The 288,358-nt window shown below is 44.8% G+C and overlaps 1 protein-coding gene and 3 non-coding genes across 4 annotated transcripts; 3 read left to right on the top strand and 1 right to left on the bottom strand.

Annotated features, from left to right (window-relative positions):
* Positions 1-47,930: 47,930 nt before the first annotated feature.
* Positions 47,931-223,471, bottom strand: sorcs3a (sortilin related VPS10 domain containing receptor 3a). Its single transcript, XM_028393516.1, has 27 exons — positions 222,830-223,471; positions 145,685-145,752; positions 124,751-124,850; positions 116,895-117,053; positions 96,046-96,119; positions 93,901-93,965; positions 92,956-93,074; positions 89,865-89,954; positions 89,542-89,721; positions 85,205-85,351; positions 82,568-82,670; positions 81,330-81,406; positions 79,868-79,959; positions 78,742-78,849; positions 78,139-78,256; positions 77,920-78,053; positions 75,067-75,180; positions 71,986-72,157; positions 64,629-64,815; positions 60,005-60,138; positions 59,639-59,762; positions 59,126-59,238; positions 53,831-53,968; positions 53,657-53,756; positions 51,637-51,742; positions 50,910-51,070; positions 47,931-48,073 (listed from the first exon to the last, which is right to left on the bottom strand). The coding sequence occupies exons 1-27, from the start codon at positions 223,469-223,471 to the stop codon at positions 48,015-48,017; spliced, it is 3,684 nt and encodes a 1,227-aa protein (XP_028249317.1). The 3' UTR covers positions 47,931-48,014.
* trnal-uag (transfer RNA leucine (anticodon UAG)) lies at positions 188,804-188,885 on the top strand. Its single transcript has one exon. It is a non-coding gene; the product is annotated as a tRNA-Leu (tRNA).
* On the top strand, positions 190,787-190,868 carry trnal-uag (transfer RNA leucine (anticodon UAG)). The gene has a single exon. It is a non-coding gene; the product is annotated as a tRNA-Leu (tRNA).
* trnal-uag (transfer RNA leucine (anticodon UAG)) lies at positions 195,707-195,788 on the top strand. The gene has a single exon. It is a non-coding gene; the product is annotated as a tRNA-Leu (tRNA).
* Positions 223,472-288,358: the final 64,887 nt, after the last annotated feature.

Genomic DNA, 288,358 nt, shown 5'->3' with positions numbered 1-288,358 from the left:
ACAGAGGTGGCCTTTATCTGTGGACATGAAGGACATTTTCTCGGAATCCTGCCTGTGGTGGGGACTGTCGCAGAATTCACAGTGTAACAGAGTTTGTGCTGTGTTTGTGTAACTGTTTTATTGTTTGTATGTGTGTGACTTCTCTAAAATGCAAATAGTTTACACGTATTTGTCTAAATTATTTCTGTCTGTTGTAACTGAGCAACATGTTTGGATTTGTAATTAACTGCATTGAAACGAGGACAAATGAAGTGATTGCTAACATGCTGTAAAAAATGGAGAAAGTCTCCCGACGTGTCCAAATTAAAATGATTTGTCTCTGAGGACAAACTGTAAAATATGGACACGGGTGTTTCAGATTTGCTTTTTAAAGTACCATGCTGTTACTGTGGACTGTGCAGCGCAGCATGCTAACACCTCAGGTGTTCCGTCATGTTGGGAGTTTAAATGAGACTCACTGTTTGAAAAATAATCTCACTGCTGTATTATGTTGCTTGTTGAGCTGTTATTTTGATTTATTTGTATCAGTGAGTCACAAAGTTAGCTGCACTGAATGTTTGCTAGCATTAATCATCAAAAGCTGCTGCATAGATGTTGAAATTGAAGAGCAGCGTCGAAGCTCAGTGTGGAGGCTTCGGCCATCGCCATAAGCATGAGGTGCATGGCTCACCGTTGGAGCTGAGTTAGGATGTAGACATGAAGCCGGAAGCTTTGTACCGGGCTGTAAACGTGTTTATTTCTGCTGCAAAGTTGGACATTTTAACAATGGAGGTCTGGGCTATTGACAGTTGGAGCCAGCCTCTAGTGGACACTGGAGGAACTGCAGTTTTTGTTGGGAAACACTGCTTTAGGCGCTTTATTTATAACAGCTCCTCATAAAAGAAAATGAAAACAGCAGAGAAGATAAATATGACTTTACATTAAAGGTTTGCACATGCTTCAGGTCCCTTCATAGCCTGAGTCATTTCTGTGAGCCTCCTGCCTCATCGGTTTGCTCAGCACACTCCTCTCACAGTTTCACCTGCATCAGCCAAAAGCTTGTGGCATCTCCTGCAGAGATGTGATGAGCAGTATTCTCTTCCCCTCGACAGGGGGAGATGTGGCTCTGTCATGTCGGCCTCAGCCCTCTGTCAGTAGAAGCTGCACCTCACAGACGGTGACGAGTGCAGCCGTCCTGCCACACAAGCCGCGGGCTGCCGATCTGGTTTGAACTTGCTGTTTTTATGTCATTTAATAGGATTTTCATAGCAACGTGTCGCTCCCTGCAGTCTGTCACTTCCACTGTTCGAGTGCATGTGTTCTGCGGGAGCTGGCGGGGAGTTCATCATAGTTGTCTAAACAGGGATTCATCTGCCGCGGTGATGCAGTGTGGAGGACACTGGCTCTGAAATATCTTTCATATATGCAGAGAGGCCAGCATTAGTCCCACAGGTCCACCTCCATATTATGAAACCCTGGCTCACCTCGTGACATGCAGGGTCACAGGTCAACAGACAGGACCAAGGTTAATTGGTTTAGCTGAAGCCTGCGCATGTTAGCTGGCAGTGTTTTCAGTGCCCACACAGAGCAAGGAAGATAACTGGAGGGGACCATGACCTGATAATGAATCCACATCAGCATCTCACAGGGATGCATTCAAGAGCCTCGCTGGACAGATACTATATGGTTCAAGTAGTCCTGTTATAACATAAACATGGGGTGTTCTCCTAAAAACCTTGTAAAAATAAACCAAAAATCTACCAAAATATAACCCAAAAATATTTAAATCAATGACTTTATTCAAAATTAAAGCCTTTATACAAACAAGATTCTGCTCAACACAACTCGGATTGAGTCACGTGACCAGCAGTCACATGACAAAGGGAGGCTTCCCATCGCTTTTTGTAAAATCAGTAATCAGAAAAATGTTGAAAAAGTTTTGAAAACTTTATTTTTTGTGATTTATTTTCTGATGCAGTCAGTCTTTGTCATTGCGCACAGACACATTCGAGCTCTGTCTGCTTGTAGTCATGGTTGTGCTGTTCGAGGTGTGGGACGTTATGCTGCAGTGACCAATGAGCCCACAGACACACACTGAATATAAGACGAGAGGAACAATCTCTGAGGTCACATTTACCTACACAGACGTAGACACTATTATTCCTGTTACATCTCATTCATTCTCGCCTTATTTCGCCTGAGCTCTGCCTACAGATAGCTTCGCCTTCTTCTTTCCAAACCAGCCTGGTGCTTAGATATTTTTGCATTTTGGGAGGAATAATTTATCTCAAACCTATTTTTGGCATCAAACACCTCCTGCCAGCTTGAAAGGTGTCTCTGAAAAGTTAGCAGCTCCTCAGCGGACGGGTGCTGTGGCATCAAAATGTTTGCCAAAACTTCTTGGAAAGTAGCTTAATGCCTGGGTAAAAGTTTTAATAAACCTAATAGTTAATAACTTTTTGATATAGTTGGAGACCAAATTATTAGCCCCCCCCCCTATGAATATGTAATTCTTTGTCAAACGTTTAATAGAGAAAAGACATTTAAACACATTTTTAACCATATTATTTCCCTTGAGAAAGCCTTAATTACTGTAATTTGGAAACTGAGGCGCTAATTCACACAGGCTCACTGGACAATAGGAGAAGGAAGCACTGATCATCCTGCTTTGTAACAAAGGTTCAGGCTTCTGCTGATAAATGGTGAGAGAGAATGGCAGATTGTTTTTGGGACGCTTTCACCCTCTAAGTACCAACTAGGCATGAGGCGGTTCAGGAAAAAATAACAAACTATACGTGTCTCAGTTCTCAGGCATGGACTGTTGTTTTGCTCTTCATCAGTTTGTTGCTTGGGTGAGCAGTGAAACGACTTCAAGAAAACTCTACAAGTCCAGATGCCTTGCTTCGATTGTTGTTTTTGTTTTGCACTTATTTCAAACAAATACTAAAACCTAGAGAGTTGTTTGTGTTTTATTTTGCATTTTGGTTCCTTTATTCAAATACTAAAACTCTCCACTGTAGGGCGACTGTGCTGCCTTTGTTCAGAAACCAATGTGTTCACTGTAATTTGACATACATGTATATAGTACTAGTGTTATCTGTACTTGGTATCGGTGTGGTATTGCACATTCCTAGTAAATAGCGTATTTCAATGGCAAAAAATAAATAAATAAATAGTGGTAGTGAACTTTCAGTTATGCAAATTATGCAAATACATCATTTAGTGGGACAGCCAATAGCTACTTTTCTTACTGAGGAGTTGGCAGCACAGGAGCATCTCTCTGAAAACTGGTTCTTAAACATGGTAGATGTTGGATGATTCGGTGATATATTTTATGCTGATCTATGGTTTTTCCAGAGTGTTGAAAGTAGAAAAAACCTCAACAATATAAACTGAACCGAACAGAAAAACCTTGGGGCACACCACAAGTCATTCCATAGCTTGAACATAAAAGAGCCTCCACAGTCAGCAGATCTGAGTCCAGCAGAGCACCTCTGGGATGTGGTGCAATGAGAGATTCACATCAGGGATGTGCAGCAGCTGTGTGATGCTAACATGTCGATACTCTGAGGTTTGCCTTCAGCAGCTTTGTAAAGGCTGTTCCATGCTCCGCGAGAACAGAGAACAGAGAACTCGCTCCACGGGTGGTAAGAGATAAAAAAAAAAGTTTGTTTCGGCACGGAGGTACCATACTCCGCGAGACGTGTGTGTGCAGAACTCGTCATACGGCCCTCCTACACAGTGCGTCACACACAAAAGGTTGACAATGCAATTGTGTTGTAAATTGTGAGCACGGTCGTGGTTACCTGGCCTAACGAGCTGATAATGTTCAGGGAAGAGGGCGCACAGCTGACAATAGATAGAAGATCAGTGCGGCTGCCTGTAGCAGACCTCTGGTCTGTGTGAGTTTAACTCTGTGAACGTGTGGATGACTGTCTGCAATAACACATCCCGTCTCCCGGTGTTTAATGTGCGTCCAGCCGCTGTAACGCCGTGATCGATACTGGGATTAGTTTTTATCGCCACCTTTTGGACAGACGCTCTCCTCTGTGCGACGTGTTTCTCCTTCCAGGAGCTGTTTGCCAGCTGCATCTGAAGAAGCTCTTGTGCTTCTCCACATTCATCACGCCCACAATAAATTCCAACCAATCACCGCATGGTTGACGCACAGCCTAGAAAGAAAAAGTTCTGCCCGGGCCATGTGTAGGAGAGCGCTGCACAACGGGCGGTCCGAGAGAGAAAATGACGTCATTTTGTGGGCGTAACGTCTGCAGGGGGGAGGGAGTTCTCTGTTCTCGCGGACATGTTAGATGAAGGAGCCTCTGTCTGAACAAGCAGGTGAGATAACTTGTGTTATTAAATCGTCGAGGTGCACAAACAGGTCTCGATTCAGTTCTTAAATATGATTTATAGATAGGTGTGAGTTTTCTGCACCAAACAGCTGCCAAACTTGTTTTTAATTATCTGTTTATAAAATAAATTACCGCAATAAAAATGTGCACAAATTGGCTTCTAGCTGCCAGCTTAATTACGCTTTACATGTCAATTATTTAGGAGGCAGAGCATTACATTTGTCAAATAAAAAAATCATATTGATCTTTGATTGAATCGATCCGATCGACTTTATCAGTCTATGGACTGCTCCTCATGAAATGAACTGTGCATTGTGTATGTATTGTATGTATGTATTGTTCTAATCAATACATACCACAGTGACATGGTGTGCACTGTACGTAATAAGTAATAATGGCAGAAATAATGTTTCCTACCGTGAAACCCTGAAACCTCCCTCCCTCTGAACGTCTTCACCAGCAGCCTCATAAACATCATAACCACATCACAGATGCAGGGAGCTGATGCTGCATCACAGGCTGCACCGTTAACTCCACAATAAACAGCTGCATGCTAACAGGGACTCCCACACAAAGTTTAGGAGGAAAAGTCGCTTCAGCAAATGTAGTGACCAGTGAGCGCATCACCTCCATGACTCATCTCTCTGCCTTTCTTTCCCTCTGGATTTGTGCTGAATGTTGTGGAACATCCAGCTCAGTGGTCAGATGCTGATGGTTTGGTGCTCCTGATTAAAGCTGGAGGAGTTATGAGATGATGACATAGATCAGGTGGACACTGTGAGGATGCATAAACACATCCTGTTGTATTAATCCCTGTGTCGGCTTCATGATGCGCCACAGTTCCCTGAGCTGCTGTTCCAAATCTGTGCACTAGATGGCACTGTGCACATGTGTGTGAAACGGCTCATGAATACAGCAATTGGATCAAAGTGCACAAACATCCTTTATGATCACTTATTGACACAGTGTTTTGTATTTAGACTTCACCCCATCAGACTGTCTCTGTTGCCGTGGGAACAGGTCTAAAACGGGCCACACAGATCTGTGTACAGCTGTAATTTACTCCCTATCCGCTGCCTCAGATGCATGTTGCTGTAATGGCGTGGAGTTGAGTCAGCAAAGGTCAGCAGAGATGACACCGCATTCCGAGAGTGAATTAGCCGGGGGTCCCTGCCAGGGCCAGGTGCTGAGCCGTGAGTCCTCGTTGGCTCACAGCCAGGTAATAAAAGTCAAGTCTTGGAAACTGATGTCCTGTAAAAGCCAAGTCTTACTTCAACACTGTGCTGGTCAGGTAATCCAGCAGTGGAGTAAAATGTCAGCCTGGCATTGCACACCTGTTTGGCACAAGTAAAGGCTGCTCAGTGCGGCCGGGCTGCCAGCCCACACGTCTCTGCAGGCTGAGCAAAGGCTTATTTTAATGGCTTTAAAGGTTCAGTTTGCACAAATGGCATAAACAAACACATCTCCTCTTCTTGTCTATATAGAGATCACAAGACAGACCTTTCTTGACTAGAGGTGGCTCACTCTCTGAGTCTTCTGTTCAAAATTTGGCATATAAACAGAAATTGTGGTATTTTTATCATGTTTTCAAAGAATAGAGAAATTCATCCATACCTGACCAATCAACAGCCATTAGCAGCATGCTAGTGTTTTATAGGCTAAATCAGCTTCAGCTGTCAGAAAGACCAAAGGACATCAGACAGTTTACATTTTAGCTCTGAGATATCTATATATATATAGATATATATCTATATATATCTATATTTATATATATATATATATATATCTATATATATATCTATATATATATATATATATATATATATATATATATATATATATATATATATCTATATATATATATATATATAGATATATATATAGATATATATATATATATAGATAGATAGACTATATATATAGATATATATATATACGTATATATATATACATATATATATATAGGTATACATATATACATACATATACATATACATATATATATATATATATGTATATGTATATGTATATGCACGGTGCCTCTAGTAGACGGTGGAGGAACTGTAGGTTGTCAATTAATCAATTTCTCAGCCGTGTAAGTTCCTCTACATGGCTGATATCCATGCATAGACGTATGTGTTTATATTGTGCTTTTCTTCCTATCTAGTGTGCTTTACATTCACCACACATCCATGCAACATCTTCAGCTTGGTGTGGCAGCTGGACTTTCTTGAAGACGTTTAGCTGCTCCTCCATGAAGTTTCATCAGTTCTAACTGTTTGGTGGGGAAACAGGTTTATATGTGGTGGAGGATCTCAGTCGTAACTTCCCGAGGATGGATGTCAGCATTGCTTAGAGGAGCAGCCAGACGTCTTCATGAAGCGACAAATCCAGACGACTCGCTTCAAGCTCTTGAATGAAAGTGGCCACTCGATTGACAGCTTTAGGTGAAGTGATTTGTCCAAGGATGGGCATGTAGCCAGGGCCGAGGATTGAACCACTAACCTTACTGAGTCACATCCACAGCCAAAGGAATATTCATATTCATATTCATCAGTGCATTCTGGTATCAATTGGTGCTCATTATTGACAAAAATGTTTGGCTCATCAGAGTTATTTCTAGACTTGACTCGGTGAGAAAGTCGTTCTCTGAAAAGTCTCCATGACATGAAAATGGTTTGTCAGAGAGAGAAATAATTACTTTTTAAGTTGCAGAGAGATGTGCAGCAGCCTGGTAGTCTCAGACACTTTGGCTGCATCTCTTTTTTTATTATGCTTCCTGTCAAAGCAGCCAGGCTTCGCCACGTTGAAACAACAACGCAACAACTTATTAGCCACTTCTCCCCAAGCTAAAAGTGTCCAGCTAGGAGTGGGCTTTGATGAGACAAAGTGTTTGTGTCGAGTTCAGCGTCCATGTGGGCAAACATGTAGAAACACCAGCAGGAATATAAACTGAGCTAGCGCATGAACCCTCATCTGTAGGTATGAATTCTACTGTGAAAAAGGTTACGATCGACCGGGCAGCCTTGTTCCTCTGAGAGCCGCTGAGACAACAGCAGCTCACAGCCAGCAGAGCATTTACAAGGGAAATAATATGTGACTCGAGCAGCATGTCAAGTAATTACTCTCACATGTTTATGACCTTTCTGGTTTTTTATATATATTGATTACAAATATGCAGCAAACAGGAGCTGCAGTGGAGCATATGGAAGCGTTCACATGCAAATTCAGTCTTCACAGTGGAGCTGTAAACCCCTGACAGCATTTAGGAGCTGAATCAACATTTGTTTTTTTTCCGGTAGATGAATTTTAAATAAGTCTCTGAAGTTCAGAAGCTGCTCTGTTTTTGATGTCTTAATTTCATTGTTGTGCTCGGCTGGTCTGCTTCATTTATACATGGTGAACAGTAAACAGCAGAAAAGCGGTTGGACATGTAGGACATTACATTTTCAGTATGATAATAAGAGCCTTTATGTGATTTCTGATGGAGCCGCCGTGGTTTTATTAAGACTTTCATAACTGCATCTCTGTGATAACAGTTAAGACGCCTCCGCTGATTAAAATTTCTGTTGACGGATGTAGGGGGGGGATTATGATTTTCTGAAGGCGCACATGTTTCCTTTTCACCTTAATTCTTTTTAATAAACAATTCTGAACTGTCAGCAAAGACACTTTCTTACAGCACCCACTCCCAACTAGTACATTCTGACATAAAATGAAAAATTTCCGGGGGAGAGAACACAAATTTTATGAAAAAAATGATGTTTTCTGACATTTGTATGTTTGTTTTTTGTGTATCTTTTTCCAAATCTTACAGGAAAAACTCAAGTTTGACATCCAACACTTTAAGAAAAGAAATTTGAGATTTTCTGAAAAAACAAATAATATTCGTACCTTTTCCAGAATTCACAAATATTTTAGAAAAACGTTTTTCTGACATTAAATTATAGAAAAAAAACATTACATCTTCTATGTGTGAGTGTGATTGGTTGTTTGTCTGTGTACCTGTAGATAGCTGGGATAGGCTGAATGGATACATTTCTAAATTTAAATAAATAAAACACTTACATTCAGAATATTTTACCTAAAGTTTGAAACATTTCTGTGGGAAAAAAAACACGGTTTTGAGATGCATTTGATAATATATGTGGGTGAAGTCTGTTATGTCAGCATGTGAAGTCTGGAAGCTGCAGCTTTTATTATTCACCAGCATCCCTGAACTCTCAGCACCTGTTTTTTTCCTCGCTTGAAATGTATACTTTTACTCGCAGTGTGTTCGTTTTATATCTTTATTCATGAGTGTGTAACCACAGGCGCTGCTTACCTGACAGACCTTGTTTATAAAACATAATCAAGAGCAAGCTATGCATAATAGAAGAGCCGTTTCTCTCTGATTTCCTTTTTTATTACAGGTCTGAACTTCAGTGTTGGACACTGGAAGGGCAAGGGTGTGTTTTGTATCTATATTCAGTTACAGGCATCACTTCACATTATGTCATTTACTCTCTGATATCCAGCAACCTTGAACTGATAATGTTTGGAGACTTGTCACTGCTTCACTTTGGAGGGAATTTAATTAAACTTTAGCGGTCTGATCACTGGTGACATCAGAAGAGGTCAGTGGTGTCACCTAAATCATTTAGGCGGAAGCTGTATTGATCCCTGCATCGTTTATGCACCACCTCTTTTGTTTAATCAAGTCGTAGAAGGGGTGGGGTTGTAACTGTAGTAACCAAGGCCCACCCATTGATGTAAGGGTAAGTAATAGGCTTGTGCAAAATCGTATCGTGTGCAATTAATCATCAGAAAAACTGTCATCGATTAATATTTGCCACTTATCGATTACGGCGATTAGTGCCTCGTCATGATGACGCATTTTGGTGTGCGGCGTACTCTCACCACCCGCGCACATGTGAGTCCACAATAACAATAATGGCGGAAGGCAGTGGTGTTCAGTTAAATAATGCGGTGCAGCACGTTCCTAACATAAGTTCAACGTCTGTCACCATAAGCCGGAGCACGAAGAAAGCCGAAGAAAGCGCAGCGAGGCCACAACGCCGGCTACAGCTGTATATAGTGCCGCGACATGCATTAGGTGAAGCGTGGAGCGTTGGTTGTTGCCATAGTAACTGGATTTTTGCTCGTATCAAAAGAATGAACTCCGACCTTTATTTATGGACTCCACAGCAAGAAAGGAAACATTACTAAGCGCTGGAAGAACGTAACACAGGTTGGTTTGCACAGACAATCATTTAAATGTGAAATTGCCCGGTTAGTTTGTTTGTTTTTTCTGCTGCTGTTCTACAGTCTGAGTGAAAACATGCTCTAGTGTGGGATATATTCCAGTCACAGGTTCATTTGCACAGACACATTTTTTAACTTGAAATATTCACTGATGTGACTTTTCTGAACTTTTTTGTCCTGTTTAATGTTAATGTTGACATGCACTGTGGCCTGAAGATCAGAACATTTGAAGGACAAATTTACTTTAAATGTTTGCTTCATTATTATTTTGAAGCAGTTTGTGCCTCTGTTATCAATATATATTTCCATGGCTGGTTGGTGCCTAATCACTACTTTAACCTGTCAGAATGAAGGAGTAACTTGACTGATGACTTGTCAGAATCATGCTAGAACACTGTGCCGATTTAGAGTCAAAAACATATAAGTGCATCAATTAATCGCCAAATTAATCGTTATCGGCTAAATGCCACAATTAATCGTGATTAATTTTTTTGCCAATATCGCCCAACCCTAGTAAGTAATGGAAGAAAGTGTCATGGATCCTCAAATCATCATTTCTATCCAGGCCACAGCAACGGACAGGGGATCAACTGATGGAATGTATCCTTGTAACATTTAGAAGCAGCAAGTTTGATAACGAAGATAAGAGCATATTAAGAATTTAAGAGAATTCTCACATCTGGATATCTGCAGTGTGAGGATAAGGTTGCTGAAGAGTCCCACATGTGTGGTGCTATTTATGCAGCCTCATGTCTGCTACATTTCTTGTAAGATACATGTCAGTAAATCATGTATACTCAGTTAACCTTGTTAGGCAGTCTGATGAGAGGCAGTGGGCCGAAGCTGCAGCCGAGCAGATGAGATGTGAATACCAGAGGCCATGTTTCCCATTTCCTGCTATATATTAAAAAGCAGCCACAGGTGGCGGTGATGGAGATGAAGATGATGTAAAATGAGTTCAGAAGGCAGCTGAAGACGGTGCAGGGCAGCCTGGCTGCTGCCTCCACCAGCACAGCATGTAGAGTCTGTTGTATTATTTAAAACAACCACGACCATCCAGGAGATCTGCGTCAGATATCATTTGCAAGCGAGGCCGGTGAGAGCAGATTTAGAATGTACCGGTTTCAGGACGAGGATGGACAGATGTGCGTTTCAAGCGTGATTAGTTCTGACTGTAGAGCGGAGAGCTTTGAACTCAGGTGCTACAGGTGCAAAGAAAACAGAGATGAAGGTCTGTAGTCTTCCAAAATTCTAAGATGTACTGGATAATGTGGAATAAAAAAGTCAGCCATGAGTATGGATCTATGGACGAGGCTTCTGTGATGACACCTGTATGTTTCTAAGCTGCTGTTTTGGTCCCTGTGGGACGCTTCGACTGCCGCCATGTTGGCAGCATCACTGTCCACCTGAACCCCAAATACAGACTGTTAGGCCCCGTTCACACTGGGGGAAAAAAATGTGGCTTAAGCAGGATTTGGCCGCATCCAGATCAATCCAGATGTGTTTTTTTCCGAGTGTGAACACCTCCAATCCGGCTGAATCCAGTTTGATTTCAATCCTGCTAGATCCACCCTCGAGAGGTGGATCTAGCAGGATTGGCTCAAATGTGGCTCAGGTGTGAACGCAAATGTGGCTAGCGAATCCGGCTAGCCACATTATTAGCCATATTACGAGGCGCCACCTAGTGGTTTGGAGAACAGCAAACACGCTGGATGAAGCCGGATTGAGTGCGGACACAAGTGTGTGCTAGCCAGATTTGAAAATAGGTCTGAACGCATCCAGCTTAAAGGCTGTCTGGGCTCAATCCTACTCTAGCTGGAATGACTTTCTCCAGTGTGAACGGGGCCTTAAAGCGCTGACTCCATAATTATATGCAATTCTAAGTCCTAATGTGATAAAGTGATGGAAATTTCATAACAAAATTACAATGTTTGACAGAAACTGGGCAGTTCTAGGAAGATGTGTTTTTTTTTTACAAATGTAAATTTTTCACATGGTTTTAAACTCATGATGAAAGCTCCAGTTTGTTTTTTGAGGTTGCGTGGGTTTCGGTAGATTAGTTGCAGCGACCTCTTTTTGTTTTTGACCTCTGAGCACTCAGTCTAACACGCAACAAGCAGTGTTGATGGCCAACTCGACAAACTCTGTGATAAAGCTTCAAAAGCCATAATTACAAAATATATTTGAAAACACCGTACTGTAAAGCTTATTATACTTTTACACCCCCTTCTAGTTTTATATTTGAGTAGATGAAATCACCCTTAACAATTAAAATGTGAATTTTGTTCCTTCACTGTTTTGCTGTGACTCATAATATAAAAAAAGTTATAATAGCTGTTTATTGTCAGCTGATCTATGACATGCTGCTGTTTTTTATGTGTACATACATACAGGCATATCTATACACTGTAGTTGTAAATAATAAGAATATACCTTTATCACCTTACAAGAAGTTCTGTCATGTTTTCTACCACCCACAGCTTCACATGTAGTATCCAGATCTTGTTCTGCTTTTTGATGCTTGATTTTACATGAACATTATGTTGTTCACATGATGGAGGCAGGATTCAGGTGTTTGATCATCTGCACAGATTTCTGACATGTCACAAAGATCAACCATGCAGAACATCTTGAGTTTGATTCACAGCTGTTTCTTTTTCTGCTCTGAAGCTTGTTTTCACCTGCTGCTTCACACTTCTTCCAGCTGCTGTTTGCTGTGTTTGTTATGTTTATGCTCTTCTGTTATGTTCTGATGCTGCAGTTCACCTAGGTGGCACTGTGAGATGATATTGAATAGGAGTGAATGTAGTTAAAATAACCATTTACACTTCTTTCTAGACAGAAAGGCTTACAATTGATTTTATTTGTCAAATAATAAAGTATTGATTATATATCAGAAGTATCTGAGTCCTTAAAATTCTAGCATACTGCTAATGCCTGCTGATTGGTTAGTTTAGAGTAGGACGGATGGTGACATATGATCCCCCCTCTGTGGCAGCTGGAGTCATCAGATATACACTGATCGGACATAACATTTTGACCACCTGCCTAATATTGTGTTGGTCCCTGCTTTTGCTGCCAATACAGCCCTGACTAATCGAATCATGGACTCCAGTAGTCCCCTGAAGGTGTGCTGAGTATCTGGCACCAAGATGTTAACAGCGAATCCTTGAAGTTGCGAGGTGGGGCCTCCATGAATCGGATTTGTTTGTCCAGTACATTCCACAGATGCTTGATTGGATTGAGGTGTGGGGAATTTGGAGGTCAACACCTCAAACCTGTTATTGTGCTTCTCCATTGCAGTCCATTCCATTCCAAACCATTCCAGAACAATAATGCTTAGGTAGGTGGTTCATGTCAAACCATCCATGTGGATGGCAGGACTCAAGGTTGCCCAGCAAACCATTTCCCAAGCATCACACTGTCTCCGCCAGCTTGCCTTCTTTCCATAGTGCATCCTGGTGCAATTTGTTCCCTGGGATGCGATGGACACACACCCAGCCAGCCACGTGATGTGAGAGAAAACTGCCACCTTCTTCTAGGGCTGGTCGATAAATCGTTTTTATCGATTAATTCAAATTTGCTCTTTAGGACGATTTGTTTTTCATGAAAATTAATTTTAACTTCCACCCGTTAACTAGTTAGCTACCGTCTGCTAACATAAATCTATCCATTAATGACAAACTGATTAATTTTAAACTAAAGTAGGAAAACCTTCCAGCCAGTCGTCAAACTTGTCAAACTCGCTTAAATCCTTATGCCAGCTTTAAACACATCAACATTAAGGACAAGCTGTTGCACTTGCTGCCTGATATATATCCCACCTACCAACAGGTGCCATGATGAAGAGACGATCATCGTCATGATATGATGCCTGATCAGTGTACCCCTGTAGGGGCTGTGCTGCTGGTCATTGGATGTGTCCAATCAAAATGGAGGATGGCTTGTGATGTGTGATGTCACCGATAGCCATAGAACAGGATTTTTATAGATTTGAAAAGCTTTACAAGTAAGATCCCCCTCTAATGACAAAATGTATGTCACATGGACGGAGAACATATAATTGTTGGATGCTTACATGTGCAACAGCGTGATCAGCAGTGAGGTTAACACAGTCTGTGTGCTGTGGACTGTGTGGGTGTTCCACACTGAGTCAAATCAAAGACTGTTTTAGTTTGCACTGAGAGGTTTTCACTTCATAAGTGTTCCTGACAACTAATCAACGGCAGCGTTTATTATAGTTCTAATTATCTCTGCAGCTCTCCAGATTACCTGAAACTGCACTTCACCGTGTTTTTGTGTCGGTAACTACTGACACTTTATGATACCTTTACCATACAGCACTGAGCAGACTGGTTGTTCTCTGCAGCATTAAAGTCCTGCAAGGAGCAACAAACGGCACAATCAGAGAGAACTCAGACATGTCTGCTTGCAGAATAACACAGAAGACAGAAATGAGAAAAAATATAGCATTGATTTTAGAGAAAGGTAACATTTCTCCACACTGGTGCTACAGTGAAAAAATGTAAAATACCATTAGGGATGTCCCGATCAGGTTTTTTAGAGCCACCCTGCACAGAAGGCGTTAACTTTGAGAGTCCTTAGAAATATATATTCGAGTCCTGATCGGGAGGTAATGTCCGATTCTGATCGAGTCTGAAATCACGATTTCCGATCACATGATCGGATCGGGACATCCCTACATACCATGTAGATTTCAATGTTTACAGTCTCTACAAACCAGTTTTTATTCTTCTCTGTATCAGCTGTAGAAAGCCTGCACATCAGCCAAATACTCACTGAATTTCTGTCATGTTAAGTAGGGATGGCACAATTCCGATACTACAAAATGTAGTATCTGCCAATTACAATCTCATACTTTTTTCTAGTATTTTGAACAGGTATAATATTAATATATAATATAAATAATATATTTGTATGGATTCCTACACACTAGTGTGGCCCTCCCAGTTAAACTATACATTTACATGATATTTTACATGATTTGGACTTTTTTTTTAACATTTTAGGGGGGAAGCCTAGATTTAAACTCCTGGAAATGAGTATGACCTGGAGGAAAGTGACATCCACAGACCATTTATGGTGATAGATTAAGCCAATAAATCACATTGGACAATTAAAGTTTTATTGTCCGATATCGGATCCTGAAATTTCCCACAATATCTGTCTGATACCGATGCTGAATATCGGATCAGTACATCCCTAATGTTAAAGCTGGTCCCATGCGAGTCAATCAAGACTTCCTGGTTATGTTGTTGGTTTTAAGTAAAACGTGCAATGTAGTCGCTGTGAGCTTAATGTCACATATGATGCATTTAGGATTACTAGAAGCTTCCAAGTATAGTATATGGTTCTGCCTGTGTTTTAGCTTCTTTCTATGATGAATGGTTTCAATAAAATGCACTTAGCGTCTTAGCATTTTTCCTGTTTGGATCTGCAAATAGAATTCCCTGATATTACTTGTTGTCAGTTTACTGCTGACTTAATGCAGTAGTTTTACAGTGGAGTGTTTATACAGAGTAGTAGCTTGCATGAACATTTTTGAAAATGAGATCATTCAGCATTCTTAAAGCAGCACCAGCCTCATAATTGCTTCCAGTTGAAGAAGCCAGTCTCATAAACTGGAATACATACGAGTCCCTCTCCCAGAGACCAAACTAATTGGGATTAACCAGAATATTCACCTCTGTACTTTCAGTAATTTATTAATATATCATTTCAGCTCGGACACTGTTACAGAGACAATGATGTGCAGTTTGCATGACTAAACAAATATATTAGCAAACGTAGCTTAGCTAAAGTCTGTAGTTCTTGTTTCATCCACTCTTTATAAAGCAGCACAATGAAGTGTCATAAGTATTTGTTGTGGTAGGAGCGTCCTCCATGAATGCTGTAACGTGTATTTATTTACTCACTGATCAAAAGGAACCTCTGTGTCTTGGAAACATCTACAGATGAAGCGCTTTATAACTTGAATAACTACAAACACAGCTGTGTTCATTTGCCTCATACACACACACACACACACACACACACACACTATACACACTGCTATACAGACCACTTGTGTCATCCACACATGTCTGTATCTAACACTCCCTCATTCGTTCAGCTCCATACATTTATACTGATGCTCCCCCAGCACACACACATTCATATCTGTCAATCATTCACTGGATTGTATACACACAGTGAAAATCCAACTGTCCACACCAGCTGTTTGAGTGGAGCACTGAGGGTGCTGTGTGTGTTTGCTCCCAACAATCTGCAGCTAAACAGGACGTCTTAAAGCAGCATACAGAAGCTTAGCAGACAGCTTATCAATAACTGAACAGCAACAAGGATACACTGCCATCAGTCCGCTGTCACCAACAAGTGTAATCCGGTCTAACAGTCACTCTTGTTCGCCTCTTGTTCAGTCACTTTCTTGGAGATAAGTGGAGATCATCCTTGTCTTCTTTGCTCTACTGTAGTGTCTGCTTAGAGAAAACAAGCTACTAGGCATGGGACGGTTCAGGAAAAAAAAGTAATGCGTGTGTTTTGTTCGGTTTAGGGCATGAGCATTGTGGTGGTGTTTAACGTGAAAGTGAGTGAGAGTGAACATGCATCAAATAATGCAGGAAGGCGTTTTTTCCCCACTTGCACAGACGAGTGTTGATATCTTGGTGACTTTCTTGCTTAATTTGGGTGTTTCCAAATCTTTTTCTGTCAAAAGCAACTAGCTGCAAATCTAGCGACTTCTTCTGGTGACTTTTGGAGACTGACAGGAAAACTATATTGTTCCGCAGTTACTGTACTCAGCGAGCGGCAGGTGCAGCCGTGAGCTCCTCACCCGCCCCAAAGCACTCACAGGCGGTCAATCCGATAGGAGCTTCGCAATGTAAACCGAACCAAAAAAACCGTGATCTTAAAACCATGATAGTAGCTCCTCCCCGCATCAACGCAGTGAAACAGTACAAACCGAACCATGGATTTTGTGAACCGTTCCCCTCTTACAAGCTACATTGCTCCATGTTATAGTTACAGTTATATATATATATATATATCTATAGGGGGGTGGGACGGTTCAGGAAAAAGCAGGTTCAGCTGCAGGCAGAGCAGAGACCCACAGCACTCTGCATCCAATCGTGTGCAAAGCTGCCGCTGTTCCCTTCAATGCTTACAGAGCGGGATGTAAATAGCATATTTCAATGGTAAAAATAAAAATAAAACCACGGACATCAGTAACGTTAGCTGAGCCTAGCGTAGTCATAGAGTTCAGTCTATCCAACTAGCATGTCATGAGCAACGGTGGACAAAGCAACACGCGTTCTCTGTCTGACAGTGTGTGTCTGTGTGTGTGTTTGTCTGTGCATGTGTCTGTGTGTGTACACACATCGGGCCTCTGTGCGCAGAGAGAAATGACATGCTGCCATGCAAATAAGATGAAAAATATGAGCTGTTTAGTTTGTTTGTTTGTGTTATGTAGCAGTAGGGCTGGGCGATATGGCAAAAATTTTATATCACGATTCTTTAATGATAAAATCACGATCTCGATTTTATCACAATTTGTTTTTACATCGACACTAATTTGCATGTTTCTGTGTAAATGACTTCAGGTAGCCTGCTCTGTCACCTCTCAACAGTAGATTTTAAAGGCAAACAACAACTCTGATAACGTGCACTCAGTATTAGTTTTAATAAACATGAAAATTTAAATAACTTACAGAACAAAATTAAGTTTTATTTCAAATACGTTAAAAAGAAGACTAATGTAGTTCTGTAAAGTATTATTCAACAGTCATTTAAACAGACTGAAGTGTGCCTCCTAAGGTTAAACAATAAATACAGTATTGAGACTTAAGTAACTCTTAAAGTTCAATGTGATTTAGAACAAATGATCAAACTTTCATGGGAATCATGTCTAAGGACAAACGGAGCTGCTGCTGTCACCTCTGTCCACCGTTTACTAGAGTCCACATATGGAGCCTCTTCATCAAATGCGTTATTGTTTTGGTGACGTCATTAGCTGCTGCCTCTGTCTGCATCTGATGTACACACACACACACACACAGGTGTAGAAGAGCTGCTGAGGACAGAAACAGCAGCGAACCTGAATATAACGAGTTGGTAATGTTCAGAGAGGTGGGCGCGTACGTGCTCGTAGCATTATAATACACGCGGCCCTTCCACTGCGACACACGTCGCGCGGACACACACAGACACAGGCTTATAGAACTGCAATTAATAGAACGTGCTCTATGGACGATAAAACGATCTCTCCGTTCTGGTAGATCGCCGATACGTTCAAATCCTTCACGATCATTTATCGTCAAATCGTACAGCCCTATGTAGCAGTGCATGTCACATTCACACACGTTGCTCATGCCAGCTCTTTAGGCACTGTTTTTTTCTGTGCCCATCACTGCTTGGTGGTAGAGTCGTGTTTCATTTCAGTAGAACTGATCTTTACAGGTTAGTGCAGATTGTATTGTGGCCTCACAGTGTAACCCAGAAAATGGCTGCTGTTGTTTTAATGACTGGTTGTGGTACAGAAACCTGTTTCCATTCCAGATAAAGCTCCTGCTCAGTGGGAGATTCATCTGCAGCTATAATGAGAGCATGAATGCTAAGGAATGGCTGGGTCATTTATAATCGTCCAACAAGTGAAAGTCTGGCTACTCATTAATGGAGCCTGTGTGAGAATCATATAAAGACACAGTTCCCGCCGAGCCAGCGGCTTAGTCAGGGAGTGAAGTGACTGACATTCCGCTCAGCGTGGCGTCTGTGCCGCCGAATCCAAGGCGCATATGATTTCAGCACTCAGTGTGTTTTCAGTGAACACTGCAGATGGTGAAACTTTACAGGTTAAAAAGAGTTGGTTGTGTTCGAATAATCTGCTGTACCCACTCATGTAGACTGCAGAATGATGTACAGTTACATGTTGGACACTAACAGGGGCTCATAGAATCATCTTAAAAAATACAAACCACTAAACATGTAAAACTGGAAATACTCAGAATGTTTCTTAGAACTGTGACTGTGGGAAACATGGAACTACGTGAAATACCGTTGTAACTATGACACGATGTCATAGACAGTCTCCTCTACAAAATGATGAAAAGACAGATACATGTAGAAACAACAGTTTGATAAGACAGCTTCACAACATGTTATCATATAAAATAGTACATCTGCATAGCTATTAAGCTATCTAGTTACCTGGTTTTTCATGTAGGTATACAGATATCTATTCTTTTTTATGTATGTTGGCTATAAATAGCAGTGGTTTCCCATTAATTATGTTGATAATATAGCTAATGTCTGATTAGACATTCATTATGCTTATATATATATATATATATACAAGTTGTCTCATTTCTCTGTATGTAAATAACTATAAATAACTAACCTCATGCAAATAATGGAGAAAAATCAGAAATACAAACATTAACAGGGCAAAAAATAATTCAAAACAGATCAGATGTTTTCTGACAGCAAAATAAAAACAGCCGTGTTGGAGCTCGGAAAATATGAGGACTTGTGTGTAATAAATGGTTAAAACACCCATCCACACCAAGAAAAAGTCAGGTGAGGTCTACAGAACGTGTGTGTGTAGAGGGGACAGACCTCATGTTTTATGTTATGACTGCGGGTGTTTTAAAACAAACCATGATCTTTACCCATAGACGGTATATATAACTATGGCAGTGAGTGTCCATGATGTCACCAACAGGTGTCTGCAAAGCTGTTTTGAGGCTCTGTGGGAGGCTCCAACTGTCGCCATGTTGGCAGCACCACAGCCCGCATAAAACTGCCAATACAGACAAGAGAGGAGGAGCGTGAGTGGAGCTGAGGGAGATAAAGTAAGTTTTCATGTTTGTACCAGGCTGTAAACATGGTTAATTTTTGCTGTAGAGTTGTAATGTGGCAGTCCATGAGGGTTGACTTTTGGTGGCTGCAGGGTATACAACTGTAATTGTTTGTTTTGCATGTGCCCTCTGTCTAAAACCTCTCTGCAAACAAAGCTCTGGATGTTGTTACAGGTTTTCTATCAAAGCTTCAGAGCCCATTAGATAGTATTCAGGCCAGCCCTACTAGGAGGGCAAAACAAGGTGTATGGGAAGCACCTGAGATGATTGGATAAGGCCCCGTTCACACTGGAGAAAATCATTCCAGCTAGAGTAGGATTGAGCCCAGACAGCCTTTAAGCTGGATGCGTTCAGACCTATTTTCAAATCTGGCTAGCACACACTTGTGTCCGCACTCAATCCGGCTTCATCCAGCATGTTTGCTGTCCTCCAAACCACTAGGTGGAGCCTCGTAATATACAGACTCCGTTCACGCTAACTAACACTGCCCTGCCCTCCCAGTCTCCAGAGCCACCAAACAATCACTAACAGCCGCCGCCTCGCAGCTTCTTTTCACATGAAACTTTTCCTCCTCCCATTTGTCAGGAGGCGTTTTTATTGGTCGGCATTGAGGCGAGCGGACGCATTCCCGCAGGTAATGAATGAAAATCACTTTGAGCTGACGGTCATGACATGCCTGTTTATTTGCTGGGTTTTCCTTTGGGATGATTTACAATGTCCTCAAAATGGCCGCTCACATAAATCATATTATGGTGTAATAAAAACTCATTATGAAAGCCAGTCACATCTCGGGCTGATAAGAGTGAGGGGGAAGGATGCTACATGGAGAAGGGGGGTGGGCCTTTGCTTTCACATACAGTGACACAGTGATGTGTGTGGTTGTGTGTGTGCATGTGTATGACTATCGGTGTGTGTATCTCCTGATCTGAGGGATTCTGGTTGCTACATCTTTAATCCGCAGTGGAGGCTGAAGGAAAAGCAGCAGCAGCAGCAGCTGTGTTCTGCTGATGTGGAACGGGCCTTGTTGGCTCGCCTCCTACAACATTAATTAACACTATGGCTCATGATGGATGACCTCAGCTTTAGCTACCTAGGTCCCATTCATCACCGCACGTAGGAGGATGGACCTCCAAATCTTTTATTTCACGCCTTTCTTTGTTTCAACAACACAGGCAGAGTCACGCTGCATGTTTTTGTTTTTCTGTGTAATCACAACGTAAAGATGATCCGCTGTCAAAAACCTAACGAAACCAGCTGCTGCTTAACATCAGCAGAGGTTTGATCCATCACCAGCTATAAATCTTCAAAGCTACTAAGTCCAACTTTGTTTTTCACTGCAGACAAATCATCTCAGACACGCTGGACATGGAAAATAATCATGAAACTTTTTCAGTTTAAAAAACTTAATGTCTCCTCCTACAAAGATCTGAACTACATAAATGGTTTTCTTCATTATTCAATCATTTATCATTCTTATTAAGTGCTTACATGTTTTGTATTCAGCTTTGATGTTATCATATTACACTTAATTATTCACACCTTGACCTAGTCTTAGTTTTTAATGTTATAGACTTTAAAAATATAGGCTTTTTTTAAGATTTTGCTACAAATTATTCTGTTAGCAGCACCTTGTGGTGTACCCCAAGGTTCTATGTTAGGTCCCATGTTTTTAGGTCTTTATTAAGATGAGACGAGACAAGATGATCCTTCAATAGACCCGCTTTTTCTTCTATCGTCCAATGTCGTGTGTGTCTGTGTGAATTGTAGCCTCAGTTTCCTGTTCTTGGCTGACAGGAGTCACACCCGGTGTGCTTGTCTACTACTGTAGTCCATCTGCTTCAGGGTTGTTGTGCATTCAAAGACACATGTCTGCACAGACCTCAGAAACTGCTTTTTGAGTTCCTGTTTTTAATTTCTATCAGCTCCAACTAATCCTGCCATTCTCCTCTGACCTTTGACGCCAACACAGAACTGTTGCTCAGTAGATATTTTCTTCTCTGTATAAACTACAGATGGTTGTGTGTGAAAGCCTCTGAAACACCAACAAACATGGCATGTTGAAAATCACCTTTCTGCCCCATTGTGTTGTTCACGTAGAACTTCAGCGGTCAACTTCATCATGTCTAAATGACAAAATGCTCTAAGCTGCTGTCATGTGATTGGCTGATTAGATATTCTTTTACCCAGTAGTTGAACCATCCATCCATTTTCTGACGCTGGTCTGTCTTGTACAACAGGGTTATAGGGGAGCTGAAGCCTGTCTTAGATGTCAGTGAACAAGAGGCAGGGTACACCCTCGGACAGGTCACCAGACTATCGCAGAGCTCAGTTAAACCTAATGAAATGGCTGGTGGGTGTGTTCCAGCAGCAGAGGATAAGTTCTTAAAACGTGTGACTGATTCTGTTTGTGGGAAAAAGTCTGAGTGCAGATTGGAATTTTAAAAAACAGAGTGGATGTTTTCTGCTGTGAAGAGGTCAGAAAAAGGATCCCAGTCAGTCAGTGTAAAAAGGTTAAACGTCGGACTATAAAGAGAAAAGCCGCAGAGCTGTGTCTTAAAGTCTGAACATCTGTCATTAGCTATGAGTGGACGCAAAAGGGCATCGAGCCGGAGTGCTGTCGGAAACAAACAGGTCATCTGAAAAAATTCGACAGTTCCAGCTAAAGGTTATGAAATCTGCACGTTGTGTAGCGAGGGAAACAGCAGCCTCTCCACACTTAGCACAACAACTTCCCACCAAACTTTATCACACTTCATTAGCTAGCACACGTTCACCATGAATGCCCTTTAGGTGAACGGGGAGCGCCGTGAGACAGCAGTGACAAATGAAAGTACAGATGACTTAATAAATGTTTGCTCGCTCTCTTTTGGATTTTTTGTTGAGTCACTAAATGCATCTAGCCGGCTGTGTTCTGATCCTAAACAATCTATCGTCCTGTCTCAGAATTTCACCTCCATTATTCATTTACAATCAGCTCAGACTTTCCCCTCTTTTTTTAAACACATCTATCTCTGAGCAAACCAGAGTCAAAGTCAGCACAGGGGCAGATATCAAGAAGGCAAATTATCAGCTGCCATCATCTCTCCTGCTGGGCATTATAAATATGGCATTTATCTCAAACCTCACTTTAATATATTCTCATTTGACAGCTGGCAAAGTGATAAATCTCTCCTAGGACCATTTTAGACGAGGTAACTACAACACGCAGGAGCAACAGCCACAAATGAATAATTCATACTGTGACAAAATGGTGCACCAATTACCCGCCACATTTACAGCACTGTCGCTGCTGCAAAACCTGTGCTCGACCGGGGAGTTGGATGTGAAATCAAAGATGATACCGTCGTTACAGGCTTTATTTGTTAAACACTGCAGTGACACGGTGGGGCTGACAGGATGTGGTGCGTAGCTCTCTGGTTACACAAAACATGAAAACATCGCGTTAATAGACACGTTAAAGAGGAAATTAAAGGGGTACAGGATCAGTCGGTGTGTTCTCATTTTTCACTCTGTGGAAGCAGCACCATCATGGCTACAAGTAGAGAGAGTTGTCTGTGTGCAGAATAACACAGTTAGGAGGTAAATCAGAAACATTTGTTTGATTATTGATGTCAGCCTGAAAACACTCTGAAAGTTGGTCATGTGACTGCTGCTCCCATGGCTTCCTGGTCTTTTCTGAGGAGCACTCTTATTGGTGTAAACTCTTATTCACACATGCTGCATTCAAGAACCTTTTTAAAGTTCAGTCAGATGATGCCTCAGGGGGTTTGAGAGCTCTGTGGGATACAGTTCTTCAGGCAGTGTCAGAATCCGATTCTCTATGATGCACTTACTGTTTTTCCATTTCCTCCATAGTGTCTCTGATCCTTAGAGCTGTATGTGTGTTTCCTCATTTTGGCCTCACAGTTGTGGAGCATTCACTGACTCAATTTAAGAAGGTATATTTCAGGTGGAGATTAAAAAAATATATCCTATGGCTTAAGGTGGTAAGGTGCAGACAGTCCTGTAGTTTCATTCTTCACCTTGTCTGTGCAAAAAATAGTCCAGGTATGTTTAAACACATCACATTTCTTACACGTGGCAAATAGGGACAGGTTTACACCTGGTTATGTTCAACTGGATTTTTCAGTCCAGCTTTCATCCTGATGTAATCTGGCTGACTCCAGGCTATAGGTGCATATAATTGCAAATGTCCACAGAGGGAGGTGGAGGGTTGGACAGCTTTGCTTCAGACTTTCAGACAGGAGGCTGGGGGACATTTCCTGTGGGAACGGCTGCTTCATAATCTGCCGTTTTACTTTAATTTTCACCATCTTTTATATTAAGGTATTAAAACTGTAACGGCCATTTCAGTCCTCTCCGCCCACAGGCTGTTTTACCCTCCTGTTTCAGGTTTCCTGTGTTACACTAACCATTCATTAACAGGCTGACATCACCTCTGAGCAGGATGTTCAGCCTGCAGCTGAGTATCTGTGCTCATGTTACACTGTGCAAACAAAACACTGAAAGTTCCTCCGCTCTGCAAATTTAATCTGAAATAAACATAAAAACATCACAGAGGAGAAAAACACACAAGGTCAGCTATCATTATAAACTTTCTGTTGCAGTGTCTGACTAAAAAGCATGAAAGCAGCCATGTTGTGAGTGAAAGTGTGCAAGGGGTGTATGAGATGAAACCTCTATTCTCCACTTTATGGTGGCTTTTAATTTTTGTGACAGTGACAGTTTTACCCCGAGGCCCTTACCTCAAAAGCAGTTTTTGTACCAGGCTGTATATATGTTTATTTCTGCTGTAACATTAGATATTTAAACTCATTGACTCGCACATGACTAAAGTCCCTTTTGCTAGTTAGGCCCCGTTCACACTGGAGAAAGTCAAATCCAGCTAGAGTAGGATTGAATCCAGATCCAGAATCCAGTCTTTAAACTGGATACATTCAGACCTATTTTTTAAATCTTGCACGGGTGTCCGTGCTCAATCCAGCTTAACCCAGCTTGTTTGTTGTCCTCCAAACCACTAGGTGGCGCCTTGTAATATACAGAGTATAGTATTTGGGCGGCGTGTGCGCATGCGTCGTGTGTGTTTTTTTTTTTTGGCGCAGAGTGGTGTGGGTCTCTCTGCTCTGCCTGCAGCTGAACCTGCAGCATGAAGCTACAGAGACTGACCGGCTGTGAGTGCGTTGATGTGGGGGAGGAGCTCACAGTTGCTGCTTGTCGAGGACAGTAACCTGACTGCAGAATGATTTCACGTCAGTCAGACGTCACCAGCAGTGTTAATTTTGGAAGCAATTTCTGATTTAGTTTCTATTTTAGTCTTGTGACTAAAATGTCATTTGATTTTAGTCACATTTAGTCATCAACATTTTTTAACTTTTAGTCTAGTTTTAGTCGACTAAATATCAAAGAATTTTAGTCGACTAAATCTGCCGTGGTAGATTTATGATATATAAAATAATAATAATTTCATGAAATAATTAAGGTTTGAAGTGCAATAAAAACAGGCTCAGCTTCAACTTGTGTTATTTGAAACAAACACCTCTTTATTTAATTGCTATGACCTTTTCACAAAATAACCAATGAACAGTGAGCTGCTCTCCCTGAATTGCTCCATAACTACAGCAAAACACTTCAGTGACAACTTAGAAACAGGTCGCATGCTGTAAAACCATCAGCAGCGCTGTCTTGATTTATAGATTTTGTCACGTGTATGAACGGAAGTTAAGACGACTCGTCTGCAAATGTCGCTTCACTTTTATTGTGTTTTTACCGCTGATAGTCGCTCCACACGGTTTGAACCGTCTTGTTTGTCTTGACATCAAACATGTCCGTGTGTCTGTTTTGTGTTACCATGCATGAGTACGCCTTCTTACAGCATCAACGTCCTTACGCAGAGAGATCACTTCTGATTGGCTCTCCGAAGCCGTCTCCTGATTCGTCCCTCCCTTCCACAAACAAAATCTGCTCTGATTGGATCTCGTCTCCATCAATAATTTTGTGTCGTTTTTATTCGTTGACGAAAGTGTCAATACATTTCGTCTTTGTTTTTGGCACCGTGCGTTTTTATTTAGTTATCGTCTCATTTTTATCAGCAAAAAAGGTCGTTAACGAAAACTATGACGAAAATGATTCGTCAACAAAATTAACACTGGCACCAGAGAGTCACTAGTTGCTTTAGATTAAAAAAAGTTTGTAAAGCTGCCAAATGTAGTGCGAGAGACGCCAAGTTGCCAACACTTGTCTCTATGCTGTGGTAAAAACGCCTCCCTGTATTACTTGATGCGCATGTCCAGAACAGAACCGAACAGAACACACGCCCCGAACCGAAACACGTGTACCAAACAGTTCCGATTTTTTTCCTGAACCGTCCCACCTCTAGTAAAAATGTGACTCTAAAAGTCTTTTTTAATGCACTGTGTAAAGCACTTCATGGGGTGTCCACCATGCCCTCACTGTCCGTCACCACCGAGAGGAAAAGAGCTTCTGCTGTGTGTTACGCAGTCAGTGGAAAGTTTGCTCACTGATCTAAACACTGTAACACAGAGGAAGAGCGGTACAGCCACACAGAACCAACAGCTGTTATTATATTTACAGATCCTGTGTGCGCTGCCTCTGATTCTGTTTACAGAGCACCATCAGCGGCGCAGTTCAAATATGTGAGACCAGTTAGGAGGGCCGTGTGCAGCTGCTTTTATCAACATTTACAGGCCTGGAAAACCAAGAACCAAGAGCCTGTGTCCTTCTTAAAATAAACGAGAAGGTGCTTTGTTTCTGGACTCCGTCATTACAACTGGAAGTGGTGTTTATTTGTGAAACTGTGTGTGTTAGCAACCCGCTGTTTGTCAGTTTGTCTGGTTCTACGCCTGCAGAGGTGCAGACAAAAGCAGGTTATTGTTCTGATTCTATTCTTGACTAATATTTACGTTCTGTTAATCCTGTATACTGTTGTCTGTGTAGCATAGCACCACCCTAACTGGCTTTAATTAGAATCAGAAATACTTTATTGATCCCAGGGGGAATTAGCTTGCATTCCAGGTGCTCCATGTATACTCAAAAAACAGGTTAGAAATATAAAATAAGGTAAAATAGTAAGAATAGAATACAAATAAAACCTAATAAAATTCTAAACAATAATAAAATAATAATATCCAGGCAGTCAAAACTGGTAGTCATATATAATACAATGCATATGTTTTAGCCTGCTCATGGATATGGATGGTTGATACCTTAAAATTGTCCATCTGTTGTGATCACTGATATCTCACACGCATGCTGACTGTAGTCCACGTCCAGTGAATAGAAGACTCCAATCAGCCTCTTTATGCAGCCTCTAAACAATATACACATATATATTTAATATATATTTAATGAAGCACAACATCACTGTCTTAGTGTAGTCATTACAGCTGATTGATGAACAGATGAGGCTTTTTAGCGTTCAGACGGCGACCAATAAACAATGCTTCATTGGTACTAATAAGCCTTTTCTGTTTATTGAAAGAAATTACTGCACAAAAATGAATATGGCCTCTAAATGCCAGTCTGAGTGCTTTACATGTTCATTGTTTAGTTGAATCTTTAAGGAGGGAGAGCATCTAAATAGTCAAAAAAACAAAACAGCAACAGACTCAGCCATTCACAGTTGGCTGATGGATTCATCCTATCGCTCAACCGCACTCAAAGATGAATCCTTACAGCTGTTTGTTAATAAGCACTGTCTATATGAAACCAATAAATGAATCAATTTAAGGGTGAATTGGTCACTTATATGTATATCAGGGCCGCTCCTGGAAATTTGGTTCAGAAGTGTGAAACCCGAACGACGTTAGCAGCATTTAGTGCTCATGGAATTGTGGACGAACACAAACCAGGTGACCCAAACCTTAGAGCAGCAGACAGCCAAGATTAATCTCCTCAATTTCATATTTCCACCTGACAGCCAGGAAACAGATTGTAGCTGGAGCGGCCGTATGGGTCCTCTGCAGGACATCTATAACCGCCGTCATTATTAATCTCCTCTGAAAACTCCCCCACCAACGGCAGAGTTTCACTTTAAGCTCCTTGACTTCCTGACGAGGTTTCCTGGCATCTGATTGGCTGTTTGCAGAGAAGAACTGAACCGCTGCACATCCGCAAACACTGTTATTGTTTTCAAATACAGCGACAATTACTGTGGGTTTGTCTTTGCCGCTCAGCGACAGGAAACAAAACAAAGGGCTGCCATGAATATGCATGCATGCCCTCTCACTCCTTGACTTGATTGAATTGGATCCTTGCCCGGTCATTTGACTGCACACTCAGTCCACTAATCCACAGCTCTCTCACAATACTGAAACGCACCGAGTGTGGATCCTGTCAGACTTTCAGATACATTTACCGCTTTGTCACACAGTGATTGTGTCATCATGCTAATGCTGGTTTTCATATTCAGAGTGGTTATCAGTTACAATGCAGACACACATATTTGGTCCAGGCATTATGCAGTATGTGAACAAAAGTAAATGGACACCATCTGTTTTTAGTTTGGGTTCAAACTTCCTTCATTCATCATTGTTGCAGCTTTAGAGCAGATAATGAGGATGTAGATGATAACGTTGTGTGTCTGTCTGCACAAGAAAGCTCAAAGAAATGATCTTTACAGTTTGATGTGGAAGAACTTAACGTTGCCTGATGCCTGTATGACTGTAGAGATATTAAGTAAAGTGTAGGATTGTTAGCTTCATGAACATCAGTCTGAAGTGAGGTACAGAGAAGGTAACAGAGCTCCAACACCTTGTTTGATTTCTCTGTTTTGAACCCGCTTATTGAGTTATTTAAGAAGATTGCCATTGATTTTGGGAGTTGCCATTGATGTTGGTAAGATGGCGTCGCTGTGTACTGTTCTGCTAACAGAAGCAGCAGGAGTGTTAGCTCCTAAGTACAATCGATCTCAGCTGTTATTCATTGCTGAGCCCTGCTACAGAGATCCCAGAGCTGACACAACTTTATTTCCCCAGAGACTGTGTGCAGGCTGGAGCCCTGCAGAGCTGCCTTCCCACCAGCCAGGCGGCAAAGGCATCAGGGGGAGAAAGAAGCCAGGAGAGCAGGCCGGGGCTAAAGGCGACCCTGTGCAGGCCAGCACTTCCGAGCTTGTTTCTGGGTCTGTCTCTGTATGAGATCAGAGTGAGAGCCCGGCCTCTCTGTGTGACAGCCGTCACAGAGACCTTTTTGAACCAAAACATAGGTGGTGGCGCCATGGTGGGGTGTTCTGTTGGCAGTCTGGGACAGATGAAAGACGCAATATAGAGTATGATTTTTCCGTTTAATCTTTGTTTGATCTTTGAAGTGTGGCTCCGCCTCATTGAACAAACTTGAGGCCAAAATGTCTTTCTTATGGGTGCTACCATGTTGGAAAAGACTCCATCTTAGTGCCGGTGTTGATGGGTGGATGGATGGATGGATGGAAGTGTGAGGTATGGATGGATGTGTGCGCGGTCTGTTCAGTCAGCTGCTTTGGTTGCAGTCATCAGGCCCTGAAGGTCAGGTGAAGGTGGACTACTTCTTACCACACTGTGCTTCAGCAGCATCTTTCATGTGCTGCTGTATGTTTTTAGTCAAACTCTCTTCTAATATTTTAACAAATGTCTTTCTTATGGGTGCTACCATGTTGGGAAAAGACTCCATCTTAGTGCCGGAGTCTGCACAGTAGAGGATGATAGCTGAGGCTGCATCAAGCCAGTTGCTTAGCTGCTTGGTTAGCTCCTTTATTAGCTATAACTATTTTAATTTGAACACTGAAAACTGAACATTTGAACACAGCTTAGTGTGATAATGAACTAGCCAACAAGTCATAACCCATCTCTGGAAACAATGATCTGAGAACCACCTTTACTTTTTTATCTGTGTCCCATCACAGCAATACTCAACAAACATGCCAACTGCTACATGCTAGCTTGTTGTTTGGTTGAAGTTAGATGGTGACTGACAGAAGGTTCAACCAATCAGCTGCTGAGTAATCTTACAGAGTTTCACAGGATGACCTCCATGATGGTTCTGTGGGAAAAAGACATCTGACTGTGGCTGTAATATGTTGGGTTTGTTTTGGTCTCCAGAAAAGTACAAAAAAGAAAAGTACCTCTAGAGACAATGAGAAAGGCAGCACAGTACATCACTGACTATTGACTTCAGTCACAGTGATTTTTACTGTGATTTTATATGTTTAAAGTGTGTTATTAAATAAGATATTATTTATTGCAGTTACCAGCAGCAGGCCTTTCCTTTTTTAATTTCACACTCATCCTTAAAAGGACCCCGGGCTGCCCTGCAATCAATGAACAGATTAGCTGCTCCACTCTGTAGTATTTCATTGTCTTCCCTGTTCCACACTGCTCACATGAAAAACTTTAAGATTTAAAAAGAGAAAAGTTTATTAAAAATGATGAAAAAAATAAACTCAAATTTGCAGGAAAAAACACATTATTAGTGTAAAAAGCTTCACAAATTTCCAAGAAAAAACAAATGCATGAGTAAACTCAAACAAACTACAAAAACCTTCCAAATTTATGAGAAAAAAGCATACAAATTTAAAAGAAAAACAAACAAACGAAAAAATTCCAAGGCCTGTTTCTGATCAGCTGAGGCTGTTGTGAGTTTCTCAGGCCCACCTGGTTGTCCCATCAAAGCAAAGTGTCTGAGTAAAGCTGTGAAACACACAGCAGTTTGTGAGAATCCGGGCCACACAGATGGTGAGCCTCCCTGTTGATCTCACCTGCACAAAGACATCTGCTTCATCCCTCTGATCCTCCGTTCAGTGGGGACTGTGTCAACTGTGGTCACACACACTCACACTCACACTCACACTCACACTCACTCACTCACTCACTGTTGAAAATAAGTGCTGATAACATTAAGTGTGTGTGTTTGTGGATAAAACCGTACTAAACACAAAGAGAGCCGACGCAGACCAACGGGCCAATGGTCAGCCAGGTTTCTGTGCTGACCACAGTTTCACGATGAGCGCGCTCAAACGACAGCAGTTTAGCAGCCACATTTATGAAGAAACAACTCAAGAGAACTGCAAGAATAAAGTTTAAAAAATGCAAAAAAAGAAACAACTTTGAGGGTAAAACAGAAAGGTTCAAGGCAGATTGAAAGCAGTTTAAAAAGCTTTGTGTGATCTTTCTAAAGCAGAAGAATCAGCTGATCCAACCAGCAAAAGGGAGATGTGTGACTTCTTGGTCGACCTGAACTCTCACTGTCTCTGTGTGCGTCAGTAATTCATCCTCAGAGGGTTTGCTGGATAAAACCCATCCTGCCTCAAAGGTCTTATCTGTAAAAGTGATGAATAAAGTGTCAGAGTTAAATTGAGATGAAGTGATTTTACCTGTGTAAGTGTAACACCATGTGACCCTGACTTCATCAGATCATTAGAGTTCTTTTATCGTTACGTCTGCAGCAGTGATTTTTGTGCACACATATTTTTCAAAGCAAATATTTGAGGAGAGTTTCAGTGCAGAGTTAAAATTACATGAGACGTATTTTGTATTTCAGAAGGTTGTACAAGGAGCATCTCAGGCTGCATCCCACTTCTTTGTCCCACATAATCCAGCCTGTGTGTGTGTGTTTAGAAATGAAGCTGACAAAAGCAATACTGTAGCATTGTACTAACGTTTGCATGTTGCCGTTAATGAGGCTCAAATTAGGCCTGTTTGAAGTAAAAAAAAAAGATGAAAGAGATGCTTACAGGCGTAAAGAGAAGCCACATATTCAAGCTGACAACACCTCGTCTTTATCATGTTATCAGCTGTACAGAGACGGCTTTGACCGACTGGCTGCACATGAACCAAACCTGTATTTAAAACAGACCTGGCATGCTGGCACAGAGAGCAGCTTCTGTCACAGCAGTTAGTTAAACACCACAAACCTGCTGCTGCCTCAATTTTCTGCTTTTCTACCCTCACTTTTATTCTTGTTTTCATGAGTTTGAAGACACAGACTGTAGCAGCTGAAATGTTGGACACACACATTCTTATTGAATGGCTTTTTCTTTATTTTGTGCCTGACAGAACTGAACTGAAAACATCAGCATGTGATGAGAAACAAAGACAAATCTGTTTAGAACCTTCAGTACCCTCTTTGTTGGATGACAGCCTCGTCCACTGTTTACCTGCTTCATGTCTGTCTCCTGTTGGATTGACTGAATTTGTGGAATTTCAATAATTTGTCTATTAGTGTTGTGGATTATGGAACTAATATTTGTTAGATAGAAAGACGAACGGACTGATGGTTACATGGATATATGGATGGTTGGATGGACATTCGGGTGGACCTGTGTGAGGTGTTGATGGATGGATGGATGGATGGAAGTGTGAGGTATGGATGGATGTGTACGTGGTCTATTCAGTCAGCTACTTTGGTTGCAGTCATCAGGCCCTGAAGGTCAGGTGACGGTGGACTACTTCTCACCACACTGTGCTTCAGCAGCATCTTTCGTGTGCTGCTGTATGTTTTTAGTCAAACTCTCTTCTAATATTTTAACAAATATCTGATATTTTAGGGAATATAAAGTGTCTTCATTGTGTTGTCTTTAATGTGACGATCAATAGATAAAAGTGTAAACATGGTTATTTCTGACATCTATAGGGGTTGACTCACTTTGTGGGGCAGCCTCTAATGGACTGTGGATGAACTGCAGTTCACATGCTAAGTTGTCAACATTACACAATGTTCATTCGAAAATTATTTGCAAGCAGCAACCTCCGAGCTACAGAGAGAATTCCATGTGAGTGTGTTAAAAGCTGCAGCTCCGTCTGTGACCTCTAGAGGCTGCCTCCAGAAGTGAGTCAGTCCTCACAGACCTCCATGGACTGCAGTTAGCATAATTTAAAATATGGGTTAACCATCTCATTTCATTACTCATTTCAACATGCATAGCGCCATCTTGTCTTAGCAGAGACGGTGATGTCACTGGGTTGATTGGTGTGGAAGTCTGACATTAGCTAGCATTAGCTAACCAGCAGTGACAGCTTTGACAGTGAAGCTAAAAGTGATACAAGAAGGTCACGTTTGTACTGACACTGGATGTAGTGATGAATCTTTTTACAGTCAGCACCTATTAAAGAGTTCATGCTTTGTCTGTTGGTGGGTGTTTTGTTGGCTAGCAGTGCAGAAATGAGAGAACCCTCTTATTAGCCTTGATGCTAGCATTTGTAGCAAACACTGTAAATGAATGTAATGTGTGATGGATGATTTTTCACTGCTGCTCCCCTCTGTCTGCATGTATTTGGATTAATTAGGAGTTTATGTTGACTCAGACGCTGCCAACACATAGACAGCATAAACATCAATCAGACAACAGCTCCTTAAAAGTGAGGCCAAAGCATCTAGATCACCCCCTGGTGGCTGGCTGACACAGAGCAATTAAAAATTAAAAGTATTCTTCAAATAAGATAAGAAGATAATTCTTTATTAGTGCCCCATGGGAGAAATTCACAGGTCAGTGTGATTAATACATTTTCCACAGAGATGGCGTGAGCTGGTTTAATCACACTGATCTGTGTTTAGATCCTCTGTAAGACTAAAAAGGAGGAAGTAGCATCATGGTCATAAAGCGTTGATGGAGGGCTGTGCTCACCACAGGAAAGTACATCTGTCACAAAAGCTGGAGTAAAACTGTCACCACTCCACCGCACAGAGTTGAACCTGCAGCCATTACAAAAACCTCTGTGCTGTACAGTTCACAGAGAAGCCACAGCCTGCTGCCAGCTCCTTCATTTGCATGAAACATTTTCTGGAGACGCTGTTAAATCTACTGGATGCCATGAAATGAATTTGTGTAATACCTCGCCAACATAACGCTCTCCTTCAGCACATTCCTGATCTCTCTCTCTCTCTCTCTCTCTCTCTCTCTCCTCTTAGTGTCGCCCTCACCTGGGATCAGCCTCTCCTGGGTCACACATATGATGACTTCCACTACTTATAACTAAGATGGCACAAATTCAAGTAAAAGCTCAACTTCAATTTAATTAGGTGAGTCATTCATGAAACATGGCATTAAGTCCAGGTATTTGTATGTATTGTATTCTGCTGGTCTGCCCTGTAATGTATGGAGTTGAGGCGGGGGAAGGTCCATTTTGTCTTATCACTCAGAACTGAGAGGATTAAGATATTCACATTCTTGTAGCTTAAAAATTGCCATTAGATATTATTAAAATATACATATACATTAGGGATGCACCGAAATGAAAATTCTTGGCCTAAACCGAAAACCGAAACACCAAAAAAAACTTGTCAATTATTAGTACCATTGCATTTATGGCTAATGACTGTGTACTAACTTATATTAAAAGCAAGGCATTGCAAATGCATAACTTAATATTAATGTTTTAACGTATATAGTAATTGCAAAATTATGAAAATATTTATTTAGCACATTCAAACAATGCACAATATAAAATAAAATAACTTGACCCCACTCATGTGTACATTATGTGTACATCTTATTGAAATAGGGCCAGTGCATAAATAAACACTTTTGTCAAATTGAAAAAATGTCCAGCAGAAAAATAAAACTGATGTCACATATATAGTAAATCAGAACACAATAGCCTGTCTATGATTTTTGAGGCACTCTACTGCAGGATCTGACTGAACGCATCAGTTCTGGATCATTTTGTCGTACGCGCTGCTTATTCAAGTATGATCTTTATAACACGGATCAATACCGTCACTATGAAGTGCAGAGGATCCGAGTAGATCTCAGTGAAACGCATACTGACGGACTACGAGTGTACTTTGTAACGTTTTCACTCCGCGGTCCGTCTTAACCTCTTTGCTTAGAAGATGCTTTAGTGCTGCGTTTAAAAGAATAACTTCTGCTGCAGATGCATCAGAGGAGCTGGTCTCTTTAGTTAGCTGCTCAAATGGAGCAAGAGAAGACACCTCAGACATACTGGAACGTCCAGACAAACCCGTGCTGGTTGCATCATCACAACATCCTGTTTCAGCCGAGTTGTTTCGGTGAAAAAAGTGTTTTGGCCGAAAACCGAAAATGTACTTTTGGGCCATCGGCATCCCTAATATACATACATCAGAAGTACTACTGGTATCAGTACTCTGTATCGGTGTGTACTCAAGAGTGAGTACTCGTAAAAAAAGTGGTATTGAACATCCCTATTTATTATATCTGTGGAGGACAGATGTATTCACAGCTGTCAGAGTCTTTAATATTGACTTTACGGACATTCAGAACCTCTCTCTTGGTCCTCAGTCCACTGACACAGACTCTCAGACACTTCTTACTCAAAGTACGTCTCAGCCCAAAAGAAGCCTAAATCCTGCATGCCAGATTTCTGGACTCAGCCCAGACTCTGACGAATGATGTGCCAGAATCCTCTATGTACAGTCAAACACTGGGACCACTCCAGGAGCCAAAGTTGACCCACATGCTGCTGACTGGAGCCCAAATTGGCCCAAGTCCACAAAGACCAAAAACAGAGCCAAATCTGGCCTGGCAACTAACTCTGCACTAGGGGGGGGGGGGATTTTGGACCCACATTCTGTTTCCTGACAGGTCAGAGCGGGTCTCTAGGCCACAGATAACCAAAGGAAACCATCACTCCGTTAAAACACCAGATGCAGTCGGTGCTTGTTTAGTCATCTGTAAAGCTGATGTGATCTTCTTCAAACAGGATGAACTAATGACTGTTTGAATGAGGCTTGTTTAGCTCTTTCTTTGGGTTTAATGAAGTGAAACTGCAGAGTTACATGCAGCTGTGTTTGGCTGAATGTGTCACAGTAGGAAGTACTGAGGCTGACAGATGAAAGTCCTAATGGATGAAGATGTTTCTCAATGACTTTTGAATATGCATCAGTGGTGTAGCAGTACCTGTAAAAATGCAATATTCTGCTAGACTCAATATAAAAACACAAATTATTGTATTTTTAATTTTTATCAGGAATTTTCCGACAGTATTTGTCATAAATTTGTAGAAACTAACATACAGAAATCTGTAAATGTATAGGTATAGTAGTTCTTATCATCATTAATTTGTACTTTCTTTTATTTAGAACATTACAGATTTGTCAGAAATATCGACATTAAAAGAGTGTTTGTCAGTTTTAATAATTCTAGTCTTCAAAATTAACTTTGAATGACCACCGTCCACTTCTCCCCCTGTTCAATCTGTGATTGGGTGGATGCGTTGCTGGCAGGGTGAACACTTCTGGAGTCATTTCATTCACTTAGAACCATGAGCGGTATAATTAAATGCCAGTTGGGAGAAGAAGGCATGATGTTGTAGATAATTGTGGGGAACACTGAATATTGTCTGCCTCTCAGTTGTTGTTGTGGCCGTCCGGCTCTGCAGGGGGAATAATTGGAGGAGAGGAGACTGGATATTGAATTTTTAATTTGCTGTGCGCTGAGCGCAGACTGACCCGCTCTGCATCGCAGTTATTGGGAGTAATTCAAGTCCCATTAAGAATTCTCCTGGTATGTTAATAGAGGTTGATGAAGTGACCGGGAAATCCATAGTCATTTAGAGGACGGGGGAGAAAAAAGAGAGGGAGAGCAACGCTGAGATTCTGTATTCGATGAAGCTTCTCTAAACGTGTGACAATAATGAGCCGGTTATAAATCTGACGTCTTCAGGATGAGCTGCTGTGGATGATCCCATGAGAGCGGAGGCTCCTCTGAGCTCGGCCTTTGTTTAGCAGTCTGCAGATAAATTATTGCAGCAAACTGCTTCTCTCCAGTGTTGCAGGAAGTTTTATGTTTATCTCTGCTCTTCGTCTTGATATGTGTCTCCAGGTGCTTTGAAGTGGGTACTTAGCTGCTGAAAAGCTGCAGCCCATTCTGATCTTAATGAACAAATCACCTGGTAAAATATGGGAGGCACCCTATTGATGGGATGGAAATGGGAACGCTGACCCAGCAGCAGCAGTTCAAGCACTGGCATAAAGTACGTGGTGTCTGTCTTATCACAGTGATAGCTCACAGGAATAATGCATGATCATTCACATTAGGTTTTAAGGAGCTGTGTTTTTGTGCTGTCCATAAGCCATGTAACGTGAAGCAGAAACAGTTTAATCTGATTTTCATTATAACAGCATCAAGTGCCTGAGAAATAATGAGACTGATGTCACTTGTATGATCCCAGAATGATCTGCTAAATTTACAGCTGCCTGACTGAAACTCCGTCCTGCTCGGCACCAAAAATCAAAAACAGTTCACATAGTGGAGCTAAAAATCTGGAGGTGGCAACTTGTCGCCATGGTAGCAAAAAATGGTGACTGCTGTAGGGAACAGTCGTTCTTGTAAAAAGTGTTTTTTGATATGAGTTTTATGACAGACCATGATCTAATGCACAGCTTCAGAAACTTCTGTGTCATTCCACTGCGTCGGTTTCGTTGTCGTGGGGAAAATCACTGCTTGAGGAGTAGAGGCGGGTTTTGTTCTCTCATTCAAGTCTCTCATTGATTGTTTGGCTTCCTCCACTTCCTGTTTCAGTGATCAAAGGTGACCGAGAGAGAGCATGTCTTATTGTTTTTTGGAGTATCCTTATCGTCTATAATCCTATCCGTAGAAAAGAAGTCCAAAGCGGTGGAAATACGTTGCTACCCTTACCAAGCCAACCAATCACAGCACTCGGAGCGCTTGCGTTCTGCGTCGCCTCACTGATATTTGCTTGGTATAATTGTTTGGAAGTGCACGTCAATATCTGCTCATTTATGTTTATTATATATAGTTTTGCATCTTCTTATGAATTTGTTTTAGAAATAGTGTTGTTGCCTCTCTTGAGCAGAGCACATGGTGACACCCCCACCTCTGTATGGAGTGAGGTGCCACCCTGCTGAACTTTGTGTTGTTTATTGTGTTGTCATGGAGACGGCTGCTGGGTCAGTAAATGGGAAGGGGCAGCTGCTGTTTCCATTCTCTTATCATGTAAACTCCTCCAAATTCACCTTGTGATTTTTTTTTTTTCCAAAGGTTGTTTATTTGCTTTTTGATGAAAATGATTTACATAAATAACAAACACTGTGAGGCGAGTGCAGATGCTGCGTGCTACAGAATTACATGAAAGAATAATGATGAAAGACATCAAGCCCTAATGAGGCATCTGGAATTGCATATAAAAAGGCAACCTGGCGTATTCCTCCACTCCCTGGGAAATCTGTGCTCGTCCTTGATGCCTCGCTGAAAGAATGAGCGCTGTGATTTCGTTGCCAAATGGACGGTGGATATTTTTTTCCCCTGTTTTTGGGCTCTGTCTGATAGTTTGCTTTTAAACCCTTCAAAGTACAAACAGAGCTCATCAGGCAGCGTCTCTCTGAGCAGAAAATAAATGACACCTCATCATGAAACACTGTCTTGTTCCAGGAGGCCCGCGGTGAGCTGGGCAGTGTGGAGACGAGGCTCCCGCCGCCGCCGCCTGCAGAGCGTGATCGAGAGCGGACGCCAGTTTTATAGTCTGTGTTGGTTATTTATGGCGACTGGAACTGACAGTGAGCAACAGGGTTAGAGCTCCTCAAACGCCGATGCTGCAATCTGGCAAAGATTAAATATCAGTTTAAAGGTCAATTAAGCTTGATTTTCTCTCTGACTCAGAACAAAACGTGTCTCACAGGAGCTTAGCAGGCAGTTGAATTAATTACCAAAAAGGTCTCGCGGATGAAACGGCTCCTCAGATGAAAGCGCTGCTTCGAATGATCGGCCAAAATCCGCCCATACAGCTCTCCAACTCTTTCTCCACTCGCTCATCTTCTGAAGAGAGATGTCTTAATAGCAGTGAAATTTGCATGGAGTGTGGAGTTGCATGGTGTGGATGTTCACGGTCCCAAAGCTGCTGCTGACCTTTCATCCAGCTCCACATCTGATGTGGGAGCTTCCTGTTAAATATACTCAGTTTTTTTATCAGTTGGATTGCTCAGATGTGCTCAGATTCAGCCCGCCATCGTCAGACCCAGCGCGTCCTCACACACGTGGCTTTGCTGTGAGTTCGGTGAGGAGTGTTTTCATCTTCTATCTAGAAGCTTAGAGGATTCAGATGCATGGGGTTGGACACACTCAGGTGAAGGAAGCGCTGCAGGACATCACCTGGTTTGGTTTAGAGATATTTACTGTAGTTCAACGACGACACTGTGTCTTGTTCTCTCTCCGAGTAAACTGTTACTGGGTCATTGTCATTTTTTTGTAACTAAATTTACATTCCAGTTCCATGTAACACCTTCTCTTCTAGGTGAACTAGGTTTAGGTGAATTCAGTACAGTTCACTTTATTTTATAGATCATCTTCAAGCCCTTTATAAACACCCAGAACCTGAACCCCCGAGCATGAGGGCCAGCAGTGGCAGGAAGAACATCATCGTTTGGGTTAAAACACATTAAACATATTTTAGGAGCCAAATTTTCTCCCTCCTCGTACATGAAGAAGTCCCAGACCTGTTTCGATGCTGATGTGATGGATACAGAAAGTAAAACTTTGACTTTGACCCTTCCTGACCCGGTGACACAGAGACGTTTATATTTGGCTCTCCTCATTACCAATTGAACTGAAACAGACGAGACAGGATTCATCATCTTAAAATCTGAGATTCTTTGTTGCAGGAAAACTTCTTCAGACTCTCTCTGCTGTGTATGAACATTTAAAACAAACTTTGAAGCTCAGGGCGAGCAGCTGGTGACTGCCTGAGTCAAGGCGGACGCTCAGTTTACTGCACACCGGCGTCTGCCACCTGCCTCCTCTGCATGTTCCTTCAGAAACTGTATGGTCTTCAGGTCATTTCTTCAATCTGTCATATCACAACATATCTGTGATCAGCAGCTTCATGTTTGCATGCCTGACTGAACGTCTGCTCAGCATCTAGTTTGTCTCAGTGCACATCCATAGCTGACTTTAAAAGAGGACAACAAGTTCCTGCAAGACATCCAAAGCTCTGCCAAATGAAATGTGTCAGACATAAGTTCAATTTTAACTTTTTAACAGCATGTTTGAGTAGAAAGACAGAAGCCTGGATGGTGCATGGTGGTGCTTTGTTGTGCACTAACAGCTGAGCAGCAAACTACAGCGGTGATATGATGGACTAAAAGCTGCAGTTCCTCCAGTGTCCATAGTTTTTTCCTGTCAGTGGTCCTTATGTTGTGGTCTGTAAACACTGACACCGTGTTGTGTTTTTAGCATCATGAACTAACATCATTGTTTTATTGTAGTTATTAAAGTTAAATAAGAAGCTCCAGTCAGACAGCGACCATAAAAACGGCTTCGCCGTTGTTGACCAGCTGTTTATCCAGGGATGGTGCACTCAGTCGTTCACTGGTTAACTGACTGACTGAGAGCTCTGTCTGTGTCTCTGCTCTTTGACGTCATTGTTCACACATAGTGTTTGTGTTCGACAGGGAGTTTTAGGACATGTGTTAAGAACACAGAGCAGAGTTAAACACACACTCTTTGGACATGGCTCTGTTCAGAATCAGAATGAGAATTACTTTATTTATCCCCGAGGGGAAATTCTTTGAATTCGGGGGATCTATCCTCCTGTGTTTTTTTTACATGTCGGAGTTTAACTCCTCTGAACTGAGCTCCTGTATTGCTGTGCAGATGCTGCAGCAGTGGGTGTAACCTTATTTCAAGGTTTTTCCACACTGCAGAGGTTCACACTCCCACAGAAGCTGCGCTCTGATTGTTGTTGCTACCTCCACACTCAGTGAACGGGGGATAAATAAACCTCACAGTGTTTATCTCCGACAGCCGCTTTGAACGGGATTACACTGAATTTCAGTGTATTAGAAATCAACCCGCGCTGCAGCGTCTCAACACAAAGTGGAGCCGCGGCCAATCTTATAATCACTCAGCTGAAAGAAAGGATTCACATCCAAACGGCGAGGTGCGAGGGCAGACAGCGGCGCAAAGATCTGCACGCACGCTGACACAATAGCTTCAGACAGTCTCCATATGGGCCTTTGGAGCCGCCGAAATTGGAAATGAAAGCACAGATGCTGTCGCAATACATGGGGGGATCGGGTTCCAACAAAGAGCCTCAGAACTGTCAGGATGTGGCAACAGGACTGCGACGAGTGTTTCTGAGCAGAGGCACCTTCTGACGGCTTCACTTAGTGCTTTCATGGAAGCCAAATTATCATATTTCATGTGTCAGTCAAATATGCTAACCGCCGGCTAAAGCAACAGCATGAAGTGTTTTTCACTTTCAGATAGATAATCTTCTTTATGGAGCAATTCATGATTAAAGTTTGAATCCATTAAGGCCTCTTAAAAGTAATCAAACTTAGAAAACGCCCCGGTATCCCTCTTACTTATCTTTTAATGGGTTATTTTAATGGGTAGTGCTAATCCAAATATCTAAATTATTATCAAGATGCAGCAATCATATTGATGTTGGAGTCTGTGCATCAGGCTCATCTATCTGTGCAGCCTCTGATTGGCCTCTGTGACCCCCCCCCCCCCTCCTCCCTCCTCTGAGGCTCAGATGAAACCATCTTAAGCCGGCTGGTATTTATTATCATGCAGGTGTCAGAGTGTCAGAGCTGACCGGGGGCTCGGATCAGGAGCACAGGTCCTGGTCTCTGTAGCAGCCTGTAAAGTTCAGGCCTTTGCACCGAGCTGTGTCAGCCTTGTGTCCTTCAGGGAAGTGGATAAGATGTTTTATTTGCAGCCGTGTTCAGCTGCTTGTACATGCTGCTGTTCTGCTGCTAGCTGCTGTGCTAAATTACTTCTGATTTAATGTAATAAACTTGAGTGAATATTGATAAATATCAGATGGAGCTCTGATCTAGATATAATGATGGACGTTCTGTCTTTCTGTAGTTTTCTGTTTAACACTGGTCCCACTTCTCTGTCCAGCTGAACTTTGTAATTTGTTATTATAGCTAAACGTTTATTAGAGAGGGTAGAGTACTGATACCAGCCACTGATACTCCAGTGACACTACCACCCTGCAGTGTAGAGAGTGAACGACTCTTTAGTTCAGTAGCTCACATTGTTGTTGACACAAGAAACAGGCCAGTGTTTCTCAGACACAGACCAACGCGTGGCGGGCCGCCACACAGTCAACACCCGCCTCCTGATTTACATCAGGACACGCAGAAATTCCCATCTGATGCAGGTCTCTAAACACAGCCCCGCCCCCTCCAGCAGGTGGCGCCCTGTATCGCCTATGCCAAGAGGGAGTTTGTGGCCCAGTAAGAGCTTATTCTAATAAGTCACTGGATGTGTCGAGATCTGTTCTTTTTCCGTACAGTAAATTCATAGTATTTGTGTGTATGTGACCAAATGAAGCTGAATCTGAAGCTGCTGCCATCAAGTGGTCAGAAACCCACAGATGCATCTTTAACTTCAGAGACTTGAGGTCAACATGTGAAGGAATAAGACCTGCAGTGTGTGAGTGTGTGTCTGTCTGTGTGTTTGTAGGACTGTGTGTGTGTGTGTGTGTGTGTGTGTGTAGGTGTGTGTGGGTGAATAAGACCTGCAGTGTATGTGTGTGTGTGTGTGTAGGTGTGTGTGTCTGTGTGTGTGTGTAGGACTGTGTGTGAGTGTGTGTCTGTGTGTGTGTGTAGGTGTGTGTGTCTGTGTGTGTGTGTGTCTGTCTGTGTTTGTGTGTAGGACTGTGTGTGTGTGTAGGACTGTGTGTGTGTGAGTGTGTCTTGTCTGTGTGTGTGTAGGACTGTGTCTGTGTGGTTTTATCTGTTGGTTGAAACGTCCTTTTAGTTTTGTTGCACTCACAGTTTTGGTCTGAAGCTACAGTCACAGCAGCAGATTCTTTATTTATTCGACTCTAAACAATAATACATATTCTGCTTTGAATTAATGACACGTGGCCCCGAGCTCTGACTGATCACAAAGTGCTAACAGCTCTGACATGAGCTGCATGATGCATATGTATGATTTCCATCTGTGCGTGTGAAACATAAATAATCAAGCATATATCCTTTTCTTGTTTTTTTCAGAGTGTTTGGTGAAGCAGCGCGGGGACACTGCCGTGGTGAGTAACCATTACACAGCAGCCTCAGTGAAGGAGAGTGGTGCTGTTAATGCAGCTGAAGTTTCCTCTCTGTCAGGTTAATTGCTTGTGAGGCCTGTTTTTTAATGGCAGAGGTCAGCGTCACCGTGCAGCTCCCGAGCGAGCAAACAGCTTTTGATCTCAGCGGCTTCAGTTTGCCTAACATGCTCTGCAAATGGGATCTGATGGTAGATTTAATAAGCAGATTTTTACTATTAAAGAAGCTGTGTGTGCAGAAACACAGCCTCAGCCAGAAACCTTACACTCAGTCAAGTGTTGTTTACAGCATATGTATATTTTAAGTCATTCAAAGTTCACATACAGCGCCCCCCAGCTGTGAGAGCTGGTGGCTGTAATTACACTGAAACTAGGTAAGAATACGTTTAAGCTCATTATTATGCAGATCCTAAATAAAAAAAAAACTGCAGTTCATCCAGTGTCCACTAGAGGCTGGCTTCAAAAGTGAGTCACTTCCCACAGACCTCCTTCCCCTTTATTCATTTAGAGTAAAGCTACTTTTTCACCATACAGTCCCGGCGATCATGTGATCATATGTCAGCAGCCTGGATTAATGGTCATCACTCCCAACGAAGACCAGGCAGCTGATTGGACGAAGCTTCTGGTGCTGCTGAGCACTCTGATTGGTCAGTAAACACCCATAACTGTGGGAAAACAAAAAACAAATCTGAGCCAGAATCAAAAGGTGTGTGTGTGTGTGTGTGTGTGTGTGTGTGTGTGAGTGTGTGTGGTTGAATTCCAGCCTTTACCTGCTGCTCCACATTAAGCTTTCCCCCGCCGCCTTATTCGGCGCCACCGTCCTCCACCTGACATGCGGGTCTATCAGTAACCTGCACCGAGGCTCGGTGTATGTGTTCAGGATTCTAAGAGGGCCGCAGCACATTGTGCCAGGCTCCCAAGGTGAAAGGGAGAGACAGGGGCTGAGATTAATTCGAGCCCTGGTATAATGAGGCCGTGCGCAGACTCCCCGCTGAATAAAGACAAATGGCTTGGTTTGTGCCCGCTTCGCCACCGTGCATTGATAACTCCAATAACGCCGCTTCATACCCAAGTCTCATCTGGAGGAAACAGCCCAGAAGTGAAGCGCACTGTAATGGAGGCCGGCCTTTGTTAAGTGACAGGGTGTTTTCATACTGTGGTGGAAGTAATCCCAGGAGGAGGAGGGGAGCGGAGATGACAATGCCGCCCCCTCTATGGAGAGCTAGTCTTTCATCAGGCACCAATAATAACTCGCCTTCAATCAGCCGCCGCCGGCTGAAGGAGCCCTGCACGCAGCCGCCAGGTCACATTAAATCTGCCGCTTGTCATTCCAGCCGATCACCCGTAATGAAAGTTCTGATCAATAATCACTTTCACTGAGGATTCATGGTGTGCAGGGTCAGAGGCTGCATTCGTCATGTCTACACCTGACCCCTGACCCCTGACCCTGACGGGTTAACAGCATCAGGAACCACAGTGTGAGGAAGTCCTGATTTATTATTGGATCTTTCACTCAGATGATTTTTCTTCAGTTTTTGTTTTTACGTGTTCGACTAACCTGAATGTTTGTGTGTTTTTTACCGGGCATGCTGCTCTAACCTGCCGTCTACACATCCACACATCCACACAGGCAGAATCCCCAGTGTGTAGGTACGTATGAATGTATTACCTATTTATGAGTTTTATTGATCAGAATAATGTTTTTGTGCCTTCTTACTGCTCCAGCATTGACTATAAAATAGGGGTGAGCGATATTGAAAATTTCAGTATCGATCCGATACCAAGTAAATACAGGGCCAGTATCGCCGATACCGATACCGATACCGATAATTTGGAAATTTCATGATCATACAATGATTATTTTTTTGCCTTTTAATTAGTTGATCATGATTAGCAGTATAATAATACACACATACATATTTATTAAGTAAATCAAGCTGCAAACAAAAGTGCAAAACTGTATAACTTGTATGAAATTATAACTTCATACTCATGTCAGTGACAGCCATGTAGGTTAAATAACATAATGAAGATAATTTGATAAAAGTCTAACACCTATATGCATGTAGCCTAAATATGAAGAATAAAGGTCCTTCTACGGTTCATAATAATTATACTAACCATACTGAAATACATTTCATTATATAAACTTATATCATTATATTATTAGATATATTTTGGAATTTGAGAAAAACATTTATTTCAGCTGGTGATTTATGATGCGTTCTGCTAAAATCACATCTTATCACTGCACTCAGAAAGACACCATTAATTCATGCTGCAGATTACTCAGTCTGAACTTTCACTTCTTTAAATCATCTGCTGGATATTCATGAGTGTTTTGCAGTAAAGCCTCTGTCTCTGGTTCATGTTTGGGGATCTGCCTCCTCCTCCTCCCATTGTTTACTCTGCAGCTCGAGGTCTTTGGGCTCTGCTGCTTTATTTTTATGTGTAAATGAGTTGTGTTTGCACAGTGGCAGGTCGCTTTCCTGCACACCTCACAAGTAGCAGTTTCATCTGTCGCTGTGAAGTATCGAGGAATTACTGATCCTAATGTTGGTATCGATACTATCGATATTTAGATCGATTCGCCCAACCCTACTATAAAACACTTAGTTTGCACTAATTGATTGTACACGGTGATCATGTGATCGCTGCTTTCGTCCTATTGGTAGTGATGATTGTACGTCTCCTCTGCAGGCTCAGAACACAGGAAGTGCTGTGACAGAACCACACCCGGTGCCGGTAAGTGTCTCTGACCTCATGTTATCACCTGCTCAGACCCACAGCTCACGCTCAGGGTCTGCAGCCAAAGAAAAGATGATTTAAAAAATAAAAACAGCAGATCCTGCTGCTGGTTTCCAGCATCTAGCAGCACGGTAAACGTTACTTAGCATGCTGCTAGATGGTAGAAAGCAGCAACATGGACTCTTTTTGGATCGGATTCTCTTTTTGGCAGCAGACCGTGGTTTCTCATCTGCAGCCTGAGCTGTGGGCGATAGAGGTCGCTTATCAAATGGTTCTGCTCTCCGGTGGGACCTGGGATCACGAGTCACTCGGTCTGCGAGTGTTTTGCAAGACGAGCAACAATAATAGATACATTTCAACTCGAAATGAGAGCACCTAGAGTTACTCAGTGACTCTGGGTGCTGGTGGTTGTTTAGCACGTGCATGGGTCACTGGTAGTGTTTCCTCACATACTGTGGACGACATCTGTTTTGATTCCATCTTTAACAAAACAAAGGAGAGAAACTAGTCAACGAATCAGATGACTGAGAGTAAATCTGACTGTGATTGGTGGATGGACAGGAAGTCAAAGATCTTCACTGAGCTGATGTACAAAAATACATTTATTTGAAACAATTTCAAAATGACAGTCTCTGTACCGTAGAAATATTGAACTCAAGATGAAACATTACTGATGATGCATGCATTGTAGCTTTTTGTGCACTGAAGAACATTACAATGCTTTCCTGAAAACAAACAAAACTCACAAATGAGAAGCTGCTCTTTGTGGTTTGGATGGAGCAGGCGGAACATTCCAGCCCGTGACTGAATGAACGGCGGCACATCAGCGGGTTCTTTAACAGGATCCACAGCAGCTGCTTCAGTTTGTTTTACAGTGTAGGGTTTACCTCTCCACCCCTCACAGGGTCAAAGAGAGCAGAGCTGACAGTGTGGTCGGACATGTTGGATCAGTCTTCTCTTGCTAATAAGTCACACACAACTCAGAAGTGTGTGTGTGCATGTGTGTGTGTGTCCTGGCTGTCTGCTTGGAGATGCGAGCACTCTGTTACGGCCTATATCTTGGCGCCGCGCTGCTGTTTCCACAAGCCGAGCATCGTGGGAAAGCATTGCGTGCGGCGTCCTCCGCTCGGCCGTTACTCATTAAATCGCGGCTTTTGTAGGCCGGTGGGGAGTTGCATGCTGGGAGGACGATGCTTCCTCTTTTTAAACTAAAGTGAGCGCATGTGTTGTGTTTGTGGACGGAGACGCTGCTGTTTGCACTCCGAGAGTCGTTAAACACTGGAACACTTTGTATTTATTTGAGTTGTGTAAAGTCTGAGGCAGACGGAGCGCAGGAGGCTCTGGACTGCAGCGCCTGATTTGAAGGGATTAGCGAGCCACCTGAAGCTGATGCTAATGTTGTAATGTTGTACTGTGCTGCTCTGTGACCGTCCTGTGTCTCTGTAGGGGCCCTGCTGCTGCTCTTGGATGTGCTCAATCAAAATGGAGGACGCTGTAAAGCGGCTCGCCCTGTGTGAAGTCATTCATACTTATAGAACTGTACCAATTGTCCACTGTTTCAACCACATCATCTCCAAAGAACCTCATGAGCGCCCCCCTGTGAAACAGGAGCAGGACATCACTCAGACAGTGAACGTCAATGAGGTTGTGTTAGCATAGGCTAACGTCTGAGGATTAGCGTTAGCAGTAGAGCTGAATGTGAGTGACTGCATTTATGATGCACGCTCTTTGAATTTCTGTGGTTCTATGTGTGCGTCCATCATAGAAATTCATCTGATCCTCAGCAGGTCAAACAACGTCGGAGGAACAACACACAGGACGCGTCACTGACACTGAACCACAGCATTCAGAGTGGATTGTGTTAGCGTCATGATGCTGCTGAGGAAACTCGTCAATACAGTGTGTATCCTCTGAGCACCATGCATGCACCTGCCTGACCTCTGTGTCACTAACATGTCCAAACAGGAAGTTTGATGTGGGAGTTGTGTGCACCTGAGGGTATCCAAGTGTAGCTAGCTAGCTGTATTATCTTATTTTAGAGTAATCTTGTTTCTCTCTGATGTTTCAGCTGTGTCTTCGATTGTCGGCAGAACTCATCTTCTTTCATTGCGAACACTGTGCTGAAGCTGAACGAAGGGGACGATGCTGCTGTGAGTTTAAAATGTCTGATTATGTACAGTGTGCGCTGAAAATCTCCACGCTGATCCTTCTCTTTCTGCGTTGACAGATAACCTCGTTCTACTGGACGCTCCAGCCGAAGGAAACGACAGCAGAGCGATCGGGCTCCTTCGACGGATGATTAGAAAAGAACTATTTACAACACTTGCTTATCTACAACACAGAGATCGTGTCCTCGGTAAGAACATGCACAAGTCAAGGACCTCAGCGAAACAAAGCCTGTAAGTAAAGTTTAAACACACTTCCAAAAACAGATGGCCCGCCGTCACCATGGCACTAGCATGTAGAAAGTATATACATTGAACAGAACGCATAATAATATTGTACATTTCAATAATATTCCCTGTTTGACTGAAGACTCAGACTCAGTTATAGTCTATATATAGGCAGAAATGATCTCAAAGCAACTCCTTAAAAATGTACAGAACTGTTTTCCACGAAAGATATCACACTCTGCAAATGAACGCTGGTATGTAGCTTATACATCCACCAAACAATGGTCTCATCGCTGCATGGATGCTGCTCCACGACACATCCATGCACGTCTGTAGAAATGAGGTCCCTTAGAAAACTATTAACATCAGCTGTGTTTGAGAATTACAAAAAAGAAAGAGAGAACCACACCGACGCCGCCCTGCACACCACCCGCTCCACCTTCACACGCTGGTACAGTTTGGAATCTCCCTTGTGCTCTCGCAGGCGTTTCCAACTCCCCCTGAACAGAAACAAAGAGGACAGAGTTAGCTTAGCGCTAATGTTTCTGAAGATGCAAGGGACATGTTGACATAATGTGACGTTATTACATTCAACTATACTACATACATTGTGTACAGTCATACTGTTTCTGTTGTTGTATATGTAACCCTTGTGCAACGTCCGCAAACACTACCCTTTTGTGGTGGTTGGGACAAAACGTTGTGTAGCTGTAACAGTTTTAAAGGTATGTCCGATGATGTGATTTTACAGTAGATCGGAATCTACAGTCTGTCTCTGTGTGTGTGTCTGTCACAAAGACACACACAGTCTGTCTCTGTCTTTGTGACAGACACACACACAGAGACAGACTGTCTGTCTCTGTGTGTGTGTCTGTGTCTTTGTGACAGACACACACACAGAGACAGACTGTCTGTGTCTTTGTGACAGACACAGACGTCTGTCTGTGTGTCTGTGTGTGTGTCTGTCACAAAGACACAGACAGACGTCTGAGTGTGTGTGACAGACACACACAGTGTGTCTGTCACACACACACAGTCTGTCTGTGTGTGTCTGTCACACACACACAGACACACACAGACAGAGACAGACTGTGTGTGTCACAAAGACACAGACAGACACAGACGTTCGCAGCCATTTTTGTCCCATAGACTTCCATTATAACCACATTGTTTGACTGCACAGCCATGGCACTACACAATCATGCATTCTTGATTGTTGGAGGTTTACCCTGTTGGTAGGAGGTAACATTTGTGATTTTTACAGTTAACAACCTAATGACCCTATTAAGCAGGCCTGTGCTTATGAAGTGTAGTTTCTGGTTTGTATCTGGAGTGATAGGGAGTATTTTAACACATAATTGTGTGTCTACACACAACCACAGTCTTCATAGTAAACAAAAACAAAGGAAGTCTTGCTATGCATGTGGCCCTTTGATGGTGAGAAGAGCAGCAAGCAACATGAAGAGAGGATTCACTTGGGCACAAGCTTTGGAAATGATTGTGCAGCCTGGCTCTATGAAGGGCCAGGCTGTGAAGCTGTGAAGGCTGCACAAGTAGATCCGTCACTTGTTCACAAGTCATCACGGTAGAAGTTCTCAGCAATTTGTTGCATCCCTACGTCCTTTGTTTTTGTTTACTCTATGAAGACTCTGTGGTTGTGTGTACTCACACACACAAGATCAGTGTGCAAATGGCTCTCTTCCTCTCTAACATACACACACAGTGTGTAGACACACAATTATGTGCTAAACTACTCCCTATCACTCCATATACAAGCCAGAAACTACACTACATGAGCACAGGCCTGCAGGTAAAGGGTTAATAGGGTCATTAGGTTGTTAACTGTAAAAATCACAAATGTTACCTCCTACCAACAGGGTAAACCACCAACAATCAAGAATGCATGATTGTGTAGTGCCATGGCTGTGCAGGCAAACAATGTGGTTATAATGGAAGTCTATGGGACAAAAATGTCCACGAACAACACGTAAGGGAGAAAAAATGAAAATCCAGTGCTGTGCAAAAACTAATAATGCAATAAAGTCAATGTTGTTACTAATTATTGACATGACCAAGACTGTAATAAAGGTTAAAAAATCCAGTCCACATTCACCTTTTCTATTAAAAATGAGCCATTTTGTGTGTTTTTTTCCCCCAATTTTCAGCACCACCCCTTATGAAATGAGTGATTAAAGGGTTAAAATCTTGGGGGGAAAATGATTTTTTCACTACTGTTGATCAGAACTTAAGTTAATTAAAAGGTCTATGCAAAAAAATATCAAAAAAATACTTATCTATTTTTAAAACCGTTAGAGGACGTTTTTGTCCCGAACATGAAAAGGGGTAAAATTTGCCCACAGTGAATTATTGACCTATGAAAAATTTTAAAATCATATTAACAAAATTAATCTTGTTGAGCAAAAATGATTCAATTTGCTCACATATTGACAAAGTTATGGCCAAAAAAAACAGAAAAATTACTCTCAGAGGACAAAAATGTCCCGAACAGTGCACAAGGGTTAAATATCATATTTATAATCTTGTATTTTAATGTGTAACCTGTAACTTCTGGCAAAAAAAATTCCTCTGGGGTTAATAAAGATTGATCTTATCTTGTCTTATCTTATTTACAGCAAACATATTACAGACCCTATTTCACACATCTGACCAAAAACAACACACACTGAGGGGACAGGAAGAGCTAACATGCTAACATTCAACACACTGAGGGGACAGGAAGAGCTAACATGCTAACATTCAACACACACTGAGGGGACAGGAAGAGCTAACATGCTAACATTCAACACACACTGAGGGGCAGGAAGCGCTAACATGCTAACATTCAACACACACTGAGGGGGCAGGAAGAGCTAACATGCTAACATTCAACACACTGAGGGGACAGGAAGAGCTAACATGCTAACATTCAACACGCTGAGGGGACAGGAAGAGCTAACATGCTAACATTCAACACACACTGAGGGGGCAGGAAGAGCTAACATGCTAACATTCAACACACTGAGGGGACAGGAAGAGCTAACATGCTAACATTCAACACACTGAGGGGACAGGAAGAGCTAACATGCTAACATTCAACACACGCTGAGGGGGCAGGAAGAGCTAACATGCTAACATTCAACACACGCTGAGGGGGCAGGAAGCGCTAACATGCTAACATTCAACACACACTGAGGGGCAGGAAGCGCTAACATGCTAACATTCAGTTTGGCGATGTGGTGTAACCCTTCATCGCCTGCTCCTCCTCCTCTCTGAATAAACCAGTAAACAGTGAAGGTGAATTATCTCAGATCAGGAAACCACAGGAAGGCGACTTACTTTTGACCCTGGCGTCCAGCTCCTTGTCCATGAGCTCTTTGGACGTGGAGAACTCACTCAGAGTGATCTTGGGCGTGCTGTCGCCCTGACCCACCGAGCCGATCATCTCCTGCTCCTTCTCCTGGCTCACCTCGGCGTAGATGTTGATCCAGGGGATTTTCCTGTGGATGGATCAAAGCAGATATGGATTCATATGGATGCAGCATCACTGTTTATTCGGCTTAAATAAAGTTTTTAAGACACTTTTTAACATCGTCAAACTCATTTCATCTGAATATTCAGTTTACAGCTGACGATAATTCCACTTGACTAATTCATGGGCACATCACAGTAACTGTTATCTGTCCCATCTGCATTTATAACACCTAATACATCACTTTATTTAGTCGCCATCCCATTTATTTCCAATTACTATTTATAAGCTTTATTAATTGCTCTGTTTGGTCAACTGTGCAATTCCTGAAAAAGCCTCCTCTGCAGACTAATGGGGAAAATTTCACATTCATAATTAATGACAGCTTTTCCCTTTAAAAGAATCATTTTGAGTGTGAATAACTTATTCAGCAAATAAGAGGCGCAGCAGCAAAGCGTTTAACGGCGGCCTCTGATGGCGGCTGTGTCTGCTGAAGAAGACCAGACCGCTGGGACTGATGGAGGCCGACCGCCCTCATCAATAATGGACAGCAGCCTGATAGACGTACATACACTGGATACTACATGTTCACACCTCTTGAATTTGTAGATGAGGAAGACGGCAAGGCCGAGGAAGACCACGGAGAGGAGCATGAGCATCGCCGAGCTGCTGTGACGAGGACTGGAGTCCACCAGAGGAGCTGTGGGGACGGAGAGGAGGACAGAGGACACTTCAGTGATCATCTCCAACAAAACCTGGAAGGATCAGAAACTGATTCATTCTACAACGATCCAGGAAACACGTGTTTTATCAGACAGAGACTCTCTGAGTGTTGGTCATGTGACTGCTGCTCACATGTGACTCCATCATGGCTTCCTGCTGGTTGCTGAGGAGTTTAAAAAAATTGAATATTATAATAAACCAAATAGTTTTTTACTGCATAATGTATTATCTGTGTCCACTGCTGTCAATCATGTGAGTTCTGGTGTGACTGAATAACGCGCATGTGACTGTCTGCCTTGTACTTAGAGCAGGTCGCCACGTAGCCAGGATGTCTGCTACACTGTGTGATGGAAGTTGGAGGTTTGCTAGCAGAGGATAACGTCCCAGGATGAGACTAGGGGTGAGGATAGATCGGTCGGTCTTCTCGGACGCACATGAAGGTTTTTAAAGTTGTAAGCGCCTCCTGCTCAGCTGGCGAACCTGCTCCGTGTAATAAAACATGGTTTGATTCGCCGCTGCAGCTTTGTGATAATTTCCCTCTGTCAGATCGGACTCCTGCCCGTTTGTATCTGTACAGTAAATCTCCTGTAAATGTGTTGACTGACCTTCAGGTGTGGAGCAGCTGCCTTTAACAGCACAAATATTGATTTCATTCACTGGTTTCTGTTTATCCCCCTCACACGGTGTCGGCGGGTAAATAAAAACTTCACCTGCTGTTTAAAGCGTCCTCACTGGTCTGAAGCCGTCACGCAGGCCGGTGTGTGTGTGTGTGTGTGTGTGTGTTTTATTTACAGCTCGGCGCCGCGTTTGTTTTTAATATCTGAAATGTCACACGGTGGAGTAGCGTGAAATTGCTGCTTCTGTTGCCGAGCGGAGACGGTGACAGCGGCAGGAAGAAGCCGTTCAGAGCAGAGTTTGATTACCGGGGCCTCCACCTTCCAGCTCCGCTCATTACTTTGAAGAGCGCGCTAACGTCTGTCATTGAGGGAAAAATTCAGACTCCTCTCAGCGCTGCTGACCGCCCTGCAGCAGCTGGACGCTCCTCAGAGAGGATGCAGCTGCTCAGCGTGACCCGGAGCTGTGACGCCCGCTTCATTAATCCCCACACATGAGGGTGAAATGTGATAAATAGCCACAAAGCCTGTTAGCATACAGAAAAACAGCCGTGTACACGGCGGCTAACACGACGCAGCAAATACAGAAGCGATTGATCACCTATTAATATAACTGAATAATTCTAATGCTGTGAGGATCTTATGGTAACTTTTAGTTTTTTGTGTGCCATCCTCTAAGTAAACAACCTATTATTGGTTTGTGAAGGGTTAAATTATAGTCTGGCCTCTGTGTGACCTGTCCAGGAGCTGCTGAGCACTGAACCAATAAAAAAAAACTGGGGTTTTTAGTGGATCCCTGTCGTTTCCACTCAGCAGGCCTCTGATTTGACTCTTGCAGCAGCGAGTTGTTATTTTGCCTGTGAGGGGGCTTCACCTCCCGCTTCCAGCGTTTAGGAGCTGAGCGGTGCTGTTGACTTGTGCAGCGACTCTGCCCTCGTTGTACAGTGTTCCTTCTCAAGGACTAAATAATCAACATAATTACGCTCAGTGCAGCACTCATTCTGTGGTTGGATGGCTGTAAAAGAAATGGAACAGATGTTCAGCTTCTGATGGCACGCATAAAAGATCCCTCGTCTCAAGGAGCTCCACTTAAAACCACACCCCCCCACCCCCCACACTGCGCCTGTGTTCCCCCGCCTGGGAGGGAGGCAGCCTGACAGGAATTTTAATTGGAGGACCAAAGAGAAATTCTTGTTGTCAAAACACGGTTATTACAGTTCTGTTCAGAGAGAGACACCCGGCGTCTGATCACCCCCCAGGAAGAAAGCCCCCCTCACCCAGTGTCAGCTGCGTGTTGTACACGATCACCCTCACTCCGGGCTTCAGCTCGAACTCCACCAGGTTCTGGTTCAGCGCGCTCACGATGACATCAGACGCCTGTTAAAGAGACGCAGCGGTTAGAGGTTTGTTGACTTTTCAGCCGCTCGGCGCGTGCACGCTCGCGCACGTACCCGCTCCAGCTCCTCCTCCTCCTCGCTCTTCTTCTTGCCCTCTGATTGGTTCTTGTGAGGCAGCAGGAAGAGCTCGGCAGCTGTCGGGACTCCTGGGAACACGGCCACCAGGAGCTGCTCCTCCGGGAAGTCCGACACCTGTCGCAGGGCAGAGACATGTTTCATTAGCTTGATCACAGCCTGACGGCCAGAAGCTGCAGAATGAAGGTTCTTCACTGAGTTTATTAAAGTTCTGGTAAAGATCATCCGGCCTCATCCGGCCAGACAGGAAAAGTTCATTTAAATTTAATTACATTTTTTTTTATAAAAAAACATTGTTTCTTCAGTGACAGGACGTGCTGCCTTTGCATCATTCCGTCACTTCCTGCTGCATAAAACCAGCTGCTGGAGCTCGACATCAGAACTTTTGAGACTGATTCCATATTTGGGAACAATCTCCATAAACACATGAACATCATCAGCCTCTTCAGTCTAATCAATGCAGTTTAATAATAAACTTACAATAAAAACTTTTATTTTCAACCACTGCAAAACATATGTTTACATTTAGATAAATTCTAAACAATTCTAACAAAAGCACAACTCAAATAACCCTAAAAATACATTTCTCATTCAGAACCATCCTTCAAGCTCCAGAAACTCACTGTGGTGACTGACAGCAGAGAAAGTCCAGCTCAGACACTACATGTGTTCACTAATAATAACACAAGGTCACGTAAAGTCTGAAAAGTCCGGCCGGCTCGCCGGGGTTTAGCCTGAGCTCTGAGCATGCTCAGTCAGGGCGAGCTGCTGGCCGGGGTAGCAGAAGCTGCCCGGCTGGTGTTCGATACCCAGCGAATGGAAGTGGAGCGGCGTGTCTGGGCCAGGACGGCGTTTCACCGCCGGGCGTGACTTCGATTAGCCTGCTAGCCCTCTTTTCGCAGTGATTAGCATTGTACTGGAGCTACTAAAGTAACATTGTAAAGTGAAACGTCTTTTTGTTGGATTATTTGGGATGACTGTTCTTACTGTTATTAAAGTAACATAACATGTATTGATCATCATGCTAATGTTTATAGTCGCTGTGATGGAGGCGTAACAAGTCTTCTAGACATTATTTAAATAAAGAGGATGGACATAGTGAGACAGGAGGACAGAGGAAGGGCCGACCTTTAACTCAAACACACAGACAGTATGTAATAGAGGGACGCTCACTGCTACCTGCTGCCCAGGGAGGGTGCCCCCTGGCGGACAGCCCGCTCCCATGTGCCCCTGTCCTGCATGATAAGCCCCGCCTCCTCCATGTTAGTGGATGGGACAGACAGACTAAAAGCTGGAGGTACTGCGATGGTTTGTGGCTTGTTAGCTAGTGTTATCACACTGATCTGTGTTGAGATGCAACAGATGAATTAAAAAAGTGAAGATTTATAAAGTCTGAGGGATTAAAATCCAGAAAACACTGCAACCACATCAGTGAAGTCATCGATGGAGGAAGGATTCAGACTTCCTGCTGCTGGGCACAGATGGCTCTGAGGGAGCTATTAGCACAGAGAGGAGTTTTAATTGATCTACATTATTTTTATATTTCTCTTGTAAATGTCCAGCCCGCCTTCAGGCTAACAGCACAAATGAGTCAAAACTATTCAGTGAACGATTTTCTCTCCCTCCAGGATGTCAAAAACGATTCTCTTTGACAGAAAAATGAGGAATCATTTTAAGCTTTTGTACGAGCGGAGTGTGACTGTAATGACAGCCATGTACGGAGGAAGAGGAGGAGGAGGAGGAGGAGGAGGAGGGGGGGGGGGGGGGGCGAAGTGATAGACAGAAGTGTGAAATAAAAATCAATGCCCTCAGTTTACTCTGAGTGCAGTCATTAGTCTGAGGATCTGGTCTGCTGTTCCCTGTTTGACGGCTGAGCGGAGCTCCTCGGAGGACCAGGTGCCTCCTCGGAGGGACCAGGTGCCTCTTTGGAGGACCAGGTGCCTCCTTAGTTGGACTTCACAGAAATATTTGTAAGTTTATGCGCAGACGTTGGATTTGAAGACGATGCTCCAGAGCGGCTGAATGTTCCTCCTCTGCACGCTGATGCTTTAAAACGCTGTGCTTCATATAAACCTGATAAAACAGCCGACGCTCTGAGCGTCCTTCATCACGGCTCAGCTCAGAGCTATAATTACGTTCATGTCCATATTCAGGTTAAAGCTGGAGTCTGAATAACATGTTTACTGCAGCTGCAGGAAGATTCCTGTTCAAACACACCGACCACTAGCAGCGATAACATCCATCACCATGGAGACGCAGCATCTCCCACGCCATCTACGGAGTGTCCCAGTGTTCTTATAGTTATCTATTCTATCTATTCTTCAAGAACTGCAGACAAGAACTCACAGAAATAGTGTGAGTGTTAGAAACATGAGGCCCGAACGTCCTGAAAGAACTCAGACTCAACCCCTGCACCTCTGTGTGAAGGCCCACAGCACAGCCTGGAGCTCCACCCTCCCCTCATCCTCCCTCCTAATGCAGACATTGAGCAATTCGATCATATGTTCCATTAGCATATCTGCGGGATGTATTTATGAATAACGTGGCGTCTCTTCTTCAGGACTATACTGCAGTTATGGCCATTTACTGTCATACTCCACATGCTTTCATTCCATGATGCCTCACTCTGAGCATGACAATGATCAGATAACAGGGGGATTGTCTCATTCTGAGTCAGACTGCATGTAAATGTATGATGAACCTGGTCAGAAGGAAACAGACAAGGAGCCGTGCTCATCAGCTGGATGTCGATCAGAAGATATGGGACTAATGACAGGAAGTTTCACTCCTATCAATCACACACACATACAGCGGTCAGGAGACAGTGGAACATCTGGTATTATGCAGTTTTTATGTTTGTATGAACCTCAGGAAGTCAGAGGCAGCTACAGATGTGTAAATAAAGTTTTCTTCAATGCAAATAATTTAATTAACCAGATTGTCTGACCACATTAAAGTCATCTGAGAGTATTACTGATCAACATCACGACTGTTTAGCTGCGTGAGAAGATGAAAATATCACAGAACTGTGCCTGAGCTGGATGGAGAAGTACTCGGCGCCTTCGGGGAGGCAATAAGAAGACGCTAGCTTGATAGCTTGCATTAACCTTGAGGGATTCAGTGGAGGAGTATGGGCACTGCAGAGCGTACGAGCTGGAGCTGAGGGAATGTGAGAGGGAGGCGGCTGAAGATAGACGCGGCGAAATGAAATAACCTCCATTACTGAGTGTGTGTGTTCAGGACCAGCCGAGGCGGCGGCGCCACAATGAGCCCGGGTGAAGAGTGCACAGTCACGTCTCTGCAGACTCAGGAAGGGGGCCGTGCAGCGTCGCGCCGCCGGTAAATGGACCTTGACTTTAATTGCGACTTGTTCCCTCTCTCATCTCCTGTTTTATTGTCGGGGAGTTGTTTACTATGTTGAAGAGTCATCAGTTGTGGACTGGCCTCTGTCTAAAGCCAGAGTTCTCAACCATAACAACAAAATGGAGGAAAAATAAGGCTCCCTGTCAGCGCGCAGGCGATCTGTCTGTCTGGAAGGGAACTCTGTGTCAGCTGCACTCATGAAAACAGATTCAGAGACCATAAGGAGGAGAGGACAACAGCAACCGTTCAGTCAGCAGCAGACAGTAGAAGGACTCAGCAGGTTTAGATGAAGATCATGTTCAAACCAAAGACATTCTGAAGTTTGACAGCTAGCAGCAGTACGGAGGATCCAAAGACTTTATATCAAGAGTGAGTTCAGAACATCTGGAGCGCCCCCTGGTGGCTGGCTGCAGTGTAGGTCATTAACGCTGCCTCCTCCGTGTATGTGGATAGGACACAGACCCAGCTAAAAACTAGGGATGTCCTGATCAGGGTTTTTTTTGCCTCTGACTCGTTACATTTTCTGTAATCTGCTGATACCGAGTCCTGATCCGATACTTTTAGGGTTCTCTACAAAGGAGAATGGCAGCTCGCTCATTGCGATCATTTGTGCTATCTTGGCTGTGAGGTCACTTTTTTTTGTCTCCTCTAAACCTATTACCCGCTTGCACTTTGCATAAGTAAAACTCTGTGTGTGCCCATTTCCACGGGCACAATACTTCAACCTGCCCGAAACGCACTGCCGCAGACTATAAATACTCCATTAATCCCCAAACTGGGAAACTTCGCAAAGGAAACGGCTCGTCCGAGTCCTGAACCTCTCACACCCAAAGCGACAATCACACCCCCAGACAGTCATTGACAGCCCTAATACACATCAGAGTACTGAGAGGAGGTAACGCCTGAAACTGATCGAGTCTGAAACCACGTAATCGGGCCCGATTTCTGATCACATGATTGGATGGAGACATCCTATAAAAACTAGCACTATAATTTTTCCAGAGATGGTTTATTATTATTTTTCAGCTTTTTTTTTTTAATCACACTGGTCGGTGTTTCCTGGCAACCTGTCTAGGGTGGAGCCACCTACAGCCACCCACTGACCCTGAACAGGACAAGCAGGTTCAGAAAATGAATGAATGGATGGATGGTCTGTGTTCAAAGGTGAAAACAGTGTGTCAGACTCCTGAGATCCATCTAACCTTATGCCACAACAGGTGGTTGATCCAATCAGATGCCAGGTATTCTTTAAAACATCTTCGATTATAGTTCTATGACATGAAACATCTGCTGCATCATGCTAAGGAAGCTTAAGCTGACATCAAACATTCCACCGCCATCAGACCCTGGATGGATCCATATATGTCTAAGAGTATTACAATGATCGGACTGTAAGTGGCCTGTCAGATCAGGAGAAGGTAAACGAGCTCAGTCAGAGTCGGCCATGACACTCCTTTAAACCATGTTAAATATCGCTCTAACAGTCCACACATGCCGCTCTGACGCTCGGCATGTGCTGATAAGATGGCTGAGACGGCCATCCAGCACGCCGCGCTGTTCAGGAGCTGTGAATGAGGAGATGAGCAGCACTTAACAATGATGGCCGAGCTACCCACACACACCCCGAGCACTCCTACACAGATCAGACACTGTGACAGGTTCCACCATCCTACAGCGAGTCTCCTCCAAAGCTCCAGCTTCATTTCATCTGCCACTTTTTAAAATGAAGGAAGAATCAGGAGGGGGCGTGAGGCCGATCTCCTGTCGCACCACTGAGCCCAGAGGAGTACTGGGCAGCACAGAGGTATGGGAAATAATTAAGAAATGGCCGAGAGAGACGGACGGAAGGACAGAAAGAAAAAGAGAGACGGGAGGATGGAAGGAAGGACAGAGAAAATGAAAATCACTCACTTGGAGCAGAGCCTTCTTAATTACTCTCCCCACATCCTGCCTCCACTCGGGTATGTCAGGGTTGAACTCGTCCAGGTTCGGCGAGAAAGATAAAAGTAGAGATTTGAAGAATTCTGTCGGGGGAGAATCAGCCATTAATTCACTGGGATCCGAGGGCATTATTCTCAGGGAGCTGTGCCAACTGTCATTCTACTCAAGTTGAGTTTCAGGTAGTTAACACTTGATGAAAAGAAGAGGGCTCCTCACCCCCCTCCCCCCTCCTGCACTTCCCTTTGGCTAAATGTACCAGATGCACTTCTAGATAATTAGAAAATGTCACAGCGTTACAGCAGCCCGTCCTCCAGCGATAACTCATCGCCTCTTACTGATACTTGTGGCTGGATTGCTTCATTTCATATGAAGACACATCCTTTACTCAGAAACATTTTAGCAGACTGAATAAAAACATGAGCCGCTCACGTACAGAAAAGAATGCAGACTGCTGCTGGAGATGCTGCTGGAGCCGGCACTGACCTTTGACTGCGATGGTCTTGGTGTCCTGCAGTATGCTGTTGGCCGCAGACACTTGGACTGTGATGGTGTGCATCCCCTCGCTCAGGAAGGTGTGAGAGATGCTCCCGTCCAGCGTTATCACCGGCTGCAAACACAAAGTTTATGAGGAGCAGGAAACAGCTTCTTGACAATCTGAAGCTCAGCATGATGATCAGTGGAGGTGGAGGTCATCAGCAAAACCTAAATTTATATATCAGACCTCAGACCTCACTGGTACCTACAGCCATGTCCCCCTCCTTGATAAAGTGTTTGGGGCGTCCTGTCTCTGCAGCTCACCGTGCACGGCTTTAATAGATCTGACAGAAGCTGCCTCAGTGCAGTAATTACCTCCGTATTGTTGCCTAGCCACCAGAAGTAAGTGACGGTGCGTGAGTGGCTGGGTAGCACCACCGCAGTGATGTTCACCTCCTTGTTCCTGATGACCACAAAGGGGGCGAGAAGCTGGACGTGCTCCACTGGACCTGAGAAGGAAAAAACAGAGAAAAGAAAGACGTCAGAGGGGTTAAAGAGATATCTATACACAGAGAGCTCTAATGAGGCACACAGGACGGCGTGCTGCTCGTTCAAATACAGCCGGCGCAAAATTAACAGGGGGCCAGTCTGGACCTCATCTTCCTATGAAGGGGCCAAAACAGTAACCCTAAACAGGATGAAGCTCTATTATTGGTCACCAAACTGACTGTATGAAGAAAGTATGTTGCTAAGTTGTCAGCCTCCTCTGCAGCTGTGTGCCTCGGTTTCTTCTGGTCTCTCTGATCCTTCTGTCCTCCATGTTTAGTCGACTAATCACACTTGACATTACTTTCCTTTAGGACAGCGACCTTTCCTTGACACATCGGGCAGCTTTGTTGTGTGCGTCTTTGAAGCTGTGCTCACGTCCACGTTCCTTTTCGGCCTGACACACCTTCATTGTTCACAGCTGTACAACAATTAAAGCTCTGAGCTGCTCTCTCACCAACAACCACAGCAGGAGCAGGAGCACCTGCCTCTGATCTGTGCTGTGCTGCACAAAATCAATCATTTGTGTTAGTATGACAGTGGAATGTTGTGGAAAATTTGGTCATTTGATCATACATGTTTTGGACATCGTGGTGCGGGTCAGATTGTGTGCTTTGTGGCGGGCCGGATTTGGCGTTTGGACTTTTGACACATGAAATAAAACCCATCACAGCTCACGGTCCAAAGACCTGCACCTGAGCTGGACTGATGGTCCAAAGGTGTGACTGTGACTCTCTGCATTTCCTCTGGTACATTCAGGGATTCTAGTACACCCCCACCTGTCCTCCAAACAGGATGAGTGGAGACAGAAAATGGAGGCAAACAGTTTGGGAAGAATAATATCATATAAGCTCTCAGGAGGGAGCTCTGCTGGTGCAGCTGTGTGCATTCATATCAGGTGATGGATGGAAACTGATTCTCATATCATTACTGCATCTTTATGAACTGAACCCTCATTTTTTGACTCCTTCTGTGTTTTGTTTCCTGCCTCCTGTCACATGATCAGTCAGTGTGCTCTGATTGGTCAGCTCCATCCTGTCTGCACTCAGAGAGCAGTCAGAGTGTGTGTGTACAGAATCACTCAGGTATTCAGACAGAAATCAGCTGCAGGAAGCTGCAGGTCAGACAGAGAGTGTTGGTCATGTGACTCCATCATGGCTTCCTGCTGGGTGCTGAGGAAGACAGGGCTTTTAGATTTTACTGAGTCTAGTTGGAGTGAACTCTTTATTTGGAGGATTTTTAACTGTAACGTGTAGAATAAATAGGTTTGATACACTTTAAGATTTAGGTATGGTGATTTCTGACTGATACGATGCGTTTAAGGACCTCTGGAAATTCCACATTTTGTCGGAAATTTTGCAAAAAACTGGTTTAAACTGAGATGTGTAGAGTGAAGTTGTGTTTTTTATGATTCTTAGCGTAGATTTGGTTGAATATGATGCTTTCAAGTCACAATCAGACATCTTAATACAGATGAATGTTGTGTATCTGTGGTGAGCATGTCATGTCAGACCTGTCAGCAGATTTTGGGGTTCAGAAGGTTGAACACAGAAAATCAGACAAGAGCCATAGAAGAATAAAAAGCTTTTCCTCCAGTTGGCTGTCTGATGTTTTTTTCTTTTGCCACAATAATTGCAAAGTGAGTCAGACAGACTTTCCCAATTAGAGCGTCTGCGCCTCACGCTGGCAGGTGAACTGAGATTGGCTAATAGGTAAGACATATATGGCGGCCGTTTTAACAATGTGCACGCTGTGCTGGCTGCAGATGAAAGGCTGCGTGTGTGTGATCTCAGCCTCAGATTCCTCTGTGTGAGAGTGCAGATATTATTAAAAACAATGGCTGTAGGTTGGCTGTATGTTTATTTTTAATTTGTGTCTCTGTGTGTTGGAGGGAAAATAATCATCAGATGCCTGCTGTGTTTTTCCAGAAAGTGGCAGCAGCCATTCTTTTCTCAGCTTTTTAAACACAGTCTGCATTTCTGTACATTTTTTTTTCGGTTTGATAAACTGTTTCCTACCATCACACACCATGTTCACATTTTAATGAGGCCAAAGGCTCCTGCCAGATAACTATCTATAGAAACAGCATGTTCTGTTTATCCAATCAACGGCACAATGTTTGGATCCACACTTTAAATGCTAACTCGGGCTCCCAAAGGTTGTGCAGCTCCCAGACTGTGCTGGTTATTGTGGGAGGAAACCTGATGTTTTCAGTAAGTGGTGCTGATGCCGTAGTCATGTGACCGTGCTGGAGTTAGCGTAGCATTAGCGTTTAGCTTCTGGAGATCATATTTAGGCTTCAAACATTATTGAAGACATTCCAGCTGAACTACACCTTGATTTATTTTCTATAATATTGAACTAGACAATGGAGGAATCTTATTGGCTGTTTGTGGAGATGCTAACTTCCTGGTTGGACTACAGAAATACATCATACCTGCTACTAAACCATGCCCAGTGCTCCCAGCACACTGAACAGGTCTGAACAGCCTGTGGTTCCACCCGGCTCATAACCTGAAGCCTGGCAGGTAGAAGCTCATACCCTCCTGTCAGCAGCTGACAGCACCTGTTCTAACTCTGAGGGATGTTGACGCCATCAGACATTTTTGACACGACACCTTCTGGGTGTAATGCTACAGGGCTTCCCACTATGAACCTAATAGGACCTGACGGGGGTCTGAGTGGCTTCACAGTAATCTGAGGGATGAAGCCTCCTGCTGTGGACGGATGTAATACACAGAAACACCCAGTAAAAGTCTGTGTAGTGCTGTGTGGTCCGGGGCGCTCTCATCCTCTTTACCCAGAACTAATCTTTATCCCCACTTTGAGCCGCTCAGGGTGTGTGTGTGTGTGTGTGTGTGTGTGAGACAGTCATCCTCAGCTAAGAATGAGTGTGGTCGTTTTTAGCGTTGAAGCATCACTGTGATGTAAATCCACTGTCAGGAGTGTATAAAAGCAGAGCGGACTGCTGACACATCAGGATGACAAGAGGTTAAATTAAAGCAGACAAATCAGTGAAACTAACCAGACACAGACAATTCATCACCGACTGAAAGCAGCAGATGATTCCTGAGCTGGAATGATACACTCTTCAAGTGGCGTCCGAGCGGAGCTGACACCATCCGGTGATTTGTACTGTGTGGAAGCTGCTGCTCTTTAACGCATTGTTCTGCTGCTGTCATGTAACTGAGCCTATTAAAAGCCCCATCCCCAATAACCCTGTGTAGAGGTCAGCACAGTTCACCTCTGATGAGATCTGGATCAACAGTGCAGCTGTCAGTCCAGCATACAGGACTTTACAACATGACTAAGAAGAAGGTCTGACGGTCTTATTGATGTCCTGTGGTTTAAAATACTTCGTCATTTCATCTGATTTAACACAACCTCAGCACACACCTGTCTGTAGAACACAACATGATTTAACAGCAGCAAAGGCTACACATTCTGTAAGACCCCACTAACACTGGGGAAAGTCGATCTAGCGAGTGGGATTGAATCAGGAAAAGTGGCACATTGTGAAATTCAGACCCCGTTCTGGACAGGGTGGGTGCATGCGGCGTGTGTTTTTTTTTCCGTTTCACTTGCTTACAGCCTGGTACACAGACTGTTGTGGTGCCTGTGGATAATTCCCCCTTCATGATGGCAGCACAGGCTTATTTAGATAGATAGATACTTTATTGATCCCGTAGGAGAAAATATGGTGACAGCAGAGAAGTTCACCGCCCTGTGAACTTCCTGTTTCTAAAGGCCAATTCAGCCCATAAAACACTAGCTGCTGCTAATGGCTGCTGATTGGTCAGTTCAGATTAGGACTGATAGGGGACAGGAGGTCCTCCCTCCATGGCAGCTGTGATGTCGGCCATAGGTTTGAGTCACCTGAACTCTCCATATATGACATATATAACAGAATAAGTGACTTGTGTAAGATTCTCCCTCTCACAGCTGCACCAAAATACTTCTCCACAGAAACTAAACAGTTTGGTACCAGGCTGCTGCAAACGTCTTTATTTCTGTCTGTGGTGACCGACTCACTTTAAAACCAGGCTCATGTTGAGGAACTGCATTGTTTGACACATCAGCACAGGCCTCAGATCTCCATCCAGTCATTGTGGACTGTCTGCAGAGCGCCCCCTGTGGGTCAGCAGTTTGTAGAACTGAATGCCTGTCCTGCAGCCTGCACACGCACTGCTGCTCGTTAACTGCTCTGAGCTCATGTAACGACCGAAGGCGTCTCAGATGACTGGATCAACAATTTAGTGTCTTATCTAGACTCTCAGGTGGGTGGAGGACAAGGACAGAACAACTCGACCTGAACAGCAGCAGGAAGGTGGAGGAAAATTGGATTTTGGAGAGGACGATGAAGGTGTTGCATTAACTCAGAGAGAAACCCAGAAGGCTTGTTTCAATGGAGAATCAGAGCAGTTCTAAGCATGTGACACTGTGTGACACTTACATGTGACGTGCAGAAAAAGTGTTGTGGCATCATAACCCAGCAGGTTCTCTGCCAGCGCCGTGACGCGGAATATTCCAGCAGACTTGTAGACGTGCTTGATGCCCTCCTCGGTCCAGCTCAGGTTGGAGTAGGACACGGCTGTCCCATCACCGAAGTCCAGCTGGATGTTGGTCCGCAAGGAGTCCCCCTGAAACACAGCAGGACAGGACTTCAGCCAGACAACACACCTAACACCTGAAACACCTGAACACACCCAGCAGAATATGACCCCAGAGAACAACACATCAGCCAGTGTGTCTGAGAGTCATTAGAACTACAGAAGCATCAGGGCCGTCAAAGACAGAGGTATTTTAGTGAGGTATTAGTTGGAAGGTTCAGCACCAGCAGGAGGGATGTATTTGTGTTTAAACAACCAAACCAATCAAACCCAATTTAACAGCAGAAAACAGGCTGTAAATGAGTCGGGAGAGAGTCTGCTCCCCCCGAGGAGAAACAAAAACAGATCACAGCAAGCAAAATATGAAGAAACAGCAGCAGCAGCAGCTGGAGACAGGCACAAGGTGAAGTCAGAATCTCTGGGATCGCAATTAGTGATGTGTCGGTCGTGAACGTTTAGTTCAACATGAACTAATCTTTTATAAAACTCGGGAGTAATGAGTCATCTCAGTGAGTGATTCGTTCACTTCTCTCGCCATAAGCTCAGTCGGCAGGACAGGAAACAGAAATGATTAGTTCACGACTCGTTCTTTCTCGGGTCCTCGTTTTTGTCACGTGACAGCCAGGCTGTGTAAGAAGCAGTTCTCCTTCTCATTCATCGTCATTTGTCACGTGACAGGCTGCTCTGGCGGCACAGATTCGTTCATCGTTCTCGTTCACAGCTCACGCTGTGTGGCCAAAAAGATTCGTTCAATTTAGCGTTCAAGAGTAAAAGATCTGAGTCAGTAAAAAGAGTCGAACTTCCCAACACTAATTGCAATTCATTTATACTGCCCTCTGCTGGACAAAAGACACTGCGGGTTCATTCCTACTGAAGGCAAAGACTCAAAGACTCGGACCTCATGTATGACAGAGAACAAAACCATCAGATGGAAAAACCCCGTCCTGCACAAAGACCTCCAGAAGCTCCAGGAGGAGGCGGGAACAAACCTTTGATCTTGTTGGAGCAGACATTTTATTTTGAGAGGATTTTGTAGAATAAATGGTTTCAGTAACATAAATGTTTTAAGTTGAGACATTGGACACATGCTGCCTTCAAGTACCACTGGAATTTAGTTGGTTTTTTTTCAGCTTTTTTACTTGATGGTTTATTTTTGATGACTGAAATGATGAAATCTCAGCAGCAGATTAAAACATGAACTGTTGATGGTGTATAATGTGTTTTTCAGAGTTTTAATAGACTAAAACAAAAACTTTGGGGGTGAAATTATGATGACGTCTTTGTTCTACAAAAGAAAAGAACAGAAAGAAACACTGCGGGCACACAGATCAGAACAAATACACGCAGAGAGGGAGAGTTCAGCACTGATGGTAACAAGCAGCACTGCTGTGCACACATGTTCTTTGTGATCCTAATGCATGTAATAAATGCAATCCATATTGTTTTTCTTCATTTAAATGACACACATTTCCCCGCTGCTCTTTGCAAATGCTCTGATTCATTGAAGCGTATAGTTAGAGTATATAATTATAGTACTCATAATCACATAGTTAGATGATTACAGTGCTTTAATTATTCCTCATGCGGACTAAAAGTAATGACGTGTCTTCTTTCTTTGTGTCTGTTGTTGCTTTTTGTGTGGAAAAAGTTTTGTTTCTACACTTTCACACACTTCCATTTGGAAAATAAACAAAACAAACAAACATTCTTCTCTCGGTCTCAGCAGATGGATGATTTGTTAATCCATGAGTGAAATAAGCATGAAGTCTGTTCAAAGTTTTCATTTCTGTCCTTCACTTCTTTGATTATTAATGTCGTGTGTGCAGAAGGAAAACACAATTTTGTATGCGCTTGTGTTTGTGCTTGTGTGTGTGTGAGTTCAGCTGCCTGTACGCTCTCCTCTGGGAGTCACATCTGGAGGTATATATCCAAGGATCAGCACCAGCACCAGTGTTGGTGGCTCCAGCTGCCGCTGCTCTCAGACATCATGTGCTCGTCCTCCCAGGCCTGCGGAGCTGAACTCCCAGCATCCCTCTGGCACATTGTAGCAGGAAGCCGCTGGGATCTTCATTTGTCATGCTGCATTAGCATGCCGGCTCCGCCGCAGTAAATAATGCCATTGTTCTGTTTGGCGCTCTTTTGCTCCCTCCATCCCTCGCTACCTGCGTCTGTCCTTTGTGTTGATATTTGGTGTCACTCTGCCTGGAAAACGATATCTCTGATAAGAGTCAGCGGTGAATAGAGAACAGCTAAGTACAGGGTTTGACAGCGCTGCCATTGTTAAGAACTGTAATGAGCTGGCATGCTCACAAGTCTCTGGCATGGAGGCGCTGGTGTCACTCAGCTCCTCTCAGTGTCTGCACTCACGTTTCGCTCTCCATATCAGCCACAGCGGGATTCACTAATCTGCATGAGACTGACGCTGACCCATCTCTCTAAATGTCACTCTTTGTGTGTGTCTCTGAAGGCTGAGCAGGTCCAAACTCGCACCGCGGCTGGAGCCCCCGGCCTGCACAGCAGCATCACCGCTGGTTCCTAATGAAAGTGCTGTTGTTGGGTTGACGGGAGTTTGGGTACGCAGGGCTGACATTTGTTCAGGTGCGTGTCAGACCTGGACCTGCAGAGGTGAACTGTGAAGTGTGACAACAAAAGGCACTCCAGCTGTGAGTCATTTGTTTGACATCCGTGTTTTCTGGTGTCCTGCAGTGAAGGTTAATGTGTTTTTACACTGTGATATTTAATCAAACGTGAGACCGACAGCTTCTGTAGTAAAACATGATTAAAGCAAAATGAGGCAGTTTCAGACCAGACTGAACACTGACTACAAATTACCGTATATTCTGGACTATAGGTCGCAGCAGCCAAAAAAAGGACACGAGATCTTAAGGGGGGGGGTTTTAAAATTTTGTCAGTTTTTGGGTCACAGGTTACAGACTTTGGATTTTCTGTACAGTCAGGTTCCTGAAATACATACAGTGAAACATGCCAGTGCGTGTTTGTTCACTGTCTCCATTAATAAACACAATGTGGTGTCTGTCTGACCATGAGAGGCGGCCCTACGTACATCACTACGTTTTTAGCGTTACGTTGCCTCTGGAATTTCTCTTCACTTCAGTGGTGGCTGCAGGTCTCTCAAGCCTCACACACTGAGAGTGAGACACACGCATTTGAACAAGTCCTCACGTGAAGAAACGATTCACTTCACCGCACAGAAACTCCTATAAACATCCTGTAAATGATTCAAAGGCAGACTACTGTGCGCTCATAGAGCTGTCTGGAATTAGCGACCTCTCGACCAATCAGAAAATAGAATTCGTTGTTGCCGGGTGAGGTCTGAGGCTCAGCTGCAAGCACACGTTCCATGAATATGGGACCCAGCCAAAGGATGAAAAAAGTGCGACTTATAGTCCAGAAAATACGGTAGACAGATGTTTATGGCGTTATTGAATGCTATAAAGAATTTCCCCTCGGGGATCAATAAAGTAATTCTGATTCTGATAAAGCCAGCTCTTCATATACACTTGTTAGCATGTGAGAAACTGAGTAAGATTAGTCTGATTCTGTCTGTCAGTCAGAAGAACCTGGATGACCTGACAAAAGGATTATTTACCACAAATAAAATAATGACACATTTTAATGCTCCTAGCTAAAGTCGTCCAGGCGACTCCGTCGAATGTTGTGACTGCAAAGAAGCTGAAAATGAACACTGTGGTTCATGTTTTAGTGGGGAAGCCTCAGCAGTCGTGCCTGTCATCTTCGATCAGAGCGCAGCATCGGCAGGAGACTCATCCCGCCTCCCACTGAGGCAGAAACAAAAAGATAACACAAGCAAGAACAACTGTAGAACATTTTCTCTGGAAATGTGATCAGCGTGTGAAACGGAGGAATGGCTGATCAAAATCCAGAGTGACAAAACAAGTGTTAGGCAGATCACAGGGAGCTGTTATTAACCCAGAAGGAAGCACTGAGACGGTATTTACAGACGGTGGCCACACACTGACGGCAGAGCTATCAAGCTAAGTGACTGAAACGATTCAGCGGTTATAAATAAATCCTTTCACGCCTTAAGGGACAATTAAAAAGTTACAATAAAACCCAAAATAATGGCAGGAAGATGTGAGGAGAGAACAGTGTTTCTGTAATGACAGAGCAGCCATCAGTGTGTGCTATGAGCACAGAGCTGGCAGAGCTCCGGCTGCTTCAGCTCTGCCAGCAGACGTGAAGCCAACTCTGAAGCAAGAGGAGGCCAGTTTGTTTCTCCATCTGATTTAATCTGTTGCACTTGTTCTTAGAAAAGAATCCATCTGAGAAGACAAAATTTCATCTACACAAAGTTTACACTTTTAAAACTCAGAGCCGCGGCCAAGATTTTCAAAAACCGACGTCCAAACTCCACCAAGTGAACCTGCAGCATGACAACGAGCTAGTTCTCTCACTTCACAAAAACTTCACAATCAAGCCTCAGAAACTCTGGGACATCGGTGTCATTGGAGGAACCTTTAACCCAAAATAAGTGTTAAGTGTTAAATCTCACAGAGCAGCAGGTGAAAGAACCAAGCAGCAGCACCCAGGCTGAGAACCGAAGCCTAAAAACTGAGGGCTGCCCTCAAGCGTCCCCACAGAACAGGGAGGTGCCCAGTGGACATCCTAACCAGATGCCTGAACCATCTTCACAGGCTCCTCTTTGACGTGGAGCAGTGGCTGGACTCTGAGCTCTTCGCCCTATCTCTAAGGGAGAGACCAGCCAAGCTGTGAGTGTCCTTCTGTTGGTCACCACCCACAGGTCAGGGTAGGAACATAGATCAACCAGTAAAATCAGAGCCCTGCCTTTTGGATCTGATCTCTTCACCACAATGGACCGAAACAGAGGACTGCATCACTGCAGGCGCTGCCCCGAACTAGTCCCCAACTTGGAGAAGGCATTCCACCATTTTCAGGTTTAGGACCATGGTCTCCAACAGGCTGATCCTCAGAGCTCCAGCCTCCTGCTGCCAGATTAGATCCTCTCCTGCATCTGGACGCTGTTGACATCATGGCGGTCAGTCAGGCCAAATGATGATGATGATGATGATGATGTCAAAAGAAAACCAGCCAAGAGTCATGACTGGGACCTGGATCAGTCATAAAAACTCAAACTGGCTGCAGCAACTCTTAAAGGAGTCCATTCTATGTCAGATTAGGAAAAGCCCAAAAACATGACTTCACGTTCATGAAGTCAGGGTATGAGCGCTGACTCTGGAGCGGTCTTACATCAGGTCCTAGTTTGATTTACTGCGCTTACTTCACAGGAGTTTGTGCGATCTGGCCCTGAAAGTCTGTGTGAAGGACGAGCTGCCGAACGCAGCCCTTCAGGTGATGAAGGGTTTATTAACTATCTTACAAATTATAGCAACTGTCCTGTAAAGACATCAATCATCATGAGTCCGCCTCAGGCTGGAGGACAGTTTTATTCTGTGAAGTTATCAGGTCGGACCACTTTAAGTTATGATTATTTTTAATCATGTTTCTTAACAGACAACGAGGTTTCGACCATGTTAATGTTTCTGGATGCAGCAGCTGTTTTTATGGAACATCATCATGGAGATATTTGCATTTATATTATGATGGAGCCATCTTTACTGCCGTGCTCATGCGCTGTATGCTCAAGCGTTACTGAGAGGAGATAAAGTGTTTCAGATGGGTCCCGTCTCCGCCGTCTGATGCTGACTGTGGAACAGCAGATAAATCCTTTACGAACTGTTGGAGATTTGGTCCATGTCACCTCTCTGCCAACTCCCAGTCCTACAATCTGTGGATGTGATGTTTGTGCTGAGGAACAGGTTTCCTAAACAAAACTGCAGCCACACAGACACACATCTTATCCCCGAACATGTGTCACTTTTCTCACTCTTTCTTCCTATTTTTAAACCACAGCCCATTAAATATTTAATGCCATTTGCTCTCCCCAAGAAATACCGTCACTGCAGGCTTCATGAATATAAATTAAACTCTGAATTCATCTTGAGAATTTTCTCAAATAGGGTTGATGCCACAAGGATTCTTTACTCCACCCAGCTCCCCTCCTCCATCGCCCCCTTTCCTCTTTCCATCACAGAAACTTGCTCCTAATGAAAGAAAACAGGCCTCCGTTCCTCAACTCATCACACAGTAACACGACAACGGCGCCCGGACCAGACCCGAGGGACGGACACACACACACACACACTCCATGAGCTCTTCCAGCAGTGGTGAGAAAACACTCCTGCTGCTAACGCCCCAAAGCCTGCACTTAATATCAGCAGACCACACTGGAAAAATGGGAGGCAGCTTCCCAGTGACCAGGCAACATGGCAGGCCCGGCTCGCTCACTAACTAACAGGGTCTCCAGTGAGGACTTTTATTCCTGCCTCTGGCTCCGAGCTTCTGCACTGCGTGGGCAGTTTGGACGGATCTGACTCTATTAAACTTTAGAGAGCCTTTTAGAACATGCTCACTTTCCAAGAAATCAGCCGGCAGACTCAACATTTGTCCTTCAGGCTTCAGTAAAATACATTTAACAAACAAAACAAAGGACTCCACTCCACGCTCACTTAACAGAACATACACTGTGTCTATGATCCATTCATGCTCTCAGTGTCTCTGGAGGACGAGGACAGAAAGAGATGAACCCCAAACCGGCCAATTTAGAGCTATTTCTAAGAAATCACCCAACAGACTCCATGACATTCGGGTTCAGTAAAAAATACTGTACAAGCAAATCAAAGGACTCCATTGTATGGATCAGTCAGTTTATCCACCATTCATCCAAGTTCTTCAAGTAGTTTAGGTCTCCAGGTGACAAGGATGCGTCATGTTCAGTGTAATTATGAACATAAAGTGACGGCCCTGAGACCACATGTGACCGTGGTCCTAGTAAAGAGCCACGAGGGACGCATATAATCCTTAGTCGTTGACATGATGTCATCATCACATTCAAGTTTTTCTGCCCCAAATGACCCAAAAACCTCTCACTCCAGCTTTAAGTAAAATCCATACACACAATCAAATAATCCATCACAGAAAGGAACACAATGCGCCACACATGTTCCATCAGACATATTTAACAAATATTGATGTTTTACCCAAGCTTTATTCTACACACCTGAGTTAAAGAAATGTTTGATGTAACAAGACTCTGCCCTCCTCAGCACATAGACAAAGCCACGAACAGAAAGTTCTCACCTCGTCTAGATGAACCAGGAAGGTGACGTTGCTGCCCAGGTTGGCGGTGAGCTTTCCGTCTTTGGTGGTCAGCAGCAGTCCTTTTGGGGGTCTGTTGGGACACTGCTGCTTTCTGGCGGTGTACATTTCTTTCACTCCTTTAGTGCAGTTGTTTAACACCACCTTACGGTACCTACAGAAAGATCAGAACATGGCGTTTATAGTGTTTATAGTTCTATACCTCCCCTCTGTTTTTGTCAATGTGTTTTTTTAGATGAATGCCCTGGATGCTTCATGAGTTTGTGCTCCACAGACAGTTTTGTTGAACTCAGAGTGCGGCTGTTTTGTCTGACTAGATGACAACTGACAACACAAGCCGTGTCAGAGGCTGAGACACCTCAGGAAGTTTAATCACAGCAGTAGTGAATAAAACACTCCCACTGTGATTAAGCTTCGAAGGTGTCTGTCTCCAGAGGAGCCTCAAACACGAACAGGACTCATCCCTCTGACACAACAAAGCAAAATAGAACGTAAATTATCTCACCGACAAGACACAGAAACATCAGCCTATCACTGACGCTTAAACTCAACAGGATGTACTGCGGCTCCATCTTCACAGATTACACTTACACAAAAAAAAAGAGGAAAACAGCTGACTGTAGCCTGAATGTTAGCCTGAACTTAGCTGTCCCCACCTTTAAATACCATACACAGATAAACACAAACATATCTTAAAAAGAAGTACTAAAAGACACAATACAATCCATGAGAGATCACATGTGTGTACTGTGCAGGCTGAAGAGGAGCTTGTTTGAAGTTAAATACTGAAGTGTGGTGCAGCCGGAGTGCGAACGCAGAGGACAAAGACAGGTCAGCAGCAAAATGATCAACATATGTTGTGGTTCTAGTACTGAGCCCTGAGGGACACCTCCAAGCCCAAAAACAAGGAGAAATTTGCAGGTGTGCAGGAAAGTGACTCTCATACCAAACCGACTTCTGCACAGTGTGAAGATGAACATATTTACTGGCACAAGCAACATGTGTGTTCAAGATTAATGGTGTAAAAGACAAAGAGACGCTTGATGAAGTTGGTGCACAGCTGATCCTTAAAAACTGCCTCACAGGTTCCAGGTTTTCTTCTCTTGTGTGTGATTACAGGCGGGTAAGCTTTGGACATTTTTATGCTCTACATGCTCAATAACTGTCTGACCTAATCCTGTCTTTTCAGCTTGTCCAAGTTTAACAGAAGGCCCAGCCAGCAGCAGCATGTCTGAGCCACCACAGCCGCGGGTGTTTAAAAGAAGAGTGTGAGGAGTTCAGGTGCTGAGGACGTGAGTGGAAATGGGCAGAACACTCCAGTTCTACTCTGGGGCTGCTCACATCACAAGTCTGAGGCAGAACAAAGCTCACACACGGGCAAATATAGCGCTTGGGAGTCCTTATAATTGGGCTGGCGGCCATATGCACCGTAAGTACACACACACACACACACATACACACACCCACACAAAGGGGAGATTAGAGGACAAGAAAATGACAGCAGGTCGATGTGGCCCAGAGATGAGCTTTAACATGTTTGATTTTCTATAGTTCACACTGAAAAACTGAATTTATGGTGATACATACTGAGGGATATTGTGATGTTTCCCATATCGCCCACCTCTAATTGTGGTCTCCAGATATATAGACATTCTATATATATATATATATATATATATATATATATATATAAACAAATGACAAAACAAAAAGGAGAAACCAGCAAAGCTACTGGTGACCGGAGATGTTTGCACTGTACTGTTTAAAGTAGGGCTGTGCGATTTGACGATAAATGATCGTGAAGGATTTGAACGTATCGGCGATCTACCAGAACGGAGAGATCGTTTTATCGTCCATAGAGCACGTTCTATTAATTGCAGTTCTATGTTCGCGCAGACGCATGAGTTTTTTCACTCGGCCAACTCTCAGTGCGCCTAATGTGAACACGACCAACCAATGACAGCCTCCCTGTTAGGAAGCTACGGCTGAAAACGAAAAGAGAACGGAGGAACTGGTCCCTAAAACGAACTCCACCTTTATGTTCGGTGCTGTTTCTGCCGGCAGCAGCGGCGCGTCCTCTAAGCCTGTGTGTGTCCGCGTGACGTGTGTCGCAGTGGAAGGGCCGCGTGTATACGAATGTATTATAATGGTACGAGCGCGTACGCGCCCACCTCTCTGAACATTACCAGCTCGTTATATTCAGGTTCGCTGCTGTTGTGCCGTCAGCAGCTCTTCTACACCTGTGTGTGTGTGTGTGTGTGTGAGGGCCCCATGTGTACATCAGATGCAGACAGAGGCAACAGCTAATGACGTCACCAAACAATAACGCAGGCATTTGATGAAGAGGCTCCATATGAGGACTCTAGTAAACGGTGGACAGAGCTGACAGCAGCAGCTCCGTTTGTCCTTAGATATGATTCCCATGAAAGTTTGATCATTTGTTCTAAATCACATTGAACTTTAAGAGTTACTTAAGTCTCAATACTGTATTTATTGTTTAACCTTAGGAGGCACACTTCAGTCTGTTTAAATGACTGTTGAATAATACTTTACAGAACTACATTAGTCTTCTTTTTAACGTATTTGAAATAAAACTTAATTTTCTGTAATTGTTATTTAAATGTTCATGTTTATTGAAAACTAATACTGAGTGCATGTTATCAGAGTTGTTGTTTGCCTTTAAAATCTACTGACAGTTTTTGAGAAGTGACTACCTTAAGGCTACCTTGAGTCATTTACACGGAAACATGCAAATTAGTGTCAATGTAAAAACAAATCGTGATAAAATCGAGATCGTGATTTTATCATTAAAGAATCGTGATATAAAATTTTTGCCATATCGCCCAGCCCTAGTTTAAAGTGTTCTTTATGAATATTTGCAGGATCATAAACCAAAAGGCTTTTTCACACAGTTGAAGCTCACAAATCATATTAAAATCTGTGGTCAGTATCTGCTGGAAACATCAACGATAACTCCCTGAAAACGAGCCATTGGTGCCTCATAAAAACACACTGATGTAAAAAAACACGCTCCCGCCACACACACACACACACAGTGCTCACCCCGTGCTGTTGAGGTAGTTCTGGCCCTGGCTGCAGCTCCTGGACACAGTGGAAGGGTTGAACCAGAAGGCCGGCCGGCAGTTCCCATCGCTGCGCCGCTCATATCCATAATCACTGTCAGACAAAGAGAGCGCCTGATCAATATCAGCATGTGCACAAGAACATATTGTCCTGCAGCTTGTTCCACTCCACGCCTTATCTCTGTGGCCGCGTACAGCACATCGTTATTACACACTGATTAAAGCCCCGAGCCGTGTGTGTGTGTCTTCCACATATAAGGATGAGTAACTACAATCAGAACAATATTTACATGTAACAAAGCAAGGTAAGTGAGTGCCCATTCTAATAATGATCATGACATTGATTTATCAATTAATTAGCCAGCCAGAAAAAATAAACAAAAAACTAACAAGCCTGCAGCTGACTGGTCCAGTTTGAGTCTGTGACTACAGCAGTGTGAACTGTTCATTAATCAGATGTCATGGCTGATTGTCTGCACAGATATATATGGACCAATAGGTGAAAGGGCAGAGAGGAGAGGAGGCCATTTTCTGACAGACTGACTTTTAATCTGTCACATTTTTGAAAATCTTTCATTTAAAGCTAGAACTAGCCGCTAGCCTCTCTCTCCTTCATCCTCTCTGTCCTGTCTCCCTCTTCTTCTCCTCCTCTACCCGGCCAACTGTCAGCAGGAAGGTTCTCCTTATGAGCCGGGTCCTGTTCAAGGTTTCTTCCTGTTAAAGGGAGTTTTTCCTGACACTGTTGATCTTAAGGGGGTTCAGGCTCTGGGTCTCTGTGAAGTGAAACTATTCTGATTGTAAAAGGTGCTAATAAATAACACTGATTTCAATTGAATTAGACTCCATGCAGGCGGTGAGTCTGCCATGATAGCCTGGGCTTTCTTTGTAGCTCTGATTCTGTATAAAGCAGCAAGATCGACCAAATTTGCCCCAATAAATGTACTAAACAGTCTCACAAGTAAAATGACCCAAACCAGCAGATTAAAGAGAAGATTAAAACAGACCTTCAAAACCTTTAGCGCCTATGATCTTGTCTTTTATTTCAGAGACATTGACGTCCAAGAAGGAGCCTTTACACCAGTGCCTAAATCCTCAACCTAAGGGCCAAGGTAGGGGTAACTACCGAGCAGAGAGACAGTCACAGTCATCAGCAAACTGAACCATTTGTGTGCCCTCACAGTGACACTGATGCTTGATGGTGTACAAAGAAAAAAGGCGGCTGCTGAGCTTCATCTTGGGGACGAGGGAGCAGTCTGAGAGCTGAGAATCAGCCGTAGATGAATGTGAGTCAGTACCCACCTCAGAAAAGGCAGACTGACACTGAATCCTGAACCCACCAAGCTCCTGAGAACTAAGGCTCAGTGGACGAGCCTGCTGCACTGTACAGTGTGACATGCTGTGCTGGGTTTGCATCATGTTGCATGGTGCACTGAAGCTTATCACACAGCGGGCAGACTCTTCACACCTCAAATGAAGTTAAAAGATTTGGACTTTTTCAAATCCTCATTTTTGAACAGTGTCTCACAGAGGACACAGAGACAGACCAGGACAAGATGCACAGACAGAAAATCAAACTTTACACTAGTTCAATGAGCCAATTAGCACTCACTGTCTGCCGCTCTACAAACACTATTTACATAACTGCTGCATGTTTTTTTTCTTTCTTTCTGTTCGCTGTCATTACAAGATAAAACATACGACCGCTCAGGATTTGCATACAAATTGAAAATGTGTCGACACCCCCACATGGTCTGAACAGAATTATACAAGCACAGTGAGCTCGCAGTTAGACATTATGAGCAAAATGTGTAAAACCACACCAAACTTATCAGATTATTGGAAAATGGAGTCAATTAATGAGACACATGGATGGCATATGCAATGGATTCCACTCAGACAGCCGGGAGCAGTCTGCTCACAGCAGCTCAGGTCTGTCCGGGCCTCCGTAGATTCACCGTTTACTGACCAATCTTGTGGTAGGGGTTTTGTTGCTCCACTGAGCGCTGAGGACATTTTATTGTGTTTGCACAAAGACAGTCCTCCTGTGGACATTTGACCCTGGAAAACTTCCTGGAGGAGCCAGAGGGAGGAGCCGTGTGTCTGTCCTCATACTGCTCGGTCCCTGACAGGCAGGATCAGAAGTAAATAGGGGTGGAACAGTTCACAAAATCCACGGTTCAGTTTGTATTACGGTTCTGGGGTCACGGTTTTTGGTTCGGTTTACATTGTTGAGGTTTTTTTCTTCTTTTAAGATAGCATCGCCTTAAAGTGCTCACGGTCACACCTGCTGCTCGCTGAGGACAGTAACTACAGTACTATAAGCGCAGTTATGTCAGTCTCCAGAAGTTATCCAGAGAAAGTCTTTAGATTTGTGGCTAGTCGGTTCGGATTTCTTCCCTGAACCGTCCCGTGCCTAGAAATAAATAGTTAAAAATCAGAACAAAGTGACCTGCTCTGATTATGTGTGCAGTTTGTTTTGTTGCAGCTTGTGGACTCAGTTTGTTTGAAGCTGAAGCAGGTAGACTGAACAGCATGTTTAAGTGAACTGTGCAATTATCTGGATGGATGCACTTGAAAATAACAACCAGCTACTGGAGTGTGGTTGTTTGTGATTGGGCGTAGCTTTTAACTAAATGACCTGTTGAGTCACACTTGGCAGCTGCCCAGCAGAAAATAATTAACACACTGAGAATTTCTGAAAAGATTATTAAAGCACATCCTCTGAAAGCTCTACGTGTGCGGCTAATGAAGTCCTGCTTTGGCAGACAATGGAGAGAAGCGTAATAATCCCCCTCCGAGATACTGAAGAAAGGAGCCGCGCTCATCATCTTACCATTCAAAGTCATGAGCTCGGCAAATGCAGGACTCGGCCGAGAGGATCCTGGAGTAGTCCCTTCCCAGCATGCAGTAGTTTCCGGGTCTGCGCTTCATGTAGATCTGCTTCTGTCCCATGACGCACGGCTCGCCCTGTCACAGCGTGGAGAACCAAGTTCTGTCAGCACAGAGTCTTTTTCTGGCACAGACACAGGGAGAGAAGGCTTCATTGTTTTACCTGGTTGTGCAGGTGCCAGGTTTGATAATCCTCCTCTGTGCACTTCCTGCTGAAGATGGACTTGTAGTCGATTTTGATGAGCTGCCATTCAGAGCGGTGGCTGAAGTGTCCAAAAAAGCTGCAGAGGGAAACAACAAGCATCAGGAGAGAGAAGATTTTTAACATCAGATCAGAATGATGTGAAGTACATTTGTTGGATTTTCTGTGCTTGTAGCCATGGTGCTGCTGCTTGTGTAGAGCAGCAGGACTTTATGCACACGACTGATTATAAGTCAGGAGGGTAAAAGAAATCGTGGCCACATTTTCAGGCTCTTTCTGTAATGATGCCAGTCCCTTGAATGACAGTCAGGTGACCTCATACCCAGCTGTCTACCAGCCTACATGGCGTATGCTATGTGAGGCTGAATAAAGGCTGAATACCACAAAGCTTTGAAAGGACGTCTTTCCTAAAGGCCGCGGATCCATTTACCATCTCTGCTGAGAGAAAAGAGCCCAGAGGAGCAGAGCACAGACACAATCCCATTCACCTTTCACTCCCAGCACAAAGCACTGCAAACAAAGACAGAAACATCAACAGGTCACTCAGACCCTCTGAGGACTTACGTCATGATCTGGTTCTCGGCTCCGGCCTCCACCAGGACTCCATCCACGAACAGCGGCACCGAGGAGAAGCTGTGCTGGGTCCACTGCCTGCCCTCATCAAAGCTGATCCTGTGTGTGTGTGAGAGGGAAACAGATGCTCTCTATTAGAGCCCGGCCATAGGGGAGGACTTAGGTGGGGATCAGAGTGACTGTCTCCGTTTCAGCAGAGGAGTCCCTGTGCAATTAGTTACTGTAGCTGTGGGTAAATATCAGAACTCTGAGCATTAACGGAATGTTTAAGAGACGTCTGTCTGCAAACCAAACATGCATAGAAGTGCTTTCAGAGGGAAAAAGAAAATCAACATCACAGTGTCCTGAGTGAGGAGCCTGGAACACGACCAGAAAAGAACCGTTTCATGTTTGACTACAAAACTGCAACAGGAGGAGGAGGAGGGAGGTGGTGGGAAGAAATTGGACAGCTTTCATCATGGGGTCTGGGGCTCTATTGATTGTGACAGCTTATCAACATTGGTGCTGAAGTGAGAACAACGAGGAGAACCTGAGTGTGACACTGCTGAGGCCCGAGCCCCCCGCACCCCCACCACCACCATCCCACCACCGCCACCTTCGTTGGGCTGAAAGCAGTGCCCTTATTATGACTCAGGCTGAGGTGGTGTTTAACTGTTCCATGGCCGCCGTACAGGGATACACAGGCTGTCATTTTTCTTCCCTCACTTCCTCTAAATTGGTTAGGAGACAAAAACCCAGCAGGCTACACTTCATTGCTTCTGAAACTAATTTCAAAATTGTTGCAAAAGCGACTGGAGAACAGATCTGGTCTCACTTGGATTAGCCTGCACTGAGGCAGAGCGTGGGCTCCCGGTTTGGCAGGAGGAAGGGAACGTGTTAATGAAAACACTAAAAGGGGAGCTCACACTGCTGTCTGTTAATGATAAGTGGCCTGAAAAAAAAACTCCTAAATTAGATTGGCTGTTTTTTTTCCCCCAAAGCGTATCACTAAATGGACCACATATAAAATATACATGCTCCTTTTTTTGACCATAATGGGTGAATTAACCTTAAAATAGACACAGAGGAAATTGGTAATGCAGTTTAAGAAAGAAAAGCAGTGTCTGACTGGACATACCACAGATGTCTGGTTGGCACAGACGGCTGCTTCACTGCCATGAGGGCTCCTCCTTTGTCCAGGAACCACACATTGTGCTCCTCTTCAAAAACCTGAGAGCACAGGGTAATGAAGTGTTAACAGAAACCCTTTCATGTCATTACAGAAGAACAGCTCTGCTGGCAACAGCCCAATGCTAACAATGGATTTTGATCAAACAGAATTTTGTTTATCTGCTCTCAACCCAACTAGCTTACTGACCACAACGAGTGCTAACTGACAGTTAGCATTGCTGCTGCAGGATACATGTCCTCTACACTGCTCCGGGTTAACATTAGTGGCTCTAACGTGACATGAAACTTGCACTAATGTGTGAATTGGATTAATTATTTACACATTTATTATATCTTATACCCGGTTTACACTGTGTGATTTTGGGCCGTCACAGATGAAAGATGAGCATCGTAGGAGAATCGTGGAGATTTCTTTGGTCGTGGCTCTAAAACGGTGGTCATACGTCGCACTGTGAGGCAGGTTCAATGACGCCGGTTGTCGACCAAAAACAAGCCGAGATAAAATTCTAGCGGTGTCAGAAATTTAGGATGACTGTCTCACAGTGTGACAGCTGCTACGACCTGTCACTCCGCGTCCACGTCCTCCTCCTCCTCACATGTTAATGTACGTCGTAACCTGTGATCGCCTGCGATTCAGTGAATGGTCATCGCACAATCTGCACGCATCAAACTTGACATCGTACCAACGCTTTTTAGATTGACGTCGCATAGTGTGTCATGCAACGGTCTTATAAGATCGCTACATATCGCACAGTGTAGAGAGACCATTAGGTTTGTAATGTGGAGCCTCCCACAGTGCGATAAGAACTAGCTAACAACCATTTGTTTTTGTACTTTTAGTTTTTAGTTGGTCCTGTGTTCACTAACATGGAGGAGGCGAGGCTTATGACCAGCTGTTCTGGCCTCACTTTTATGCAGCTGTCCTCCATCTTTATATACAGTCTATTTGTAACATGTCTGAACCTGCTGTGAGCTGCTGATGTGTCTTGCTGTGTCTTGAGGAGCAGCACAGAACGCCACAGGAGGTCCTTCCTGCCAGTGGCCATCAGACTGTATAACTCCTCCCCTTTCTGTAGGGAGGAGCGCTAGATGATCATGTCAGGCATCACTGTCATTCCCTCCACTGGTCTATATTTATGTTTACTTAGCACCTTACATCTCCATATTTGTATCCATGTATCATATATTGTGCTCATACTGCGTACTGTACTCTTATTTTGGATTATAGTGACACATACTCTTATACTCTGTACTTAACTGCATTTAATGTAACTTGATACCTCTGGCACAAGAATTTCCTTCGGGATTAATAAAGTTTTATCTTATCTTATCTTATCTTGCTGACGGCCTGATGCAGTGTTTGTAAAGGTGGCACATGTTTCACAGTGACTGTCAAGTGTGACTCTCACCTGTCTCCAGCTGTTGCCAGCATCAGAGGACACGAACATGCCCACGTTGTTGTACAGCAGCTCTGCTCCGATGTTTCCTGCAGTCACACAGAAAACGGCCACATGTGTTTTAAAAGATGCCGAGACAGTCTGAGGTTCACTCATTCTCAGATTAGCCCTGAATAATACGTAGCACCGCCCAGGTTAGGTCTGCCTGCGTCAGACGGTGTAATGTTGTGGACGGTGAGCGGTGCCCCCCCCCCCCCCTCGCTTGCAGCGCTTCTTCTGCTGATCCGCTCGCCGATCTTGGCCCGCAGCTCAGTAAATAGGCATGTGTTTGATCTGTATGGTGTTTGTCATGTTGGTAAGATGATCTCTGCACCAGCTGACGTCTTAAAAGGCGCAGCGGGCAAAGTGAAGCGCCGTGCCAAAGCAAAGTCTCAGCCAGAAACACACACACACACACTGTGCATGTTTGTTCAGCACACACCGAAGACAAAACAGACACACACTCGCAGCAAACAGGCCGGCTGCTGCTAACATGGATTCTGTCTCTTTTGCAGAAACTGTGGCTGCTTCTCACATGTGCAGTTGGTGTACGTCTACACGTCTGTCTGTGTGTGAGGTGGAAATCCTGCAGGCAGCCAGCCCAGAGAAGAACCTCACAGAACGAGAGCGTCACAGCGGCGCTGCAGGCTCACACAGCTCCACGCCCAAAACATCATACTGTTATCAAGTTCTGTTCAGTGGGGGTGGGGGTGGGGGGCAATTGGGGGGGCAGGTTGCCCTCATGATGGTATAGGAAACACTGATGGGAAAGGACTGTCTTTTGTTGATACTGTCCAAATGTGTCCAGAGTTTAATCTGCATCTGTCCCTGAGCCCATGGAAATCCAGCCTGAGTCCTGAGAGACCAGACTGAGGGGTGACTGCTCCTCTACAATGAGAGGAGCCAGTTGAGGTTGTCGGGGCACCTGTTTAGAATGCTCCTTCTGGGAACCTTCTTTTGGAGGTTTATCGGACATCTGGGTGGGGACCATGAGGCAAGCCAAGGACCTGTCTGAAGGATTATATCTTCCAGCTAGGCTGGGAGTGCTGGAGGATCCTCCAGGACAAGCTAAAGGAAGTGGCTGGGGTCTGGGGGGGGGGGGGGGGGGGGGGGGGGGTCAGGGGGCGTGTGTCTGCTACCATAACCTGATGGACCAAGAAAATGGATGGATAGAAAATGGATGGATGGGAGGACATCAGTGTCTGACTCACCTGTGGCCACGATGATCCCCGGTGCTGAGCTCTTGGTGGAGATGGTTCCTGACAGGTAAGGGTTCTCTGACATTTGCAGTTGGAGGTGGAGGGAGCAGAACGGCTGGAACACAGGCAGAAAGAACTGAGCAGAAGACATCACCGATTTATTTTAATTTTTCTACGATCACATGTTTAGTTGTTGGGGTTGTTTTAAAGGTTTGGGCTGAGATAAGTCATAACTTCAACTGAAGGGCAGAGACACAGACAGTGAGTCTGAAACCTCCACAGAGATGGGATTTTAGTCTGATACACAACAGAGGGTGCGGAGTGGAGATGTGTTCAGGTCAGAACCATAAAGAGCTGCCTTCATTAGTCTCTCACAGAGCGGCCGTTGAGCCTTCTTAAGTTTTGTTAATTGCGTTTAATCTGTCATTAGCACACAGAGCGATGGAATTTGCATTAAAGTGTGACGCGGAGCCTTCGGGGTGAATCACATGACAGAAGACAAATGCATCTGTGCAGAGAGCAGAAAAGCAGCATTCATCCCTGCAGCGGGCGGCGCGTGGCGGCTGTGAGGACACGAAGGCCTGGCGGGACCGAACGAGGTAATCAAAGGGGATCTGTGGCAGTAATTACAACGTCACATGAATACTCGATCACAGGGAACCTGTGGGCCACGCCGCTCGGCCCTGGCATCACCTCCTAAACAGCACGCTGCCTCAGACATGATGCCTCCTCACAGCGGCGGTTAGCTCGACTTGCAGGGCGTCTTTCTAATGAGGGAGGAGGTGCTGCTGTCACACGCAGCCAGACGCTTCTTTAAACAGAGAGAACAGCTGTGTGTGATCAGAGCGCCGCCCCCCATTCACTGACCTGCAGAACACCCCACTGCCCACCCCGCCACCTGCTGGACGCTCACGCTTTGTCTAATAAACATGTTTTCTTATACATCTGAGAAAAAATATGATTATTTTGAAAATAATATCAAAACACACGCACATTCCCAGCTTGGGATGAATACAGTATTTCATATTCTATCCACATAGAGGACTTCTTATCTTTTCAATGCTGTTTGCGGTGCTGAGAGCCGCTGACCTAGAACAGTGAGAAGCAGGGATGCAGGCGAGCAGCGGTGAAGACAGAAAGCTGCCGAAGAGGGACCTCAGAGGCACTGAACGCAACTGAACGTGTCGTCTCTAATTGGCCGAAAGCTTTTCACTTCAATTGGCTGAGTAGCAGGATCAACTTCACAGAATGTATAGAAACTGAAACAAACTGAATCGTACCTGGAGAGCAGCGAGCGTGCCGTATATTCTGGACTATAAGTCACACTTTTTTTCATCCTTTGGCTGGGTATGTGACTTATACTCAGGTGCGACTTATATATAGTAAAATATATGATTTCTCATGTTTGTTATTTTCATGCTGCACAGCCACTAGAGGGCCCTCTAGGCTTGTCTACCTCTGGAGTTGGCGGAGTTGTTCAAAAGTGACAGCGAGGATGAAGAGTTGAATGGATTTAGTGATCTGGAGTGAGATGGAGAGTTTGAACTTGTTTGAACTGTTCATATGTTACATAAAGGGCCTGTTGAGGTGGTTTCTATGCTTCATGTAGCTGAATAGCCATCAATGTGTTAGGTTAGCATACCGTGCACCTGTTCAGCCTGCTGTTCTCTGTTCTGTTGTTATTATTACAACCTGCCTTTCAAGATGAAACGTCTGTTCTTGGTCTTGGATTTTGTAAAATCAATTTCCCCCTGCTGCGACTTATAGTCTGGAAAATACAATACTTAAGGTTAAAAATGTGTGCTGAGTACATGAGTACATGTTGGCAGGTCTGGAATATATTTCTCTTGAATTTGTTTTTTACTTTCTTAGAAACTGAATGTGTTTGTATGCCTTAGGTTGGGGAAGAGGGACGGGCAGGTCCACCCGCATATATAGAGCACCCTATAGGGGGAATGAAGGTATTGGGTTTTGGTTCTGGCCGGTGGAGTGAGGCAGGTGCACACTGCTCCACGCTGGCGTGCAGAGAGGCCAGACAGGAATGTGGGTTGGCTGTAGCCTAGCTTTGTTTTTTCAATTGTTGGTGGTGGTGGTGAATTGATTTTGTTTTATATATTGCAGATGGGTGTTCAGGCGAGGAAGTAGCCGGTAGAGAAAAGTAGTGCGGTCGACCATCTGCCAGGTATTTTAATTGTCATTAATCGTAATGCAGATATTTTAAGGACGGTTTAATAAAGATTAAAAGGTTTTAAAAGAAAGTCTTAGTTTTTTCGGGTTATATTGAGTTAAATTATGGGTCCCACCTTCGCTTCACTGTTTCAGCTGGTCTGTTGCCCGTGTGACAACTAAACTAAACTATCAAAACATTTCTTTCTTTCTTGTAATTGTGTGACCTTTTTAAAAGAATACATTTAAAGTCAGACATATATCCACCAAGTACTTCCTCTCTCTAATGTTTCTCTAATATCTTCTTTGTTTGTCCCTGAAAATGTTTCATTTCACTTTCAGGGCTGTTCATAGGAGCAGAGGACAGTGCAGAGACATAAGGCGTACGTAGCATCACAGGGAAGCTTTGGGCCACACACATGGACGTAGACATTGATTCAACATGCAGCATAAACACAGTAAACGTGCAGCCCTGTGTCATACCAGCACGCAGTGGATGTCATTCCCGTCCAGGTCAGCGGAGGGAGCCTGCAGCAGCCTCCAGTCCCGGCCTTTGTTGTAGGTGATGTAGGTCTTCACTTGGTTGTCCTGCCTCTTGTTAGCAATTAGCATTCCTTTAATTCCTGCCACCTGAGGGACACACACAATCTCATCTTAACACAAACCCACCGGGAGCATTTTAAAGCCAGCTCCTCTCTCCTCTCATAACAGTTATGCTCTCAGCTGCAGATGAAGCATCATACTCGGTGCTCTCATCAGAAAAAGGCAATTTGTGAATTGAGGCAGCAGCAGTTAAATGCAAATGATGTGCAAATGCTTTTTTTTTCTGCAGACACCATCAGCACAACAGGCTCCTTCACATCTACATTTTAAGAGGATTAGGGCCTCTGCTAAGAACACTGGACTGTTCCAGAATTCTGACTTTAGTCTCCTAAGCCTAACAGAAGTCAGAATTTACTCTGAATCATGATCTTAATCTCGGATATATAAAACATGTGACATTTAAACTTTTTTGACTTTATTTAAAAATTGTCAGAACCTCAGAAAAAGTCTAAAAATTCTTACAAAATTCAGAAGAAAAAACGTCTGAATTCTGAGAAAAGGTTCCTTTAACCTGATCTCTGACATCAGCGTCACTAGTCAGTCGTCTTTTTGCAGCCTAACCCTCAGTAGTCAGTGCATCCTCACACACAGTGTTCAGTCTGATGAAGTGACACCTCGTCTGTCGAACTCAATCACACACTCCTGCACGCCGCTCCTCGCCAATCCACCCGGCGAGCGTCGCCTCTCAGAGATTAGACGTGTCCTACAGCACGATGTGCTGCAGGAAGGACATGGGCGCTCCAGCGGTTTCCATAGTGAGGGGCTCCTCTCGGATGTGCTCGCCTCACTGAAGGGGGCACATCTGTATAAGTGGCACTAATAGGCAGCGCGTTTGACATCGTCATAGAAACATGGCGCTCAGGATGGATGCGGCTAACGAGAGCTCTCCCATCTTCATCCAAGCCGGCCTGTCAATCACTGCAGTAATTATTTATCGCCTCTACCTCCCTCTGTCACACACACACACACACCTGCATGTGAGAGCCATGTCCAGCAGCATCCATCCATCACACCACCCACACTCTCTCTTCAGACACAAACACCGCTCTGTTTGCCGTCCTGTGCCGTGGTGATTCCTGGTGTTTGAAGACAGAAGAAGGCGTGACAGTGCGCCGCAGCATGTGAGCTGCTTTTAGAACTCCGCTGCCACCACGGAGGCCGGCGTGAGTCACAGCTTTGACCACAGCGAAGAGCTTCATCTGAATATTTCATGTTTCTGCGATGTTGTCGTTATCTGCTGATGCTGCACTCGGCACCACGCTGTTGACAAAGTACAATTATCACATCGCTGGGCAGCAGTTATTACACATGACATCACTGAGCACGACCCCCTGACCCCCCTTTATTTTTGCATTCTGACAGACCCATACATTAAACAGATGACGGCCCGCTGCAGCACTGTGTCCGTGTGAGTTAGATTTACTGTTTCTGTGCTCCAAAAATAGACTCCTATACATTCACAGGACAGACGCCATCAGCCACATAAAAGGCTAAGCCGCAGACATGAGAGATTACAGTTTTATAACCTCATGTGTTGTGTGCTGGCTAAGGTAACTAGTTACCTTCAAATTCAAATTACACAGTCAGAAACTGAACAGATGTCTTCGTCCGGGCAGTTATGGTGAGAGAGATGAGGACTGACTCTACGGTTCATTTTCTGCCACTGGAAGCGTAACATCAATCGAATCTGATCAGTAGCATGGCTAACATGTAGCATATGCTAACACTGCCGTGCATTGTGTGGTACTGTCAGCGAGGTCCACTGAACTGTACAGTGTTTAATCCGTACTGTACGCCACATGTTGTGTAGTATGTGGTTTGAAAATAGGGTTAGATCTATCAGTGATGGACTCTTTAAACTAAATCAGTTGTGAAGTGGTTTCTTTTTTAATGACTGCATGTGGAGGTGTCCTTCATCTGATCAGAGCCTAGTACTTCAAATAGTGTAAACAATCCACACAGTCACTGGTTAGTGGAACGGCAGTAGTCAAATGAAAACTTTAGCCACCTTGTTTTAAAAACACAACTAGTCTTTAATGGTGATTACATAAGCTAACCACTTCACTGACACTTAACTTCCAAGCTGCTGTGACTAGCATGTTAGCATGACATTAGCTTACACGTTGACCTTAGCCTTCTAGTTTTCACTCATCTATGGTACTGAGTTAAGCTGCAGACTGGCACCTTGGTGCTGCTAAATGCTCCTTCGTGTTCACCAGCGAGCGGCTGTTCTTCTTCTTGTGTTGCTGAGCAGGTAGCGTCAGAGCTTTAGCTAAACCCTGTCCATGGATGCAGTGTGCAGGGCGCCCAGCCAAAATAATAAGCTAAAGAGGCCAAAGGAAGGACGATTGTGAGGGTTCATCACGCCACCTGACCTCATCACATTACAGATTTCAACCTTTATTGTTCATATAAACATAACAGTGCAGCTTTAAACCTGATCGGTGCAGCTCTGTGCTTCCTCTGAATTAGCACTCATGAACCCATGTGCAAATTGTTCACTCGATTACAGCAGGATGCGTTTCACTGAGGATGGATCGTTGTTATTGAACAGCGGGGAATTGCCAATTATTTAAAGTGAGGCTATTTAGTGATATATTTTATGAGTCATCACAGCTTTGAGGGTTTAACTGTGCTGGCAGGGAAACGGACATGAAGAGCCGTATCATCATCCAGATCATCCAACGCTCTCCACCGACAACAATCCACTTCACACTTCAATCAATCAGCGTGCTGCGTTCACAGCCACGCGAGAGATGAATGAATTTTTGATACAGTGAACCTCGGCCAATCGCAGCCGGAGCCACCTGCTAACGCTCCTCTCAGACTGAGGGAAAGTTTAGGCAGCTGATGCAGAGCCATGATGTCAACAGAAAATTAGTTTGCACAACAAAGGCTGGTGATTGCAGAAATTGCCCTTATCCAATCTGACTGATGACAAAATAATCTCTCTAATTCTGGAGATAATTGTGCAATTTTCTGTGTGGGGAGAAAAAAAAAGAATAACTGCTCGTAAGAGGGAAAACAAACCAACTTTCAGATCTCTGCCATCTCCTCTGGAACATCAGCAGTGTGAGCTGCAGTTTGTCAGCCTCTAACAATAACAAATGGGACGAGCTTCAATGGCATAAATCTGGCCCCGTGTGATGGGTCTGCTCCATCAGAGACAGCAGTGCATCATCTATCTCTTGTTTAGTTTTGGATGGAGAGATGCAGCTGCATGTGGCCGAGTGGCGAAGACGGATAAAGCACCTTATCATCCCCTGCTGCATGCTGAAACGCTGCTGTACACACACACACACCCACACACTGTGCAGGAGCAGTAATGGCACTGTTAATTACCACCCTGCTGCCATCGCTGCTGGACAATATCTCACTACCTTCACTCTCTCAGTCACACCTGCCGCTGTAGGAGTGATAAACTGAGTTCACTGGGAGGAGGAGGAGGAGCAGGAGGAGGAGAATGCTGCCACGGATATCTAAACACGTACAGTACAAGAGGTAGCAGGTAAGCTAACAAGGTCATTACAAGTCCAGAGGTGCATGGCGGCGAGCCACATTAAGCACACTGTAGCAGTGTGCTGTCAGGAACACAGACGACCGCAGGTCTGCTCACTCATTCCTCTACACATCTGGCACATCTAGCAGCACCATCACCTCCACCTAACACCATCTGACTTTATTCATTATAATTCAACAGAATAAACTGAAGTTAAATAACTTTTTGTAATTTTCACAGATGGCCAGTTTGTTGTATGCTGTTACCATGGTTACCTTATCGTAAACTGTAGAGTGACTCTTTATTTTTGAAAGAGAACCTCTCTTTATGTTGCTCCTGTTATCACCTAGCATTAGCTAGCATTAGCATAGGTGCCTGCTGCAGAGCCGTGCACAGATACAATCACATGACAATGAAAAGTCATATAAATACACCGTAAAGCAATAATAAGAAATGTTAGCTTGTTAGCTAGCCAAGATGTTGATTACTAGGCAATATTTTTATATCTTCAGTGTGAAGCTGGTGTGTGTGTGTGTGTGTGTATACAGTGCTATCATTTCTGCTCACCTAGCTTTAGCATTAGCATGGCTGCCTGATAGACAGCTGATCCAATATGTTCCAGTATTGGAGTCTAGAAATCATCCTCTCTTGTTTTTTGGACTCTTTCAGTGTTAAATCTTGTTTTAAAGCTGTCAAACATCCACCATCTTCCTCCTACCTCATACAGATCCAGCATCTGGTTTCCTCCGATGCCCCTTGTGGTCTTGACGTTCTCCATGGCCAAGATGAAGTAGATCCCTCTGGTGTCAGACAGGTAGAGGTTGTAGGTGTCGTTCTGGTTCCACTCCTGCACCGCGGCGAACACCTGCTTCTCATCGGTGCTGACGATGTGTAGATCCTATCAGAGAGCGGGGGGAATGGTTAACTGGAGTTATGACTGCAGGCGCAGAGGTGACGGATCGGGTCATGAGATCAATGCTGTGGTGTGAATGTAAAATGGCTGATGTACCACTCACTCATCAGTGGAATGCTGCAGCGTACCTTGGGCAGGGAATATTTAGGCAGCTTGATTTGGATGAAGGAGTCTCTCTTGTAGGACACATAATAGGAGGCTCGTCCTGAGGTAGGAACCTACAACACACAATATTACTTAATAAATTATTATGTTATTTAAACTTATTAAACATAAGAAATGGGTCTTTTATCAGAGATTTACAGACGTATCTGAGCTTATTATGTCATGTTTTGTGTGTCTTTGTCGTGCTGGTTTTGAAGGTGCGGCTGGGTACCCTTGGTATCTGGGGTGTGTTCTTCTATAGTCCCTCTCCTGGCTTGCATTCAGAGGATGCAGTCCTCTCTAAGTGTCAATGCACTCGCTGGTTTCAAAGTGGACTTTGGTAAATATCTTGCAGGACGATCGATAGTCTCATTATTCTTTGTCAAGAGAAATCTTTAAGTTGTCTAACTGAGCCTCAGCTGCTATCTAGGAGAAAAAAAAGTCCTTCTTAACGGTCTAGACCCTCTGCAAACACGGCGGCCTGTTAGCTGTTAGCTCATGCAGCCGGAGCACACAGGGCTTCGGGCTGTTTGAGAGCCGTCATTAGCCTGGAGGCCACAGAAGACGAGCACTTTGTTCACAGAGAGAGTCGGGCTGCGGCTTCATAAAAGCACCTTTCCTCCCCGTCGATAACGCCATGAAATTCATTAGAGGAAAACCTTCAAATCAAAACTTGTGGCTCCGCGCTGAGGAGGAGCGATCTCAGTGTTAATGCTGTACGACAGGCTCGGCTCTGCTGCTGATCTTGTAAGTGCTGCGAGTGCTTCAGGAGAGAGAGCGCGAGCTCTGAGAGGAAATAGAGCGGCCTCGCAGAGAACACTGCAGAACAGTCCCACATCATATTGAGTGAAGGAGCGGCAGATCGATGGCCGGGTAACCAGAGGCGGTTTGAACTTTAAGAGGAATTTGTATGATTGATTTTTTTCCCCCATCCCTTTCAGGATCTTTCGTCTGTGACGCGGACGTGTTAAAAAGTGGAGGTGCTGGAATTGAAGGGGAGGTTTAGGTTGAGTGCCTGTGAGTTTACTTGAAAGACTTTGGAGAGGTCAAATAGAGCTGAAGGATCTTTAGAGAACAACTCTATTTCTTTGTCTAATGTGCTGCCAAGGCCGGGGAGGGGGCTGCAGGGAGGCGCTGCCGTGGCCGCCTCAGGGAAGCAGATTCCTGAAAATCCAGAGTTTTTACTGTGACCAATTACCTACCACTCCTGACAAGAGTTTTTGAACATTTTTGAACTACTGAATGTCGCTTCATCGTGGTGCTGGTGTTTCCACACGTTTTCTTCTACAAAGGGATGAAAAGAAATCTCTACTGCAGCTTCACGTGGAGAGAAACATGCACCAACAGAACATGTCAGTGTATCAGTGTTCTCCATGATTCAGAGGCTGAGATAAAACATGCATGTATTATCATATGAAATGATGACACATCTGGACAGTCCAGACTGTCCTAAAAACAACAACCAAGATTAGAGGCAGTGAAATCACACAGAAAACATCAGACCGGACTGACAGAGGTGAAGGCTCAGGGGCCACGTTCAGACTTCCAGATTGAAGCAACTCAAATCAGATTTGAGCTGTTCTGGTCTGTGTGTAACCCACCTTTAAGCCTCTGCAGGATGTGGTCCGATTTGTGGCCATGCAACAAGAATGAGAATCGTCAGGTCAGAGTCCATGTGGCTTTTTGCTTGTACTCAGAGCTTTAGGCCCCGTCCACAGGGAAACAAAGTCGTTTTCGTTTCTAAAGCGCTCTCCGATAAGACGGTGTCGTTTCAGTAAATGTGTGCGTCCACACAAACCACTGAAAATCCTGTAGTACATATGCCAGGCCTGTGAGTGGCGCTGTAACACTACCACAGAAGCACTCTGAAAACAGAGAAGAAAACACGGGGCATGCACACAAAGCTTGTGCGATGTAAACACCGATCTAAACCTTCTTAGATATTGTCCACCTGCTGCTCTGTGTGTCAGCAGAGGAGCAGAAGAGTCTGCTGCTAAAACAGAAACAAGCTCCGTAGTTTGTTGTTGTCGGAGTGAGAGCATGAAGGTTGAGGGGGAGGTGGCATGGTTTCAGAAAAGTAGCGTTTTGGGTGCCACACGGAGACATGGAGACGGTGTTTTCAAACTCATCCGCCCTGGGACCTGTTTTCAAAAGTTGTTGTTTTCACACCTTTGAATCGCTCTGTATGGACGAAACGCCGAAACCATACAGAACTTCAGTGGATACGGCTGCTTTGATCTTTGTGTGGACAGGGCCTTAAGCTGCCTATGCAGCAGCAGCAGCTCCCAAACCAGCGAGGACCAGGGGTCCAGCTCTGCTTTGCCTTGTTGTTTCCGGTGTCATCACTGCAGTTGCCCTCGCTCTATTTCTCCTGATATGAGCCACATTTAAAGATCTGAAGGATCTGAAGTTGTTCCAACAATGTTCACAGACCCCTTAGATGATCTGATGATCTGATAATATCTGCAATCTCTGTTTGGGTTGAAAACAGCAGATGTGAAGCTTGTTGGAGGAGGTGCTGTCTTCTGGTGAAAGCTCAGACACTCAGCACTGCGTTTCAGTAAAATGTGTGTTGTTCTTATTCTCCTGACTTCTCCCGTTGACTTTTAAATGCATGAAACCTCATTTGAAACACATTTGCACAATGTCAAAGTAAATAATATTCATGCTGCAGAGGAAATTAAAATACAAGCCATAAATTGCATCCGTGTTACTTTGGATTCAGGACATTTCCATTTCAGATTTCTTTGTCGCACAAATCATGATTAATATGACACACCAGGCAGCAGCGGGGACGATGAATATTAAAAACCAGTCTGGCTTCACCAGAAAAACAAAGCACAGACACTCAGCTCAGGTTAAAGGCAAGAGGACTTCTAGTATTTTTCTTTTATATATGGATAAATATATATTTAGAAAAGGATCCTGTGGCTGCGTTCAGCTTCACGTGTTGATGCAGGCAGCTCGTAACTTTTTTTGTCCAAAGCAGCCGCTCGGTGCAGCTTTGAAAATACGCTATTTTACATGTTTAACTCTGCATCATCTTTCGCGCAGCAGGCGTTAAGTGAGGCATACCTGTATGAATATGTAGTCGTCCTGAACCACCAAGGAGCTGATGTCGATGTATCCAGAGAACGGGTAGTTCCTGTTGGCCTCCGTGCACGTCTGAGCCCTGCAGGTGACATACTGCACATCTGCCACAAACACACAAAGACAGGACAGTCACAGGAACCGCACACAGCATCAACACAACATGGACTTTACTCATCCACCAGCAGCTGTGGGCTGCTCTGTGCGTTTGTGTGTCCTCTCATGTTGTACCAGAAGTCTGTTCATTACACTCTTTACCTGAGCGTGATAACGAAATAACTAGCTAACCAGTTAAACTGAAAGATTAGCAGCTGGAGCCAGATCTACTCAGACAGCATACCAATCAAGCTTAGCCTAGCCAGCTGGCTGCACCCCCTCATTCTACAGTGTTTACTTTGTACTTCATAGTGTCAGTAATTTACAACGTTTAGCAGCCAGATCAGCCTGTGGAGTTTGGATGAATTAGCATTTGGCAGGTTTGCATTAGCAGAGACACTGAAACCATGAAAGTCTTTGGATTTCCACCGACATTCTGACCCTATAGAGTCCTTATAGAGACAGATGTTCAGAGGCTGCGGAGGCTGAAGAAACACAATCATTTAAACACACTATCTAATCTAACTTATTCTGTTGTAGCACCTGATTTATTCTTCCAGGTAACAGCAGTAATACTAGAAAAAAACCCATAACTGTGTCTCACAGTGGACCTCCTGAGTCTTTCACCTGTCACCTATGGAGGACCCTGACAGAGCTGCCATTCAGTGAGTGAGTGAGAGGGATGCAGAGAAAGGCCGTATTCATCAAGAATACGTGCAGCGGATTTATTGTTGTGATGAGTCGTTTCCCCGGGGACGCCTTCTCTTCTCCAGGAGGAATTCATCCCTGCAGAGACCTGCTCATTACTCTGCTTTGTGTGTCAAAGAAACTTACTTCCATCCGGTGTGTGAGCCTCCATGTGGACCAGATCGGGCTCCTTGTCTAGGCCAGCGACAGACCTGGAACAGAATGACAAAGCGTGGAAGAATACATAAGCCCGATGACAATAAAAGAGAACAGAGGGTGAGGTGTGGAGGGATGAGGAGACATAAAAACCCAGCAGAGCAGCTTCTTTAACTTTGAATACAGAAAAGTTTCCTCCATCTTCTAAAGGCTCTTTTATACGAGCACATCAGCACACCGCCTGCAGCAAGATACAGCGAGACAAAGAACACAAAGAGTATCCTGTAGTATCTGTGCCTCATGGTGCAGGGCCACCAGTCTGACTGTATCACCCAGCAGAATCTTGCCGTCTTGCTGGTGGATTAGAGCGGATGGATGCAGCGCTCCCATTGTGGCGGCGTTTCAGGTCCTTTGGAGGCCGATGAAGCCGACGTCTGAATGCAGCCAACTGGAGTCCTGCCTGGCCGCCACTCCGGTGCTCAGATGTCCTTGAAGGGGCTTTGGCGGTGAAGGGCACAGCCAGTGAAGGATTGTGCACAGTATTTAGGATTATACACCACAATGGCAGGGCTGCAGGCATGCCGACAAAGGTCACTCACACTCACAAGTGTGTGGCACGGCTGCACGAGGTGTCACTCGGTCACTTGTGCAAAAACAAAGGTAACCCAAAGGCTTGCATGTGCAAAGGCTTCATTGATCACCTACCTAAGCACAAACGCTTGAGTACAAATGTCACTTGATCCCTTGCACAAAACAAATGTAACTAAGTCACTCACATGTGCACAAGTGTCGCTCGGTCTCTTGCAGAAACGTCAGTGTGACTCAATTACTGCTGTTCGTCCATCAATTACTGTGCACCAGACTAACCCTAGAAGAATCCTAATTATCTTAATAACAGATGTTATAAGAGTAACATGTCTCCTTTAAGAAACTGGGCAGTAAGTGTGTGTGGAAGGGGGGCATAGCTTTAGCATGGACGGAGGTGTCGCGTCCCCAGCAATGTCCAGCAATTACTAAATTGTCCCCACCAATAATGTGATCCCTCCAAAAAAGACTGATTCTTATTGGGTGCAGGAAGGGTTACAATCTGTTCTTTTGTGGCGTCCTACCAATAGATATCCTCCTGATTACGGCTATGTGATTGGCTGTGCCTATCCCTGCTGTCCCATGTGTGGCTTGGTCCATATCGAAGAGATGGCAGCCATAAAGAAGGTCAGTATTAGGAGTTATTTTGTAATTAAACCTGTAAGTCACTTAAAGGTAGGGTAGGAGATTTTACACTTTACACAGAAGTTACACTAATTCAACAAAAAGTGCATCAGAATGAAATCTCCTACCCTATGTCTGTCTATGCATGCGTGGATGCAGCAGACATTAGTAGGTTAGTTAATGAGTGAATTTAATGTTCACTGTCTCTGTCAGGATAACCTTGCTTTCAGTGTGATCCTCGTGAGGATGATGAAGCCATTGTGTGGACGCAGCCCTCTGGAGTGCTGCCTGGCTGCTGCAACAGGCCCATTCAGGCTTTAGATGTCCTTTGGCAGTGAAGGGCAAAGCCGGTGAAGGATTGTGCACATTATTTAGGATTATACCACAACGGAAGCTGCTTCAGATTCATGCTAAGTTAACGGTGGACAAAGCCAATGGCGATCCCAAGCAGACCTCGGTCACCTCGGAGAGGAGCAGGGAGCTGGAAGAGATCCGGCGGTACGTTCGTGATGAGTGTGCATTTTCAGACGTAGGTACACTGCAGGGGGAGTGAGCAGCAGACATGACTGGATAAGAGGCGACAGGAAGGGGATCCGTGATTAGTCATGCCCGTTCCCCACCCCCAATTCTCCTATCGTAGATGCAGAAATGTTAGTTAAGTGTTGTGCAGCGTGCCTGATGTAAGCGGGGTGAGGAATGATGTGGGTGCGGCGTGCCCTCGGCCGCTGAATGCAGAGTGTGTTTTGAAGGAGATGAATCTCTGGCTGATTGTATCAGAGTGTGCAGGAGTTTAGCAGCATCACCAGTCACTCACACACCTTGTTCCAAGCCGTCAGTATCACTTGCTCAGTGGCGCCGAACATGAGCAACACTTTCTGCATTCCTGAGCAAGCAAAACTTTAGAAGAGGAGGGGGGGGATGACTCACCAGTAGAATCTGTTCGGCGTGACGTGTTCATGGATGAGCTGCCATTTTCTCCCAAAGTCGACGGAGCTGTAGAGCTGCAGAGATATCAGAGAGAGAGGAGGCTGTTAGCAGCTCTGTTTTACACATTTGTCCAGCCGCTAATTAGACGGGCTGATTAAAAGTTGCAACAGTGACACGGCAGCCTGACACACGGCTGCTTAATTCCAACACGAGGCTATAAAACCTCATCTGACACGGTGCTGAACTGCTATGATCGTTACTGACCGGCCATTCACGCTAACATATTATCACAGATATTGTCAGCTACATAGCAGAGCTGTAGATTTACAGAAGGCAATATTACATTAAAACACATAGATATGAGATGAATGAGGCCACTTCTCATGTTCTAGCCTGGCGTCTAACCAACACTGGGTCCTACACAGCATGGAGACACGTGTTCATTTCCAGGTCTGAGAGAGGAAAAGGTTTCTGGACTGAAGAACCTACTCTATGCTCTAAAATATGAACTTCACAGCATGTAGCATGGTGCAGCACATGAAATCAGTCCCTCCAGGCCACATGAGGATGACTTGGCTGCTCCCACATGCTACATGTTATACTGATAATTATAGTTATAGGGATAATTTGCACCTGGAGGTGCTTTTAAAAATGCAAAGATGAATCCGCTCACTTCGTGTGTCACTTACACGTTGAACCTGTTGAACCTGCACAAGGACTCGTTTGCTCAAGTACGCAAGTGTCACCAACTCAGTGGGACAAACAAGGCTAACTTAGACTACGTTCAGACTGCAGGTCTTAATGCCTAATTCTGATTTTTTTGGTGAAATCCGATTTTTTGTTGTTTACAAAATAATATGCGACTGCTACCACTCTCCTGTGTGAACGGACTGCGGCCCTGAAGTGACCCGCATGCGCAGGAGAGGACACGACGTCACATGATGTGTGCTTGTGTGGCTTTGTTTACGTTAATGTCTGATGGTAGCCAACATAATTACAACCAAATAATATTAAAAAGAACGCCGAGAAGGAAGAGAGCAGCAGCTGCAGCGTCTGTACAGAGATGTGTGTGGGTGCGGAGTGGTGGGATAGTGATGTGACTTCCTTTAGGGACACTGACTTCTTTCATAATTTCAGAATGGCGAGAACCTTTGAATTCGTCTGCGAGCGCCTTTCTGTGTCACTTTTACGGCAAGACAGTCGACATCTCCCTCATCTGTGAGCGAGCGTGTTGGAGTTGGGCTCTACTTCCTGGTAACACCGCTTGTCTGCCCGCTCCTGTGTCGCAGAATTGTGACGTCTGTCGCCTTTCACTGACGCAAAAGTCGGATATGTGCCGCATAGCCGTTCAAACTGAGGTCGCATTGCAAAAAATCGGATACATATCTGATTTAGGAGCACATATGAAAGTGGCCTGGGTGGGATATAAAAAAATCGGAATTGAGCTGTTCAGACTCATGATGATCATCATCAGATACAGGTCACATATGGGCAAAAAAAATCAGATTTGGGTCACTTTAGCCTCCAGTCTGAACATAGCCTTAGTTCTCAGTTCACTTCTGTGCACACATGTGACACTTATTCATACAAGTACAGGAGTAACAACATAATTTGTGTGTGCACAAGTTTCACCTGGGTCACGTATATAAAACAGAGCTGCAGGGCTGAGTGTAAATATTACATTTGGACGACATGACAGCTCCCCAACAGTGAGGCCAAAACATCTGGATCACCCCCTGCTGGCTGGCTGCAGTATAGCCCCATAAGCCCCACCTCCTCCATGTTCAGCTCTCCACCTTCACTGCACAGCTTGTACAGTCTATGGCTCGCTCCAACACAAGTGTCACTCAGCTACTCACAAACACAAAAGTAACTCGTCCATGTGCACACAGAGGTACAGCACAGTTACGTATTACCTGGTCACATGACACACACAAACACCACTCTTGCTCTCTTGCTAAAGATCTAAATGATAGAATTCATATAAGCAACAATCTGGAAAGACACCTCGAGCTGCAGAGTGTGAAGGATGCTGGGAAACATGTCTTTAAACGTTCCTTGCTGCGTATGCAAGCGATGATTTATGGCTCCGCTGACATGTAGGTGTACAGTGAGGAGCCAGTGGCCCACTTTTAATGTACTAATTACATTTTCTGGTGCTCAGGTGAACAATTAACAACCAGCATGCATTTCCCCACACTGTATTGATCGATGTTGTGGAAGCAGCTCTCCTCTATCTTGCTGCATTGTTGTTTCCCGGCAGTGCGGCGGCGAGCCGGCGGCCCCGGTCCAGCGCTATGCTAATGTTCCTACTTGTTGCCTTTTATCTCAGCAGATCTGACACTCACTCTGATAAAAGGACTCACATTTATCAGCCACTGGAACAGCAGCAGAGAGAAGCTCTATCTATGTCAGCAGGTGTGTTTCCTTCTGAATATTACATTAATATACTCTATACACTCTGCATACACTCAGTGTATGTAAAGCTGCACTTTACAGGCAGACAAGTAAATTAACAGTTGCCTGATTCTTCAGATTTGACATCTGGATGTCAAACTCCATCTCTTGTGTGTTCCATCATGTCATCAGCGGTTGCAGGCTGTGTGTCTGAGTCTGTTCAGCTCCTCTACACGAGCAGTGGATTCTGAGTCTTCCAGCGTCAGTGAAGACAGATTCTCCGGCGGAGCCTTCGGTCGGTGCGGCCGGGCGACGGGCAGGGTCCCTCATCACTTTGGACAGTGACACATGACAGCAGCAGGCAGCCTTAGCCAGCCGCTCTCCATTCATCAGCTCAATGACATCTTAAATTTTAAAGCTTCTGAGCTGTCACCAAGTAGGCTCCATAGTTTTCCACTTACTTCAATAAATCAACAGGCCGGCCAGCCGGCTGCCACGCCGCCCGCCCGCCGAGGAGAGGAGGATGGAGGGGGGGCTTGAATGGTGACTGAGGAATCGCAGAGAGTGTGTTAGTTAAAGTCATCTGTTCACCATGAGGGTGGCTTTACAGAACTTTCAGAAGCCTCAACGTTCAGCTGGAGCTGCTGTGAGACATGGACGTCTGTCTGTGGTGGTCCTGGTCTCATGTCATTGATATCAATGACATTGGCATCACTAAATGAACTTGTATTCAATACATGGAATACCGTTCCCGACACTTATAAACAGAAAAAAGTTGCATTTGGAGTCCTGTCGATACCTGTTAGAGCTGTTCTTTTCATCACAGATCCTAATCCTGTGTGAAAATCAGCCCTGATGTGAAGTTCAGGAGCACTTCCTGACAGGACTCTGATTGGTCCGATCCGATCACGTGATCGGAAATCGGGTCCGATTATGTGCTTTCAGGCTCAGACTGTATGGTTCAGACTCTCTGTGTTGTAGTGTAGGAGTATGATAGTTGGTTTGGGTGCGAGAGGTCCTGGGATGAGCAGTTTGTGAAATTAACCAGTTTGAACAGAAGTATTAACAGTCTGCGTTTCAGGGAGTTTGTGGATGTATCGTACCCGTGGAAAGGGGCAGTTGATGCGGCTGCGATGAGCAGTCAGCGGCAAGTGTGCTCGACACACACAGAGTTTTGTTTAACAGGTACAATTCATTTTAGCAACATTTATATGCTCAATGACAGCACAAGGAGCAGGACATCACAGCAAGACCTGCAGCCAACAAGTGCAGAGAGGTGGCGGCGGAACAGGAACCACCAAAATAAACAGGAAGTCCAAAGACTTTCACAATAAATGCTCCAGCTCCTCATACTAGTTTGCAGCAGAACAGGATCCACCAAAATAAAACAGGAAGTCCACAGCTTTTCATAATAAAAGCTCCAGCTCCTCGTGCTAGTTTGTAACAGAACAAGAACCACCAAAAATAAAACAGGAAGTCCACAGATTTTCACAATAAAAGCTCCAGCTCCTTGTGCTAGTTTGCAGCAGCGGGGTCAGTTCCTGAAGGGCTGTGTCATTCTGACCACAGGGGACCCTTCTCTGCACCAACAATGTTTTCTAATTGATTTCCAGGGTAGACAGCCATTCATTTTTTATCCCAATTCATATTTCATCTTGAGCAAAAAGTGCACTTGCACCAGGCTTTAAATATTCGGATAGCGCCAGCAAATGCAATCATCTGCATTTCCCACTCTGAAAAAAGAGGAAGTGAAGAAAAAGCCTGATGGAATCCATCTTCCAGCGCTCTGTGTGTGGCTCTCCTGTGAGTCTGAATCAATTTATTTCTCATTTAAGGTTCCATCTGTGATTGATTTACACTTTGTTTCCTGTAAAACACAAGTTAAAGCTTCAAGAAGAAAAACAAACTCAGGCCAACACATGAGGTTTATTCCTTCTGTGTATACGTTGAAATCCAATATCACTGCATAACAGTAACAAAACCTGCTGATTACCTGCAGCTATGAATGTGTTTGATGGCTGAACGTAATAAAACTTGAGCTGCTGCCTGGAACCACACAAGAAGAGTCTGAGTCTGGGAGACGGTGCTGGTGGCTTTGATTCATCATTCGTATAAACAGTGTTAGAGTACGTTTACCATGAACTACACCTGAGAGCAGGCAGGGACATTCTAAAGTCTGTCTTAGATATAAAGGGATGATCAGTTCTTCCATATCGAAGACAAAAGTCCTTACAATACAATAAAAACCAAACTGTTTAGACCAAGCAGCAACATGAAGAGCACGAAAGATGCACATTGAATAATTATACAGAAGAGGTCAGAGCGGTGAACCTGGTGGTGCTGATGGTGTAGTCATGTGACCGTGCTGTAGCTGGTTGATAGCGTAGCATTAGCTTTTAGCTTTTAGCTTCTGGTGATCATATTTATCTTCAAACATCATAAAGTGGAGTTTATTAGTGAAGATGATCCTGCTGAACTACACCTGTGAGGATAACTAACTAACTAACTTATTTATTTACTGCATCAATCCAAAAGACAATCGAGGAATCTGATTGGCCACAGAGATGCACTCGTGCAGTCCAACAACATGATAATGATGACACTTCATGATGGTTTCGGACTTTTTTTGTCCGATGTCTGATAATTAATGATTAATTATGATCAATATAAATTCATTCAGTAGTATAATTGTTTGCCCTGTTGACCAGAACATCCCCACAGTGACACACTGGAGAGACAGACAGAGCAGAGCAGAGCAGAGACAGAGCAGAGTGGAGGATTTCTTGTTTCATTTTCACTCTGCCACCCAGAAAAGCTTTCTGCATGAACATCAAAGCACAAACAGCTCCAGCAACACATAAAAGTTCAGAGAAAAGGATCGAGGCTTCGGAATTATGGAAATGATAACTGCAGCATTATAGGGCCCTGTGTCCCGCACAATTACTATAAGTCACTTTTATAACTCCTAATTAAGTCTCCTATAAATTCTTGATGCATCTGTGTACAGTGCTGTAAATCAAAGGGTCCCTGTTGGCAGCGCCTGGGCATGCCCCGTATGGAAGACCGCTTTATGCCCACGATTTATGGAGCCTGCAGAGCACGTGCCGCCCAGCCTATAGGAGAGGTGCATGCAAATGAAGCGTCTGGCCTGCTCCGACTGAGAGGCCGTAAAGACACCAGAACATCCTCAGTATCTGTGCAAAACCAGGACCAGCAGGCGGCCATTTTTTAAAAGCATTATTAGAGATCAATTTTTAAAAATATTTTCAGGAGCAGGTTTTTAATTTGTGTGTGAAATGAAAAATATCTGGGGCGTCTGTTTCATGACGACATTTTTAGCTGTTTTCTGGTTTTCTAAAGACAAACTATGATTCATTCAATCGGGAAAATATTCAGCAGATTAATCAATTATCAGAATAATTGTTGGCTGCAGCTTTAATCAGAAGTCATATTACAGCAATCAGAAGGCAGCACAAGGACAGAGAGTTTGAGTTCAGCAGCAGCTCAGTTATGGATGACTGTGTATGACATCCATGTGAGAGAAAAATATGTTTGGGAGAATTGAATAAATAAAAATACAGATTCGATACATTTCTGATAAATCCTTAGTGCCTGCACGGTGAAACATGACTTTTTGGTAAGATTTTTGTAACATGGAAACATTGTTTTGGTAAATTTATGACTTTAGTGTCAAAAAGGTATTACTTTGTACTGTTAGGGTATTTTTATTCTCATAAATTTACACCCTGTCTGAGCATATGTGACATTATTTTTTGTGAAAATATTCACAAAAAATTACTGGCAAATGTATTACTTTGTAATACTAGACAATATTTTAATTTTAAAATTTGCAATTGTCAAAATCCCTAAAAACATATTTTTCCATAATACAAAATACAAAAATAATTCAGAGAATTGTTGCTTGTGAGTTTTATATCTTATTTTGCAATCTCATATTTTTTGTTTGCATAAATTTATGACTTAAAATGAAACATTCTAAACATTCTCCATGGCTCTATGATTATTTATTTATTTCAGATCTGATCCTAATATCTGAGCTTCTGCTGCACAATGTCAGTGTGTGGGAATCCAGTTTAGCTTAGCTTAGCTTAGCTTAGCAGTAATAAAAACTACTAATTTGTGAAACGAGGATATGCACTTTTAAATAACACATGATAGTATTCCACAGAGTCCGAGCTCTGTGTCGGTTTCAGCCACTTGTTGCCAACAAATTAAAATCTTATCCTGCATGATTATCAGTGTCAGACTCTAATGTGTGCCCAGCCAGCTAACAAATCCACTCCCTGCGGCTCCGTGCTCACTGTCACTGCACCGCCTCCTCCGTGCCTCCTCACTGGATCCTCTTTACGCCGCCTCATAGCCGCTAACAAACGAGCGCCGGCTGCACACCTGCTGGCTGCCACGCAGGTACGCCGTGTACTTTCCGATAACAGTGAGGCTTCAGCTTTTTATTCTGTTCAGCTGACCCAGCACTGTAGCAGCATGCGCCGGGAGGAACAGCAGCTACATCCCTCACTCTGGGTGTTGGGGTTCATTAAGAATTCTCACAGAGCTTTCAGTGTGAGCCGGCCAGCGTACAGGAATCAGCACCTTCCAGTCTCTGTGCTATGTAGAGCAGCCAGCGTCTACCTGAGCCCTCAGGCAGTCGTCTTCCTCCACGTGGAGGAATTATTATTATGTGCATGAACAGGAGCCCCATTATCTCCACTGTGTGCTCAAGTGCACAGCCTGTATTGTCCTGATCATGTGCTTCAAATTAAAGTCCATTAAAGGCGGTCTGGGAGGCCGGGTGCAGCGTGGCAGAGCGCGGTGTAGCTGTGGCAGGACCAGGCAGCTGAGCACTAAAGATACCTGCCATCTGGAGAGGCGGTGGGCCGAGACCATGGACTCTGCAGCAGCCTGTTTGGCTGGAGCTCAGACAAGGATCTGTTCAAACACAGTGATCTATGTGGGCAGAGAATAAGGAGCCGTCAGCCCTAACACACATTAAGGCTGGCCTGCAAACAGTTTATACACAGTCAGTTCGCTATTATTGACTGAAGGGTCCCTCTGCGCTTGGTAATTTAGTTTAAATGTATTTTATCAACAAACACAGATGTAATCGAACTTTCTAATTATTGACATATTTATTTCCTTTGGTATTAATACAGTTTTATCTTATCTTATTTCAAAATTTCAGGGACAAATCATGAGAACTGGATGAGAACGACGCCAAAGATGAAGACAAAATGTATTGACGTCAACGAATAAAAACAAGACGAAATTATCGACGGAGACGAGATCCAATCAGAAGAAATTTTGAATCAGAAGTCATCTCTCTGCATCATAAGGCTGTTACGCACACATTTGACGTAACCCTGCGATGCTGGAAGAAGGCGCACTCATGCATGGTAACACAGAAACGGGAGCAGAACAGACATATGGACGCGTTTGTCAAGACAAACAAGACGGTTTGCAAACTGTGTGGAGCGACCATCAGCTGTAAAAACACAACAAACCTGAAGCGACATTTGCAGACGAGTCGTCTTAACTTCCGCTCAAAGATACACGTGACAAAATCTGTAAGACGCGGCTGCTGATGGTTTTACAGCATGCGCACTGTTTCTAAGTTGTCACTGAAGTGTTTTGCTGTAGTTACGGAGTATTCATGAAGAAGGTCATGACTGAACAGTGTATGAACATTCAGGTTCACTGTTCATTGGTGCTGTTGTTCTTTTGTGAAAAGGTAATAGCAATTAAATAAAGAGATGTTTGTTTCAAATAACAAAAGTTAAAGCTGTGCCTGTTTTTATTGCACAATCAAACCTTAATCATTTCATGACAAATATATACCATAGAATTTTAGTCGACTAAACCCACGGCCACGATTTAGTCTGCCGTGGCTAAAACTAGACTAAAAGTTAAAAAATGTTGATGACTAAACATTTTGTAGTTTTTAGTCACAAGACTAAGATAGAAACTAAATCAAAAATTGCTGCCAAAATTAACACTGGTTCAAGCTAAAGGCTAATGGTGTGATCATTTTAAAAACTGATCGATTAACTGGTTAGACAGAGCCAATTAACAATGGATGTTCTTTTGGTCTAATGTCTCTTCTGGTTCCTGGTCTGAGCAGTTCTACCTGTCTTCCTGGTGAGTTGAAATCAGGGGTTAAACCCTCAGTGTCATCCCACAGGACGGCTGCTTCAGTGTTAAAATAACTTGTTGTTTGTCGTTTATCTGTTTTTTGCTTTTTAGTGCAACTCCTTTTATTTCCTTTAACCTTGAGTCATATATTTCTACAGTTTATTCTGTGTTTATATTCGCTCTTCATGTAGCTGCTTCATTCCTCCTCTTGTGTTCTGGGTTCAATGGAGTAACGGCTCCTGCTTTATATTCCTCAGGATGGAGACGTTCTCCTTGCAGATCACACAGCAATAACACTGAACTCCACACCAAACCCTGCTGCATCCATCTATAGTCAAATATTTACTTTCCCTTTCAGGAAATTAGGCACCGAAGATCTGCTGTCTGCTCACCAGCAGCGCCCGGAGCACCCGCCTTTGACCTTTGACCTTATTTTCACTACACAACATAAACTGTTTTTAACAGAACTCTGTTTTTACTTCAGCTGCACAGTGTGGGTAGTTTAAATCTGTATCTAAAAAACATTGAGATGACATGATGCTGAGAGCCCTGCTTTAATTGTTTTTGCACAAACTTTGCTGATAGGTTCTGTACAGACTGACCTTCAGCGTGAACTCTTGTTCCTCTTTTCTGGTGAAAAGGTCCTTGCTGGATCTGAGTGTTTACATTGCGGTGCTATCAGAACAAAGCATCGCAGCGGCCCTCCTGCTCCCCAGTCCCCTACAAAGATTTATTTTTTCACTAATCAATGATTTCTGATTGGAAACATGAGCGACCTTTGCTGCTTTTAGAAAAATAAATCTGCGTCTGACTGTAATCACACTGCCACAAAAATACTCCGATATAACATCCATTCAGAGCCTGAGAGGTTTAAATAAGGAAGCACAGGCAGAAAGGTGTCAGCAGAGGATTACAGTGACGGAGCCGGATCCAGGAAGGCAGAGCACTCGGGGACGGAGACTCCCTGTTTCCCATTAAAGCAGCTTATCTTAAGAGGACTCTTCAGAGCCACAGACAACAATATCAGCCACTTTAGGAATGTTACAAAATGGGAAAATGCAAATTCCTTTTATGGAGTCAATGCAAATGAAAAGAAATAATAAAAAAAAGTAATCCTGAATAATGTCTTCTCTCTCTGCATACTTTATTGAGCCCGATGTCCCCGTTGCATATCTGAAAACGTTTAGCCAGGATAGGATTCAGCCAGAAATAATTAACAGCATAAATTTGCATCATTAGGGTGGATTAAGTCAAACAATGTTTGCATATGGAAGGACTGAGGGGACCGCGCCGCTCGCTCACAAAGGTGCTTATGCCGATTTCTGTCTCGTTTTAGGTGGGCTGTTTGCTTCCCGTGGGAGGCTTCCTGCAGACTCGCTGCAGACTCGCCCCCGAGTCTCTCCCGGTCAACCTCAACAGCTCAAATAACTTCCAGTTTTTCCTCGACAGAGCCGACACCTGCTCCACAGACTGAGACCCTGACGCACTCGGACAGCCTCTGCAGATGTGCCTGCAGCTGTTTCTGAGTCTTACTGGAAAGCATTTACACACAAAAAACAAACCTCCCCAAACGGCTCCTGAAAAAAGATGTAATTCAAGGTGAGACGCCACACACATTAGCGGGTGGCTCTGACATATGGCTGTTAGGAGGCCGCAGGGTGAAACATGTTGTTGCACCTCCATGTGTAAAACTACACATGACAACATCACAGAGAGACAAGCAGAACTACGCAGGAACAATGAGTCATACCTGCTGCAGGTGGTCTGCAGCGTTACACAAGTTTCCTGAAAAGTTCAGGACTCTGAAGTCTGACTCAGAACTTCCCACTCTCACCTCAGCTCCACCTCTCTCTGTCATGACCCGGTGTTTCTTCTTGGTTTTGTTCTCCTTAATTTGGGTTTTTAGCTTAATCCGTGTTCAGTTATTTCCTGTAGTTGTAGGGCTGGTGTTTTGTCTCTCTGGGTTTTTGTTTAGTTCTTGTTCTTGTTGTCCTTGTGGTCTTGTCTTGCCTTCCTGTTGTAGTTTGATAGTCCTGTCCTCCTTGTGTTTTGTTTTGTCTTGTGTTGTACTTACTACTGTAGTTTCCCGCCTTGTGTGATTGATGTGTGATGATCATCCCTAATGTGTCTCACGTGTGTGTCATTGTCTTCCCTGCTCCCTGTGTCTCCCCTTCACGTGGGGCCAGTTCCCCTTGTTCGCCTTGTTCGTCTTGGGATGTCTGTGGGAGTTGTCACTGCGTCCAAGTCTTGTTCGTCTCGTTATGTGGGTTTGTCTCTGCACTCTAGCCTCGCCAGCCTCGCCACAGTTGGTGTTCTCCAGGTCTTTGCCATGCCGTGTTTTTGATCTTGCTCTGCTTTGACAGATGCCTAGTTTTTGTCTCCACGCCAAGTGTGATTTTTAGTTTTGTGAATTTTTGTTTCTTGGCCCTCCTGGCCTACAAATACAGACTGTCTGGACTTTTAAACCACTCTGTGCCTCCGCATGTGTGTCCTCACACAAACCCTGACACTCTCAACATGGCTCCCACAGACATTATATAATATTAGATAATATAAATGAATGTAAAATCTGCCAATCAAGGAGGAACCTGTCAGCAGCGTAGCAAAGAAAATGGCAGAAAAGTGTGACAGAGAGTGAAGTTTGGTGTCTTAACTAGTGATACAAACTGTAGACACAGCTGCTGTGTCCTCCTTCACACGTTTAGATGGATGTCGTGTAACATGAAGAGACGGCTGTGTGACTGTGAGAGGTGAACAGCTGCAGAGTGGAACCTCGGCCCCGTGAAGGTGATGGCGTCCCACAGAAGACTCCAGAAAGACTCTGTAACTTCTTCAGGGACCGAGCGCCAGCAACAACATTACCTCAACTGAAAATTACTCTGTCAACTTAACTCAGTCATCACCATTACTCAGGCGGAAGAGTAATTCAGCTCATCCCCATTACACATAAGACAACAATATGGCAGGGGGACGTCATTAGGAGCAGGAGGGGGGGACATGATGAAGAGCTCGCTGAAATGAGATTGGATTTAAACAAGTGCCGGCGCCGTCCTGAGGGCCTTACATGGACGCTCTCAGAGAGGATAGGTGGAGGCTGCATAATGATGAGACACTTAAGGTTCCCCCACCGTTCAGATTTATGGGCTCCGAGGCCTCTTACGATCATTAGGGGGATTGTGAGAGGAGAAGGGAAATGGGGCTGAGACTATCAGGGCTGAGGAGGAGCTGGAAATTGCAGATTCTGGTAACGCAGCACTTTTGAACCATAAATCTTTGATCCTCGCCTCCCGATTTGCGCAATGACATTTTATAATAGAAGACTCCCTATAATTTCACACTCCAATTAGTAAATTACTAATGTTGTCCTAAAATGTGAGTCCCAGGCTGGTGGTAAACAAACAGGTCAGACCCGGAGGGATCCGCACAGCCGAGGAAAACATACGTTCTGCAGCAGCTCCATAAAAATCTGTGGCTTCTGTTCAAACAGCCCCCGAATAAACTACAAAATAACAACAGTGATATAAAAGGAAACACAAACAGCCTAATGATTGTTCTCATCTTTGCATAATGCCTGCAAGTAGAAGCAGGAGAAACTTGAGTGGATACGAACATCAGCAAAATTTCAGCAGCGCTAAAGCTGAATGAACGGAGTCATTAGCAGCAGGCTGAATAATTCATGCTGCATAATCAACTTAAACCAACACAAACATTTGCTTTTATGTTACCTGGGGTGGATTTAGTTCAGGATATGGTTACACTGACGACTCCCAGTCCCTCCACATTATCCCATGTTTGTCTGTTTTACAGGTAAGAGCAAAAATATGTGTCACTCCCAAACTGGACCAAAATATTGCTGCGCATAGACCCTGTCCTTACGACCCAACGATAAACCCTCCATGAACTGAACAAAGCTCTCAGAATTCTACTCAAAATGTTCAAGCATCGAAATCTATCAATTATCAAAGTAGAGAAATGTTAACTCAGATGGGAGCAGTGTGTTTTTGTATATAGATATTTTTCTAATTTTACAAATCTAACGTCAGAAGTAATTTATCATAATTTATTTATTCATCCCTCATAAATGTAATCACATCAGAAATTCAAAAAAAAATTTGAAAATGTGTATTTTCTTCATAAATGTGAAATTAAATTCAAAGAATAAATACAAAATAATAATAGATAATAAAAACCATTTTATCCTCTTTATGTGTATATATATTATGTGCAGAGGATCTATCATCCGACTGTGCACGGTGCTGCAAAGATGTTTAATAACACCGATGTCCCACTCTGTCCTGGTTACTTGCATCAGTGTGTTTGTGTGTGTAAAAGCACTATTATTGCTAACAAAGAATTAGATTATATATTTTTTCTCCTATTTGTGGTACAGTGACATATTTTTCATATATTATATTTTTATATTCAGTACAATTGTAACATTCTAGTGTGCATGCCTTCTATTAGTTTATTAAAATAAATACATTCATCTCTTGTTTCTCTGTTATCTATAGCAAGTGCCAGTGATTAGTGAAAACTCAGTGAGGGAGAAATATGTTGCTCAATTGTTTTAGGATGCATTGATTCAAGCTGCATCATGATGCATCAATAATTGATTAATAATCGAATCGTTGGCCCCTGAATCATAATCGAATTGAATCAAGAGGTACCTGAAGTTTCCCACCTGTAACTGATGAGCCTATATGAGCAGCAGACAGGTCAGAGGAGTCAGACTTCAGCAGGAGGAGGAGGAGCAGTCTCTGTGCACTGTGTGAGCAGAGCGCTGCAGAGCTGCTGGTCCCGGGCAGGGACAGCTGCTGGAGTCTCTTGTCTGCAGCATCCACAAAACATTTGACAGGACAGCTTTGGTCCACACATGGACAGAGGAGAGCTGGATCCAGACTCCATGATCCCCAAAAGGAACAGGAAGAGACAGACGCAGCACAGACTGAGAGCCACAGACACAGGGTCTGTTACTGTGAGGACACAGACAGCTTGTAGATTAACCTCACTGCGCACTGGGCTATTTGAAAGAGCAACCAGTCCAGTGCATTCTGGGAGTTGGAGTTTGGAACACCATACCCCTCCGTCTCTGTTTAGCACCCAGTTCAAAGATGCTTCATGCTCTGTAGCCAGCGTCCATCTTCTCCACTGTAACCTGTCACTGTAATCAGGTGTACATTCTTCCATGTTTGTGCTCCTTTGCTGTCATTTGTTTCGTTACTCATCATAACTGCTCTAAACATGCAGCTCGACTCCCGTCTGAGACAAGAAACCTGCATCCATCCTGCCATCCAGCTGCCACAGAGACAGAGGAGTGAATGATAAGCAGAGCTATGCAGACCAGTACAGTGTTCCATCCTCGCCTCTGTCCAGGTTTGATTCTAAGGAGTGATTCTAACCCAGCATGTCATATCAGGCGCCGGCTCGGCCGCTGCGTCAGCGACGAGGGAATACACATAGTTTGATAAAGAAGACAACAGTCAGTTCAGCTGATATCTGTTCATCTGTTGCCGTGCCAACAGAGAATGTTGTTGAAGCCTCTAAAACGGATAGAGACGAGTTATTTAATAAGAATTCAAGCAAGATCCATCCGTCTTCATTTGCTTTGGTTTACTGGTTCATTTCCTCTCACACACACCTGCACGCAGCCCCTTCACCTTCAGCCCCTGCGCTCCATCAGCAGCACCTGACAGCTACGCTCCTACTCCACACAGAGCTAGAGGTGGAGTGACAGGCCCACACAGGCCCAGCAGCAATGTAGAAGATATGTAAAGGTCAGCATGGATGTTCAAATATCAGGGCTGCTCCTCCAGCTGGGGGAATCTAAAAACCTTCAGAGGACACCGGCTGTTTACAGAGACCATGTGACACACAGAGGAAACCAACCCGCGACCTGCTGACTACCATCTTTATCACAGAGATGCACATTTGTCAGACAACAAGCCCCAAAACTATCAAGTATAAATGTGCCTGTTTCCTTTATTTCTTCTTCTTCTCTTCTCTGCAAATGTCAGGTTAGTGTTTGTACATGTATCTCTCCATAAGAAGCTGCAGCAGAGATTTATTTTCATCCTTTCGGAGTGGAGATGAGTGGAGCCTGAAACATCTGGAAACATCCAAGCTATGATGGATATCGATTTTTTTTTCCAAAGCACACGGAGCAGTGCTCCCATTAAACCCACTGTCAGGGCGACCGCGAAGCAGAAAAGTTTCTCTGTCCTCATTTCTGCAGATCCTCTCCACCGTCAGCCTGGCAGCTCACCTCCATCTGCTGTTTTGACAGCGGAGTGACGATACATATCTGCTACTCCATCAGAATGAGTTACTCCATCTGCTCTGCTTTGCCATGTCGCCTCACTGTATCCATAATTTCCCTTTGATTTCAGGGTGCCATTCTCTGTTCCATCAGGCCACACAGGCAAACATTTCCTGATGAATCAGGGTGGAGGATGACCTGCCGTCTGACGCTCCTCCTGCACAGTCTTACCATGATGCTTCTGCTTGTATGTGTTATTGTGAAACAGCATTTCTGCACCTAAAATAAAATATCTAAAAAAAAAATCTGCTTTTCTTCTTCTGCAGGCTAGAGTTAAGTTGAGAGCTCCCGGTATGATCGTTAGTCCTGATCTATTGTGTTATTACTGCTTCACATGGAGCCATCCATCACCTGACTAATGGCATTAATCCCTCTGTCAGTGTGAGACTGCCGGCTCGGTGCCACCGGGAGCCTTTGTCGAGTCCCGTGTGTTCCGGTTCAGACACAGTAATATGGCCACTGAAACGCAGCCACGGCCTTAATGGATTACTGCTCCTTCTTCAGTGAGAGTACAAACACAAATTAAAGGTTTGCCTGGACCTGGGCTCTGTCGTTCACTGTAATGAAATTGCGGTGCAGTGTGAGCGTGCACATTTCCATGCGGATGAGGGTTTATGAGGTTAGAGCCGAACCATGCTGCTGTGTGAACACACACTTCTGTGCATGTTCGAGCTGGGGTTTCAAAGGAAATGGGGAAATCTCTCAGTGGAGTGTCTGCAGGTAAATACAGCTGTGTGTGTGTGTGCGTGCTGTTCAGACATGCGCTGGGAAGTCACAACAGGAGCCTGACAGCCGCAGTTTTAGAACATGAGAGCAAAACAAAAATGTGTCAGTCACAGATTTGTTTGCGGAACAGCTGACAACAAATCATTTAAAATGCAATGAATCTAAAATGACTGTAAACTACCAGGGGAGCAGAACTACAGTAAAGTACTGAGGGCATCTAAAGGGGCTTTGCACCAATATTATAGAACTCCTACAGGAAGGGCCACAGCCACAGAGCCACAGAGGACTGAGGTCAGACATCGGAACTTGCTATGACAAAATATCTATAAACTATTAAAAAATGGAATCCTCATTTCATTTTTGGCATCATTTTAATCAGCGTCACCAGGAAGAGTAATCCAGTTAAAGGCTGTGTCACCCACTCCCCCCCTGCTCACTATATGGGGAGTTTGTGTGAGGGAACTATTAGTGAGCTCATCTGGAAAATTAAAAATACATAATAATAGTTCCGTTTAGTTAATTGCATAATTTCTTTCGCATAATTGAAATGTGCAGCTAGATAAATTAATATTAAGGGCAATGCATGCTGGTACATTTTAACAATGCATACTACATTCAATAATAATACATCCATACATTCCAAGTGGACAAAACTAAAAAACCCAGCACCAAAAAAAACAATCAGATGAAAGTCGCAAAATGTAGTGAGACAGTCGCCAAATTTGGCAACACAACCGACAATGTTTGATTACAGTGTGCAGAGCCGCACTAATTATTAGATGAGTTAATCAGCACACAGTCCATTAGAGAGGCAGGGCCTTGTCTCTCAAGCTTGCTGAGGCGTAACTGGAGGTATGTATACAAATTCTAACAGCTCCACACACACACACACAAATCCCTCCAACACTGCCGACACACCATCACACGTTTCCACATCAGCTGAAGGGGAAGCAGGTCTCCCATGAATCAGGAAATCAGAGTCCTGTTTGCGTCTTGGACTGTTCCCAGGAAAAGCAAAGAAAGACAACTTCCTGTCATTCTGTGTGTGGAGCTGCTTCTTCTTCTTCTGTTTACACATGTCACTCACTCAGCAGCAGCAGCAGCAGCACTGTCCGTATTCTCAGACACCAACATCGACCAGTAATTGTCTCCACAAACCTTTCACAGTGAAGAGATAAGAACCTGAAAAGGTCACCAAGAGTTCTAAACCTAAAACTGCCTTCATTTCACTGGAGGAGGGGACGAGCTGAATGTTAATTAAAACTAGGAGTTACTACAAACGCTTCGCCCCGGCCTGTTTGTCCTGACACGGATTCTGATGCTTTGCTCCGGCCTCAAAGTTAAGTCCTCAGGGCTGCACTTAAACACAGTTAAGCACCACCAACTTACAGCTGATTAAATCCAGAGTGACCCAGTCTGAAAACTATTAGCCGGTTACAGGCTGAAAATGAGCATATTAAAGCTTCTTGCTGTTGAGATGAAGTGTTGAGGCCGTGAGGGGAAATCAGGTCGAATTAAGCAACCGTTCATATCTGTGTAAACCCTTTTAACTAGCCAGATGAAGAGCATATTCTTTATTTACAACAACAGCCCTGGGGAGGCAGCGGCAGCAGTGCGTGGATGACACATGAGAAGAAAAAAACACACCCGGGCTTCTTGTGCTGGATGAGGTGGCATGTGATGGTGCAGATTGTAACACCTGTAACTGTCATTTACACACATTGGGCTGATGCACAACTGAGATGTATTTAATCAGTAAGATCAATAACTGTTAACACATTGATCGTCTGATCATGGGTGAGGTGGGAGCAACTCATATTTTGTACACTGTATAATTCATTCTGCTATGGGCCGTTTTTAATTAACATGAAGGAAGGCTGTTTTGGAATTATGTAACAGTGGAGACTGAGGAGTGCTGTTTGCTCCTTCAGTCTGTCAGAAGCATTTCATGTTTTGCCCAGAACTTCGGCTTAAGGCAGACAGCACCCCTCTTTCAACCCCCACCCAGACCTCACAGGGACACTGAACTTCTTGAACCTGGCTAGCTTGTTCATCCTAATACTCCGTCAGAAATAGCAGCTGCAAAAACTTGAAGGCTTCATGCTAAGTGTTACGTGCCGGTACTTGTGTGTATGTCTGTGTCTCTGCTTTCTGTGCAGGTTCCCAATGCTTCCAGTGGACCAAGTGGATGATCCACACCTGAGTCCACTTGGTCCTCATCAGCAGAAGTATATCAGCTTGAGGTGTGCACGTGGCCGTGGCCAGTGTGGGCCAACTTGTGGAAGCACACACCATGCATCTTTGCTCCGTCCAGAGGGACTAGAGCATGATAATCAGCGCTGATCTTTTTAGTTTTGCTTTTGTGTTTGATTTACTATTTTGTTATTCGTTTAAGTTAATAAATTTAATTAATAGTCACTGTTTCCGACTGCTGTCTCTTCCTCAGGCCTGGGTAACAATATTGTTGCTTCCCCTCATCCCCTGGACTAACTGGGGAACGTAACACTAAGTTTTATATAAAGTTTTTCTTTGACCTCCTCCTGAACATGCAAAAATATTATTATGAGATAAACTGAAGACTTGAAAATGCTTCTTGTGTAAGCATGGGGTGGTTAGGGATGGCTGGGGTTAGGGTTAAAACTAGGTTAGACTTAGGAGTTATGGATTTTTAATAGTGACTTTTTTGGGGGGCCAATTTCAGCTTTCACTTCTCCATAACCCTGCAGTACTTCTTCATCAAACTTACTGTGATGATAGAGGAGACCTTCTTTAACAATAATCCAGTGAAATATCTGCTGCAGCTTTTATGGATTTTTTTAATAGTGATTTTTTTTTATATAAATACAAGATTTCTCTGATTTTAGTGCCAATATAACCCTTTTGCATGAACTTCTTCATAACGGCCGAGAACCTAACCCTAGCTCTGCATTAGGGTTAGAGTTAGGAAGGTCGCAGAGTTGTGGTTCAATGTTTGATGCATTCGGCTCACTGAGACCATTATGGAAATGTCTCACTTGAGGCTTTACACCTCACGAAGGTGTAACAAGACATTTAACAACATATTTATGTATTCTATTCTAATTTTAATTTTGTGACACACTTAATGAATTATTTATTTATTGGTGCATTTCTTTCTTTCATTGTGCCATTCTCATCATTCCACTGGCCGAACATGACATGTTGTGAACACAGAATCACTAGCACTAGCAGTTACTGTCCTAATCTAATGTGATATGTTCCACAGATATGGAAACTGTAAAGAACGTGCCCCTTTTAAAATGACAGTCAGCAGCTGGTTGGATGAGCCATCGACACAAGTGAACTGCAACCAATCAGATCAAAGAGGAAACACAACAACCTGTGAGGTAGGAAGTAGCAGTTAGCATCTTGGAAAAGCGAGCTGAGCTACTTTTTCTTCTGTCACCGTTTAAGATCTCATTACCCAAATTCCATAAATGTTATTCTATTACTAAATCCACTCTCTCTCTCTCTCTCACTGGTTTAAAATAGTAGTTGCCATGGCAGCACAGCATGACTTTTAGTGAAGCATTAGAGGCTAAATGCAGCAGATCGAACAGGGAACTGACTTCAACAGCAGCCATCATAAAAAAAAACTAGTACCAACATTGATGTATGGATCAGAAAGAAAAGCTGACCTCATAGTGTCTCCAGGACAAATCTCATGCTGTAGGACACTTGCATGAACTAGCAAGACGAATCATATGTCTCCCATATTAGCCAACGCAGAGGACTCCCAGAGACACATTCCTCCTCTCTCACATAGAAGGTCTATAATGAATAAACTACTGTGTATCTCAAAGACCTGACAGTATCATATTATACCAACAGAGCGCTTCAACCCAACATTGCTGGTTCAGTTGTGGATCCAAGAATTTCCGACAGAAGAACTGAACTGAAGAACTGAAGAGGTGGACACAACAAGGCGACTGCTGCAGTTTGACTTTAGAGAGACTGCTGCTGAACTGAAATCATAACTCACTGAGACAATAATAGTTTCACTGCAACCGTATTAATCTTACTGAGACCCACAGCAGTCTCACTGGATCTGTAACAGTCTTACTGTGACTATAGCAGTTGCTTCATGTAGGGCAGCGATTTCCATCATCAGTGTGACAAAGCACAGATAAACACAAACAAAAAGGTACGACTTCTCATGAGAATTGAGCTCTGTTCTCCTGGATAAAAGTCTGACTCATCCTCCTCCCTAATTACCAGTAAGAAACCTGACTGTGAGACTCCATAAAGACTGGCCGTCCAATAGCAGAAAGAAAGGCTGCTGAACATACTGTGTTTAGAAGGACATGTTGGTAAGAGGGTTCTGTTTCAGACCGGAGTTTCACTGATACTCGGACTCTGCATGAAGCCAGCGTCTGCAGATGAACCACTGCTCTCCATGCTTTGCCAAAGAAGTCTGATGAATACTGGCAGCACATTCTGTGGTCAGATGAAACTAAATTTAATTAGTATCAGCTGGGGTCCAGTGTGTTTGGCATGGAACGGTCCAGGACCCCTACAGTGACTGCACAGCATGCGACCATCAAACATTTATAGATCTGCTGTGAATTCCAGTTTACACACATTAATACTCCCAGTCTCAAGAAGAGGTTCTGCAAATAAATTAAATTTCTTGGAGGTTTCAAACCCAAATTCAGACTTCCAACCATTTTCTGGAACACAGGATAAGGTGGTCTTCAGACTCAGTTTGAAAACCTTCAGACAACCACAGCAGGCAGTCGGTTTGTCCATCCGTGGAGTGAAAACATCACAATAAAAGGTTTTACAGAGAAAAAGATCTTCCACACACACACACACCCGAGAACAGAACATGATTCAGGACTGCAGGAAATTTAAAACCCCACATTCAAAGTTGAGGGTGGAGGTTCTCTTTTGTCTCCTGTGAATCATGAATGGCCTGTGTGAGCACACAAAGCCATTAACCAGCACAGCGAGAGGGTTTTTAGTGTGAAATGATGAGATCACACTAGAAATAGGAACAGGTCAGAAAACCAGAAAGCTTCTCATTAAAAATCATCATCTAGATCTTAATAATAGGTGGAGGCTACACAAAAGCCTGTCTTTAATGACAGCGCGTCTCCAATAATGGCCTGGTTCTCCCTTCACTTTGAATAAATAAAGACTCACACCACCATTACCATCAGGTAATGAGACAAACTGTTGACGACCACAGAGTCTGCTCAGATTTTAGCAGGAGAGGAGAGAGTCACACGGGACACAGTCCTACCTTCTGGTCGTGACTGTAGGCTAAGGCCCAGTCCTCTTCGGTGGGGTGGAATAAAAGGCTCAGCACGTAGAAAGTAAGACGGTACTTCTGGAAACTGGCTCCCTCATCAGTGCTGATGAGCACGCTGCTCTCAAACTCCGGATCTGTCAACACCATAATCTGAGGATGGGGGGGAGTAGAAGGGAGAAAGATGAGAGGTGGAAAGAAGACAAGAGAAACATTAGAGGCAGGAGCAGTGTCAGCAGAAAAGGCTCAGTCAGGTTTATGGTTGGTAAACAGCTCTGTTATATTTCCAGCTTTACGTTTGGAGTGTGACTCTCATGCTGCACCTTCTTTATCACCTCTTTCAACAATAAGAAATAGGAATGTGGCTCAGGGCAGCGAGAGGAAACCAAAGCAGACACAGGTGCAGATGAAAAGTCCTGAACTGACCCGGCTCACAGGGAGGCGGCTGCACTCTGCTGCCAATTAAGCACAGTACAAACAGCACAAATCTGCAAATATACACTGTTATTTTCTTATCAGTGTCAGTTCTTAGCATTTCTCCGTCCAATAAAACTCTCATTTCAAATTTAACAGCTTCACAGTGGTGGATGCTCTAATTTCATGCTTGGAATATTTCTGCCTGAGCTATCACAGTTATTACAGAATTCAATAAGAAGCAGGATTCCACAATGCATATTTCTTTCAGTTAATGACATTTAGAGTCTTTGTAGAAACAGATCAAATGGTCACAGGAATTCCTCCTTGTCTGTAGAGATGAAGTTCACACTATCGGCTCATAGAAATGATCGTTATCTGGATATTTGACTGTGAACTGTGAAGGCTAAAAGTCACAGTGGGGATCGGCTTGGTTTTTAATAAACAAATGAAGGTTTGCATAGTTTTTTTTCTTACACTAGAATCATAATAAAATGCAGTTCATCGCAAAACAATGGACACATCACACACAAACTTGTACAGATGTAGAATGTGGAAGAAGCTAGCATGCAAGACGTTTTAATTTACAACTAAATGAGATGTTTTTAAGTGTTGTTTCTTTTCAGTGAAACAAGCAAACATTTGATAAAGCTGAATTTATCAAGCGCTTGCTAACATGTTGACGATTGATTGAAGCAAGGCATCTGGAGTCTTAGGCCATTAGCTGGCAGGCAGCCTGTTAGTCTATGATAAAAAACAGAAAACCAACGTAATGAGCTTACATGTTTATGACAGTACACTATTTTAAAAAGATGGAATTATAAAGTGCACAAAAGCCACAAAATGTTGACATTTACAAGCCCACCATAGATTCTGGGGTGCTGTCATGTTGTCCATCTTTATTTACAGTCTACGGTAATTACATTTACTAGATGGTCACCTGACCGTTTCTTCAGTTATTGATTGATCATAATTCAATGTTTTTGTCTCCACCAGCTTCTGATGGAAAGATCCATCTGTCTGCTAGCTGTTCGCTATTTATTATCCTGTTGTTGAGAAGTAGATGGTGAGGAGGGATGGGAATATTCAGGTACCTTCAATTCGAGTATGAATCAGGGGGCCAACGATTCGAATATGGATAAGTCACCAACGACCCGTCGACAACTAATTTAGTTGTTGAATTTTGCTGTCAACTTTTTTTTACCATGGACCGGTATCATGTAAAACAATATTTTTACGGACCGGCACAGAAAAAAATAAAAAATATAAAAACAAAGTGCATAAAAAGAAAACTTACTCTTATGCTTAATTAGTGGGAGCCTTTGAGCTTTCTCAGCAATGAGGCGGTCCCATCTAGGGATAATGGGAGACAATGACACCCGACGTGTGTTTCTTATGTCCAGTCCACTCCGTAATTTTGTTTTGGCCGTCATTAATTGCTTCAGTCGTTCTTGTTCATGTTTTCTTCCATGGCTCGTCTTTTAATGCAGGGTGCTCGGTCTCGCAGTTTTGAAGGCTTCGTTGCCTCACTTGCGAGTCTGTCGCCACATATCACTCAGAGCGGACTTGGTGTGTGAGAATCACCTGTTGCAATAAATCCGTATTTTAAATAGGACTCCTGATATAGTCTTTTAAATGGTTTCTTTTTCTTTGAAGGGGTAGGCTCCTCTTCTTCTGTCTCCTCGTTAGGCCTTTTCCCCTTTCCGAAGAAGCTCTCCAAAGACGTTTGTTTTTTATTCAGCTTGTGGGCTTAATTTTGGGGTGCCGTATTCCTGTGACCGAGACAAGCGTCTGGGCAGGTGCTTAAAGGCACAGGCGGATGAATCTGATCGATTTATAAAATGAAACAGCTTTCAGACTCAGATGAATAATATATTTTTTGCTCAGTCTTTTTGTGCAGCCCGATACCAAATGACCCACGGACCGGTACCGGTCCCCGGCCCGGTGGTTGGGGACCACTGCACTAGTCGACGCAGCCCTAATGTGCAGTGCTTTCAGATTTCAGTGCGCCGCGTACACGGCAGAATCGAAGAATCCATTTTTTTCCCCCACCAGTAATGGTGAGGCGAAACTTTGTTGCTAAAACCTGCTTCCTGTTGCAGCTGGAATATTTCCTCAAACAACAACAACTAAAACCATGAGCTTAGAGGCTCCAGAATTCTCTTAAAGCTCTGCCACCTCTTCACTACTCTTTTCTAGTTCTGCCCTGCAACATCTATGCACATTTATCAGAGAAGCACAGGCTGCTACACCTCTAACTGTAGTTATGTGTCTTATAAGCTGTGCCTCCTCCATGATTGTGCAGCAGAATGTCGGCAGTGACGGCGCTCGGAGCCTAAATGGCCGTTTTCTCTCCTCAGTTCCATTTGAATTGGAAAAACAGCAGCACATTTGTCACTGACAGAAATGCTAGCCCTCTTTCCGGAGCTCTGGCCGGGAACCCTCCCTCCTGGAGATTTAGATAGATTGTTTTTCATTAAGCACCAATAAACAGCAACACTTTCTCAATCTGGCTTTCTCATTGGCTGATCCTGCCATTCATTACCTGTCACTGCGTAACGCAGCGTCCTCCTGATGTCTGCCTGTCAGATGTATTTCACAGTTTTTAAGCAGTGATCAATATGATTAGAATAATGTTAGTGTGCGCGGTATAGGACAGTACGTTAAACGGATAATTACGTTGAGGAGGTGTTTGTACATTTGATGTCACCCTGGCTCACAGTGGAAGCCCTTCGACTGCAGTGCTTTCAGCTTGTCTCTCTCCTCGCCCTTTGATTCAAAGAGGCTCACAATGTGCTCTTTTCTCACTGGGAACGAGTCCTAGAAAGTATTGTCACAATGCTGTTGCTCATTTACTGCCATTTAGGTTCAAATACAGCCCAGCTTTACACATTATGGTAACAAGCCCGCTTCTGTCTGTTGCCCCTGCGATTAGAAAGAAGCCGCAACCAATTCCAGGCCAATATAAAGGCGGGAATCAGAGCGGCAGCCAATTTCTCTCATAAAACAATAATTATTCACTTCCAAAATGACAGCGACTGCTAGCATTAGCAAGGGGTGATTAAGATTTCCCTCACAGCGTCCACTCACTCAGCCTTTTGTGAGGAGGGTAACAATACGGGATCGATAGAGGTTGGAGGGATAACCTTTGTGTTTTATCAGGCCGACGCTCAGCTCTGCATGAGCTGCAGCACAGAGATAGATGTCGACAGTTGTCAGATCATGAGCTAAGTGGACGTATGGATCAGAGGAGGAGGGAAGAGACACCCTGCAGCAAATGAATCACGCCGTTCCAAATCAATTGAGCTTAGTCTGTCTTTGACGGGAGGTTTTAACAGCGCCTTGTCGCAGCCGTGTGCCCATTAAGAACGGCTCAAGACTTAATCACCCACATTTAGCTATCATACTTTCACTGTCTTGCTTTTTCGATGGCATTCTAACAGTGTGTCTTTATTTTTAAATTAATCTAGCAGCCATTTAAAAGTATGGTGAGCTTAAAGAAGACATTGAATTACAGCCAAGAAGATTCATGGGAGGGGGGGGGGGGGGGGATTCAATTTCAGAGGCTTTGCACTAAATATCATTACTATCATTCAAATCTGTAATGTGACAGTGTAAAGGTCACAGCTGCAGGTTATTTCATGGACAGTGTGAAAGGAAAGATTCTACACGTGCTTCCAGAATAGACATTTAAATATTCCTTTTTATGAGTAGTACAATATCTGAAAGAGCAGCAGATCATTATACACTCACCACCACTTTACTAGGTACACCTGTTCAGGTGCTTGTTAGCCAATCACATGGCTACAGCTCAGTGCATTTAAACATGTAAACATGGTGAAGATGACCTGACATGACATTCAAAGTGAGGATGAGAATGAGGAAGATGATCTGTGAGACTTTTTACATGGCGTGGCTGTTGGTTGGAGCGCTGTAGTGTTTACAGATAATGGTCTGAAACCATCCAGCAGTCAGAGGAAAGAGCTGATAGAAAGGCAAGAGGATCTCAAAAAGCACTGGTGCCACCCGAGCCACTCTGAATGCACAACAGCCTTGAAACAGCAGGATCTCCGCAACAGGAGACAGTGCAGCATAGAGCTGTGTGTCGTCAGCAGCATGCTGTGCCTCGTGATGACGTTACCAAGAGGCAGCATCCGAAGATTAAAAAGCGGGGGTCAAGTCATTCTATTGTTTGAACATGACAATAAGGTCGCAACACTCAGGTGTCCTCCACAGTCAACAGATTTCAGTCAAACAGAGCCCCTCTGGGACGTGGTGGAAGTGGAGATCCACATCATGAATGCAGCTGAGTGATGCTAACATATCGATATGAAACAGATCCCTCGGGGGAATGTTTCCTGCCGCTTGTTGGATCTTTGTGGAGGATAAGGAGGATCATACTGGCACTTGTGTTCTGTGGGAGTATACATGCTTCCAGAGTGGCTGCTGTGGATGCCTAATGATTCCTTTTATTTTGAGAGCAGCAGACGATTGTATCATACAGTGAGTGATTAGGGCTCCCGGACGCCTCAGTTTAAAGAACACAGGCAGGAGCTAAATAAGGCCACTCAGATGCAAGTAAGCTACTCAGAGAAGAATGTGGCCAGTGTTCAGGCAAACCTTCATCCATCTGCTGGATGGGAAATCAAAATAATTAGGACAGAGATAAGGAGGCAGAGCCAGAGGTCAACCACTGAAGGGACAAGAGAGAGTTCCTGCTGCCATGATGCACTTACAGAATAACTTAACTTACATGCTATATATGTGTTTTCTGAAATGATATGCATATTTGTGTTGTTTAAATGAGTGTTAAATATTTTTAAAAAGTTTATTTAATCTCATCTAACATTAAAATGACAAAAAAAAGTGTGCAGCATCAGCAGCAGAGAGAACCTGAGGGACGACGGGCGACTCCTGCTGTGTCCTTGATGTGGAATTAAATCCTCTGCAGGACGAGTGAGTCATGAGGAGTAATCAGCGCCGCTATGATCTGTCCCTTGCCCCGACGTGGTTCTGGGATCTTATTAACCCCGACGCCATGCTAACACATTCAGGGTCAGTACTTTGGTTCAGCCTTGGAAAAGTGAAGCTGCTGGATCTGAGCACCTGGGACGTCCTCGCCACACAGGAGTCACGTTTATTTTCCGTACCCTGTTTGAAAATTCTATTGGAGGCTGATCATGACTTCACCTTTATGCTGATGTCCTACAGTTTAAAATGTTCATATATCTTTAAATCTGTGCAGACTGCTGGTAGAAAAACAAGTCTGCATCCTAAAAAAATAACTATGCCAGCTTCATGTTGGGGATATTTTAAACGAATTTGGGAGATACAACAAATTGCTGTAGTAACAGCAAAACACTTGTTTGTTCTCCTCGTATTGTCTCAGTTGCACCACAAGGACCAGCATACTTCCTGCCAAACAGGACACAGCCAGCAAATACAGATACTATAATGATGGTGGAGACACAAAAAAGAGCTAAATGAAAGTCAAAAGACTGTAAATCCAGACAGAACAACACACAATGAAGGGGAATATGTAGTGACCATGGGCTGAAGCTGCACACGGTCAGAGACACAATGAATTCTTCTTTGCTAACATCACTTATTCTCACTCTTGAGACTAAATTAAATTTCTCCGACTGCACTGGCTTCATTTGGAACAGGAAGCCTGGGTTCATCTTCCTTTCAGAAATAACAGTCCTGCTTTAACCAATCATCTTTTTTTCCCCCCAATACGTCTGTGGGTATTTTTTTTTAATGCGATGTATCAGTGGTTGATTGAGTGGTTAGTTGACAATTTTCCTGCCCACACTGGAGTGACTCAGACATACATTTCATGTCTTGAAACAGTGAAGATATTCTTGTTCCTGTCACTAATTGGCTCTTATTGTCATGTCAATCTTCAAGCTCATGTCAGCATCAGGTTAATGCTTTGCAAACGTCAGTCTTGTAATTAGCAGTAGCATGCTCACCAGAACTGGGTCAGTACATCCTCACACACACACACACACACACACGCATGCCTCTGTGTGTGTGTACAGTGTGTGTGTACAGTGTGTTGATTGGGAGCATATTGATTCAGAGGCGGCCTGGGGGCGGTTTAGTCTACAGATGGAGACCAGACTCCTACTGCTGCTGCTCACAGCACCCCCCGACCTCCCAGCTACAATTCCACTTGTCTATCAAACATCGCTCGGAGCAGCGGATGAGTGGAGTTCACCACATGAGGTAAAATCAGATACACTGTAGGCAGTGTCAACCACACACACACACACACACACACACACACACACTCTGAGTCCCACCTGTGAACTTATCAGCGCAAAGAGTCATTGCAGAATGTAAAAACTTAACACCAAGCACATAAGCAAGGACTGTATTTCTTGAAATTAACAGCAAACTAGGGCAGATGGTGAGAAATAAACCTCACAGATCAATCAGCTAAATTCTGTCAGAAAAAAAAACTAAAAAGTAACTGACAGACCTCTTCAGCAAATTAAAGACGCTGGCAGATGGTTGGCAGCTGGTGGCACTCAGACTTATTCCTGAATTTCTTTTTCTTTTGTGGCCTGAAACTCTTAATATTCCACTTCAGGCTTAAAATATCCCGACAGAAAAATGACAATAACTACAGACCGCACTGAAGACTGTATAGAGCTAATGGTGACACGCAGCACTAATTCAATGACATATCAATTGGAAGGTTATGTTTGTACATGTATGTCTCCATAAGAAGCTGGCAGGGTACTTTATTTTGATCATTTTGTAGAGGTGACCTTGTGGAATGTAAAACATATCAGAACCAAGGTGGATAAATATGAGTTTATAGTGCTGTTAATGTGTTTTTAGTGAAGTCTGCTTACTGGAATTCATACACATCTTCCACAACAGCACCACACTGTAAGAGCTTGGATAAGAATCAACCTTTGAGCTGTGAGCTGTGATGACACTCTGTTCATTCTTCTGACCACAAATGAATAAATGTGCAGAAATGATTTGAGTTTTTATTTCATAATTGAAACCTTTATTAGTCCCACAATGGGGAAATTGCTTAAGGCAGCCCAACAAAGAGCGCCATACACCAGTGAGTACACTGGAGGCTATGCAGGTAAAGTGTCTGGCCCAAGGACACACAACAGTGACTAGGGAGGAGTTGGGTTCGAACCACCAACCTTCCGGTTATGGGACCAACCACTGTGCCACTGCTGCCCAATGTGACGTTTCTTTTCTTTTAAATTTCTCTCTTTCTCTCTCATGAATTTGTTTCAGTTATTTAAATGGTTTTAAATTGTTTGGAAGATTGGGCTTGCAGTCTTAATTTGACAGCTGTCAGATTAACAGACTGTATTTGAAGCAGAAAGAAAAACTGTGGTGAGGAGACAGACATTCTTGGCTTCCATTGGTCGTTAAGAAATAAAAGAAGAGCGTCTCACCTTCCTCTTGTTAGTGGGACAGACGTAGAGGTAACTCAGCACAGTTTTGGATCCGACTTTATCGTTCATCCTCTCGTATGTGGAGCCGTAGTCTGTAGATCTGTGTGAGAGAAGAAAAAAAAAAAAGCTGCAGATAAGTCACAGTGAAAGTCTGCATGGTAAACAAACGTGGGATTACTGGGACATTCCCGTCAAATGATATTTACTCTGCGGTGATGAAAAAGAATGCAGTATCACACCCTGTGGTACAACAACAGACAGCATGAAGGCCGCTGTGCTGCTGTATGTATACAGCTGCTGCGTGAAAGCCCGACCAGCACAACAGGAGCAGGTTAACCAATCATCCACCAGCCAAAATGAACCATGCAGAACTGTCTGGGGAGCCGCAACAGTAAATAATTAATTCTCTCCTGATGACTGGTATGAAATAAAATATGACGAGTGCAAAAACATGTGGATGTTCCTGATGCCTGGGGCTTTAATAATTTAACAGTGGGAATGAGCCTGTTAGCCAGCCTGGTCCCTGGAAACTCCACATGAATCCATCATCAGTGGTAACGACCGACTCCGCCTTCATGCAGCGGATTACAGCATTTACAGGACGCTGCTTTTTCCTCAGCTGCACTGATGTGATGTCGCTCTGTGGAGACCGGACCACAGCACCCATCCACCCACCCACCCACCCACCCACAGCTGGGCCCTAACTGCATGTTGTTATGTGGAGATGATACCTATTTCCATCGTCTTTCCTTTTCTTAAGTGCCGCGCTCTTTTAGTAGGAACAAGGCTTAAGCGAAATTGCAAAGAGGCGACGTGCCTCATTCGGATTCATTGCCGAATGCCTCGGAGAGACAGCGCCGCTGCTATGATTACAAAGCACCATAATGAGGCAGACAGACAGCAAGTTTAGGTGGAGGTGTGTGGAGCCGAGGATGAGGCCTGTTCGCTTAGGAGACTTAGAAATCACACTGAAGTGCATGTTGTGTTGCCATGACACATCATCATCATCATCATCATCATCATCATCATCATCATCATCATCACCACAAAGCATGTGTTGGGACGCAGAGGGCACAGAGAGCAGGGATGTCAGATTAACTGTGACCTTTAAAACTCCCCATGTACACAAGAGATAATTCACACAAACAGGAAATAAGACAATAAAGCAACAAAGGACCACAGTGAGTTTGGAGAAACCATTCTGTGTTTGAAGAATCATGAATGTTTAACAGAAGAGCTCAATAGGGAGTGGTAATGATTGGACATCTATTGAGACAGTTAACGGACTGAAGGGTTTCACTTTGGGCCACTCCATCATGTGTCCAGCGGTAAGCTAGTGGTGAACAGATAGCAAAATATCTTAATTACTGTGATAAAATTTAAAATAATCAGACAAACTACAAAAAATATCTACAATAAAATCAAAAATAAGTTTGGCTCATCATTAACCATGAATATAACTTAATTAAAATCCAGAGGAAAGAGGTAAATATTACCTTTGGGAATCTTGAAACTTTGTAATGTGTGGAAAAAGCAATATATATAATATATTATAGCTACAGTAAATTAGGTTTACAGTTTTGCATGCAGCTTCAGTCGATGCCAATCAGTGGCTGTAATTCAACAAACACAATTTAATGTTACACAATTAAAAGTCCTTGTTTAGAAGCTGAGTGTGTCTGCAGGCCTGACCTCCACCCTCTAATCACATTAAGTCTGACGGAGTGACGAGTCCAATTTGACCTGAGCTGTACTTTTAAAACAGCCTCAGTGAAGCAGAGAGGATTATCCATGCTTAGATTTCATAGAGCATCAATTACTGCAGGGCCTGAAAGAAGACCTAACACTGCTATTGTTTCTGTGTGTGTGTGTGTGTGTGTGCTGTACAGAGCCCATCAGGCAGCAAAATGGAGAATCACTCTTAGTGTTTCTTCCCTGATGATTTGACGCTGTATTATATGACAGTATAATATGTTTATATAATGCGTTGTCAGTGATTTATTAATGTAAACTTACTATTAGGCTTGATGCAAACTAGTTTAATAGTGGTCAGAAAATGAACTTCACTAATCAGCCATAACATAATGATCTATATTGGATTATTTATCAGTTCATCAGTAAATCTTAATCTTGCTGCAGGTGATGATTGTTTGCATTACTGATTGACTGTCCATAACTAATCAATCAGTGTATTCTGACATTTGATGGACATTTGATGGTTTCCAGACCAACAGTTCAAACTTCCATTCCAACGGCCTCTCTACACAGTGCATTTTTATCAATCTTATAGGACCGTTGCATGACACACTATGCGACGTGGATCAAATAAACTTTGCTACAACGTCAAGTATTATGCATGCAGATGGTACGATGACCATTTACGGAATCACAGGCGATCACAGGTTACGACGTACGTCAACATGCGAGGAGGATGTGGAGTGACAACGTCGTAGCAGCTGTCACTCTGAGACAGTCATCCTAAATTTCTGGTTACAAGACGCTGACAAAGGCCGTCATGGAACCTGCCTCATATACGATATCTCCACGATGCTCGTCTTTCATATGTGACAGCCCAAAATCGCACAGTGTAAACCGGCCATTAGAGCAGATAAAGAGCATTTAGATGATAACTTTGCGTGTTTGTGAGCACAAAAATAATGTTTAAAAAACTGAGATTCCCAGTTTGCTGTGAAAAACACTTCCCTTGACCTCAAGACCACCTGAGGTCTGACCTCATCACCCTAGGCATTCTATGGGCTGAAAAGGGAACCAGAAACAGAGGCAGTTGATGGCCAGCTGTCCACATACTTTTGGTCATATAGTGTACTTCAGTCATCAGTCCACTGAGGGGCTTTCTTTCACAAGGATTAACATGTGGAAGAAATGTGGAGGCAAAGCGAGAGCAGTGTGGGGAGGACAGGCTCGACACATTGCTGTGCTTTCTGGAAGAAGAAGTAACCTGTTTCCATTTCTGTTGAGACAAGCAGTTTGTGAGCTTTCCTGTGGAATTAATGGCCTGCGGTGAGAGATAGCGGCACAGAATATTTTTGTGACTATCAGTAAAGAGATTAAGGCAGATTTGACATCAGACTCTCTGGAGTGCAGGATTCTCAGTAAGTCTGTGACCATGAAACAGACTTAGCACACTGGCGAGAGTATAATCGATCTCTGAACATGGAAAGCATGCCAAGGTGGAAAAAAATACTTGGAAAACACCAATAGTGTGTCTGCACTGTGACAGAGTGGAGGTTTCCATTTTTGTAGTGAAGTCTTTCCATTATTTTAGAGGGCCAGAGAGCGAACGGCGGCGCGGTGCATTGCGGTGTGTGAACATCAAATGATTGGAATAAAAAGGCAGACAGAAATTGCATTAGGGAGTGTTTGTGAGGTTTTTGCCAGATGGCTGCCAGTAAAGCAGAACAATTCAGCATCGGTGTACAACACTGCTGACCATGCTCTGGGGAGAGAGAAAAAAGCGGTGCACTTCAAAGACGGAAGGATGAAGACTCGACGAATCATCTTAGTTTTTCAAACTGGTACAAAAACAAAGTGCAGCCGCCTGAAGCAACGTCGAATTAGAGTGTTTGTTGCAGAGGAAAACAAAAGGTTACTCATCCGTCTCCTCTCACTGTAAACCTGATGTCACCGCTGCATAAAAAGTGCTTGTGGATACATGCGAGCACATACAAGATGCAAAGAGAACAGAGAATCAATATTCATCAGGGCTGTGCACATGAGAGCACCATCAGGTGGCTGTCACAGTCCAACTGAAGCAGCAACAGCTCTATATTCTGTCCTCGGAAAACAAGAGTCACACAGGCAGCGAGAGACCAGGAAGGAAAAGGTTTCTTAGCTGAGAACCCTGCGGCAAAATCAAGCCTGAAGACTCTGAACACTGGCTGACTGATGCGCTTGAAAAGCATTCTGAGCGCTGGTGAACCGAAGCGTTGAATGCAGTGCTGAGGGGTCAGAGGTAGAGACGCCTGAATGAGCCGCAGACATTTCCCACTGCAAATGTCTGAATTGCTGCAGTCTTTTGTTCCAGGGACAGACTCCGGGGGTATGACAGAGCCAATTCTGCTCCAGCCACAGGTCCCTGACACAAGGCCGCTCTCTGGATGGAATCCAGGGAACTTTGGGTGACCAGGAAAAGTACTAAACAGAGCTGTCAGCAGAGCCAAACGGCTGGGTCCTGAAAATCTTACAAACTTTTATTTACCTGAAAAAGACCCATATCCTCAATGTAATGACTTGTTTGAAATTCAGTTGTTTATATTCTGGTCCTTTCTCCCCTAAAAATGTGGAAGCAGACCCAGCAGTCTGACTCTGAACAATAGTTTAAAATACAATAGCTTAGCCGGGGTCTCTAGGTGTCACCAGTGAAGGTGCGATTACTTTTTCAGTGTCTTAAGACAAGGTATAAATGTGCTGCAGCATTAGGAAAGAATCCATGAGAACACAGTTGTGTTCCACTTTGAGGGCTGTGTCCTCCTGAAAGATGTGGCCTATAGAGAGGTGGGTGGGATTTACTGGCACTGTGTTAAACTGGTTCAAATCTTACCTAAATGGTATGGGATTCTTTGTGTCAATTGGTGACTATGAGTCTGACCGAACTAAGATCACATGCAGGGTTCCTCAGGGGTCCATTCTTGGACCACTTCTGTTCAACATCTACATGCTGCCCCTAGCTCAGATCATAGAACATCACAGCATCTCTGATCACACCTATGCAGACGACGAAACTTTATATTTCAGTGTCATCACATGACTACAGTCCCTTACACTCACTAAGTAAGTGTACTTAACAAATTAATGAGTGGATGTGCCAGAACTTTCTCCAGCTCAATGCTGACAAAACAGAGATGATCGTTTTTGGCCCCAAAAATGAAAGAGCTAAGATCAGTGCTTACCTTGACTCTATGTTTTAAAATGTTTTTATTCTGTGATTTTGTCCTATGTAAAGCACTCTGAATTGCCTTGTGTATAAATGGTGCTATATAAATAAACCTTGCCTTGCCTATAGAAGTGTGTCTCATGATGGTCACACCAACATTAGTTAAATGAGATGGTGCAGTCTGTGAAAAACTGTGTGATCAGTTTTGGGATATGTTGCAAAGGGATACACCTGTTGCATCCTTCACAACCTAGCAGACAAAGGACGCATCTGAAGGAGTCTTTGAAATGATCATCTCTTCTTTTCAGATCACACTGTAGAAGGGCCAGGGCCCGTTACCATAGTAACCAAGACCCAAATTGGGTTCTTTTCCTAAAACACTGCTTCACTTCTGTGTCTACAAGAGAACCATGCAATGAACAGGATAAAAGTCTGGTATGAGTGATCGTCCTCAAACACTAACACAGACATGTGGTCATCTTTGTCCAACTGCACGTGACAGGAAGACGTCACATGTCCATTTGTCCAAAAACTGTGGATGTCTGTTAAACAGCAGCATCATCCTGGTGTGTCTTCCCCTTCCAAACATCTGTGACTAAAGTGGAACCTTCCCCTAAAAAGAATGGCTTTGGTCATGGGATGACTCTGTAGTAATATAATTACAGTTCATCTGACCCATCGCTTGATTGATCAATATGCAAAACACAGATTTTGATCAAATGCAGCAAGTTTAAAAAGACAAAAAAATTTAATATCTTCAGGATCCACCAGGAGGAGCCGAAATGCCTGTCAGCACCAGCTGACAATTGTTGTTCATCAACTTTGTCTGATCACTTTCAGTTAGTCAGAGGCTGCTTCAGAAAGATGCTAACAGCTACAGTCCTGCTAAATCTAGCTCAGTTTGAACCAACACTTGATGTCTAGACAGCTGGATGAAAGGAAGATCAATGCTCACTGGGTCAGAACTGCCCACGGTGTGGACTGAGACGTGTTTGTCTGAGCGGCAGCCCTGCAGCGACTGGTGACCTGTCCTGGGTGTTTCCCTGCCATTTAGTCTGAGGCATGAAGAGAAAGGCTCCAGCCTCCCAGCGAGGCTGAAGAGGAGGAGGAGGAGGAGGAGGAGGAAGAAGAAGCAGGCGCAGAAAATGAATGGATGAGTGAGTTGCCTGTGGCAATTAGTCTGTTACAGCCAGCGTACTGCTTCATTCAACCAGCGGATTATTAGGCTCTTTAATCCAAAACACTAAGCAGGCACTCCAGACAGAACTCAGGCAGAAACAGTGTTGTCATAATTCACTGTTAGAGCAAGTGCAGCGTTCTTTGCAGCTTGTAGCTGCCCAACCATTTCATATTAAGTAGTACTAAAAATATGAAAGCCTCTGAGGGGATGGAGAGACCGAAGCCGGAGATAACCCTGTTCACCACAGCAGAAATACATGTTCCTGTTCACAGTGGGGTCAGCGGTCAGGTGATCAGTAAATAATGTGGAAACACAGCAGACTTTTTTTTTGTTCATTTAAAGGAAAGGAAGTATGTTTCTCCTGAAGGGAGTGCTGTTGTTTCTGTTAAATGTCCTGGAGATACTGAGGTGTTATGACTCCACATGTTTGTGTTGATGCCCTTTAGGCAGGACAATATAAGGAACTGTTGTAATGTCCTCTCAATATGAAACAGAAATCGGATCTGTGGAGTGCAGCCTCTGCTCCACCAGGGAGCAGCAGGAAGTAGAAGCTGAGCTGATGTAAACACAGCAGCCACCACGGCGAGCCTCACCGCACAGAGCTGCACGTCTGTCAGCACCAAACCAGCCGGTACAAGAACTCAAGTCTCTGAGCCACGTCTCTGTGAGGACAAAGACATAGCAGTCTCTGAACTCCCACACCCGAGTCCAGATAGGAGACATTTATTCAGGGAGGAGACATCAGAGCGCAGGATGGAGCGGCTGCCCAAGCACGCAGCCTCCTCTTCCTCACACGGAGACATCAGGCAGCATGGAAGGACTAGAAGCCTGGTCCCTGCAGCCAGCAGAGAGCACGGAGCTGATCCAGCAGACCATCATACAGGCTGCTGCTGGAGGGCTTCTGGACCAGAGATACCAACACCTCTGATTCTAACTGGACTGAAGGCAGACTAGACATTAAGATTAAGATTAAGACCCCGTTCACACTGGAGAAATTCATTCCAGCTAGAGTAGGATTGAGCCCAGACAGCCTTTAAGCTGGATGCGTTCAGACCTATTTTCAAATCTGGCTAGCACACAGTTGTGTCCGCACTCAATCCGGCTTCATCCAAACCTGTTCCTGTTCTCCAAACCACTAGGTGGCGCCTCGTAATATGGCTAATAATGTGGCTAGCCGGATTCGCTAGCCACATTTGCGTTCACACCTGAGCCACATTTGAGCCAATCCGGCTAGATCCACCTCTCGAGGGTGGATCTAGCCGGCTTGAAATCAAACTGGATTCAGCCGAATTGGAGGTGTTCACACTCGGAAAAAAACACATCTGGATTGATCTGGAATCCTGCTTAAGCCACATTTTTTTCCCCAGTGTGAACGGGGCCTAAGAAACCTTTATCAGTCCATCAAAGGGCTCAAAGTGATATAATGCACACTGTTGGCTGGTTAGCATGCTAACTTATTAGATATGTCTGCAACAGAATACATTCAAAGCTCATAATCTAGTCTAGTTTAAAGCTGCAGGAAGATTTTACAGAAAATAGTTAAGTAGGTAGAGAAAAAATCCTATTCAGTGGATTGCACAAAAAATATGCAACCAAGGCGTTGGAGCTACACTTAACAGGTCTTGTTTCAAAGCACAGGATTAAACCTGGACATCATTGAAGGGTTAATAGTGCTGTGTGCTATCTTGTGTAAAAACACAAGCTCTACAAAGAAATAAAACAGGAATATTGTGTCACGAGGAGGCAGCAAACATCGAGCCGTTTTTAATAATCACTGCTTCCATCAGCAAAGCATATCTCAGAGAAGAGATCCATAATGTACAGGCTGTCAAGGAGTTTATCTATGGAATGAACGGTGCACTCTGCAATCTGCTGCAAACTTACACACACACCAGCACACAGACACGCACACTCACACACACAGTGGGTGGCACCCACACACGCACGCATGCTTGCTTCTTTCCATGTTTTCACCTAAGGCAACTGCTGCACTATCTCTCCACTAATGTAAAATCCACTGAAGCATAATTGAAAATGACTTTGGAGAATTGCCACGTTAAGATTGGAAGATACTGTCGTTGCAGGTGTTTCTGTGGGAGAGCACGAAGTTGTCAGCACGACACACGTGAGGAAAGAGGACAGTGAAGCGTGGCAAAAATAATGGCACCTCAAAAGACTGAGCACTGTCTCTCTTTCAGTAGATTAAGAAATGCGTCTCTGTACGTGTGTGTGTGTGTGTGAGTGGGTGATAGTGAAAGAAAATACAAAAGCAAGCCATGTGTGAAACAAACAGAAAAACAGGAAATGTGCCGACCAATAATACAAAGCTCTGAGAGCCGGACGACAATCCTGCACTGTTAAAATATTTCACAGAGCAGGCGAGCTGGAGGGTGACACGTGGAAACGAGAGCGAAAATTGTCAAATAAAAAAATCTCAGGCTGCCGCCAGGCCTATCCCAAATATAGCCCTGACCGCATCATAGCCTGACAAATGCAGCGTTGAGGAAATACCTTAAAGGAACAGCCGGAGTGGGACAGAAGTGCTGACATTCAAAGATCGCTCTCAGTGACAACATTTGTCGTGTAGCCCACTCACAGCTCGTGTTCTCCGCTCAACCTTGACAGCGGGTAGGAAAGTATCCGTGCTACACCGTTCCCCTGCCTGCCGCAGTCCAGAATGCTTTTTCCAGAATGAATCTTTAAATAAAGTATAAAACTTTAATATCTCATCGCAGACATGATGACTTTTTCATGAGGTCCAGAAGGACTTTTTAGTTTACAGAGGATAAATCTGCTTTCGACATCCACCTTCTTCTGACCCATTTCGCACTAAAAAAAAAAAGACGAGTTATCTTCATAATCCAAATGGCTGCTGAGTCATAGGTTGGGTGGATTTGACCTAAAAAAAAAAGGGACCCAACACAGTGGGCTGGAGGCGCATCTGAAATCATCACTTTTAGCAGAGCACCATTAGACAGCTACCAGAGCGGCAACACTTTGTATATAGGACCCCTAATGATCATCTAGCATGGTCTGTTTTATAAAGATTGTCTGGTTTGATGCAGATCTGTGTTATGATGTCAGTATTGTTTTATTTTGTAGCTATGGCTACTGTTGCAGGATTATTTTATCTACACTAGATTTGTTATGTTAGCTTGCTAGCTCCCTCACCAACACATTCTCCCTCATCTCGCCACATGTACACCAATTAAGTGAGAAAAGCACACAAACTGTCCTGCTGCTTTAAAACATGTACCATATAAGCTAGCTCCATAGCTCACAAACAATATGGTGTTAGTGCTGTGATTTACTGAGGTTGCTAAAAAAAAAAAATAAGCTGGCCAGAAGGGGCAGCCACATTCATGGTGACATCATGTCCTCAGAAACCTCGGAGGTGATGTCACAGACAATCCGTCCATAGTTTGTTATTTACAGTGTGTCCATCCATCTTTGATGCAGCACCAGTGGTAATATTTTTTTAACCCAGCAGTGTTTAGAGTGTAATAACTTCAATCACCTCATCCTACCCTGCTTCCCGTCCCCCTGTCCACCAACAGGCAGCCTTCCCCTGCAGCTGATTGCAGCTGTACAGTGTGTGATTTAAATCTGTCAGAAAAAGGCCTGGAGTGTGTTTTTTTTTTTTTTTAACCCTGCAATGTCGGTGGGTGAAATAAAAATAAGCAGAAATGACTTCCATTCATTATTCATGAAAGAAGAAGAGGGGCCAGAAAACAGTGATTTGGTGGTCATATTGTAACAGAGCGCACTGTTTAAAAGTGTGGCAGTGCAGCGGCCCGGCAGGTTCTGGAGTCGGTGCTCCAACAACGTCTCTGGAGTGAGTGAGTGATGATAACTGACAAGTCAGGGTCAGGAGGAGGAGGAGGAGGAGGAGGAAGTCCATGTGCTAAAAAGAGACCTACACTGTATAAGTAGAGGAGCTCTCTGCAGTATTTTAACAGCACCTACAGCAGCTGCAGAGTTCAGAGGATGGACTGTTCCAGAAAGGTTTATACATTTTGTTCAGCAGGATTATCTTCATTGATGCACACCACGATTACCAGAAGCTAAAAGCTAATGCTATGCTGTGAAGCAACTACAGCATGGTCACATGACTACGTCACCACCAAGTTTACCGCTCAGACTGCAGACATCTAATGACATCTTTTGTTAGAATTTAGCCTTTTTAAAGACAGGTGAAGACTTGTCATGCAGGAAAAATGGAAAGTGACCACAAAAAACCTCAACTGGTGTGCACAAATCAACAGACTATTTCACGTAACTGTATGAGACGGTGAGTTTAATGAGAAGTTACATCACTGATCCTGGATAATACTCTCCCTCTGTGGACAGCGAGAGCTCCGACTGCTGCCGCTGATCTAAAATGACACAAATATTTCCACAGAGGACACCGTGATGACACCAGTCGCCCGCAGCCAGGGCCTGCTGTGCTGTGGGTGCTAGCCTGGGTGCTATAGCTAGGTAAACATTTTACTTCTGCTGGCAGCTTGCAGCACCAGTGAGAGCTGCGGCCATGGGCTCAGATCTGCAGATATTATGGATGGATGGGCTGCTGCCAACGAGTCAAGAGAGACGCTGCCAGGAGTGCTGCATGTGTGAACCGCAGGTTGGAGGAAAGTTTACCATTCATTTATTTCAGCTCAGCAAAACTCGACTCTCACACGTAGGAAGAGCGAATTGGCTGTGCAGCTAGAAAGATGGCAGATAAAGGCAGTGAAGGACGGCTCCCACTCACCTTCCAGGAGAGCACAGGCCTCCTTTTCTTTGTGGAAACAGCAACAACAAAACATGCCCCCCACGCCATCGCAACAGGATGAAGGCGCGCAAATGAGCAGACGATCAAACAAAAGAACGTGCTCAGACTTCTTACACCCCTGACTGGCTTTCATCAATTTTACTTTACTTTAAGTCTGCATCAGAGAAGCAGTCGGTGCTCTGCTAAAGATTTCACTGACAGAAAAGGAGGGAAAGATTTAAAGCAGGATTCTGCATACAGAGTGCACGAGGAGGAGTTACGGCAGATATAAATCAAAAGTTTGTTTACAGCAACAACAAAAAAAGTCAGCCACACGTCTGCAGTGAGTAGAAGAACACTTCTTAAACTAACATGAAAAAGAAGCAGCAGTATGTGTCCTTTTATTTTTAGAGTACATTTACAGACAGATCATTAAGCTACACCCCGACGCCATGGGATAGACATGTTTGAGGACGTGATGTGTAAAAAGCACACCTGACCCCCATGTCTGCACTAACAATCTCCCTGTAGGTCCACACGGTGGAAAAATAGGCCAAAAGATTCACCTCAGCTCACAGGAGGTGTGAACTGTGCTGATGAATGTGAACTTTTATTACTCAATGCGAAATAAAACCTTACTGCTAACATTAAGAATCATTAAATCGTGAATCATTTCTTTCCGTTGGTTCTAATACATATAAAGCATGAAATCACATTTACAGGTATTCCTGTGCTGAAATCAAACCTCATTTAAAATCCCTTCACAGTTGTAACTACCAGAATTTTTAAACAATTCACCTGTTTTAGGGTAAAAGTTATGCAGAATACAGAACAGCAGGGATGCTGAGGTTTGCAAAAACAAACAGCCAATAGGATTCCTCTATTGTCTTTTGAATTACTACAGAAATTATTAGAGAAAATAAATAAAGTTTAGGATCCTTACAGGTTCAGTTCAGCAGGATTATCTTCACAAATAAACGTCGCTGTATGATGTCTGAAGCCTAATTGTGATCATCAGAAGCTAAAAGCTAATGCTAAGCTACAAACCAGCTACAATGTTTATTTCTGCAGTAAAGACATTTTAACATGGAGGTCTATGAGGATCGACTCATTTTGTGAGTCACCCTCTAGTGGCCATTGGAGGAACTGCAATTTTCATGTTTTTTTTTTTTTTTAAGTCATAGTCAGCTTTGTTGTCAAATCTGCTATATGTGCTGGACATACAGAGAATCGAAATTGCGTTACTCTTCACTCTGCAACATATAACATAACTAAAATCTAAGGATAAATATAAAGTGTAAAAAATGTACCTACAATGAGGCACACACAAAATACAAGGCACAATGCAGTAAGAGTGCAAAAGATGTAATAGTGCAAGACAGTGCAGTTGGCATAATGTAAACAGTCCAGGAATGGTTTAACTTATAGCAGCTTATATGAGACTGGTATGACATGACTAAGGTGCAAGAGAATGCACAGGGTAAAGTGGCTGGTGCACAGAGTTCCCTTTTTTTGGTTTAACTCATTCTGAATTGTATGGTTCTCCCGTGTAACCAACAACACAGTATAGTATGATAAGAGCAGTGAGGTATTTGTATTTATCTATACAGGTAGGGGTGATGGAGACTGTTTGTAATGTAAGAAGTAATTTGGCCTAACGGACTACTTCCACAAAGAATACTGTAGTGTCCACATGTAGACATGACTGTTATTGTCTATCATACAGAATCTTTACATCATCGGCCTCTGAGCACTTTCACAGAAGTGCTTTTGAAAAGTTGTGGTGAGCCCAGGCTGCCGATGTTTTTGAGGGAAATACCAAGTCCAATTGCAAAAGGTCACAGACATCAGGTGGGTCTCTCTCAGAGAGAGCCGGGCCCTTATTATAGGCACTGACCTGTGAAATATCACACAGCCTGTGAGCATGCTCAGCAAAATGATGCAATTTGAGAGGATGTCACTCTTCACCCCCAGGTGACCCAATCTTGGCACAGTGGGAGAGGAGGAGTCTGCAGCCATGCAGGGACGGATGATGCAGAGCAATCTCATCCCGCTTTCTGATGGTCCCCTGGATGTTGGCAAGGGAATCCCCTCCAACAATGATGACGACGGTGGACGTGTTTTGTTCTTACTGTCTGATTCTCCTGCAGGGGAAACCAGCTTCAGCCAGAACAACAAAACAGATACTAAAAATAAATGATCATGGGCTTCATCTTTCAGCCCTGCTGCTTAATATGTTGTGTTTAAAACAGGTAAACTCCACACGCCTTAAATTCACTTACAAACCGACACTGAAGCTCTAGAATAGAGAGTTTAAAATGAACACATGCAGATAGATGAAAGGAAATTAAATAAAAAATCATCCTCAACACCCTCACAGCACACGTGCTGCAGGTAATTACAACATGTTGCCATGCACTGAGCTCTATTTCAATGTTTCATAGATCGGAAGATAAAATATAAATAAACTGGAGGTCTTTGAACTCCTGCCTCTAATTCAACTGACTGAAAATTATCACTTTGTCAAACACTGACATTTAAATAAATATCCCAGTTGTGTTTATAGTGAAAAAATATGATTATAGAGCTGTCTACAATACTCTGAAAGTGCAATAATTGGGAGTGTGGGGAAGAAGACACAGACTGTAACTTAAAAATAAACACCCCAAAATATCCTCTGTCTAAAAGGTCACCATTACTGTGATTACTGTCATTACTCCCAGAGGAAGAAATTACATTTTTCATGCAATGCAAATTATTACAATTATTTACTGTAGTGATGCAGTTTTGTTCAGCTCAGCAGAGACACAGCATTTAAAAAAAAAAAGGTCGAGACAACCTGACATTTATTCCCTCAACACTGAATCCTCTTACCAGGCTGAATAAAAAGATGGCACCGTGTGACAGGCTAGTATTAGACATTTATGTTTTAATATGAAAAATCAGACCGGAAACAACTAGTGTTTAAACATCTCCACCAGTTATATGACTGTTGCCTAATATTTCATAAGCACCATCACTTATGTGACACTAATTTCAGGCGGTTATTCTCATAATGAACATTTCTTCATAGCAAACATCATTACAGCTGTAATCAGAACTTTAAACAGGGAAGAAAATGCTTCTTTTTTTAAATCAGATCAGTGCTGAAGCCATGAATAAGACTAATTAAATCAAAGTAATGAGACATAAATGCCCGATCACTTGGTATGAAAATCTGCCTTAATGAAATTGTACTGACAAAGACAGCAGCATTGTTCGCTGGAGGATAAAATGACAAATGTCAGACTGTCGCTGTGTGGTTTTTGTTCTCTCCAGATCTGCTGGGAAGAGTCAGCACTAAAATATGTGGTGATATGGACATCTCCACAAGTGAACCAAACACCGTTTTAAGCTGCAGGAACACATCGTAAAATGTGCACGAACACCATACTAACATGCAACAATAATAATGTGCAATACTGCACTCAGCAATGATATGTATCTGTATTCAGTGGCACCATTTACACATCCTCAGATACAGTGAGGTCCTCAGGACATGGGGACATCTAACATGGTGCAGTGATGCTGTGGAAGCATCACAAAAGGTTGACCAGAAGACCACTGAGAAGATCCACAAGATGAACACAGTGCACCTGTAAACTGCCACAGAGCTGGGTATCTCCAGGAACATGTCCATTGGAGCTGGGTGATGTGAAGGACCCCACGATACGATACGATACGATACGATACGCACCTCGATACCCTGCAGTATGCTACAGTTTGATATGATATGAATATGTATATGTGCAATGTGCAACATCTTCACATTATCATCTAAATATATCTCCACTAGTCCACAAACTATTAAACTCCTTGTTCTATGAATACAAAATTAATCTCTCTAAATTAAACATTTAAATTAGTGTCTTTTCTTGCCCTATTTGAGCAGCCAACTAAAGCGATCCGCTCCTCTGATGCATCTGCAGCAGACGTTTTTGTTGTAAACGCAGCAATAAAGCGTCTAAGTAAAGAGGTTGAGACAGACCACGGAGTGAAAACGTTAAAAAGTACACTCGTAGTCCGTCAGCACACGCTTCAATGAGATCTGCTCGGATTCTGTGCTACTTCATCACGATATTCATCGCGTTAATAAATTGTTTCGCGTTTCAATTGCTTAATTCTTTGAAAAATTATTATTAAGTTGTGCATTTGCAATGACTTGATTTTAGTGAGGTTAGTACACAGTCATAGCCGTTAATGCAATGGTACTAATAATTGGCATAATACGTTTTGTTTCAGTTTTCAAGCCATGGATTCCTCATTTTCGATTTTGGCCAAGAATTTTCATTTCGGTGCATCCCTAATTTGAATGTAGCCAAAATAATCATTACAAACAGTCAAATTCATTCACCTTTGAAGACAACATAAACATAAGCAGATGGCTACTTAATTCCTCATCATCAAATGTGACATGTTTATATATTTATGTACAGCAGGTAAAGGGTTGGAGATAAATGGTCTAAACCTTGTTCTGACACAAAAATGTGTTTATGCAACTATGGGAGACCGTGATAAAGACGGAGGTGCTGCTCTTCTTCTGACATTTCATTAGTTCATTAGCATCACTTAATCTGACAAGACAAAAGATGCACGCTGCACTGGCCAGGGAAGCTACACTCCCTCCTAATGGCTGGCGGGAGTATTGACATTAGGGGCTGGTATAACGATATTTTATCCGTTTAAAAAATAGAAATACATATCTAAATATCTATTTTTTTGCACATCTCTAATGTCCATGCAGGTATCCACACAAGCCACAACAAGCCTCAAACCACCACACTGTCACCCTGCTGGGTCCTCAGTCCTCCTGAGGTGGATCCTGACAGATCTCTGCAGCAGTCTGTAACCACAGACTTGCCTCCACCACTTCTGACCAGAGACCAAAGAACAATGAAGATGATACCAGAGAATTTCTACATGGAGAGAACTCGTCCTGTAGTAGACGGCAGTGGGTGAAAAAAAAATGAATGGATGGAGGGAGAAGCTGAGCTCTCCGAGCTTCAAAGAAAGAACAGGGTCCCTAAAAGGTCACACTTCATATTTACCACACAACATTCCAGCACACACACTATCACAGCCACCCTCTTTATCTTAGAACACTACCGCTCCCACAACATGAACGAAACCACATGTCACCATGACAACAGTGATGCTGCAGTCAAAAACAACTAGGAGCTCTGAATGCTCCACAACACCTGCACTTAAGTGTAAATGTAAAAAAAAGCCTTTAATAATAAATCTACTTACAACCCTACACCTCTGGCCACAAATGAGGCCTTGACATCTGCAGATGTGAAGAGATTAACGTCAGCTCATTCTCAAACCTTCCAGCTCAGTAATTCACACTTCAGCAAACCGTCTGCACGAAGCACAGAGAACAACTGCTGCACCGGCATGTTCTGCAGAAAGTACAAGTATAGGATGTGTCAAATTCATGCAGCGTTAGGAGGGAAATACAACTCGGCTTTGTTGTTGGCATTAATTTACCCGCGTCTGACTACCTGAGAAATGAGCATTGGGCTTGTCATATCTGATAAATTCTCTTCCGCAGGGGGACAATACTCCAGAGGCCAGATGAGAGAGTCTGAATAACTTTGAAGAAGAACGGAGATGATTTATTGTCAACAACAAACGGCTCGCCTTCATTTCTTTCCACCACTCACATATGAAGGCTCCCTTTGAAAAATTATGCAGAGACTGACTGATCAGTACTCATTGTTTAAGGTCAGGGTGTTCATTAAAGCTGACAGACTGACTTGATGATACTTTGAGCTGTTGCCACTGCCTTGACCTTTATAAAGAGGCAGCGCCGGACTTGCCATTTGGGACGCCTTTCCCCGCGAATGTGATAAACATTCCTCTTCAAACCCTATCAGAGCTGAGATCTCAATTAGCCGCCAAAGGAGACAGATCACAGAGAGCGCAGCTACACGTCGGATGATTCGAGCGGTAGTGCCGGGCCGCCTCCCTACCTTTCTGTGGGGAAAGGACGGCCTGGATGGACAGCTGCTCCCCTCGCTGCAGGTTTGTGGGTGAGTGACAGAGCTGGGAGTGCTGCCAGCCACAGTGAGGGTCCCTGTTCTCACACGGCGGATAGGTTACTTCACCTGATTGCATCTTCCCCACAGAGTCTAACTGTCATGCTGCATTTAACTCTGATGACAGTGCCAGGGTTTGTGTGAGTTCAGTCATCACTTATTTGCTGGGCTGCACAGGAAGTTACTCAGACAACATGTCGATATCGTTGCCACGCCTCAGGTGCACTTTGCCTTATGTAACTGCTGTAGTTCAGGTTTTGTTCGGTGGCTTTTGGAGCCATCAAGCGCTATGCTGGCTACATCCAGATTATCTTAAATCTGCAAAACCCGAACCCAAAAAATGTGCAGTGGTTAAGTCTTGGCAGTTCATCATTAGAACTGTGCTGTGTCCCAGTCTTGTCCCAGGGGCTGCATCCTTGGAAGGATGAGCAGGACGAGGTAGTGCCATTTCAAAAGCTCCTTCAAATGTTCCCTGTAACCAAGGACACATCAGGAGAAGCTTTCACAGCCCAACCAGAAATCCCAGAAATCACATCTATGGTGGTCAGATATAGTGGCGTCCACACACTGAGCTCTGGTGGCCAAGGAGTAAACTTTTAAATGTTAATATCAACTGTACAGACTTCATAGACCAGACTGATCCATCTGGTGTGACCTTTGACGCCTATGAAGGACCTCCAGCGAGCCCCTGAACTGGGACGCAGCTCTGGTCTCCTACAATCTGATCTCCTCTCATGATTTCACACTTTCAAACACATGTAGACTTTCCCATTTTTCATCACCCGGTTTTGGAAATGACTAATATTTATGTTTTTGGTGCCATCCTGTGGTCATAGCTGAACATTTCCGTGAGAAAAGGAAAAATTCTGCTTTTATTCTGTTAGTTTTTTTGCACATTTCGTCTCTGGTAATATGGAGACACTCTATTGTCACTTACTGGTTTGTGTTTTCACACATTAGCATCATTTTACAACACTGCAGCCCAGTGGATTTAGTTGTCATAAAATATTCTTTTCAGTTGGTGTAACAAACAAATAAAACCCTTTTTTCTACTATTGTTGTGAGTTGATCAGTCCTGTGAAAGGCCTGATGACGAGGTCTGAACTAAACTCAACTGAATATAATAACAGATACAGTCTGTACAGCCTGGTCCTGGTGAAAGAGGCTCAAGGCTGGACAGGATTCAGGTTCTCTAACAACATTCCGGGCATTGTGAGCGTGATTACACTAAAGCCTGCACAGTCCCAGAGAAAAGTGTGTAATGGCTACAACGGTAATAATGTCATGATAAAAGCTCAGGAAAATGAAAGAGTTCTGTATGTTTGGCTGGACCGAATCCTTTTTAAATGTTATTTTTATGCCTAAATGTAATCAAAGAGTAACTGAAAGAAACAGAACCTGAGTCTGAGTTCTTCTCTCTGACCTCCTGAAAGGCTTTAGTTGAGAATCAGCCAATAAGGTGGAGGCATGTCACAGTTTTATTGAGCGACTGTGTGTCTGAACATTAGACAACTCCAAGTTTTAAACAGTCGAGCTTTAAAAAAGTCACAGACTCCACTGTGGACTTAGTATTAATGGACTTGACAGAACAGAACACGGGGAGCTAACGTGTCAGATCCAGTTTAGCAAAGATCTCAAAATAAGCAGAAGTAGGCCGACACAGTTTGATTAGCTGGCTCCTCCATCTTATGTTGTGTGAAATGCAGCTTTCCTCTACATAATGTTCTCCGGCTGCCATCTGTGGCGGTTATGACGGGGCGTATGTCTGGGGCTGTTTATGCAACAGGGACTATAGGGATCGCCAACGTGAACTCATTTTAACTTTTGATCCCTTTTCCTAAACTTTCTGCACATTTATAGAGGAACAAACAGAGGAAAGGTGACGACTCCTGCCAGGTTTAGAAATGCAGATTCTTATCATGGAACAATCATTGAATTATTTAGGATCCAGACTACTTTGTGCATCTAAACCGCCCGTGTTACCATGGGGACTCCGTTTTCTTAGCACTTATTCAAAACACGGCCCTGTTTTCGCCTCAGGATCCAAATTACACAGTAGCTGTCTAAATGTCAAAAAATGGCGAGCAGTCACTTTGGAGCCACTTATCATTGTCAAGCTACCACTTCATGCCGGGCCGAGTAAGCAAACCTAAGAAGTGTAAATGTTCAGTGCTTGAAAAAAAGGGCTGTCATCTCAAATCTCAACAGTAAAGCACACAGATGGCACACTGTTGGTTTCTCTTTAGGCAAATAGAGCTGCTGTGTTTGACTCAAGGGCAGAACTGGATCAGTGGTGAGAGGGTGAGAGGAAAGAGTGTGATCAGACCGAATGAGCTGCATGTCCATGAGCTGTAAACAAACTCTTTTTTTAAAAAAGTGAAATGGTGTTTTCTGAAGCACTGCAGGCCTCCATTTTAGTACAGCCATGTTACAGTATGGCACCATCTTCTGACATAACTAGTGATTAATGGAAACCTGAGACTGTGTCGAGATGGACACCATGACAGCCCTACAACACTGAGACCAAACATCTGGATCGCCCCCTGGTGGCTAGCTGCAAATTGTGACAATTGACTTTATCAGCCGATATGAGGTATTTGCCAATTTATCAGCCGTAATAACTATAATATAGTTCAGTGTTTCCCTTATCATTATATCGGGTCATTTCTATATAGCACCAGATCATAACAGAAGCCGTTTAAGAAAACCTTTCTTATAGAACAGGTCTACACCTTGTTCTGTTATTAACCAAACTAAACATCATGTTATTCATCTTATTTGCACAGCAGCATGTCATTTCTGTCTGCATGGTTGTGCGTTTACAATTCACCGCACAGAGGCACGATGCACATACACACACAGACACACACCGTCGGACAGAGAACGACATGCTAGTTGGCTAGACTGAACTCTAAGACTACGCTAAGCTATGCAATGCTAACAGTGCTGATGTCCGTGGTTTTCTTTGTATTTTTGCCATTTAAATATGCTATTTACATCCCGCTCTGTAAGCACTGAAGGGACCAGCGGCAGCTTTGTGCACGATTTAACGCAGAGTGGTGTGGGTCTCTGCTCTGACTGCAGCTGAACCTGCTACGTGAAGCTACAGTGTTTTGAGGCGGGGGAGGAGCTCATGGCCGCTGCTTGTCGAGGACAGTAGTCTGACTGCAGAATGATACGTGCTTTCAAAAGTCACAAGAGAGTCACAAGTGAGTCACAAGTTGCTTTAGATTAAATGTAGCGAGAGAGACGCCAAGTTGCCAACACTCGACTCCATGCTGTGGTAAAAACTAGCTAGCTAGCTAGTTTGTTATGCTTATATTTATATAGAGATTATATAGAGTCCAAGGTAGTTGGACAGCTGTAAAGAAGTTTAAAACACATTTACTGCTCCTACTTTTGTTTTGAACAGGCACACAGCCTGTAGACACTCCAAAGTTTAACATGTTTCACGTGCACTTACGCCTGTTAAACTGTAATTGGACAATCGATGTTCAGAGGAGCTCAATTACCTGAGAGGACCTTTTGTCCTAAAAGAGACAATTTCCCCCGGAAATAAAAGCTTAGGAGGACCGAGTGCATGTGTGTGTGTCTGTGTGTCGCACAATCCTGATTTCAAAATGGCTTCATGTAGTATCAACCCATCAGGGATGTGTTAGCCATCTTTTCACTGCTCTCACTACAAGTACTCCTGTTGTTTCACAAGTGTGTGTGTGTGTTTGTTTTACTCCCAGTAGGGGTGAAGAAGCTGAGTACATCAGATAATACTGCAGAACACGAGCATGACAAACAGCATCCTCCACCTGAGTGCCCCATCTGACCGTGCATGACACCACGGCGGCGAGGACGGAGCGCAGACAGCCGGGAAAATGAGTGAACAAAGCAGGCGCTGTTTATTCTAAAGGGTTTATCACAAGTGTGAAGGTGTCACTGGAATTACAATACCGCAGGGTCACTGTGCAAGGCCACAGGTTCAAAGACATCTGCTGGTTAATATCTAATGAACGGAAAGCTCCTCTGTACTCACCTCCAAAGCGTGCTCTCTGTGACGCTGCCGATGTGGAAGTCGTACAGTTTAGTCAGAATCAGGATCACCTGAAAAAAGAAGGAGATTTAAACATCAGGTAGTGATTCTTAATTCTTGATTACAAGTGAACATGGAGAAGAGAGAGAGTGAGAGACGGATGCTGTTGCAGAGAGGAGCCTGAGCCTGGAGGCAGAGCTGCAGACATCAGGGTGTCTCGCTGGGTGTCTGGGCTCAACCTTAATGCCATAATTGACATTTCAGTAAACACACTTATTTGCTTCCTCCTCATCTCTGTGACACTGCCTGGAGAAACATCCAGAGATTCATCGAAAAGTAATTGATTTAAATAAAGGCTGAAGGAGCTCAGACACTGAGACCACTGGCTCCCGAATGCGACATCCGATTAGATTTACACACGTCTCATCTTTTTCTCTTCATACATAAACAATACTAAAAGATTAAGGACCAATAGAAAAGGAGCATTTCTAATAAAAGATGTGAATTTCATCTCTCTGGTGTGTTTGTGTATGCTGGTGGGGCCAGCCTTCTTTTTTTCTACATACAAGTACTCAAAGAAAGGAAATTTATACAGAACTTTTCAGCAACGATGCAGCTCATTTTTGCCCCAAATTTGTTATGCTCATAATTCAGTTGGAGCCTCCCCTCCTCCTCAACAATATCAAACACGCTTGGGCATCAAACTGACAAACATGTAATATGTAATACAGAAAAAGAGAAAAGCTTGTAGAGTTATAAAAAATTATAAAATTATAGCTGACCTCCATATTTGTTTATCTCATGACGTCATGTTTAATCACACGACTTTCTGTGAGATCTCATGTCTGTGGAATCACCACTGTCACTGAGTGTGTGTGTTCAGAGAATCGTATGTGAGGTTTAGGGCAGTTTTCTGTGTGCATAGAACGTAAACAGCAGATGATCTGAGAGCTCCGAACAGTTCATATTTTAATGTTATTCAGCAGGTGTAAAGAATTATTTTAACCATTTAGCTTCACTCACTCATGAGCACCTGCTTGGTGAACTGCACACAACTACTATCCTGTTGATGTCCAGTCTAAGGTAGCAGGTGTGTGTCTGTCTTATATATAATAAGGTAGAGTGAGAACTTCACAATAGCAGAAAACTAAAACTACTCCACGAAGGGTTTGTTGTTTATTGGAAAAAGAAGAAAAAGAGACTCAAGTGTCAAAGCTAAACAACCAAACAACCAGGCAGCAGCTAGCATCCGACTACTGTGGGTGCAGCACTCAATAACTTAGAAGGGTACCATCATCTCTGATGTGGTTGCTACTGACGCCATGTGTCTCACCCCGTTTTTATCGCGACATCAGTTCCCACCAGACGTGTTTTTTGCTGTGTGTTTGTTACAAGCACCCATAAGATTCACTAAATCTTGGAGTAATCTGCCTGTTTTGATTGACCTGATGGTTAATGTCCTCTCTACATGTATCAGGCTGGGTTACTGGATGTTGTCTGAATAAAAAGCATGTTCTAAAATAAGAATCTCTCCTCGTACATGGCTGTGGCTTTGTTTGTCTGTCTGCCGGTTGCTACACTAAATCAGCCAGAGTTCAGTCTCACTGTTTTATTTTAAAAATCCACCAGAAACTCTCTGGTGTTCTGGTGCCTGACTTTTGTCTTTGGACAAAAACACACTTAAATGAATACAAATAATCTCAGACGTAGCTGAATCTAGATGCAAACTCAACACCCCCTGCAGCTGCAGCACATCCGTCTCAACAAAGAACTACAATGTATTTGCATTTATAGCAAATTGAGTTCTCCCCAACACCAGCATGGAAAACACTACATGGTTCCAGGAATGACAGATTAGCATGTCGTGAAGTAGTTCTTTGCATAATTAGCACCGTCTATCAAAATTTAGTTCCTCTCGATAGAGTACGCTGCCATGCTTGCCCCCTGTGGAAAAGCCTGATCCAACCATCTCTGCACATGCAGCTTTGGTGTCATCAGACTTTAATAACTTCTGCCTTTAATAAGGCCCGAGTCCAGCGTGACGAGATCAGTGTTCATGTGGGATACTCCAGAGTGGAGGATCACAGCTCTGTTCCACAGCTGTAGGTTTATTACCATCTGGTAGCAGCTAGCTACATTCACCTTGAAGCTAACTCTTAGCATACACATGCAATTATTTAGCATTTATCACACACTTGACCCAACCTCAAAGAGTGGGAAACATCCGTTTACATAATAAGATGATTTCTGCTTTCTCTCCCTGACTAAACGTCTGCTGCTCCTGCTCATTAGCATCCACGTCTCTCATTAGCATTTCCCTCCCCTGCTTGTTTAAAGCAGCCTGACAAGCTTGAATTGAGTCACATGGCTGGGAGGTTGGAGGAGGGGTTGAGCCAATGTCCTGGCAGCCTCAACCTCCCGTAGCACTCACGAAGCGCCGTGGCCCGCAGGACCTTTTCACCTCTAGCTGAGCCGCACACTCCCCACGAGCCCTCCAAACAAGCCAGCTGCTCTCCAGGGACTCCTCACATGGTTCTGAGGGTAAAGATGTGCCACATGCCCAAAGGATTCGACGACTAAGACTGAACATACGGTTCAGGCCAAACAGGATTGCAGTGCCAGGCAGAGGGCAGCGCTGAATAATAAGAAAATGGATTCTTGCCATGCGGCTACACAACAAAGCAAAGCTGGCAGTGTGTGTGTGTGTAAGCCTGTGTGTACTTTGTTGGAAGAATATTTCAGAGAAAATGTGTGCATGTGTGCACTTTGGGGGGCAGCGGCACACACAGGCAGGAGTTGTCTCATCCCCACATGACAGTCAAAATTTGAAATTCACATTGAACAAGCAGGACAGCAGCTGAAAAACACAGAGGGTACTTTTGTCCCTGCGTCAGAGACATCTTAGAATGTGTCTCCAAAACATCTTTTCAGCCAACCTTAAAAGCCTCTTTTAAAAATGTTTAATGCATTAACCCTCAGACAGGATGCATGTGGATTTCAAAGAGCAGCAGACACACACTCTGTTTATTTACATACTTGCTCACAAGTGTTCACGGTTTTTGTCCAACAGACAGCGGGTGTGATGGAAGGACAAACCTGCAGCACAAACGTCTGACAGGGTGTTTGTATTTCAAGTGCACTCTCCCCTTCTCAATGCCCCGGTCGACTCACAATTATTGAATCAAAATGTCAGTCACACTGCTCATGCATTAGCCTTGTTGCCTCAGCAATTAACCAACTGTGGTGAAAACATGTTATTAGCATAACTAAATGTCCCCCTTCTCCTCAAAGACCAAGTCAAAGTGCCAAACACAATTTTGATATCAGCTCAGCTCAGAGCATGCTAATGACAGCGTTAATGACTTTTCCCAGAGAAAATCGCTCCGCGCTCTTCTTTTACAGAGCGATAGTTTAATTGTGATCACGACCTGAAGAGATGTCACCTTCGGTGTCAGGTAACTGCATAGCAAGGCAGCTAAATTAAAGCTGGCTTTCTTGAATAGCATTCATGCTAAAAGGAAAGAAGGCGGCTTTGATAACACGAAGGAACTTTCAACTTGTTTTCTTTTTAAATGTAACTGAGTCAAACTAAAGGAGCACTCGAAATCAGGACAACTTTTCCACCACTACCACTTTATGTGTCATCATCTAGGAGCAAACCTTCATGGTCACAGACCATGAATGACGTTGTTGTCAGTATTGATCAGCAGCAGGATGCCGTGCAATAATAACCTGGTTATTATGGTTATATAGCCTTATAGCTAGTGTAGCAGGGCTCATTGCACATGTATGCATTTTCCACCAGCATCAGCTGACTAATCCTTTCTGCCTCCCTGCTCATGCAGAGCTGATTTTATAACAACTGTGCATGCATACACAATCATGGAGTGCAGATATGAATACATTTTTATCAGGGAGATTAATGGATGAGTGTGTCTGTCGCTATGAGACGACTGTTTTTCCTAATGCTGAGGCGGATTAAAAAAATATGTCGTATTGAGAGAAGATTTGTGTTGTGTGGTTTGCATGGGTTTGTTATGAATCCACAACAGCAGTCAAAATCAACATGTCGACAAGTCAATATATGTGGCAACCGCTAACATTCCTTAAATGCAACTAAACCCTTTAACACTGATTCCTATTAGTGGGAATGGACCCGCAAACGATATACTGTGAGAATTTACCAAAGTGCAGTAATGCCAATAAATGTCACTTAATGATGTATTCAAGTCTGAGCCCCGATGGTTGCTGCTTGGTCTTGACTCATTCTTCCTTAGTGTGTTTTAACTATAACACCATCAAGCTCGTCAAAACAAAAGGAGAACCACAGAGAAAAAAAAACATTTATGAGATTAACTTTCTTTGTACAGTATTTATATCATTTTGTTAATTAATCTAACTTTAATAATCTGTTTCACTCTGTTCAAAGTGGCGTCTAAAGTAGCGGCTCAAAAAGAAAGTTTTCAAACTTGAATGCACAGAACATCAATCTTCCAGAGTCTGACTCCCTCAGACCCCGTTCTGTGTTTTAGCTCAAACACATTCAAAGCTTTGTGCGCCGTACCCGCAACAAAAGAGCTCTCTGTGTGCCTTTGATTGCAAAATGTCATCGTACTCCAGTATTGACTCGTCTCACACACACACATACATCTGAAAAACAGGCTTTTAGCAGCCAGCAAACAAACATCAGGGCAACAAAATGGCAGCTGGAACTGATCATTATCTACAAGTGATTAAGCTTCTCCGCCTCTCGCCTGCATGACAGCAGCTGAGCAATTAGTTTGTCAATTGGTGAGAACTGTTTATGAGACACAATGTCAACGAGCAGCAACAGATGACATCAAGAAGAAACAGTCCTGAAATGCATGAAAGGGCCGCTTTCTGAAGGACAGGCAGAATACTCAGCAGGTGATTGGAGGAACCATCTTTCGGTCACTAGCTAACCAACCAATCAGATCAAAGAATACATACAAGAAGCTTAGAAAGATCCTTGAAAGCTAACTTTCTAGCATTTTATAGCCCCACAATTATAAGTTAGCATGGACATTTCATTTCCAACTGTGGTGGGACACCTGCAGACACCTTCAGCTGCACAACTTGGTAACCTTGTGACACTTGAGTCATGTTTGTTGAGCCTGGAGTGATAGATTCACAGTTCAAGTTGAGGTTGTGTTTTGTCATGTACAGGAGCAATCAACAACAACCCTGCACCAATGAAAGCAATCATGTCTGTGTTGAGAGTTTCATGCTGTGTAGGAAAAGTAGCTTCCTGTTTTCTCCCCAAGAATTTCCCCTGTGGGGGATTAATAAAGGATTTTCTTATCTCACAAATTTAGCAACTTTTCAAAAAGAAAAGAAGAAGAAAATACATTTTAAGTCTCAATATAATTAATGGTGCCACATCTGCAGTGATATGGGCACTGCCTTGGTCTGTCAGGAAACCTATGTTCTCGATTATGCTCCACGCACATACACTCACAGAGATTGGCATGCAAGCCAGAAAACACGATCACTAACGCCATCTACGTTACTGCTAACCATGCACATCACGGCACTGACATCAGAGCACATTGACCAGGAGGCAGCGGCCTGTGTCACAGTGACCTGTCTCGCTGACGTCTACGCTCGGTTTATGCTTGAATCCACTTTCCTGCAGAATGCGTGGTTCTGCTCCTTGCGGTCTTTTGCTGTTATTTTTTTTGGGCAAATGTGATACATATTTATCACACATGACACGTCTGCTGCATCTTAACAAGACACATGACACATGGAAGTTAATTTCCTGACGTGGGGCTGAACAACATGTGGGAACTGACAGGGAATGGTTGATTTTGTGTAATCCTGAAAGGTCTGGTCTGTTTTAGAGGTCAATCTATGTCCCTACCCTATGAGCACAAGATGTGGGTAGTGACCGAAAGAAAGGGAGCACAAAAACAAGCAGCTAATAAGTTGAGTTTCTTCTGCAGGCTGAACAGACTCTGCCTTAGAGACAGGGCGAAGAGCTCGGTCATCTAGGAGCAGCTCAGAGAGGAGCCAGTTGAGGTGGTTCGGGCGGCTGGTTAGGATGCCCCCCTAGGGACCTTCCTATTGAGGTGTTCTTAACACGTCTAACCAAGAGGAGGCTCCCGGGCAGACCCAGGACATGATGGGGGGATTACATGGTAAAGGTAGCCCAGGGGAGAGAAGCCTGGACTGCTTAGGCCATGGGGAACTGGAGTTCTCGACTTCAAATCTTCTGATACTTCTAATGTCTTCGATTCAAAGTTGCAAATAATAATAAGAGTCAAATAAGTTTTTCAGATTTTTAGGGAGTTTCCTGTTCCGAGTGTCAGATTTTGTGTGTCCAGGGTAGAGGGGCAGCAGCATGTGAGCGTGCACATATAATTATGGACTACAAAGAGAGATGAGCCCTTCAGCCCTGAACCAGGATGGCTGATTCCTAACCAATGAAAACCAAGTTAAACTCACCACTGAATGTTGCAATTATTCACAAATGAAACATTTCTGACATGAAGGCCATCGGGGGATGAAAGGATGTAAAATGAGTTTGCGTGCAGCCCACTGTGGTACTGTGTGCTGTGGTGTGTTACAGTCCCACTGAGACCCTTAAAGGGAGAAGCTCCGTGGCCGCCCTGGACATCATCGCTTCCTGTATGAATCCCTCCCCTCCTTCACTGTAGGCCTCCTCTCATATACGTGTCTGTCTTCTTCCTCTTCAGCCACGTCTGTGTATTCCCCTAAAGCCTCTTTATCTCCGTTTATCTGCTCTTCTCCCTCTCACACTGTTCTCACTTGATGTCTCTTTGCTCAGACCTCCTATCTTTCTTCTCTCTGGAGTTTCTCATATTACCATCCTCATGTGGTCCAAACGTCTGCTCCTCACCTTCACCCCCTGCTTTTATCTCTTCCTAAGGCCCTTTTCTGTCTTCTTTCAACCACATGCTTGTGTTGACCTGCTGAAATAGACATCTATTGTTAAGCTAGCCTGTCATCTAATGGCTGCTTCCTCCTGGGATTGATCTGGATGTTAAATCAGCTTGCGTACCATAAATTATTAATAAAATAATATAGTGTGGCCACACTACAGCTAGTTGGCTAAGCTTAATTTGCTTGCTTTTTATGTCCTTAGCTAGGGCTGGGCAATTAACCGAAAACATATCAAAACCGACATTTAGACCCTCTAACCGACGTAATTTCACTCATGGCGATTAATTCGATTATTACTTTTGTGATGTCCCCTTGCTGTAAAAAATAAAAGTGCTTTGTAGACCTTGTTACATATCCAGAGAACAGAGAAATCTGTTCTTGTTCCAGAGGTTGCAAGAACAGAAACAAACTTTTCATACTTCACGAGAAACGTGTGTGTAGTCCTCATACGGCTCCCCTACTGCGGCGTGCAGTGCATCATGCGCGTGCACACGCATACAGGTTCTGAGGTTTCGCTGCTGAAAGTCGGCAGAAGCAGCAGTCAGTGTTCATTTTGTTGACGAATCATTTTCGTCATAGTTTTCGTTAACGACCTTTTTTTGCTGATAAAAATGAGACGATAACTAAATAAAAACGCACGGTGCCAAAAACGAAGACGAAATGGATTGACACTTTCGTCAACGAATAAAAACGAGACGAAATTATTGATGGAGACGAGATCCAATCAGAGCAAATTTTGTTTGTGGAAGGGAGGGACGAATCAGGAGACGGCGGCAGAGAGCCAATCAGAAGTGATCTCTCTGTGTAAGGATGTTACCCCGCGATGCTGGAAGAAGGCGTCCTCATGCATGGTCACACAACACAGGAGAAGAACAGACACACGGACACGTTTGATGTCAAGACAAACAACACGGTTCAAACCGTGCGGAGCGACTATCAGCGGTAAAAACACAACAAACCTGAAGCGACGTTTGCAGACGAGTCGTCTTAACTTCCGTTCAAAGATACACGTGACAAAATCTATAAATGAAGACACCGCTGCTGATGGTTTTACAGCATGCGACCTGTTTCTAAGTTGTCACTGAAGTGTTTTGCTGTAGTTATGGAGGATTCATGAAGAAGGTCATGACTGAACAGTGTATTCAGGGAGAGCAGCTCACTGTTCACTGTTCTTTTGTTGTTCTTTTGTGAAAAGCAATTAAATAAAGAGGTGTTTGTTTCAAATAACACAAGTTAAAGCTGTGCCTGTTTTTATTGCACTTCAAACCTTAATTATTTCATGAAAAAATATATATCATAGAATTTTAGTCGACTAAATCCACGGCAGATTTAGTCGACTAAAATTCTTTGATATTTAGTCGACTAAAACTAGACTAAAAGTTCAAAAATATTGATGACTAAAATGTGACTAAAATCGAATGACATTTTAGTCACAAGACTAAAATAAAAACTAAATCAGAAACTGCTGCCAAAATTAACACTGGCAGCAGTTTAGGTGAACGTTTGAAGCAGAGATATCTGAGAAACAAGCAAAACCAAAAAATCCCAAATAGTAGCAACATCTTGCTCCTCCTTCGCTAAACATGTTCACCTAAACTTCTGCTTCTGCTGTTCAGCAGCGTAACATCAAAACGTGTGTGTGTGTGTGAGCGCTGCACGCTGCAGCAGGAGGACTGAAGGAGGAGTTCAGCACACACGTTTCTCGTGAATTATGAAACGTCCGGCCCGAAAAGAATTTTATTTTTGTTCTTGTTACCTTGGAACCACCAATAGATTTCTCTGTATAGTGGAGTATGTAACAAGCGTAAGTCACGTGACTGGGTCTCTTTTATCTAGTCTGCGGTTGCTGCAGCCCAACATATTTGTAAATTTGAATTTATTGTGTTGTTTTCATTTTGCTGTTGTGTGTAAGTTGACAGCAAAGCGCACAATAAACAATTGATTATTCTTCATTCTGTAGGTAGTTTTACTCAATTTTAGTTCAACCTTAGTTTTCATCAATCACCATGGATGTGTGTGGAGGCCAGTTAATGCTCCACTTTAGCTTGTTCTGTTGAAAAGAAGTCTGCGCTCACCTCTACATCATCTCTGCTGAGGTTTCATGTTGCAGATATAGTTTTGGAGATACTTGCTTTATTATCGACTGCTCAGACACAAGTTTCTGCCTGAGCAGTGACATGGCATTCAAAGGAGAGCTGGCAGATCAATGCACAGTTACAAGGTGAGGGAAAGGTCAATTGATAAACCAATCAAGTAGTCCATGTGTCTGCAGTGAGATTGTGAGCGCATCTGCTTTTATCAACTGGGCTGGACTTGGGCAGCGGCAGGAATAACCTTTCCAGCACACGCAGATAAAGCTGTCATATAAGCTCTGCATCCCCCCTCCCCCAACCAAAATAAAAGATTTAGGTGCTGCTATTTCACACAACCGCACTATATCCTGCCTGAGCTTCAAAGACTCGAGATAAAAACGTTACCATAACAACTGCTGTCTGTAAAGCAGCTGCAAATGCTCGGCAGCCATTCTGGATCCAGTTTCTGTAAGTCTGGAGAAAGCTTCTGCAATCTTCTTCAGAGAGGAAGAGTAATTTGTTAGAAGCAAAAAATACTCACAGCAGATACTGTGTTTCCAACAGACCAGGTAGCAATTTGAGGCGGCACCTTGGCGCCGGTGAGGGATAAAGTGTCGTGGCGGTCAGTGGAGTCGGTCATTGGGGTTTATATGTAGAGTGTGTGCAGGAAGCTGCTAAAGGTTAAATATACACCTAAGCTATAGGGCTGAACGATCTATCATTTTAGACCGAAAATCGCGATCTCAGATGACGCGATTTTGAGATCGTCAAAGCCGCGATTTTTTGCACTGCTCCTAACTGAATCAGGTTTTGTTTTGTCAAATGCTACGGCTGAAAACAAAAAGAAAACGGAGGAACTGGTCCCTAAAACGAACTCCACCTTTATGTTCGGTGCTGTTTCTGCCGGCAGCAGCGGCGCGTCCTCTAAGCCTGTGTCTGTGTGCGCGCGCGACGTGAGTCGCAGTGGAAGGGCCGCGTGTAAATGCTACGAGCACGTACGCGCCCACCTCTCTGAACATTACCAGCTCCTTATATTCAGGTTCGCTGCTGTTGTGCCGTCAGCAGCTCTTCTACACCTGTGTGTGTGGCGCGTGTGTCACGTGTGTGTGGCGCGTGTGTGTGTGTGTCGCGTGTGTCGTGTGTGTGTGTGTGTCGCGTGTGTCGTGTGTGTGTGTGTGTGTGTCGTGTGTGTGTGTGTAAATCAGATGCAGACAGAGGCAGCAGCTAATGACGTCACCAAACAATAACGCAGGCATTTGATGAAGAGGCTCCATATGAGGACTCTAGTAAACGGTGGACAGAGGTGACTGCAGCAGCTCCGTTTGTCCTTAGATATGATTCCCATGAAAGTTTGATCATTTGTTCTAAATCACATTGAACTTTAAGAGTTACTTAAGTCTCAATACTGTATTTATTGTTTAACCTTAGGAGGCACACTTCAGTCTGTTTAAATGACTGTTGAATAATACTTTACAGAACTACATTAGTCTTCTTTTTAACCTATTTGAAATAAAACTTTATTTTGTTCTGTAATTGTTATTTAAATTTTCATGTTTATTAAAACTAATACTGAGTGCACGTGATCAGAGTTTACTTTTAGATCTACTGATAGTTTTTGAGAAGTGACAGAGCAGCTACCTGAAGTCATTTACACAGAAACATGTTTGACATGATTTGAAAAAAATCGTGGATGAAATCGAAATCGCAATATTTGCCAGAAAAAAATCGCAATTCAATTTATTCTTAAAATCGTTCAGCCCTACTAAGCTAAATAAGCTACAAGAAGCATTTTGAATGTATTCAGTTCAGTCTTAATTCTCTAAGTTCGATCTTTTTATTTTTACTAGAACCCTGGTGCCTGGTTCTCTCCATACATTACAGGGCAGGCCAGGAGAATTAGTTTGCTCATACAAATACCTGGACTTGATATTGGAGGAAGACCTGTCTTTTAAATGTCACATAATTAAACTGAAGTTGAGTTTTTACTCTTTAGATTCTGTGTCATCCTGCCACCTTACTCAGATGAAGGCTAACAGTGCTCTAGCCAACGAACCACTCACTTTCAGATAAAGCATGAAAGTGGACAATCTTTGCCTGCTTGTTGCCTCTAAAAAATTTATTGCAACATCTAGCAGCAGTACAAACATGACCTTCCGTGTATTGCTTTTAGCTCGATAGTCAGTGTCAAAGTTGTCACTGCTGGTTAGCTGGTCACCATCTGTGCTGGAACATACATGTGTCAAAGCTGTCATCATTTTTTAGATGGCTAAAATTCTTTTTTAAATGTCTTTCTGGAACCGTGAGTGCAAACCAAACAGTCTATAGACGTCTGGGTGAGAGTCTGATTCAGAGCTGGAGCCACCCAGTAGCTGGAAATCAGCCAAACAGCCAGCTTCACAATCAAATGACATCATCCAGACATCTGCTTCATTCCAACGCCTCATTAAAAATATTCATAAAAACATCTGCACTGTCTTAAACACACAGGGGGAAAAAATGCTTCTTCATCAAAAGATTAGTTTTATAGAAGAGCCGCTTTACAGCTCTCATTAATAGGCTCCATTTGTATTGTTCCATTTTAAGGATTTCATGCAGGACACCAGCCATTTAGAATTCCTATTTCTCTTTCCCATGGTGCATCTGAGTCTCAGGGCCCTTCCCTTGTAGGAAGTCAAGCGAAGCAAACACTATCTGGCCGTGGGTAGAGCACTGCGCTCGGGGTCAGAGCTTATCACAGTGCAGGCAAGGGTGCCATAAAAACAAAGCCTGTGTGGACTCTTTACTTTACAACACACAGACAGAACAAAGGTGGAATTTCACCGACACACACACAGTCAGACATCACATAATCTCCTGAGCTGACACTAAAGGAAAGATTTGGAAACTATCATATCTTTGACTATAAAAAGAGCAGCAAAGCAGCTCCCTTTGCTTTGTTCCACTACATCTGATTTTCCTCATCTTATCATTAAATACATGGGAGGGTTAATTCAGCTGGAGCCCACAGTGACAATGTGGAAAATGTTCAAAGAATTTCTATTTCTCTGAGGAAAGTATTTTTAGCGGAAATGTAGCTCTGCAAGTTGGCTAATTAGAAAAGAAAGGCAGTATATATGGGGAGCGTGTTGAAGAATGGACTGCGGCACAGAGTGCTGCTAATAAGAGGCTGTCTGATATATAGCCTGGAAACACGGTTATGTGCATTGTTGTTTACAGGATGCAGATTTTTTTTTCTACCTGGAAAACAAGTTAAGACCAAAGCCTAAAGAGAAGCTAAGAAATCTGAAATATGAAGCTGGATGCACTTCTTGTCAGAGGGAAGCAGGTGGGCTGATGCTTCACAAGTGTGAAATGTGTTTTTCTTTGGCAAGAAAATGGTCCATTTTTTTGTGCAAATGAGTGTGAAAAACAAATTCACGAGTGGAAGGAGACATGGGAGTCGAGCTCTGTCAGCAGCAGAAGCTTCTGTGGCCACTCTGACGTTCGTCTCACACAACGTTTTTTATGACAATGAAGAAGTTTTATTTCTCAAAAAGTGTTAATTATCCTGACAGCTAAAGGCCTGAACACATCTGCAAGTTGCTATTAATCTAATCAGTCATTCTCCATCCCCTCCTTCCTCCTGCGTTACCACAGGCACATCACTTCTGATTAGAGGCGCATGGTTCTCTTCATCCTGCTAACGAGCGACAGGAATGAGTTGGAGTCTGTCACTTTCACCGGTTCTTTGGTAACGTTGGGGTGTTGGTGGGAGCGCAGGAGCAGAGCGCAGGAGCTCACGTGTCATTGTGAATCTTCTCAGAGGTGACACAACGTGACGGCAGCAGGACAGCTGATTACCACTACGCTCATATTACATTCTTCCCTTTACTGTCTCTGCATGACGCGGTGGAAGGTAAAGACCTGCTCTGTCACCAGGATGCAGGTGCGCCTCACTAGAAGCTGCAGACGTCACACTAAAAGCATCACAAGTGAACCGGGCGTAATTAAAATTGCAATATGTTAGGCCATTGATCAAGCACTTGATCCATCGGCTGGGGGACGGCTTGCTGATGGCTCAGGGGCTGCTTACATTGACATCTGCTGTGACAATGCTGGGCTAGCAGAGGCTGGAGTGTGGTGTGCTGATGCCACTACGGCACTCCTTCCATTACTGCTATGCCTTCCACCTGGCTGATGGAGCCTGTTCAGGGAGTCATCAGAAACTTTGGGGTCATAAAGGTTTGCTCTGTCAGTTGCTCACTTTTATTTTCACTGCATGGATATTAGCGGTGTGTGGAGGGAACTCATTGGGTGATACTGCACGTCACAAGCTCATCTGCACCTCCTAATGCATATTAATACCCAAATAATCACTATTTTCCTGCTGGTGTTCAAATATCTCCCTGCTGTGTTTTATGTTATGCATTTCAAATGTCAGTGTTTCCCTCTACCATTATGTTAGGGAGGCGGCCTGCCCCCCCTCAACGGCTGTCTTTCTTTCTCTACCGATGCACGTACGCCCACACGCAGACATGTGTGCGCACACACACAGGTGAGCACGCTCCCACCAACAGATAAGACAGAATGAATGTCTGCACTATAATTCCAGCCAATAGTCTTTGCAGGCTGTGGACAGTGGATGAATCCACACACTGTACACCACAGAATGGTGCTATTATGTGAATAAAAGAAGAGATGTATATCTTAAAATCCCATTCCACAAGAATTCTGGGAAATTGGATGAAGGGAATTACTGTAACTGATTAAAAAGATATGTTGGGGTATAAATTGGGAGCTAATACAGATCACTTTTGTAGTGTTCTTCTCTGCACAAGAAACCCACTGACATGAAATAAAGTGGTTCTGAGTGCATTTCTGTGAAACGGGCTCATCAAACTGCAGAGTTTCCAAAGAAAACACAAACTGTCAGCACGGTACATTTCCAGAGAGAGACGGAGCAGCTCTCTGTGCTTTGACACGCTTGACGCCGCAGCTTCAGAAAGCCTGCACGTCTCAGCTCGTCGCCCGATGCCATCGTGGGTCACAGGCAGCGGCCATCGCTCTGTGCCAACAACAGTAGCCCCACAAACAAAACAGCCAGTGCCATGTGTTGCCTGGCTGATTCGGTCTGACATGCATCCTCACAGCCAAGGCTTTTAAAGTGAGTCGTTTCAGAGAGTCAGGTCATCTGCAGGTCCTCAGACAGCTCAGCACACACACTCAGACGGTACAGGTGTGGCTTCTTTAATCAGTTAATCGTGGAACACAACATCGTCAGTCACACTCAAAAAAAGGCAAAAAGCAGGAGTGGCCTACACCCAGTGGACTAGTGTTGGGAAGTTCGACTTTTTCTGAATCTTTTTGTGAGTCATTTTGTTCATTTTTACAGCAGGTGGCGCTGTGTCCCTCTTGTTGGCGTTGTAAAAACTTCCGTGGTTCTTAAACACTAAATACTGAAGACATGTTTTGCTTCTGCTGACAAAGTATAAAACACAACTACCACCAGCAATTCAAAGCACGTTCAAACCTAGGAGAGCAAATACACACCACGATAAAGTGACTTCTGTCCTGATCCTCCCTGCCATTGTTGTTTAACAGCGCCACAGTGACTAGGTCGCTGTGACTGCTTCTTACACAGCCTGACCGGCCTGGCTGTCACGTGACAAAAGTTCTGCAAAAAGTGTGCGCTGGCGTGTTTCTTCTAAAACCAGGAAGATGAAGACGCCACATTTTGTCCAGAAACTACTTCATACTTCAAATATGAACAAAGAAGTCAACTACTACTAAACGTGTACCACAGTAATGTTGTGAGGCAGCCACTAGTGGACACTCAGGGAACCACAGCTTTTAAGACTCCCACCTTGGCTGTGTTTCTCTCCTCTAGAGGCAGCATCAAGTCAAATACATAGTATAGTATATAAGCAGCGATTGTATTTTTTATGGATACTTTAAATCTCAGCATAATTACTTTCATTAGCAATACTGGAAGCAATAAATATTATGGATCAGAGTGCAAACAGGGTTTCTGAAAGGAGCAGCAGGAAATTATTTAACAAAAAAGACCATTGATTACCCGATCAATAATCCAGCCTCAACAGAAAGCACCGTTTGACGTCTTAAAATTACTTATGAACTACACAACTATTGAGCAAAATCACACATCTGATGCTGATCCATTTTTTAAAGTTGAACAACCAATTACCCTGAATGAACTTTAAGGGAGCATGTTGTCTTCCACAGTGTGTGTGTGGAAACAGAACTGTGTTTTAAATCGTGCATGACGTTGCTGGAATGATTCATTTCTCACATGGGAAAGTAAAAAAAGAGACATTTGAAACAGCCTTTACTTATCGAGCCGAGCGTCAGCGCAGCTGTGAGAGACTTTCCATATACCAATTAGAGGAAGAAAGGTCATACAGTAGCCTTGGAGAAAAAGAGATAAAACCTGATTGGATTGGTTCATGCTCTAATTTTGACCATCACTCTTTCCACTTAGTTATTCAATTGAGCAGAGAAGCAGAGGGAAGATGTGCTCATTTCATTCTGCTGATAAAAAACAGCAAACTTATCAAAACGGACGGCAAGCGAACGGATCGCCGCGCTGGCTCATGTGACGCAGAATGAGTTCCAAAGATGAAAACTGATCACAATCTATAATGAAGTTTTGTACGAATAACAACAACATGAGACATGGATTGCTTATCAAGGAAACAAGAAAAAAAATGGAGGCGGAAAATTCTGTGGAGTTCAAAAAATAAACTCGCCCAACAGGAGAAATGTGCAGTGTGGCACATTATTTACAGCTCAGAATTTCATGCAGAACCTGGCACAGCATGAAGGAATACAATCTGTCAATGGGTTTGAGTGTTATGAAATGATTGATACTAATCATGATAATGATGCTTCACCATTGAAAATGGACTTGTCATTAATCCTGATTGTATACAGAGCAGAACACTGGCAGGAGGAGAGGCCTGTGGTATTCTAAACTCCATTACCCACAATGCACTGGGCTGGCTGCTGCTCCAAACATCAGAGGCCTGAAACTGAGGTCAACAAACACCATTTGACTTAATGCTAATTATGAAGCAACTTAACACAGCACACGTTCACATGAACACTTTTAGAGACCATTTTTACCCAAATGAACAAAATCCTGACACCTAGCATGTAGCAAAGACGCAAAGATGCTAACGGTGCAAAGATTATATGGTAATTAACTGCACAGCAGCCTGTCTCAGCCCGGATCATGAAGTTTGCCTGCAGCACTCCTCACTCCCAAAGCTTTCATGTAAAATGTCATCCAACAGAAACCGGCTGCTGCAGACCGACTCCACCAGCTGTCCCTGCCCGGCACCAGGAAACTTTGCACCACCCAAGCGGCAACCTTCGGGGCTCAGACTTGAAGCCCATGCGGAAGTGTCAAAACTTGTAATTCACACCGCAACCACTGTGGGCTGGCTCCAAAAGTGAGTCATTCTCCCATGTTAAAATGGCCGACTTCACAGCAGAAATGAACATGTTTACAGCCTGGTACAAAAAACCATTCTGGTCTCAGATGATAGGTTCACTTCTAGTGTCAATTGCATGGGGGGTGAATTTTTTTACAACTCACTCGTTTTATTTATATTCAGACTTAAAATTACGCAGAATTATGGGCGTTGCCGCTTGAGCGACAGGCGGTTGATGTATCACAGCGCAAGTTTCCTGCCTCTACGATCGCCCGCCCCCCTCAACTCCACTCATGTTTCCCCTCTTTGTCCATATTTGGAGTTTTGGCGGACGTGACGCTGCCAACATGGCGGCAGTCAGCATGTCACGGAGCCTCCCACCAAGCCTCAAAACGGCTCTTTAGAATCAAACGGGTGATGTCACAGAAGCTCTGTCCATAGTTTTTACTGTCAATGGCACCACCCAACTACTGGCTGGTGCACAGTGACTCCTCTCTCTCTCTCCTCTACTGATGTCTGCCCTCTTTTTTGCCTGCAACCTCACTTTCCTGTGGGGTTCTTCAGGACCCAGTCCTCCGGTCACTGTACGTGATGTGAGGGGGAGAAGAAGTAATTCTTGTACAGGCTAAAAATCAGCAAAGTCAGAACCTAATGTAGCTTAGCATGAATGCTGCAAACAAAGGGAAACGGTAATATGTGATATTAATTATTAACAAACTGTCCAAGCACAGCTACATCCTGGAGTCTAAGCTGCAGATAAGCTAGCTGAACTAAGCTTTAAGCTGTATTTTATTTAATTTTTTTGTTCACATTGACATGACTGAGGAAAGCTGATTAGCCTACCTTAGCTTAGCATAAACTTGGACACAAGGGGAAACAGTTAGCCTGATTGTTTTCAAAGTTCCAAAGTACATCTAACACCTCTAAATCTGACATATTCCCATGATAGGCTAATAAACTCCACCAAATTATTTTATATTAAAGACCTTTTCAACCTTTTATCAAAGACCAAACGAGGGGTTTGTGTTCAGAGACAGGAGGATTAAAACATTCTTCTATTATTTAGACAGAATTGATATTCGTGATCAATAGCAGTATGTGCTCCTCACACTGAAAGACAAAAAAATGCTCTGCTGTTGTCTGGTTAGCATATTCTTTTAAACAAGCTGTATCCTTTTCATCAGTGAACTGCACCGTCCTCCAGTCTGACGAGTTATCTTTGTTCTCAGCATGAAAAGCTAAAAAAAATCTCTCTGCACCTCCTGCTGCTGCTGCAAGAGCATAATCCACTTTGTTGCCTTCAATGCAGAAAGAAAATGAGGAATCTGCTATTGATGTGGAGAATTAGGACCATTAGGTCTCATTAGGAGACTTGATCAGGGCCTTATGTGCAAAGGCCTGAAGTGATCGTTACAGAGAGCAGCACTTTTTTTGTCAGACACAAAGACAAACACAATTTGGAGGGTGGGGTGGGGACGAAGCGAGGTTGTACGGCGTGTGCTGTTGTTGCACCGTGGGAAGACAGAGGTAGAGAGGGAGATCAAGAAGATCTAGTTGAGAACAGAGTATTCATTTGATGTTTTTCTGAATTGATCAGCATCACAGAAAGCTCTCTGAATGCAAAATACAGAGCATGGCTTCAGCACCAGCACACTCCGAATACACCTCTTCTGTCCATCCCCATTTCAGAGGGTGGGGGGGGAGTGGGAGCTCCAAGGCCCACTTCCTCCATCAACACAACAAAACGGAAACAAAATACAGCACGGCACATTATTTACAGCTCAGAATTTCATGGAGAACCTGGCACAGCATGAAGGAATACAATCTATATGGGTCAATGACATGACATGCATATTTTTGAGTCCGAGTCCACTAATTTCTTTCAAAATAATGTAATCTTTTCATAACATTGGTCAGTTTTATCTATAAAACCTATTTATTTTCATACATTTTTCAGTACATTCAAATAATTATATTCTTTTCTGTTTTGGCTTCTCAAACCCCTAAAATGTCAGGTGGAGCAACTGTCCGAGCAAATGATCAGACTAAAAAACCTATTAAAAATGCTCTTTTAATAATAATACATTCAAAATAAAATGCTCTGGCATACTTTTATGTTTATAGTCTTTTGTATAATCTATTTTTTTCTCATATCAAAAGTTTTAAAGCTGTTGAGATAACTGAAAAACGTTTGTCCCGCAATTTACATTTACTTAATGTCAGGGTGGTGCAACCATAAACAATGGGCATTTATTTTGAAGTGAAGAGACAATAACCATAAACAGGATGTTGTATCAGCCAGAGGACCCCAAGGGAACCTTGGGATTAAGCTAAAAGGTTTGTAGGTCTCTCTTAAATATTAATAAAAATACCTACTTTCAATTCATATATAGACTGGTACACTTTCTATGTCAGGTGGTACAACTATTGGAAAACTAGAAAAAATACATTTTATCATAAAACACTTTATTTATAAAAATTGATCTATATGATTTGATACTAATCATGATAATGATGTTTCACCATTAAAATTGGACTTGTCATTAATCCTGATTGAGGAGAACAGAGGAGAGGCCTATGGTATTCTAAACTCCATTACCCAGAATGCACTGGGCTGGCTGCTGCTCCAAACATCCAACCAGAGGCCTGAAACTGAGGTTAAACTACTACTAAGTCCAGCTGCACGTCTGGACACCATTTGACCTAATGTCAATTATGAAGGAACGCAGCACACGTTGTTCACATGAAGAATCTTCTTAACAATGAAAAGTATGGGGTGACTGCTTTCATTGACAGACAGGTGCGGTCTCAAACGCTCTGTGCCTGTGTTGGTGGGCTACAATGCTGCCAACATGGTGGCCATCATAGCCTCCCACTGAGGCTGGATCCATACTCCGCGAGACAAAGAACTTTTTCCCCCCCTGCAGACGTTACGCCCACAAAATGACGTCATTTTTTTGTCTCTGACCGCCCGCTGATCCGCACTCCTGTGCACAGGGTCCGGGCCGAACTTTGTCTTTCAAGGCTGTGCGGCAACCATGCTGTGATTGGTCGGAATTTATTGTGGGCGTGATGAATGTGGAGAAGCGCAAGAGCCTCTCCAGGTATATAGGTAGGTGTATAAACAGCGCTGATTCAACAGATTTAATTAATTCGACAATGGATCTTTTTGAGGAGCAGCTTGCTGAGGCAGTGAGGAGATACGAGCATCTCTACAACACATCGCAACAACAACTCCTCTTCTTCTTCCTCTTTACGCATGTTCGTCTCCTCCTCGTCCATCTCCATTAACAAAGCTGCAAAATCCATAATGTCAGCTGCTGTACCTACCGTCCTCTGTTCGCACACACTGGATGTGGGCTGTGTGGTGTCTGACGTGCGCTGCAGTGGGTGGGCCGTACGAGGAGTTCTGCACACACACGTCTCGCGGAGTATGGTACCTCCGTGCCGACAAGACCTTTTTTTTTTTTATCTCTTACCACCCGTGGAGCGCGTCCTCCACTCTTGGAGTCTCGCGGAGTATGGAACAGCCTTGAGACTCAAACAGGTCCTGCAGAAATATGTGAGTGATGTCAGGGATGCTCCACCCAGGGTTAGTGGTACACAGCTGCCTCACTGTAGAGGATGTTCCTCAATGCCAAGGAAGCATCCTTCCTAGGACACATGGAGGACACTAAAGTGCAGCCAAAGGACTGATCCAAAGTCTAATGGAGCCAACAGCAGCTCACCAATGATAACAAATGGACATGTATTGTAACTATAGAGTTTCCCCTCTTCAATTTGTGTTAGGGCCTCACACACACACACACACACACACACACACACACAAAGAACAACACGTAATATTTTGATGCACCTGCACTTTGTTTTGAACAGTTTATGGTAGCTGTTTGTAGCTCCCAGAAACCGAGCGGAGAAGTTTTCACAGTACTCACTGTTCCTGAAGTGTTGGAATCTGTCAAACAGCGGCGTCTTCTCTAATAATCCATCAGAGTGGTGGAAAATCACGTCTTCACGTCGGGTCCAGGTGTGGTAGCATTAAGTCCACCGGTGTGACAGCGGCCATCCCCCGAGAACTTCACCGCTGAAGCTGCGTCTGGAGCAGCTCCCAAATAGAGTTCAAAACACAGAATTCAAACGTTTACCGCCATTAATAAAGGTTCTGTTCTGAAACCAGAGTCTTCCTTACGTTTCTGTTTCACTGTCAGCATGTAGAGTCCTCGAAAGCTCCGTGCGGGACGCGTCTTACACAAACACACAGTCTCTCGGCTAACCTGTGGAGCTAGCTAGCTTTAGCTCACAGTTGTGGTTCAACAGTAGAGTCCTCATACGTGTTTACAATTTCCAGAGCGTCCAACAAAGCATATAATCGTGCAGGCGTAACCCTAAATATATATATACATATATAAATGTGTTAAATATCGGACTAAAGCTGAAGTTAACCAACCAAGCCTCTCTTTCCCGCTCCGGTCCGTCCGTCTGTAGCTAACAATGATGCATTCAGGAGCAATGTTAAGCGTAGGATATTACACGAATACCCCAAACATCATTAGATTTTTAACACAGCTACGTTTTGTGACATTGTTACAGCGGGATACTTCACGTGTTTGTGTTTGTTCTGTTGTTTTATTGGTCATAAAGACCATAAAGACACAGACACACACTTTTGTTACCGCCATGTTGTACATCAGCAGAGTGCGTCTTTAGCGCTGTGCCAAATGCTAACAGTGCAACTTGACTGTGTGCTGTAGTATAAAACAGACTGCAGCCCTTTTTTTGTACTATAAATAGGGATCCTGAGAAAAGCGAGGTAATAAATGTGTCAGGGTTTTGAAGAATGATGTCTTTGCTGTTAAGTTTCTCCGCTGGGCCGATGCACGGTTGAGGCTCAGCTCTCATTATCAGCTGGGAGGATTACAGGCCCCTGACTGCCTCTCTCTGGATCAGGTGTAATTCAGACTCTGTGGAAGCTGAATGAGGACGTGAAGGATCTGTCCTCTCCGAGCGCCCTGCTTCTCTTCTTCTTTCCCCTCTTTGCCGTCTTCCTTGCCCTCCCGTCTCCATCGCCTGCCTTCGTTTCTTTCATGCTGTCGGAAAGTTCAGCGCTTTCATTTACTTTTCTGACTCTCGGCGAACTCTGAGGACCGCTGCAGTTGAGTCTTCCAATCCTGAAGCTGACATCTCTTCTCAATTAAATCTGGCACCGTAGCTGCACACTCTGATGACTTCTGTGGTCAATTAAAGGAGGGATTCTGGTCCTTTGTAGCAGAGCGCCGAGCTGAACGTAGAAACCGGTCGTGTCTTCTGGATTTTTAGTGGCTATTTAACTCTGTCACAGTTTGATTTACCTTTAAAAACACTCATGACATCCATAACAATGATATGAATAACACAAAAATCATCTTCTTAGCTTCATGGTGCATTTATGTGTCTTTTAGCTTATTGTTTTGTCAGCAAACCGACAGCATACAGTGCTATTAACAGGCCTATTTTTGTGTGTTTGTGTTGTTTCATAATCAGAATCAGAATTTCTTTATTGATCCCCTGGGGAAATAAAAATCTTAACGGCTCCCATTAGGCTGCCATTATGCCAACAAGTGACAGCGGTGAATCACCCTCACCCAGGCCGGTTTGGAAGGACATGCTAACGCTCTGCATGGAGCAGATAATGGACAGAGTGCTGCTGGATTCAGCTGATCTACTCAAAATACAACAGCTCCATCATGCAACATTCAGTTTTCACATCAAAGACCTGGACTTCAAATCAGTGTGACCTGGCTTGTGTTTTGATCGGAGTGCCACTTTGAGGAGCTGTGACTCATTAATGTTTCAGCAGCGACCTGGAGTCAGCGCTCTTACAGTCTGTTTCTGCATTTTAAGTGTCATGGAACACACACACAGACACAGTGGTAGACATGGGAATGGAGAACAGAGATGATTTGTCAGCTGACGTATTTCGCCTCCAAGTATCAGGTCTGAGGAAAAACACTAAAGCGGTAAAATGCTGGCTGTCAGCCCAAAGGGTTTTTTTTGAATTATGGTAAACACAGGAGAGCTATGTGTTCAGGAGAACACAAACAAAACATTTAATATAGCTGCTGGGAGAATGCCATGAATCCTGGTGTCTTTATGTGGCAGATACACAGCGCTGCACCTTTCCCTTTAAGTCCCAGGAAACAGGAATTTATGTTTATCGTAAAACAACAAAAATCAATTAAACAAAGCTGCCCGACCGTGAAAGCTAAGAAGTGCACGGGTCTGAACTTACATCATGTTTGGAAAGGTGGCCTGTGTCGAAGTGAAGGAGTGCCGCGCCCCCACCTCCCACCCCCTAAAATCAATGCTTCATTTAAGCTTTCATTTCTGTTCAAACTCTGCAATGTAGCTGAGTGCTTCTGTAATCAAATAACACCGCAGGAAAAAAAAAAAAGCTGCTCTTACTTTGGGATCTATAGAAAAGAGTGTCGGTCGCCTTCTATTCATTCTCTGCATGATTTCTGTATATAACAAAAAATGAATCCAATACTGCTGTAATTCAACCAATGTGTTTTCTAATGCTGTGAGCTCACACAGGGCACAGAAGCCTCGCTGCACATATTGCCTTTTCAGTCCGGTGGCAGCTGCAAATTGAACAAAACATCATGCCGCCTCCTGATTATATTTCCCACAACCAAACACACAGAGAGAGAGAGAGATTACAGCCAAAAGAAGCCGACTCACTACAAATGTCACAGAGCAGCCATGGACTTCACACACGGCAAGGACAAGACAGGTCACTGACGATGACAGAGAGAGAATCCCCGCTGTCTAATATACTTCTGATGATTTTATTCATGTTAAAACACGATTGATTCAGCTCCAGTTTTAGACCCCGTTCACACTGAGGAAATCAATCCGGCTGGAGCAGGATTCGGGCCGTATCTGGATATATCGGGATTGATTTCAGTCCACCTCTCGGAGGTGGATTTAGCCGGATTGGCTTACATCTGGCTCAGGTCTGAACCCAAATGCAGCTAGTGAATCCAGCTAGTGACGTCATACTTCCGGTTCACGGGGACAGTGTCCGGGTCGCGTACAAAAGCCGTATATAAACAAACGTCAAACTACAACAGCTGTGCCCCGAGTTTGTTTTCCACAGGGCTACAAAGGAATCAACTGCTTTTTGAACAGAAAAAAATGAAAGAACGAGCAACACGGGACAAAAAACACACAACGCATGTGCACACGTGGCCTGAACAGACTCTGTATATTACAAGGCGCCACCTAGTGGTTTGGAGGACAACAAACAAGCCGGGTTAAGCTGGATTGAGTGCGTCTTAGGCCCCGTTCACACTGGGGAAAAAAATGTGGCTTAAGCAGGATTTGGCCGCATCCAGATCAATCCAGATGTGTTTTTTTCCGAGTGTGAACGCCTCCAATCCGGCTGAATCCAGTTTGATTTCAAGCCGGCTAGATCCACCCTCGAGAGGTGGATCTAGCAGGATTGGCTCAAATGTGGCTCAGGTGTGAACGCAAATGTGGCTAGCGAATCCGGCTAGCCACATTATTAGCCATATTACGAGGCGCCACCTAGTGGTTTGGAGAACATATCCAGCTTAAAGGCTACTCAGAAAAATGCCACTGTATAACAACTGTGGTCAACCTGCTCAGCCGGCCAGATTTTAAAAACCGTGTCATTGACAAGAAGACTTTATACTATAACAATGATAATGTTTTTACTCTTGGAACTATTAAACTGTCTTTTGAATGGAAAAGTGAACACAAATCATCAGTCTAGTGAAAGCTTCACCCCAATTATCACACAGAACTCTGATGATTTACACCCACACTACACACAGCAGTTCATTTTTATGCTGAAATGTGTTTCATGTGTGTATTTTTCTATCCACCTTACTGTTATCTCTAACATGTCTGTGTGATCAAAGCGCAGGCTCTTAATGTAAAATGTTGTGTCCACATACTTTTGGAGAAGCCCAGTCTTCTGTAGATAGGCTGCACATCATTGGGTAATTCCCTAAAAACCTGGAGCCTCCTGTATTTGTGTGTGGGCAGATGTCCCACAATCCATAAAACACTTGATGAATTAAAATGGCAGCGTGCCCAAAAATGTTCCACCGTCAACAAACAAACCACACAGGGAGACTTAAAAGCTCCCTCACAGCTCGCTGATGATGACACATCACACAAGGATCAGACAACACACCTGTAAACATCTCTCTGTTATGGGTCTGGATATGAAAGATGCAGTATTTAGACTGTGTGAAGGTCATTGTCTGCAGCCTGATGTCCTGTTTGATGTGTTCAGAGAAGGAGTTATATTTATCTGTCAGGTCCTGCTGCGTTTCACTGCCTTTAGCTGGATCCGTTAGAGGAGTGTGTGACCTTTCAGACAGCCAACACACACACACACACACACACAGCGGCCTCCAGTCACCTCCTCAGTTCTAGCTCACCATGTGAAGACTCTGCTGTAGGCTCCACCGACATACACCAGCTCCAGCACATCTCTTTTTGGGATCACACATTAAAAGCACCACACACAGACACACACACTGGCCTGCAATTTTTGGTCACATGTCTCTCTCTCTTTCTCTCTGCTCTCTCTCACAGTCACATGCAAACAGTGGATCAATCTCCTCGGAATGGATTGATGGCCCGCGGGCCTTCTGCTGACTAAGACGTTGCCAAATATGGTGAGTTATTGGGAAATTATGCTCAGCTGCCACTCTATCTGTGCTGCTGATCCACTTTGTCAATCCTGATCTTTAGCGGCTGTCACCGCGGCACCACCCGGCTTGCCTCGGTGACCCAGCGCCGCTCCAGGAGACGGAGTGGACGTCACTGCAGGCGTGATAAATGCATCCCAATGAGGCTGTTTTTTATCACCTCCACAGAGAGGCTCAATCAGTATTAGTTACAGGAAATAAAAGGCACACATGGCTCCAGGCTGATTTCACAACCTTCATTCCCAGCCTCATGTCATGTGATGTGTACTGTACATCTGTACATGCTGTACCTTGATCTTCTGGATATTTTAGGCTATGCAGATGTACCATTATTTCATATGATAATAATAATTGTTGTTATTCTGATTGGTTACCTGTGCACAGATATGTAAGAGGCATCATTAGAAAGCTTTTCATCAGGATGTGTGTTTCATATCTGTGTAGTAAAAACTCACCCTGAGGTGATGTGGGCGGAGATTGATGCGTCAAATGTCATACTAATTAAACTTGACAGATATTAATAAATTAATTTCTCACTAACACCTGTCTCACAGACAAGCGGCAGGGATAGTTGTCAAGGTCAGGTGGTGTAGTCGTTGTCTGGTTCAGCTCACGGTGATAAATAAAGATATTTCACAGAGAAGCAGAGGAGTGAAAGGGTCAAGTGGAAAGAAAATAGACGACTTTCAGGAAAGGTGAAAGAAAATTCAAGCTGCGTTCGGTCTCCGGGTTTTATGAAACAAAGGCGCACAGAATTTCTCTTTTTCTCTCGTGCCCGGCCATTTCCATATGTCCCCCTTACTCTCCCACCAATCCATCACATTTCACTCTGGGCAAGACAGCTGTCTGGGGCTGAAGCATATTCACAGTTCAGCAGTCCATCAAATTGCACCAAATACAGTAATTCTTCAGTCAAGCTGGAGCAGGAAGGCGGAGGGGTGGGAGGCGAGAAGTGTCAGAGAGGCAGCGGCGTGCTGCTGCTGCTGCTGCTGCTTACCTTAACTCTTTGAATAACCTGCAGGTCATTTTGTATTCAGCATGCAGGTCCTGGAAAAATGCCAGATGTCACTTCCCGTCAGGGTGCATCTGGTCGTGTGAATGCAGATTTCAGAGCAAATTCTGCAGACCAGAGTCTGTCCCAGATACATAAGCAGAGTCCAAGTGAACGGAATGAGAACTGCAGGCCTGAGGGCACGCGGGCAGACTGACTGACTCTGTGTTGTGTCTACTATAGGGTCTGTTTTCTTGCTGGTTAGTCAGAGCTCGTTTTCCATTCTGATTAGCATCGTTAGACGTAACAGGGAAAGACAAAAACTCTGCACCTGCCCTTAATATCCAGCAACACATGAATAAAATGTGGATGATGCTGCTTCAGCTGCACCCGTTTAACCCTCTGAACCACTGTCCTGCATCAGAATATATCTTTTAAATACGCCCCCTGGTGGCTCAGCTCAGTGCAGGCTGACTCTAGATCCATGTTGAATGGTTAAATGGTTAGCTGCAGAGGACAGGAGGACAGAGACAGTCTATCTACTGGTGCTGATCAATGGAGCTGATAGAGACACCTGATTGGTTCAAACCTCAGAGACAGAAACACAATCCGTATTTTAGTAGATCGAGGCAAAGAATGTGTCAAGTAACGACAAACACTGTAGAAATGTAGAGGAGTAGAAAGTACACACAACAGCTGCAACATGTGATGGAGTCAAAGTCTCAAGTCTGCTCTGTTATCTTTACTTAAGTAACGTATAGATAGGTGAACATATACTTAAGTACAGTAATGAAGTACAAATACTTAGTTACATTCCACCACTGTTGAAAAGTGTTTGTAGGTACTTAGAATGCTATAAAGCTAATTGGACAAACCATCTGTCAGTCACTGTCACAAGCTGATCAGCCAATCAGATCAAAGAGGAAACATCAAGTCGAGTTTTTAAGGATTTTTGAAGCATTGCATGTCCACAGGACCCATCGTTTTTCAAGCTTCCCATTCACCGGATGCATTACATTCTGGGTGCATTGTGAGACTTCAAATAAACAGCACGTGGTGTGACTTGATCCATATAAACATGATATTATAGGTTCTGGATTAAAGGCAGGTTCAGACACTGAATGGAGTTATTCTTTCCGCAATGTTTTTTTTTTACTAAGACATTTTCTTCTCTGATTGGTCTATAAGATTCTTTCACTTGACTCTTACTAAAAAATAAAGATATATAAACCAGGGAACCATTTGTGAATGAAGAATCCTGACAGCTCCTCCCGCTCCCATCCATCACTCCCAACCTTTACACACATTTAGCGCTGACAACAGAAAGGCACAGCAGCTGAGAGTATCACCTTGGACACAAGATGCAGGGCAAAAGTATTTTTTTCCCTTTAAAAGATCACATCACCAGACAGCGCCTCTACAAATGTCACTTCAAAATATGAGCCGCAACCATTTCATTTCAAACTGCGGCTGTGTGAGAGCTTTAATGGGCTTTTTCTGTTCCCTTCGAGGTGCTGTTGACTTTGTGGAGAGGCTCGGTTCTGAATGGACCGTTGTTCTCTCTGGGCCATGTTGGGTCTCCACTTGAGAGTGCCTTGTTAACCCACTAAGCGGGTCCACAAGTGCACTTTATTTAATGCACGGAGGTGGCTCTAAGCCAGCTGCTGCACATTTCTGTATTATGGCAGGCTTCATTCAAATCTCCTCTATTAAAGGCTGCCAGCTTCCACTGCCGCACTCACTCATTATGCTGCGATCAACCTGTGGCATTCTTCCCCTCTATGGACAGATTGAAGCGTCCTCATGAATGCAAATGAAAAACAAATTAATAGGGATTCAGTCCCTGTCTTGCACCACTACCTTATCAACCAGGACTGGTTTGCATGCCCTGGTTACCCCGGAGCTGCGTTGTCAGGGGCAGCAGCTCCTGGTAGACAAATTGGTCCTAAGTGGGGGGGAGTGGGGGGGGGCAGATGATGCATGGACTTCTGTAAATAAGCTGGAGTGGGAAGGGGTCACCTCACCTGGAGTGCTGGTGGTCCCTCCTGGAGCTCAGGAGTGGTGGGGAGCTCAAGCCTCGTCTTGTCAGACGAGGCCTGAGGAAAAACACCACGTGAACCCAGGATCAGGGCAGAGCCAGCGAGGAGCTGACTTCTGGCTTCAGAAAAAATGATTTGGAACGTAAGGAGCTGGATACACTGTAGGTCTCCAACACCTGAGCTCAGCTGTCTCCCTTTACAGAGGGTCACACATGCTGAGCGAGCCCTCTGGGAGAGGTCACGGAGGTAATTTAAAAGCTGCAGGTGCTGGTGGCAGAGGACGTTAACCCTGAGAAGACTCTATACAAGGCTCAGCTGAAAGGGATTTCTGGTGTTCAGAGAACAGGAGCTGGCACCTTTGACTGCTACAGTGTCAGACAGAAACAGGTACAGAACAGGAGCAGATGACTGACTACAAATGTCCACTTAAGCTTACAGTTAATTATGCAAAATAAACTTCAGCATTTAGGAGGGAGGAAACAGATTTCTTTATTCTATGCAGTCTTGATGTTGTGTGATAAAGAGTCCACCATTGACAGGCTAGAGGCGTGGAGACTGGATACTCAGGAAGATATACAAAAGACTGAATGGGAGAAAGTGTGCTTTAAAGCTCAAAGACAATCAATCAGTTCTAGAATGAAATTGCTTCAATACAAATGGTTGATGAGAACATATATTACCCCGGTTAAGCTAAATCGATGGTCCCCTGATGTTCCAGACACGTGTATTAAATGTTTGGAAGAAAAGGGTACCACTGTGTATGGGATTGCCCAAAAATAAAAAAATATTGGGAGGAAGTTGTTCGAACTTTATCTGAAATCGTTGGAGTGAAGGTACCTCATCAGGCGAAAATATGTGTACTTGGTATATATCCAAAAAACTTTATTGTCAGTCCTACAATTGATTTCGGACTTCTGCAGGCGAGGAGGATGATTGCTTTGTTTTGGAAAACAATGAATGTGCCCTCAATACATGTGTGGATAACAGAGATGACTTCTTGTATTGCTTTGGAAAAACTTACTTATATAATCAAGGGAAAGACTGCAGAGTTTGAGAATGTGTGGAAACCTTTAAAAGATTTTCTTAAACGGTAAAATGTAAATTGAGGTGAAACGGCTGTGTTGAAGTGTGTAGTTCAGTGTTTGTGTTTTATTTAATTTAACTCGTTTTCAATGTAAGTATGTGCAGTGTCTGATGTGTATTTGTTTTATGGATTTTATTGTTTTGATTACTGTCTATTTGTGTAACATTTTGTGGAACATTTTTGTGAAACATATGTTAAATTTCAATAAAAATATTGTTGAAAAAAAAAAAATATGCAAAATAATGTTTGAATGGAATTTAAACAGGTAAATCCTCTACCGTAAAAAGGGACCCGACAAAGACCCAAACAGATTTTGCACCAGGCACTCTCAGGACAGTCCAGAATAAATGGACACATCCAATGAGCATTAGCAGCACCCCTCCAGAGATATATATCTGAGGACTCAGCTGCCATCGAGGGAGGATCGCACCGACCAATCAGCAGCCATTAGCAGCATGCTAGTGAGGTTTGTTTACATTCAGCTCTGATACATGATCAATACTGATAGATGTGGAAGACCTCTGCTCAAAGGCCACGTGGGAGATGATCCCAGGGTAAACCCAGAACACACCGGAAGTGGGTCTGCAGGTGGAGACCATCTCTGTCTGTGCTGCAACCCCACCACAGTGGGAGATAATGGATGGAGGACTCTGTTTCCATACATAGAGGATCCGTTTAAACATCTTCAGTGGAAACGTGCGGTGGGCTGGAAGAAAGCCATTTATAATCCCTAGAACGGGGCGACAAGATAAATGAGCCAAAGTGACATCAAATGTGGACAAAACAGCATTTCACAGTTCCACAATGTCCAATTATTGTTCCAGTGCCGGCACGCCGAGGTATGAATTTCTCATCTACTTGTCATGCAAAGAAACAAACAAGAGACAGCAGTCCAGACAATGAATACAGATTACATCTGAAACATTAGCACAGTTAATTAACTCCGAATCCTGGTCGGGTAAACAGAGGCGCAGTTTGGGAATATCAGCTTCTGGCTTTGAATGAATGTGTCAAACTGACAGTCATTTCCTACCATTTCAAATTTAATGGAAACATTTGAAATCAGCAGTGCGCAGTGAGCAGAATTACAAGCCGTGTTACTGAGAGGAGATCCGGCTGAAAAATGACACGCTGCGGCGCCACCGGAGACACACAACTTTCAGTCAAACGTTCAAGTTTTGAAAGTTTTCACGTGGCTGGCAGAATTAAAGTCTTAACATTTAAACACGTCGTTGGATGACAGGGAGGAAAACAGTCATTAAACAGGCTTCAGAGCGCCGGCCATTCGTTCCCTGTAATGTTTTATTAATACGGCCGCTCTGCCTGAGGGGTAAATGTTTCTTTTCTAGCGCCACTTAAAGGAATCAATCATGCTGCTCACTAATGGCACATCATCTACAACATCTTTTCAAAGCCCTGATCCCAGAGCTCCTGCACTCTGATCAGATTAATGGAGAGCCGCTCTGATGGACCTGAAGACCTTTTTATTCTTTTTTTTCTTTTTTTGGACGGGCTGATGAGGAACTCTGCGTACAACGAGGTTTTCTTTCATTCTGCCGATCAACTCGGAGCTCACTCACTCAGAGACGTGTCAGCAATTATCAGCAGCTCTTGTCAGATAAATGGCTGAATGATCTTCAAGAGACCTAATCAGAGAAAAGAGGACACGGAGAACCATCAGAGGGGGAGAAAATCCTGTCAGACTGGTTTCTACTGCAGACTCCCAGAGCTCCCTGTTCGTTTACCAGGAGACATAAAGACTCACAATGTCTGGAGGACAACACATCCTACCTCTGAATCTTCCACACGCTGGAAAGCTTTGGACCCGCTCCGTACTCACCAGAAAAACATGACATGACTAATGTGGGTGCATCTCTACGTGCTGATGGGGCCGGGACTTGTCAATAGCTGAACACAGCAACAGCAGAAGAGAATGATTTTCCTTTTAAAACATGATGTTTGTATGTCATGTCATACACCCCGGACACTCTTAACTAATGCCATCAGGCAGACGGGCCATTGTAATATGAACAAGGACCGAAGATACAAGAACAGTTTCTACCCAACCACACTCACTGCTGCTACAACATGATTTGCTGAAGAGAATGTTGTCAAAATATATGCTGAAGTTCAAAATGGCCGAACTGCATGGCAATAACTTCACTCACAAAGAAACAGGAAGCCGGCAGCCTGACCCAGCCTCAGGTTTCCCGCTCAGATAGGACAGGAATCATTTGCATGTTAGCATGTCTTGTGAGGTTGGCTTCAGAGTTTTGCCACTTGCTTATTGCCTCCGATCAGCTGTTTGGAGCAGCAACCAGCCTGGTGCATTCTGGGAAATGTAGCTCAATCAGGAAGACTGTTTCACGTCATTCATCATTTATCTCTATCCGCTTCTCTGATCTCTCCCTCGTCACCATCCTCTCACCCTCTCTCTAACCTCCCACTTAGTCAGGTGATTAATAGAGAGCACCTCCCTCACCAATCAGCTGTCGATCCGTCTCTCTCCTGGCCAATCACAGCTTAGCAGGAAAATTTAAAAGTCTTTCGTCTCATCTCCAGCTGTCTACTGATCGACTCCGGCAACCCTCCTCCACCCCAAGCACCACCAGATTCAAGGCCTGATTGAACTGGACTTAGGAGTACCACATGGCTTTGTCTCATTTTAGTCTGTGCTCCTTCTGAAAAAAAATAAAAAATAAAAACACTCATTGTTCCATGAGCTGGCCCTACATCTACATCCGAGCTGCACTCCATTCATGGAGGCCTGTGTAAATAAAAGTCCATCAAACCATCATGTGTAAGATGATACATGAGAATAATGGTCTTTCATGCTCAAGCTTAGAGAACGCATCACACCAGCTTCCAGCTATTCAATCAGACTCGGTAATTGAAGGAAATAAAAGACATGAAAGAATAACAGGCAGCGAGCTGTGATCTGGATTTCAGCGCGCTTCTTCATCATCCTTCTGCCTGCTAATTAATTAATAACAATTATTCCCCCGTGCCTTTGTGTGGTAGATTATGCAAATGATTCATTCAGTTTTTATCTCTCTCCTCGTCTCTTGTGATGGAAGTCATGGGTTAAGCCAGATTTGTCTCGGACCAAATGTGGACCAAGTGTGTTGGTCACATCGTGGGTCTGACTGCAGCAGCACGTCAGACTCGTGATACCAGGAGAAAGACGGGCAGCCATGTTGCACGCTGAACCTGGTCTGACCGCCATTCATGGTGTCTACATTTGGAGGTTTTTGCAGGACGGCGTTACTGTAACAGAGCAGAGAGGGGCGGTTTGTCCCTGGACTGCCTGTTGCCTCGCTGCAGATGCAAAAACTCTCAGCCGACCACCTGCTGGAAGACCTGCCAGCAGCCTATTCTCCGTGTGAGGAGGAGTCCAGGCAGGAAATGTCAAGTATATTTAATAGACTCAAATGATACAGTCTGCATCGCATCCTCAGGTAATAACACACTGCAGTCACATTTTGTTTGACGGTGTTTTCAGCCGTCAGCAGGTAGAAGATTCTTGCTTTATGGAAAAGCAGCTTCTTGGCATCATTAAAGCAGAATAACATTCAGAGAGTTAAGCTCTTCAGTGTTATTATCTGCTTTATTTATTGGCTGGATTGGACTCATCTATTTTTGGATTTTCACTTCCTGTTGAAAGCCCACAGCCCTCCTACTGATATAAATATATATATATATATATTTTTTACAATTTAAAATCTCTTTCTGGTACACAGAGATGTGCTGGCGCCATGGCAACAGAAACAAATTCTCTGTCATTTGCTTGCATTATAAAAAGTCTGCCCTGAAACCAGCGCTGTACCGGAGCACACTCAGGCGGAACCTGTCTGGCAGACTTCCCTGGCTCCGGCAGAAAAATGCAGAATAGCCACAGAGCTAACCTTGACCGCAGCTGCCACTGTGGGCGGCTGATGGAGGAGCGGTGGGGGTGGAAGAGGAAGAGGTCATGAAATGCCCCTCTGGAACTAAATGGATAATTCAACACTGCTCCACTAAAACACCTACTGGTGCCAGGAGGCAGCGGAGTTTGTACAATAGCTAACACCATCAACAGCACAACAAGCTCCATCACCCCTCTCTAGAATATAGAAATGGATGGTAACACCTCCACATAAAGGCCTGCTTCCCCCACTTTCTCTGCTCTTACTTATTTCTACCCGTTCCCTGCTTGCTGCTCTGCACAATCCATCATCTTCTGTGAGATCCCAGCCTCCTCTGGATCCCTGTGCTCGCTGCACCATATGGTTTCCCAACAAAATTCATCTCCTCTCTGAATCCAGCTCTCTCTCTCTCTCTCTCTCTCTCTCTCCGCCCTGTTCTTTTGACCTCTTGTTATTAATAGACAGGATACAGTACAGGCCACTTAGGGAAATGCTCACTTTGTTTCCACACACAGCGACAGCGGAGACAGAACGAGCAGCAGATAATTAGGTCCTGCCTGTCCTCGCCTCCTACAGCGTGAACTCTTACTCTGTCTGCACGCTGCGGCTCAGACCTCTGCACTGCTGCTAACACGGCTGCTTTGCATGTACGTGAAGCTGTAAGTAACAAATGTAAGAGAATGTTCCAGACAGGAACTCCTTATGCAGCCGGAGGAAGCAGGAATAAACAGCACCTTACATACAGAGGGAGTCTGTCCAACAAATGCTCATGGAAGTGGCTGCAGTTCACCTAGAGGGCGCTGTAGTCCCCTACAAGCCTGTCAATTCTGAGCTGTGTGCAGAGAGCCCCCTATAGGAGAGGAGGTTCAGACTTATCCTCCCTTGTGCTTTGGTAAACCAAAGGAGAATTTCATTTAAATGTTAGGTATGAAGGGAGGAGAACTTCTGTGAGAACATTTGATTTATTGATAAATTGATAATCAATATAGGCAGCGTGGGAGCACACAGAGAAGCAGTCTGTGGTTTATTGCATTTGCTAAGACCACAGTGTGTCCCTGCATCAATAAAAAGATGAAAAACCAGCGGCTGCTCCGAGCATTTCCTCCTCAGGATGAACACGGGTTTAGTCACACCACCATTTATCTGTAATTGTTGTGTTGTTGTTGTTGTTCTCTCTCTTTTAAATAGGAGGATTATTGTGCACTCTCTCACTGACACTGTGTCACACTGTCTGGTTTGCAGAGCAGCGATGTTCTGAATGAACAGAGTGCAGAGTGAGCCTGCGGACTCTTTGGTCCCATTCATGTGTCATTTGTGTGTGTTTTTAATAGTGATCCGTGTGATCCAGTTTGCAGAGTGGCCTGCAGTGATGTCGGCTTGGTACCGCCCCGATCAACATCTCAGGTAGCTGCTATTATGAAGCGTGGCACGGGGCTGCAGCAGTGATGATCAATACTCCGGGTTTAATATCACTCACACCGCCGAAATGCCACAGATTCTCCAAACTGAGGTAAAGAGTGCGATACAAGCAGAGCGAGGGCAGCCAGACGTGGGAACTGCCAAAACATTAATTTAGGGAAAATCATTAAGCCACCTTCAAAGACCGCCTCACAGGGAGTAAATATATCCTGTCAGCAGCCAAACAGTTTTGTTAAGACGCTCACTTCTGTTGTAAAGTCAAATGAAGGATAAAGAAACAATCCCTTCTCATGCAGCTCATTAGAGGAGAGATGAGCCGGGCGCTCAGACTCTGACCCCCATCAGTCCGGCTGCTCTGTCCTCTCTGTCCCCTGCCGCTGCAGCTTTCTGGCCGGTTTGCCGACATGAACCAAAAACTCACTCCAATGACTATTCACCGTCGTACACACGCATATGACCACACAATGAGACAAGCGATAAACAGAGTCAGACATCTGCCATAAATAAGATCTTTGTTGTAAGAAGACGATGATTTTTTAAGTGACTTTTTTTTAATCCAGCAGAGTGAAAAAACATGTGAAAGTACTGTCATGTAATCCACTGATTTCAACAATGTAACTGTATTCTGATTACCATCTCTAGAGTGTAACTGTAACAGAATACAGTTACTCATATTTTATATTCTAAATACGTAACGTCGGTACATGTAATCCGTTACTTCCCAACACTGACTATAAGTCACATGCCTTGACATGAAATCTTAGTAGAAGTAGAATTAACATCAAATGTAAGAATTGAGTCAAATCTGCACCACTCATCACAGCCAGTGACTCTTAGATGACATTTCAGATGGTCTGTGAACGCATCATGCATTGTATCTGCCCTGGATTCAAAAAGGTCCACGCTCCTTACTGATGTCCACAATCAGGTTTATATCTCTGGAGAAAACTAAAGACAATAAAACGTTTCAATAACAACATCAACATTAACGACTGCCTTCACAGAATGAACAAAGACTGTCCGCCACCGTGTACGCCATGTAAAACCAGCGGTTATTTTTCCTTCATCCTTCATCTCTCTGTAGTCTCGTCTCTTTCTTCTGTCATCTCCCGCTCACGTAAATTTAACATCTCATTATTAATTTGTGAAATCATTTTTACCCACTTAATCCAGTAATCTCATTAGATAAGGAGCAAATATATAACTATAAATATAACATTAAAAAAACTATTTATGCCAACGTGTGAACATGTCATGGAGACGCATAAACACACTAATGCATCAGCTACATGCATGAAGTGCAGTTTTGTTTGACAATCTAAACAAATAGTAGCTAAAAAATTCAGCGTTTCTTTCAGTAAAAACAAACCAGCAGGACGCCATGATGGAGTCACATGAGAGCAGCAGTCACATGACCAACACTCAGAGAGTGTCTGGCTGTGTTCGACTCCCTACTCCCCATATGTGAAGGTCAGTGTAGGGCACCATATAGTGAACTCATTGAAAGCATTTTCAGACATTTCGGATTCTACCTCCCTCATTTTCTGTCTCCGTTAATGACGCCATTGCTGTCGCAAATTAAACGAGCCGATCTCTGCTAAACAAACTCTGTTGTTAGCGGTTCTAATTTGTGCCGTTATAGCTCAATAAACATTTTATGGCAAAACACGAATCAAACAATCACAGCCGGTCATGCTGCATTCTTTAAACTATCATTATATTTATAAGACAGGTGACGTCACTTCTGTTCCCATTCTCCTCGCCGATCTGTGCAATGCATGATGGGACATATCGCTAAAAGTAGTGACCATCGGATGGACACTACTTTTGAAGATGCATTGTGGGATACATTGAGGGCCCTATATAGGGTCTATAATTTCTCACAAAAATTTCGGACAGCACAAAGTACAGTACAGTACAGTACAGTAGAGTACAAAATGGCGGAGGCTCTATATAGTGAGTAGGGAGTGATTTCGAACACAGCCTAAGTCTGACCTGGTTCAGGCTGTTCTCTCTGCTTGTGCTGCTTCCTCAGAGGTGCAGGACTTTATGCTGCAGTGAACATCGGGGCTCGGAGGGTTAAAGAGACCATTCAGACTGATAATAATTTGTTGTTTTCTTCAGATAAGAGCAGAGCCTTGATATATGTACATCCTTACATCCACCCACCTCCTGCTGTACTGCCTGGAAAATAATCTGCTCGACACCTTCACTCCTTCTTAATAACACCAGGAAAAATAAAAAATAATTAAAATCCTTGGACAGTGAGAAACGGCAGAAAGTACAATTACTCTGTGTTACACCTTACTTCTGGCTAAATTCAGCCCTTAAATCAAACACAGCGCCGCTTAACAGGAAAGCTCATTTTGTCAGAAAAGTAAATGATCTTCTCGCTCCCCTGCTTTCTCCCCTTGTTTCACCAGGCTCTCTTAATCTCTTCATGAAATGAGACCATAAACAATGAGAAATTCACCAGACATCTCCTATTCCGTTCCACTGGAAAAGGTTGAAGTTAGCCTTGGGCAGAGCTGTTAGTGCTTCATGCTCCAGCAATCTGGCAACTACTTCTGTTGTGGAGCCTTTGCAGGAGGGTGAGGGCGGCGGTGTGTGTTGCCAGGCGGCGTGATGTGTGTGTTTCCTCTCTCTTTTTTCTCTCTTTTGTTTTGAAAATCAATCCTTAGTGTTGTTGAATGAGGTTGTTTTCAGACAGCTCGGGCGCCGCCTTCTCTTCGTGAACACACTGTGAAATTGAATTTAGCTTGAGTGGCAACAATCTGTGCATCTTCACATCACAATAGGCGGCTCATGAACACGGTGACGCGCACAAATTGTTGTGTATTCCAATCATGTAGTTTTAAAAATCCATAAAAGGGCCTCGGGGAGCTGTGCTGAATCTCTTACTGATATCGTTTTTTTGTATCTGTGTTACATTTAGCCGTGTTAACCTCGTTCTTCTGAGCCAACGTGGTTTCGGAAAAATCGATAGCAGCAGGTTCTTCGCTCTGCTGTGCAGCCAGTTCTCCTCTCTCATCAGTCCTCCTGCAGCGGAGCTCTCTGCTCATTAACCTCTGTGCTCCTGGGCTTCTTCTTTTTTTTTTTTGATGGGGAGCATTTCCCTCTTTTATGTGACTCAAGCCATTTCACTGCTTGACCTCCTATCACTGCTCAGGAAGCACATCTCTGCCTGATGAAAGGCTTCTATCACGCTGGCTGCAGAGTCCTCCTGTTCTCCTCTGCAAACCACCAGAGGGTATCCTCTTCCTCCTCTTCGCTGTCCCCGCACATTAAATCAAATATATGTCATTATTGAGCTGCCGCTGCCATGTGCCCCCCCCCCCCCCCCCCCCCCCCCCCCCCGACACTTCTCAAAGACGGAATCTCATAAAACTTCCCCGAATTTTCCACCAAACTCCAAAGGAGGGAAAAAACAGAGCAGGTCGGAGTTACTCTTCAAACTCTGTCCAAGAACAGTTGTGTTTAAAGAACACAAGAAGAAGATTGACTGGTTACAAAGGCTACTTGTAAATCCTTTAGTGTCCACAAGAGGCTGACTCCAGACATGAGTCGATCCTCACAGACCTCCATGTAAAATGTCAGACGTCACATTAGAAATAAACATACTTACAGCCTGGTACACAGACTGCCTTGGGGTCTAACTCCGGGTAATCCAAATATGGAAAAGGAGGCGGAGCCAGAGATGACCTGAGGGGGGGCGGTAGAAGCCGTCGAACCCTCAGTTTATCACATGACAGGAAATGGTCAGTGATTCCATAGGAATGATTAAAAACATGAGATGTGTCTGTTGGTTACACTGAGTCACCTGACCACAAAAAACAACAGGGTTTGTTTCCATGTCGCTTATATGCATATTTGTTTATGAGGCCCTGCCCTAAATGCAGCATAACTTCACACCTTAATATTGTTTACTATACTTGAACATCACAATACATGTTATTATTTGCTTGCAAAGTTATGTGTTTTGAAAGAGAAAATGACTGTAACTGTGAGAAACAGTTCTTAAGGGACAGGCGTTTAAAACAAAAACCAGGCAGCTGATTGGACAAACTCTCTGTCAGTCACCAACTATCACCAGCTAATTTCAACCAACCAGATTGAAGACACACAACAAACTGCTGAGGCTCTCTGACAGTTAGCATGTAGCAGCTAGCATGTAGCAGCTAGCATGTGTGTAGAGGACTGTTGTGTCTCTGTGAGGACAATATGAGCATAAAGTCACTTTGACTGAAACAAACTGTGATCAAAGCAGAAAAGTCTTCATGAAGCAACAGACACAGAACTGACAGCACTTCCTGTCTGGACTCTGATTGGTCAGAACTGACAGCACTTCCTGACTGGACTCTGATTGGACAAAACTGGCAGCACTTCCTGTCTGGACTCCGATTGGTCAGAACTGACAGCACTTCCTGTCTGGACTCCGATTGGTCAGAACTGACAGCACTTCCTGTCTGGACTCCGATTGGTCAGAACTGACAGCACTTCCTGACTGGACTCTGATTGGACAGAACTGACAGCACTTCCTGACTTACAGACACCAGCTTACAGACTAAAGTCTTAAAGATTTGTGAGAGTTCTGAATTTCTGAGAGTTCTGAATTCTTCTTATGTTTATTACCCCAAAATATCCATCAGTGCAGCTTCACCTTGCAGCGCAGCGTTTCATGTTTCATGTGTGTTACCTTGCATGGGGAAGTTATTTGTGGGAACAGATGTCTGTATTCTGCTTTTCTGCATCGTATGAAAAAAAAAAACTTAGAAATGCGGTGATCCAAGCAGAAACTGAGTTAAAAACAAGTGAGTAATTAATCTCACTCGTGTGTACTTTGACATCCTTTATTCATATATTTGCTACGAGAGTAATCTCACATGCTGCAATTAATTTTCTTGGGGGAATGCGGGATGTTTAGTGCAGAGTGGAGAGGCGGCAGCAGCAGCAGCAGAGTTTGGATCTAATGAAGCAAAAACTACACAACTATCCATTTGTGTTCCATTTTAATGAAATGACTAAACATTGCCTCGGGCAGGAGTGTCAGCAGAGCAGCAAGGAACGCAGGAAAAAGCTTCTGTGTCTCCGCTCATCATGCCCCGTGCAGCCAAAGTATTTTTTAAAAAATCCAATGTGATGAAATTGTTCTCAATATCCTGCCCTGAGGTGGCACAGTGCAGACATTCGTGGAGTCCTTTGTTCTCCGCTAATGTCTTGAAAGTGGAGCCTGATGAGCAGCTGAAATTCAGTGCAACACCTTCACAAACAGGCGGAAACACACGGCAGCGTCAGTCAGGCTCCTCTGCTGAGGCTCGTCCAGCGTTCAGATGGAAACACACATTCATGTTCTCACTTCTCAGTGAGTTCCCGCCGCTGTCTTCATCCCTGCGCCTCATTCTCTCTTCCACTTCTGATTCAGCCAACGCCACATCACTGCAACCTGCTTTTTGTTGTTTCCAATGTCGTCCTGATCCTCAGCAGGCTCTCCCGCTCTCTCTCTCTCCCCCCTCTGTGTCACTCGGTGCTTCCCGGGCCGCAGACTTCGCCTGCTGCTTCGCATTCTGATGCAGAGACGGCCCAGACACGCTGCTTCGGCTGCCGTAATTCTGACTGGCTCTGAGCACCGTTTGCTTTTTAGCACAGAATACCTCAGTGAGGTTCCTCACAGAACCTGCACCCAGCCGTCCCTCCACATCACCCGCTCCCAGCTATTCGCATGCTCTCTCTGCAGCGGTGTTCATCTGTCCTAACTGTTATGGGAGTTACCATTTGTTTGCTGATGATGATGATGTTTAAGATGTTAGTTTAGCATAGTAGCATGCTAGCACTTGGCTTTGTAGACTCTACATAAAGAGGAACAAAACTCCTGTGACATCAGCACACACTCACATCACTCTGACCCCGTCCACATGGAGACGATTAACGGCCATATCAACTAAAATTTTGTATTGTTTCGGCGTTTCGTCCACACGGAGCATTTCAGGGGTGGAGAAACAACGTGGATGAGTTTGAAAACGCTGTTTGGCCTTAGCAGATGCTCAGTCATCATGACATTAGACCTGTGTGTGTTTGCATTTTGACCTTATCAATGCACACACCAAGTGTGAGACGATGGCCAGTCATAGCCAGTACTCCATGAAATGTGCCCCGGACCCACAGCCTGCTTATCTATCACAGGTAGTGTGGCCGAGCGGTCTAAGGCGCTGGATTTAGGCTCCAATCCCACCGCTGCCATTATGCTCCTTGTCTGCGTGCTGTTTGTAACTCCTCGCCTGGCTGGGTCTGTGGAGAAAGTCAGTCCAGCTAGAGTAGGATTGAATCCAGATCGCCTTTAAACTGGATACGTTCAGACCTATTTTCAAATCTGGCTCAATCCGGCTTTACCCGGCTTGTTTGTTGTCCTCCAAACCGCTAGGTGGCGCCTTGTAAAATACAGAGTCTGTTCAGGCCGCGGTAGCACCATGTGTGCACATGCGTCGTGTGTTTTTTTTTTTGTCCCATGTCGCTCGGTCTTTCATTTTTTTTTTCTGGTTCACAAAGCAGTTTTTTCCTTTGTAGCCCTGTGGAAAATAAACTCTAAAAGCTGTCATCGATCCAGTGGACACCGGAGGAACTGCAGTTTGTGGCACTGCAGTGTTGGCTTTATTCATCCAGCCAGTTCGTGCTGGACCAGAAGGTTTTAGCAGCTCACTGGCTGGAGCCTCCCTGCTAGCATTGACCTGCAGCGTATAGCTTTCAGCAGAGACCTCTGAGTGCACGATTACCATCGTTAAAAACGTAAGATTGTGTTTTTACAAGCTGTTAGTTGACAGGGCTGTTTGGCCTTAGCAGAGGCCCAGTCATCATGACATTAGAGCTGTGTGTGTTTGCTAACTCCCTGTGGATGCCTGGAATCTAATTATGTTGAGCGCTGCACTCAGAAAACGTCGGCGGGACATTTCTCCCGCTGTCACATCACTGTGCTTTCTGGGATTTCATCTCTTCCTGCAGAAAAACACAGATGGCACGTTGGAACTGATGTGTTGAGGACTAAATGGTCCATGAACACGGTGCCCTGACCTCCTGTGAGAGTGCACATTGAAGTGCGTGTCACCTTTGTGCAGAGCTTTTCTCAGCAGCAAGGATTCAATTTAAGAACTCGCCTCGGCTCTCATCAATGAAACTCAGAGTCAATAAGCCGCGTGTCAGCACGACACCAAGTTCTAATAGTCAAAGTAATTTGCTGTTACATATTGTGGCTCTGCGGGGAGACTTCAAAATGGACATATGGACAGAGGCTGTGCGATGGTGAAAGTCATCGCAATTAGATCATTTCCTCATCAAGCCCATCCACAGCCTGTCAGCGGGCACTTTGCCGCCGCTGCCGCCGCCTCAGCAGGAGAAAACCGACAACAAGGGTGCTGGAGCAGGCTCTAACAGGCACACAGACAGCACGTTCACACAGCTGTAAACACAGGAAGAACAGTGACAATGTGCTGAGGAGGATGTCAGTCTAATCTTCTAAGATTTCACGAGACTGTTTAGCACAGAACAACTTCATCATGTATTATTCAGCCTGTGAAACAGTGCAGCAGCGTCAACCTCAGCTCACGTTTACGATCCATGCTATGCTGTTAAAGAAATATTATGAATAAGTCAAACAGCAAGCGGCCTACATGTGACACCGACTGTCCTCACACACACTCTGTTCAGTATTCTATGTGAGTTATCATCATAATTCTGTGAAAACACACACACAGGATGAAATAATCAGTCTTCACAAACAAGAGCTTCAAGCCTGTGTGTTTTCAGTCAGCTGATGAACAAACGCTCCGTTGTGTGTCTCTTTGTGCGTTTCCTCCAGCTAAATGTGATCATCCTGCAGATGAAGCCGCTTCCTCTTCCTCCGTCCACAGTCAGAGCCTCACCCACCCACACTGTAAAGCTCACAGCACTCTGAGACACTGACCTGTGCTTTGACTCACAGCAGCATTATGCAGATATCATATGGATCACTCTGCCCAAAGTGCCAACAACACACAATGTGAACACAAAATGTGATTATTTATAACCAGCTGGAGTTTAAATACTCTGCTCAATCTGACCATTGTGACTGATTTTTAACTTTTACGAAGCTGCTTTGATCACTTTTACCAACAGATTGTGTCTAAACCTGGCTAGCCTCCCCACAGTATTCAGAGAAGCAGTGCTAATGCTCACCAAGCTATGCTTTGCAAGACAGCTGGAAACTCTGTGTTTATGTGTATGTTTGTGTGAACATAACCACAGTGGTGACAACACAAAGTGCAACAAATCCAATAGTAGCCTGACAAGCAGTGCTCAGTGAACCACACAGCTCAACGAGACATGCTACAGCTAGCAGAGAGCAAAATGTGAAGACTGATCAACTACCAACCCCCCGGGGACAGTGCTGCATTTTGACCTTATCAATGCACACACCAAGTGTGAGAGGCTGACCAGTCATAGCCAGTACTCCATGAAATGTGCCACAGCCACACACCCACAGCCTGCTTATCTATCACAGGTAGTGTGGCCGAGCGGTCTAAGGCGCTGGATTTAGGCTCCAGTCTCTCTGGAGGCGTGGGTTCGAATCCCACCGCTGCCATTATGCTCCTGTGTCTGAGTGCTGTTTGTAACTCCTCGCCTGGCTGAGTCTGTAAAACCCTGTTCACACTGGAGAAAGTCAGTCCAGCTAGAGTAGGATTGAATCCAGATCGCCTTTAAACTGGATACGTTCAGACCTATTTTCAAATCTGGCACACACGTGTGTCCGCGCTCAATCCACCTTAACCCGGCTTGTTTGTTGTCCTCCAAACCGCTAGGTGGCGCCTCAAAAAAAATACAGTCTGTTCAGGCCATGTTTTTTTTCTGGTTCACAAAGCAGTTTTTTCCTTTGTAGCCCTGTGGAAAATAAACTCTAAAAGCTGTCGTAGTTCCACGGTTGTTTACATACGGTTTTTGTACGCGACCCGGACACTGTCCCCGTGAACCTGGAAGTATCACATTGCTAGCGGGATTCACAGCTGCATTTGCGTTCAGACCTGAGCCATATGTAAGCCAATCCAGCTAGATCCACCTCCAATAGGTGGATTGAAATCAATCCAGATATATCCAGATTCACATTGTTCAGACTGAGAAAAAAAACTATATATATCCAGATACAGCCCGAATCCTGCTCTAGCTGGACTGATTTCCCTAGTGGGTCTTACACAAGTCTTTACTGTAAAGCATTATCCTTTAAGCAGTGGGATTAATAAAGCATTCTGATTCTGATAAAGTAGGGCGGGTTTTATGTGATGACTTCCTGTTTGCTTATTCTGTGTTGGTGCTGCCCCCTGGACATCCAGCTTAGACCCACAGGGAGCAGACTCATTCTGTGTTGAGTTAAGTTGGCTGACCAGGCTGCAAGTGTGAAGCAGCTTGGATGAAAGGTTGCTGAGAAAAAAAGGAGCTGACACACACACACACACACACACACACACACACACACTGTATGCACAGAGATACATCCATCAGTGATGAATCAGAGCAGCGTGGACTCTGACAGAACAAACAGACTGATGGTCCATAGCTTCAGCTTTTAAAAAGTTTCTGCCACAGTTCACATTGAGGGCATGTGTCACCACATGAAGCACAGCAGCCAGCATCATACTGTACGCTAAATGGGCCGTGTAATAGCTGAGATGACTAAAAGAGGACCTCCAAACCCAGCCAAGGAGTCCCACCTCAGCCAGGACTGACAGATCGGAGTGTCTGCCCGGAGTCTGAGCTGGTTTATAGACCTGATAAAATCATGATTTTCTCCTTTTACTCTCTTTCTCTTTAAACAACTATCACAAGAAAGCTCGAGTGCGACTCTCCTGATTCTCAACAAGGATTCATCTCATGCAGAGATCACGGACGACATCATCAGTTACAACTTTTCACTGTTTCACTCACACTGAATGCAAACCATAGCCCTAAGGAGTCCTACCCGCGTGCACGAGGGACCACAATCCACCAGCATCCACTAAAAAAGAACAAGTCAGCAGTGGTCAGAGTGGGAGCCTCTTCATCTCCTGAAAGCCTCCTAACAAGATTGAGTCATCCACATTGTGATTCCTGATCTCTGAAGCCAATTAGTGGCAGGAGTCTGAATGGCGCTCACCATGGGAACTTTCAACACTTTTGATACAGCGTGACAGTTTAATCACATCACTCCCAGTCAGGATCAAAGGAGGCTGCTAATGTGCACAGTGTGGGTTTTTTCTGAGATCACTGTGGAATATTTTTACTTTTCTTAGAAGACTGGATGATTAGAGGAAGGACGAAGAACTGATGATGAGACCTGCTCTCAGTGTGGAACATTTGCTGTTGTTCTTTCATGTAAATCAGTTTAGAGCAAAATGTCCAACAGCTGCAGACAAGAGGTCTTGAAATAGAGCCCAGACAATGAACTGACAGTTTAAATGTTCACCTGTTGAGGTCTCCCACTCACAGTGGCACCAGTGGTGCTGGTCTATCACAGGTAGCGTGGCCGAGCGGTCTAAGGCGCTGGATTTAGGCTCCAGTCTCTCTGGAGGCGTGGGTTCGAATCCCACCGCTGCCATTATGCTCAATGTCTGAGTGCTGCTACACAAGTCTTTACTGTAGACCATCAGCAACGTAAAGCTGGCTGCTTCTTTGATGCAGTGAAGGGCAGAAATTATACCCTGAAAGTGCTAGAAAATGTTCTTGGACACACCACAAAGCCCACAAGGAGTGCAGGAAATAATCCTCCACTCCAGCAGGGGGCAGTGAACTCCATGAAGCACAAACAGAAAAACCAAGTGGGCCGTGAATACAAAATAAAAATAACACTTCCTCACTACAGCAGAAATGATCCCTGAAACCCAGAAATGTGTTAGCGTGTTAGCATGTTAGCACCAACACAAAAAGCCCTCCAGAGTTTCCTCTTTCTAGTCGGCCATGTTGTGGAAACAGATGAAAATTTTGGAAGGATTTTAACAGATTATGATAAAAAGGGATATTTTTTATACCCATACATACCTTAATAAAACTTATCGTACTTCATACGTACAATAAAACAGAGATAAAGATTTTAATATAGATAATGGTGTCATCTGCACAGATGATGTCCAACATTTTTAATCTTCTTTCTCTGTCGAATGGAACTAACTTTTAATCAGTTAAATGTAGTAATAATATTGTCTTTGGTTGATTCATTAGGAAAATTAGTCAGTGATATCTGCTCTTTTTACTTTTTTCATTATTTAATCCTCAGCTGACTCAGAAGCTGTGATGGCGCTCTGATGAATTCATGAACCTGGATGTCCGTCTGTCTGTCTGTCCGTCCGTCTGTCTGTCAGCTGCCTCAGTCAGCTTTTGTCACTTGGCTCCATTTTGTTCTCATTCTGTCTGTTTCTTTCTTTCTGCAGTTTGGTGTAGCTGGGCTGTGAATAAGTCGCTCAGCTACCAGATAGATAAATAGATTCTCAACATCAGAGCCTTTGATGAATTTCCCTTCTTAAAATTTGTTGTAATTTCATGAAGGGGAACTGAAACTAAAGTACACAATATAAACCCAGTATACTTGCATTCAAGGAAATGGTGTCATCTCATTGCCTGAGAACACACATATGAGCAGCCTGAGCCACTCTGCTCATGCACCATTTAATATATAGTTAATGAGAAGTAGAGCTGAAGTGTCGTTCTGCACGACGAGCTGCGCTCGCTGTTCGGTGGGAAAGCGCTCGCTGCGCTCTCAGGAAGAAAGAGCTTCTATTATTACACCCAGAGAACACTTCTCTGTGTTTTCAAGTGTTCTTCTCTCTGAAGTTTTAAAACAATTCTTCTGAAGTGAGATAACTGCAAATGAACTTCACGGCGTCGGTGTAAGAGCAGGAAAAACATCAGCTCCCTCTGGTTTGTTCTGATGACACCGTGAAACATTGTTCAGGCAGATTCAGATGTCAGAGCACTGACAACGAGATTGGGCGCAACTAACAAGTCCAAGAAAAAAGGATTTCAGCCAGGCCAGAGAACGGAGGAGCCAAGGAAAGGCTCCGTGCAGACATGACCATGTTCACAGTAAAGTAAGGTGCAGGTGTAAGGTGGAGGGTCAGACCAGCGTCCAGGATGTGTGTGAAAAGTTTGACTTCCTCCACCACAGCTTAAAACCTGTGTCAGCACCGTTTATTTTCCTCCTCTGGATTTTGCATGTCGTTTATATCTGCAGGGAGAAGTGCACTTTGGATTGAGGTGTGTTGCTTGGCAACGTGAACATGCATCATAAGACCCGGAGCAGGTATGACGGTGGTCAGGCAGCCTCGGTGCACACACACTGATGATTACAGGTTGACGTAAAGGGTTAAAACCTACATTTCACCGCATTGCAGGTGTTCTAAAAGCATCACAGCTGGATGCTATCACCCAGCCAATCACAACACAGCTGGTTCTGGAGGTGAAAGGTCACACCAGGAAAACACCATCGTCATCGCCGGATGCCCGCCGTCATGTGACACGTGCCTCATTTTAAAGCTGGCGGTAGAAGATAATTCATCACGGGCAGATGAACGGACATTTTAGAAGACAAATGGGACAATTCTAGCAAATGGCTAATGGCTCATTATATTGTGGGGTTATTATTCAGTGGAATTCAATTTGAGGGAGTTCAGCCCACAGAGTCATTACGCTCAGAGTTCGTCCTCTGTGTGCCGCCGTGCATGAGGAAAAAAATACCTGCATACACTGAGGTGACCGGAGGGGTCAGACAGGGTCAGCTCACCCAGCCTTGGCTACACGTACCGCCGTCCTCATCCGCCCATGAGCATTACAGGGAAACCCACTGAGCGCTCTTCATCATCTGCTACAGTTGACTTGCTAACGAGCTGGATGGTAAAAGAAACATCACTCCTCCAGCCTTGAGGCGGTGTTTTTACACACACTAATGACCCGCTGGAGGATGGATCTCTTTGTTTTTAATTATGACCCCAAAGATGCGTCTTCACCTGGAGACCAAACAACAGAAGGTTTGTGAAGGACACACCGATGATTATAAATGCACCGTCAGGCGGAGGGTTAATGTATTTATCAAAAATCCCTTGAACTCGTCTTTCATCTGGGAATGCATAGCTGTGTAATTGTGTTTTTTTTTACTGGGAATGTGTTGTGTGGAGCCAGAGAGGAGAAGAAAATGGAGCTTATCTAGTGACAGGTTTTTAATCTACAGATAATGGAGTTATCTGTAAAACACTGAGCCTGAAACTCCATGCAAACAAATGGAGAGTCAGACAGATGGCGGTGATCTTCCTCTGAGCTCCCGCTCTTCTTTTATCATCACTCTTTGAGTGTCTGAAGTTAAAAAACAGGCTGTGAACATGTTTTTTTCTGCTGTGAAGTTGGACATTTTAACATGGAGGTCTGATGGAGGAGTTGTTTTCCCCTCAGCCCTGAAGGTCGGTGCTCGGTGTGAAGTCAAAAGCCGAGTTTTTTTCCACCTTCACTCAAAGCAAAGTACAGTAGTTGTAATGCCAGCACAGCCTGTGTTTAAAAAGACATGCAGCCACTGCATCTCTTCTTCTATAGAGCGCTCTGCCGGCTCTTCCTTTGATACAGGACTTAATCCAAAAACAAAAAAACGCTGCAGGTTTCAGGGTGTTGCACACACCGCAGTGACGAAGCCACAGCAAACACACTGACTGTGAGCCACACGCTCGCACAGACGTCCACCTCTACGCCTGTATGTGGACTATCTGGGAGTTAGGAGGACTCAGAGGGGGATGGTGACGGCCGCAGTGTCCACACTGGGCTTTAACATGATCGTGTGACATCACCAAAGGTTGGTTCACCTAATGAAGGAGATCAAAACAACGCTAGAAGGAGCTAAAAAATAACTATTACCTGAAAATACTAAAGCTAATGGTGGATCTGCAAACGTAACATGTTAGCCAAGATGCTAATATGTCAAACAACACACAAACAATCTGTCACTGCTGATTCATGTCTGTCTGCACCATGATGGAAACCAGCCTATCATGCTACCGTTAAATGCACCCAGTCATCAGCAGCAGCTGTGAAATGTGCTACACTGAAGATGTTCTAAATTGTGTAAGAAGAATGCAGCCTCACTCCTAAGAGTTTAAATACCTGAAAATCAAGCTGAGCTAAATGACAATTGGCAGAGCTCCTCCGGTGTAAAGCGGCCGGATCAGACTGAATTAAAAGGGGATTTTCCTGCAACTCTGCATGAAGGAATTTTTCCCATCGCCACATTCATCTGTGTGTACAGTCTGCTGTGAAACCAAAGCCTCAGAACCGAGGAGCACTTTTCCAGAATGAGGGACAGACGGTGCCAGCTTTGTCGCGCCTTCCAGCCAAGAATGCTAATTGGGCTATTTAAAGGCTGTCCGCCCGTGGCCAAAAAAAAAAAGAAAAGCAAACAGTCCGTATATTTAAGCCGCTCAATATATAACGTGTCCGCAGGAAGCGAGCTGTACATTTATCAAATACAGTATGAGAGAGCAGTCACACACAGAATGCAGTTTGTCCTGGTGATAAGCAGCATGGCAGATCTGTGCGGGCTTTTATTTCCTGGTAATAAGTTGATGGATGCCGCATGTCAGATTGAAATCAATTCATTTCAGCTGCAGAGCCACGCCTCCCGACTCACATCACATCGCGCCCCACGCCGCTAAAGACAGTGTGACATGATGTGAGAGGAAACACTCTCACCACGGGATCTGTGCTGCAATTAATGAAGTGATGACATTATATATTTATTTGGAAGTCATTAGGATTCGGTGGCCCGAGGAGCCGCCGAGCTCTCTGAGGAGCGCCGCTCTGTTTTGGTCGACGTAACAAAAAGAGAAATTAAAAGCTGCTGCAGAAGCCCCTCAAGCCTAAAACACACAAAGCCTAAAGTTTGCACTGTTGACGGAGGAGCTTTTTAGGATGGAGGGGGAATTTTGTGACTGAATGTTTATAGATTTAATTAATTTACAAGACGACACACACACACACACACACAGAAATCCCAAAGGCAAAGTGTTTAACAGAAGGCTTTGTTTGGAGTGAACAATCAGCTGGAATTCCTTTTGAAGAGTTTTATTCTGCAGAAAATGCTGACGAGCGACGCTATCAGTGGGTTTATTAACCCATTATCGACCAACCACTGTCTTCAGTGTGTTCAGGAAAAGGCTCAGAAGATGTCAAACACACTCCGCTGTTAGCAGCAGCTTTGTAGGAGAACATGTGCGTACAAACAGGTTGTGTTGTTTCTCCATCCATATAGCCCCGTTCACACTGGAGAAAGTCAGTCCAGCTAGAGTAGGAGTGAATACAGATAGCCTTTAAGCTGGATACATTCAGACCTATTTTCAAATGTGTCATAGCCAGTACTCCATGAAATGTGCCTGGGATCCACAGCCAGACTGCTTGTCTATCACAGGTAGCGTGGCCGAGCGGTCTAAGGCGCTGGATTTAGGCTCCAGTCTCTCTGGAGGCGTGGGTTCGAATCCCACCGCTGCCATTATGCTCCTTGGCTGAGTGCTGTTTGTTTGTGCTGGCTGAGTCTGTAACACCCCATGGAGAAAGTCAATCCGACTTGTTTGTTGTCCTCCAAACCACTAGGTGGTGCCTCATAATATACAGGGTCCATAGTCCATTGATTTCCCCAGTGTGTACGGGGTCTAACTCTACAGTATTCGAGTAGCGGAGGGTCATTAATGAAACCGTCCTGTTGTTGTGAAAATTGGCCCTGTTTAAAAAATCCTGTTAGAACATGAGCTCCCCAACTCATGACGGCCTTTTCCATTTACGATGAATCAACAAAAATCATTGGATGAACCATCTGTCAGTCACCATCTCACACTCTCCCTGGCTGCATCTGATTGGATGACCTGAGGGCGGCCTGCTCCAGACCTTCTCTTTAATGTGGTGAAACGTGGCAGACCGACGGCTGCATGATGCACAATGGCAATTCTCTCCTTTTCCACCTAAACATAAACATAAACGTTTCACAGTGGTCATGAATGGGTTAAGTGACGTCTGTTCTGACATCAGGGAGATAAACAGTGTGCAGAGGGGAAGCAGGGTGACGCATGTGAGCAGTGTTTGTCTGTGTGAGCTGTAGGTGTGTAGCTCCGCCCCTCCCTCTCTCCCAGATAACCCGGAGGTGATGAAGTGGCATGGAAGACTGCCATCATTACATTATGTCATCAATTAAGTCTCATCAATTAATCTGCTGACATAACATGCCCCCCGCCTGCACCCGCAGCGCGCTCTCGCTGCGCCCTTGCCCGTGTGTGTGTCTGCCTGTTACTCAAAGTGTTGCCGAGTGCTGCTCTTGCCGCGCTGAAGGTCACGCTAAATGAAGGGGCTCGTCCAAGCACTGACACTTTTTTCACATCTTACAGCGATATCGGCCTCAGCGGCTCCCAAATCCGATGACAGGTCCGGTGACCTTTTTCCACGGGAGTTCTCCTGGAAGCCCGGCGTGGACTGAGTGGAAGAAACGATCAAATTGGAACACAGCATGAAGAGATTACTTGCGGGGATAAGGTCAGGATTCGAGACCAGTAACAGAGTGATGGATGGTTTTTTCGAGGGCCTCTGACGGTGTTAATACCTCTAAAAATCCAACGGAGTCAAAGGGAAAGCTGTGTGTGGCAGCACGATCCGCCATCCAGAATTTATCATCATCTAAACGCTCCGACGCCGTGACACCAGAAACGGCGTGTATAACTCTGGCTTTGTGAGACCGAAACTCCGTGCTGCGTACACACGATGAATAAAACAGCATGACGGTGGAGACTGATTGGAAAAAAGACCAGAATCATAATTCGATGATGAAAATCAGGAACTGGAACTCCGTCCATGCAGATGTGCTGTGAGGAGTAAACTCCAGGCTCACTCACACACTCACAGGCTTCACTGTGGCTTCGAACATTAGAGTGAACCCCTCACCTCTCCGTCACCTGGGCAGGTGCTGCAGGTGTTGGGGGGGTCAGTGGTGAGAGAAATTGAAAGTGACACCAAACCCACAGTGGAGCAGGACAACACAGGAAGACAAAAAATATACAAAACTGTCACAGCTGTGTGTACACACACAGTGCAGAAGCACCATCGGGTGGATGTTAATGGAGATTCCATGACTCACCTCCACAGCAGGAGGTTACTGTGGCAGTATTGTACTGGGTTTAGTCACCTTGGTAACAGCAGCAGCTTTACATACACAGTGACAGGTGAAGTGTTCTCATCGGTGTTTCGTGTCATCTTAAACCAGCAGTAATTGGTTTTTTTTTTGGAGGCAGGAAGTTGCAGCAGTGTGTTTGTGCCCCTTCCATTAAAGCCCAACATTCACTTCTCTCAGTTCCTCTGTTGTTGTTGTTGTCTCAGAGTGAGACGTCTGTCTCCACTTAAGTCAAATGCTACATGTGTCGGATGGTCATTAGCCGTACAGTGAGCTTTCAGAGGGGCTGCCTGCTGTGAGCAAAGACGAGCAGCAGACCCTCAATTTACTCAGTCTCACTCACTAACTTTCATTTTTTCACCCATTCCTTCCTTTGTTGCTCATTTTTTAACCCAAATGTTCAGACAAATGTAGAAGCAGCAGGGCGTGCACACACAGACTGCCTTAAAGTAGTGAGCACACTGAAAATAATGTGAATTGTTAAGTCAGGCCATGGATCACGTCAGCCATAAGCAGTTAAGCTGATGCTCAGCAGAAAAAAAAACCACAAACATCATAAACACGGTGCAGGATTAATGAGCAGCAGCAGCACCGTGGCTTTGTTTACAAAATCATTACTGCTGCTGTTCACAGAGCAAGCCGGCGACGTGTGATTTAAGTCAACTATATATTGCATTAAGGCCACATTGAGCATTAGATGGCAGTGTAATAATGATCACTGTGAGGAGAGGAGCAGGCCGTCTGACAGGAAGCTCCACCGATCAAATGGACGCTTGATAGTTTGGAAAATGAAGAAAAAATAAAAGCAAACAAAACTCTTATTAGAAATATGTTCTGGAAGCTCCGGGCACACCCTCCCTCTGCCTCCCTCCTCTCATACATCATGGCTTCCTGGTGGACTCTCATAATGAACCATTACTTTTGTATCATCACCTTTCTACAGCACAAACCACACAAGGAGTCCTGCACCATCTGACGGGACCAAAGACCGACGCAATGAAGCATCATCCTCATCTTCAGAAACTCTAAAGGTGAGTCGCTTTGAGCTTTTAACCAATCAGATCAGAGAGGAAACACAACCAGCTGCTGAGGCTCTCTGACACTTAGCATGTAGCAGCTAGCATGTAGCAGCTAGCATGTGTATAGAGGACTGTTGTGTCTCTGTGAGGACAATATGAGCATAAAGTCACTTTGACTGAAACAAACTGATCAAAGCAGAAAAGTCTTCATGAAGCAACAGACACAGACAGAACTGACAGCACTTCCTGTCTGGACTCTGATTGGTCAGAACTGACAGCACTTCCTGTCTGGACTCTGATTGGTTAGAACTGACAGCACTTCCTGTCTGGACTCTGATTGGACAGAACTGACAGCACTTCCTGTCTGGACTCTGATTGGTCAGAACTGACAGCACTTCCTGTCTGGACTCTGATTGGACAGAACTGACAGCACTTCCTGTCTGGACTCTGATTGGTCAGAACTGACAGCACTTCCTGTCTGGACTCTGATTGGACAGAACTGACAGCACTTCCTGTCTGGACTCTGATTGGTCAGAACTGACAGCACTTCCTGTCTGGACTCTGATTGGTCAGAACTGACAGTATAAACTATAGACGAAGTATAATAGTAGTAATAGTATATATAGTAGACGAAGACGAAACTATATGACGTCACCAGTTTGTTTCTGGAGAACAGTTTTGAGGCTCCAGGACGCTCTGACCACCACCCGTTTGACAGCGTCACAGTCCCCCAAAACCCCAGGGCTCGAGTGGAGCTGAGGTGGACGGCAGCCGCCCGTCACTTAAAGCAGTCACTTTCAGAGCCAGCCTCTGACTTCTGAGGTCGCACATATAACCGTTTTACCAATGAAAAAGAAGCCATGGCATCAAAGAAACACGGGATACAGCTGTTAACCCACATCATATAAAACACTGTTTCCTGCATCATACGCAGGTTTAGAGCTCGACTCTAATCTTCAGCTTCATTAGCGATGCACATTTCAGGGTTATAAGCAGGATAATTAGACGTTTTTTATTAATTAATGGGTCTCTTCAACAAAGCTGCTCATGTGATTATTGGAGCAGGAGAAGCAGCGATCATGGTCTCTAAAAAAAAATCAACGTCTTCATTTCTACGCAGGCCATCTGGACAAATGACAAATTATTTACGGGTTGTCTTTACAGATACGCACAGCAATTAATTATCATGTACATACATAAGTTGATGTTCGTTAGTTTGTGTCCCTCGTTTGGCTCCACGCCCTCTAAGAAGCACAGATGAAGGCAGAGACCTTGAGTAAATCACAGAGGAAGCCATCAGGAGGCAGGGAGGAGGGGAGAGTTTGATTAGACGAGCTCAGAGAGGGGCCTCGTTCAGCGTGAGGGCCGTTAATTAGCGCTACAGTTCAAAACTACCCCCCCTCCCCCCCACTCGCTGGGCTCTCTTCCTGCACACAGTCACAGCCACATGTTCCGTCACATGACGGCCCTTCATCACGCTCGGGGACCTGCGTTTACACGTCGCCTCCTCGTCTCCGCAGATTGCTGCAGATCACCCTCTCACCTTGTAATTAGCTCTCAGAGTCCAGCAGCCACAATCAAGAGGATGGTCTGCTGAGTTATGAGTTATGATGCACAGACACAGAGGAGGATGTCACAGAGCCGCGGCCTTCTCCGAGCCCGCGTTTCATCACGGCTCCTGTTGGTCGGCTATGAAATGTCAGCTTCAATCATTCAGTGCTTTCAAATTATTTTGAGGAACGTCTCGTCCTCGATCCTTCAGGTCAGAGCAGAATGTCAGCTCCATCATAAACAATCATTCAGTGTCAAAAATCAAACTGACACAAAGCTTCTCCGTGCATCTGTCTCTGTGGATCTGCAGCGAAATCACTGCTGCACAGCGATCACAGGCAGGTCTGAGAAATAAAGTCACAGAGTGAGCGCGAAGGATCTGTCCAGGTGTAAATAATCTGCCAAAAAATGAATAAAGTTCAAAGTAAAAGCTTAGAAATGTATAAAAAAAGGAACACACATATACTCAAATTACACAAGCCTGTGTTAAAAATGGCATCACGTTAAAAACACGGTCATAAAAATCACAATGTAGCTATGTACAACATACATGTAACCTTTTGATCGTGTTAGTAATGTGCCCGAAATTCCTAATAAAGTCCGACAATTGGCAACTAAATGTGATTTTGTTTTAATATTTGCAAATATTATTAATAAAGTCCACTATAACCACTCATTTCTGCCATGTAAACACACTATTATTGAACTCACATATACATTCACCATGCTTTTACTGGAAAGATGTGGACATAGTCTCATTTTATGTTCCTGGGGGTCCAACTGGACAATAAACTGGAGTGGTCCACAAACACTGAGGCTGTTTACAAGAAGGGCATGAGCAGACTGTACTTCCTGAGGAGACTCAGGTCCTGTTCTCTACCAGTCTGTCATGGCGAGCACCAGCCTGGAGGAGGTGGCGAGGGAAAGAGTGCTGGCTAAACTGCTGTCAATCATGGACAGTCCCTCCCAACCTCTCCACAACACGGTGGACAAACAGAAGCAGACTCCGGCTGCCCCGCTGCTCTAAGGAACGGCACAGGAAGTCATTCCTGCCGTCGCCATCAGACTGTATAACTCCTCTGTGACTGTCAGAGCTGTGCTCACAAACTAAAGCATCATCTCAGCTGCTCCTCAAACTCCTCAGTTACATTAACTCTGTATTTAACTTCATTTGTCTGCTGCTGTGTGTCTTCTAATGAAGAAAAATGATATTTTGTCCATTTAACAAAGGTTCAGCTCAAAACTCTGCACCGTGAAAGGAGGAGGGGGTCACGGCAGAGCCCTCTCGTGCCTCCGTCACCTCCTCAGAGGTCAAACATCACTTAGATCCACTTTCCCTTACAGCTGTCATAAAAAGTACAAGAAGGGCAGAACTCCTCCTCCTCCTCCTCCTCTGTCGGCCCACCATCAAGCCTGTGCAGCATTAGCATTTAAAAGGCGACATAATGCGATAGCGAAGAGACGAACACTTTGAGTCTGATGGTGAAATGTTAGCAGGCGTTTTGCAGCAGAGGCTTTAATACAGTTTCAGAGCCTTTAAGAGTGGTGAAGTGTTCTGGAAGTAAAAGGCCTGTCACTTTCTGCATCACTGACGGTAGGTGACACAGTTAGGTGACATTCATGCCTTGATGAGCAAGAAACTGAAAAAATTGGCTTATGACTGCAAAAAATAAAAGAATCTGAGGCTCTGACAAAGAGACGTTAGAGAAACAACTCATTACTCATTTCTGAAGAAACGAATGAAAGAGTCAGACAGAATGATTTCATATTTTTTAACTATGTTCAGTTTGTTCACATACGTGCTGAGGCGGATAGATACGCAGCCTGTTAGCTTAGCATAAGGATGAATGGGAAAACAAACGACTCCACTCAACTATTTATTAAAGATGGATGACAGCAGCGGCCACATATCTGTACCATGGAGGCATGGCGGCCATCTTATTTGAGCACTCTGATTGATCAGCAGTCATCCGTCATCCACACTGGATTTATGGAGACCCCCCCCCCCCCAGACCTGAAGACAAATGGCTGGAGGAGCTCCGCCATCCGCCGTCCTGGCAGACACCTCCCCACAGCCGCCACACACAGGCTGTTTACCAATCGAGATTTACGCCGTATCAATAAATCACCACTGAGTGCATGTGAATGACCAGGAGTCTAAAAACAGGAGTGCCGCTCTAATTGCCTCCCGCAGGGCTGAAACAGACTTACTGCAGTTTTACTCAGAGGGTTCATTATTAGATCGCAGAGGGAACAAATCTTTTGCTGTTAATTGGTGGGATTTTATTTTCAGGTATCGCCTTGATGGCAGAACGTGACGTCCTCACCGCCAGCGGCAAAACCATGAATCCATCAACCACATATCTAAGTCAAGGAGCTGAGAGAGAGAGAGAGAGAGAGAGAGAGAGGCGTGTTGTCTAACTCTAAATGATCTGAAAATGGATTTTAACATTTAAAACGGCGAGGGTGAAATGTCACGTTCCCCCGAGGCGCACGCGGCGCCTGATGGACGAGGAGAGTGTTCTATGTGCCTGTAACAGAGACGGAGATATCCTCTCAAGGTCACAAAGTGAGACCACGATATCTGTAACAGACAGAAGGAGCCTCGGAGCAGAGGAGGAGGAGGTGGGGAGATGGTTTAAGTTCCCGTCCTTGGGGAAATCTTCATCCATCTGGGGAGACGCTGAGGGTGCAGCCAATTCACACGCTCCAACAGGCCCTTAATTTGGGGAAGCATATGCCACCGCTTAGGCCGTTTGGAGTCTCTTCACATGGCAGAAATTGGTTGTTATGGTGGACATTAGCTGGGAACTAGATGAGGCTTAAATAATCTGACTTGTGTGTGTGTGTGATGTTCACGGAGCGCCGTCTCCAGCTCTGTTGTTTTAATCTGACTTATATCTACTCTCTGTTAAAGCCCAGGGCGCTGAGAAATATTACACTGTGCACATTACAATATGGAAATTTTTAAGACTACTATCAGAACACGGATAATCCACAAAGAAAACCAGCTGCCCTCATGCCCCTTGTTTTTATATATATAGAGATAGTGCAAATTAAATCCATGCGGCATCACAGAGCCAAATCCCCGTCTGGTCCTGTGGAGGATCAGCTTCCAGCTCGAAAAGCAGAACTTACTGCAGGAAGGCTTGTTGTCAACACACTGCGACCTCTGAGCCAACATGTCAGACAACTGCAGTTTCTCCACCGTCCTCTAGGGGCAGCTCCAAAAATCAGTCAATCCTCACAGACCTACATGTAAAAATGTCGACTTTACAGCAGAAATAAAGACGTTTACAGCCCGTTGGCACCATAAAGATAATTTCCAGAACTGGTTGGAGTGACAATAACTCAGTTATTTAATTAAGAATAAAACCTGGTGAGCTTAATTCACCAACACCCTCTGAGGGTGTGCTAACATGCTAATATATTAACACAGGTCTGGTAGGACTGTAGGCTGAAGCGGCAGCCTTCAGGGCTCAGACTTGAAGGCCATGCGGAAGTGTCAGAACTTGTAGTTCAAGCTGCAGCCACTGGGGGCTGGCTCCAGCATCAAGTCATTTCCCATAGACTCCCATGTTAAAATGGCCGACTTCACAGCAGAAATGAACATGTTTACAGCCTGGTACAAAAAACCACTCTGGTCTCAGATGATAGGTTCTCTTCTAGTGTCAGCTGTACGGGGGTGATTTTTTTTTTTAACTCAATTGTTTTTATTATATTCGGACATCTGGACTGCCCCCTGGAGGCCGGCTGCAGTATGGGTCATAAACCCCGCCTCCTTTATGTTCAGAGATGAGACCCAACTAAAAACTAATAGGACATTTTTTCCAGAGACCCATCGTGATCAGCAGCTGCACAAAAGTTTGATGAAGACTTGGGTCGGCAGTGGTTGTGCAGAACAGCACAAGGCTTTGATGCTGCTTCACCTTTTGACCTGCACAGACTTTGGGTCCAAGATGGCGTCCTTTGACAGTGTACTTTTTATAGGGACCCTACATTTTGTATAATGAATGGAGGCAGAGCTGCATCATCCATCTCCACGCACAGTCTGTGGTGCTGCATCTCTTTTAGTCTCAGATATGAGGAGATGAGTCCACGCCTACATTTATAAGGTAAAGTACTCTGAAAGCAGAGGAATACATGGGTCTCTTCACAGTTTGAACTCCTCCCCACCAAGTCCTCCTCCTTCCAATAAACACATTTCCCAGAGGCCCCGGCACGGTCACCAGCCTTTCTGAGCTCTGCCTGCTGCTTACTGGCCCGAACAGAGCCAACATCTTTACGCTGATTATTCACACCCAGCCGCTGCTGCGAGAGCGTCAAGTTTGCACTTTACAGTTCGCTCCGAGCTTTAACTGCAGCACACCACAGAGGGAGAGAGGGAGAGAGAGAGAGAAGACGACTACAGTGGCGGCCCCGCAGGGAGCGCAGAGAAATGTGGAGTGGGCTCTTTCTGTAATTTCAGTCCCAGCCCCCACCATGCACATCAGAGCCCGAGGAGCAGATACGGTCCGAACTGTGAATCCACCCACACTGGATGTCACTCCGTATCACCAAGCAGAGACGGCGAGCATGCTATCAGTGCCGACCACACACACACACACACACACTATCATGCACTCACATACATGAGATGGTAAACTTCACCTAAACAGATGGTGTGGATTACAGAATCAATAACACTACATAACAACAGTGTTTCTATATTCCTACATCCACTGATTTTAAAGTGCTTCCAGCCGGGCTCCCGCTGTAATTATCTGCAATCGTCTCCGTGTTACATCTCAGGTTTGAGTGAGAGCGTGGCATGTTGGCACGCTCTTTGTCTGCCTCCTGATAGAACGCTTTCCACTCGGCTGAATTACCCACTCCATGATGACTTGATGCAGCAGAGCAAAAAATGATGCTCCCCAGAGTCCCGTGGTATTCAGATTCTTTCAAATGGATTCCTCAGTACCCCCCCCCCCCCCCCCCCCCCCCACCACCACCACCACCACCACCACCTTCATCCCCCCGCCCGCCCTCATGCTGCAGACCCAGGCGGCGGCAGGAATGTAGTCTGTTATGGATCAAGGCTCTGTGATATCCAGCTGATAAGAAAATATCAACTATGTGTGATTTTCTTTTTTTTATTTGTGTGCATGTGCTGCTGATGTATGTTACTGCACATGCACAGGGGTGAAGGCTCACACAGACACAAAATGTCTGCAGGCCTGTGTGGGTGAAATGTTGCCTTTATCATCCCTGAAGCCAATCACATGACATGATAGCTGTGCTGCTGGTCATGTAGCCTGGACTGAGGCGTGAACTACCCAAACACACCTCCATATCTGTACAGTAATAAGTCATATTTTAAACATTAGGGTACGACCTGACCATAATATACAGTAATTAGACTCCACACTAGATTTTTGTTTGATCAGAGGTGATCAACTTTACTGAAATCTTGACCCCTCTCTGCCCTTTTTGGCCTCCCAGAGCACCCATACCGTAACACCTGCAATAGATGCACATTTAAAATCTTTTGCATGACTGCAGGATATTGTAGTAGTGACGGAAGCATCCACACACACACACCAAACAAGCGATGATGCCAGTAACCAGGAGAAACTAGCGTAGAGCATCTGCAGCAACAACACAGAGCAGTTACTTCATGACTTTCAATAGGAGCACCTCAGAACACATACCAAGGGGCCGGTATCTGCAGCTACATGTGTAGTAGATTACCAGGATTATAATCTGAAGATTAATGCACAATTTCTACACATTTCCAAAATCATTAATTGAAATGATTAAAAAAAAACGTTGCTTCTCCAGGGCTGTGGTTCCTGCTGTACAACACCAGCTAACTTCAGATCAGTCTAGCTTGAACAAGGATGACTCAGTCAGACATCAGGCCGCTGGTGTCATGAGGGTAATCTGATTAGTCGCAAGAGTACATACAAGTCAAGTCTGGCTAAAGAGTGCATGTTACAGCGTGTTGTGGTTTGTCTCTTTGCACAGAGAAAGTCAGAGTTCACAGTAAAGATGTGAAGAAACCACTCATGGTTGTGTAGCATCACTCATCAACACGACGCCGCGGTCAGCTGGAGAACCTTCAACTCAGATTACAGGTGGAGGAAAAAGTACAGAAGCAGGTGAGACTCAGAATGACTCTCCAGCAGGTGTAAGGACAGTTAGCTCTGTGTTAGCAACGGATATGCAGCATCATGTCTGCCCTGTTACAAACCTTTACTGTCAATAAGTCTTTCAATCATTTTAAACGTTCTTTAACTGCAAAATCATATTTTAAATCAATGTCATGTGTGACTTAAACGGGCCATCGATGGCCATTATATATATTTAAGTTCCGATGGCGTCTGCTGTGCTGCAAGTGGCGGGTAATCAGCGGTGTGGTCCTGGATGTCATTTATGACGCCTCCATCTCTGTGGTTGTGCAGAGCTGTGGGTGTGCTGGTGACCGCTCTGCCTCCGACCTTTGAACTTGTGTTGACAACTCCTCCGCCTGGAGTCGCAGAGGCGGCTCACGCGTGTCTCGGTTGGCATTGCAATGACACGTTAAGCAACAGCAGAGGAATATATTGGAAGGCTGCTCCTGCTTCTGTATTGACAGGCGGGCCTCAGGACGCAGCAGAGCGCATGCTAAACATGTCGGTATATCACTTGTGTATTTACCGCGCGGACACATTAAACTCATTAAACTCATGATCTGCACAGAATTCAGCGCTAAGATGACAATTATTCTGCACAGAGTAACCTTTAATAGATCTGCAATCTATAGCATGAAGTCACTGCTGCGATCATTACTCTGAATGTCAACATGTCCACCCCCAACCCCTACCCCTACCCCTCCGCCCCATCTCCATCTCCTTCCCTGTCACCCTCTCAGTGAGCTGCAGAGCAAAGCAAATTACGGCCGTCTTAAAATAACCTGTAAAAAATAAGAACAGCCCAGAGGTGGAGAAGTGCTGCGCTTCACATCTGGGGCCTCACTGGTTAAAGATGGAATCCCAACACCACTGTGTTTCCCTCTGTGTGACCGCTGCGTGCCCGTCTCCACTCCACACAAACACGAGTCGACCAGTCATCGACACACACAGGAAATAAAACACAGTGTGTCTGAGTGTTGAAGACTGAACCCTCTCAGGGCTCTTTAACTTAATTTTAACCAATCTTAAAGCCTCATGTGGTCATTAGAGGAACTACATGTGTGTGTCGCATCAGGATGTGGAATCTGAATATATACTTTTAACACCTTGTTGGTTGGATGGCCACCCGGTCCTTTATGCTCCACCTTGATGCTCTTGATCTGCTGGATCTGTTCACAGTGGTGTTTCAGGTCTTCTTCCTCTTTCATATTTCCAAGAGTTTAAATTGAGGCAACTGGATTCAAGGATTGTTTTTTGAAGACGTTTCGCCACCTCCTCCAGGTGGCTTCTTTAGTTCTGCTACTGTTATGGTTTGGGGAGCCTTCCAGGCTTTCTCCTCAGCACTCAGTTTGTAGTATTTGTCCTTCTGAGTGTTCCTGGTCTGAAGCTCTGTGCTGTGACCTGGATTTGTTTCCTCACGTCATCTTTTCTTCTTCCATGGTCTCCACCTGCTCCCAGGTTTCCTGGCACAGGAGCCTTCAGTCTTTTCCTCTTTTCTCTCCAGCCTCTGGTCCTTGTTCTGACGCTGTCCTCCATACTTTCTTTGATTTGGTGCTGGAGAAGCTTGTTCCCACCGTTCAGCACTTCATTCAGTGCTTTCATGGCTTCACGCATTGCACAAAGGTTTTGGAACTTTTCACAGCGCCACGTCTGTCTGACGGTAGAACTCCTTTTGTCATGTAAACTCTGAAAGATCTGCAGCTGTTTGTTGACTTTGTCCACGGCGGCCACTTCCTGCTGGACGTCCTGCAGGTTTTATTCCATGGGCTGCTGGTCACAGCTGGTTTTCTTCATTCTTAAGTTGTCAGAGAAACAGTCCTCTGCTGCATTTTGTGCACAACCAGGAAGGATGAATGATAAATGACGTGGATCTGTTTTGTTTGGCTTGAACAATCTGACCTTTTAGAAACTGAGATGAATACAGACACACGCTAACTCTGCCACGTTCCTCGGGCTGCTCGTACAGACACACCGGATGAAGAGGCGTCAGCTACGGCCAGGATTTACAAACAGTTGCTGCATTGTGATTCATTTGTGTTGTGGTGAGCTGCAGGTGAGAATGTTTAGAAAAGGTTCGATGATCATCGGCATTCAGATGTGTTTTTTTAGCAGAGAGCCGGAGGTCGTTCATTTCAGGCTCACAGAGCCGTTTCTGACTGGAGGAAACTTATCAACAAGTGAATCAATCATGAAAATAATAATCAGCAGCAGCTTAGAACAGGTTTACTTCAATAATAACACTCAGAAGAGAAACTATGAGCTTCTACAGCATCAACATCAACACATCAGCCTTTGAAACACTTGATGAGTGTAAGGAGGTGGAATGAAGCTAAAGGCCAGTTTACTGTGATGGTTCATGAAGTGATCATCCACACCGGATGACCAGGCCTTAAAGAAACAATGAGTTATTAGAGGATAAGCAGAGAAAGATGCCTTCATGGCAGCAGGTAGCCTTCCTCACTGAGCTCCCTCTGATCCGCCGCCTGCTCTCTAACATCCACACCCATACTTTGCTAACATTAGCCTGTATCTCTTTGCAAAGCTGCTAGCTGACGTTAGCAATAACATGGCACCAAATAACAGGATCACTGTTATGGACTAAAAAAATAAAGTTTGTAATTATTGTCACTTTCATGGCAGAAGTTTCCATGATGCAGGTTTAAGGTAATAAAAAAAGGTCCGTCTCCCTGGCAGCATGATCACTGTGCAGACAGTCAACTTATTAATATTCCAGCCTTCTAAAAAGTTCATATGCAGCCATAAATAACAGGTTCCTCCTCTGGGAGTCATGAGCACACTCTGAAATGTTTCTGCCCATCTGCTTCCTCTGTAGCAGTCACAGCATATAGCTATGAACCTTCATCTTGGGGTCATGAGCACATTTTGAGGCCATCTGTGTGAGTTCTGCATCCCGCCCTGACGGACAGAAGACACTTTCATCCCCAGCAGGGCAGAGATGATGAAGGTTAGCCGACACGCCTCTCTCTCAGGGAGAATGGAAGGAAGTGAATCATATGCCACAGTGTGACCACTATATCCCAGAGCACAGTGCTGCTTAGATTTGGCTCCACTGAAACTCTCCTCTCTCCTTTCGAGTGACGACTAAAACCAAAGCTCCTTAAAACGCAGCGGCAGAGAATCTTTACTAGCGGGATTATCTCTTGTGTAGCAGCCTGCTCTACAAATGCTTTTCTATCTGCTAAACCATGTAGCTCCAAATTCAATTAGGGCCACATAAACATTTTCATGTGTGGCAAGTGAGCTGTGAAAGGGCAGCAAACAAGCTCAGGCTGCAGCTGAGGGAGGGAGGAGAGAGATGAGCCCGATGAGAGGACCAGTGGAGGAGGAGGCAGCTCTGAGATGCTGTGATGTTCAGCATGCACCCGAAGAGCTGCTGCTGCTGCGAGAGCGGCAGCGTCTCCTCATCACACAGTGGATGACTGCTGCTGTGGTGTTTCCATCCATCCATCTGACTCTGGGTGCCTCCTCTCATCACAGAGAAAACACCACATCTATTCATTTCAATCACAGAATCTTCTCATCTGACAAACAGCATCACATTCATCTTTGCAGGATTAGTCCTGCAGGCTCTGAATATACTCTGTATGAACCACCGACAACGCCGAGCATCAGCGCGGGTTATCAGGCAGGAAGTGAACATTTTGTCCTCAAAGCTGATGTTAGGAGCAGGAACAGTGGACAGCAGGAGGACCAAACATGTGGACGACTGGGTCAGAGCACCTGTGAAGCTGCAGCTCTGTGGGGTGCTCCGGGTCTGAAGCGGTCAGCACCAATCAAAAGTCGTCTAAAGAAGCAAAGATGTGAACCGGCAGCTTTCGGCAGCTGTTCGTCGAAGCAGACGTGGAGGCTGTGGAGCGATGGCTGGTCTGTGTGGTCCGATTCAACAGACGAGCTGCTGCAGCTCCTCTCAGCAGGATGAAAAATGGTTCAGAGGAACTCAACCACCACATGCTGGCTGTCTCCTCCTTCCCCAGATCTCAATCCAAGCCAGCCTCTGTGGAAAGTCCGATCCATGTAGGCCCCGCCTGCCAGCACACAGGACTTAGAGGACCTGCTGCTGTTATCCTGATCGCTCAGCACACCTGGACATGTGTGTGGGGTTCAGGGCTCCATGGTGTGTGTACCTCTATGTGTGTGTGTGTGCATATGGGGGCTATAAAGTAAGGGTAATGTGTAATCAGCTGCCTCCTGCTCTGCTTCTCTCCCTCTCTGTCCTCATGTCCTACAGCTCACATTACACCACATCATTCTTTGGGCGACCCGCTCCCTCTAGTGATGGACAAAGGCACTGCCTGAGGAGCAGCCGGCAGGCAGGCAGGCAGCAAATGAGAGACCGCAGGAGTGACAGGAAGAGTCAGCGTCCTCCACCGCAGGCTGGATGGCGTGCCAGGCGGCCGGCGGGGGAACACAGGAACACACAAAGCTCCCGCAGCAAAATGACTGACTGTGAGCAGGAAAAAACACACAAACACACAATCACACAAACACACAATCACACTTGATTAAACTGCTCTCTGCTGTGAAAAAGCACCTTCATTTGTATTTAAGTGGCGCAGTGTGCTAATTACCTGGGCTGGGTTTCTTTCTGACTCTGTGGGCTACCAACAAGCCCCCCCCTTCCCATCATCCATCTCACCAGTCTGGATGATGTAGCGATGCCTTCACTTGTAGCCCTACCTGTGCGAATGTTAATAATCATAACGTTGCTATCTGCATTCCCCCAGCCTTTATCGTCCGGAGCAGGAAAACAACCAGGCCTATAGCTTTAATAAACCATCAATTATTATATTGAATTATGCGCAGAGAGCAGTGGAGACGGCCCCTCTGAGGATCCGGCTGAATGTATAGTATTTAATACACAGAACAGATGAATACGGTGAGTCAGAAGTCACCACGCTGAGCTGAATAGGATTCATTAAACAAAGCTGCTGCAGAGCCACGCAACGAACGACTGGCTGGACTCGAGTGCTCTCATTTAACAACCATCATGTCTTCAGACTGACATGTTTAAAGCCAGAAATAAGATCTGCTCCCTTCAATGTAATTGATAGTGCCAGAGTCTGAGCAGGCCACCCTAAAAAATGGGTCATTATTCATTAAATCTTTATATAACCGACTTAGATATGAAGATTACACAATAACATATTCATCATTAGCAGGAGAGCGTGGCGGTCAGCAGGCGGCGCCGGGGCCAACCTGTGAGACGCGTCGCCGTTTCCATGGTGAAGATCATCTGTGGCAATTCACACTCTCCGTCCAGTTCTCCTGCGGTGAGTCCGCTCACCTCCCCGATGGAAAGGTCAGGCCCGAGCTAATGCCCCCGCTATCACACTGTGACACCTCGGGGGTAATGTGTGATAATTAAAAGGGCTTCTTGGCATATGGCTGCTATCGCTAGCACGCTGCGTGGGAGCTGTTTGCGGCTTGTAGGGAAACAGAAAAGAAAAAAAACAAGAAGCACAAGAAGATCCAGTGCTGGGTCTGACAGGCGAACAGCAGCCTGCTGAGACAGGACGACACCGCGGAGCACTGGCGGCTGTGCTGACTCATCTGATGGTTCTGTTTCTGTTTGGTTTTTACCAACAAACACCTGGCTCCTCAGAGGGCGGGTCAGAACATCCTGGAAATGATGCAGCTAGCAGTGCTATTGAGCGTCACAAACCTGAGGTAATGATGACAGTTTGCTACCATTTTAATGTACATAGCTAGCATACAGTTAGCATCATGAACATTAGATAGCTAGATGTCTGCTAACACAAAGCTAGCAGTGTCACAACAATTGAGTATTTACCATTGAGAGTAAAACTATGGACAGAGCTTCTGTGACATCATCTGTTTGTTTCTGAAGAGCCGTTTTGAGGCTCGGTGGGAGGTTCCGGGACGCTCCGACCGCCACCATGTTGGCAGCGTCACGTCCGCCAAAACTCCAAATACGGACAAAGAGGGGGGGCACAAGCGGAGTTTAGGGGGGCGGGCGATCGTGGAAGCAGAGCAGGAAACTCACGCTGTGATACAGCAACCGCCTGTCACTCAAAGCGCAACGCCCATAATTATGCGAAATTTTAAATCTGAATATAATTAAAACTAATAATTAAAAATTCACCCCCGTACAGTTGACACTAGAAGAGAACCTATCATTTGAGACCAGAATGTTTTTTTGTACCAAGTTGTAAACATGTTCATTTCTGCTGTGAAGCCATTTTAACATGGGAGTCTATGGGAAATGACTCGCTGCTGGAGCCAGCCCCCAGTGGCTGCAGCGTGAACTACAAATTCTGACTTCATGGGCTTCAAGTCTGAGCCCCGGAGGCTGCCGCTTGGTTTTACACAGTTAGCAGCAGTCAGAGAAATCTGTCACATGTCTTCATGTCCACTTCTCCCCTTTGAATCCACAGACTCAGCACCACTCTGTACTCTGCAGAAGAAGGGGCGGGGCCAGAGGAGGAGGCCATGTGACACAGACACAGGAAGTGACTGCTACAAAATGTCATCCCTGCCGCAACGAAGAGCCTCAGACCCACTTCAGCTGAGCAGTAATCCAAAACAATGAGCTGAAGGGAGCTAAAGTTCTGTTTTTGCAGCACTAGGAGCCAGACCCTGCCACAGCTGAGTCACTTGATTCATCGTCTGTGTCAGCCATTTTGATAAATGCACATTCATTCCGTCGCTAAACCACTAAAAAAAAAAAAACACCTGAGAAAACCTCACAGTGGCTGAGCTGATACTGGCATTATTTCCACTGTAGCCTGCAGCTATATGACACACCAGGAATGATGCTGAGCACCATTGATTGTAAAGAGGCCACTATCAGTCTGAGTGTGACAGGACTGGGGCAGCACCGTGGCCACCTCCACCCGCAGTGATGGGGATTTAGGAGGTTTAAGCTTCGACTTCAGGGTGAGAAACGGTCAGGAGGTGGCATCATCATCATCAATAAATCTGAACGCTGAAATATGGGTGAATATTCAACATGCTCGCTTTATGACGACCAGCACAGAAACACCGATAAAGCTTCACATTAAGGAAGAAGCGGCCGTTTATGTGCTGCTCTCAGCACGGCGAGCCACGCTGCAGAAAATCACTGTGCTGTTGACGCAGGCAAAAAAGAAAAAAACAGGCTTGCGAGCTGGAGCACGTAAAAAGTGTCAGGCTAAGGTGTTTATTTAGCTGCACGCCTGTTACCACTCATTACTCAACATTACAACCTCCAAAGTCCAGACGCTGTGAGTGGAGTGTGCAAACAAATGGAGGAAATGGGGAAATGAATGTTGAGGGTCGCAGCGGGGCCACGCTGGGACGACTTTATTACAGCAGCCAGAAAAAAAAAGAGGGATTATAAAGCTGCTGAGGTTAATGTAAAGCAGAGGAGACACCGGCGCTTTATTCTTCATTATGGGGTAGATGTGATTATGTTCCTCTAACAGCACGCTGGAGCTACACTCCAATACTGTTATTTAGCCTCCACTGACGAGCGAGCCGCCGGGAAACTTTTTCCTCTCTCTCTCTGTGGGAGCTGACACCTCTTCACTCGGCATGCTTCATTAGCTTTATGACTTAGTGGCAGCTCACACTCATTAGCACATACTGTGCACACGTTTGCACCTATACTCATCCATACGCATCCTAATGCACAATGTTCACACGTTCAGACCTTTTATCGCCACAAATGTGACGCTGTGAGAGGCAGCTGCTACCCCCCCCCCCCAACCATTCTGTGCATTAGCTAAAACAACACTTTGCTTTCTGCTGGATCCAGGTGCCGACTCCCAAAGATCACGAGCTGAGGCAACACATTAACAGTGATTTTATTCTGAAACCGAGCGATGACAAACAACGCAATCAAACACCGGCAGCAACACTGCAGGAAATGCCGGCCATGTCATTTCCCACCTCTGACCGGCCCGCTGTGTGTTTTCACTGCTTCCTTTCAGATCTTCAGAGTGTCTCTGACCTCTTTAAGGACGTCTTTTCTTGTCCACGCTGGCTTTAATAGTTTTCATCGAGTGAACAGATAACACTAGATGAATCAGGTGAGTCATCATATCAGCTGCTCTGCACAATCTGCAGCTTTCAGCAGCCTGAAAGGCTCCAAAAGTCAGAATCAGGTACAGACGCCGGGCGTCTAATGCTGCAGAGCTAAGCTAACTGGCTAACAGTCGCTAAATCCACTGTTGAATTTAATACAAACGTTAGTATCATCATCACACCTGCTCTGACTGTAGAGAGCATGTGAGCTGAGCTTAGCCAGCTAGCTGTAACCTAGGTCTGAACAATGAACAACAAGTTAGTGTGGAGCCAGACAAGCCCTGAGTGTTGCTGTCAGGAGATGTTGATGAAGATTCTCAGTCATCCAGGTCATCATACGTAGAGAAGATTGAAGCGAGGCGTCTGGACTTGTGGAGTTTTCTTGAAGACGTTTCGCTGCTCATCCAAGCAGCTTCATCAGTTCTAACTGTTTGGTGGGGAAACATGGTTTATATGTGGTGGCAGACCTCAGTGGGTGGGTCTGGGTAAAACTTAAAAAAAAATACAATAGCACTAAATGTTTCCATACTTACCCCTCTATGTGAAGCTTGAAGAATCTTCCCTTAACAGAGGTGGTGGCCTCAGACATCATCTTTCTACCACATACAATGCAGCTTCCATCCATTCCCAGGAAGTTTACACATACTCACAGCAAGAACAAAGGGCTGTCAACCAGTCCCCCTCCAGAAGTCTCATAGTCGTTAGACACACCTGGCCCAGTCAGCCAGATCATCACAGGTAACTATGGAAACATTTAGTGCTATTGTATGTAAGTTTTGTCCAGACCCACCCACTGAGGTCTGTAACCACATATAAACCATGTTTCCCCACCAAACAGTTAGAACTGATGAAGCTGCTTGGATGAGCAGCGAAAGAAATCACTACAAGTCCAGACTCCTTCTCTACGTATTAGTCAGGAGATGAACGCCCGTTCATGCAGACTCGGCAGTAGCTAGCAGTAACATAGCTACTCCACATTTATCTTCTGCACTTTGTAACACTGACTGATGACATCATGCAAAGAGCCAGCTAGCCAGTTTAGCAGCCAGATTGGCCCTAGAAGAAGGAATAATCTGGATCCACAGGGCAGCTTCACCGAGTAGCCAAAGAGCTAATGTTAGCTAGCTTCTGCACCAGAAAGCTTAAACATCACTTTTTTTCACACAATGACACAACACTTCACTATGTTTCAGAGATGACAGAATCAGAAGTGGCATTTTTAAGCAGGTTTGAGTGAGCAGCGTGACATCAGACTGGGCAGCGGCGTGCACTTGTTGCTCAGTGTGCAGAATGAGTGCACCCTTTTGTATCGGGGGGGGCCCTCAGAGGGGATTAAATGCCCGATCTTCTAGTGCCACCTCCATTCTTTCGCTAACCAAAGGTATCATTAACGACGCCTCCACCTGAGCTCGTCGGACTCTGTGGAGCTGCTCGGAGCCGCTCTGCGTTTTTTCCTCCTCAGGATTATGAGGAGACGGTGTATTCTCTGTTCTTCACTCACAGAAAACACCAATAAAAGAGCCGGGGGATTAATAATTCATTGATATCCATGACCACTCACACTCTCTTTTATAAGACAGGCTTATATTAGCAGCACACCCGTCAAGCAGTCCAAACAACTCTTACGGCGTCATTAAAATTTTAAGAGCGGCTCAGCATGGAGGCTGGATAAATAAGAGACAATTACTGCGTCTGATAGAAATGTAATGCGGCTCCTGTTCAAAGGAAGCAAACCTTTAAGAGGGGGGGGGGGGATTTATTTAAAGGGCACTTCTCAGGCACAGTTCAGCAGCATGGACAGTCAGGAGTTCAGTCACGTACTCAAGCCGTATTAACAGAAAAACAGGGATATAGGAGCATCCATCTCCTGCCGGCGCCGATGAAGGATGCTCACACAATCTGCTCCGTAATGAGGAGGATGTTTAAGCAGGTTATTACCATTAAAATCCAAATGGAAATAAAGAAGCGGCCCTGATTGTAAAGTTAACGCAGCGTGGACACATTTTACAGCCTCTCCCCATCTCTCATAGATAAACCAGTACATCACTTTAATTAGACAACGTGTTAATTGACTGCAGGTCCTGGGGTGTGATGCGTCAACATTAGTCTCCATCAATGACAACCTCCTCCAGGCACGACACCATTCACTCCGACCGAGAGTGAGACGTGATACTGAGAATGATTGAGGCTGTGTGTGTGTGTGTGTGTGTGTGTGTGACCTAGTGGAAGCATATCATTGCATGGGAGGGAGGGAGACAGAGAGGAAGACACAAAGTGAACGGAGGGCTGTGCGACACACACACACACACACACACAGACACACACACACAGCGTGCGGTCTATCGCTGTGGTCTGACATTATTATGTGCTCATCGCCTGGCCGCTCTCCCGGGTCGCCCATGTTTGGGAAATGGCAAGGGACATCAACATTACAAGGTATCGCACTTGGCTCAGAAAGAAGGTGGATAAGGTCAAGATGCAGCGTGCCTCTGGGAGCTGGAGCCTCAGACTTAAAGTTCAATATTCTGGAAGTCAATTCATAGATGTGTACGGCAGGAGGAAGAGGAGGAGGAAGAAGAAGAAGAAGAAGGTACCACATGCTCTCTTAATGGTAGTGTTGCAGTAATGGAGACTGGTCTCCGTCCTGAGACCACACTATTGATCGGACAAACCAGGACCAGTCCAGACCGGAGACATCACAGTGATTCCTCGTTCAATACAATGATGAAGTTTACTATCTAATAACCGTCACCACCCCGTCATCAGGTTTTCAGGTAACTTCCTCCAGTTGCAGGTTTATCCAGTGCAGCAGTGTAATAATCCTTCTGCCTGGTCACACATGCACGTTCCTCCAGGCCAGCAATAAGATCTACTGCCAGCTGATTTTATAACTTTATAACTGCACGATCCTGGACTACACTTCAAAGAGGTTTTCTACCATAGGATGGTTTTACCCCTACACGTCTGTCTAAAGGGGCCAGAGGCGGCGGTGGGTGAGGGGGTATGAATGAGACATGTATCATCCCGTTCACAGTAGAGAGGGGAGGGCACTGCCTCCCAATCAATCAATCTCTAGCATGATTATAATGAAGAAATCATTACAACTCCACCATATGCTAAAAGTCATGTAGTAAAACAGAAATCTGACACTGTACCAGTATAATTAACACACCTCTACACACACACACAGTCACTCACTCAGCACCCTCATACTGCCGCCCGGGATCAGTGACCAAGCGTGTGATTATACTGGAGTCTGAAGTTGCAGCGAGGTGACTTCCATCAGCGCTTCAGCCGCTGCAGCAATCATACAGGAGGAGCATAATGAGGCCATTAGGTTTGCAGGCTTTAAAGGCTCTCGTACGAACGGCCGGGTTTCTACTTCACACATGCACTCGTGGCTTCAAAGCCTTTTAGCTGCCAGATACGCAGCGTGCCGCGGGAGCAGGTGCAAAGCTCCTGATTGGACGGCTGCTCTGAATGGCTTCCTTAATGTGGTGCCGTGGAGAGTTTTAACATTAATATGACTCTTTTAAGTGCATCTCATGACCTTTAGCTGGAGCTAAAAAATGCTAAAAACTGTGCTGACATGCAGTCACAAGGGTTAGAGGCTGAAGCTGATATCATGTGTTTGTTCTGGCTGTAGTTAAAAATCCTGTGATGCTTCCTTTGCCACACAGTAAAAAAAAAAACATCATGATGCTTCTTTACTCCAGTTGAGTCAGACATGAGGAAGGACCTGCCGTACGTTTCCCCAACTCATCCCACACACACACAGCTCTGAGCCTCGGCGTGCAGCGTGAGCGTTACGTGACATGACATGCTTTTAAATCCTCGCTGCATGGAATCAGGAGGTCAAGAGCAAGCATCACCCCGACTGTTTAAGAACTGCAGCCAAGAGTGGAGCTCTGCAGGCCAGTCAGGACACATCCTACATTCATGGTTTGTGGCACACGGCCCCGCGCCACAACATCACACTTCCACTGCAAAAAAAAAAAAAAAAAAAAACACAAGACAGCGGGGGCTGAGGGACAAATTTGTAGACACTAATTAGACCAGGATTAGTGAGGAGAGATGGAGGGATGGGGGGCAGCGGTGGCTCGCTGGGAGGGGTTACATTATTTATCATATTCCAGTCCCCCCCCCCCTCCTCCTTCGGAGCAGACGGCCACCAGAGCAGGAGAGAGGGGAAGAAAGAACTTTATAATGTATTAGCATCAGTAATTTAGGCTGAGGGGTGAGATGGGTTGATGGAGAGTGAGCGAGAACAAGACCTGCCTCTACATCCTAAATCACCCCCCCCTCCCCATCCTCCCTCTCCTCCTCCCCCCTCCTCCCCGCAGCTTGGAAATGCTGCACATGCCTCTGTCCTTGTTAGTGGGTCTCTCGGCTCTTTTAATACACAATGGCTGCTGAATATAATGACCAACAACATGCAAATAGAAGCAGTCAGGTGCATAAAGTATTCTGCTGCAACATTTTGCAGGATGTAATGGAGTCCTGTTCCACACAGAGGAGAAGATATGACTCTGAAAGCATCATGTGTGAGGCAAAGTCAACGCTAAGCTCAAACTGCCTTTACCTACAGATCTAAAAGGTTCAAATCTCTCCTGAAATAACAAAATAAAGTCGGTCACCAACACATTCTGCCCTCTGCAGCAACAACCAGGAAGCCATGACTGACTCTCAGGTGTCCAGCATTCAGAGGATCTGGCTGATCTGCAGTCCTACCAAATCAAAGATGAGCTGAACTACAAAGGTTCTCTAAAAAAAAAAAAAAACAAAGAATTCTGCACTTCACAGTTCGGCCATGATGGAGCAGTGGTCACAGATGATCTGCAGGCTTTCTGCACAGCGAGGTGAAAAACAGTTTCCACACCACTGTTAACATGATTGCACCGTTTCCACAGAGGAGCAGGACTGGTACATGCCTGGAACACGTGTGTGGGCGTGTGTGTGACATTTGCGTCTTCAAACTGAACTCACAGCAATCTGCAGTGTTCCTCCGGTTCCTCAGAGGGATTTGGGATTTTCAAACACACCCTGTCAGCTCCATTGATGACTTGCCAGATATGGATGTCCTGCCTCTGTGTGAGTTCTCACGACTTTAAAGACCATGAGAGCTGAGCTCGCAGCCACGCCGCCTCATGCTAATGTTCACCATCCTCCTTCAAATGAACAGAGGACAACAAGAGCGGGGCCGAGCCACGCTACATGAAACAAACATCAAGGAGTCCGAAGCCCGCACACTCAGATGCTGGTCTTAAGAGGAGCCGAATTCATTTTGATTATGATGTTGGAAGGAAAGCTCAAGGTTTCCTCGGAGGAGATGAATGTTTCACTAACACAGGCGCCGCGGAAGCTATCCATTTTGTATTCAAGCTGTCAGTCACAATGCCATTATGCTCCTGACTGCCGAGGCTGAGAGGTTACGCTGGATCCAACATGCTGCAGGAAAAGGAGTTGTCACGTTGCTGCAGGGATGCTTCATCTGAATTATGTTCATGAATATTATAAATGACAGTTAGTCTCAACATGGCTTCCTCTACATTGTAAGGTTAAAGCTTTGACATAACCTGCACAAGCCTGAGGCGGAGACACACGCAGCAGACAAGGAGGGAACAGAGGCAGATCTGAGGGGGCAGAGACAGCCAGCCGGACAGGTACAGGCAGACAGGGAGAGTGCATTAGCCTGGTGTACACGCCTCAGAGGACACGCCGACACCCCCGCCTCCATCCCTCCCTGCAGGGAGCCCACAGCAGTCCTCTCACAGGTAGACACAGTACAAGACACGGCCGACCAGCCCCGGCTGAGATGAGACTGAGAAAAGGAAGGTGGCGAGTTCATGGTGGATGAACAGCAGAGATTCAGATTTAAACATCTTTCAGAACAACACACACACGTTCAAATTCATCCAGGAAGGGACTGTGGACTGTAAACAAACATGATGCTAACCAATCAGGCCACGGGTAAACGAGGAAAAAAAAAAAATAGACGAGGCGATGACCCTGGTCCTCCAGGTCAGCAGTACTGGATTAAGGCTGAAGGTGACGGCACGCTTGTTCATACATAATCCATCAGAGCTTTATGATCAGTTCCACTGCAGCCTCTCTGCACCTCACACACACACAGAGGTATAACTCTCCAAGGTCAGACAATAAAGAAACAATATCCGGTGCGGCTGATTAAAATGACAGATATTTGCTCATTTTCAGTGTCTGTGCCGAAGCATCTGCTGCTTCAGTTTGTCACTATGCAACCTAGCACACAGTGTGCCGCTTAAGCATGTGTGTAAGAAGTCAGAGTGCATGATAAACACAGAGCAGAAATATCAGATTTATATGTTTATAAGTAAAAATAAACAGAAATATATTTGGTTTAAAATATTAAAGGAGGCGTTTGTGTAAAGTGAGTCAGTAAATGTGCAAAATTCACAGTTTAGCAACAATTCCAGGAATTCTATTCACCACTGCAGGGATGAAGCACATTAGCACTTCCTGCTTCCAGCATGTCACACACATTTAAATGTTTTGGTTGGTCTGGCACTGAGAATATGAATATATATGAAAAATACACACTGTATTTATAATGCAGCACAGCAGAATAATAATCATACAGAGTTTAACATTTTAGCCCATGCTAAGTGTCAAAAACTGCAGTTCCCTCTGCAGCCTCTGGGGGGCTGGTCCCACCATGTTAACAGGCTGTAATTTTTACATAACTGGCTTGTTGCTTCTTGCTTCACTAACCGCCCGCCTCCGCTCCACCCGTATTGGGATTAACCAGGAGTTGAGGTGGGCTCTGAAGGTGCCAACATGGCGGCAGGCGCCACCTCCTACACGGATGGAAGGTTTGTCCATATCTCTGGTATTAAACACCCACTGAGCAGGTGCATAGTGCACATTCTGCATCATAAAATGGAGGATGTTTTGGATACTTCCACTGACTAATCCATCAAGCTAACTGAGCCGCAGCTCCCTCTGCCATGTTCGGTTGGTGGTTGTTCTCCTTGTGCTGCGTTGCCAAGATGATGACTCTCCACTGTGAAAACCACCCGCCAAATCTCTTTCCTACTAGAGATCTAGAGGTCTCACATCCTGACTGTGTGGCCTTCACTAATAAAGACCCGGCCGCTGTCCTCATCTGGGCTAGGCTGCAGTTGTTTGGTGTTGTGTTCCTGCTGAGGCCTTGGGCTTTAAGTGGCTGCCCCACACTGGTCATCCATCCAGTTAAGTCCATCTGTTATCCAGCTACTTACTCTGAGTCTAACTTAACTACTGCTGCAGTTCTGTTGGAGGACTTAAAGCTCAATCTCCCTTCCCTTCCCCTCCATCCATCACCAGAACAAGCACCAGCCGCCGATGAAGATTAAGTAGCAGATCTCCTCTCTTGAGGACGAGCTCGAGGCCTGATTTCCCTAAAAAAAATCCACTAAAGAAGAAAGGACTTTGGAAAAGTCCTCAGTCTTCAAGATAATTATGAAAGATTTAGAGCTGAGGGGGCAGTGGCACACGATAACCTCCTCACCCTCCATCCAGCCATCACACACACACACACACACACACGCTGCCCTCACAGCGCCTGGGTCCACACTGCGGGTTAAAAAACAAGTTCATGCACCATGTCATAATCAGCTCAGACAAGAATGAATATGTGGGATTTTTCCTGTTTTTTTTCAAATGGAATAAAGCGAGGCGAGCCACAACAACAAATTAAGCCTGTGAAAGCACAAAGAGGAGCCCGTCGGCTCCCTGTGTGCGCACACGAGTGTGTAAATGACTTTGATTCATTTTGTCTCATTATTCCCTTCCTATGAGGGCCCACTTGGGCATAATTCTTACAGAAGCTTGAATGTGGTATAGTGAGAAGTATTTAAAGATGTATGGCAGCAGATTTATGGCCCACCTGTTTAACCCGTGCTAATGAACAGCATGTTGTCCTTTCACTCCCAGAAAAGCACATGCGAGTCTTAAAATGTAAGTAAAAGATGTAAATAAATCACACAGAATGTTTAGACTGGGAGACAGAGGCCATGTCTGCATGGTGTCACATCTCCTCCTCAGATGAGAGGGGGTTGGTGGTGGTAATGCAACAAGAGGTGGAAACACACACAAGTCAGTGTTCAGCTAGGTCTGTAAATCTACATTATTTTACTGTTTTCGGTGGATTCCAAAATTCAGAGAAGGCACCGGGAGACAGTTCAGCGCTTTTAGGAGACTGTACAATAATAATTCATGGCTCCCTGCATCGCTCTATTAATCTGGATGGAAACGCGCGCCTCGGTGGGGAGGGATGAATCATGCACACATCTCAGATTAGCTGCAAATACATCAAACTTAGGCTCGTGCGTAATTTCTGGGGGAGTCAGAGGTCGCGCGGCACAAACCCCCGCTCGAGCCTGGCATTTAAGGAGCAGCGTGCGTCCGCGCGCGCGCCTCTGCGGGCTCCGGTGCACCTGTTAACGGTGAGTCCCCCGCAGAGTCCCGCAGAGCCCCGCAGAGCAGAGACCCCCCCCCCCCCCCGCGCGCGCTGTGCGCCACGGAGCGGGCTCCGGCACAGCTCAGAGACACGCAGCCCACAAACACAACATGGAAGCGGGTCTGTACTCACGCTGCTGTTCTGTCCGGACCAGTACACCACCGCGTGGTTATGCGCAGAGTCCCCCGTCAGAGCGAAAGTGCTGCCGGTGAGCTTGGGCTCGTCCTGCCGGTTATTCCCTCTCCCTTCGTCCCGGTTCCATCTGAATTCGGACCTGCCCTGCCTGTGTCCGTCCACCATAAAGCCCCGCTCCTCCGAAGCGCCCACATCCACGCCGGACCGCCCGGTCAGCCCGCGTTCGCTCAACTCGGCAAACTCAGGACCGCTTCTCTTCGCTCTCAGGGGCGCAGCAGCTTCGGCGCCGCGGACACTTTTCCCGCTGGGCGCAGCTGAGTCTTCCTGCGCACTAACTCCATCCAAACTGACGTCTTGGAGGAACTGGGGGGCATCCTCGGCAGAAACGCCTGGCTCATGGTCGCCGTCCATTCCAGCGAGTTCCCTGAACTCTACTCGGATGCTTTTCAGGCTGCTCGGCTCCTCTGTCGGGTCTGCGCCTATCCCCGGCTTTAATTCCTCCAGGTGAAGTTGAACTGGCGTCTGGCAAGATGCGCAAGTTATCTCCGCCCTGGCATTCTGCAGGGTCTGAGCGGCTATGATCACCCAGATACCCAGAGATAAGTGCAAGCCTGGGCACAAGCCAGCGCAGGTCTCCATCGCTGACAGAGATTTGGGAGGGGGGGGGGTGAAGGACGGCTGGAGACCTTATCCGACACCTTAGGTCCCGTCACTCAGGTCGGTGTGGAGCGGCTGGCGCCTCAGTGCTCCGTGCGGTGGGCTGTGGGGGAGAAAAGTGCTCTTCAGCGAAACTGTTCACGTCCAAGGATCTTTGGTCGGGAAAGCCACCACACAGGAGGGAGGAGCTGTATCGCAGCCAGCTGCCGAGTGTGCGCCCGGAAGAGACGGTGTGTGTGTGTGTGTGTGTGTGTGAGAGAGAGAGAGAGAGAGAGAGAGAGAGTGTGTGTGTGTGTGTGTGAGAGAGAGAGAGAGAGAGAGAGAGAGAGTGTGTGTGTGTGTGTGTGAGAGAGAGAGAGAGTGTGTGTGAGAGAGAGAGAGAGGAGCTGTCCGCGGTGCTGAGTCCTCTGTTCTTTGAAGGAGTTCAAACTGGAGCCACAGAAAGTGGATTATAGATCACATCCTATTTTTATTTTTTTTCCTAATTGGTAATATTAGCCTCCATTACTTGTATTTGCGAAAGAGTTAAATGACTTTGAAATTACTGTTTTAATAGTATAGGAAACCCCGTTAATCCTCATAGATTGTGGCTCATTGTGCGCTGACGCAGCAGCTCTACCTGTGGGAGATGGATCCGTCACTGTTTACTTCTTGATCATGCCAGTGTACCCAAACTGGCTGCAGTTCACCTAGAGGGCGCTGTGAGACGGTTCTCTATGCATAAAGTCATTATTCACACCTGCATCAACATGAATTCATGTCAGAGCTGAATGTAAACAGACTCATGTCCTCTGGTCTTTCTGAAGCTGAAGCTGATTTAGTCCGTAAAACACTAGCATGCTGCTAACGGCTGCTGCTTGGTCAGTTCAGATCAGGACTGATGGGGACAGGAGGTCCTCCCTCCATGGCAGCCGGAGTCCTCACACACACACATATATATATATATATATCTGTAGGGGCTCTGCTGCTGCTGGCTGATGTGTCCAATCAGAAAGTGGCTTGTTGTGATGTCACTGACAGTGTTCTGTGCACTTACATTAAAAACAAAGGACCCCTTTTTTATTCTGTATTGTCCCCAGAGCGCCCCCTATGGGAAACAAAGTTCACACAGTGAGGCTTTTTAATAAAACAAAGCATTTTCTGCCATCTTCAGTCAGGACTCACTGTTCCTGCTCCACTGAGCCAATAACTACTGTAGCTCCAGTCACTTTTTAATGACCATGTCCAGAGCGCCCTCTAGGTGAATTGCAGCTACTTCTGGTACACTGGTAGAACTACAAAGTATAGACGGACCCTCCACAGCTCATAATATGCTGAATGCATTTTGTTTTTAAACGTAGCAATAACAGAAACGTACACAAATTAACACTCAGATTGGGGACATATTTTGTAAATGTTATTAATGGGATTAAATGTGTATGAAAACATAATGACTGAAAAAAATAAATAAAAAAGGTGGTTTAATAAACGGAAAATGTTTCAGCACTCTTGAAAGTCTGAGCTGTAATTATTATGATTATTTATTATTATCATTAAAAGATAAAAATTCATTATTATTATTATTGGGCATAGTGAGGCAGCTGCCATGAGGCAGGTCCTTCGTGACAAAAACACTCACTGTGACTGTATTAGATGGAGAGTGGGGGGGTGGAGGGGGTGGAGGGGGTTTAGACGACGCTGATGCTTGCGGCACCCTGAGGAGTCAGAACACTCACTGATGGATTGGGCAGAATTGGCAGGGAGTTGCACCAGTCCTGGGGGGGAATAAGGCAGCGCCTAGAGGCAGGTGAGCGAGGGAGTGAGGGGAGAGGAAGCACTGTGCTGATAAAACGTGTGATGGGAGGAGGAGAGGCAGGGTTCTGTGGGAGTGGGGTTTGTTTGTGGGTCTGTGCCACAGTGCCGCCTGGTTATTCAGCTTTCTGACATGTTGTGTCCTTGTCTGTCAACTTGACTGGCCACAAATTGCCCATCAGGGAAACCTCAGGGGACTCTGTCTGAATTTCAACAAATTCCCAATCATATCAGCGTGAGGGGGAGACGGCTGCAGAGCGGGCGGGAGGAGGACATGGATGCAGGAAATCAGCTGGAACCTAAAGCAGCTATTTTCTATAGGATCACTAATGCCCTGCATCAGACAGTGTGACTGATACAGACAGAGTCATTACCTGCAGCAGCCTGCAGAGACGCTCGGTGGATTTCAGCTCAGTCTGTCTGACCCACAGCTCCGTTTAACCCCGCTGCTGCCATGTCTTTATCATCCTGTGGAGAACTCTCCTCACCCCGGCAGCCATGTGAGGTGCTACCAAAACACTGAGGACCTTAATGAAACCTATGGGTGGTGCCAGACAAGTTTGACGCAACAGTTCCATCAATGAAATGGATTTATTTCCTAACATGTCCACTGATGTGTCCCAGTCCACCCCGCTCTGTGTTCTGTTATCTGAAGCCGCACAGCCGAGCAGGCCGCAACCAGGGAGCAACCCCGATCAACAGAGCCGGGACCCGAAAGCCAGGACTGACTCATTTCAGAGTCGTGTAATGAGATTTTAATGAAAGTGAATGAAACTTCTCATCTCTTCTGATGCTGCCATTCATCAATTACCGTGGCTTACTAATGGAGTGGAAATTATTAATCCCTTTTAACAATAAATCAAATGGAATTCTGCGAATCAATCAACATGCCAGTAAGATGTATTTTGTATCTAAGCTGAAAGGAGCAGCGGGGAGCTCAGAGACCACCCGGCAACCATCTTCCTCCTCAAGGACACTTCCTCCTCCTCTTAATTCCCCTCTGAACGGGTGTGTGGGGTAGCTGATCTGAAGCTGACCCCGCCCTCTCTCCTCCCTGCAGCAGGGAGGCAGCTTTAGCACCGAGACCAATAAAGAGCCACATTATATGACGCTATTATATAAAACACAGGGCTGTGACATGAACACGTCGACTGTGAAAATCATATTATCCAATAACTTTATATGATGTGAGAGTTGGTGGGTGTTAATGACGGTAAAACCATCGATGAGTCATTGTTTAGTGCAGAAAAAGAATTGAGAAGCTGTTAAAAAGAAAAACTTTGAAACTGATCCCTGCTGGTTGGCAGGACTGCGGCTGGACGCCCCTTTAAATTTAAATTTCCCACACTGACATCGGACACACGACCTCAGTGTCCTCAGATTTACAGCCCGGCACATGTTGGGTAATAAAGATAGAACAGAACATATACGGCGTGGCTGACCTCCACACACACACACACACACACCAGTGGAGCCCCTTTGGTTCTTATGTGTGTTTCACATGTGGGCTGCTGTGACTGGACGTTGACCCTCTGCTGCTTCTCATTACAGTTTAAACAAAGAGCGCCAGTTGAGCTTTGGACCCGCCTGTGCTCACACAGGACCCCGTGCAGCCGCACAAACATGTCCTATAATCACTTTCTGGAAAAGTGCGATGCTGCAGTGTTTGTTCAACTCATCTACTGGCAGTCATGGGTTTGAAGTTATCAGCCCATCCCAGACAGTTAGCCGGCCTCAAAGTCCTGAAGGACAAAAGACCTGAAGGACTGAGAACCTTCGACATGCAGATTAAAGACAAGCAACAGATTATGTTTCTTGGATGATCTGTAACATCAGAAAAAACAAAGACTTATATGCCTACATGATAATTTCTCATAACAGTGTGACAGACACACCAATGATGGAAGAAACTACACAAAGGGAGGCTGCTGGGAGGCGACTGAGCCCTGAGAAAAACACCACTGCTGTCAGACACGGCCCAGATGATGAGCCATCTGTGGATTAACGTCTTCTTTTGGAGAAAAACATGAGCATGAAAGAGTTTATTTTCTATTTATGCATTCAATCAGGCATTTGCAGCAACCCAGTGCATTCTGGGAGTTGCAGTTTGGAACACTGGAGCCCATTTGAGCCTCTCTGATGTGAGGCAAACAAACACTGGACAGAGACTATTGTTACTTAATGCTTGTCCGTGGATTATAATCTGTTGCTACTAACTGATGAGCTTCTGATGAGTGTGGTCACTTAAAGGAGTAGAACGGCTAAAATGGCGTCTCCCCCACAAAGTTTGACAAGAAACACGTCAGCTGAGCGTCTACGGACGGAAATAAATAAATGAGGGCAGCAGTCCTTCAAAAGCCGATCAATCTATCATTTCATGATGCGTTAATAAGCACAGAGCATGCTCAGGAAGATGTACGTGTGTGTGTGTGTGTGTGTGTGTTTGTCTCCACAAAGACTGATGAAGGTTAAAGTAAAATAGTTGCAAACATTTTTTAAAACAGTCTCAGCTCCACTGATCTTTTTCTCTCTCTCATAGAGTCCAGCATTTCCATTGATTTCTCTTTGTATGCAACAAGATGGAAGGAAGAAAAGCTGTGCAGGCCCCAAACCTGGGTCCCCCCGGGCCTGTTTGTGCCACATGCCAGCTGTGCGGCACCAGCAGTTAATCACCCCACATCAATCTGCACCAACCAGCTCCAGCGGACAGAAAGTAAGATGCAGCAACAGCAGAGAGAAGCTGGTCGATTTTCTAAACCTGAGTGGACCCCGCGGATGAAAGCTGACTTTAAAGCTGACCAAGGCCCCGTTCACACTGGATCAAGTCAGTCCAGCTAGAGTAGGATTGAATCCAGATCGCCTTTAAGCTGGATTCGTTCAGACCTATTTTCAAATCTGGCTAGCACACTCTTGTGTCTGCACTCAATCCGGCTTCATCCAGCGTGTTTGCTGTCCTCCAAACCACTAGGTGGCGCCTTGTAATATACAGAGTCCGTTCATGCTGCGGTAGGACCACGTGTGCCGTGTGTCATGCGTTTTTTTTTTTTTGTCCCGTGTCGCTCGTTCTTTCGTTTTCCGTTTAACCATTTGTAGCCCTGTGGAAAATAAACTTGGGGCAAAGCTGTCGTAGTTTGATCGTTGTTTACATACAGCTTTTGTACGCAACCTGGACACTTTCCCCGTGAACTGGAAGTATCACGTCGCTAGTGGGATTCACTAGCGTTCAGACCTGAGCCAGATGTAAGCCAATCTGGCTAGATCCACCTCCGAGAGGTGGACTGAAATCAATCCGGATAGATCCAGATACGGCCCGAATCCTGCATTAACCAGATTGATTTCCCCAGTGTGAACGGGGTCTTAGTGTATGGTCATTATCATTACCTCATGTGATCAGCTTGTTCTGTTATCAGACAACAGCAACAGAGAGACAGCAGACTTTAGACTTATGCAGTGACTCCTGCACAAACACTGTTCATAAATGGTTTAGGCAGCACTTGTGTGCCGTGCATGTCATTGTTTGCAGGTTAAAATTAGCAGCTGTTGATCATTTGCAAATAAATGTGTTTGTGATCAGTTCAATCAACGCACAAACATTCATTAACTACACTCTACACGTGCACTCTGTGCCTCCGCTGCTTCCTATGAATCGGTGGAACAGCAGCAGAGTCAGTGGGCAGGCAGCACCGCTCACCGCGTGAGGAGAGCGTTCATGTAAAGAATCCGCCGTCTGTGGCCAAACAACAAAAAAAAGGGCCTCACAACAATCACAACAGAAGATATCGGCACTGCTTACTAGCATCTCTAGCTAATATTCACCATGCATGCTGAACCATTAGCATGTTACTAGAAGCACCGCTAAGCAGACTAGACCATGAGGAGCAAGCTTCACCTGATGGAGAGCAGTAACATCTGAGGGACAGCTGGAAACGCACCTTTCAGCATTAGTGCTGCCACCTAGTGCCCACATTTGGAATGAATTCAGACCACCTACTCGGCTACGTGTGGTCAGGTGTTAGCAGGTGCTTATTATTTTTTTGCCTGATTCTTCAGTGCTTCTCTAAGCTCCGGTCCTCTGGCTCTTACAGTGTGTGCTGTAGGGGCTCTCACACACCGGATCAATACAGAGAGGTGACATAAATACTGTATCGCCCAGAGAACCGGGCTCGGTCAGGAAACATGTGACATTTGGACGAGGCTCCGGCGGGTTTTCTGGCACATCAAGCTGAAAGGTCAAGCTGTGATAGAGAGTCCTTGGACACGCAACTGTAATTAGGGCCCGAGCACCGAATGGTGCAAGAGCCCTATTGAAACCCTTAGGATTATTATTTTTTTTTTTTTTTTTTTTTTTTCCCCCTCCGAGATCGCATTTTTGGAGGCCTTAACATGCCCAAAAACTCACCAAACTTGGTAGAAAAATTCATTCGCCCGAAAAATTTTGAAATTTGCTGACTTTTGAAATGCACATATAAAAATGGCTCTATAGCGCCCCCAACGCGTAGCCCCTCTGGCCGGTTTGACACAGGATTTTGAAAATTGGCACACATATGTATCACCTCAAGACGCACAAAAAAGTCTCTTGGACCCCCCCTCCAAACCCAACAGGAAGTCCGCCATTTGAAGGTTTGTGGCCATTTTTGGCGATGTGTGACCCTGCTGCCAAACTTTTCACGCCTCGCATACTTCAACGGATTGAGCTGAAATTCGCCGTGTCCACTCAGGACACCATAGGGAATAGACGCATTCCAAAACTCTTACAAAAGTCTGACGGTGTGGCCGGGGCGTGGCCTCAAAGTTTGACCATTTCTGAGGACACAGAAAGTCTCTATAACTTCTTCGTTTTCTGTCCGATCTGTACGAAATGTCACATGTATGATCAGAGTCTGACCCTAAACACATCTATACAACAATATTGAGGCTTTGACAGAGCGCCACCTACTGGCTACACAAAATGTTGTGTTTTCATAGGTTTTTCTGCCTGCCCCCCTGGCCTGTTTTGAGTAGGGTCATGAAAATTGGTACACATGTGTATCACCCCAAGATGCACAAAAAAGTCTCTTGGACCCCCCCTCCAAACCCAACAGGAAGTCCGCAATTTTGAAATTTCTGTTAATTTTTGGCGATTTGTGACCCTCCTACAAAACTTTTCACGCCTCGCATACTTCATCCAAATGAGCTAAAACTCACTGTGTCCACTCAGGACACCATAGGGAATAGACGCATTCAAAAACTCTTACAAAAGTCTGACGGTGTGGCGGGGGCGTGGCCTCAAAGTTGACCATTCGCCATTACAAAGGAACTCACTGTATTTATTGCCCTAATGCATAGCCCCGCTGGCCAGTTTGACACAGGATCATGAGAATTAGCACACATGTGTATCACCCCAAGACGCACAAAAAAGTCTCTTGGACCCCCCCTCCAAACCCAACAGGAAGTCCACCACTTTGACTTATGTGGCCATTTTTTACCTATTTGTGACCCTGCTACAAAACTTTTCACGCCTCACATACTTCATCCAATTGAGCTGAAATTCACTGTGTCCACTCAGGACACCATAGGGAATAGACGCATTCCAAAACTCTTTCAAAAGTATTACAGTGTGGTGGGGGCGTGGCCTCAAAGTTGACCAGTCACCATTACACAGGAACTCGCTCTATTTTATGCAGTACTACCCATATACTTCATGCAATGTGGACAAAATCTTACACTACTGCTATGGACCCGAGTCTGAACAGACATATATGCTAATAGGATGATACGGTCATAGCGCCACCTACTGGTAGCAGGAAAGTTTGGTTGTAAACATGTGTTTGTTGTACATCTCTGCAAATGAGAGGAAAAGAGAGCATAGGACAGGAGAGTATAGGAGACAAGAGCATAGGAGAGAAGACAGCAATAGCCCCGCGGATCGCAAGGTGCGCGAGGGCCCGCAATGCTGCTTGCAGCTTTAATTGACCTTTTTCTTTGATGGTAGGCCATGGGGTGACATATGCTTCTATAGCATTCACTGCTGTTCAAACATAATTAGTCGAGTTGCTCTGGGAGTTATTAATTTAAGTCAGTATTAAACATGGAGGACGGTGACCGCCGTGAAACGGCGGCCTCCTTTATCTGCGCATACAGTCTGTGCTGGATTTACTGCCAATAAAACCAAAACAAGATATTCATCATTTCATAAATGAGACGCGCTTCATTTTCCTTTTTATCTCATGCTTGCTGCCGCGGCCTCTAAATGATCGCCTCATTTTATGATGTATGTAAACAACCTCACACTAAGTAGCACTCTGCGGTATTTACCTGAAACCCGGTGTTCACCAACCCAGCAGCGTCCTTCAAGTTCTGCTGAGGGAAACTATTTATCGGTCACATTATGTGAGTTTTGTAACGAGCCTCAAATTATCCACAGATTAATGAAGCCTCTGCTTTAATGCAGCCTGTCAGAGTCTGCCAGCTGTCACTCATGTGTTACGCCTGGAACATCCTGAGTGCAGATCAGCCGCAGCCCAGAGGCCGACGCCATGCACATCCTGGGATGGAGGCGGCGTGATCAAAGAGACACAGAGAGAGAGAGCGAGAGAGATCCTGCAGCATGATTAACCACAGAGACTCCAAGAGTCCGATCACTGCTCCGATTATTGATTATTGTGGTTTAAACATCTGTAAAATGAGGAGAGGGAGACGGTCTTCCTTTGTAACAGTCCTCAGACTAAATAATCGATAACAAAGAAATATTCTAAGCAGGGCTGCCACAAACGACCATTTTGATAATCGAATAGTCACCCATTATTTTTGTGATTATTCGAGTAATCAGATTACACGTAAATGTGGTAATTTAAGTACGGCTGCAACTAATGACTATTTCAATAGTGGACGCCTACTTTAGACCTCTAATTCGTCATTGCTTCATCGGCAGTCACCTCCAAGACTAGAACCAGAACCCTCGTGCTTTAAAAGTGTGTGAGTGCGTGTGTGCCCGAAACACATTACCGTCATATCTAAACACTTACTCCACACCGACCTACAAACGGCTCATCTGGGTTTCGAACCCAGGGCCTCTTGCACCCAAAACTCTGATCATCCCGCTGCACCACAAGAAAATCTCTTGATGACATCACGAACGAATATCGAATATCGAATATCGAATACCAAATTAGTTGTGGATGCAACTGCTCCACTACTCGTTGCAGCCCTAATTCTAAGCAAACGTTCCTCCTGTAGCAGGAATACTACAAATCTACGAAGGATCCTCTTTCCACACATTCCAACGTTACAGTTTTCACAACAAACCTCTTTTCTAAACTCTGTATAATAGTTCCACAGGGACACAGCCTCACCACAACCACAGTCTGAGCCACACCTGGGAACAAATCCTGCACACTGCACATGGATGGTGTTTTGTCTTTTTGCACATTCAGAGAGAATAGTTTGAAAACCAGCACGGAGCGCTGCAGATTAGTGAATGATTTTCAGAAACACAATAACAATGTTATTGTTATTAGGCTGTATAACTGTTCTGAAAGTGAGAGATTAGAGGAGGAAGAGGAAACTGAACCTGGTTCAATCTGGCAGATTAAAAAGAAAACTGTTCTGGAAATCAATGGAATATCAAATTATTGGAAAAACTGTATCAGACTTTGGAGCTTGTGAGTCTGAGTGCAGCACATCAGCAAATGTTCTCTGTCTTTACCTCAGTGCAGCCAAGCGATTCATTTAAATGCTGTAAAACACACAACAGTTCCTCAGACAGGACGGCCTCCACTGTGGAAGGATGAGCGGCACTGTGGGGGACAGACTCCCCCAATCTGACCGCAAGATGAGACGCTTTATTTCATATAGATCCTCCGACGGATACAAAACACATCATAACAATATAAAAATACACACAAGCCTCTCATTACAAAGGTGGCACGGCCTTCAACCACAAACACACTGAAACAGTCTTTATATCAGCTCTGACAGCCTCGATCCTAAATGACTGTCACTGACATTAAACATTTAAACCAGCAGAACGAAGAAAGCAGAGAAGGTCCAGTACTCACTGTGTGGAAGGTCCTGAAGGAAACTGGAGCTCCACCTGGATTAAACTGAACGTCGTGGCTCCTTCATTGGCTGAGCTGAGAAACAGAAGACACAATTTAAATCTGGAACCCAGCAAAGAAACAGGAAGAAGAGAGGAAACAAACAAGGAAGGACAGAGAGGAAACAAACAAGGAAGGACAGAGAGGAAACAAACAAGGAAGGACAGAGAGGAAACACAACAAGGAAGCACAGAGAGGAAAATAACAAGCACAGAGAGGAAACAAACAAGGAAACATAGAGGAAACAAACAAGGAAGCACAGAGAGGAAACAAACAAGGAAGCACAAACAAGGAAGCACAGAGAGGAAACAAACAAGGAAGCACAGAGAGGACACAAACAAGGAAGCACAGAGAGGAAACACAACAAGGAAGCACAGAGTGGAAACAAATAAGGAAGCACAGAGAAGAAACAAACAAGGAAACAGAGGGGAAACAAACAAGGAAACACAGAGAGGAAACAAACAAGGAAGCATAGAGGAAACACAGAGGAAACAAACAAGGAAGCACGGAGAGGAAACAAACAAGGAAGCACAGAGAGGAAACAAACAAGGAAACACAGAGAGGAAATAAACAAGGAAACACAGAGGAAACAAACAAGGAAGCACGGAGAGTGCCTAACAAGCCGCATGACACACATGATGGATTTCCTCAAACAAACTTCCTCTCACAGTAAACACGTCTCTTCTTTAAACATCTGAAGCCATCTTCATCCAGCATCAATTAACCACTTCACACGGTGCCTCCTTCTTCCTTATCACTTGATCACTCTACCACTAATTGCTTGTTCTTTGCACTATCACATCTGGCAGCCTAATTACTGGCGTAGCTTTTGTGTGTTATTTTTCTTCAAGAGGAGGGCAGGTGATTAATCCATCCCTGAGTGCTGTTGTTTTATGTGACTAATTGCAGCAGCCTGGAGCCATCTTTGCAGCGGGAGGATGCGAGCGCATAAACAGAGCTCCTGTTAGAAGTGAGGCCCGGCCATCAGACGGGCAGGCTGAACGCTCGCTGTATCGATTACTGCTTTAATTCTAAATAGAGACTGACAGCTCGGGCCGCTACTGGATCCTCCGATGGCTGAGTCAGTGCCTTGTCGCTGTCACAGCTGTGCTCACCAGTGGCAGGTTTGCTCCCCTATCAGTGGATAAGGATATCCATCTTCACACCTCAGGGTCCGCAGCAGGCAGCCACACGGACGTGTCTGCTGAATATAAACAGGGCATTTCAGGTAAGCAGCCCCGCTCTCCAGATGCATTATTTAGCCGCACTTCAGGAACGGCTTTGGTGCCGGAGTGGAAAACTCCGGGGAAGTGCTTTGAACTTTTATCAGTGTTCTTTTTGTGCGAGCACAGAGCCGCCATGTGCACACGTTCAGGAAGAGGAGGATGGACCAACTCATCAGGTGCAGAATCAGAGGGACATGTTAATGTTACCGGAGCTCAGAGGCAGTCAGTGAGGAGGAGGAAGAGGAGGACATCCCAGATTTAACCAGCATCCCTTCAGGTTAAAACTAACAGTGCTGTCCTGTTCCTATTTAGTGTGAATTTCAAAATAAAAGACATCTCTGGAGTCTTATAATCCATTGGTTAACACAGAATATAATCAGCCAATCACAGCAGCTGGCAGCAGCTCACATGGCAGACAAGACAAAGATTAAAGCAAGCATGAGAATGGGGCAGAAAGGGGACTCTGAACATAGCCAGGTTGTTGGTCTGAGTGTTTCAGGGATGCTGTGGTCTAAGAAGGAGACGTAACCAGCAGCAGTCCTCTGGTGGAGCCAGAGGTCAGAGGAGAAAGGAGGTCTGCAGAAAAATCTCTGAACGCACGACAACCTTACAGCAGAGAGGATCCGGAGGCAACCTGTCAGCTAAACACTGAACTGATACTACACTTCACACAGACTCACATATTGCACAACAGAAGCAGACACACTGCGCCTGGTCTGATAAGTCTCCATTTGTGCTGCTAGGTTCAGATGGTTGGCTCTGAAGTGAAACCACATGACAGCATGGATCCATCCTGCCTAGTATCAGCGGTCCAGGCTGCTGCGTCAGGTTTAGAGGCCAAGAGGCGACATAAAGACGACCACCAGTCAATAGCTTGACTCTGACAATGAGCTCACTACAACAAACACTGTGCAGTCTGAGGGTCAGAGGTCAGAGGGTGATTCAGGTGGTCAGATTACACCATGGATCACAGTCTGCAGATGTTCAGACCTGAACTTACTGACAGCTACCTCCACTCCATCTATAGGAGCCCCGCCTTTCCTTCATGTTTACCTGTGTGTCAGTCAAGTAAAGGCTAACAGTACCAACACCACAGCTCAGTTTAGACAGAGTGAGTCCAAATGCACCAAACAGGAGGCTGAAGAAAAAAATCCTTACTGCAAGCTGCTGGTCCGAGTGGAGGAGTCAGGCAGACACACACAGACGGAGACAGGAAGCACAAGGAGCTGCTGCACTGATGATCCCTGACCGAGGAGTGTGTGAGGACACTGATGAGCAGAGTGGGAGCAGGTGAGCTGGGTGTGGCTGCAAGAGGTAATAAGGACCTCTACTGGGAGAAAAGGAGTACTACAGGGATCAAGAAGACAGACTCCAGAGACTCCAGAGAGCTGTGGCTCTTTCTTATTTTTTATTTATTAATATAATTGCCAATATGTAGCCAAGCTGTGTGCACACATCAGTCTAATAATCAATATAAAAATGACAGACTCTACTGCTGGCTCTGCTGCAGCCCTGAATCAGCTGACTGTCTGACAGCTGATTGATTATCATCAACAAACTCAAGCATGACTGAATTCTAACAGAGGCAGAAGAGGTGAATTTAGACCCCGTTCACACTGGGGAAATCAATCTGGCTAGAGCGGGATTCAGGCCGTTTCTGGATATATCCAGACTGATTTCAGTCCACCTCTCGGAGGTGGATCTAGCCGGATTGGCTTACATCTGGCTCAGGTCTGAACCATTGACAGTAGAAACTATGGACAGAGCTTCCGTGACGTCACCCGTTTGTGTCTGAAGAGCCGTTTTGAGGCTCGGTGGGAGGTTCCGGGACGTGATGACAGCCGCCATGTTGACAGCGTCACGTCCGCCAAAACTCTCAAATATGGACAAAGAGGGGGAGCACGAGCGGGGTTTAGGGGGGCGGGCGATCGTGGGAGCAGGAAACTCACGCTGTGATACGGCAACTGTCTGTCACTCAAGCGGCAACGCCCATAATTATGCGTAATTTTAAGTCCAAATACAATTGAAACGAGTGGGTTGTAAAAAAATTCACCCCTCCTACAACTGACACTAGAAGAGAACCTATCATCTGAGACCAGAGTGGTTTTCTGTACCAGGCTGTAAACATGTTCTTTTCTGCTGTGAAGTCGGCCATTTTAACATGGGAGTCTATGGGAAATTACTCGCTTTTGGAGCCAGCCCCCAGCTGTTGCAGCGTGAATTACAAGTTTTGACACTTCCGCATGGGCTTCCACTTTGAGCCCCGAAGGTTGCCGCTTGGTCTGAACGCATGAACTCTGTATATTACGAGGCGCCACCTAGCGGTTTGGAGGACAACGAAGCACAGACGCATGTATGATAGCCAGATTTGAAAATAGGTCTGAACGTATCCAGCTTGAAGGCGATCTGGATTCACTCCTACTCTAGCTGGGTTGACTTTCTCCAGTGTGAACGGGGCCTATTATGGATGCTTCAGACAGAACAACAACAACAGAAGCAGAGTGAAGTGAGGACACAAGCAGAGAGTCCTTTAAATCCTCCATCATTTAACACCTCAACACACTTCACACCTTTAACAGCAAAGACTCGCAGTCTGCTCGTTCTGTGAGGCTGCAGCTCCGTCAGCTGCTCATTTATTCCACTTTGTATGATTTAAAATCACACATCAATCTTCTGGAGGTTTTTATTTATTTTACACACTTTATATGATCATGTTTACACTCGTTGCAGCGCTGCAGAGACAAGAGATGGTCCAGACGACTGTGACATTTATACAGAGGATAATAATGTCAGCATCAGACTCAAACAGCAGGAAGAAAAACCTGCTGAATCAGCTGTTTTCTGTTGATATAACAGATGTACCGATCTGCCTTTTGATTGCTGAACAAACATGTTCAATCGCAGCTCATTTATCTGCATTATGATGAAGTGGCTGAGCTTCTCTTCACTCTCCTGGTGGTGCCTTTAACACCAGCTGATGAATTGATAAGGAGAAATGAATTATTAATTCAAAGACAAAGCACAGCATGAAGTGGAATAATCCAGTCCCTCCATCAGATCCACTGACACAGCCGGGACAGAGCTCTCCCCGAAGCTTCCTGTTCTCCTCTAAACCATGATGTTTTTAAGTCGCAGCACTGGACTCGTCAACACGTCCCTGCCTCTTCATTCAGGATTATCTCTGTCCACCACAGCGAGAGATGGACGAGGCGACACGCTTTATTTCAGAGCCTCTGAATAATTGATGTGTGACACTGTTGTGAAGTGGAAAGCACCTCATAGCGGCGGCCTCAGCGGGCAGCGCAGACACAGTGCAGCTCTTTAAGTCTCCTCATGCTGTCTTAAGGACAAAGTCTGAGGACTGAGGAGGAGACTGAGGTTCCCTCTGCCTGGTCAGCGATGTCATGGCTGCCAGTATCCATCTGCAGGTTACAGCAGAGAACACTTTTTTTTCTTTCTACCTGGCTTCCTCTGGCGGTGTTTGTTCCTCTCTTTGAGTCCCACAGCGCCCGGCTGCGTGTTCCTCAAGTGTAGAACTAGTTTAGAGCTGTTTGGACTCAGCAGGGAGCCTGAGACTAAGAGGGAGATTAAAGCAGCACTCCCTGCTTGAAGGAGGAGGAGGCTGGAGCGGGAATTTCCATTCACATCATCCAACATTCTCCATCTGAAAGCCCCCCCACCCACTTTGAGGAAGGGACGAGAGCATCCGCTCTGTGTGTGTGTGTGTGTGTGTGTTCTCAGTATGTGAATGTGCAAAAAGTGTGAAACTAAGTGATAATTGAAAGAAACAGCCATATGCAGTGGTGCAAAGGAAAACTGAGGAGAGCCCAGCTGAAATCTGCTCCTCCTTTTCATATTCTAGTATAAATATTAATGCAAATATGCTGCCAACAAGCTTTTAAAGAGCTGTCTGCTACAATGTGGCCTGGACTCCGCTGACAGCTCCGAGCAGCAGCAGGAACTCTGAACAGAACCAACATTAACATCACTGCTCACTGTTTTACTAACCACAATAAGATATAATATAATAAAATAATGGTCCAATGGTCCATGGATGCACCACGATACTGTAAAAAAAAATCCTGCACTCCTCAGGACAACAAGCAGGCAGCCATGATGGACTCATGTGTCAGCATCCAGAGAGTATCTGTCTGATGAGCTTTCTACAGCAGAGAAACAAAATTTAACTACACACAAAACCACCATGGTTTGAGTCTCGGTTACCATGGTAACAACAACTCTTGCTCCTGTTCAATGTAAAGATTTAGCCAGGCCAGCTGGTCCAGAAACATGCTTTCCATGAAACTGGTCTGGAGTCCCTCCTCTTCACAGCCAGCTCCAACACAAACCCTGCCAATCAGAGCTGCTTCATCTAAAATGGGCGGGGTTTATGTGATGACTTCCTGTTTCCCATCTTTCAAAAACATTTACAGAATGGCTAATAACACCTTTTATTTTCAAGTTTTTATAGCAACACTGATAACAGTCATTCACCAGCACACTGTTCAGGATGTCCGGTCCGGTTGTCCCTCTGCCTGCACATTCATTTCTGATGGGTTGTGTGTCTGTCCAAATGTGTCCAGAGGGAGTTTATTCTGTGTTGCTACTGACCCCTGGAAAATATAACTGAAGCCCACAGAGACCAGACTGATTCTCTGTGTAGAACAGAAGCCTGAGTAGCGCCCGATTGAAGCCTGATCACAACCAGCTGCAAAGGTTCCACCTAGCTGTGGTGATATTATAGAGTTTGATATTCATGGCGCCTCCTTTTCTTCTGCTGTACAAAAACTGACAGTTTACAGTGCAAAACTATCATTTACCATCAAAGACATTTGTTCTGTTCACCGGGAAATGAGCAGCCGAAGCTGCCGTCACACTCCTCACACAATAGACTGTGCTGATACAAACGTGGGAGAGGTGACGTCTGCCTGTTCAACATCACATCTGAACCATCCTGTCTGTGGGAGAGTTCCTGTGCGGATCCCTTCAGCTCGGCCACAGCTTTGTGAACCTCCAGACCGATCTGTGCCTGTGGGAAAAAATCACACTATCCAAAATCCATGTCTGATGGTGGCACTCGTGGATCCGGGATGCTGAATCGTAATGAGAGAATGCTCATCTCTGGCACTTTCCACACAATCTGCGCTGACAGACAGTCACAGGAAGTCACACTCTTTGAACAAATGCTGTGTTTGTGCAGCTTTTTGTTCCTCTCGTCCTGAACACCGTCTCCGTTCGCTGTGTCGCTAAGCAGCTGCTCGCTAATTACCGCGGTTAGACGGTAGGTGTCAAGCAGCACAGAAGATTTGCCCGGCACCTTCCGCCTCACCTTCCTGGAGCAGCCTGTGTAATTACCAGCTTCGGATTGTCCCTCTGATCTGCCTTTAATTTGCTTTACCTGTCATATCTTTAGCTTTATTGCGACTCTGAAACTTCACCGACTCTGAATCACTGCTGGAAGTATTTCAAAAAGCGCCAGCTACATCACTTTATGACTTAAGAACAACGTATTAACCAGTTTGCACAACTTTCCTTTCAATTTTCCTGCATTACAGGTTTTAATACAGCCTTTGATAAGGAAGCTCAGCGCCAGCGCAGCAGGGATTTCTTTGTGCTGGAAAAAGTGATGGATTCATTTTCACAGGCAGTTGAGGGATCAGTCTTAATTATCTCAGGTTCTGGCCTTTGAGCTGAATCCCGCCCATGTCTCCTGGTGCCTCAGGTGTCTTTGCACATCATATGAATGCAGTGCGAGCGTCTCAAGGTCCCAGTTAAATGAGAAAAAAGCTCTGAAGCTGCTGGTCCAAGTGTATTCAAGGTTATTTTTGGACTGCAAGCGAGGCTGGGCTCCTGTTACATGAAGGATGAGGGTGAGGAATTATTAAAGACACTGCTTTCGTTTCAGAATTTGGATTTAGCAAAACTAAAATTGACTCAGAGTCCCGGAGGTCTCATGTAGATGTTGATGTCAGTTTAGCAGAGAAAAATACAGGCTGTTGTCTTTCAGTGGAAGACGCAAACGAAACAAAGACGGTAAAAAGTCCTCTGTGGTGTCTCCCTCAGGGGAGGCTTTTACTGTCCACACTGGCAGCGTCTGAGTCCACCTAAACCCCCCGTTAAACCCAAACACAGGAAATAGATGCTACTTTTGGAATCTGAGCTTTTAGGCCCAAAAAGACCCTGTTCACGCTGGCTAGAGTGGGATTCGGGCCATAACTGGATATATCTGGATAGATGTCAGTCCACCTCTCGGAGGTGGATCTAGCTGGATTGGCTTACATCTGGCTCAGGTCTGAACGTAAATGCAGCTGTGAATCGCGCTAGTGATGTCATACTTCTGGTTCATGGGGACAGTGTCCTGGTCACGTACAAAAGCCGCATGTAAACAACCATCGAACTACGGCAGCTTTGCTCTGAGTTTTTTTTCCACAGGGCTACAAAGGAATAAACTGCAAAAGAACGAGCGACATGGGACAAAAAAAAAATGCACAATGTATACTGCCACCATGGCCTGAACGGACTCTGTATATTATGAGGCGGCCCCTAGCGGTGTGGAGGACAACAAACATGCCGGGTTAAGCCGGATTGAGCACAGACATGCGTGTGTGATTTGAAAATAGGTCTGAACGTATCCAGCTTAAAGGTGATCTGGAGTCAATCCTACTCTAGCTGGACTGACTTGCTCCAGTGTGAACGGGGCCTTATAACAGGGACACCATCTCAGCATGATGTGCTCCGACTGGTTTACATGATCTCTGAGTTGTTGTTTCTTGGCTGCGGCGCAGGCCCTCCATGTTTAAACAGTGTCTCCGGTCTATAATGAAGCATGATGAAGTCTAAGTAATGAGCTGGCAGTGAAAGGCCCTTGTATAGCTTCTCCCCAGCCCTTTAGCACAGAGCCCTGACCTTTCTAACTAGCAGAATTAATTGGGCTGGGCTAACCTTTTAAAGCCTAGCTGAGAAATAAAACCAGCGTTCCCGGGTCGCCTCATTATACCACACTAGCTTTGGAGTGTGAGTGCTCCTTCTCCCCCTATAGTTTGGGGACCAGCTGCAGCCAGCCAGCAGCTCCGATGGGGAATAAATTTCAGGTCAGTCAGGGTTGAGCCTGATGCTCCACGCCTGGTCTTTCAGTGGAGAGGGTAAACTAGCATTCACTCTTGGGGGCTGAGAGTCAGCGCTGCAGTGCACGGAGATGGTCTGCACAGGTGACAAATAGAGATGTTGACTCCCGTGGTCCTGCTGGCCTTCAGCAATTAAAGCAGTCATATATCAGAGATGCTCTGTGAGCTCATACTCTCGTCTCTTCTCACTGAAGTCAGCCTGAGACTTCTGGCAGTCGTTACATGATTGCTGCTGACACAACACTCTGTCCGTCAAAGCAGCAGGCGTCTCACAGCAGGTCCAAAAGCCAGAGAAGTGACAAAAATCAAGTGTTGCTTAAGCCCAAACATCACAGAAAGCACCCAGGCTGCAGAGACGCAGCATTCTGATGCAGAGTCTGGCACATTCTGAGGCCACAGAACTCAAAACAACACTACGCCTCCTTCAGAGGTGGGAACAGGCTGCTCTGTAGTTCAGTTTTGTCCACAGGTGAGATGAAACTTCAGATCACTAAGCAGATTCTATTTTATTTATACAGCACTGCTACAATCAAGATCGTCTTCCTCGGCCGGGTAGAGGAGGAGAAGAAGAGGGAGACAGGACAGAGAGGATGAAGGAGAGAGAGAGGAGAAGAAGAGGGAGACAGGACAGAGAGGATGAAGGAGAGAGAGAGAGGAGAAGAAGAGGAAGACAGGACAGAGAGGATGAAGGAGAGAGAGAGAGGAGAAGAAGAGGAAGACAGGACAGAGAGGATGAAGGAGAGAGAGGAGAAGAAGAGGGAGACAGGACAGAGAGGATGAAGGAGAGAGAGAGAGGAGAAGAAGAGGAAGACAGGACAGAGAGGATGAAGGAGAGAGAGAGGAGAAGAAGAGGGAGACAGGACAGAGAGGATGAAGGAGAGAGAGGAGAAGAAGAGGGAGACAGGACAGAGAGGATGAAGGAGAGAGAGAGAGGAGAAGAAGAGGAAGACAGGACAGAGAGGATGAAGGAGAGAGAGAGAGGAGAAGAAGAGGAAGACAGGACAGAGAGGATGAAGGAGAGAGAGAGAGGAAGAGGGAGACAGGACAGAGAGGATGAAGGAGAGAGAGGAGAAGAAGAGGGAGACAGGACAGAGAGGATGAAGGAGAGAGAGAGGAAGAGGGAGACAGGACAGAGAGGATGAAGGAGAGAGAGAGGAGAAGAAGAGGGAGAGAGGACAGAGAGGATGAAGGAGAGAGAGAGGAGAAGAAGAGGGAGAGAGGACAGAGAGGGTGAAGGAGAGAGAGAGAGGAACAAACATGACAGGTTGTTATCAGAAAGATATAACAGCTGAGAATCTATACATTGTATTTATATGTATTTAGCTGATATGTTGTTCAACCTAATGATACTAGTACTACATGCAGAATGACATTGACAGGTGATGACACTGGATTTGTCAGAGGGCCAGATGCTGTTCAGCATGTTGATCTGGAGGGAGAGAGAGACCTGCAGAGAGAGAGAGAGAGAGAGAGAAAGGGGGTGGGGGTGGGAGAGAGAAAGAGAGAACTATGAGTAACACGGGGCATACAGCTGGTACATCTGTGATGTTGTATTAGGATGTAGGGACAAGGACTCCAGGCACCATATGTCTGGTATGAGACAACCTGTGATACCCAAGCTGGAGTTAATGACAGTGGGAGCTGAATACCATCAGAGAACGACACTTCCTCACACACCTGATGTATGCATGTGATCCACCGCAGCGTTTGTGTCGGCGGTTTGGTTATAGTACAAAGACACTCAATTACCTGCCTGAAACTCGGCTGCTGCATCAAACCTCCTGTCTGCTTCCTCTCTTGTTAGCTCTCCCATCTGAAACAAGGTTCTGACATTTTCCTGGCTGCTGTGACAAATGTGACGTCCAACAACACAGTGAAATGACCACATGACTGCAGTTCCCCATGTGTCCACTTGATGGCTGACTCCATGACCTCCATGTTAAAACCATCTTTACAGCAGGAGTAAACAGCCTGGTGTACAAAAACTGTTTTGGGCATTTTGATTGACAGATCACCTATTTAGATCGCTGGCCACCTGTTCCTCAGCAGCCCACCCACGTCAGATCCACACACGCCCTGCCCACGTTGGATTAAGTTTAGATGAAGTCCGAGGCTGCCAAGATGGCGACAGCTGAAGCCTCCCACATGGGGTAAAAACGGCTCCTCAGAAACCTACGGGAGACAATGTGGACGCTTCGTCCATATTTATTTACAGCCTGAAGTAACAGTTGTGACAGAACATAGCTGTGAACATAAGAGCTCGCTGTGACTGTGGCTGTGTGTCACACAGGAGTTAATAATAAGTGTAACAGCAGCTACACTTACTGTTGGCATGAGTGTTAAAGTGTTGGTAACACATCTGTCACATGTGGCAGATTCTAATCCTAAGCAATGTTTTCGTAGCTCAAATTGTAAATGCAGTTCGGATCAAGAAGTAACTCTTCAAAGTTTGATTTTGTTCCCTCACAGAAAGGAAGAAAAGTCCAAAGAAATGCACCAAAACAATGTGACAGAGCAGCAGCGGAGTCGGTGGGATGAGGATAAAGTTCCTGTTAAAAGCCTCAGCAAAAAAAGCTGTGACATAACCAGAAGTGAGGAGATGTTGTTTCTTTGTCCTTTCAACATGTCACGCAGAAGAAGTAATATTTCTGCTGCCTGTGAGGAAAGAGAAGCCACCTGTCTGTGACCCTGAGTCTGCCTCGCACAGACAAACCTGTCACAGGTCTGTAAACAGCCTCCAAAGATGTCTGATCTCGCTGACTCAGCATGTACGCTCACCTCTCGCTGTGTCCCAGTTCAGCCGCCGCGTCCTTCAAAAGACACGATCTGTGCGTCCTGAAGAGATCTCCAAGGTTACACTAACAGCCGTTAAATGAGATGTAAGACTTCCTGTTTATCATTTAAAAGTTAGAGTTCAGTATGTTGAGTTCAGTGTTCAACCCTCAGTGTGCAGTGAATCCTGGGATACGTTGGGCTGCGAAGGATCCACCTGATGAACCCTTTGCTGAAGCAGACTTGTCCATTCATTGGTAGGGTGCAGCTCATGTGGGCGTCTGCGCTAAACACTCGTCTTTCTGTCTTTCTCAGCTCAGCTAGCTGCTCACAGTTTACAGCAACACTTCAACCAAGGTTCACTGACGTGTTAATGATACTGTTTACTCAGCATTTTTCACAGTTTAAAGAGCAGAAAGTGTCAGGGTTGAGCGGAGGAGTGTTGTGAATGTTCACAGACAGATTCATTCCAGAAGAGGCCTCAAAACCAGGAAACAGAAATCCACAGAAACAAGGCTCAAAGGTTCCACAACAAGCTCAAAACACGAACTCTGAGCATGAACTCAAAGGACGGCTGGAGCTTGGTGGTGAAACACAAGACGCTCTGGCAGGGAGAGACGCACACTGAATACATGGGGAGGGGAAGACGATGAGACACAGGTGACACATTAGGGAAGGGCAGGTAATCAACAAGGATGGAGACAGGAAGAAGAAAAACACTCCCTCCTCCCCATATGGGGACTTCAGTGTCGGGCAGCATGCAGTGAACTCATTGAAAGCATTTTCGGACATTTCAGACTCTACCTCCCTTTTCTGAATCTGAATTTTCTGTTAGCGTCAATGAAGTCACTTCCGTTCCCATTCTTTTAGCCGGTCTGCGCAATGCATGATGGGACATATCGTTAAAATTAGTGACCATCGGATGGACACTACTTTTCCAGATGCATTGTGGGATACATTGAGGGCCCTATATGGGGTCTATAATTTCTCACTAAGATTTCGGACAGCACTACAAAATGGCGGAGGCACTATATAGTGATTAGGGAGTGATTTCGAACACAACCACAGAGACACACGAGGGAGCAGAGTCCTTCAAAACAACAGGAAATAACCAAACCAACCCAAGAAAATACAAATAACACAACCAAACACAGTTATACTAAAATAACCAGGACACTAAGGATTAAATCAAAAAACAAGAGCAACAAAACACAGGATCAGGACATAACTGATCTGAAAGGACAGCCCCCCCACCTGGGCTCTGCAGGCATGACTAATCACAATTTGTAGCTAATGAACAACATGCTGTTCAGGAGACTAAAAAACTGATTTTCAATGTGTCATAATCTATAAAATCTGAATCAGAAATACTTTATTGAAGGAAATATTGACTAAGACAGTGTTAGATCAGACCACTCTCAGAGGGAGGAGCTGTGCAGTGTGACAGGAAGGAATGATTCTGTGTGTTTTTAAATGTCCTCTGCACTGAAGCAAAGAAGACAATAAAGACAAAGCCCTGGCTGAGCGGGTGTGTCCAAACCTTACAAACACATCACTTTACTCTCAGTTCAGCCAGTTTATAAATATCTGAATCTGCTTCATACGAAGCTGCTAGATGAGCTGTTATTAAGAACAGAGTGCTCGGGGCTCGGGTTGTTTCGTCTGCACTGATCGATTTGCCTCCGGTCCGGCCTGAACAGGTGCAGAGGTCTGTCCAGAGGACACACTGTGAGCTCTGTTGTTATAGTTCATGTGAAGTATACAAGGTTATTTACGCAATGACATGATACAGACCACGTATGTATTTGATTATATAAGCTTACACTTAGAGAAAAACACATCTATAACTCTTACAGAGAGTTAGGGAGGAACTCTTTGATGCGGTGAAGGCCGAAGCACTAGGAGGCATGGACTAAGATAAATCATCCAACATAGAAGGGACAAAGGGTTTCATAGTCATAAATATGTTAGACCAATTATGATAATTAGTAGGTGGAGATAAAGGGGCAACATGTCCCAATATGGGAATACCAACGAGGGTCTTGAAGAACTGTTTATCTATTATGCAAATGTACCTCAACTTTCAATAAAACAAGCCTGTGTCCAGGGGAGGGGCAGAACACGTATGGACGGGAGTGAAGCAGACTGAAAGGCCTGTGTTCACTGTGTTCTCCCTTTTGAAAAAGGCGAAACTACAAAACCCAGGGTATTTTCTTTCACTCAATGTTCTGAATACAGGAGACGGAATCTGACAATCTGGGGTGACCAGGGAAGGTCACGACATTCACATGACATTTAATGGCACTCTGCCCACCAGTGGGTTGTTTCTGTCCCAGAGAGAAAAGCAGTCCACAGACAGGAAGTCAAAGAAGCGGCAGAGCCACGCTCTTCATAAACATCGCTGAGATCTGCATCTTTTTATGATCTGAATCAGTGGAAAGAGTTTTCAGCCCTGGTGCCTCGGCTGGTGCAGTGACTCATGTTCTGGTTTATTTGGAGGAATGTAATCTCGGAGTGGGAGGTAACGTTGAATTCTTGATGACGTTTTATCTTCTGATGGTTCTGATGCAGATGAAATCACATGCTACGGATCATTAACTTCCCAAAGCTCTGCCGTCTCACTTCTTATTACTGCACGGGCTTTCTTTCTGAAGGCTTCTACCATGTTTACTGCATTCCTTTACTATTATCTTTACATTGTAGACACAATATTTCTATCTTTTAACAACAATATCCTACAATTTGTTGACCTTCAATGATCCTAGTTTAAAGAACAACTGCCGAGCCGAACCTGGATGTGATTTGACGTTAAGCAGGCTGTTTACTGACAGGACGTCCAGTCTTTGGTGGCCAGTTGCTCAGTGTGCTGTGTGCTGGCCTGCTTCAGGTGTTGCCTTCAATCTGTCGCCGTCCACGAACTGAGTCCCAACATGTTTCAGCAGCCACAAGTTTTCCAGTCTCTAAACAAACAGTGTCACATGTCCGAATGACTGCAGGCTGGTGACGCTCACTCCCATCCCCGCCGAGAGCCTGGAGCGGCTGGTCATGAAACACATAAAAAGGCCTTACCACCTACTTATGAGCAGTACCAGTCACACATACCGGGAGAACAGACAGAGGAGGCCAGTGCTTCACAGACCGTTGGAACACCTGGAGCACAAAGACACCTAACAGGGCTGCTTGTCTTTGTCTTCAGTTTGGCTTTCTTTTGGCGGTCGTACCAAACACACTCCTGCTGAAACTTTGACGGAGCTCATTACACACCTGGACAATGGACCTTTTAACTAACTCACTTCTCAGTGAGTGAAAACACACACATCGACACACACAGGGCTGCGTGCTGTCGTGGAAATTCTCATGTTCTGGTGAAGAATGAAATAGAGACTTCTGCTACCATCACAGTGCTCAGTCCACTACTCTACACACTCTACACACACAACTGTTCTGCCTCCTTCCCCACTCTTCACACCATTAAATATGCAGACGACACAGCTGTGCTCAGCCTCACAGTAAACAACGAGACTGCTTACAGAGAGGAGCTGGAACTACAGGCAGGCTGGGGTAAAAATCATAACCAGCCTCGCAACATTAAAAAGACAAGAGAAATGATCGTGGACATTTTTAAATCAAACCACCCCAGTTACTCCCCCGTCTACATTAACAGAGAGCTCCAGTGGACTCCAATCCAGGGACTGGAGGTGACACAAACATTCATAAGGTTACTATTAGGATCCACTTGATGCATCCTTCACTACCACAGAAAAGGATGCATTTCAGTCTACAGTTTGGGGAGGACCAACAATCTCACAGCCAATCAAATCACCACTTTCACCCGCATTACAGATGCATTGTGGGAGGACACACACAAATCCTCTGTGGCTAATTGCTGATAAATTTAGAAAGCTGTGTGCAAGTCGTGTGCTGCCCTGAGAGTGAAAAATGACTGTGACCTTTTAGTCGAGGATACTTGGAGAAGTTCGAGTTTACACACACACACACACACACACACACACACACACACCACACAGATGAAGAGATCAGGTTTCAGTCGGGTGGCAGTCCCCTCGTCCCTGCCAGCCGCTAAAATGGCAGCCTGCATTAACAGTGTGATGTTTAGTTCACAGGGTATTAACCGGGCTTATCCCTGCGGCGTCTGATGAGCTCCTCATCCTCACCAAGCCGCCCTTTCTTCCTCCTTTCAGGACGAGCAGCGAAGCTTTCAAACACAAACACACATTTAGCTAAATATAGGAGCTGAAATGGGAACTCCAAGCTCCAGGAAAGGTGGCTAATATTTGACTGTTCACTTTCCCTCCTCTGTGTGTGTGTGTGTGCTTATTACCTTATTAGAGGATTCATGCATGATTCATGGTGGAGCAGCCGTATTTATGGGTAATTGCACGGTAGATATTGTCTTTCCAAACAGAGAAAACGCTCACTTTTTTGCATCCTCTTTAAGGCTCCTAATGAGTATTTGTCATGTGTAATTACATCGTCAAGTGGCACGCTGACATTCCCGCCTTCACTAAACTCCACCCAAACATTCGAATCAATCCAGCCTCAAATTGTGTGCCAGCTTTTGTCAGAACAATTCAGCTTGAAGAAAAATAGAAAAAGAGCCAATTCTACTTTATATGCTAAAGATTTAGCCTAGGTAAGAATGCCTTATCTATATGCAAATTATAAGTTATCAACTTCAATAACTGTTGAACGAGGTGTCTCCAAACATGCTACTGCCTTCATTTGTCAGGCTGCCAGGGTGGCCCAGTTTCTAATGCAAAGCGTTCAATCTTGAGGGAGATGGCAGCAAACACAGACAAATGGTCTGAGGAAGAGGGAGCGGGAAGCTGAGGCACGGGATGCCACCGACGATAATGAGTCCTGTTTGTGTCGTCCACTTCATCTTTAGAGCAAATGATAAAAAACAACTAGTCAAAAACAAAATGAAACACCTCTGTGATGCTAATTGAAACGATGTGGAGCCGTTTGAGAGGAGGAGGAGGGGGAGGGGGAGAGGAAGGGTGTCCTTGAGATGATTCAGAGACGTGGAGCTGTCCTACAGCTGTCCAAAAAAACACCAGGTTTCATTTCAAAGTAATGGCTGACATTTTCTCCATATATTGATGGCCTGCCTCATATTGTACAGAAGTTATTTCTCGTGGCCTCGGGGCAGCTGCTTTCATCAGACTTATTGCAGGAGCAGGAAAAAGGATAAAGACACGACGGAGTTAAAATATGGAAATAACACTGACACTTAATTTGTGTTTAAATGGCATGATCAGGGCGGGTACAGAGCGACCCGGGCAGAGGTCGCCAGCTCCCTCCACAGAGTGTAAAGGTATATATATATATATATATATATATCCAGATTCACGTTGTTCATACTCAGAAAAATACTGTCCAGATATATCCAGATACAGCCCGAATCCGTTTCTAGCCGGAATGATTTCCCCAGTGTGAACGGGGTCTTAGCTCCTCCAGTGTCCAAGTGAGTCAGCCCCACAGACATCCTTGTTAAAACAGCTCTACAGCCGGGTACAAACACAGTTTTTAGTCCTTGTGTTAAAGGCAGCTTTTAGATAACTCACATGTTTAAATCAGTGTGTGACTGCTTTGAGTGACCGGTGGGTGACAGCAGACAGCACTTCCTGACAGGGCTCTGATTGGTCCAAACCACCCAGCTGCAGCCAGATATATACAGTATATTGAGCCGGCTAGATCCACCTTCCAAGAGGTGGCTCTAGCCAGATTTTCTGTGGCTCAGGTTTATACACTAATGTGACCATCAAACTATGACAGCTTTGCCCTGAGTTTAGTTTCCACAGGGCTAAGGAATAATCTGCTTTTTGAACCGTAAAAAACGAAAGAACGAGCGACACGCGACAAAAAAACGCACGACGCATGCACACACATGGTCCTACCTTGGCTTGAACGGACTCTGTATATTACGAGCCGCCACCTAGTGGTTTGGAGGACAACAAACAAGCCCTGTTAAGCTTGATTGAGCACGGACATGCGTGTGTGCGATTTGAAAATACTAGGTCTGAACGTATCCAGCTTAATGATTATCTGGATTCAATCCTACTCTAGCTGGACTGACTTTCTCCAGTGTGAACGTGGCTTTAGACTGGGCCACTGACCTGTTTCTCTACCTGTGGACTGCTGCTAAATGCTAACAGCTGATTGAGCTGAGAGGGCCACGTCACATTTGTTTGTACAGCATGTCAGTGGTTTGACACAAAAACCATCCGCTCCACATCCAACCCGTTTACACAGTGGTCGCTACAAACACTAGCATTGAAGCTAACAGAAGGGTTCTGTCACCATGTAAGACACAAAGTATGAAAGTCTTTCCTGGTTGTTAACAACCAGTCAACAACATTCATCACTACATCCAGTGTCAGTACAAACGTGACTTTGAGCTGTCAAAGCCGTCACTGCTGGTTAGCTAATGCTAGCTACTGCCTTACTTCCACACCAACCACACCGTCTCTGCAAGAAATGACTGTCTCCCTCAGATGCATTTGTTTTTGCACATTTATTTAAAGCATGAAAACAGTATTTTGAATCAACACTGTAGAACAACAAAATGATAGTGATTAGAAATGTTATTTAAAACAAAAAGTTTTTATAGAAAAAAAACGTAGCGAGGAAGTGAAAATAAGAAAAGAGCCCATCAGAGGATGATGATTCAACTCATAAACACACACACACACAGTTCAAGTCATTATTGTGTGTTGTGTGTTTCATTTACTGCTGTATAACACATTCTGTTGATAATGACATCCCCCAGACACAACACATGGTCTGTGCTGAAGGCCACAATATGGCTCATATGAACACATTTCCTGACGTCACCTGATCACAGAAAACACGTCCACAAAGAGGGAGGAGGACTTTAACCCTGCAGCTCCCAGAACACAGACACAGCAACATAATATATTCCAAAGAAAGAGGTTTCCTTATGCTGCTGCATGTTCATCTACCCAGGAAACATGTTCAAGAGAACAAATCCTATGTCTTTTAATTCTATGTTGTTGTGAAAACACAATATGATTATGATATTACAACTTGTTTTTTCCATTCTTCTTCACACTTTGCTTCAGTTCATTCTGGGTTTGGGCCGTTCACTTAAGGCCAGTCCTCTTAGGGTCCCACCACATCACTGTCATTGAGGTCTGGACTTTAGACTCGTCCAGTCCTTGATCTTTTTATATTTTAGTCACTCTGATGTAGATCTGCTGCTTGGGATCATTGTCCTGTTGTAGGGCCCAGTTTGGTCCGAGCATTAAGTGTCAGACAGACTCACATCTGTCTCCCTAATACTCTGACATACATAGGAGTTCACAGTCCACTCAATGATGTCCAGATCCTGTGGACCAAACACCTGCACACAGGTCCCATCTGTCCATGGCACAGTGTTCTTGTGCTTTGTTCAGATGCAGTTTTGTGAACCTCAGTCGTGCCTCTGTGTGCTTTTTAGACTCTTTCTCCTGGTGACACTTCAAACAAGCTGGACTTGTTCAGTCTTCTCCTATTCTCCTATGTCACATCAGCACTGAGCATGCTCAGTGAGGTCTGCAGGCTCTGTGAGCATTGTCTGGTCTTGAGGTGAATCTCCTGGGATGATTGACAGCTGTCTGGATGTTTTGCCCCTGTGACACAGATTGATGTGCTTCTCTAACACCACTGTTTATGTCTTTCCCTGCTGGCACTGTGTTAACACAGACCCACTCCGAACAGAGGGATACAAAAAAACATAAAGGAGTGCTAACTCTTAACTGTAGGTTCATTTCAGAGACTGGAAATGTCTTTCTTTGTTTTCCTGATGATTCCTGATTCCTGTTTATTTTGGCATATTGTTTGTGGTTAGCTGTTTGGACTCTACAGCCGAATGGAAGGCTCCTGTTTAGCATCCTCTCTCACCTTGTGTTAGACAAACAGGTTCAGTGTGAAGCTGTTAGGTCGCCAACGTGCGCCTGCTGAGAGGAGCCTGGCTGCCTATTCTTCCATCTGTCTGCCTGCACAAACTCCATCCACAAAGGCAAACTGTCACGCAGCAATCCAGAGTGGCTTTTTCCTCGTCTTTTTGAACGTCGGGGAGTTGCATATATATCTAATACACTCGGAGGCAAAAGTGTTGAGATCCAACGAGAGTCTGAGAGACGATTTGAATCTTTAGAGGAGCTCCGGTCCTTATCGGGTCCTCCTCCCCCAGCAGAAGGCGGCTGTATGAGCACCTCCTCCACTCGTCTGCAAACACTCTTATCTTCACTCGGCTGCATTCCTTCTCCCTGCACTCACTAATATTGAGCCATAATTCATTTGACTGCGTGTTGACGGATTCATCCCAAAGTCTGATACTGAGTATATCCACCTGGGAGAAAAGGTGCCTGGTGTTTTTTACCACATGTCGTCACTTTGTATGTGAATGTCAGCTGACATTACATCTCTGTGTGTTTGAGCTCATCACTGACAGCAGTGAAGTCACACAGGTCGTCATAAGAGCTCGTCTCCACCACAAAGATCAATAAGATGAGGAAGATGAATGCTTCAAAGAGCGGCTGCACCTTAAACAGTAATTCTGTTACAACTGACTTAAACTCCCAGCATGCCTTCCTCCTGGGTTATTAGCAGAGGTGGAGTTTATCATGGTGGAGCGTCCTGCCACAGATAATACAGCGGCAGAAATGTGTTAGTGTAGCACTGTGACGCACTACATCACTGTAATTGAGTGTATGCAAGCAAAGCAGGATGACGCCTCACGACACATACAGACAGATCTGAGGCGTGAACACAAACGGAGACACATGAACGTGCAGGATTGTTCTGTCAGAGAGACAAATGTGGAACAGAATCAGCCGCGACACTTCAAATATGTTAAACACACCAAAAATGAGGCCTCGGGAGATGCTTCTAACATTCACTGTATATAATGGTATGCTTGAGTGACTTTTGACTGATTTGGCTGCTGCAACAGTGAAATTTCCCAGCTTGGGATGAATAAAGTATTTCTATTCTATTCTATTCTATTCTATTCTATATAAAGATGGACGACATGGCTCCGCCCACAGGAAGCACAAGGGAGGACAAACATGTTGGAAAAGGACGCCATCTTGGATCAGAGTCTGCACGGCCGAGGGAAAGAGGTGAAGCCACGCCACAACTGTTCCACCCAAACACTTCTCCACCTCTGTGTCAACCCAGCAGCTCAGCCGGCACCCGACCGCTGTCCCATCCACTAACATGGGGGACCTATACTGAAGCCAGCCAGCAGGGGGCAACCCAAATATTTTGGCCCCACTCTTGAGGAGCTGTTGTGTCGTCCATCTCACACATACACTAAACATCAGACCTTCAGCCAGCAGACTCAGGGTGGTGTGTCATGTCATGTTCTACCATAATGACAAGACCTTCACAGCAGCTGGATTCTCTCAAGGTTCCTGAGAACACGGACTCCATCAATCCGATGTTCCAGGCTTCAAGCTCTGAGCTCATGTTAAACCACAGGTGGGTCAGACCAATCAGAGTCCTGTGAGGAAGTGCTACCAGGTCTGTTTGTGTTTCAGCAGCAGCTGTTGGTCCATAAAGACTTCCCTGATTGGCTAAGAGTCTGTATGCTTTAAGTAAAAGTTCCTCTCCTCACAACGACACAACTATCCTCTACAGACATGCTAACAGCTACTAGCTAGCGCTCAAAGGTCCTCAGTGTCTTTACATTGACAGATGGCTCATCCAGTCACACAACCACAGGAGCACGCACAAATACAGGAGATTCAGCTCCTGTTGTCATTCTCCTCTCCTCGCAACAGTCGCTGCTCCAGCCTTTACATGATGTTAACACAGTTTTCACAGCATATAAAGTGCCACTGTAACACAACCATGTCACAATCTTACATACTAACACCGTACGTTTCATATCTGACAGACTCCTCACCACATCAGCACACCTGTGTCTGTGCACCGAAGCTCATCTCCAGGTGGATGCAGTTTGGTGTCCTGTCCCTTTAAATCTGACACAGCCTGAGTCTGTTTCAACAGATAAAAGTGGCTGAACGATCCTTTTAACAATGATTCTTCATTTCCATTTTAGCATAAGTGCACATTTTAGAGCCAGAAAAACAAAACAAATGAGGAACTAAAGTGCCAATTAAAATCATATACAATGAGACAAACAAACACAGATGAATGCTCTCAGAATGTCTTTAAAGGGAACTAAACACCCATAACTCTGATCCATTCTCCACTTTAGTCCATCAGTGTTCCAGCAGATGTTATTACACAAGCTAAGTGTCTGCAAATTCACTGATGGATTCAAATAAATTCAATGCTGTGACTGTGCAGATTCCTTTCAATGGTTTACAACTATAATGTGTTGGACTCAAAAGAGGAGACAACCGTTTGTATTAACTTCAATGAAAGTTGAAAGTGTTCAAAAACCAACAGAAACTAATTACAGTCATGGCATCACACAGTGCACAGTGATGATAAACCACCCAGCAGCCACCACAGCCAGCCTCACCCCACAGGGGGGAGAGAGCCAAGCATTACACCACCTAGTGGTTCAGAGTGGTACTGTGCAAAGGTAGAGCTAGCTGTTTAGCATGCTAACCTCAATAGAGATGTCTAAAGAATGACGTCATTGACATTCTGCTGATAAACGCAGCTCATCGCTAGACAGTTTAAACTCATTGTTAAATCCTTCTGCTCAAAAAGACAGATGTGCTCAAATGTCCATGAAAATGTGTATAATCTGCATTAATTTAAAATAGTACGAAGACAAATTAAAGATAACCCTACATATCCTAATCTTAATCCTAATCTTTTCAGTGTTCGAGCTCAGGTGGATAATTGACAAAAAGGCCACTATTGATCATTAAAAAGTGATAAGAGATCATTATTGTGTTTTATCTTAGACTCCCTACACAGACACACACACAGACACACACACACACCTATTCATCGACAACCAAGGGCATGAAATCAATCTCAGTGTTCATATGTGAGTTCCCCAATGTGGTGCTCACATGACAATAACTGCAGCCCGAGCAGAGAGAGCTCATTTTACCTGAGACATGTCCTCTTCATCGTGTGAAGAGAAGCCCCGCGGGACTCAAGGTTACCCTCCATCACCGGGAGAAATCATCAAGGCAGGATGGGCGGGTCTGTTTATTGGTATTCTAAGGACTGCAGCGTGCGGATGTTGCTCCTCTCTGCACAGTTGGCTGTTCAGCACATTTCTAACACATTCAAACATGGCTGGCAGCTCCCCCGGTGTCGCCCTAGCTCTGATGCGTGGCCTGCTGTAACGGGGTGATGTCCATCAAAACTGCTGCTGTCTCTCAGCGCCCAAAAGTTTCACATTAGCTTTTTTTTTAATGTATGTAAATGCTAAATCGACAAAAAAATCCAGAGCAGCTCTCTTTGTGTGAAAGGCCTGACTCAGTCCACACAGGGCTCAGGTGCGTCTCTGCAGCCTCTTCAGCACAGCAGCATTCTTTCACTCGATCTTTTCTCAGGCACCAAAGTTTTTCCAATTAACGGGTCATTTGTATTTCTTTATTGCCGCCTTGGCAGGTGGCTGAAGTCTGTTTTCTCCAGAGAGATGTGGCCGCGCTCTCCCAGACGCCTCCATTGATTATAGAGGCTGATAGGACTCGGCCATCAGGGAGCTGCTCTATAAACGCAGCTCGCTGTTTGTTCCCCTGTGTGCTGTCCAGGCTGCAAGGTTATGTGTGTGTGTGTGTGCTGTTAGATGCAGGAAAATCAAGTGTAGGGTAGGATCTGAGCAGAGAGCAGAGAGAAACCTCTTGTGCAGGTGTCAGAGAGGCGTTCGGGTCTTTCCTGCTATTATTACCAGCTGCATTAACACCAGGTGAGTAACAAACAAGTGGCAGGAAGCTGAGCTGGATCCAAATACACAAACCTAAAGATAACCAATCAATAAAGTAACATGAGCACTTTTCTCCCCATGTGCTCCAATTAGTTCGTTATCTGCACAAATTAAGGGCTTCGTGTTGTTGAATTAATGAGCGAGCTGCAGCGGACATTCATCTGCTTCAAACTTTGTTAGAATAATAATAATAATTTTATTATTGTACCCACAATGTATCAGCAGAATACAGGCATGGGAACAACATGGCTATTAGCCATTAGCATAGCATGTGGTTAAAGCTCTCCGCACACACACACTCCAAACTCTGACCACTTTGTAAAAAATATCAAGAAATGATCCAGAAACTCGTGAGCTAAGTATCCATCTTTTGTCATTTGTTGATTCTGAGGTCAAGAATGAAACACTGTCTAACCCAGTGGTGGAGGAAGAACTGAAGCAAAAGGAGAAGTGCTGCATCAACAGGCCTACTTCAGTGAAAGTCTTTTAAAGGTACTTAAAGTATTCAAAGTAAGAGTACTCCCACAGTGAGCCGTCTCTCTCGCACCCACAGCAGAAAGGACACCTGTTCACGCCGCATGGTCACGGGGCCGGCAGGAGTCTAGAGAAGGAGGTGGAGGGATGGAGGTCGGCCGCTGCTCTGCTCCAGACCACATCAGTTCACCTAATGTCTGCTGACTTCTGTTGTCACGTGTTGAGGTGTTAAAACACCTCCAGGTTAGGATTCGCTAAAGATCACAGTTGGGTTGAAAACAGACACTTTTTTTGGGAGGTGAAACTTTTCCCCCATCGTCTGTCACGTTCATGAGTTAGTCCCTCGACAACAGGTTTAACACACACACGCAGCCACAGGTGGGGACAGCGAGGCCTGTTCTGAGGACGGGCTGGTCCTCTTCTCTCTGCCGTCTGCTCGAACAATCCTCCGGCCAAGTTTCCACACGGAAAGCTACATTTTTGAGGACATCATCAGCAGACAGGACATTAGAAACATGCTCATTTGTGCTAAAATGATCTCCCCTGCACAGTCAACTGAAGCGTGACAGAACAAGACGCAGTCATTTTACATCTCTTGTTTCCAGCAGCAAAGCTCGTCTGTTTCTGTCTCCGTCGTGTTTCCTGTAAATATTGGGAGTCGTGTCTCGTTGTCATGGCAGCGTGGATTTAGTTCACCGCTACCTATTTGTGGTGAGCAATACCAATTACCTGAGCGATACATTATTTATCAGAGTGTGTGATATACATGAAATGAGAATAAACGACACGGTGACACACACATGCAGCTGGAAGCAAATGTAAGTCAGCCGCAGCCCTCAGAGCCGCACAGAGTGGGAGGCCTCCTCCCTTCCTCCCTCCCTCCCTCGCTGAAGGGATTCAGCAGCGCTTCAGTTGTTCATCTCTGGAGTTGGTCCACTGCACAGCTCCATTTGTAGCATCAACTGTCTGAATGCACAGCTTGTTAGTGGCTCCAGGCCAGCGAGCTCGCAGCAGTGCAGTGGGGACGCAAGCAGGGAGGCAGCAGGCCCACCGGCACCGCTGGCCCAGTCTTAATGGTCATCATAGCAGACAGGTTGGACGCTGGTCGGGGGGGGTAGCGGGGGAAGATGGGGGATGACGAGAGACAAACAGAGAAAGAAGAGACGGCCGCAGCACGACATGTCTTTGATGATATGAAAAACTAAAATAAAAAGCAGACGTCCTGGAGATTTCTGTCCATCAGAGCTCTGCGTCTGCAGAAAAGGCCGGCGGAACTGTCAAATTAACGTGGCTGCGGGCTAAAGGGTGCTAAAGGAGGAGGATTTTCTGCACATTACTGTACCTGCCTATCTCTCAGAAACACAGACGGAGCGTGACCCTGCAGCGCAAATATGAAATTGAAGTTCGAAAAGACACACGGGATTATGGGTTTAAAGGCCCCGTGGGTAAAGGCTGGTGGTGGGTTTATCCGCTGAAGGTCCAACATGTTGGTAGTGTGTCAGATTCTTTAAGCTGCAGCTGGCGATGTGTCAGTCAGGAGGTCCATCACTCCGCAGCACATGAGCGGCGCATTCAGGTGACCTCCAGCCAACGAGGACACACACACACCCACCAACCAATCAGATCACACGGTCAGCACTGCAGCTCCACAGCACGCACGTGTGGAAAGTTTAAAAAAGACGTTTTTAAAAATATGACTACTACTGACAAACATCAAAGCAACTGCAAATCGATCAGACATTTCACTGAGGTTTCGTTTTCATCTTCTGTTTTTTTCTTTGTATAAGTTTTAGGCTTTTATAGTTTTTATTTGTTTTATTCTGAAACTTTTGATTTCATGTCTACTAAAGTCCTGTGAATTGTACAAACCTGTTCATGCAAAGTTCATGTCAGGATGAGACTACGTTAGGACTCAAAGGCAGAAGACGGAGTCAGTAGTAGAGGTAAGAACAGCAGAGGGTAGGCAGAGTCAGAAGTCTCAGTCCAGACCGGGTTTGGAACGCAGGAGGGCTAACAAGCCAAGCAGCAGCAGAACAGGGATGAGCAGCCTCAGAGGTCAAAAAGTCAAACTGTGGTCAGTACCGTAACACACAGTAGAACTAAGGTCTCACAGCAGAAAACTCAGAAAGGTCGAACACAGGTAATCTCAAGAGTATGATATCACTGGTCAAAGGTTGGAACTATGACACAAGACGAACTGACGGGGAGTGAAAGGAGACATACAGACTAAATACACAAGGGCATGGAAGACAATGAGACACAGGTGACACACACTGAGGCGGGACAGGTAACCAGTGGGGGGAGGGACACACGAGGAAAGGGACGACAAGACACCCGGATCGAGAGGACAATCAGGGTTTCAAAATAAAACAGGAAGTCAAGTTTTCAAAATAAAAACAGTTTCCACATGAGACCTGGCGGTTCAACTGACTGATCGACTGATTAAACTAAGAATGGAGCAGACACTTTTAGTCAGGATTCTTTCCACCTGGCCTTGTGGCCGGTCAGCTGACCCTGTGAGCCCACCAGAGGGTCCATTTGTATATCCATGCATATTAAAATGGAATGTATGTATGTATGTAGGTAGGAGCGTCCTCAGCCTGGATCAGAAGCCCGTCCAGCTGCATAAGTTTTGGAAAGAATTCAGTTCCTACAACAGGCTGCGGAGACAAAACGTGTTTGTAGCGTTGTAATTAACACAAAGTTACTCGGGCACGGTGGAGTCTGCAGAGCGCGGGAGGCGCGAGGGCAGAGAGGCTGCCAGCGTTTGTTTTCTGAGGAAGGAGCGAGACAAAGACTTAAACAAACAGCATCTGTTAACAAAGGCAAACAGTATGACCCACTTAGAGCGGGCTCTGATGCAGAGGTCTTCTCCTCCATGTTGTGCGCTCTCCACACTTCAAAGTCGCTCTCTCATTACTTCCATTTGAAGCGGGCTGACAAGACACTCCGCTGACTCTCCACTTTAGCCGGGCTTGTTTTCCGCCGTCCTCTCATGCTCTCTCTGCGAGTCCAGATGGAACTGAAGCTCGGAGCAGGCGCTCACACTTTCTGCAGGGCTTCGGACATCTGCGCCACGCTTTGACTTCACTTGGTGCCTTTGATACAGCAAACAGCAGGCACGGAGCCACAAGTACCCGCCGTATATATATGGAGCAAGTGCAGACAAATCTGTAAATTCAACCAATTAGGATGGAAATGGAACCAGGACAGCAGTTTGCCCCCATGGTGCTAAACGGAAGAATTGAAAAACAACCGGCCTGGAGATGCTCGCAGCTTCCAGGTGGGGACGAACAGGCACGGAGAAAAACTCAAACAAATTAAGTCCTATTTAAGGAGCGGTGACAAGGCTGAGGTGCTGCCGTGTGGCTGCAGAGAAAAAGCAGGAGGGAGAGAGTGAGAGATGTAAAATGGAACAACTCCCGGGGGGACGAGCATTCATATTTGTGTGGAACAACAGAAAACTAACAGGGATTGTTGAAGAAATATAACAGCCATTAGCTGTGCAGACAGTGGCTGCTGACAATGAGAAAACCATTTCCCTTCAGTGTGAGACAGTCCAGGGTCACGAGGGACGTGTGTGTGTGAGTGTGTGTGTGTGTGTGTCACAGAGAGGTTACAAACTGAATAGCAGCCCTGGTTAGTTCATTTGTCTGACTGAAACCGCCTGAAGGAGCACCACAGTGAAATGAGAAACCTGAAGATGTTCTCGCTCAGCCTGCAGCCCCGAGCCAATCAGCTGCAGCCCCATGTCTCTGACCGAGGCTGCGTACAAACGTCCAGAGCTACAGGTAATTATCAGGGAGGTTATTACAGCAATTTACTGAACCCTGAGCTAAAAGGCTAAAAACAATAGCAAGAGGTCTAGACCTAATATAAAAAGTATCAATAATATGCACATTAAACAATCCATGGGTCTTTGTTTCAGGAAACAATGACTGGTGATCAATTTGACAGTTTGTTTGATCCCATTTGTGTGTGTGTAATTAATGACACAACTCAAGTCTGTCACACTGACATCTCTCTGCTCTCTGTGAGTTTTTGTGTTTAAATCCGACCACCCAGACTAGGAGTGATCAGAACCAACAGCTCCGGATGGGAACCAAACAAGGGTCACCTGGGTTAAAGGGGCTGATTCTCCACCAACCTAATCCAACAGCAACGGCAGTCTTTAGACAGTGTGTACAGCCGTGTGAATATTCCCTTGTTCAAAACTGGCACAAAAAGGGCACCAAATTAAGGGGGTCCAAGGTGGACCCCGCCTCTCAGACGTAGATAGCTGGGATAGGCTCCAGGAAGGATGGATGGATGGATGGATGGAGGTCTGGAAGCCCCCCAAGGCCGCAGGCGAGCTGCACCCTGACTTTTAAGCTTCATTTTTCAGCCCTGGAAGTTCTGTCCTCCGAGCTGTGGGTCCTGTTCTGGGTCACTGTCGCCTTATAAGAAGATTCAAGAGCTTGAACAGAGGCAACTGGACTTGTTGAGTTTCTTGAAGATGTTCCTTCTTTAGATCTGTCGGCCTTAATGTGTGGAGTTTAAACGTTCCACGGTGCCTCCCACAGTCCAGAAACATGTTAACGGAGCTTTCTATACAAGCCCATCAACAAACTGTTGACCTGTCCAGACCTCCAACACCTGTGCAACTCTGTACAAGTGGATTAGAACATGGATGGAAGAGATAGCTGCAGGCACACAAACATATTTGATGAATGATGTTCAACAGACCTGAAAAAAAAAAAAAACTCTGCAGCTGTCCTCGGTCAACCTCAGGATGCCGACACAGACAGTGCGGCCCTGACTGCGTGGTACGAGGAGATTCTGAGTGTCCATGTGTGACGTAAGATGGCTGTGAGTGTGAGTCGGCCCTGCTCTGACTCACTGTGTGATGTCTTTGTGGATCCTTGACCTGATTCAGATGATGGATTTCTCAGATGGAATTGATGAGTGGTGTTTTTCTGGTGTGACAAATACAGGTGAGGAAGGTAAACAAGGCTCGAGGCCAGCGGACAACAGACGCCTGCGACTTCTGTGTAGAAACAACTCTTGAAACTGCAGCTCACATTTGAAAGCGTCCTCAAGTGGTCACTAAAGGAACTACAGTTTGTGGCAGTTACGGCCATCTTGGCAGCGGCTGAGATTGTTTGCAACAACGCTCACATTCAGCTGTCACTCAGCCACACCCTCGATTCAGCATCAGTTAAACCTGAACAGGTTGAGTTTAACATAGAGGTCTGTGCAGAGTGACTCCCTGTTAGAGCCGGCCTCCAGTGACACTTGATGCTGACATTTATTAACCCACACTGATGAATAGTGTTTTAAATCAAGCAGCAGAGCTCGGCTATTATATTAAAATATGTCAGAAAATGATGGTTATTTTTGGCATTTTAATTCAATTCAATTCAATTCAATTCAGTTTTATTTATATAGCGCATATTACAATCAGACATTGTCTCAAAGCGCTTCACAGGAACCCCCCTAAGAGCACTGTGGTTTAAAAGACAGGGGTGGAATATGAGACCGTGCAGCATGTCCTGCAGGTGTCAAATTGCTGTCACTGCCTTTAAAAGCTTTGGTCACCCTCACGGGTAGGCTCTTGTTTTAAAAAGGGAGCGCAAAGGGGGGTTGTCTATCCTCATCACTCTGGATCTCCAGATTGTAGGCAGGCAGGCAGGCAGGCAGGTGACTCCTTTGAGCTGGCAGGCAGCAGCAGTTCCTCTGAAGAGGAAGAATCACACTTTGTAATGAGGTATCTTCCCCACATAGGCTCAGGAGGACGGGCAGGAGAGCGAGCAGCGTGGGAGCTGCCACTGAGGTATAATGGGAATTAAAATCCGCCGCGCATAAGAGGAACATCACACAGATGATAATGCTTTGTCTAAACAGTTACTATTACAGACTATTTTTGCCTCGCTTAGTTCACTGTGACACAATCTGCTTAGAATCTGTTGAAGAAGTGGTACATGATCTATAATGTGATGCTGTGTGATACTGTACGGTGCGATATGCAGAAACACCAGTCAGGCTGATTCATTGGTAAACAATGAGAAAAAATGAATTAGACATAAAAAATACCCCTGAGGCAGTTTGATTATTCCAACTGTTAGGAAAGTGTTTGTTTACAAAAAATATGAACCCACACGGGAGCGGGTAAAAATTCACTAATTAATTATTGGCAAATACGATGAGGTCCTCTGAAGTGGCACAGTAATTAGATGTTGTTCCATATTCATTTTTCATGCATTTGTATTCACATGGGTTGAGAATGATGGACTTTTATTTTTATTTCACTCATAACGGGTTTAAATGAGTCAGACCCTGCACCCTGCAGACTGTAGAGCCCAGAGTCTGAGGAGGGGCTGTCAATCAAAGGCTCCAAACCGACTAACAGTTAGACTGTTCAGAAAGAAAGGAGGAGCAAGGGAAAAGTGTCAGATTTTCTAAAAATTATGTGTTTTATTTGAACAAGAATAATGAAAAGAGACAACCTGACAAAAGAAGCCAACGTGGAAGTGCAGTGGATTCAGTCGTCCATCTTCACAGACCTCCACGTTCAAATCAAACACTGTTTTAGTCCCTTTTCACACTGGAGAAAGTCAATCCAGCTAGAGTAGGAGTGAATCCAGATCGCCTTTAAACTGGATATGTTCAGACCTATTTTCAAATCTGGCTATCTCACACACACATGTCCACGCTCAATCTAGCTTAACCCGGCTTGTTTGTTGTCCTCCAAACCGCTAGCTGGCGCCTCCTAATATACAGAGTCCATTCAGGCTGCAGTAGGACCACGTGTGTGCATGCGTTTTATTTTTTTGTCCTGCATTGCTCGTTCTTTCATTCGTTTTTCGGTTCAAAGAGGCAGTTTATTCCTTTGTAGCCCTGTGGAAAATAAACTTAGGGCACAGCTGTCGTAGTTCTACAGTTGTTTACATATGGCTTTTGTACGCGGCCCGGACACTGTGCCCGTGAACCAGAGATATGACGTCGCTAGCAGGATTCGCTAGCTGCATTTGCGTTCAGACCTGAGCCAGATGTAAGCCATCCAGCTAGATCCACCTCTGAGAAGTGGACTGAAATCAATCCGGATATATCCAGATTCACGTTCTTCAGACTCAGACTTCAGAAAAAAACTATCCGGATATATCCAGATACGGCCCAAATCCTGCTCTAGCTGGATTGATTTCTCCAGTGTGAACAGGTCTTAGTCTTTGTGGATAATTCTCTGGTTAATGACACCTGTTTACATGAATGTTTACATTTATGCAGAATTAAAACAGGTAATTCTGTGTTCAAGTTTTAAAGGAAGAATCCTCTCTGGGCTCCGTCTGAACCCTCATCTTACTCAATTTACAGGAACACTTATGCAGAATAGAAGGTGTGACGGCTCTGAGTGACAGAAAGCGAGATGACAGACTCATCGTCATGTTGCATGTGTCAAAATGTGCCTTATGTAGTTATTGTGACTGAGCGGACAGTCAGACAGACAGACGGACGGCTCTTAGGTAAAGGACGAACTGCAGGAATTAATTTGGTGATAAAATGTTCTTAATGGGAACATGTGAATGAGAAACTATCTGCATATCTACACTTTTCCATCTGCAGGACCTGACTGTCAATTATGACAATCTGTGAGCTCCTGGTGTTAATCTGTTCTCTGAAATTGTGCAGCAATTAGCGTCATTATGTGCACAATGACTGTTAGCTAGTTCCTGTGAGTCCTCCTTTAACCTCTGGCTCACTGATGCTATTTCTGTCTCCATAAAAAAGGACAGTGTGAGTGTAAAGAACTGAAATCCAGATGACTGACTGAAGTGTCATCATCGTGTCTTTGAATGCATCCTGTGTAACAGCCGGCCACGCAGGCCTGAGCTCACTCTCTCAGCCGCTGCTGCCAAACACTCATTTGGCAACAACATAGTCTTAATCAATAAGCCACGTCAGGCTGAGATACAGAGGAATTATATCACAGGTGTTAAACACAATTCAGGAGGAGAAAATGCGGCTCTGACAGTTTTATTTTGAATCCACACAGGTTTACACACAGCTGTGCAGCGTGTGTTCATGATTATAAAAATCTTTGGGTAAAAAGTAAAACTGTCAGCACACACCGATTCATCTTTAAAACTAAAACACTGTGTGAAGTTACAGTGTGTTTTTGCACCACGTCTTCAGTGAGCCATGAAGGAGGCAGCGTTATAACATGAGCATGTATATCTGCCACTGGAGGGTCACTGCTGGGTATTGATGATGCGACTGCTGATAGGCAGCAGGATGGATTCTGGAGTGTGTGGATCTATACTCTCTGCTCAGAGTCAGACAAATGAGTCAGAACTTAGAGGACAGATGGACAAAGAGCCAAAACATCCTGCTGCAGGTTCTCAAGACTAACATCTATCTATCCATCCATCCATCCATCCATCCATTCATCCATCCATCCAGCCATCCATCCATCCATAACCACTTATCCGGGGCTGGGTTGCGGGGGCAGCAGTCTAAGCAGAGACGCCCAGACTTCCCTCTCACTGGACACTTCCTCCAGCTCTTCTGGGGGAATCAAGGAAACAAGGTTCCTGGTTTGGTTGGTATGAAAAATGTCCGAATATAAACATGATGTTGATCATGAGGTGAATCCCTTAGAATCTGAGATCACAGGACCCACCTCAGTCTGCTAAAGGGGCGGGGCAGAAAGGAGACCATGTGACACAGAAACAGGAAGTGATTGTTCAGTAAGCTGTCTGGTTTTGAGTGACTTTTTTGTCTACACTGATGAAACCAGAAGAATCCAGGCTGACTCTAAACATCTCTGTTTAGAGTTGCAAACCTCTCTGCTGTTTATGGTGCAGAGAGGATTGCTGTCTCCTCTCTTTGAGTAAACATGCTGCAGACGTGTAAGCCTCTGTCTGAAGCTCTGACACCTGGCAGAGCTGCTCTGCTGGCACTGAGGAAAGGTGAACCACAGGTGTCGCCCCACTAACCTTAATTTCACGATGGCCTGCATCCCGCTTATCTCACAGCTCTCTCTCAGAGAGGCCCAGAGAGTCGGTGTAACCCGTGGTGAGGTGAGTGGCATCCAAACACGTGTCCCTGCAGGAGTTTCCACTTGAGCTGCCGCCTGAGCTGAACACAAACGGTTCAGAAGAACACGTCTCAGGTATGCTGTAGGTGGAAGCATCCCCTGCAGCACAGCGAGTGCTCGGAGGAGGAAGGAGGGATCTAGAAGGAGGCTTTAGATGGTCAGAATATCCACCAGAGACAGTCTGAAGGTTTGGTGCGCAACAGATTAATGCTCGTCTTCTCTGAGCAGCCGCTCCTTTCACAGAGGCAGATTTTTATGATCACTTCTACACTAATAAATTGATGGCTTTCATTCAGCAGGTCTTCTTGGCTTTATTATTAAGCTATTAATTAGTCTACTCTCAGGCAGGCAGTGTAATTAAGTCAATTAATTGTTGCAGCTGAATGAGATGAAGTGTTACAGTGGACTGCAGCATGCTGTTAATGAGCCCTGTTTGTGTTCACCAACATTTTAACCAGCAGACGGGGAGCTGTGGAGCTAATGGCCTGCTGCCTGATGGAGAAAAAGTTTCACTTGATTGAAATGCTGAGAGTGGACAGACGGACGGACAGACACACACACTGTAGTCATCATTTTATGCAGCTAGATGTTTGAGTGAAATCTGATCTAATTTATCTGATGAATTATGAAGTTATGATCAGAATATTCTTTGCCTGCTAAGAACCACATTCTCATCAGTTCAGCTACAGAGAATGTTTGTGAAAAACATCATTCATGCTCGACTCAGAAAGACTACTGGTACCAATTCTGAAGCAATTTAGTGGAGGTAGTCCTGCGATCATTTCAAAGAACACATCTGTCTTCCTCAGCAACCTCCGACTTCTGAAGTCTTTACCCCTCATTGGAGAGTCCAAGAGAATGTTTTGAAGGAATCCTCTCAAGACATTCCTGAGTTTTCATCTTCACAAACTCGTTATGGAGAAATAATGAGTTTGGTGGGTTGCACAGACAGCTCAGCCGTTGGAGGATACAGACCCGCTTTAACACTCATTGGCTCTTGCAGGTATTCTGTCTGCAGCACCAAACCAAGCAGTAAATATCAAATATGTCTGATATTTATCATTTAAGAGGCTCAGACTCAATCAGGAGCAGTAAAATAACAGCACTGACGTCACACACGCCTCGCCGTAAATCAGGTTTACAATCAGGTCTCAGTCCTCCTGTGTGCAGCCGGAGGGAACTCACTTTACACTTTCTCTCTATAAGTCCTTTAAACAAGCCAAACGAGGTGTGTGCACACCCTCACCTACATGCAAATGTGGACACACACAATCAGCATGTGTTGTCATCAGCTGTGACCTCTGCTGACCCCTCACCGAGCCTCTGAAATCTGATGAACAAAAAAAGTTTCCTGACATCTTCCGTCAGCATCAGTGCAGTGACTTTACAAAGGTTTGCTGCTGTGGGGTCATGTGGACACTGCAGAGCTGGGTGGACAGCACCGTCAGTGTGGTTTCTGCTGGACGGACATGTGGACAGAGCTGCACAGGAAGGATGGAGACTTTGTCCCCACACGGCCGACCATCCTCCAGCCTGAGGCCTGTAGGTGGTGAACTATTTTAAGGCTGAGACAGAAACTCCAGGCCACCCCCACACCTGAGAGCAGGCCGAGCAGGAAGCAGCCAGAAATAACAGGAACAACAAAGAGCAGCCACATGATTCTCTGCAAATATTTCTGTCCTCTCTCCATCCTTCTTCCTGAGATGAACGACCACAATAACCACTGCACAGTGGAGATCGAGAGGGGAAGACTCTCCATCCAGTCCATCACAGAGACAGGAACCCTCCTTTACTTCTACTCAGACTTATGCTTTGGCTAACTCAAACACAAATCTGCAGAAATGTGGCTGAGCGTGAATAAAAGTGTGCTAAACTTCAGGCAGCACTTTGAAAGGTGTAAATGGGGCTTCAGCGAAGGTACAAGACTGATCACACCTCCAGAGTCTGGTGAGAAAAATCACTGCACACTAACCAGAGGAAACAGAAACCATGAGGGCTGTTTACTCCACACGGCCAGCATCACAACTCCGCCAACGACCAGACCTGGAACTCTGCTGTAGCTATGAAGCGGCTCCGATTATTGATTAGATGCTACAGACTGTGAGGAATATGTGCAGCAGGTTTTAGTGCGGCTGCAGTTTGGAGATTTATTTGCTCTGAAAATATCCCAGATGCTAAACAGGGAGAAGCGGCCGTGGCAAATCAGATTAAGCTAATTGTTTATTCCTTAGGGTTTATGTGAATAACATTACACACAAGGTTAATTAACTCAATAAAACACGCTAGCATAATCGACAAAGATCATGTCTTTGATTAGCAAATGAGTTCCGTTGCTTTATTCCAATTAAACACATGATAAATGGCATATGACAATCTGCTGGCTCCGCTCGGCGTGTTAGCACAGCAGCCCTCTGAACCTCCTTTAAAAATCACAGTTTAGCAGTGACACACAGTAAAAGCCGCAGCTTTACAACTGACTATAAAGTCACGGCTCATAAATCACGTCACGCCGCAGCTGTTTTGCTGTGTGCTGTGATAATGACTTACAATCTGACAGCGGGCAAAAAAAAAAAGAAAAAAGTCGGCCATTTACAGACTATTCATTAACATCTGAAAATGTAGTCACCCCTCTGCAGCGGCGCTCACAAAGATAAAGTGTTCTGTCAGTCAGCAGCCGTGAGACGGGGCGGGAGAATACCTGCGTGTCACACACTTCCACCGCAGCGCCGAGTCATTAGCATCGCTTTGTGATGACAGCGCCTGACACATGACAGGCAAAGGCCTTCACCGTTCAACCCAGGAAAGCACATCTGACAAGCAGCTGACTGACTGACTGACTGACTGTCTGACTGACTGACTGACTGACTGACACGGCTGCTTCCCCACACACACCATAAACAAAGAGGACAAACAAGCTGCTGACAGGAAGTGAGGAGTGGAACAAACTGGCACACGGTAAACTCCTCTGTTTGTTTGGAAAGTAGCCGCACGCCGCTACACAGTAAAGCCGGAGCCATGCGTGACCCGGGCGTCACCCCCCCTTCCCCACACCGCCGCGCTCAGAAAGTCAGGAATAGCAAACAAAGATGCAGGGGCTCCGGCAGGGAGAGTAGCTGCGCTCTGTGCTCGCCTGCCAAGTGGCGCCGGTGCCGCTGCGCACACAGCGAGGTGCCAACGCTTGTCAAACACACGGCGCCCGGCCAAACCAATCCAGAGGCAGAGGGGAGGGCTGGCTGCAACTCATGTCAGCCATATAAAGGTCCCCGCCGCTACCAGGCCCCAAGAGCACCTGCTATGCAAAAGTTCCCTCTCCGAGACACACACACACACACACACACTGCAGGTGTGTGTTCACACACAAAGATTACAATCAGACTATTATAAGGAGCCATATGTTTTAGAAACACTGAAAATATGAGCGCAGAACTTTCAACTCTCTGCACATTCCTTCCACAACAAACCATACGTCAACATGGCGGCTTTCTCCCGCGCTATAAATAAAAAAGCAGGCTTCTTGCTGAAGCGGTACATTCCACGCTGCATGAAGTTTAGATGACAAATGTGTCTCGTGATTGTAATTGGGGTTGGCTCGCTCGCTGAGGCTCATTGTTCTGGGTATTTACAGGGAAAAAGCACCTGAGGGATTATAAAAGGAACTTGATTGAGTTCAGTGTGTGTATGTGTGAGCGCTCGATTGCTCGATTGCATCTATTTGCATAATCATCTTCCACAATGTTTCTCATTGTCAAAGCAAGAGACCATTAGCATTTTCCACACGTTAGCAGCCTGTGTGTGTGTGCGCGCGCGTGCGTGTGTCCTCCTCAGATAAATAAGTGAGATGTCCAGAACAGATCATTATCAGAGAGCCTCTAAATCGATCCATCCTAATTAATTACCTGCCTGATGGATAGGCGTGGGGCCCGTCACACTCCAACAGCAGAGAGAGGAGCAGGGCCGCCCGTTCAATTAACACACGCTCAGGCCGACAGACCCACTGTACAGGAACATGTGGAACAGCAGAGACATCATGGTACAGTACGGTCTCGTCTTTGAGAGTCAGAGGCAAACACTAACACACCCAGCTCGTCCTGTCATCATCATAAAGTGTTTCTAAAGTCACTAGTAACTCAATATTTGTTCAATGGAATCAGAATATATTTAACAAAAGCCACACTGACAGCATCAGGATATAACATTCATTCATTTTATGTAATAACTCGTCATAGGTTGAACATCATTGATGAGACATAGACTCAAAACAGCTCCTAAACCTCTGGGTGACATCATGGAAGGTTTGCCTTTATTTTTTACAGTGTATGGTCACACTGTGAAGACTACGCCCACATGAGCTGCTGCCCAAACAGACCATATTAATGCCCTGTCAATACCAGTCAGTGTTAGCTCGATGCTAGTAGCTGCTAACAGTGGCTACTGTAACTTGTTATGTTCTGCACATGATAAAAAAAACTTTTTAAATAAGATGTATATTGTTTTATATCATCCTGGTTCTTGGAAACTTGGATATGCTGCGTAGAGCACTCGGATGAAAAATCAGAGCATGGCTGCATGTTTCATGTTAACATCACTTCTTCCAGCTTCTGATCAGTCCCAGGATGAGACGTATAACCTGACGCACAAATGCTAACAACACTGCAGACATCTTAGTGTGAGGATCCGTTTTCAGTCTCTCTGCTTCTACTTTTATCTGCTCGCAGAATCAGTATTATGATTCTAAAACTTATAAAAACGTTATCCCTGTTAACCAGTGTTAATTTTGGCAGCAATTTCTAATTTAGTTTTTATCTTAGTCTTGTGACTAAAATGTCATTTTATTTTAGTCACATATTAGTCATCAACATTTTTTAAGTTTTAGTCTAGTTTTAGTCGACTAAATATCAAAGAATTTTAGTCGACTAAATCTGCCGTGGATTTAGTCAACTACAATTCTATGATATATATTTTTGATGAAATATGAATGAAATAATTAAGGTTTGAAGTGCAATAAAAACAGGCACAGCTTTAACTTGTGTTATTTGAAACAAACACCTCTTTATTTAATTGCTATGACCTTTTCACAAAAGAACCAGTGAACAGTGAGTTGCTCTCCCTGAATACACTGTTCAGTCATGACTTTCTTCATGAATCCTCCATAACTACAGCAAAACACTTCAGTGACAACTTAGAAACAGGTCGCATGCTGTAAAACCATCAGCAGCGGTGTCTTCATTTATAGATTTTGTCACGTGTATCTTTGAACGGAAGTTAAGACGACTCGTCTGCAAATGTCGCTTCAGGTTTGTTGTGTTTTTACCGCTGATAGTCGCTCCGCACGGTTTGAACCGTGTTGTTTGTCTTGACATCAAACGTGTCCGTGTGTCTGTTCTTCTCCTGTGTTGTGTTACCATGCATGAGGACGCTTTCTTCCAGCATCGCGGGGTAACATCCTTACACAGAGAGACCACTTCTGATTGGCTCTCTGCCGCCGTCTCCTGATTCGTCCCTCCCTTCCACAAACAAAATTTGCTCTGATTGGATCTCGTCTCCATCAATAATTTTGTCTCGTTTTTATTCGTTGACGAAAGTGTCAGTACATTTCGTCTTCGTTTTTGGCACCGTGCGTTTTTATTTAGTTATCGTCTCATTTTTATCAGCAAAAAAAGGTTGTTAACGAAAACTATGACGAAAATGATTCATCAACAAAATTAACACTGCTGTTAACACACCTCACCCTGCAGCAGCTTTTAGACATGTTTCAGACCCAAAAGACAAGAAGGTTACAGAAGTCACAGAGGAGCCATGAACTGCCTCCCCACCGCTGCTGGGGTTCAGTGCGTTCTGTCTCATATTAATGCTGATGGATTCCACAGGCTGTCTGCAGGTGGGGGCTATAAAATTAAAAATATGACGCTAGACGCCAACATTAGCGACCTCTACAATTACAATTACCATAAAAAATAACTTCTTTCCAACTTATTAAGTATTTATTCATCATGATGTACATTCATGAGTTATTTGTTCTTCAGATCAATAAACTGGCAGCAGGCTTCTAACGCTGCTCATTAAAAAGAGTAAGTACGCCACGCTAAATCATCTGAAGCGGGCCTCCCGGGCCCTGCATGCCTTTATTAGGCCGTACAAAGTGTTGAAGTCAGTGTAGCTATCTGAAGGTATCGACACGCTGCCAGCGTGGAGTGAGGAAACCTCCACATCTCCTCTGAGCACGCAGGCGGAGCGCCGGGAATCCAATAACGTTTCATTTTCCCGAGTCCAAAGGGACTGCCTGTGTAATCTCGCCTGTGCAATGATCCCTGCCTCTTTCCCCGCCTCACACTCCCTCATCCAAAGACGTGCACCTCAGAAGAGGATCAGCGGGCTCATCTGCGGGCTGATCTGGACGACCAATGTCACATTAAAACCCCGCTAAGCTCTAATTACACCGCGTGTTAGAAAGTGGCAGATGAAATACGGCCGCACTGGGACGGCGTGGCAGCAAAAATAAGGGTGCAAATGTGAGACATGAAGCAGCTGAGATGGGCTGAGTGGAGCGTGATATATCTGCTGGCCACATCCTCTCAGTCAGTATGCACTGTGTGTGTGTGTGTTCTGTCTCTGAGCTTTCCTCTTGGTTTCTGTCAGACTATCTATCTCCTCCCTCATATGCTCCATTTCCCCCGTCTCACTCTTTCTCTTCTTGGACTAAAGTAATAGTGTCAACATTATGCTACACTGAAAAGTTCTCTTCTGCAAAAGTTTCTTTGGGAATCATGAAAAACAAAATAAAAATCAAAGATCTGAAAGTTGAACTGAAATTTACATTTTGCACTTTTCATACAGAGAAATGAAGATCCTGCAGCTATTTCTGACTCTTTTCCATTTCTTCAGAGGAAACAAACACTTTATTTTGGCATATTTGTGGAGAAAGCGTCTAAGCACGGAGACAGCGGTGGTGTCGCTGCGATTCAAACTTCTATTGGCTCCTCTTCGGGTTTCTATTTAGTGGCCAAAATTGCACCATTTATCACAGAAAGAGGCTGGATGGTAGGAGCTTTTTTGATGGTACCTTAATGCACCGTGTGATGAGAGGTTCCATCAGAACACACAAACCAACCAGTGATTAAAATTCTGACATTTCATCACTTTCATCACTTTATTCTAAATTAAAAAAACTAAATTCCGCACAACTGGGAACCATAATTGACTCTAAGGCCCCGTTCACACTGGAGAAAGTCAATCCAGCTAGAGTAGGATTGAATCCAGATCGCCTTTAAGATGGATACATTCAGACCTATTTTCAGATCTGGATCACACACTTGTGTCCACGCTCAATCCAGCTTAACCCGGTTTATTCTTATGTAGCTCTCTGGAAAATAAACTCGGGCCAAAGCTGTCATAGTTCGATGGTAGTTTACATACGGCTTTTGTACGCGACCTGGACACTGTCCCTGTGAACCCCGGAAGTATCAAGTCGCTAGCGGGATTCCCTAGCGGGATTCGCGTTCAGACCTGAGCCAGATGTAAGCCAATCCAGCTAGATCCACCTCCGAGAGGTGGACTGAAATCAATCCGGGTATATACAGAGTCACGTTGTTCAGACTCAGAAAAAAACTATCCGGATATATCCAGATACGGCCCGAATCCCACACTAGTCGAAATGATTTTTCTTAGTGTGAACGGGGTGTAATTCAGAGGACATGTGGCTGATCTGCAGGCGTCTCACAGCTGATGCCTGTGTTCCTCAGAAAGGTTTGAGCTCTTGATTCCTGTAGCTACTACAGATGTGCTGTTTCCACAGAGCAGCAGGGAACAATGAGCCCGCTCCCTCTGATCATGAGACGGGGCTTCACACACCTCGCTCAGCCTTTTCTTGACAAACAGAAACCTCAGAGGGTGAGGAATAAAACAAAAAACCGCACTTCCTCCAGTGTCCACTTGAGGCTCTCACTTAAAAGTGAGTCAATCCTCACAAACCTCCATCAGAGCAGGAATACAAACGTAAATTGCTCTTCAGAAACCTGTTGCAGGTTATTTGCTTATGTACAGTCTATTTAATGCTATTCGTTGCCAGCAGCTGCTGAGTGATTAGCTGTATTTCCATCCTTCCTCTTCATGGACCCCTCCTGATTACATTTCCTCTGTGCTTTCCCCTGCAGCTGTCCCTCAGGCTACCGGCTTCACTGCGGCTAACGCTGTATCAAAGGTCCACACTCCGCCTGCTCCGCCCATCAAATCAGACACCCAGACTCACATCAACACATGAAATAAAGTGTACACTGAGAAGCTGTTAGAGACATTTCCCCCTCTTGTATCCTGACTGGTTGTTCAGTTGTGTTAAATAATTTTAGCTGCATTAGGGTGGTGGTGTCTCATGCACTGAGTGATGTGTGTGAGTAGGAGCTTGTCTATGCAGCAGCAGCAAAACCAGCAAAATGTCAGACCTCAGCTCACAGCAGCAGGTAGCTCTGCAGGTTACTGCACAATGACTCATGCACTTAACATTACAATTCAAACATTTCAAACGAGTTTATTGTGTATCCCTGGACTGAGACTACAGTGACACAGCGCCTCCGTCACACTTCATAACCCAGTCTTATAGTCTTAAGAAAAATATTCACATAATGCATGTGTCCTCTCCATAATTCCTCCTGACATGGACTCATGCAACTTTTAACTGCGGCAGGTAAAATTTGATGTAATAGATTTTTTTGTGCACACAAAACAACTATTACACTCAACAGGATTAGACTGTGTTGGGGGAGCAACTGGCAATTTGGGGTCTGATAAACAGAGCCAGTGTGGAAGTGTCAAAGGCTGCAGTTCCTCTAATGGCCACTTGAGGCTGATTGAGTAAATCCCTTTTTAAATGTGTATATATATATATATATATATATGCATATATTATAGTGAATGTATATATCATCAGTTAATAAAAAAACAGTAACCCTAACAAAGAGGAACAAGACAATAAGTATTAGAATGAACAGAGGTCAGACTGCAGGTCTAGAGGCAGAGAGAGAGAGAATGAGAGCGAGGGAGACACAAACCTTAGAGGAAGACAGCAAAGACAGTTGATGACAGGACTCACTGGTGTGTTAAAGGCTGATGAGAACAGAGGGGAGGCTAGAGGGTGAGAGGGGGGTTTGAGGGGAACTGCTCAGTGGATCATGTTTGTCCCCCGACAGCGTAGGCCTATAGCAGCATAGCTAAAAGTTAAGTGTTATCGGCTCTATGACACCTGTGATACCTGTGGCTGAGGCCATGTCGACAAGTGCCTGTATCTGTACCTGACTCCTCTACACTCGTTTAGACTAGTTATACACCTTACTGAACAGAAAGGGTTTAGTTACTTTGATGAATCCTAAAAAATCTGCACTCTGAGATCTGACTGTTCTATTAGGAACATACGGTGCTATCAGGTCCTGCAGGTATCATGGAGCTAGGGGAAAACAAGTCGTATGTTGAGAAAATAACTAGGAGGAGAGGAGGAAGCCGCCACTCAAGGGGCTGTGGATGATGTCATAGAGGCTTTGTTCATATTAATTTAGAGTTTTCTTGTAAATGTATGACTTCAAACCTTGAAGCCTTGATACGTCACTGTAAGTGTGTTTAAACTTTTACAAGTATTATATTACATTTTTCATTAAATTTAAATAAAGGAGACAAGTGAATCATCCTCCACACGACGTGTCCGTCCTCTCAGTGCTGTGAGTGTGGATGTCAGTTGGGACGGGCGGGTGGGCGAGGAGTTCCTGAAGAGGTTAGAAAGGCAGACGGAGCGATCACGCTGCGGCGCCACGCTGTGCATGTCATGCTTGATCGACTCTCATTACAGCTGTGCTCGCACAGTATGCTCAACAACATGATCACACACACACACCTGAACATGCACGCCAGCAGCTGTGATAACCTGTGGCCTCATTTGCATACACGTTATTGCAGACCTGTCAGCCTCCCGTGTCGCCTTCTTTACATGAGAATTGGCGCCATAGTGTGATCGCTCATCATCACAATCACAGGAAGCACCACAACACACATACACAAAGAACCAGAGGACAAACGAGGCGGAGGTAAATCCACCGTCAATGTTTAGACAAGATCCTGTCTTTCATGTAAAGTACCGTAACTGTCCTAATAGACTTCGTGTGTGTAAAAGTTGTAAGTGAGCTGCATGCTAATGCTAACACGCTCCGCCGTGACTGAGATGCAATCTTAATCTGTGATTTTCACAGCTGATGTAGTTTCAAATGTCAATTTATCAGTTATCAAGATAAACAGAGCGAGCATGCGGCTAAACGATCTAATTTCATGGTCTTATCAGGGTGGATTTCATTTACAGCATCAGATCCATATCTGGACACATCTGGTTAGCGGCTACCCGCTCAGATCAGCCCATCCATGTTTGAATATTCTTAATTGATTGCATTGATTTTCCGATCGTCATTAGCAGCTCGACACGTGCGAGCCGTGGAGATGGATGACCTTCATTTTAAAGACGAGAGGGAGAAGATTAGAACAAAGCGCTCAGGTTAGCCTGGCTGCCTTACCAACAATCAATACATGTGCAAAGTAATGGGAGAATATTAGAGACCGGAGCTGCAGGAAGAAAGATACATATGTTACTGAAAGAAGTGAGTCATCCTGAAAAAATACTCCAGAGAGGACGAGTCCAGGATCTCCTCCAAGTTTCTGCTGGAGCTTTTTGATGTGAACATTAGCATTCCGCTGCTGCAGCTGGAATGAGGTCAAAGGTCTCCATCTGAACTGCATGACTAATTTAAGAGAGGTGCGACTTGGCTAAAAGAGACTGATGTGTTATAATAGCTTCCAGTCAATTTGCAAAAGAGAGACATCGATCTGAATTTGATCTACACCGCTGGTGGCCTGCAGGACTTCCTGAACCGCTCTCACCTTCCATTTGTGTCATAATTGACTCCGCACTCAATTAAAAGGCACCTGACCCCGTCACCGAACAGACAGCGCCTTCCCCCAGAGCTTCAGAGGGGACGATGAAAATTAAACCAGCCCAGAGGGGATCAGAGCAGCTAGCTAGGACTAGAAGAAACTCACGCTCACAAACTTCTCCTGATCCCCTGCCTCCCCCACTGTCTGCCGGTGTCACCACTGGCTCGTCAAGCCTGAGGGACAAGAGACGAGACAGGAAGGGTAATGGAGAGATTGATGAGGAGCGAGAACGGAGGGCAGGAAACAGATGGAAAAACAGGCAGTGGAGTGAACTGTCAGTCAGGAATCCTGGGCGGCGGGAAAACAGAGAAATGAGGGCTGACTTACACAAAAAAGACTTTCTGCTACTTTTCTGGCGGTCTAACTCTGGACCTCACTTCACACTTTTTGGCCACCCTGAGCACCCATACTGTAACACACAGATGCACGTTTAAAATCATCACGCCATCGTGACTGCTTGTGCCACTAATCTGAAGTTTAGTCAATACACAAGGATTTAAGGTGTGCATCTATACAAGGCGTTACGGTACAGGTGCAGAGAAGTCAGAGAAGGCAAATAAGGTCCAGATTTCCATCCTGTTGTTACCTAACAACATCTCTGCAGTGACAGAGTGTGATCATTATGTATTTGTGCCTCGGGGAGGCATACTACAGACACCTACAACCATGGTGTGGAGCGCTGAGCGGCTGAGTATCACAGGCAGGTTTACCGCAGCCACGCTGAGGCCAGCTGGGGTGAGCGGCCTGACATAAGCCCGGCTGGGTCCGCTGCATCAAACCTGTGAGTCGCAGTAACGGAGACAGCGTCCTGGTCTGCGTGCGGCGTCCACAGAGGAAGCGCTCTGAAAGGGAAGCGCTGGCTCCTGGATGCCATTAATTTGCAGTGACAGTTTGGCTTTCATCGGCCACAGTGCTGCATAAGAGAGGTCGACCTTAATACCGCGCTCCGCTTCTTCCTCTGTGCATCCAGACAAAAAGGGAGAGGAGGGAACTGTCTCTCTTTACATACATTTGGTTTAAACAGCAGCTGGCGGTCGGCCGTAATTATACACCTAAGCCTGTGCATTATTTATGCTGCCTTTTAAAATCCATTAAAAGTCATTTGGTCTCCTCTAAAACCTGTCATTATTGATTGACTTTACTGTAATTGCTGCTTTAAGCTCTCAAAGATTTTCTGCCCGGTGATTAAAGATGTGGGCACGGCTGCAGACTCTGCAGCAAACAGGCGCTAATCAAGGCGCTGTAAAACTCGCAGGGCTGAGGAGTATTTCTCCCGGTGGTCAGCGGGCCTGGATTCTGCCTGTGATTGGAGTGGTTGCAGGTTTTACCACTGGGACGTGCTGCGGTCCTCCTCAGCTGATGATTTGTAAACTAATAAGAATGCGGTTACTTCCGTAGCAGCAGCAGCTACTAAATCTGAACCTCATCACTCACCTCTGAAGTGAAACAGGCCGGCAGAAGCAAAGAGTCTGACCCAGAAGCTCACACTGCTTTTTTTTTTTTACTTAAAGCATGATTAACAGCTCGGACCTCTCGCTCTTACTCTCTCTATTAAAAACTTGTGAACGTGTGAAGGGAGCGATCAATACCCGCATCATTAGCATGGCCTTGCCAGAGTGACTGTCTGCACGCTGCGTGTCCAACATTTAATGTCATGAGCCGATGGAAGCCTTTCTGAGGGCTTATTAATTCAAATGTGAGTCCAGCAGAGTGCGAGCTCACTGATCTGAAGCTAAGAGGCCTCTCGATTGCTTTATGTGGTTTTTAAACTGCAGAATGACTGAGCCCGAACTAAATGCACTGAGTACAGCTGTAGGTGTGGTGGTGGTGGTGGTGGTGGGGTATGAGGCCATCAGACCACTGGGTGCAGTCTAACGGCCTTTTAACACTGCAGGATCCACCAGATGGGTGATAACACAACAACACCTGCACCTCCTCAAACTGGAAGCTTAACCTGGAGGAAGCTCAGATGCTGAGTTCAACCAAACAGCGGTGAGCCTTCAGACGTGCCTGCTCTGTGATGGCCACAAACATGATTATTGACGACAAAATGACACCAAAGAGACACATCAGACTGTGGCACAGATAAAAAGAAGGTAAAACTTATCACAGCAACACAACACACACGTTCAAGCTGCCAAAAAGTGAAGCCTGCAAAGGAGCAAAGGTTCAGAAGAGGGTCCAGGTGGAAGGACAGTACACAAGCATCATCATTACACAACCTGAGACCTGTGACATACATCCACACAAAGAGCAGGAGCATCTGTTGGTAACAGTACAAAGCACTGAGCTGTGTTAGTACAACACAAACACATGAAAAGAATCCAGTGCAGCTACAATAATGTTGTTTTACACAATAAACATCATCAACAACAACAACCAACAAACAACAACAACAAACAGTGGCCACCACAATGATATCAGATGAAGTCTGTGAGCAGGACTCCCATCATCATTTTCGTCATAGTTTTCGTTAACGACCTTTTTTTGCTGATAAAAATGAGACGATAACTAAATAAAAACGCACGGTGCCAAAAACGAAGACAAAATGTATTGACACTTTCGTCAACGAATAAAAACGAGACGGAATTATTGATGGAGACGAGATCCAATCAGAGCAAATTTTGTTTGTGGAAGGGAGGGACGAATCAGGAGACGGCGGCAGAGAGCCAATCAGAAGTGGTCTCTCTGTGTAAGGATGTTACCCCGTGATGCTGGAAGAAGGCGTCCTCATGCATGGTAACACAACACAGGAGAAGAACAGACACACGGACACGTTTGATGTCAAGACAAACAAGACGGTTTGCAAACCGTGCGGAGCGACTATCAGCGGTAAAAACACAACAAACCTGAAGCGACGTTTGCAGACGAGTCGTCTTAACTTCCGTTCAAAGATACACGTGACAAAATCTATAAATGAAGACAGCGCTGCTGATGGTTTTACAGCATGCGCACTGTTTCTAAGTTGTCACTGAAGTGTTTTGCTGTAGTTATGGAGGATTCATGAAGAAGGTCATGACTGAACAGTGTATTCAGGCAGAGCAGCTCACTGTTCACTGTTCTTTTGTGAAAAGATCATAGCAATTAAATAAAGAGGTGTTTGATTCAAATAACACAAGTTAAAGCTGTGCCTGTTTTATTGCACTTTAAACCTTAATTATTTCATGAAAAAATATATATCATAGAATTTTAGTCGACTAAAACTAGACTAAAAGTTAAAAAATGTTGATGACTAAAATGTGACTAAAATCAAATGACATTTTAGTCACAAGACTAAAATAAAAACTAAATCAGAAATTGCTGCCAAAATTAACACTGATCAGCACAGACCTGTGACTGACTGAAGGAGCCGACAGAGCGGATTTGTGTGGTTTGTCAAACTTTTAAACCACCTATGTGTAGTGCTGCAGGCAGACATGTTGCTTTATGAAGTCACATTACAGAAACCTTGGCAGGCTCTGCTCCTCGGGCACATGTGACCCCGCAGGCCTCACATGAATCAGCTCCAGTCTCATTTCACAAACTTCTAAAATCATCCTTCACACTCAGCTTCCCTTCAGATCCCGGCCTCGGTCCAGACTGTGAATCAAACTGTGCTTTGTCTCAGGCAGTAAACACATCAGATGAAGTGTAATTGGGCACCGGTTCAGAGATGACAGCATATGTAGCAGCCACCTGAACAGAAGCCAGGCCTGGCCTGGGCCTGGGCTGGGGGCTGCTCCGGTGGGGGGTCTACACACCAGACTCCCATGGTACCAGCAGATGGCTCAGAGGCTGACCAAGTATGGCGATTCAATCTGCTGCTATTATCCAAGGTGGGCCAACTTCCTCCTGCCAGCAGGTCGCCCCTTTCATCACGCGCTCGCTCTGCAAATGGAGTGTCTCTGCTGCGGATCAGCTGTGATGTTTTACAGAGCCGCTGCAGAAATATGAGTCATGCTCTCAATTTTGGGAATAACATCTTGATTACGAATGAAAATGAAACAGGAGAGTCAATCTTGAAATGATGAAGAGCAGGCGGGAGCCTAGCAACAAGCGGACTGGACGGGCCTCTCCTCAAACATTTCCATATCTGCTTTTGGAGGAAATGTTGAAAGGAAATATGAGTATGATTAAATCATATTGTACATGTGATCGGAGGCTGCATCCATCTGTGGGTGAAACTGTGTCTGTACAGCTGTGTGTGTGAGATTAAGCAGACATAAAAAAATAACAGAAAAAGCCTCCAATTACTTTCCTCAGGGCAAATATTGGGTAACCTGGCAGCGCTGGCACACAGATAGAAATCAATATTTGGATAAAGGAGAAACAGCGCACTCCCTCTGGCCAAAGAAACACCGGGCTGAGCAGAGCAGCCTTCAGATTCACAGCTTTAAATCTGATTAGCAAAGAGATGAAGGAGCCGCAGGTGATTCACACTTAGCTGCGCCTCAACTGGACATGCTCAGCAGCATGTGGGCCTCTACAACCATTTCACTGTTTAATCTTCTGTGGTGCCGTTTCTATCAGAAAGCAGACGAACGGCGTTCGGTGAGGAAGCAGGAAGGTCAGCGGAACCGCAGAGGCACTTTCTGAGGTTTTCGAACCACAGTTGTGTGTCCGCTCGTCAGATTTCATGATCATAAGTGCCTCATGTCAGGAGGCCACGGTGACAGATGCCGAGCGCAGTGAAGGTCATCTGCAGCTCCAAATGCCATGCACGCGCACACACACACACACACACACACACACAGTAACACACAGCACTGTGTACTCCCTGGCCACTTTTCTGTGTCCACCTTGCTAACAGCAGAGACTTTTTCTGCAAGTCCACCACATCCCAGAGAAGCTCTGTTGGACTTGAACTTAGAGGACATTTGGGTGCTTTTAACTCTTCATCAGTTTCAACCTGGAGAACGACTGAATGATCACACTTTTTAATCTAAGCTCCGACATGGTAACGCCATCAGGAGGCATAGCTAAAATCTCAGCTATGCTGATGACACACAGCTCTATGTTGCTCTGCCTCCTGAGGACCCACTGAAGCCCAGTTTCAGACCATTCTCTGTAAACCCCATAAACATCCCAGCCATGTGATTGGCTGATTTTGTATGAACAGGTGTACTCGATGTGTTCTGTCTGGCCCTGTCCCAGTTCTCACTCATCTCACTTTCTCATAGTTCAGGGTCCTCTCCTGAGGGGCCGAAGCACTTACCTTGTAGAGGTATTTTTTTCCTGCTCTCTGGCTTCTGCAGCTCATCGGACAACCTTTCACTTCTTTTCCCACACATGGACTCTGACAGGTTTCTGTGCCTGCAGGAAGAACAAAGAAAAGGTGCACAGACTGCCGTTAGCCAACAACACACAAAGTAACACTGTTAATGTTCCTGTCACCAAGCTAACAGTTCAGAGCAGATAAGGAGGCTGTAGATGACAACTTTGTGTGTTTGTCTGCACAAAAAAAGCCCAAAGAAACATCTGTATGAGCCTCTGGAAGCCTCTGCACCCTGCCCCGCTGGGATTCTTTGCATTCTGTGCCCCTGCTCTAAGTGCAGCCTCACCTCAAGGGATGACAGACACAGACTCAGAGTTTCCCTATAGAAAGATGATGGTATAGCTCCATCATTACTTCCAGCACTCACTGCGTTTATCTGCAGGAGCAGCCAGAGTACACACAGCAAAGCCTGTCTGAATGCACCGCAGCACCTCACAGACACAGGAAGGACAGAGTCCATTTTATCTTGATTTCATCTGCTTTCATCTCTGTTAAAATAACTCCATTTATTCTGGGCTGCCCCTTATGAAAAGGAAGCTCCATAGTCTGGGAGTGGGGTGGGGGGGGGGGGACATGCGTGTAGCTGCAGCCAGGGTTACACGGTACGTGTGTAAAGCCTGTTAGCATGACAACTTCTGTGCTGCGATTTCAAGTGCAGATAATTGAAGGCACCTCACACTGCCGGTATGAGCTGAGCTCCTCTGTGTTTAAACAGGCCCCTGCAGGGAGCCACAGACGAGTGGCTGCAGACTCCACAGAGGCTCCTCTGAGAGCTTCCATGTGCAATTTCAGGACCGAATTTTAGGATCAGCCTGCCAAAACAAACCGACAGTGAGTCTCAGTAAAGTAGTTCCAGGCAGAGCTGCCTGTCCTCTCCCAGCAGCTCGGTGCTGTCGTAGTGCCGTGTCATTTATTCTGTCTCTTAAAGTCTGAAACAAAGACACAGAGGCCCGCTCTTATTCAGCTGATCACACATACATGTGTCTAAAAATGCATCAGCAGCAGATCATCTTTGATCCACGTCACTTAAAAATCTGTGCAAACCTTTGCTTAATACATTTTTTTGCTGTTATTACGGAGCCAGAGTCGCTGAATTAGTATGCATGCAGCGCTGAGCGAAGACTCCAAAGGATGGCGGAGAATGGTAAATAAATGTGTGAAGGCTGCTGATAAAACCGCTCAGACTGTGATGAAGACATTTGTATAAACTGTCCCTGCTATGCAAACTTGTAAAGAATTCATTAAACCAGCTGCTCATTTAACTTTATACAACCACAAATTGGTTTGCCAGCACTTTCGTCTGTGTTTGTTTTCCAATTATAAAACATCACAACTGCCGCCAGCGTCTCCTGCGACACAACAGACCAACACGGCTGAGAAGGAAGGGCCTGATTCTTTCTGAGGGGCAAAAAACTACAAGAGAGTTCAATATGTTTATATTGTTTATATTTTGTTTTAACATTAATTTCCTGACAGTCCTTAAATGCATCATGCTTGATGTACAGCTCTGAACATGGAGGCTTAACAACATGTTTCTGCAGAACTCCTTTCATCTGCATCTACACGCCACCTGATGCTCCAAAACTTAGCATTAAAATGTCACATGACACAGCAGTAGTCACATGACAAACATTCAGAGAGTGTCTGGCTGGTCTGCAGCTGATGCAGAGGAAACATGCTCACAGTTACATCTCTGCAGCTAAAATGAAGCTAATATTTTTTTTTAACTCTTCGTGCTGCTTCTATTCTTGGAAGGAGGGAGGATAAAGCTCAGAACCTGCTCTGAGCTTGTCATTATGTAGACACTATGCAGAGGCTGTGATCCCATCATAACAAAGCTGGTGATAAGATATCAATTAGCAGCGCTGGAAAAAGAAGATGTTTTTTTTTTTTTTTGGCTCAGTGCAGGTCTAAACGGTGCTTACTCCATATTAGCATTGCCTGGATGCAAGCTTGTTTAGCTAAAGCACTGCCAACAGTGCCCGGGGCCCACATTTAATTAAGCTGGGTAATAAATTATCAAAGAATTCAGCTCAGGATGTCTCCACCTCAGGGCACGGGCAGGCTTTTATATTCCACATGCTGCTGAGTGGAAACTTCTCCTCCTTTTCTGCACACCTGCACTATTCATTTTTAGTTTTTTTGTTTTTGCTAATGACCACTGTGAGATGACCGGAGGCTTCGCAGAGACAGAGAAACTAATTTTTGCCTAAATTTTTATGACGTCTGTTTCAAAACATGAGAAGAAAGAAAAGAGAGCAGCGGTTTCAGAATCACAGACGTGGCCTGCAAACGTATCCAGTGCTATTCTTTATGGTTGAGTTCTTAATTGGGTGGTGGAGGTGGAGGTGGTGGAGGCACGGCGGTTGGGGCCTAATTATTCATTTAAGTGAACTGGCTCGAACTCACAACTAGTCTGTGAAGGAGAAATGATTTATGGGAGCCCTGAAAAGCCCTCTGTGGGACGGGCACTGAGGGCTGCTGGACGGTGCTGTGAGGACAGACACACAGAGGCACTCCGGGGCTGATGGGAAATACTGCCGCCTTAACACGCACCACAGGACCAGATCCACCCTGAGCCTGCTGAGCCTGCTGAGCCTGGAGTACCGCCAGTGTTCCAGTGGTCAGACAGAATGACGAGAACAGACAAAGTGAGAGGTGGAAAGCGAGACAGAAGACAGGGGGAGGGTGGAGTGAGGTGAGGTGGGGACAAAGAGACGCAGAGAACAAGACAAGAGGGGACAGAAGTGGAAAACATGTTGGACCACAGAGATGAAAAAAGAAAACTTAAAGTGTCTGAGTGACAGTGAGGGAGAGACGCTCTGACTGGGAGCAGGGACAGCAGAGAGGAGGGGAGTCAGCAGAGACCTTGAGCCGTTCGCTCCTCTCTCTGATGGAGCGCTGGCACTGCTGGAGCCTCTGGATCTCACAGCCGCCATGCTGAAATGCGCCTCAATTCTCTGCACCCCCTTTCCCCCTGTTTGGAGTGGGAGGCATGGTTAAAGTGAGTCAGCAGTCTTTTTTTAAAAACGCGGCGCACATCCCAGCGCCTGCTTTACTACCAGCTGCAAACCTTTACCCTCTTCCTTTATGTCTAAGCAGCACAGACACTCTGCTGCAGTTCACTCCCAGAACGGGTGCAAATTTAGAGCTAAACATTCAGAAGACAGAGGAAGGTTTAAAAAAACAAACAGTCTCAGGATTTTAACTGGTGTTTCTAACCTGTCTCATCAGCAGAAAACTTTACATGAGGTCGTCTTTTCACAGCTCTTTAGATGAGGTGACCTCCATGGCTATCATGTCTAAAGGGGGGGGGGTCTACAGACTTATATAACCATGAACGGACAATCTATCCTGGCAGCTACTGGAGATTTCTGCATGAGAACCTAAACTGTGCAGCACCACATCAACTCCTGCCTGAGTCAGAACAGTGGGGAGAGGGGAGGGCAGAAAATAACACAGCCTTAGAATCCAGGAGGACCTCAGAGAAAGTGGAGAGTAAGGGAATATACAACACGGCTCCACCTCCACCCAAAGTATCCCAAAAAAACGAGGCCAACATATCTGGCTTATGGGTGCTGTCATCTTGGAACCAAAGTCTGTGTGATAAAAACTAGCTAACAAGCCATGAACCGTCTCTAGGAAGGATGTTGAACTTCAGGGTCTAACGTGTGGGTGAAAATGCAGCTTAATTAGCTTGGCGACATCAGCCAAGCTTACATGCAGCTAAAGTTACAGCTTTACATCAGCTGGCAGCTCAACAAGAATGAGTGAGGTTAGGCACACATTTATAAAACATGCATATATGAGAATTAAAGCGTAGTAAGGAGGAAACCTGCACACACACCACAGGCAGCAGGACAGCAGAGAAACCTCCGACTAGCTCCTGATATCATCTGCTATTTAACATGATGTCTTCATTCTTTGCGCTGTATTGGTTTGTGTTTTAGGATGACACCACCCTCCTCCGTGCCTGACATGCCCAGCTTGTGATTGGACTGTTTGTGGGATTCAGAGCAAAGTCAATTAACTCGTGTCACCTGCGCACGAACAAAGCTGGACGGCCTCCTTTAAAGTATCAGTAACAATTAAAACATATCTGAGCGGGCCGTACGCGCACAGACAGCCCACTAAATCAAAGCCGCAGTCCATTAAAAGTGTAATCAGGCACACTGTGGTGGGACTGCAGGCCCAGTTTGACCCCATCAAGCCTTAATGAGGTCCGCCGAGTCGTTAACCCCCACATTTAAATAACATGCATCAATATTAATAGGTTATTAATGACCTAGAGCAATTATGTATACAGTGGACAGGACAGAGAGCGCTGAGACAGGAGGACAGTGACACTGTGTGTGTGTGTGTGTGTGTGCATAGATACTGTAAAGGCTCAAATAAAATGCCAGGATTCAATTACTGGATGAGTTTCAGATTCATTGGCAGGAGTGACTGAAGCTGAACAAAGACTACAGGCTGTCTTTTGTCCTCGTCTCTCTTTTAAACCTGGCTCCTTTATAAATCCCGACTAATTCAAAACTCCTACACACCTCCACCCTGAAGAGACCTAATCCCCACCATATTTCATATTCCATTTCTATTTAATGCTTTAATATATTGTGACTTACATGGCTGCTCTGCTTTCTGCGGTCTGTCCACTCTGATGGACAGCCCGTCGCTAGGTACAACAGCCCGTTGCTAGGGACATCCGTCTGATTACTGTGAAGGTTCATGCTCAATTTACTACAGACGCTTGATCCACTTTGTCATATCAATATAATCAATATTTTGTATATTGATATTGATATATTTAAGCCCCTCAGGGTAATGAAAACCACTCCATGCTCTATGTCAGAGGACGCATGAGTCCATGTTTAGCATTTTTCCTTATCAGCATGCTTGTGTGCTGTATAGATATGAGGCACAGAGGAGAGTTTTGAAATGCAATTCATCATTCTTCGCTGACATTTGATCGCATTTATATATGCATGCCTAAAATATGAGGACAACCAGCTGAGGACATGTTCATGTTCAACTCCTTCTGCTTTTGGCCACTACAACAAAAAGTGTTATTTTAGCCTCAAGAAGCCACCCACACTCAGACAGAAACCACTCTGAGGCCAAAGTGAACAGCATTAGGAGAGCAGACACTTCATTCATCATTATGAAAGAACTGATTCGATGAAGCAGCATCCAAGAAGGTGATGACATCACTGAAAGATGAAAACGTTCATCTTTGAATCTAACTGAATGTTTCCAGCAGCGCTGAATACATTCCTACAAATCATCCTCAAGATATGTCTACTGGAACAGGACAGAAACGCATGAGGTCCTAGTGACCTTTGACCTCTGACCACCAGATTCCAACCAGTTTATCTTTGACTGAAAGTGGAGATTTGTATCAAGATTTGAAGAATCAAATATTCACAAGAATGTGATGGATAACCTAAGGACACTCCAGAGATATTGATCATGTACAGCAAACAGAGAGGTCACATAAGGTCACAGAATGACAACTAGAACCAACCTGGACATTAACATCCAAAAAAAAATCAAATGTCAGATACACAGAGTGGTTTTAGTCTTCTGGTCTCTCCATTGTCATAGTATGGGACACATGAGGAAAAACAAACATGGAAACATGGACTGGTGTAACATTTCTAAGTGGACCCTGTCGGTGTGGCAGCAGTGGAGAGATGGTGACTATGAGCTCTGTGTAAACTCATGACTGTGGGGCAAACAGAAGTCAGACCATTCATATGCAGCTCCTCCACAGAAAGGTCTAGGCTAGCAGCAGTGAAACAGCCTGTGTGTGTGTGTGAGTGTGTGTGTGTGTGTGTAGTCTTTGTCTTGCCAACACAGAGGTGAGTGATTGAGTTCAGATCAGCCTGAGCCCACAAGGTTCAGAAGGGGTGTGAAGCACTTCAGACAGGGGAGAAAGCTGCAGGAAAATCCTAAAAGCTGGTCCAAGCCTGGTCCTTAATCCTTTTATGTGAGGCAGCGTTTCATGTTGTGAGTGACAGAGTGATGTGTGAACACCTACTGTAAGCAAATGTTTATTTACAGGTTCAAATCTGCAGCGTGAAAGCGGAGAGATGAGAGAGCAGCGGTGCGTCATTAAGACCGGGAGGATGAGGAGGACGTTAGAGAGCGCTTCAGAAACAAAAGGAACAGAGAAACATAAATCAGACACGTGCAGAAAAAGCAATAAGGAGTCAGAAGGTAAACCCTGCA

This window comes from Parambassis ranga, chromosome 1 (genome assembly GCF_900634625.1).
Source record: "Parambassis ranga chromosome 1, fParRan2.1, whole genome shotgun sequence".
NCBI lineage: Eukaryota > Metazoa > Chordata > Actinopteri > Ambassidae > Parambassis > Parambassis ranga.
Note: the sequence above shows the minus strand (reverse complement) of the source record. Positions and strands in the feature narration are given on the sequence as shown.

What these genes read in the sequence shown, in the direction of transcription:
- sorcs3a (XM_028393516.1), bottom strand. Translation starts at nt 223,471, where the DNA reads ATGGAGACCTGCGCTGGCTTGTGCCCAGGCTTGCACTTATCTCTGGGT. An exon ending in GTCCCACTAACAAGAGGAAG is followed by an intron (nt 117,054 to 124,750) that starts GTGAGACGCTCT and finishes CCCCATCCTCAG; the next exon opens with ATTATGGTGTTGACAGATCC. An exon ending in CCTGGCACCTGCACAACCAG is followed by an intron (nt 78,054 to 78,138) that starts GTAAAACAATGA and finishes ACGCTGTGACAG; the next exon opens with GGCGAGCCGTGCGTCATGGG.